The sequence below is a fragment of the Enoplosus armatus genome, chromosome 20 (genome assembly GCF_043641665.1).
Source record: "Enoplosus armatus isolate fEnoArm2 chromosome 20, fEnoArm2.hap1, whole genome shotgun sequence".
Classification (NCBI taxonomy): domain Eukaryota; kingdom Metazoa; phylum Chordata; class Actinopteri; order Centrarchiformes; family Enoplosidae; genus Enoplosus; species Enoplosus armatus.
The window spans coordinates 15,967,160-16,255,517 of NC_092199.1; the positions used below are offsets into that span (position 1 = coordinate 15,967,160).

At 43.8% G+C, this 288,358-nt stretch overlaps 8 protein-coding genes and 2 long non-coding RNA genes across 11 annotated transcripts; 9 read left to right on the top strand and 1 right to left on the bottom strand.

The window, feature by feature from the left end:
* The first annotated feature begins 90,218 nt into the window (after positions 1 to 90,218).
* On the top strand, positions 90,219 to 92,751 carry LOC139303529 (uncharacterized). The gene is made up of 4 exons (XR_011598944.1): positions 90,219 to 90,271; positions 90,828 to 90,950; positions 91,069 to 91,109; positions 91,277 to 92,751. It is a non-coding gene; the product is annotated as an uncharacterized lncRNA (long non-coding RNA).
* A 5,410-nt stretch (positions 92,752 to 98,161) lies between these two features.
* LOC139303528 (bone morphogenetic protein 2-like) lies at positions 98,162 to 101,074 on the top strand. Its single transcript, XM_070927372.1, has 5 exons — positions 98,162 to 98,474; positions 98,738 to 98,877; positions 99,144 to 99,260; positions 99,512 to 99,701; positions 100,604 to 101,074. The coding sequence occupies exons 1-5, from the start codon at positions 98,162 to 98,164 to the stop codon at positions 101,026 to 101,028; spliced, it is 1,185 nt and encodes a 394-aa protein (XP_070783473.1). The 3' UTR covers positions 101,029 to 101,074.
* Positions 101,075 to 119,110: 18,036 nt separating this feature from the next.
* Positions 119,111 to 119,923, top strand: LOC139303825 (uncharacterized). The gene is made up of 3 exons (XR_011598985.1): positions 119,111 to 119,220; positions 119,359 to 119,384; positions 119,508 to 119,923. It is a non-coding gene; the product is annotated as an uncharacterized lncRNA (long non-coding RNA).
* A 3,140-nt stretch (positions 119,924 to 123,063) lies between these two features.
* On the top strand, positions 123,064 to 136,852 carry vstm4b (V-set and transmembrane domain containing 4b). Its single transcript, XM_070927530.1, has 8 exons — positions 123,064 to 123,115; positions 125,512 to 125,919; positions 134,303 to 134,356; positions 134,641 to 134,748; positions 134,913 to 134,946; positions 135,052 to 135,176; positions 135,964 to 136,028; positions 136,727 to 136,852. Exons 1-8 carry the CDS (start codon positions 123,064 to 123,066, stop codon positions 136,850 to 136,852), a joined length of 972 nt encoding a protein of 323 aa, XP_070783631.1.
* Positions 136,853 to 147,334: 10,482 nt separating this feature from the next.
* Positions 147,335 to 148,837, top strand: lrrc18b (leucine rich repeat containing 18b). The gene is made up of 2 exons (XM_070927660.1): positions 147,335 to 147,592; positions 148,361 to 148,837. Exons 1-2 carry the CDS (start codon positions 147,335 to 147,337, stop codon positions 148,835 to 148,837), a joined length of 735 nt encoding a protein of 244 aa, XP_070783761.1.
* A 9,918-nt stretch (positions 148,838 to 158,755) lies between these two features.
* Positions 158,756 to 185,093, top strand: arhgap22b (Rho GTPase activating protein 22b). The gene is made up of 10 exons (XM_070926869.1): positions 158,756 to 158,798; positions 165,429 to 165,628; positions 169,944 to 170,031; positions 179,034 to 179,162; positions 182,393 to 182,600; positions 182,691 to 182,823; positions 182,922 to 182,995; positions 183,078 to 183,199; positions 183,445 to 184,492; positions 184,871 to 185,093. The coding sequence occupies exons 1-10, from the start codon at positions 158,756 to 158,758 to the stop codon at positions 185,091 to 185,093; spliced, it is 2,268 nt and encodes a 755-aa protein (XP_070782970.1).
* An 8,132-nt stretch (positions 185,094 to 193,225) lies between these two features.
* Positions 193,226 to 215,080, bottom strand: mapk8b (mitogen-activated protein kinase 8b). 2 transcript variants are annotated; one of them, XM_070926702.1, is made up of 12 exons: positions 214,928 to 215,080; positions 209,764 to 209,939; positions 207,276 to 207,405; positions 206,525 to 206,583; positions 205,056 to 205,194; positions 203,003 to 203,168; positions 200,825 to 200,896; positions 197,765 to 197,947; positions 196,195 to 196,319; positions 195,122 to 195,185; positions 194,033 to 194,110; positions 193,226 to 193,489 (listed from the first exon to the last, which is right to left on the bottom strand). In XM_070926702.1, the coding sequence occupies exons 2-12, from the start codon at positions 209,883 to 209,885 to the stop codon at positions 193,413 to 193,415; spliced, it is 1,215 nt and encodes a 404-aa protein (XP_070782803.1). In that variant the 5' UTR covers positions 209,886 to 209,939; positions 214,928 to 215,080; the 3' UTR covers positions 193,226 to 193,412. The 2 variants fall into 2 exon arrangements, with proteins under 2 accessions (XP_070782803.1, XP_070782804.1); XM_070926703.1 differs by having other exon boundaries at positions 193,383 to 193,494.
* Positions 215,081 to 220,360: 5,280 nt separating this feature from the next.
* On the top strand, positions 220,361 to 233,697 carry frmpd2 (FERM and PDZ domain containing 2). Its single transcript, XM_070927606.1, has 25 exons — positions 220,361 to 220,481; positions 220,683 to 220,846; positions 221,433 to 221,498; positions 221,598 to 221,777; positions 221,876 to 221,951; positions 222,453 to 222,540; positions 222,840 to 222,996; positions 223,106 to 223,177; positions 223,526 to 223,700; positions 224,004 to 224,139; positions 224,234 to 224,372; positions 224,716 to 224,868; positions 224,953 to 225,138; positions 225,255 to 225,414; positions 226,381 to 226,461; positions 226,871 to 226,978; positions 227,308 to 227,424; positions 228,398 to 228,579; positions 228,779 to 228,877; positions 229,126 to 229,219; positions 230,038 to 230,123; positions 230,892 to 231,087; positions 232,916 to 233,130; positions 233,485 to 233,551; positions 233,660 to 233,697. The coding sequence occupies exons 1-25, from the start codon at positions 220,361 to 220,363 to the stop codon at positions 233,695 to 233,697; spliced, it is 3,156 nt and encodes a 1,051-aa protein (XP_070783707.1).
* Positions 233,698 to 276,952: 43,255 nt separating this feature from the next.
* Positions 276,953 to 280,251, top strand: LOC139303540 (growth/differentiation factor 10). The gene is made up of 3 exons (XM_070927389.1): positions 276,953 to 277,241; positions 278,831 to 279,738; positions 280,060 to 280,251. Exons 1-3 carry the CDS (start codon positions 276,953 to 276,955, stop codon positions 280,249 to 280,251), a joined length of 1,389 nt encoding a protein of 462 aa, XP_070783490.1.
* A 4,298-nt stretch (positions 280,252 to 284,549) lies between these two features.
* Positions 284,550 to 286,765, top strand: gdf2 (growth differentiation factor 2). Its single transcript, XM_070927518.1, has 3 exons — positions 284,550 to 284,642; positions 284,720 to 285,041; positions 285,855 to 286,765. Exons 1-3 carry the CDS (start codon positions 284,550 to 284,552, stop codon positions 286,763 to 286,765), a joined length of 1,326 nt encoding a protein of 441 aa, XP_070783619.1.
* The last annotated feature ends 1,593 nt before the right edge of the window (positions 286,766 to 288,358 follow it).

Genomic DNA, 288,358 nt, shown 5'->3' on the forward strand with positions numbered 1-288,358 from the left:
GCTTACAGCAGTGACTGAAGTTTCATGCTAAAATCAGCATTCTAGCATAACGTGCATGTAACAGTGGCAACATCCTGATGTTTACCATGTTCACCATGAAAATTTGGTATGTAAATATGCTAACATTTGCTAATTAGTACTAAACACAAAGTACAGCTGAGGCTGACGAAAGGAAATGTCATTAGTTTTGCAGGTATTTGGTCACAAACCAAAGTATTGGACCGATTAAAATTTTGACCTGATCATGGTGCTTGGTCAGGAGATCACTAATAACCAATCACCATCACCATCTTGAAGTCTACTTGCGAGCCAGCACCTTTCCAAAATAGGTGTGCATTTTTCTTTGGTCATTCAAACAAAATAATTGAACCACGACACAAGGGGTCAAAGGTCAAACAACAGGTTGGGGAGTGGAAGAATAGCAGGGAGGAGTGAGAAGTTGGGGGATCACACAAGCAAACAAGGAACAAAAGGTGAGAAAGATCGGGTGAGGGAGAGTCAAAAAAGGACGAGGGAGTCTAAAGACAGGGGAAGGGTTAGTTGGAAAATGGGATGTGTGTGTGATTGTGTGTGTCCAGCTTGTGGAAACAATGTATGTTTTTCTGTCTGATCTGGGGATAAATGCCGGGACAGCGAGAAGGGAGGAAGCAGGGTTGTCGGTGGGATGGGACCGGATTAAAGGGACAAGTGTGGAATCTGGAGGTCAAGGCTAAGATTTAAGGTCTTTACCCTTGAACGTAGATCATAGGAAAGGCTTTCAGTCTGTGGGGGCTCCCTCTATGTTTGTGTGTGCATGACAGAGAGAAAGGGAGAGACACAGATATGGAGGTATTGTGGGAAGCAAAGTCGAGTCCTACCCGGACTTTTCATGCCTTGCCTAGGTACACAAACTCTGCTTGATTTCCTGTCATTTGAACCGAATCCTCCGACACACACATGCACAAACAGACATGCAGAGATACATGTGAGCTCATGTGAAACACACACACTTTTTATTTTCAGACCTACACAGCCGCAAGCTCCCACACCAACACAGTCACTCATTCCGCTCTCAAACAAGACAGCTTCAAATGCTTCATGTTACGGCAAAGTCGACAAACGTAAACACATAAAACAAAGCCCAGAGCTCCATCTCTCTCAGTGTTTGTTTTTAGAGGACAAGAATTACTTAGACATGCGTGATCCATGTTTGAGAAGCCCTATATTCAATCATCCTGCCATGTGAAGGCAACTCCCCCTTCTGCTGCATCTGTCCTTATCTTCAATATCTCTCTCTAGTATGCCAGATAAGACTATCAGCGCTATCTCTTCACCTCTCCATCCTTTGATCTTGGCGCCCTGATGCTCTACTTTACTGGCATTAATCTGCTGCTGTCCTCCTAGACATTGTGCACACACGTCCACGCACTACAGACCCCCCCAAAACTCTCTTTCCAGGTTAACTCTTGCCTGCCAGACACAGCAGTGTAATTCTTGAGCTGTAATTATGCAGGTGTTAAAGAAACAGAAACAGTCCCGCTGCATAAATGAGTGACGTGCTGCGTCGGGTGACTTCCTGTTTCTTGCCCTCTTGACCTCGTTGGTTAACCTATATCTCTTAATTAAAAGGGTAACAGCATGACAGCACGCCAACAAACATCACAAATAAGGTCCACCAAGGACACTTTCCAAAGTGCTTGATAACACAAAATCTAAAATAAATGATGTCTTTATTTTGCAAGTTGGTGGGTAATTGAAATCCTTAGTTGACGAAATAAATCTTTTACCGACCAGATTATTTTCTTTCTTCGCACATGATTTGAATCTATAATAGATTTCATGGATCACCCAGAAATTATGTCTGGATCCAGAGTCATATCTTTAAGGTAGTGCTGCCAGACTTATTGGGATATTCCATTTCCACTGGGACCATGAAGGCCAAAAATGCATACATGCATAATACACTTGTGGTATCGAGAGAAACCTTGGATAAAAGTATCATCTCGTTACAAACATGATGTGTCTTGATAATGGATGTTCACAATGCAAACCTGACTCCAAAACCCTTCTCTCTCTCTGAACTTGCTTTCTCAGTCTCTCAGTGAACGCAGCCCAATGAGCCGCAGAATCCTCCCAGGGGTCATTGTCGTCATGGAGATCAGGATCACAGACTGGGGGTCTCCCATCGGAGCAGTGGCCACTGATACAGGCAATTACAAACCAGGTCTTGCAGAAGGACGACACTGGAGAGGAACATCGGTGGACGGCCGGTCAGGTTGGTCAACAAGAGAGACATCATTTGAGTGCTGAATTTGAAAATGGGAAGTGTCCTCTTGATGCTGTTTAGAGCCATCAGTGCCTGCAGCTGGGATTTGAGCTCAAGTTTACTGTATGCATCTGCGTAGCCACATGGGTGAGAATGAAATGTATGACTGCCCGAACTTGACACACCTTTGCGCACTTCTACTGGATATGTGTGAAACGTATCTGCGTACAAAGATACCCAATGTAGTATGCAGAGAAATGCGCCCGCTGTCAATGTCCATTTTGGATTAGGGTCTGTGATGTAATCAGCTCGTGGCAGGTTGGCTGGAGGTTCCCTGCTGGATAATCTAAGTAGGGCGACTCATTCACAGGATGATGGAGCAAGAGCAAGACAGGTAAGGTCTGTCCAATCAGTTTGCTAGTGAATGGGAATGGTTATCTTGAAACCTCCTTCAAGCCTACAGAAACACATTGTTATGTTTTGGCATAGGTATCTACTAGTGCATTTCGACGCCCATTACATTTCCTAACTCGTTCACTTTAGATGCATCCAGTCTCTAGTAACTCCAAGCCTAAGAGATATTATTCACACAGAAAGTGTTTTTCTTCAGTTGTTTTTTTTTTTTAATGCTTGACACTATTACTGATCCAAGTTTCTCTTACCATGAATAGATTTTTCCTTATGCTTTGCTTTGACCAATATAAACAAGTTTTCTACAAAATCCAATTTTGGGTCGCTTAGTATCTTGTGCCCACCGTGCACCACAACCGTTCGAGTCCAGCCGGCGGCCTTTGTTACTATGTCTTTACCCTCGTTCCCTGTCATTGCTCTACTGGTGACTGTCAATAAAAAGGTGTAAAATACCCCAAACTTTAATTTAAAAAAAGAAGTGAAAAAAAAAAACCCAAGTAAACAGGCAGGCATCCAATGGGAAATTTAAGTACTGGATAGCGCTTAAAAGTTTTTAGCCAGTACCAAAACATATTGAGTTTCAATGCTATTGGAAGCTGGTACCTTACTGGGTGTGAGAGATATTGCACGATGTTCTTGAGACAAGAATAGATGCCTCTCGTAAATGGGAACTTGTACAGCATTGTACTGGCTACCTGTCATGACCGACAGCAACAGTTGTCTGGTCCAAACCTTCACATGGATCATCACTTCGGTTTCATTGTTTTTCTTTCTGTCTGTGGTGAGAAGACACGCTGCGTGGGGGAGGCAAGCGCTTCATCACTGTTTACCTTCTCCATGCTCGGACTACACTAAAGCTGTGTGTGGGCCAGACCCCCGCTGAGACTGGTCGTGGAACTACTGTCAGCGGTGTGAACAACACCAATATCACCTCCCGCTGTACAGACAGGTTCCGCACGATTATCTGGGTGACTTGCAAACCAGAATTTCTCACTCATGAGCCGTAAAAAGCCTGTAACGCTTGCCGATTGGTAGATACTTTTATCCTCAGCACCATGAGTGTATACAGATGTAACCGATGCAGCTGTCACTCTTTGTGCTGAATGTTTGCTGAAATACTGTGGCACTGCAAGTGAAAATATCTTGTTTAGATCTCTCTTTTGGGCTCTTCATTTCTGCCAACCATTTTTAATCCACTGATTGTTTTCTGTCTCAGCTGAAGTGGATTTAACTTTTTTCCTGTTCAAACACGGTGTGTCATTTACAAGAGTCAAGAGGTTTTCTAGACTAAGCAACTACCCCGATCACTCGCAATGAACACAAACACTGACCAGTCATTATGAGTGAGCTTTGGGTTTGTCAAATCCTGTTGACAGTGTTAAAATAGCACTGCGAGAGAAAAAAAAAAAAAAAAAGAGTTGGCTACAATCCATTTGAAACATCGGAGATACCAACAGCATTCATAATGTTCATTCAGTTACATTGTATTTACCTTATTAACTGATATGGTCCATTGGACAGAATGGCAGAGTATTAGGATCTTTAGCAGTGACGTTTTACAGTAGCCGGCTTGTGCATTTGCTTAGTTCATGAAACGCCCTAAGGCCTTCTGTTTGCGTTATCACACTGAGCTCGAAGTAAAAATGTACTTCACTTCGAGCCCCCCCCCCCGTCAAAGTTGTAAGTTTAATGCTCAGTCACAACAGAATTGCTACAGAAGAATTATGAACCGAAATCAATGGAATCGCCACAATCAGTTGGTTCAGAGCATTACCTGATTACCTGAATGAATGTGGAATATATTTTTTAAAATCACACATCCCATACTAAATGAAGGTAAGTGACAGGCAGTTGAAGATATCGTTCAAGCTTACCATTCAGCTGATTTTTTTTGGAGTTGACATTTCTACAGAGAAATCATCACCATTGTTGTTATCAGCTAATCATGAGATTCAGCTACTACCTTGATGTCATGCTGCAAACTCGTAATCACTGTTAAATACATACTGGTACTGCATACGTGATTAATTAAGGCATATAGATATGTAGCCTCAAGCTGGACCAAAGTTTTATTTTTGTATATCGGTACAGTTTTAATTTATACACACTACCAACATTTATTTAAATTGAACTAAACATTTTTGATTGAACTCCTTGATGATTACAGTGCTGAAGAACATCGTCGTCATCAGTGTTTTTTTAACATTCAGTTTCAAAGACAAGTCCTCACCCTGACCTTCTGACACAGAACACATACAGGATACCAAGAACAACTCATTACAAGTTCCTTGAATAAACCATCCCCGTTTCAATAAATTTAACGCGGCAACAGAACCTCCAGACACTGTAACCCGGGCCAGTTTCAGGCCTCAGAAGGTGGTCTCCCTCATTGACTTTGTGTTCGCTAATGACCCTGGATCTGGATTGCCATTATAAAACACAGATAAATGTTTACTGTCAAGGGATGACATCACAAGACTTAAGGTCTGTACAAATATACAGGTGCTCCACCACCCCTCCGCTCTCTCCACTTCCTCAAGTCCACATTGGTTCGATAAAAACAACTCTACACGCCAGCGTCCCGTGTTCACATTTGCTCTGTTTCATTTATTTTGTTGGCCGCTGAAAACATAAACTTTTACTTAGCTGTGTGTTATTAGAATGTAAGCTTTTTTCCATGGGGGAGGCTCGGGATGGAGGCTGTGTGTGTGTGTGTGTGTGTGTGTGTGTGTGTGTGTGTGTGTGTGTGTGTGTGTGTGTGTGTGTGTGTGTGTGTGTGTGTGTGTGTGTGTGTGTGTGTGTGTGTGTGTGTGTGGGCATGTCTGTATTTCTTGACCTGAGTTTTCCTTCTCTGTCGTGTCACTGATTAAGACCCTCGATCCAGACACTTCTTTTTAAAGGCATTACATAAAGCATTCAAACGTCAATAAATCATTAGCATGTTCATCTGGATACATAATGTATCATGACTTCAAATAAACAAAAGCGTTGTTGAGAGGACTGGCAACCTTGAATTCTACGCTTTATTTCCATTTTGTCACACTGGGTTGGTTTGATGGGAAATTTGATGGATACTCTATGGCACAAAGTAAGAAGATGATGTTGAGTGTATTATGTCAATGTTACATCACATAAATCTATACTCCCCATCATCCAGGACTTCTCTTGCCTTCAAATCAGATGCCCTTGAGGGTAGATAAATAGAAGCATCCTATGTGTGGCTGGAAACAAGATGGTTTATGGGGGCTGTGGTCTGAAGAAGCACTGTCAATGAACATACTACTCCTTTTAATAAAGAGGCTAGATTTGTTTACAGGAATTATACATAGCAACACAGTAGTGGTATCACAAAAGGTGCTGATCCTTAAAAAGTCTTGGTTAGCCAAAAATTAGTTTGCTAGCATGGAGTTTAGTATGTCCCCCTCTGAATAAACTACACAGCTATTACGGAGTTGGAGCCTTCATATATTTATGTAACACACAACATACAACATGTTAATTCATGAAGTGATTGTACATTCGGCGTGTTTTTTTAACTTGGACAGAGCCGGGCTAGCTCTTTTCTCCTATTTATTTATTTATTTTTTTATATCAAACTATTTATTTGGAAAAGGCTTTTACAGTCATTGCTAATAGCTCCTTTATTTTTTTTTTTATTTTTTTTTTTTTTCCGGATAAAACGCGAAAGCATTCTATCATAATCAGACATAGCTACTAGCCTGTGCTTCTTCCTCTCTTGTAACCTGTGGCAGAAATCAAACTTCAAATTCTACCTGGTCGCTGAGCCAGCGATGCAGTTTTACTTGATTACCAACGTATAGCATGTTTTCTGGAACAAGCTTTCCCCTCTTATCACATGAATATTGTAAGGAATGGTTGGGGAAATGCTTGGTTTTGTCTTACAATACACTGATTACCTCATGTAGCTTGTAACATTAAAAAACAGACCTTGCAGCAGAGCCACTGCAGGCTAAAAGCAGGACAAACTCACAACTTCTAAATGGCTACTACTGTGTACATAATCTTTTCTGCTGAGGTTTCATTTTCCTCTGAATCTCATTGCTGTCACACCCGCTTCTCAAACAAGACTGACATCCTCCCTCGTTAGACATTCAGCAGCCACACAGTAACCTGAACCCCGTGCGTACACACACACACACACACACACACACACACACACACACACACACACACACACACACACACACACTTATGTTCACTCAGGGTGACCCACTGCCACCACACTCCTATCACAACCTGTCTACATCTGGTACCAGATTTTGTGTGTCTGCATAGTATGTCTACGTGCAGACAAAGCCCCGTGCACACACGCGCCTCAGCTGAAGCCGACACTCAGTACCAGCCCGGAATCTAATATCCCCCCCATTGGAAACACATGTGGAAGTCTGACAAAAGCCGGCATGTTCCCTGTGCCATGTATGTCAGCAGTCAGTCAGTCTCCATGCTGTCTGTTTTTGTCGGTTGAGCGCTCCAGTGCCACACAGTGCATCAGGCTTTACAGTGTGTGCAGGAGAAGCGCGACAAAGGCCTGCTGTTGTGCTTTCACCAGAAGGAGCCTGGTGCTTTTTTCAATGACATCTAACTAACATTGCTGCATTAGTGTCAGTTGTATGTGGCGTGACCACGATAATGAATGGTTTTTATGGTTTGATGTGGGCCATGATAACACAAGAGTCACTTATGACTAAACTGCTATGCTAATTCAGCACCATCCTTTAAGGCCTGGTCAGACCAGAAAGTGGAAGAGCGAAATTCAGAATTTGCATAATATTTGGCTCTAGAAGCTTGGTGACGTAATGACTTCTCACAGGGCTTGCTGGTAAACTGCTGTAGCTGGCGAGCTAACATACTAGAGCTCATCAACCTAACAGGCTTGTTAACCGCTCATGATCTTGGAGTTGCTGCTTTTGTATAGCCGTTTATAGTCTAAAAGTGGATGATGCAACGCAGCTAATAATCTGCGATAGCTTCCGTCGTTTTGGACTCTCCGGCTCTCTGTCCCCTCGAGGGTCTACAGCTGACGGCTTGTTCAATGGTGTGAATTTGCAGGTCAAAGTTCACCAAAATTGAACTTGAAGCTAAAAATTCACCCAGACTTACTCCGACAATATTGTTAATACTGCAGCAGAAGGACCTCAGTGTATCTTCTAATCGTCAGACATCTTGTTATTTTAACGAAAGCTGCTGTCCACAGCGGACCAGTACAAAATAAATGACTTCTTTATTTTGTTCTTTTAGCCCCACTTTTTATATTTTGAGCAGCTACAACAACATACATGTGTATTTATTCAGACAATAATTGCTATTCATGCAAAATGTTGCTGGGCTCACATGGAAATAAAATGTGTTTCTGTAACTGAAGTGTGACCCATTTAAAATGTTGGCCCAACTTGCACCAGAGCATGCTGGTTGTAGGTACCAGGCAGGTTTGTTATATTTGAATAAAATCGACATAATTTGTTAGTTTTAGACCAAGTAATCCAAAATCATTTTGCTGAGTGTACAGTGATGACAAAGTTCCTGCAGGGAAAGCAGAGGTAAGCGGCTGCTAGGAGCTTTCCTTTCTACCTCGAAACCTTGCACCTTCCCAAAGTGCCAAATTTCCGCCCCGGTTGGAGCAGGCTGGCACTCCTGTTGCTGGCCTTCGAGAGATTGTGGTTAAGCTTTAACCAGCTGCACGGACCGCTTGTCTTTAGCCACAGACGCTCAAGCACACCTAACATAAGCTGTCTCCATTCTCTGTTACTGGCTGTCTACTGGTCTGAATGACTGAATCATTCGCGAACCATTACTGACGTTCAGTTTTCTCAAGCGGCCGCTAATCAGCGGCACTCCGGCCGGCGGAAGTAATCAGGTTGGGCGAGGAAGTTCTGAAAGCCAGCGCGTTGTGACAATTTGTTTTGGCGCTTTGTCAAAACCCTTCCTTTGTCACCACCACAAGTTTGAGAGCTAATAGGTGGTGAAAGCCTGGTTTGAGGCCCAGATGAAGCAGATTCTTTTATGAAGACTGAAGGAGAGGCATCCAGGCATTAGCATGTGTGCTAGCCAGAGTCGGTCCCAGGAGGGAAACCCAAGTCTGGCCACGGTGTCCCCACGGACATCCTCTGCCGAGGTTAGCATATCCCTGTTTCGGCTGAGTTGCTGAAAGTTGTATATGTGTGTGTGTGTGTGTGTGTGTGTGTGTGTGTGTGTGTGTGTGTGGCTGCTGAAAGATTTGTTATTTGGAGCGGTGAATTTTAATGACGTTTGTCAACTCTAATACGCAGAGCTGCCCAGCTGCGGACAAGACTGAAGTTTTCTCAGCTTGCTTTGTGTTTATTTAAAGGAAGTGCTGGTTTTCAAGACGACTACTGCAACTTACTTCTGGGGTAAATGTGTGTGTTATTTATAGATGGAGACAGAGATAGAAGCACACACACAGACACATTCACATCCTCACAGTCAGCTTCAGGATTGTGTCCTTTCCAGGCATTGCAGGGAAAGACCAGTAAGCTGTCAACGCTTTCACCATCATCACTTGTCGTCAGTCTATTTAAGAACCTGACCACAGGGACATTTTTCATATCCGTTTTTTTTCTTCATTTAGGCCTCATAGCTCCTGATCTAAAATCAAAAAGGCGCTGTTGTTGTACTGTTAGTGCCAATACTGTGATGTCAGTAATAAAAAGGGACTGAACATCAATGATGAAAACAAACCTTTAATACTGAAGACACTGTACCTTGATTTAGTTTGGACAGTTTTGAAAAAGCATCAAGCAAGTCGATGCAGCAGAACCACACGTGTCATCATTTTTATTCCAAGCCCTGTTCTTCTTTGTCAAAACCTGCCGCCTACACTACCCACAATGCTACGCTCATATATAAATACTCATACATTATTTTTGGACATTTTGCCTGATTAGACCTCCTCTCGGGGCTCTGTGGGTGCTGTGAGTGTGCTTGATTGACATTTTCTTACTTTCCCAGTTTGTTTTGTTGCACCTGTTAGAGCGGCCTATCATCCCTCCTCGATTGCAACTCCCAGAACAATCTTTAATCTTTCTGCTTTGCCAAATGCAATGAAGTAATGCTCATCTGGTTTCCTCACATTTTGTGCACGTGTCTGGCATGTTTTTGTTACATCGATTTTATTCCACCGGTGTCACATTTGTGCGCATGAACCATTTCTTATACTGTATTAGTTTTGGTCCTTATCAAAGTACAGTATGGAATGTTTAATATAGTATATTCAATGAATGATGGCATTGGTCATTAATTACACATGGTAAAATTGGAATGATGTATGGTGCAGTCAACTGGTTTAATTTACATAGAGCTATCAAAATATTGCAGGTGCACAGAGGCTCTTAAAGCACGGTTTTCTAGTGTCTAAAAAAAACAGCAAACAAATGAGAATGTTTTCCCATTCAAAAACAAACAAACAAACAAACAAAAAACGTTAGTGCTCCGTTAGCATTAGCCGCACACTAACCTGCAACCTCCCGCTCCAGTGTCAGTGGGAACCTGGAGGCACGTGTGCCACAGATTACCCTCTGCTGCGTGAGGCTGACTGCACACCTCTGAAACCCAACAGGCTGTGGAGCGTTGCCCCGTCAAACTCCGAATCCCATAATTCAGCAGGACGGGCCTGACAGCGCCACCTTCTTCTCTTCCTCCTCGCCGTCCAGACTCGTCGACCGCCTCCATCCATCCTCGGCTGAGTCAGACGCAGTGTGTTCACAGCTCATCATCGTCGTCGTCGAGTAAAGACACGGTCAAGCGGCTGTTTGTGTGTGTGTGTGTGTGTGTGTGTGTGTGTGTGTGTGTGTGTGTGTGTGTGTGCGCGCACCGCGTTTCTCTCTCTGTGATCAGATATAATGTGTTTATAAAGTGCTCCAGTGTGCCAGCTTCTGAGCCGCCAGTGTTTCTTTGTGCCAGCGAGGCCTGTCAGCTGGTTAACACACATAATTGCTCCCTAATTCTCCCGTCAGTGGCTGGGTAATATCCGATCAACAGGTAATGAGCCACATCCCATTCACCCAACTCTGTCTCACTGTGTTTTTCCTCGTCTTTCCTTTATTTTCTCTTTCTTTTTTAAACTTAATCACCCCGTTTCTGTTTCCTTCCAGCGTAGGGAAAGACTGAAAAATGCTCTGCTCTGGTATTTAGACGAAATATTCATAATAGTCCAAAAAATAATCAGCTCTTTTGTTGAATAAGAGTCAGAAGCATGAATCATTATACTAAAGAATGCAAATTTAAGGCAACAATGTTATGGAGATACCGCAATAAAGTGTTTATTTAAGGTGTTGGGCCACCGCAGGCCTCAGAACAGCTTCAATGGCATAAGTTATCAAAGTCTGTGGGAGTCTACTGGAAGATACACAGCATTGGCTTGTTTATGGTGGTGGAGAGCGCTGTCTAACATGCCACTCCAAGATCTCCCATAGGTGTTCAGTTGGGTTGAGATCCGCAGCATCTCTCAGTGTGAAAGGGGGAATTTAAAGGAAGTGACCTAAGTGACCATCCAATCAGGATGACCTGAATAACTGTACTGGTTTGCAGAGACCTGGAGAAACACATTGGTTTACACGACACATGCGCTCTGAAACTGAACAGTGGACACCTGCACACTTCATCCACAGACTGCACAAAGTCTTTGAGATGTTTGGATTGTTTTGTTGTGTGCAAGAATATGGCATAGGATGACTCATGTGGCCATATATCTGGCACATTTCTGTGGACCACTTTGTAGTTGTTGATTTGCTGTTGCTGTCTCAGTCTTAGCCGGATTAACCCACTCCCGGTCCCTGGAGCAAAAATGGGGCCCTGTGGACATCCTGCACCACCGCCATCTCTCCTGCGTTGGGAATGTATCTCGTCACCTTAAAGCAAATAAATGAATTGTATTGGAGTATCCACCGTGTGATCAAAATATAAACCAGGACTTTCCTGTTTCAATTGAAACTGAAAGATACTAATGCACATGCACAAACAAATTTGCAATGAATCAAATTCCCACAAAGCATACACACATTGACACAGTTTGGGGGGGGGGGCCCTGGTTGGTGATTCCGTCTTGCGTCCCGCATTGGCATTCTGAGGAGGAGCTGCTTTTTTGGTTTCCTGTTTTATTGCAGCAACATACCAGCATTGAGCCTATTTACCGACGTCTTTACAGAAGATCTAAATTATGCACTTGGTCACTGTTTCTATTGACACACCGGGCAGCATTTCAGCCTCAATAATGCACCTTCTTCTTCATGTGGAAGTGTCTCCATTCCACTCACTCGTCACCTGTTTGTAGAAGCACGTCATTTGTGTCTGTTGGAGCTCCTATCTAGCTCGCTGTTTCTTTTGTGAAAGTTGTGCAGGCTAGCACAGTTAATGGGGGGAAACAGGTCAGGAACAGGGCTTCTCCTTCTAGTCTCTTGGAAAAACTGATGGGGGTCACAGATTACAAGATGATCTAATAATACTGTCGAGCACTGACAGCATTAAAATGTCAGATGTGATAACTTTAGAGAGACAAAGGTTAGATAATCTCTTCCTGGTTACGTCCAACATTTCCAAATAAACTAAATTTGTGCAGAATCATAGCTTCAGCAAGCACACAGAAATGTGTGTGGCTTTTGCAGGAGTTTCATCTGAGCCGTTTCAGACGGACTCTCGTGGAGTGTTCGCTGTAAATGTTGGGGAAAATGAGCAGCAAAGAGGGCATAACGCGGCGACTCTCAGATTGTTTAATACCCCGTCTGATTGGTTTACAGGCTTCAGCGGCAGACCAAACGGCGCATTTTGCCGCCATAATTGCTCAACTTGTGAGCCAATGCTTAGATATGAGGAGTATTGGGCTCCATATTTATGCCAAAACAAGTAAACTAATCAGATTTAAGGGGCAGTACAAATGAAAATGCAATAGTTCTCATTCATAATGATTTATTTAAACAGAGATTGGGTGATATTTTGTGATGGTTGAAAAGAAAATCACATCTGCCGAGGCTCTTGCAGCAGCTGAAATCCCCTTCCAAAGAAAAGAATACAGTTTGCTCACTTTATTTTCAGCGTGGACGTATTCAGTATTTGTACATCTCTGTGTGCAGCGTGCATGGACAAGTGTATGTTTGCGTGCACGTACTGTAGCTACGCCTGAACGCATGCTTGCACTTCCACATACTGTTCGTTATGCGTTTAAAAATACACGGCTTGATCTGAACTCGGCCCTGGTGCTGGGCTAACGGTGCCCCCCTCCCCTTTGCGCCGCCCTGAGGCCCTGAGACAATAGCATCATGGAAGAAGCTTTGGGGTTCAGGACCTCTAGGATTACTCTTGGAAGAGTCCTCCAAACTTGTTAAAGTCACTGGCACAGTAAAACAGGGCGCTGGCACGGCTGTAAATGGCTGCCTCTGAGCGCCGGGCATCGAGTTGATCTTGGCTGTTGGCCTGTGTGATGGGATTCAACTTGGATTTACATGCATGTGAAGGCAGCCAGTCGTGGGATGTTGTCGTATAGAAGGGCTGGTTAAATAAAACTGCACATTCAAAGTTACATTTTGATTCAAATTCGCCTGCTTTGCTAAGGAAGCCAATATTAAACCTCTTGTACTGAGTGTTAATTGTGTGACACACGTATCCATTTGCCTGCAGGCATTTGAAGGCGAGCAGCAATATACAGCCAGCAACAGACCGACTGTGAGCTGCGACAGTTTGACTGCACGCGTTCAAGCTCAGTCGAGTCCGCAAAGTTCAAGCAGATAAAACAATTGAAAATCTTTGTTTTTTTCTTTCTTTCAAGTTCAGTTGTGTTTTTTTTTTCAGATCGAAGTCTATAAACAAAAATAATACAATCCAACAGTTGCCTTGAGTCAAGGTTAAAAATATACATAATCAATGCCCAGTTAAAGAAAGCGTTCCCTGTCGCAGGGCCAGATGAACCCTAAAGTAAGCCACGGGTCAAACTCCGAGCCCTGTGTTCCCCAACTTAGTTTGGAGTTGCTAAAATGCTACGAGGATAGGTTCCCTTTTTCTACAATACCCAGGTGCTCATATGAACATTGAAACTGTTTTTTCTTGCTTTAATCATTCATCCGGTTCATACTGGCCATTAAGAGATACCTTCAGAATGTGCTTCCAATACAAGTGATGGGGGACTCAATCTAATGCACAAATGTATGAAGTTTATCCGAAGTTAATTTAAGTGGATAAAGTTATTCAGCAGTCTGAGGTAGACAAATGAACGGAGTATTTTCCATTGCTCTCCACATGGAGGACTAACACGTCCTTTCAAGGATGTATAAAAAAAAAAGATGGAAAATCATTAATTTTGTGGAAACACTCAAACATTGGAAGCGTCTAAAGCCAAACCGTGCGAGTAGCTACACTGAAACATCTACTCTTTCACTCTTTTAGCTTCTTCTTCTTGGGTTTCCGTTGGTCACATCACCACATTTTTCTTTATAATATTCACTATAGTAACCACTGTAGCTGCTAGCATCCCATTTCACCATTTCAACTCAAATGAGCAGAAGCATCATCCATCACGACATTATGAAAGTTATCTTCCTGTCTGAGCCGGGCTTGCAGAGGGCTGCAAAGCGTGACAGGATGTCTGGCTCTTGTCTATTTCAGAGGCCTTTTTTTTTTTTTTTTTTTTTTTTTGCCCTTTTGAAAACCCACCAACCTGCTCCGGCCGGCCGAAAGTGAGCAGCCCCTCTTACAGCGAGAGCGAAAGATAATATATTTCATTTTATGTGTTTTGGGAAGAGAGAATGTTAGTGTGACTCCATATATTAAACATAAACCCATTTAAAGCTAATTGAATACAAATACAGGGTCAGGGTATAAAATAAGAAAAGTGGGCAAAGGGACATATCAGGTATTAATGTTAACTGTTTTATTTTTCCTACCAGTAGGTGAGATATTCTGTGTCCAGGCTATTATAAGGAGTGAGGCCCCCTAACATATTTTTCTTGGATAGGGCCCACGCACTACACACACACCGCACACGCACCCAGACACACGTCCCACGTGGAAGCCCGGCGTGCTTGGAGAGGAAAAGGCGGACATTTCGGGCCACGGGGCTACATTATACTATAGTAGCGGCTTTTATGAGACAGACAACACGCCTGGCTCCGGCGGGAAAACCTCATGATGGACAGGCACTTCACCTGAGCCAAGAGCAGGCGGGCTGGGAGGAGGGAAAATGAAATAAAATCAATACTCGAACATAACTTTTTAAATAAACATTTGCACTCCACGGACATTGTTGGCAGCGGGAGCCGGTAACCCGTCCCTATTGGTGGAACTCAACACCGGACCGTTGCGCGGAGCACTGGCTCCCATCGCGGTGATGGCTACTGGCAAGATGTGACGTGAATAGCAGGCTATGTTCTGTTTATCCAAGGTGAAAGAAGAGGGGGGGGGGGGGGGGGGTCCTGCAGTCAGGCGGCTGTTTCCCTGAGCAAGGGTTTTCTCGGCTTGTTGATCACACTAAAAGCTGCCCTAACCTCGGCAGCAGTGATGCCCGCTCGCTTTGAGCAACAACTCACCACCAAGAGGGGCAGAAATGGGATTAAGCTGCAGCAGGCCTCTGCCTCCCCTGAACTGAGGGTGCGATTCAAATACAGCTGTTGGCTTTGTGGTGAGGATAGGGGTGCGTTCAACGGCGGAGACACCGGTGGAAGTAAAACTGCTATGTCCTGGAGTGGTTGTACAACTCCAAGTCACACAGAGAGGAATTTGATTTTAAAACTTCAAATGGCAGTCAGGTGGCCATGTATTTAACGGAATTCTACCCGACTCATCATTACTCCTCATCTGGTTAGGATACAATATAAAACAGCTGCCAGTCTGCACAAACTAAAGATTGTAGATCGTTTCTCTACTGACAACAGCCGCATTAAACCAGAATGCAAGTCCGCCATGAGACAGGAGTTCATGCTTTATATATAAATAGAAATATAATATCTAAATGTTTTTCTTCAAAGCTCGTTTTTACATTTAAGGCAAAATTAAAAGTGTTCATCCTAAACACAAGCACAAGAACCTTTTCTTACTGACAAAATTAGGATTGAAAGGATCAAGACCACAAACTCTCATAGTATCAAGACATCGTAGGACATTTGGTTTCTCAGTAAAGTTGTTCTTAATAAGTTTTGATCCTTTAAGACTTTAAGACAGGGCTTAGAAGTTAAGTCGCCGACCAGGAACCACAGCGTCCCCTAATAAAGGCTTAAAAAAGATTGTTTCGCTGTTCCATGCACCTTGCAAGTAGGTGAAGTTGTGCCAGAACCTTCACTCTACCTATTAATACTAAGTCACATTAAAAGATGATTTAAAGGATAAGTCTTGTGATATTACAACAAATATTATGAAAATACAAAAAACTAACAAACAATTGATTCTACAATTATTGTCTGTGTATCCAGAGCCTGATGTATCTTATCTCAGGACCATACAGGTGCTGAGGTCTGATACTCAGCCCCAAAGACATGTTGTGGTTCCAGTAAGAGACACGTCTCTCTACTAGAAAAAAATATCAAAAATATTATATAATTTTCTACTTGCTTGTATGATCCGCGTGCCGAGCATTGTGGGAGATGTCGGATATCAGGCGCGATGAAAGAGTGAGTTACGAGGCTTCATCTCAGATGAAGTCCTGGAATGCAGGAACATTGCAGACTGATGAGCAGTGTAAGAGGATCTGAGGGGGAGTTTTCCCTTAAAACAACAATAGACAGTCTGGGACTAGCAGGCCCCAGGATAAGCTGGGTGGCCTGGCCTGGCTGCTGGTGCTGCCCTGAGCTGGCCCAGGTGCTGCTGACTACGGTGGAAAAGACCTCTCACTCCCCTCACAGCTGGCTGGACGGACACACACACACACACACACACACACACGCACACAGCTGGTTCCTGCAGTCGCCCAGCTGCAGCAGCTGGATGGACTGGGTCACAGCGCAACACCTGGAGGCAGATGCAGTCGAGAGCTGCTGAGGACCAGGCGGACCCGGGAACAGAGTAACAGATCTGGATCGGATTTCACGTGTTTGAGCTGTTAAATGTGCACTCTGATCGTGTTTGTCATTCTGAAAAGAAACATCACGCCTGAGATTGGAAAGACAAATGTTTCCCTTCGGCCCATTTTATTAGCATGAGGGCCTTCAGATGATCACATTTACGAATATTGTGGAGAAAACATTACAATAGCAATGATATCGCAATATTATGGTTATACTGTACGGCAATAGCTGTCAGTGAAATATTTGTAGCATCTTATAGCACTTTGTATGAATCGATAACAAGAAAAACTGCAGTACAAATTATAAATACAGTAAAATGATGTATTTTCCCCATTGTTAGAAATCTGTTACTATCAAAAACTTGTTGGCATTCATATTTTACTATATTTTATACTCTCCTTAATACTCCTAAATTCCCTTAAATTCCCTCTGTGTAATCCCCCCCCCCCCTCCCCCCGGGGATCAATAAAGTATTTCTGATTCTGATTCTGATTAACCTTTGATAGCATCAAAGTATCTGGATAATGAATGCCCACGTAGTCAAATTTGTAAATAAGGTCTTAATACTACATCTATATATTAGAGTATCAGCTCGGAGACTCACTCATGACCCTGAGTTACCACAAATGTGTATTAAGTTTGAAGCTTTCAGCTGTGTCCCATGGCCTTCTTCAGTTTATGGAACTGGCCAACTTCTGTTTCTGGAAGTGAGGGCAGGATGTGTGTTTTAACGGCGTCTGACATGAGGCCAGACACCGCTGTGATTCAGACACAGTGTTGTGGAGATAGATGACTCTGCCATGGACATGTGGTCAACACACACACACAAACGCACACACACACGCACACACACACACATTTATTGGTCTGTACAAGTGCCCACAAACACAGAATAAACAGTGACCACGGGCAAATGCACACCAGGGACTTCACTCCGTTTCATCCTCTCTCTATCGATTTGTGGCCGCTCTCTCTTTCCTCCATTCCCACACACACACACACGCACACACACACACACACATCCACCTGCTTTACTCAGAGTTGATGCAGCTTAACCTCACACAGCGCTGACGGCATGTGCACTCGCTCTGTGTGTGTGTGTGTGTGCCACATTAGAAGAGAAATATCCATAAATCTCTCAAAACGTCATGTTCCATGGAGTCTTTTCTCATTAGCTGCCTCAGAGCCTGCGCGTAAACACACCTACCACACAGGATGATCACTGTGGAGAGCACGACAGTGGATCCACAACACTTGCTGGAAAGCTGGAGTGACCAGAGAAAAGAGGAGATTTAGCTAGGACGTGGCTGTGATTAATAGAAATGTCAGACTTGAATCGCTGGCGTTGAGATGCCAAGAACAGCTGCGGAAACCAGGCTGGTGGAGTGTGTGTGTGTGTTGCCCTTAAGCAAGGCACTCGGCCTATTTCTGCTCAGTGTCCAACAGCAGAGGACTGTGGTTACTGGGCAGCTCCCAGGTGTGAAGCAAAGCACATTGTTCATGAAGGGAGAATGGGAGGTCCACTTGTCCTGGTGACAGAGGCTGAGAGCAACACGGTGACAAAACTGACAAAATTGACGCGTGTAAAAGGTCACCACAGGGCTTAATTTTGTTCAAAAATACTACATCTCTGCCAAAGATTGCTTAACACAAGTGCCATAGCCTGTATATCAGGGATACTCAACTCGCTTTGCCCGGGGGCCACTTTTGCAAAATGACAGAAAGCCTTTCTAACACCTGGTTAACGTTGTGAAGCCACCAAAACTACTTGGTTAGGGAAAAAAAAAAAATCATGGTTTGGGTTAGTAATAAGAGAATACAACAACACAACAACAATACGTACCTTCACCAAATGTGGGTCTTGTTCTAAGTACAGTAAGAAAAAAACCACCAATACGCAGCCTTAACAATCACAAAGTGATTCAACAGATCTGTTGTCATCTGCAGAGAGTGGTGAGTTTGACTTCCGAGCTTTGACTAAATGTACACTATCTTTATTCACATTCGAGTCATTTGATTTTTGCTGGCTTCAGTCTGATTTCTGTCGGGGTTTTTTTATCTTTGTCTTGGAAGCATTTTAAGGCTACAGCTGTCTGCACTTCTGATGTGTGCAGTTGCCGTGGTTCATGCTCGCCTTTGGCAAAGTCAGCAGAAAAGGTCCTGTTACCTGCTTATAGCAGGTAACATTAAAACCTCCAGGATTTAGACGTTACATTTGTTTTTGTTTGTCTCTTTTTAATTGCTGCCCTGCAGTTGGCAGGACAAGTTGTTGGGACAAATGGGGGGGGGGGGGGGGGGGGGGGGGGCAGGGTGCTGACTCAGCATGCCATATCTGGCTCTATTAATACACCCACGGTCCAGCCCTGTGAATCACAGCAAAGTGGATGTGGTTGCGTTTCAACATAGCAACTGGATCCGGCCACTGAGTCAACGTGAGTGCTATGGTTAAAGATGTCCGAGGTCCTTTTGTAAAGTTTGGTAAAAATGAACCGAAGAATTGGAGTTAAACTTATACTTAACTTATATAAATGTTTTGGTTTCTAGTTATACATCAGGAAAGTGATATGCACATCCATTTTAAAGCATCAAACTTACTTCGTGAAATGTAGTGGGACCAGGTTGGATTACTTCATGTAGCTTTAAACAGCTGAGAAGAGTGAATATTATATATTATTCATTTTACCCACACAATAATAGGTGGTGAACCAGTTGTTTACACTCACTTGAATGAAGTCATTCTGCAGTCATCTGCCGAGGGCCCCGAAGAGTCCCACCTCCAGACGGGCCAGTCAGCGCGAGGGTTGTGGGAGAGGACGCGTGGCTGGCAGCGTGGCAGCACGGACCGCAGCCACCTCGCAGCTCATGAAGGCCCCCATTCACCACCGTTCACACAATATTCATGCAAAGAGAGAGACTTCCCCCGCGAAAACAAGCCCCGTTTAAAGAGAAAACAATCGGCCCTCCCCAACAAATTCCTGCTAATTTGCCAGGGCCGGAGAGGGGCGGGCAGGAGAGGAGCGTCGCGAGTGATGGACGCCTGCCCGTCTAGCTGCTGAAAGTGTGTTTCTGTGTGTATTTGCATGTGTGTCCCTGTGCTACTACATGCCTAAAGGGTGCCAGCTCTTCCATCAGGCTCGGCTTTGACACATCCCCGATGCATCCTGTTCTGGAGTTTCACTCGTCTGACTTCCAACATCCCCTTCCTCCAAACACACAGCTCTCTCAAATGCCTCCACATACCTCCTCGTCAAAACTAAATGTTTGTCTTTACTGTTTTTCTCATTTCATCCCTTTTTTATTGTGTGTCAGTTTGAAAGTTCATCCGAAAGCCCTAAATTGTAGTAGTATTTTCATCCCGTTTCATTAATCATAACCATCGGTAACCCATGTGAATGACTTGTCATTCTGCGTCAATTTAACACGCGATGCAATATGAGTCAGAGTATAATTTGACTTTCCATATTTATTTTTCTGGCTTATTAGAAATAGTGCTGCTTGTTCAGCAAAGGGCTGTGAGGGTGCACTGTGCTGCAGGAACTTGTTCCAGCCCATGGGGGAGGAAACGTGGGGGGAACCTTGCCTCACTTTGTGTGTGGAAGGCGCTCGTGGCAAGTGTGTGCACTGTTAATATGTGTGTGTTCCTTAATTATGTGTGTGTATGTGCTGGTTACAGTAGCCAGACTGTCTGAGCGATTAGCAGGTGGGTCTCGTCTTTAACACTTTGGACGTGTGTGTTTGTTTGTGTGTGAGGTTCAGGTGTTATGTGATGTGAGACAGGGAAATGGGGGATTGGCTCAGTGTGTGTGAGTGTGTGTTATTGGGGTCTGAGGTGAAGCTGATGGTAGAAGCATCGGAGCATCTTCAGGTGTGCTGTTACTCACAGAATCTGTGGGAGACCAAGTATTTCGATTAACAGACAGAATAAATGAATGTTTTCTTATTTCAACATGGCAAATATACCACTCAAAATTCATTGTTTAAACAAGGCTCCTCATTTCAGAAAACTATAGACGAAAGCAGGCTTCTCATTTTTAGCTGGCAAACACCAGTTTAACCAGCTAAAATGAGCTGAATTTTATCAGCTGTTTAGCAGCTCCATTACTTGGTTGAGAACTCCATCTTTGGGTGACTTTTTAATGTTTCCAGCTGTGTCATTTTAATACAGGAACTCTGTTGAAGGCGCTCGATGGCTACATACGTGATATCGACTGCGGCTAAAGCTGCATGTCCCAGGCATAAAGTTACTTGTTTGCATGTTTATTAACAGCATGTTTTCACTTTTAACGTTAAAAGAGAAAGGACTGTTAGCATGAGGTCTCACAGATGTGTTTGGCAGATATATAACGCTATCTCGGCCAGCACTGGCTGGGGCTACGAGACGGAGCTGCTAACTCTGATAGCATCCAGGCCCGGCTTCCATTCAGTGGTGGAATAAGCTATGATTGGACGATTGCTTTTTGGAGAGAGGGGATTAGCGAGCGGTCAATTGGAGAATGCAACACACAACTGGTGAGATCTGACGCTGGTTGCTTAACACTCCATGTTCATAACTACTCTCCCCTCTATCACTTCCCCCTCATCCACCCCACAAGCTACTCTGCCCCCCTCACTTTAACCCACCCAGCCCTCCTCACTCCCCAGGCCACTTTCCCTCCCCCCTGCTCTCCTCTCTTTTCTCCGGCAGTCAGCTGGCATGGAGAAGAAGGGCTCTTTGACTCATGTGGGTTGGAGGGGGTGTGTGCGTGCGGGGGGGGGGGGGGGTCCCGGTGCTCTTTTGGAGTCTGATAGTCTGGCTGGTTCGTACAGGCTTTTCCTCCAGGGTTTTAAGCAGTCAGAGAGGCGTGGAGAGAGAGGAGATTTCTGACGGCACATCTCCACCATGTGGACCGCTGACAGGGCCGCCACTGAAACTGGCCAGAGGATCACTGCTGATAGACAATAACGTATGTATGGTTGAGAACAAGGCTTTCATTAATTATAATGTCTGGCTTTCAAGGCAGTTGCAGCACCTGTCAACTGTGAGAGAGTTTACCATACCTTTCACACTGAGGTATCTGCCCCTGTAAACCAGTGTGCAGGACACCTTTTGGCAAAATCGGCTTTGCAGGACTTTTGCATTTCCCGAAGATGCATTGAATCAACAAATCTTACTTGTAGTAGTACTTTAAATAGAGACACAGTAAGTAGCAATAGCAGTGGCAACTGTGGTAACACTAGCAACCACCAACAACCACTGCTGAATGCTGAGGCCACTAATGTAGCTGTGCTTGTAAATGCACTAATTGTGTTATAGTGTTTCACAGCAGTCCCTGAATCCCAGAAAACTCAACTCTGAAAGGTGCTGAGTTTTGAAACATTAACTGTAATTTGTGGGGGGATTTGGGGATGCCGTTACAGTAGGTGCTAAGATAAAACATTACGGACGGCCCCTTTAAGCGAGAGTTCCACTAATGGCACAAAGTTGAATAGAAAAAGTTAACTGAAAGACCCCCCTACCTCTCTGGAAATACTATATTTAACATTCAGTGTTTTTTTCCACAAAACATTAAGGTGTCGATAGTTAATTTTAAACTCTGTTGCTTTCATTTTGATTGTGTTCGCCCACCTCAGCTTCGCTGGTCACAGGTCGCCCCCCCCCCTGTTTCCTATTTGTTTTCTGACTCCAGTTACTGATAAAGATGTTGGTGAGCTGTAAACATGAACCCCATCCTTCAGATGTCCCAGTACAGTACAGTCAGAACCAAGGCAGCCCTCTGCCGCACCATCTTCATCCACGTTTCGCTAAAGTGACACTCTCACTATCATAGCAGTAGAGGCAACATCAGTAATATAACAGATGTGAGGTTATGAATGTGGATAGCTGTTAATATTCAGCTTTTAACACCATAACATAGATAAGATTAGATAAGAGTCTGAGTCACATAATTTGCCAAATGCAATTTAAAAAAAAAAAAAAAAGGCACAGAGCACAGGCACAAAAAGACATCACCTTACAGCACCAACAGAATTTCAAAATGCAAGACTCTTAACATAAAGTGCTATACTTCTGAACTTGGCCTCCAAATCTCATATGTCACACAAAATGAAAAACATCTGTATACATGAAGTCTTTCAGAGCATCACAACGTATGTTTTTAATAACGTTTGCATTTTTACCAACAAAGTCTCACCACTATGACGGTGTGCAATGGCTAATTCCTCAAGTTTATACAAAAACAAGAAGTTAGCTGCGGTGATGCAGTGCTGGAAAGCATGAAACAGCGCAGTAAATGCGAGCAGCCTGTTTGGGGTACATGATGGACTAAGGACGTCACTCCAACACACTCGCTCAAACTCCGTTCATCAGCAGCGCTCAGCGCCTGCCCCCCAGCCGCCCTCCAGTAGTTATGGACCCCCATGCCGACACCTAATCCAGAGCCTCGCTACCATAACATTTTCACAAGGGTCGCGAGCCGCGCAATAACAGCTCTGCATGAATTGGTGAACTGCTTCTTTATAAGAGGCACGACACACACAATTAGTGTTCATTGGTGGTAGCCTGCCGCCACTTCTTTTTTCCTGTGTATTTTTACAAGCGCTGAATATAATCCTTAGATAGTGTGTATCTTTGTGAGACTGGGGGTATGTGTGTGTGTGTGTGTGTGTGTTGGATTATGTCCTCCTGCCTTGAGGAGGTGAGTGTGTGTTTTTTGGAAGTGGGCACGTCCACTGCAGCCCTGTACCTTTTATGTTATGTTTCTAATAGAAACGAAGTGTAAATATTAAAGGATAACAGGATGGACATTTTGCTCTCTCAAAAGCGAACAGTGAGATATCCACTATCCATTTCTAAAAGATAGCTGGGGACGTTTTTTGAAATATGAACCTCAGGTACCATTATTTTTTTTTGTCCTTTATAGCTTTCAGGAATAAAACCTTTCAAACAAATATTTCTGACAAGCCAACTCAGACGTCCCCTCTCTGGCTAGCAGTAAAACTAATGACAAAATTGGAACAATCTGCTTTTTGAATGGCCACTTTTATTCCTCAAATGTAGCGATCTGTGGCCTAATTTGTCCTGTGGGACGCCACACGCTCCCCATAAAGCCACATTAGGGTTGCAGTAGCAGGGATAATGAATATGATTCAGACAAGGTGCCCCCGGCAGCAGCTCCGCCTCCCTCTGGACACGAGGCTGCAGCAGAAAGCGCACACACACACTCACACACATTTTACTGCTTTTAACATCAAGGTCACGATAATTAATCACCCCAAATGAATCATTTTCATCTTGTTTTATTAAGTGTAAATTCTGATGGTCATTGCTTTAACTGATTATGACATCATTTATTGCTTCTCTGTCCATTTAAACACGCAGTTGATTTCAATAATGTTAGAAGCTTTAATCAGCTCTTTATTGAATGCTGGAATTACAGTGCGAGTTTAAAGCTGCACGAGTTTTATGTGACAATGCATCTATTTCATCAGCCTGAATCAAGAGTTAAAGGCACCCTGTGGATTTTCCATGTAAACAACCGCACTTATGTTTACATTCAGGGCCCTATTTTCATGGCACGACCAGTGCAGGCAAACTGTTTTCATGACCTTAATATTAGCTTTGCCCGTCTGTGTGGTGTTTTGGTGGCCAGCGCAGAGCGCAAGGTGCACAGAGAGGAACAAACAGAAGGGAGGGTGACTCAAAAGAGGCAGCGGAAAGAGAGTTGTTGGTATTTTGGTGGATGGAACAGAGGTCAAAACCACATTTGTTGTTGCGCTTCCGTGATTCAAATAAAGCCCTCTGTGTTTATCACCAAAGCACATATGTGTGCATATTTGAGGCTATACAAATGTGCTGAATAAAACATTTGCAAACGCACCCACGTTTACATCAGTTTGCAGAGCTCTTCTTCCCTGCTTTTTGCTTGGTGTATTGCTAGGTTTTTTTGGCGCGTTACTGCCCCCAACTGTCGAGTGGTGAAATTGCGGGAAACCATCAGCATGAGTGTCTTGCGCCAACTGTGTGCTTTCCAGTACACCGTGAAATACAAACAAAACAGGGTCTGCTCACCGAAACATTGCTAGATGGCACCAAAATCTTGACTGAGCAACTTTTTGTTTTTGATACGGACAAACAGTCCATTTCCTGTTGGAGTGCAGTGGATTGTACAAGGTGAACAGGTCATATCATCAAGTTCATATGATCTGAGATACCCAGTAGAAGCACAATCTGGAGCCGAGTGTGTTCATAGTCATGCTGCTACATGAGAGCAGCGAAGACCCCCCCCCCCCCCCATCCTTCAGCACCTCTGGCCTGTACATCACTCAGCATCCTGAGCTGTCCTGAACAGCCCAATAATACTGTCAATGTCAGCACACACACACACACACACACACACACACACACACACACACACACACACACACTTATAACCAATTGCATGTTCTTGACAGACACAGGTTTATATGGTCTCGATTATGAACCCTTTTTTTTGCATGTACACACACACACTCCATCTGTGCGTGCAGTGAGGGGACATCTATCCACACCCCAGCGTGTGCCAGGGAATTGTGTTGTAAAGATTTATATGACAAGGTGGCAGACAGACAGTGGCAGGGCTGCGATCCTGCCCGTCTCACTGCTCACGCTGACAGTGTTATTGCTCCAGCTGTGTGTGTGTGGTGTGTGTGTGTGTGTGTGTGTGAAGTCCACATTGGATTACTCTTTCTCTGCCTCTTTGTCTTACTTTGTAAATGGTAAATTCTCAAACTCCTTTTAAAAATACTTACATACACTCACTCTCACACACACACACACACACACACACACACACATTTTGCGACTGTGTCTGTTGCCTTATCTGACTCTAACTTACAGAAGTCTGAAGAGCCCTCTGATGAGAGTCTGAGGCTGTTACCGTTGGCCCAGCTCAGACAGTACTCAGTAGTCGAGGAGCAGGAGCTCTGATTATTTCTCCTGCAGGCGGTGCAGGCTTCTGCCCCATCCATCACTTCCATCCCTCTGTATTTTCAATTGAGGTGGCTCGCTGCCTAGGAATGACTTGCTTCATGTACAGTATGGCGGTAGAATGTGATGCAAGGTGCTCATTTCGGTCTGTGAGTTCACATTCACCTGCATGAACTCCTGGTAACACCTTAGTAGCTGGTATCAAATGCTAGGATTGACTTTGAATCATTTTGGCCTCATGTGCCTCACTGAGTTACACAAAGACATGAATCTGTCTCACTAGCTGCTAGTAGGTTCCCCATCAGTCACTTTCCAGTACACTGATCTGTGTGTAGCACCTTTCCTCGTCCTCTGGGAATGTAAACCTGGTGATTTCTGACGAATGTGTTTGTACCAGTCTTTGTTCATTCTAGGGTATCCTCAAGCCTAAGCATCAGTTCTCAGACATGATACAAAGTTGCATCACTCCTTTGTCCAAAAGACGCCAGGCCACAGGAAACACACAGCCAAGCCAAGATTTTATCCATCATCTCCGGGAATCTGAGCTTGTTTAAACTGGAAAACTACTGTGGTGTGAGTATTCCCACCAACTGAGACGATGTACTGCAGTCATTCCCAACCGGGGAGTTCTTCAGCAGTTGCCAGGGGGTGAATGGAAAGACCGTGGAGCTCAGCTAATTTGAAAAACTAGAAATGATATTTTGATGACATTTTGATTAGAAAAAAATACACATACAGTATATTGCGTTAGCTGTAACACCTGGACACAATGTGTTGAGATTAAGAGTGTGTGAAAACCAGAGAGGTCTAAACAGTTTGGTAAGTAATGGAGGTGAAATAGTTAGCTAAAATAAATGGTTAAAATCTCCAGTTTTTTGGAACATGGCGGCTGGTGTCAATTAAGTGTCTCTTAATTGAGAACCTGCTGTGGACGTAACATCAGACAACAAAGGTGGGGAACCACTGATGGACCATGTCCCCAAGTTTAACTTTGTTTACATGCCATAGAGGGTTTTCCAGACGTTTCCATGGGTAGACATCTACACATAATACAAACGACTCAGCACAAAAGTACTCATATCAGCGTTGACCTTCAAATTCCCGTATTGGCTGGACTTCAGTAGCTTTCGTGCCTGCTGGTTTTTTGTGCATGTGTGTGTGTGTGTTTACAGTGTGTCAACGCCTGGTGCATTTGAATTGGCAAGGAGCTCGCACTTAATGGAAATCTCCCCATGTGACAAACCTTTCAGCTGCTCGTGAAGTGACATGATACAGTGCAAGAAGGAGAAACGAACTGATCATAAAATGCACAAACACGCACACAGGCATCACTTCATAACAGGTTCTGGTGCAGTGGTAATGACTGCTAATGTCCTTCTGTCAAGTAGGAGCTAAGCCCGTGAAAGCAACATGAAAGGCGAGTGCTCTGGGTCTCTCTGCAGTCCTGCTGCAGGCTGATGCCAGGACTGAGCCACGGGCCGAGTCTGGCTGGCAGAGTAACACTCCTCTGTGGTGGTTCTCCGCACAGGTCTGCAGACTGTCTATCTGACTTCACCTCTGTTCTGTACCAAACCACAATTAGAAAAGCAACAACTCTCCAGCTTCTCACAGGCTTCTTCTAATGTGATTTTACATGTGTACATGTTTTTATATTTTCAGTATATACAAGAGGTTCCTTTCAAAATGAGATATTCACCATATGGAACAAGGAACACCTACTCTGACAAAATGATTGATGGTATAAAAATAAAATAAATGATCTCCCTTAGAAGAGATACAAAGTTATAAGTTCTTAGTGGCCAAAATCATAACATTCAACAGAGTGTAACCTCTATATTTAGGACATACTGAATGATGAATATAATGATTTTATTATTTTTTTCCCCCACTGTGGTCAAATGGGTTTCAAATGGTGAAACTAGAAGCAGCTACATTATCTGAGCAAAATGTACATGCGCTCTGCTGAAGTTGTGCAGTTGAAACATTTGAAATAGTTGAAATTCTGAAACAGTTGAAGTTGTAGTTTATGTGGCAGTTGAAATGCAAATACTGAAGTTTCAGTTGAGTGTAAGCGTTCAGTGAAGTTGAAATATCAATTGAAGTTGAAGTGCTGATAGGAGTTGAAGAGTCATTTGAGGTTCGAGCACTGAAAGGAAGTGAAATGTCAAAGTGTACGTGTTAAATTGAAGTGTAGGTGGAAGTGGAAGTCCTAAAAGAAAGTAGTATTCAGGAATATAAACTGAAAGAGGATGTCATGTTTCGACCGAAGTGTAACTGACAACAGCTGTTGCAAATGGTGTATGAACAGTCAACAGTATGAACAGACCTGAAAGGGATTGAAGTGAGACAAGAAATGTTAGATGAAGAGCAAGAGATAAATGCAGTCAAAATGTTCGTTGACTTAGAAGTGGTGAAAGCAGTTGAATTGTCACTGGAAGAGTAAGAAAGTAAAGCTGAAGAGTAAACGATGAAAGCAGTTCAAATGTCAGTTGAGGAGTGAAAGGTCAATGCAGTTGGCGTGTAAGTGGTAAGGTAGTTGGAATTTCAAGTGGAAAGTGGAAGTGCTGAAGACAGTGAAAGTGGGTGCACTCAAAGCAGCTGAAATTTCAATTCAAGTCTTAGATCTTAAAGTAGTTGAAGTGTGACTGATGAAAGCACCTTTAATTGCGTGTAAAGTGTAAGTTAATGAGACAGTTGAATGGCTCAACAAGGCATGAAAAAGCTGAACTGATATGATAAATTCATTACATTCATTTAAATGGGCGAAGAAGTGTCAAGGTGTTAGCTTGCCAAGCAAGTAAGCAAGTCTGTTTCATCCAATATCATTTATTTTACTTTTGGGAGCCCCAATACTTGTGTGGCATCGCTCTCAAGCTCACCCCAAGCCATCCCAAACACACACACATACACAAAGTGTCAGCCCTTTTTTTAACTACCCGTTACTGTTTTCCTGCTGTGCTCAACGTCATTTAAAATAACTAATATATCCTATAAAACCCAGCAGCAGTAGCCTGCTCAGGTTTACGCAAATAATTAGCAGCAGGCAGACACAATTATACGCTGAGAGAAATATGATCTGCCAGAGTACATGATAGAAACCAAAGGTAATGACCTCATATTGTGGAATTTCTCTAAAGCACTCTGTGGTAAACAACTAATGGGACCTCTTTTTGTTTTGGGAAACAAACTAAGCGATGATCTATGGCTTTTAAACGGGGATTAGCAGCATTATATGCAACATATCTTTCTCTAAAGCCTCTTCCTCCACCCTCTGCTTTAATTTCCCCTCTCTTTCCCCCAAACACATGCCCTCAAACATGTAAACACTGTGTTTTTCAGGAACAAAATCAGCAGGGTGATCTGTGGATTTTTAACAGGCCTCAGTGCTGTGTACCTCCAAGGTCTGCGGTCCCCACTGACGGCTTTACAGGCAGCTGATGGGAGGTGCCATGCCAGCACAACAAGGGAGGCCTGGACCCACAGTGGCTGCCATTAAGGGTCACACATCTACCGCACAGTGGGACCCAACGATCGTAAAGCTGCAATATGAGTATGAATTATCACGTTAAAATAACCTGATCAGAATTTTGTGTTTTAAGAGTTTGTGGAACTTTGCAAAAGTGCATATGCAAGCATAACATAATGTCCCTGGCTTGCCTATAATTGGCTATTGAATGGTATTTGGAAGACACACACAAACATCAGCTTCAAAACTTCCAAACAAGCAGGACATTCAGCATGCGTGTTAGGGCCTAGGCTGATCTGAATTCTCTAAAACAACAATAAGGGCTTTTTATATAATATCTGAAGACCACATAACCAATGTCTGGCTTTGTATATTTCTTTAGAATGTGATGTAGAAGGAGCATTTTGTATCCCATATGAAAATTGAAACAGTTTTTGCTCAATGTAATTGTTCCTCCTGTTCATACTGGTCATTGAAAGATCCCTTCCCAATGAGCTTTCAGTGTAAGTGATGGGGGACAAAATCCACAGGACTCGTCCCGTGCAAAAATGTATTTCAAAGTTTATTTGAAGCTAACATGAAGCTTCAGAATGACAGCCTTTTTAGCACAAAATCCCCCCTTTTTGTCACTATCTTTCCACTGCAGCTCAACACGGAAACACTGTTTGCGGAAACACAAAGAGAGGATTGACTGACTCAGCCTGATATTAACCTCAGATTAATGTTAATACGTTGTTGCATGGATGGAGGACTGTGGATTTCACACATTAAAAGTGAATTAGGAAAGGATCTTTGAATAGCTGGTATGAACAGGTGCAATGATAACAGCAAGCAAAGCCTCTTTCAAAGTTTAAATGGACACCGGACTTTAAGACAGACTTGAAAAATTGTGAACCTACCCTTTAAGCCAGAGACCATTGGGGGTTTAAAGTGGAAAAGAAAGAAGAAAAGGTGCGTTTAGACTGCACACGAAGTGAATATTCACCTTGCATAATTCATGCAAATTTGACCCCCGCACTGTTTGCCAAGTCCATGTTTACTTGTCACCAACAGCCAAAGTACCGACTCTGCAGAAGTTAGCTGTTAGCTAGCTAACGGCGTACACAACAGCTGTGTGTGTGTGTTTGGGGACTGTCTTTGTATGTGTTTGTGCCACAGCTTTAAACTCACCAGGAACTGAAAAAAAGGGAACTGCAGTTCTTTCTGTCATTTTCCTCCAGACCATCCTTTTTTTCCCTTCTTGTATATGCGCAAATGTTTCGCTCAAGCTGAACCATCGTATGAACATTTTCACCTCAATTTGCGAGTCCACTGGCATCCACCCACATCTGTCCATTAACTTTTTATGCCACTGTTTCACCTCCAAAATTCATTTTGACTTGTTAAGATCTTTGCCTGCTTGCTGTTTGTCTCCAACCCATCCTATTTTTGATTTGGAAAAGTTTGGCCTTCCACCGAATACTGTAGGACTGAGTGATACAGCCCAATATTGGTGACCTGCAGTCAGCCATTGATCATCTATAAAGCTTCACAAAGAGAATGAGGAGGATGAGGTGTGTCCAGGGTGTGGCTCATACACAAACAGGGGAAAACAAGAGTGTTAAAGTGACGCTGCAAGTCCGTACAGGACACAGACACACACACACACACACGCACACACCCACACACACGACTACCCACACAGACAAACATAGAAGCACACATTATTGGAAAAATACTCATGACATCACCGTCACTTTACCTACCATTGACATGCTCCTATTTATGCACAGACGGCTGCTGCGTGCCACCAGGACATAAACACACACTTTTACGTACCACACCCTTACACACGCCCTTATACACCCTCACATATACACACACACAGTCACTCCACCCCATACACACCCATGCCACCACCTATATACCCACCCAACGCCACAAACATAGTCACCATGTCTTTTCTAGAAGTCTGCCCCTCCTTTTGCACAACACACACACACACACACACCTCTCAAGCTGCCCAACAAACACATAGCAACCCAAACACAAGTGTGTGTGTGTCTGTGTAGTGGAAACTTTCATTGGTCCAGAGGTGTCTGACTGACGCATACTCCCCTCCTCTCTCTATTTAACACTCTCTCTTTCGTTCTTTCTTTCTGTTGTTCTCTCTGCTCATACGTCTTTCTCGCAGTACTCGTTTCATTTTGTTTCTTTGGATATTGATTGGCAGAAGAACCAAACATTTGACCAGAGTACGCCAAGTTCTTGGTTCGCTGAAATAAGTGAGAATCTAGACGTCAGTTTTGCCCCTGGTCAGTGTTTTGCTTGTGGTGCTCCATGTTGACACTTTAGTATGTACTGTTGAGTGACAGAGGGTGATTCACATGTTCTCAGAAGTCAGAAAATTGGACATTTTTAACTTCATAAGTGATATGTGTGGCCGGTCTGACAGCTTAGGACATTGGTAAATTCACATGAAATATTATAAAATAACATTTCCCTACTTTCTCTGTTTGCAACCAAGACTGACGTGATGGGTGTGGTTAAAAAACCTCCTGCCGCACATAAATACAACTGCTCTCCTAAAATAGCTCTGAACATATACCTGAATGGATCAGCCACCTAATCCCAATACATGGCAATACAGGCGAGCAGTCTTCATGCTAAGCTAGGCTAACCACACAGCTCCATACTTAACACACAGACATGAGAGGGGTATCGATGTTTTCGTCGCATTCTCGGGAAAGAAAGCAAATGACAATATTTCCCAAAATGTTGAACAATCTTTGAATAGTTATCTTTGATAACTCTGTTTTGAAATCCTTCGACATAAAGGAAGTGATTCTTTTTTATGTTTGGATGGTAGAAGTAGCGAAACTGCATGAGCATTTTGTCCACGATGGCCAATCAACAGAAAACTAAAAAAATCCAAAAGAATAGCCCGCACTGTTTGACTGACAGGTGACCTCTGGGAAATGAAGTGCTGAACCACCATAGCAGTTAGCGCTTAGCATCAAACACCAAGTTCCCTGATGATAGACCCAAAGTGTGCTCCATGAATCAAACTTGTGACCTTACACAGGATGTATGAACAGCTATTCCACATAAACCCTGCTGTCTGTCTGACTTTCTGCCTCTCTCTCTCTCTACCTGGACCAGTTTTATTGGCGTCCTGGTTTTGGCCCAACTGCTGTGCGTTTCTTTTTTTTTTTAAGTGCGGTCAGTGGAGTTCACAATAAAGTAGGAACATGTGTACAGACAAACACTCCCCACGCTCGCTGCTACTGTTGCTACAAACTCACACCGTCTAATTAAATTCAAAATGTCAAGTTCGATCTATGTCAAAGGAAGTTTACTGCGCAGTAAATGTGTTCGACGCATACGAAATATCACAGGGAAATGTGTCCTGCTTTAACTGGTTTTCACTGACAACAAAAGGACGTGGTGAAGGAGATCCCTGTGTGTGTTTCTCTGTCATTTTATCCCTACATTTCTCTGTCTCTTCTCTGTCCTCTCACCCACGTCTTCTCCTTACTTCTTCCTTCTTTACCCCCCCCCCCACACACACACACACACACACACACACACACACACACACTCATTTTCTTCATGCCTCCCCAATCAGCCCCAGGTCTGGTTTAGCGCTGAAATCAACCCCGTGATTTATAGTGACACAGTTAATCAGGGTTCAGCTGAAGTTGGACATGGCTGGGTTCAGAGTGTGTATTTGACTGGATGTGAGTGTGGTGTGTGCGTTCAACAAGGAAAATAACTCTTTTGTCCACTGGCCAACATGGCTGGTGCCACTGTCGCCCTTTTATCAGCCAACCAGATATTTTGTATAAAATACCTCCAATGACGGTTGGTTTCCTGCCAAAGTGACTAGTGTTGTGTAACATGCCGATCACAAATCAAAATGTTTGTGGTAGTAATTTCCCTCCGTGGTGTCTTCATGCATGTGTGTGTGTGTGTGTGTGGCTGTTAGCCTGCACTTTGACAGTGTGTTCAACGTATGTCTTTTTTTTAATAAGTTGTGAAGCTGCAAATATCCAAGCCGTTGTTACCACGTTGCCAGGTTAGGACATTTACATTTTTTGTTTCCAAATTTCTTGTTTTGTGTTACCTTAAAGATCTGCAGTCCTTGGCCAGGCCACAAATATAACATACACTGCTGCTTTATCAGGCACACCCAGCTAAAACTAACGCAGTCTAATACAACAGGTCCCTTCATGAAGGTTATAATGTTCAGACAGGTGTTTCTATCATTTTGTCCTTTCAATGTATATCAATGAGGGTAAGTAACAGAAACTCCTCTCTGTATAATGTTGCAATAACCACATAACCGTAACAAGTGACTTGATTCATGGTCTGTACTGTCACACGTATATTGTCAGATCAGAATGCAAAGGTAAATCTCTGTACATATTTCACAGGCAAAAACATAAAGTCACCAACAGAGGAAGAAAGTGTGCGACGACACTTTCCTAATTATTATTAGCTGGTTAATACAGTGAGTTTTAGATGAATGGATGGAACTGTTTTTTATGTATTTTCTGAAGAAATTATTCTATTGAACAAATAAATGAAAACAGTAACAAGCAATGAAAATGAAACAATGAAACCGACACTGGCACTACCACAAGTTTATATTATAGACCTCAATCTAAGCAAACAGACAATAAACATCCACCATCCCTTCTTGCTCTGGGTCAGCAGTGGGGTAAAGGTAAGCTTTATTATAGCTTTCCACCCCAAGTCAGACAGAAGCCTCAACTCCCCCAGCCTTAAAAATAATCAGCCAAGGACTGAGCACTGTCTTGAAAAAAGAAAAAGAAAAAAACAGAAGGAGCGGTTTGGCCTTTACCCAGCTGGAGCCCGGGGCTGAGCTGTAAGACACAAGTGCTGTAAATGCTCAGCACCTGATCATTTGTGTGTTTTGGACTTCCACATCCCTCCCCATTGTTATGGCAGGAGCACGGAGGGAGGGATGGAGAGACGGAGGGGGGGGGGGGGTAAGCCCACCAGAGTCGTCGCTCGTAACCCCGGGGCAGGCGGATGCGTGACGTGATTGACAAGGCCGATTCTCCCCCAGTATATTACTGCGGATTTTTTTAAAACCCCGGTCGCAAGTTGACATTTATTTAGACAAGGCTCCTTCTGGGCTGCCGAGAAGCCACGGAAACCAAAAGATGTCTGACAGAGACAAGTATGAAGTGTGTGTGTGTGTGTGTGTGTGTGTGCTTGGTCTGACGGGCAAATATTAAAAGCCAGTTGTTCTAAACTAACCTACATACCTGCCGTGCTACGTAGCACCTTCTCGAAGGTAGTTTAAGGGACCGTATGAAAGTTATTATGGCGGGAGGTCAGAAAAGGGGGAGGGTTACGCAGTTTTTTCCTTTGGGCTAATAGGGAGGCACGAGAGGGCTCTTTAACTTTTTCTCATTCCAGAGTTTTAAAAGATAAAATATTGTGTCAAATGGATGGATTTTGTGTGCGTCACAGGTCATAAAGGTGCATTTAGACGTATGAGGTAGCTGGTAGGATCAGTATGCCAGTTTTGAGAAACACAATAGATGTGCATCCTTATATTAGTGATTGACCGTTATATCTCCAGAGAGCACATTATTTTTCGCTAGCTCCTACTCTCACTTTATTCTGCATTTAAAGCCAAACTACAGTTAAGTTAAATATGCCAAAAAATAAAAAGTAGTACGATTTAGCATACGCATTCTTCATCCTTGTCAAAACCTGGAGCTAACATTACCCACAATTGGAAATTCGAGTGTGTTACGCTAGTAGGGGCTAATGTAGCTTCGAGCCGCTACCCTCAAGCAGAGAGCTACAGAGATATGGTAACCTCACATAACTAACTCCACATCCCCAGATCTTTGTGTGATGTGAAAATTAGTATTAAATTAAGGTTTGAATTAGAGCATTCTATCTCAAATTATTTTTACACTTGAAAAAGTGAGTTCTACCGATTCAATAGTGTCATTATTTTGAGATATTGGGGGGAGTCAAGGGGAGGATCCAAAGTAAATATTAATAATGCTGGGGAGGGTCTTACTTTTTTTTTTAAATTAACTATTAGGTTCAGCCCCCCCTCCCCACCCCAATCCTTTTTGTACAGTCCCTAAGAAGAGTGAAGCAGCATCCAGAGATGGCGAGGAGAGATTGGGAAGCAGTGAATATCAACTCTGGTTTTGGTCTGGGTGTGATGATGTGTGTTTGTGTGTGCCTTGGACACAGATGAAAAGTAAACTAAGATGTAATAAGCTAGCTGCGAGAGAGTCTTAAAGTCTTTGGTAGAAAGCCAGGGTCTTGTTTCAAAGTGCAAAATCTGCTGTAAGCCCCCGCAGACGCAGACTAAACACAGCATCAGCCCTATTGTTGTTCTGCACTGTTACAGCCCTCCCTGGAGATTTAGCAGGAGCCATAACCCTCCGCTGCTGCGACAGGCAGCCAATAGCCACGCTGCTTACCGGTGACCTGGCCACCGAGGTCACACCGCAGCCTGATCATGAGCATTTATACAGCGCTGGATTGGAAAATGATGGGATTTGGGGTTGTTGTTTTTTTTTTTGACAGTTTTCAGGTATGCCGGTGAAACAGATCCTGACTAGTCTCAGTTGCTTTCCCAGCATAAATACAAAGTAGAGGCGGGAATGTGGCACAGTTTCCTTTTTACGGCAGAACTACAGTTGGTGATAATCGATTCAGCATGTTTCACCATTTCTAACCATTGTATTTTAAGACCTGGACAAAACTTTTCACATGTAATTTTTTTTTCCAGTTAATACATGACTAGTCACTTCATCTTCAATTTTTTTTTTTTTCTCATCAGTTTCCGTCACGTGCCGTTCTGTGGTTTGAAGACCATGTATACACAAAGTAGCCTTTACGGGAAGGAAAAGGAGAGAGTTTACTGGAAGAGGAGGCCCATTACTGACAGCACGGAGTTGGATCAGTGAATAGGTTGAAGGTCAAACAAACCCTACGCATTTGTTCCGTCCATTACGGTGAACGTATGGGGTGGTTGCACGTGCATTTGTATGCGTTTGTATATATTTGGTGTGTGTGTGCATGTCGTCTCCACCTGTGTCTGGGTTTCTTCACCGTCTTCCGTCGGCGTCTCTGAATCATGTAATCTACCATGTTAACGCAGTGATTGCCTGTCATTACGCAGAGGTCCGGTGTCAGTGACACCATTCAATCCAACATCCAATCCGGGTGTTTACAAAGTGTCAGCGCCGACTTCTCTTTTCCGTGCACCAAGTCTGAGATGAAAATAAACAGCTTCTATCGAGCACAAAGTAAGATTAACTTCTACCTGCAGAGGCAGATATTGAACATGATATGACTTTAATTTTGGAGTGACTGGTAAGAAATGGGGAGGTCTGAGTTGGTGTTTTTAAGAGCTACTGTGTCAACCAACCAGAGAGAGGGGGAGCCATTACTGCACTTCTTAATGTGTGTGTGCACATGCTGTACTGTATGCCCTTGTGTGACAAATCAGTCTATAAAAGCTCTTTATATTTACAGTGAACTTGAGTTGACATGGAGGTAATAGCCAGGTTAATTTGCCTTCTTTTCCCCCAATCATCATCCATGGAAGCCAAGGAGGCTACATTTACACTACAGACCTTAAAGCAGCACTAATCAATATTTTTATACTAACAAACGGGTCAAATGGCTATGTGTAAGGGGAAAGGGCTCACTCATAGTAGCGAACCCACTGAAAATCAACACCCGCCTCTGCAGTTCCCCTCAGCTCTGCAGCACATTTTAGCATCTTTCAGTTCATTGCTTTGGTTGTTACGGGCAACATTACTGTTTGGTACACTCTTGCTTCTCTGTTCCCTCTTTGTTCGCTAACACGCTTACCGAGTGGCCAAAATATGAATGCTGCTTTAAAGCTTACCTACAGTATGTGACTTTTACTGGCCACTGTGGCAACAAGTCGCCATTAAGGGATAATGGTAAAGGCTAAAACATCATGTATTAGTCGTGCGATTAGACAATACAGGTAGGTTTTGAGATGCTATAAGCCCTCAGGTCTTAATTGAATTGTATCTCCACAAATGTCAGTCCCACTGTTTCTCCGTCCGTTATTGTGTGTTATTGTAAATTAATGATAAAAAATAACAACTGTAATGGTATAAAATGTATTTTTCATTATTATTTTTGTTCAGCAAATACCATTTTATAAAATGCATGTTGAATACCACAAATCATTGGATTTCTTCTCTGCAGGTTAAATTTAAAATATTTTGCCTGTCCAGAGTAATTAAATATTATGTGTTACACGACAAACAAACCCAGAATTGAGACATTTTCAGCTGCAGTGTGAACACAGCCCTTATTGGAAACAGTGGATTCCACTGTAGATCTTATTAGGCCTACTCAGGTTTCGGTCTACACAGCGGGTGGTCGTTTGTCTGGATCCTCTTTAATACAGTGCTTTATCCTGCCAGATTATGTTCCATATGTGCGTGTGCACTCCGGTGAACAAACTTACACTTAGTATGAAGCACACATACGCACTTTATCCCCCTGCTTTAGTCACCTTGTCAGTGAGCTATCGCGCAATGGGAATATCTTGACGTCTGCCACAAAATGAACACCAGCCCCCAGTGGCATGAAACGCAACTCCCAGCATGCTGTACGGATAAGAGGGAAAGGAAGGCCAGGATTATAATGAGATGGTGGTCGGGCAAGAGAACGGTGCCATGTGGACGCCATGAGTTTATGCTTAACAGGCATTGTTTGACCCTTGGGTTTAGAGAGAACATATGATTTTAATATACGATGCATAAGCTGCACACATAATGAGGAATCTTTGAATTACTAGCATTTTGGAAGAACCTGAAATGCCCAGAGGAATACAACAATACGGGATATTGCTTTTACAATGTGCAATTACACCGTTTTCTTTTTTAAAATCGTATTTGTAAAGAGAGAATTTCTTCTGCAATAAAATTCCTATTTCGCATTTGCCTGACATATATAGACGTGCATGCGTGTGCCCTCAATTTTACTTCCTCTTCATTCCCAGCCCCTCAAGACCTGGATTTCCACCTCATATAACGTCCTTCACTGACAGGAAGTTTAAGCCTCAGTCTCCACTGGCCACTTCTTTCTTTTGGCTTAAAAGAAGCATGTTCGAGGTGCCGGTCGCTGCTGTTGTTGCCAAGCAACTATTGAAAACCTACTTAAAGCGCTTTTTTTGTGTGTTAAACATTAAAGTGTTTTTAACTTTTGGCACTTGGCAGGAACCAACTCTAACAGAGCACTGTTTCCATTGAAAATAATGAGGCAAAATGAGGCCAGGGCAGCAAAAACAAGGACAGCAACCATTGTAAGAGGTTCAATACATTTCAGAATGGGTAGTGACTTCCCAGGTACAACAAACACAGCAGAAGTTAAAGGGTAAACTCCAGTGGGAGATTGGTTAGTGTGTGATTTGAAGGGGGGGAAATGGTCCATTTCTGGTGACTTTGTACCCACAATGGCCATTTACAACTTCCATCACACTTGAGATGGGGAGAATATACCCAGTAGTAGGACAGGGGTCACATTAGCTTTTATGCTAATTTAGCAGTATATGTTAGCACCACTGTCGCTCTTATCTCTGTTGATTAGCTGCAACCTAACTTTACTGATTTCACCTGCTTTCTGCTCTAAGACTGTCTTTAGCCCTCCTTCCATTCGAATGGGGCCAGTCTGGGCGCCAACGTAGGGGGCTACGGCTGGCTCAACTTTTGCAGCAACACATCTGACAAGACACAGTGGTGGCCAATCATATGCTTGCTAACGCACATTCCTGGTGGAATACTTAGTAACGTGAAGGCCATATTTCTACTTTGCGACTGTCTTGACGCAAGATAGAATTCACCGCCATGATAACTTTCCAGAGTTGTAAAATCCTGTGTTGACATATATATACATAAAACAAATAGCTTTATACCGAATGTCCAGGGATTCCATTTATTAGTCTCCACCTGGAACTTGCACCACCGTCTGTCTCTTAGCCAAAATCGACTGCTTGTGTCATTAGAACAAGATATTATAAGAATAAATCAGTCATTTGCAGTGATAGTAGCCCTTTATTTATGTATTAGTATAGTATCAGTACACATGCTATAGTCTTCTTTCTTAAATGCCTAAATACTGTAGGTATATGATATTATGACACAAAAGACATCTCTTCTTCTAAGTGCTGCAATAATTCCACAAATAGCGACAAGCTTTTTTCGATACCTCAGCTGGATACAAAACAAATCAGAAGTACTGGGAAAGCTGCTAAGTCCTCTAAATTTATAGTTTTAAGAATAGAAAATAAAAGTTTTTTCCTGTTGATTTCTGGAATGTCCTGCTGAGGAATATTAGAGCTTTGCACAAGGCGGACATGTGGCAAAATACTGAACGTTTCATCTCGAATCACGGAATACAGTCAATACGGAAATCTGTTCAGTAGTTTTTCAGATATCCTGATAAACTAACAAACAGAGGAATACAGGGGACTGAGAACAAAACCTCCTTGGCAGAGGTGACTGTGCTTCTGTACTATTTTTGAGACTGAGATTAATCAAATGAAGTGAACTTCGTCACCTCATGGGATTCCCTTTATTAACTTCCTCTTGAAACATAAGCCACCATGGTTAAGAGCAAGAGATTAAAAGAATAAATCAAGAGATGTACTGCATAATGGTGAGAGGGTATTCGCCTAAAACTCAAGTAGGAAGGCCTTTGGAAGACGAAGAGGATGGAATAAATGAAGGAGGAAGCAAGAGAACAGTTGACAGAGGATATGTAGCAGACTGAGGAGAGGAAAAAAGGAAAGTCCTGCTCTGTTTTGTTGTCTGACTGAAGTCTCAGCTTATTAAGTGTTATTAGTTTTGGCTGCGGTGTGACCTTATCCCAGCAGTACCTCCGGCTTGGTCGTGTGTTCCAGCGGACGTGTGGCAGCCATTCTTAACACTCAAACCCGACACAGCAAAGCCAGTAGATTCTTGCTGTGAGGTGACAGAGCTGACCACTACTGCTCGCCTCCCAGGCTGCAGACATCCTTCAAACAAATAAAACATATCAATGCAATGATCGGGTGTTGTAAATATTCACAAAAGTGCAGAATTAAACACCTAATAACGACAAGACTGAGAGTGCCCTAAAAAGGCCACTGTACCAGGGACTGATGGCCTCCGTATGCTGCCCTACAGACCAGTGCCCATGCTTCCTGCTGTCCAAACACACTCATTCACACACACAAACAACATCTGCTTCTCATTGTGGTTGTAAGACGGAGAGAAGGGAACCCTGATAGAAACTGGACGTAGGAGCCTAGAACTGGGCGGACATGATGGCATCTACCAACACCCTCACAGCCATTTCCTCCCATTGAGACACTTTGCCATCTGAGTGTGGAATACTGGGGGCCGATAAGATTCTAAATACACGTCTATAAATGAATGGTTACTTTTTACTCCTTATTCATTTCCAGCCTAAAGCTTTGCTCTCAGGACCAAAAATGAAACCCAGCACAGTAACACTGAGACCAGTAGTGCAGTATGATATTGTGAAACAGTCACTGAAGCTCATACAGCACCTCTTGGATGCACGCACACAAAAAAAACTACCTAAGACTACCGGCACCATACAGTTACTAATTATTACATCAGCATTCACAAAACTGTGTATTCCGCTTTATGAAAGCCCCCATTCAAGACTCAATGTCAACTGTCCTCTTTAATGTGTCAGTAAGCTAGATTACCCGTGATCTGTTTAAGCAGGGAGGCAACAGAGAGGACTCTCCCCTCAGGTCACAACAAGGTGCCACGCGAGTTCCTTCTAATCAAACGAAATGAAGCCGCTTGTATTCCAAATCAAGTTTTCCACAGTTTGGAGAAACTGGTGATTTAGTTGCTGACTTGACTGATACATGACTCACAGATGGAATCAACCTTTTTATCTATTTCTGATGATGACATCCTGCTCTTTCACTTTGCTCACAAGTTTCTTACCTACGAACACCTCTTGTTTGTGCTGCGAGTGTGTGTTACCTGCGCGCGTGCTACGTGCTATTTTTGCCGTTTCCATGATCACGCTGTATTATTGTTATTACTGCAATCTGAACGATCCCTCACCATCTCCTGCTTGACTTTAAGCAGAGCTCGCAGCAGAGGTGCACAGCTAAACAGAGGAGAGGGGAAACCTCGCCAGGTTGAGATGTGCGTGTGTTTTTATTTACATGAGAGTGCAATTAAGGATCCGACTGTGTTTGTCGGCCTTTTCTCACGCTAGCTCAAAGAGGCACTGAGGTACGTCCTGGCTCAGATCTGTCAGTGCTGGACTACCACTTTGTTATATTTAGTGCGAAGAGCTGGCTGCAGGCCAGTCACATTTACACCCTGACGTTCGGCTACAGAAGCTACCGTGTGCCCATAGTGTGTATGTGTGTGTGTGTGTTTGAGCCGTCTCGATATTCACACATTACAGAGGGGCCAAGCAATAACTGCTTACATTTCATACCATTTCCACTGCAAGGTTGTCATGGAGATGATAAATGCATCTAATGATGTCCGTCAGCAGTTTATCTGTGCAGCATTTTCTTTGTTAGTCATATTCAGTGGCTGTACGTACATATCAACAGTCTGTGGTGTGCATGCATGTGTATGCCTAATAATGTGTGTGTGTGTGTGTGTGTGTGTGTGTGTGTGTGTGGTGTGTGTTTTACTATTCATGTGGAGTGGATCAGTTACACAGTCAGCTGGATTTGCTATTAGACAGCAAGTAAAATCTGACCCCAACCATCTCCAACCTGTTTTCACATCTAAGAGTCTCAGAGCTCCACTTCCATCTGTGAGACAAAGTGTGTGTTGGTGCTGTGTGTGTGTGTGTGTGTGTGTGTGTGTGTGTGTGTGTGTGTGTGAGTGAGTGAGTGACTGCTCGGTAAAAAGGGGGTATAAAAATTGTGTGTATTCGAAAAATTTGAGGGCGACACAGGCCGGACATCTTTGCAGACAAGGACCGCATCTCAATTTGATTGCGGTTAAACAAAGCCACATTTTTATCTAAAATAAATACTTTGTACAACTGAGTTGGCTGCCATTGGCCAATCAGATATGCTGAATTGAGGTTAACTGTGTTCTTGGAAATCTCAAATATTATCAGAGCAGTTGCACACACACAGTATTTGCTGAGGGAGCATCATCTTGATATGATCTATTGCTATGGCGCGACCAGGACAAATTGGCCGATATTAACCCGATTTGTCCTGGTCGCGGATATCGGACGGAGAGCGGCTAACCTCGTCCACATCCCTGGCTTTGATCCCCATTTGTGGAGGAGACGCAGGGGTGCAGCATCGGGATCCGACTGCATAAATCATCGGTTATTTACTACCCGATCAGAGCTTTCCCGACCATAAAGCACAGAGCGAATAGTACATAAAGTCATCAAATGAGTTTATTTTTGGCGGAGTCCAAGACTGAGACGCTGTCAACTACTACGATTCAAGATTCACTTGGTCTCTTTGTTCCAGTTTGTTTCCCCAGATGACAAATACGTGTTTAAAGATTCATGACCTGTCGTTTGCTAAAGAATGACACATGCATATTCAACTACTTCTACCCTACTGCTGTCCTTATTTCTAGGTCTGAGTCTTTTTCAAGTCAAACCAAAATGAAAATACAGTTTTGCTAAGAAATCAGTATATTCATCATTGGAGTTCGTTCTGACTTGTGTGCAGACTTGATGACGTTCGATTCACAGAATAATGTACAGAGTGCTACTGTTGCTGCGGGTTTTGACACAACTGGACCCATGAAAGAGAGACGGCTAATGCTAGCTAGCCCCCCCCCCCCTTTGAATGATATGTGGAACAAACACAGAACTGAGTGTGCAGGAGTTGCCAATGGCTCAGCATTTGTTAAAGGGACATGCGCGAAAAAGTAACGTTGAGTCAGAATCAGTGCTACCTTTAGCAAGCTAGGCTAGCTAGCTTTCACTTTCCGTGAGAGATTTAAACTCAGCGGCAGAATGGGTCCTCCCAACTGTTGAGTATTGTGAGGGACAGACGTTTTGAATCGCTAACAGTACATTTCTAATGCCATATGTCAGCTCAGACCATAACTTAATCAATGAAAAAAACGTGTCCAAGTTCTAATTCTGACTCAGAGATTCAGACAGCAATTATATTTTCCACTTTACAAAAACAAGTGCAGAAATTACAACAAACTGCTAGCAAGATGGCTTTAACGCCACCATCGCTGGTACTCTTGGAATAAAATCCAATATTAAAACTAACAGAGTCAATTTTGCTGCTTTATCAGGAATTATACACTGTTTGTATTCGGTTTTACTTGATAAAGAAACACTACAAAACACAATGAAAGCAGCTTATTTAGGCGTTTTATCTGTCTTGGAATAATGCTTAAACACTCCCAAGTCGGAATAACTATTTTGGCGAAATTGCTTGAATGCATCATCACTCGCTCCTGTCAGTAGAGCATGTCTCCTGGCAACTGTTGCCATGCAAGACATCAACCCCGAGGCCTGACGCTTTGACTCTTTCTGCTATGTTCAAAAACTGTTTTTGGACTCATCTGAAAATTATATCATTATGTATTTCCTTAGAAATACCTAATTTTAGTTTGGCTTAAATTTCCTCAATTCTTTTTCTGTATGTATGAAATAAATACTTGGAGTGAAGGGCGTGGTGGGATCTTTGTCTCATTCCTCCTCTCAGCAGATTCTGAAGTAAAATCATTTCAAACACACGTCAAAACATAAAAATGAAACTTTTCTGAACACTGTGACAAGCAGAATTCCCTCATTTAACTGTCACACACATACTGATACACTTTAAGAAATCTGGGGGGGGGGTGGGGGATTTGAGCCTGACCACAGAAAAACACAAGCAACGTTGACGTGACAGATCGAAGCTAACCGATGTTGTCACTGGCCTCTACCGCCCGGACAAAGTGGTGTGTGTGACTGTGATTGTATTTGTATTCATGTGTGTGTGTGTGTGAGCAGTAAGGCCCATTAGTGTGCAGTAATGGGAGGGGATATTGGTGGTGTATAGGTGTAATTACCTCAAGCTAACATGGAGCTCAGGCCGCGTGGCGCCTCCAACACAAATATGAACTGCAGAACATAGATACCACTTTGTCCTCCCTCACCGCATGACCTGGGGGAGAAAGTTCAACAGGGCCTGTAGTTCTGCGAGTGTGTGTGTGTGTGTGTGTGTGTGTGTGTGGGTGGGTGGGTAGGAGAAGAGAGCCCTGGGAAAATAAAGATCCCAAAGAAAAAGCTAGAAGAAAAAAAAAAAAGAAATAAAGTGTAGGTGTGTTGGACTATGTCTGCGTTGACTGTTATCTGCTGGTTCCGTTTTGACCGACTTCTCTCCTGTTGTTCTCTTCGCCCGTGATAATACGCAGAGCTTCTTTGCAATCCTCCATTCCCATCATCTATCTGTCCATCGATCCACTTTTCTGGCACTCTGCACAACCCCCACCCCCTCCAATCTTTTCCTTCCCTTCTACAATCCATCAATCTATCTCCACCTCCTCCCTGACACAGAGGTTGGACATCTCACCATTATATTTGCTTTATGAGAACATCTGTTTAGCTTACTGGCTCAACCCTTGGCCTTGAAAAGCCTCCAATAAAGCCTTAACTCGGCCTCCATGTGGAGCACCACCACTTTGTTGACTGGGGGACAGTGCAGGAAGTTAGTAGCCACAGCCTGGTGACTGCTAAACTCTGCAGTATGAAGCAGTTGAAACTGAGACTACTAATAAGGCCTTTCGGGTGATGTGGAGGACCCACTGAAGGTCCTTGGCAACAGAAGCTGTGAACAGCTTATTGCATTTTGAATCGTCCACCTCACGCTTGTTTGATTCCCTTCAGTATTAATCATTGCTGCAGCAGTGTACACCAGCCGTGCAGCCACTAATGTTTCACCCAAAATGTCCTTGTACAGTTGTAATCTGTAATCTGTAATCTTTTTTTTTCAGTTTATGTGTGCAACTACATCAATTGTGCATTGTGTCGTGAGCACTGCCAAACACTTCAGGGTGCACAGCAGTACTGTGACTGAATTGATCCAGACACCAGTTGTACTGCCAAAGTGTTGCTCGTGTAAACAAGGTGCTACTCTATTTAAAGGGGGCCGCCGCCAATTTTACACATCAAAGTCTGTTTACAGGTCTTTAGGAGTACTACTGAAAAGAATTGTCGAAAGCCTTTTGTGGCTCCACGGGACGTCTGATCAGTTGCCTCAAGTGATGTCACTTGAGTCAGTGTAGGTTGGGGCTGAAGACTACAAGTTTGACAATGCAAAAAAAAAATCTGGGGGTGTGGAGTTAGAAAGAAGTGAGCTTACCAGACCTCTGTAGCCCACTCCTCATCTCTGCTCAAGGCTTCATTAGCTGCTGCTAGCATAACACAACCGCATCTCCTACCAATCTGTCGGCGGTCAAGTTGCATTGTGGGTAATGTAGGCAAAATGTCTTGACCATAGACTGTATATAAAGATGTACGACATCACAGCTCCCCAAAAGTGAAACCAAAACGTCTCGATCGCCCCCTGGTGGCTGGCTGCAGTATAGGTCATAAGCCCCGCCCTCTCAATGTTAGCGGATGGGACATAGAACAAAATAAAAAATCAAAGTACAGGTCAAATACATTTTCCCCAAAGATGGTTTCTGTCATGTTTGGTAGTTTTTATCACGCTGATGTTTGTGTGTTTATTTTTCTGATAAGTTTGGATTTAATTATTTGTGTGATGATGATGACAACAAGGGGGTGAGACGTCGTGATTGACAGCTGTGAATGACTGTGGTGGGTGTGCTCGCAATTGGGTCGGGCGGGTGTATGGGCGGGACCAATCTGTTGGTGTTGTGTGTTTTCAGTGTATACGACCCCTTTTTTCCATATGACAGTGGATTAAGTCTCAGAAAGAAAAGCACCTCTGGGTTGCGATATGTGTGTTTCAGATTCATTCACTGAAACAGACATATCTTCATGAGAGTGAACAGTAAAAAACCTTTAAAAAGCTCTTTGTAGCAATGTGAAGAAATCCTTCACCAAGATCATTTCTTCTTTGGTCCATAGCAACAAATTTCGATGTATGCTGTAAACGTTTAAAATATATATATATATATATATATATATATATATATATATATATATATATATAAAGCCACTATGTGGCCGTTGAATGTGCATCTTAAAAATGATTTTGATGACAGGGGCAGTGGCGTGTAGTCTGCCGCAGTGTTTTTATATACTTCCACTGTGAGACACCAAAATTGGAAAGAAATGCACCATCATATTTTAAGTGCTTTGGAACTGAACTGAACTCCATTATTAAAAAACAACAGTAGTTTAATACACTTGCTGGATTTGCTTTGACTTTCAAAGCACTAGTGATACCTACAGTATATTCACAGCACATTGCAGTTGCAATATATTATCCATTATTTATGCACATCTTCCAATGGATGTTAATAATGCCATCAGGTATGCTTGCAAGAGACATGAGATGCAAACAGTGTAGTAATGATGAAGGACCTCACTGGATGACATGCTAGAAGTTTCCTATGTTTGGCCCCTGAGATAGTGTTAGATTGTAGTGAAGCCAACTTGTTACTGTAAGGTCTCTGGTTCCTGGAACAGCTGAGTAAGTTTCAACAAGGAAAGTAGATGAGCAATGCTCGGCGGAGGTGATTTTGTGTTTGTGTGCAAGAGAAGAGAGTTGTGTTTGCATTGACGCATGTAGTCGTGCTGGCCTGTTTCCAGGTGTGAAATTGTGTTAACTGTAAATCAGGGCGATGCTGAGCACGAACATGTGCGCTTAGTCTGTGATCTCTTGGGAAATTAAGGTTAAAAAAAAACAAAAAAAAACAACAACAGCAAAGGGGTGGAGGGAAGAACAGGAAGGCGGGGAGGGGGTGGGGTACTGTCCAGAGATTTGCAGAGCATGGTGATGTCATGTTGGTGGTTTGGGACATTGTATCACACATGGTTTCTATATCAGTGGGCCGCTGCTTGGCCCGATGCATCAGAGTGGACTGGTCGGACCCCCAAATCCAGCAGGGATCACATCTGCAGATACATGCTGACCACTGGCCAAACTGGAGATTTGGCCTCTGGCTTTTGTTGGTCAGACTAATAGTGTCCAAGAATGTGTGTGTGTTCATATTTGAGTGCGTATTTGTGTGGCAAACACCTTTTTTGGCAAGTTATCATCCCTTGGAATCCTCAGTCTGTCGATTTTAGTAGTTTTGCTCAGCCAGACCGATGTCCACACTTCAGAGAAAGGTCTGGCTCAACCCATTATCATACTGGTTTAGGAGGAAAAATCGCTCTGGCTTGTTTGTATTTCTTTAAACCAATCACAGTCGTCTTGGGTGGTGCTAAGCCCAGGATGCAGTGACCCAACAGCCTACATCCGGTGAGTCAGACAAGTCATTTAGCAATAACAGAAACCACATTAATAACAAATAATAATTATTTCCGGTGTGTTTCTGTACCAGGATTATTTCTGTTATACAGCTTCCAAGAAAGTTTGTACTACAACGTAAAGTTGCTATTGGTTTTTGGCCACTTGAGGCAGCAGAACAAGCTGAAGACACAACGGCGATATATTATCACCATATGAAGTTGTTACGGCTGTGCAATGCACGCCCAGCAGACACTGAGCAACATTAGCATTTGCTTGGAGTCGTGTTACTGTCCAGCCAATAAAAGCGAGTCCAATGTTCACTCTTCATTTAGCTCTGTTTTTGGTCTCCGACACCGACTCCTGAGGGAAATCCCCCGCTGTTAAATTCTCCACGATGTTCACCAGCTGATCACTAACTTTGGTTAGCATCTGGTTGCTATTGACCAATGGGCAGTTTTTCATTACTCTTTGGCCATATGAACTGCCTCCCAGTCAACATTTTTATTCATGTCTGCATTTTGTTATTTTTGGTTTGTTCCTCACAGTTTTTTCTTAAAAACAGGGCTCACACACTTGAGTTTTGGTTCCCACCTGCATACCTGTGTCTCGGACCAATGAAGAGGGGCCAAACTGGGTGGAGATAAGACAAAAACCAGAGAGACGGCGGGATGAGGGCAGGGCTGCTTTTACTCACCAGGATCTCTATTACTCCTCTGCCTGTTTTTGTCATCACATCATGTCATTGCTCAGTTTGAACGTACTGTTGACTTTATGCACATTATTTGCACGCCTGTGACTCATATTCATAGAGACGGGGCCCCGGGAGAGGGAGGATTTTCATGCCTTCTGAGATTCTGAACAGGATCGGCGGTGTTGATGATATAACCTCAAAAACAGAGGAAGTGAACGGCGGGGACAGAGTTATATGAGGTGAATCAGACGAGTGGAATAACTTGAGCTACTAAGACGACGAAGAGGAAGAAGAAAACAAACAATTGAGTTTGATATGGATGACTGTGGTGAATATACAGACCTTACTGTAACGGTTTAGTTTGTGTCTTTAAAATTCAGGACCTAGTTTCTGTACTCGGTGATGCAGCTGAAGTGCCTTAATTGAGTCCCATACAATGGCTACCCCCTGCACCCTGCCATATACAGGTCACACGGGGACAGAGGTTGCTCCGGGTGAGTTGTTCCACCAACTGGTAAATTTCAAGGCCACATCCCAAACTTTGCAAAAACATGGGTGTGCATATGAATAGCCTATTCTCTTATTCTTGCATTAAAAAACGAGGGCAGGGCATTTTCTAGCCCGCAGAGGGAAAGGTTAGCGAAACCAGCTGACCCCCTCCGTTTCCTTGGCTACCAGTGTTTACACAACCAACATACTCATGTGTTCATGTATGGGCAATCACAGGGACCACAAACCTCCCCAGCAGGCTTTATCTGCGGTAGAACAAATCAATCTTGTGTATGCATGTGTGTGTGTGTGTGTGTGTGTGTGTGTGTGTGTGTCTCCATGAGTGTTTGAATATGCAACTGTAGCAGTCCTTTCCCTCAAGCTTTTGAATTATGGATTATTGTATTAGTAAGCTGAACGATCATGAAGTCGGGCAGAGCTCGCTGTGTGGAATAAATTGGGTTGACCCCGAGAAAGCAGCGCAGCTCTGAGGGGTAAAGTATTTAAAGCAAATGGAGGCAAATGAAAGCCGTTACACCTTTTACTGCAAGCTGAACAGCAACATTAAAGTCCGTTCTCAGTCCATGATAGAGGCAGATGGACAAACACTCATTTCCCGAGCATGATCATGTGTGATGTTGGCCGGCCTCCTGTGGCTTTGACAGCTCAACTTTGTATTATTGGCTGCTTCCACAAATAGTTACTTGAGAGTTCAAACAAGAAAACAGGCATTTCAGTGGTGGTGCTTTTTTTTTATGTATGTATGTCAAAAAAAGGATGTTGGGGTGAGTCATTAGGCAAGGAGTGCCAATGAAGGCCATCGCATGGACTGCTTTAATAGAAAGCACTTTGAGCTGTCTACAACGCTTGAACTGTGCTATAAACTACTTATTTATTCATAACTGTTGTTCTCATTATTACCTCGTGTAGCTGTTTCAAATCTTAAGTAAGACAAAATAAGCTGAAAGTTGACGAGAAAACGCCGTTAATTATTATTTATTAAGAATTTGACGCCTTAAAACGCCGCTAATCTGCTTCATCAGGACTGTGCAGGTGTGATTTGATCCAATCCCACCCCTGATCCCGAAATCAAATATTGCTACGTCTTGATTGGTGCACAAAGGTACGTGACATCACCTTTTTCTAACTGAGCCCCACCCACTTTCATTTTCACAAAAACATACAATACCATATATACTGTAAAATCTTGCATATGAAATAATCCAAAGTGCTCCACCTTCGGCAGAAAATGGTGTGTTGTATGTAACATAGTAACAAGCCGATTGAGAAAAAGAGTTTTTAGGGAAGCCGTCACAAATAAAGGATTCCTCGAGTCCAGTCAATTCCAGCCACACGGCAATAACACCGATCGAGTCAATCGCATCATATACAGAATTCAAGCTCACGCTCCTAGCTGGAAGCCGCCGAGTGCAGCCCTGTAGCTGTCCGATGGATAAATAGCTGCTTTGTAGCACTGCGCTGACATTATTCTTCCTATCAGTGTTGCACCTGGTCCATTCCGGCCATGAGCTGCTTGCTAATCACAGTCGGTCCAGTGGTCGTGTTTTCTTTTTCCAAACGTTGCTGTGTTCCTCTGTTGTCATAGAGAGAGCAGGAGGTAGGTGGAGAAATGGTTCCCACATGTTTGAATATTACTCTGTTCATTAGCTCTGCATGCGTGCGTGTGTGAGTGTGTGTGTGTGTGTGTCAGAGCGAGCTTTGATTAATTGGTCCTATCCACTAAGCTCTGGAAACACCAGGGTTTGGACCAGGCCACTAATTGTCATAATCCACCTTTGTTTGTTTCTACTGCTCGACCAGACCTCACCAGCTGAGTGTGTGTGTGTGTGTGTGTGTGTGTGTGTGTGTGTGTGTGTGTGTCACCTACACTCTCGACGACACATGACTTGGCAGCAGCATCTCTTCCTCCTCTGTTCCCTCTCTCTGTCTAGACTGCAGCAATGAGAGCAAAGAGGTAAACCGAGATGCAGAATGAAAGGAAGCCGGACGGAGAGGGAAGAAATTACAGAGAAAATGTGCTTTCTGCTCGGCCTCGCTGAGGCCAGACACTTTGCCAAATGGATCCCAGTGGATGGTCCATTCTCTATAGATGGTTTAAACTGGTGTGCTGCTCTTTAAAGCTCTTTCCAGCATATTAAGGTTTGCTGATTTTGCATGGGCCCTGTCAAGACGGCTCCCACCCCCGCAATAAAGTAGTCCACTGCGTCCACCAGCAGGGTTAAAACCTGCTGAAGTGTCTTTGAGCAAGACACCAAACCTCCAGCTGCTTCTGTCTGTAAATAGCCCGCCTGTTTACTCTCTTAGCTTATAGTATATCAGGGTGCTCTTCTTGGTATGTACAAAAAAGTGGACAGTTCTATCCTGTTCTATCATAGCTTAGCAACAGTAACCAGGGCACAGCAGTTCTGTCAAGCTTTGGACTTCTCCACATGCCACGCAGTTTGATGGCTCTTATCGCCTTTTCAAAACCAAAAACACAAGCAGAAGTTAAAGAACTGTGTTTGTCTGCTCGAACGTAAGCCGCTGGCGCTAGCATGCATGGCTAACTAGCTTGTTGCCTATTGTAGTAACCTAGCGTTACTTCCAAGGCCATAAGTTAGAACATCATTGGCTGACTGCAGAAAAATCCCCGTTCAGGACCGACGCGTCCGTTGCGTGGAAGCTGGTGCCGCACCGGAGAAGCCTGCTTTTGTCTACGTCTGTCTGAAGTCAAGGTCCCAGTGAAAATTGACCACAAATCTTGTGTTGTAAATGATATGAAAATGTGCCACGCAAGATTGGCAGGCGTATAAACAGCATACGAGGGAAGCGGGGCTCAGTGGACGGTCGATTGAAATGAATAACAGACAATATTTTCCGAGAAAGTGCAAGCCTGACTGCACATTAAAACAAGAGTTATTCTGGAGGCAGAAACTATTTTATTGGATGTGTTCGATTTCAGTGGGCGAAGTCACAGGAAGATATTATTCCTCCCTATGAAGCAATTTTGTCTCCAAGAAATGTTTCTGTAGCTAAGACTTCAAACTGCAAACAAATACAAAATGAATAATAGTGATGCAACAGGGATTAGTCAGACGCACACTGTAAGTGGTGACAGATTATTCATCTGTGTGTACTTTGTTAGTCACAGGATCTCCCTTTTTCATCTGCTGACTGGTTTGTTGCAAGTGGGCCAGGCAGGGGGTCTTACAGAGTCTCCAGCAGCCCTGCAAACAGGGCACTGAGCCAGCGTTTGGCCGTGATAAATGCTGCAAACTGGACCCTGATAAATAGGACCTCCTCTTAGAAAGAAGAAGAAATCCCAACAAGAGCCGTCCTCCCTGTCTTGTTGCGCTCCATCTTCCCCTGTGTTGTTGTGGAATCTGGGCTGATCCCCGCTGTCACCGCTCACCTCCATACCCACATGCAGGAGACACAAACATCTGTCCCGGGGGCGAATGTGAGATACTTTTGTATTTGCTTGTTTTGGATCCATGCCACAGCCGACCATGTGAGGGAAACAAATGCGCCTCCAGAAAACCCTCAGTTTACCACAGGATGGAGCAGCGGTGTACACATAGGGAGGAGAAAGCATGAGGGTGAGAGATGGGTGACAGAGGATAAACACAGGAGAGAGGTGTGCAGTCCAGAGCATGTACAGCAGCCGCTTTGGGTTCAAAAATCACCTTTAGTGCATTTCCTCGGAATCTGTCGTGAATTTCTACAGCAGTTTTTACACAAGTTTTTTTCTGTTACAACTTGATGAAAGACAGTCATGCTGATTGGTTTATGGTGGCATTCATTTTCAGAGAGCACCTGGGAAGATTGAGAGTTTTTTAGAAGGAAGAATTTTGCTAAATTTCAAGTCAAATTATGGTCATTTAGATTCATCATGTTGTTTTAACTCCACCTATGCAGTAAAAGTACAAGATTACTTGCAGCTAATGTGGCCATGAGTCATCTAAATTTGTTTGCAATTACATTGCATTTACAAATTACAGCAGTTTGGGTCTAATAGGCCACACCTACAAAATTCAGCCGCAGGTATAACACATCAGAGTAATCAACATATTCATTGTGCAGAATTTGGCGAAGAGTGGAAACAGTTTGATGAAATGAGGCTTAGAATCTACACCCACATCGCAGCTCCGTGATGCTGCTGTGCTATGAGCTAAATGCTGACGTCAGCATGCTCACGTGATAATGCTAACATGTTGATGTTTAGCAGGTATAATGTTTACCTTGTTCACCATCGTACTTTAGTGTGTTAGGACACAAAATACGGTCTAAGCTGATGGAAGTGTCATTCGTTTTGTGGATATTTGGTCATAAAGTATTGGACAAATGCAAATTTTGACCTGATGAAAGTTAAGGTATCACCAAAGTTATCACAGTTCATCCTGAGGGCGACATGAATGTTTGTACCAAATGTCACGGTGATCCATCCGGTAGTTGTTGAGACATTTCACTCCACACACGTCAGCCTCATGGTGGCGCTGTAGAGAAAGTCAGGGCATCACAACGTCAGTAGGATTCATCCTCTGGTGACCATCTGGTCTTCCCCGGGAAGACATGAATTGCCATCCCTAGAGCCACGCCTCTGGCATGGCTAAAAAAAATAATCTTGCACAAAAATCAGAATGGTGGAAATCTGGCAGGGGAAGGGTCGTCTGTGTATGTGTATGATATTTGCTTCTACATGTTACGATACGCAGAGACATGGTTTATAAATGGCCACATGATGGCACCATCCATCCCAAAAACGAATGCGTTCTTCCCTGACCCAAATTTTCTCCCCACTTCATTGAAATCTGTCAAGTAGTGTTTGAGATATCTTGATAACTAGCAGACAAACAGGACTGAAAACATGACCTCCTTGGCGGAGGTAACAAACACGCCAACAGCCACAGCAGTTACAATGGTCAGCATCATTTCCTCTACTTTATTGAGCTCTACTCTGGTCAGCCCCCTGCTCGCCCTCTCTCTGACCTCTGACCTTGGCCCTGCAGAGTAACAACAGGCCTGCCTCCCGTCCCTCTGCCACCTCGTAAACATTGACAACAGCCCATAACTAGCAACTAATCGCTGGCCTGCACTGGTGTCGACGGGTGACTGGGAAGCTTTAATTAAAACTTTCCCATGAACAGCCAACCGGATGAGGCACCTGTTAACGATGACATGATGTCACTCTGTTACCACGGCTACTGGTCCAATTAGTAAACAGAAGTGTTTTCCTAGCCTGTTTTTCTTTTTCTTTTTTTTTCTTTTTTATTGAGGGCCACCAACAAGACTCTCCACGGATTTGCTGCTCCTGTATTTTTCTTTAGCAGATGTTTTTGATGGCTAGCAGGAGCATGGAGCAACTTTCGCCTCCCTCTGGCTGCTTTCAGTTTCTGACGCTGCTTTTAATCAATCTGACATGAAAACCCAGTTTGGGAATTCGAGCAAAAAAGGAAGAAAACAGTCAGTGCTATCATCTCCGCAGAGGAATCATCGCTGACCTTGATAGTCTGGTTCGCAGTCTGGAAGTGTCCCCATTTGATTTGGACGCCCATGGGTGTCATTTGATACCCAGGCTAACTTAACTTTAAAAGACTCCCTCTTTTACTGCCCTCGAGGTCACTCCAAGAAAACACTGCACTGGAACTACAAAAAGCAGCTCAGTGGCCAGCCACCACTCACACACATTGTTCTAATGCCTTCCCTGAAGGTTCACTAGCAGTTCACCGTCTGCTATCCGCAGATCGAGTGTTAAATAAGGCATTATAATCTTACCCTGGACCTTTAGTGAGCCTCTTAAACTACCCTAAACCCTTCTGACCACCCTCCCCCCAAACCCCAGCCCCGCGCCTTTAGGTGAGGCCAATAAAGTACACCTCCGTTTTGCACAATAATCTGCCATTTTAATCATGCATATTAATCCTCCAATAACTTTAAACGTCATCTAATCCCCCTAAAAGAGGTTGTGAGAGAAAGCCGGCCCTCATGCCTAATTTTACCCCAGTGGCTTTAGTCGGGCGCCTGGTCTAATTCAAACTTTACGTGGCCCCAACACGTCTACGAACAATGTGGAGGCCTTTGGGGAGCAACTGCAGTGACAAATGAGCCCAAATAGGCTTGTTGGTCTGTGACTGTCGCTGGAGTTCAAGTGGCTAATCTCTCAAAAGTTTTAATGTGTTTCAGTGTTTGTGTGTGGTTTTGGACTTATCGGCCCTGCACGCTTGTGAATCTGCAATTTCATCTAAACCCCCAAGGTGAATTCAAACTCCTTTTTATTTTCTCTTGCTTGACCTTTCGGGGGAACTTAGTTTAAATTGTGGATACAAATAAGTGGTTTTGGTGTGTGTGTGTGTGTGTGTGTGTGTGTGTGTGTGTGTTCATGGACATACAATCGTGGCCATTATACAAGGTACAGACATGCATTTGTCCTGCCTCTAATTTAATGTAAAGTAGATCCAAATTTCTGTGGCATAAAACAATAAGAGCAAACTTTGACTTCCATACATTATCTATAAGACAGATGGAACAGAAGCAAAAAACGTGCACACGTGTACACCTGCATACATGCATATTTAATTTATTTTATTGGTTGCCTTCACAGCTCTTGTCTCTCATGCAAATAACTGCAGCAGGCGTCAGTGCTTCTGTCTGACTCTCTCTTGCACACACTCTTCCACTCCTCGGCCTCTCCAGAGATTGATGTGTATTCCCTGTGCGCAATGTAACCGGCTAACCAGCTTCCATACCAGGGCACTGATGTAGCCCCACGAGTCTCAGTCTCAGGAAACACTTTCTGTATGGGCACAAATCAAATGCACACACACATTTACACATACATAAATTGACAAGTGCAAACACACTTTTACTATAGGGTAAACATAGTTAAAGATGCAACATGACGCATTTTGCAATGTCAGGTACTGGCATAATTCCAATAAACAAATAAGTCCAGCAGAGTAAATTGGATTGGACACTGTTAGCCAGGTCAGAGTGGGTTGGAAAACTTTTAGTTTAAAAATTTTTGTTTATTTCATAGTCGACTGTTATCAAGGGCTAATATCAGCTTTAATGCTGCATTTAACTCTTCTTCTATATCTGATGTGGTAAACGTAATTGTATAATTTGTCATGATTAAATCTGATCTGATCAATATTTTATATCAACAATGGATTAAATGACAGAATGTGCAACGTGAAAGGAGTCGCCTGATGAATCCACAGATTTTAGCGTCCTTCAGCGCTTTGTTTTGGTTTTCCAGTCTGCAACTGTACTGTTTTGATTGACTCTCACAGCTCTCATCAGCATTGTTTGCAGCTGTTTTCAGCAAAGTGAACATAGTTGAGTATTTAGCAGCTAAAAAGCCAGATATTTCCCGCAGGATCTGGTGGAAACCGACATAGAGCTAAAAAGAAAGAGTAAATGTAAGACTTACGTTTGTTAGGTGAGCGGCAACACAACTCCAAATGAATGCTAATGTTGCTCCGAATCTGCTGAATGTGTAAATAAGCACCACTTTGCTAACATGTTAGCCATAACAACTTCATAAGGTGACAACATGTTGGTGTTGTGTTTGCAGCTTGTTGTGTTGCCCCATAAGTGGCCAAAAATACTGTAGGTTTAACGTAATTCCATCTGCATTTTGAAACATGATGCTGAGACAGTACACATGGCAGAATAATTCAGTTATATATTCAATTTATAACCAGAAAGGCATCTTTATTCTATGGAATTGCTCAAAAATCTGGGATGTACTGACAAAAAACACACAATCTTCAGAGAAGTTTGGAGATGTTCGTGTAAAATACAAGGTTTTTGTAATTATTATTAAATATATGGACGTAATGACATAAGTATTTGTTAAAAATGAGAAAATGTCAATGTTTGTGTAGTTGGAACTTTTAGAATCACACACACAAAGGGTACAAAAACACTGTCTTGATCCATCTCTCCCTCTCTTTGTCCAACATGGCTTCCGACTGCCCAGCCGCTGAGCGCTCCCGCTGTGTCCACGCCGATGTATTTCATTGCGCTCACTTTCACATACATCCCTCACTAAATAACTACGCTTCCTCCCTGATCCGCTATCCATCTCACCTCCTCTCTTTTCCCAAGGAAATAATTAAAAAAGCCCCGCTGCTCTCTCTGATATTCCCCTGCTGACCCACTGCGCAGAGGCCAAGCATGGACGCTTTTGTTTTATGTGCTTGTAAGGTCTTGGCATTAAGAGGAAGTGCTGGGCTTGCCAGGGATATATATCTGTCTCTCTTAAACCACATCTACACCGCACACACATACTGTACAGTGGTAGCCATTGTAGCATCCACAGTTCATGCATTAATCATGCATCCATCCTGGGTTATTGCTACATACAGGAGAAGAAACATGAGTATAATGTAGCATAAATAGCCTTTGTGTTTCTCAAGCAGTTTGTTACTTGTACTTTCCTGAAATCCGATGACTGAAAATCATACTGACAATGATGAACTTTATTTTTACGGAACCAAAACAACCCCTATCACCAGACAAGAACGTCGGCATTGGACAACTTTGCAGAACCCACGTTTTTTAATGTTTGTTTTTAATTTAAAATGTTCGCTTTGGGTTAAGTGACTACAATCTTCTGCGTGAAAGTCGGAATCATCCAATATGGACGCATTTCCATATGAGGCTGTATCAAAAACACTCCTCCCAATGTTGTTCTGATGTCGTTGTCCATTTCATATGTTTTATTTAATTTCTAAACGCTTTCAGATGTATTTGTGTATACTGAACTGCTTATAAGCAAGACTAAAGAGTCTAAAGCTAGCATGCTAGTTGCTCTTTGACGCTGTACTTAGGAACAGTGGCACTTTGAGCTCAATGAGAATGCTAACATGCTCACAATGATGTTCATCAGGTATAGTATTTACCTTTTTTCCCATCTTAGTTTAGCTTGTCACCATGCTAACATTTGCTAATTAGCGCTAAACACGACGTACAACTGGGGCTTATGGGAATGTAATTAGTTTTGCAAGAATTAAGTCATAAAGCAAAGTGACAAATTCAAATGTTGACATGATGATGGTGCTAGATTAAAATTCAGGGCGTCACCACGCATCCTCTGGGCACCATGGATATCTGTACCAAATTTCCTGGCAATAGTGGTTTATAACTCTAAAGCTATATTGAAATTAGCATATTTAATAAATCATCATTTGGAACATAAAGAACACAGTGATCAACATCACCAGAGTTGGATTATGCAGCAGGAGTGGCTCGAGAAGTTCCTCTGCGTGTTTTGGTTCACCGTTTCATTGGACCATTTTTTAGTCCAATAAACTTGTTGGCAAGTTTCCCTGGATGCTCAGCTTCTGTAGGAAATGAACCGCCTTCCGATCATGTGTCTCTTACAGTATGAATGCCGGGCCACACACATACATCAGCGCTGTCATGGCCTCTCAGTTACCCAGTCTTGAGCACTCTCACTGTGTGTCCGGGGCCTTCTCTTCCCAAGCGCTTCGATCTGCAGGATGAGCTCATGCTCAGCCAGACCAAAGCACTTAAACATGTTCTTATAAAAAAGATAACTATTCTCTGGAGACCTCTGAGCCAGACCGACAGTATATATGCACTGCTTATAAGGACCACAGTCCCTCCACATGCAAGGCCTTCGGCGGGGATAATCGATATGTCAGACAGCTCATTTTTTCATCAGCTTTCTTTTTTGATAAATCCAAGACTTTGTCATGGGAGTTGTATCATGCATCAGCAACGTGGAAAAATGCTTCAACCAGCTTCCCTTCATTTGCTTCTTAAAACAATAACTTTCTCTTTTCAGCATTCCCTCCATCCCCTCTTGTTTCTGTCGTTCATCATCATTGAAATGCAACAGGAACGTTGAATACATCTGTTCTCAAGAAATCAAATCTATGGCCCTCCCTACGAGCTGTTGCATTAATCTACTGTATACTCCCTTCGACCTCGGAATAGTTCAGATCAATAATAACTGATCTGACACTGAAGGTGGACTTCAAAGCTGCAGTAATTGATTTTTTGGCTGCACATTTCTTTTGCAGTGTTGTTGATTTTCACAAAATGACCAAAACAATAATAAGTTTATATGGCAGAATTTATTTTTCACACTTTCCATCAGGTTTAGTGCCACCGCCACGCACCATAACACAGACTCACAGTGTTCCTGCCTGCTCAGCCATAAGGCCTCTGTGGTGTTTTATAAGCGTGTTGAATCCCAGCCAAGACTGTTCTTCAGGGACTTCTACTACTCTGAGGGTCCCGTCATGGTTCCTCTCCGACACTGGCTCTTCATTAACCGGGGCATTCAGTGGGACACACACACCTCCCTTAAGGACAAGAACGTATTTTGGAGTTGCTGTTTGTCTTTTCGTTAGTAACAAACATGTAAATAGCCCAAACTCCGATTCAGCTTGAGGGAAATGTAAATTCTTCTCTGCGTGCATGTGTATTTGAGTGTGTGTGGATTTAATGAGAGCCACGCAGCGATGGTGCTTCAGGGGTGGAGTGGCTTGTTTCTTTTTTTCCACTTTGAACTCTAATTTACACCACCGTGAAGACTCATGGGGGATTTACAGATTCAGTGTGACTCTCTGGAGATCTTGAATTTCAGAGTCAGAGGGCACATAAACACAGAGAGCCAATCCTTTCCTAAAAGTTTCCTTTTTTCACGGCATCTTTGCTCCACTTTTACTTCTTAACCAAGTTCACATGATGAGCTGAATTGTAGTGCATAGCCATTCTAGCTTTGTGGTGCTGAAGTGCTTTCAGAAGAAATGAAAGTCAAACTGACGCACTCCCACCCACCTAGCTGTCAACCTTTCAACCACCCTACATTAGAAAATGTCACTCATTCAGTGCTACAGTCAACCAGTACCTTCAATAAGGAGACACAGTAGAGATGGTAGAAGGGAAGACATTTTTGTCATGGTAGGGTTGTGAAACATGAAAGGCCTCCAGGAAAATAGAGCTCCCTAAAGACGGCTGCGCCTCGGTTTCGGAAGTAAGAGACCCTGTTAGGTGACTGGCAGTGACTGAGAATTTCCAAAACTTTCTGAAAAATTATTTTAAAAAAATCCCATTAAATAAAACAAAAAACAGATGCACAAGCCTGTATACATAAAAACATCAGGAGAGACACCCAAGGTGCTTTTCCGTTATGTCGGTTAACTTTTGGATTCAGGGTCAAAATTTGATGAAATTGGCAGCTATGATGGGGCTTCTCGCTCCCTACATTACTACACTTCCTTGTTTTCCAACATCTTGAAAACAGGCCCACCTGGAAAGTGTAAAATGAACAAAAAGCAGATTTCAGCCTTTTAAAACATCCCCTGAAAGGACCAATACCTAAAATTGATGCTTGCTTTCACCAATGGAGTTGATACTATGATGTCATTTTATTGTGCTTATGTCTACTTTAACTAATGCTCTCGTCATCAAAACCATGCAAAATCATGAAAGGAAATACCAACGCACTAATAATCATGAATGGACAGATTATTTTTCTTGGTCAAAAGATTGTAGATACAACCAAGTCCTTTGCTCTGTGCAGCAGTAAAGTTCTGCCCAAAGCAAATTTTCGCCCCTACTTCTGTGCTTTTGCAGACCTTTAATTGTTCCTCTGCTGTGGCTTGAGCGTATAGTTGGCTCCGCCATTCCGAAATAATGAGATACCAGTGCCAAGCCTGCGGTCAGCTCCACCAATCAGGGGTGACCCAGTGACAGGAGAGTCGGTCCCGGATCTGATGGTTCAATCCAAGATGGCAGTGTGCCAGTGAAACATGTTCTATTGCCCGAGTCATTTTGTGAACCATCGCAGTATGTAATCATGACGGTAAAACGTAAAAATCTCAAAAACAAATCAATTTCTTACAGAACAATGTTAAAAAATGACTAATTTACTGATTAGAGATTTTACGGGCATTTGATGAGCGTGTGCTGGAATAGCCGAGCCGGTGCATCACCCACTACAGTGTATGGCCAGCTTGGATGAGGACACTGTTGGATGAGAATAAATGAGAAATTCACTTTCACAAGAGCTTGTGATCAGTGACTGATGAGGCTTAGGCTCGAGAGACATTTGACCCTCAAAAGATGAGGATAATGGTAAAAAAAACAAAACAGAAATGATAGATTCCAGAAATATTGTGTGACCAAAATACTGGAAAACAGGGAGATTTCTTTGATGCTACTTTGTCATTGATTAAACACGGTACATCATTTAATAAATCTTCCTTTCAGTATTAATGGAATCAACATAACGTAATTGTGACCTTTTGTGATGAAACGCTCGCGTTTGTGGCTGTCGGCCACTAATGATGCAGTTTTTGAGTAAAACTCACATGTAATTACCAACGTGCCAAGGTGTAAAACATAAAACAGGCACCCTGTTTTCTTGTTGCTGGCTTTGCTGTCTTGCTGGCTTGTCCGGTGTGGGAAAGCTTAGTGCATGCATGTACTCCTCGCTGTAATTACATATAAGAGAGCAGGAGTGTAAAAATATAAAAGAAGTGACATTTATGAAAGGAGTAATCAACCTTTTCGACCTGCAACCTCTAAAAATGAACAGACGTACACTCACGATCCCCTGTTTCAGTGTGAAACAACAGAGTGGTAAACGTGGTCAGATTTTCACATGAATAGCAACCAGAAATCATCATTGCGCTGCAACAGCTGCTTTAGTTTCATCCCGGGGAAGAACCTCAGAAAAATAAAACATTTCATAGTCGTCGACTATCACTGACTTCTGTCCACAACCGTTTGGGGGCAGCGCAACAACCTGTAAACACAAAATTAGCATATTATCACCATATGGCGAACATGTTAGCAACAGTGGCAAATTTACCCAATTGCCAGACATGGAGCAACATTAGCATTCATTTGGAGTTGTGCTTGTGTCCACTTCACAAAGGAAATATCTGGCTTTTTAGTTGCTCCAATACGTCCACTAGCTATTCGCTGACTTTGTCTGTATGCTGTTTGGTGCTGGGCAGTTAGCACACAGTGGGTGTGTAGAGCTTTCTAGCTGAAAGCCGCACACATGCTGAGTTACTGACTGTTGAACTTTTTTCAAAATGTGAACCCTGATTGTTGCTTATTTAGTGAAGAATATTCAATGTTATCAAGAAGAAACTTTGTAGGGGCTTTAATGGGTGGCAGATACTGTAGTTCAAACATGTCCGGGGATAGCTCACCATCCTCTAACTCACGATCTGTGCCACACTAAAAGAAATATATTTCCAGTGGTTAGACTGAACAGTCTAACTTACCTAAAATAGAAGATGACAAATATTTTGGATTTATAGACCCTGTTAACCCACTTTAACATCATCTCCCGGCAGCCACTCCATAACCCTGGAACATCTGTCTCTGTCTCTGTTTAGAAAAGACAAGTCACATATCCTGTTGTCCTGTGTTTGCTGTGTGTGTGTGTGCATGTTGGCAGGTTGGTTCACCTACGTGTGTGCGTGTGTGTGTGTGTGTGTGTGTACCAGAATGAGCCATCCTTTGGCCAGCACTGAGGCCAGAGGGATGTTGACTCTGTTATTTTATTGATATCTGCAGCTGGAAGACAAATATTGTTGTCTTACAGGCCTATTTGCTCAGACTTGGTCAGAGAATGTCTGAATCTCTTTTAACTAAGAGAGTCCGAGGCCAACTGTCTGACTCCAAGGCTTAAAAACAAAGATGCGGTTGCATCACCAACCTCAGCTCTCCGTCTAGCCCTTGTCCTCATATGATCGTTTGCTTGAGTCCAGTTCTCAGAGGAAAACTCCCCCTTAGATACTCTTACACTGTTAGACAAGGTTATTTTTCATAGAGTTGTAATTGGCTTGCTTTTGGCTTGTCTATTTCATCTAGTTCCCTACAATTCCCGGAATGTCTCTTTACAACCCCCAGAAATTAATTATAGACTTAATGTGCAGCTGGAAAAAGGCAATAGGGATAGTGATAGTAAAAAAACTGAACACAAAGTGATGCTGTTCAACTGTAGAAAAAAGGCACTTCATTTAACTTAATTGATTTTGATGTAATTTAGATTTCAAACTACTCCTGCAAAGGCTCTTGAGTACAACACTGGCCTCAGACCTGGAGCTGCTGCCTGGGTGTTACTTACCATTTGGCTAGCCACCTTAAAAAATTAGAAGGGGTCAAAAGTCAAAAATAGAGGATGAATTTCCCCACTGAAATTAAACAATAGATAAAAGATAAGAGTTTACAGCAATGTCAGGCTGCTTTGAGCTAACTGCTAATGTCAGCATGCTAACATGGTGATGTTTAGAAGGTAACATTTGCCGTGTTCATCTTAGTTTAGCATGTTAGCATGCTAAAATTTGAGATATTTCAGTCTGGACTGAAGTGGTGGGCCGACGTGGCGTGGGTAAAAATTCTGAGTTAAGTTAGTGACATCAAAACCAGATGTTTATCATTTATCTTTAATTAATTTGATCTTGTCTACAGAAAAAGACACCAACAAGAAAATGGATCAAGAAATGGAAGGAACATCATTATTAGTTTTGGAAAACGTAGCTTAACGCTCCCTGAAAGTCTTGTTTTTGCTGACCTCCAGTGGTTTAACTTCTTGCCTTGTTGCAGTGATGTACAGGTGTATTCCAGTACCCTGTGACATCACTGCTGGGTGTGGTTACAGGTGCAACAAAGCACACCTCTGACCACACCCAAAACATACCCGGTCAGAAGTGAAACTGAGAGCAGTGAGACATTACTTTTCAGTGCGGTGTTGGTAAATTATTAAATGGGGTGCATTTCTACACCATAGTGCTTTTCAACCTGAGTAGGACGATTTGGGGTTCACTGTTTTACTCAAGAACATTTCAACATGTGGACGGGATAGCCAGGGATGGAACCACCAACCCCTACGATTAATGGATGTCCTACGCCACAGCCGCTCTAGTGCTACGACGCTGTAATGTTAATGTTTCATGGTCAGAGAATATTCCCCTTGGATGAATATACAGCAGAATACCAAAGTCAAGCGAAACGGAAACATTCAAATATGTTGTCTGTGTGCATTTTAAGTGCCCTCTCAGCTAAATTTCAAATATTTTGCTGGAAAAACATCAGCCACTCACCTCGCCCACTCACTTTTCTCAAGCTCTGAACTTCTTGGCACGTCTGCCGTGTTTCTCCCAACAGGGGCTGCAAAAACAGCATTAGCATACGTAGGAGGGGATTTTTTACCATTACTCAGAATCAGATAGCGCACAGTTGACCGTGACATAATTCTATTTACAATGGCTTGAGACTGAGGGCTGTATAAATGTCATATCCTTCTATCTGGGCTATCTGCATGTCTGCCCGCAGAGCATGAAGAGAGAAGGCGTGGAGGTGGAATATGCCGCTCTGGCTGGGCGAGGACTGACCCGCGACTGGTCATAATGTAAATGTAATTATACAGTGGGTAGTTTCAGCCATGCAATCTGATTGGACAATGGTGCGGTCAGGCCATGGCGACGATTCCCATGAAGCACAGCCAACCATGCTTGATCAAGAAACGGTTGCCAACTCAAGGTGCAATAATACATGTTATGCTATCTTCTTTCACATGTCTTCCATCCCCTTACCTTCCTTTCTCCGCAGCTCTCCTCTTCATCCTTCACCTCTCTGCCTCCGTCCATGCTCGCGGAGGCACAGTGAAACCTGGGCTGCACATGTGTTTGATAGCATCGTTTGAGTTACGGATCAGGCCCCGGTCTGTGCTGCTTACGTAAAGCCGTAACGAGGCCCATTTAGACAAACAAAATGAGGTAAATTCACCAAAGCCATTTTCTATTTATGCATAATTAGACTAATTTCTTCATAAATGGTTAAGCGAGAGAGAGAAAAGGCAGAGAGTGCATTTTGGATCTCTTTGTGGGTTTAGATCTAATTGCAGATTTACAAGTCGTTGATATGGCCACAGCGCCACTTTAAAATGAGGTCACTGGAGAAGTAACTGTGCAGTTCAGTTGAAATGTACTGTCATTCCTCTTTAAAACTTTATCTTAGCTTCAGGGCAAAGTCCCAGATAAATTAAAACAACCGCAGCACAATGCAATTTTTTAAAAAGTAGGTCAGGGGAAACCGCGTAACGCAAGATTAACATTTACTATTATGGCTCATGGTTCAATCCACAAAAAGAATCAAAACAATCAACACACACTAAAGTCTAACATAAAAAAAATATACATTTATTTTTACTGTGTAAAGGTGGAAAATAACTGTCTGTAATATTATCAGAGTAATGAAATAAAAGCATTAATTACTTCTTAAGTCTATTTTAAAGGTCCCATATTATACTCATACCATCTCTATATTTGTATTCTAGGATTCCACTAAAGTAGCTTTGCATGTTTCACAGTTCAAAAAAGTTCTTATTTATTATATTGAGAGAGTTATTTGTCGCTGTAGAGAGCTGAAGTCTCCTAACATCATCTCTGGTCTCCAGGCTCACTAGCTTCTGTAACGCAGTCTCACATTGAGCATTTAGTTTTGTTTTATCAGTCAGTTAAACATCTTCATCGGAATTTATTATCCATATTCTGAGATGAATTAACCTGTAGCGTAGCAATTCCTAGTAGAAGGTGAAACTTTCACAAGGACACAAGTGAAACAGATAGTTAGGTCAGATGAAAACTGACGCGCATACTTCCACAACTCAGTTTCTTTCATATCCATGATCCCCGCCAATTCTCCCTTCTAAACACATAGGGCGAGCCACATGGCAGCTGGGTAAGGTTATGCACTGGGGCTAGATGTCCTTACAAATGCCAATGTGATTTTGAATGAGGTTTTCTTTCCCCTGGAACACAACCCGGAAGTTCCAGTGTTCCTTTGGCTCTATATGTTGGCGATCCCTTCCTACCGCAACAACACTGTAAGGGACAAAATCTACGGTCCTCGTTCTGTGCACAAATGCGTTTTGAAGTCCTGCCAAAGCTTATATGAGGCTTCAGCAGCCCCAGTTATCCAAATCAGGTGATCCTCTGCCAAAGTTCTTGGCGGTCTTAGTACTTCAAAATGAGAGTTTGGAGTTTTTCCTTATCTGACTCGAGAATAGAGGTTGTCGTATGCTGTACAGATTGCAAAGCTTGCGGGAAAAGATTGTGGTTTTGGGTTGTATAAATTCTTGCACTTACTGCCCTGACTTTATTCTGTATAAATAAAAAGGACTTATTACAGTATTTTCTCGCTGCGCAGTGGTAGAGGAGGAATACGTCCTTGTAGTCGTATATATATTATAGGTTTGCTGTCGGGACACAACCCCAGCGATAAACGTGCATGTCAAGGGATCCATTTGGGACAGGTATTTGACAGCAGGGACCAATAAGTCTCTCAATGTGCACATGGCATTTGAATGAGTATTGTATTAGGACAAACGTGATACAAATCCTAACAATATCATAATCAATTCTAAAGGGCCCTTCCTCAGCGGCTGCCCCTGTGTGAGCCTGTCTCCAGCTCAGGCTACTGCAGGTTCACGCAGGTCACAGGTGGTTGCATGTCGGGGCGAGCAGCTCCAGATGGATGTCAAAGGACACCTCTCAATTTCACAACTCACCTCTAAGATAAGTCAGCACAGCAGTGAGAAGAAGGGCAAAAGTGTCAGTGGGGCTAAGAGGAAACTCCCTGTTTTCTCATTGTTTACCTCTGTCTCACTGCACATGAAACATCATAACTTTGTCCCCTTCATGGTTCTTATCAAAAAGCTGTCTGGAGTTATATTTTCTTTCTTGTCTAAATTCAGTCTGGACCTTGTTAAAATATTGAAATGTAATGGTACAATTGGAATGTACACAGGTGTAAAAAAGAAAAGAAAAAAGAAATGGATGTGACACCTTTTTCACATCATTGTCAGCTCATATTGGTCGAGGACTCATGTTACATCCTAGAATACATATGAACAGTCATCCACAGGAAGAAAAAAAAAATCCAAATGTAGCCTTTTTTCTGTGTCTGTCTCTCTAACTCTGAACTTTAGACGTTTCTCAATGGAATTCAACCTGGGAAATTCCCTCCTGTGACACTCTGACAGCTCTGGTTTGTGTTGTTCAGGATAATCAGTGAATTCTAGTGCAGAGCCGAACCTGTAATTACAAGGGAAATTAGCAATAGGCAGTCATTTGTGTCTATATGCAGCCAGGCTTTTGACAGGGAGGGCAGGTTCATTTTTTTTTTTTTACAAAAGTAAGTAAGTTGCAAGAATAGATTGTTGAGGATGCTGAATGTGCTTCACAATAATCCTCAAACATTCAAATCCCCATTCATTAGAGCAGAACTGAGTATTTTGTATAACAGTTTACATTATGGGATAAAATCTGAGAACAAACCCAGGTTGGCAGAGAGTGATTGCAAAGAAAGAATTAGTTTGCGATGCCATTCCAACATTACTTTCTTTTCTCACTTCCTACCAAATTACGTCATGTGAGTGTGTAAAACAATGTTCATTAGGAAAGCCTTTGTTGAGATCTTGAACAAAACCACCAAATTCTCCCCTTAGATGCACCAAGAAGTGTGCTGTGACGCTTGGAATCTTGAAGCCATTTGGCCCGAGGAGAGCCTATTGCCCAGAACACAGTTAAAACACATTCGGTCCGTGTGGTTTTAAAAAGCTCAAACCGTTTTTTAAATGCTTTGTGTTGCTGAATCACTACCAGCTGCCACAGTCTGCATCCTGCCAGGTTAGTCACCCACTCATGTGTTAGCAGCTGGCTGTTACCCAGACTGCTGCTGCTGCTGCACAGGGTTTAGGTTGGTTTAGATGCAGATGTGATAGGAAAATCCAAATAAACTTTTGATTATAAATTACTCTAAAACAGAAGCAGAAAAACTTTACTCAAGATGGCAATCGGTGCCAATAATGGCATCAAGAAAAAGAATAAGAAAAAGTTAAAAAGGCCGACTCAATCTCAATGCAGGAAGTAGCATGCCCTTTATGTATCCATTAGTCACGCTGTAGTTGCCATGCAGAAATATTTTGGTAAAAATTAATTAATGCAAATGCAAATTAGTCTGGAACCTCTCAGTTCATTTTCAATTTCCAAGGGGCGTTATCAACGGGCGCCGACCAAAATGCCCCTGGACGCTACAACCAATCAGACCAACGACTGATGTAGCGGTAAGCTGCTAGGCTAGGTAGCTAGTTCCGACATCCAATTCTTATGGCTTCTAGTTCAACATGACGTTTGGCATGACATGATTTAGAAGCCAACACCATTTATGTGTAACTTGAACTACCGTTCAGTTCGTTTAATACTGACGTGATAGCGGATTCAGAACGTTCTGAAAATGCCTCAACCGTGCTTAAACCCGCCCCCAACAAGAGGGGGCCAGATGCATCAGACGCTGAACTGTAGCGGAAGCTGTAAACACAACGTTGGCACACTGTATTATCACTTGGTCAAGTTGATTTGGCGAACGTGTTGGCTAACAGTTGCCTATTTACACATCCAGCAGACACAGAGCAACATTAGCATTCATTTGAAGTCGCGTGTCTGGCCTCCTGTCGAATGTAAGGCCAATAATCAATCTCGTTTTAGCTCTAGTGTAGTCTCCATCAACTCCTGAGGGAAAGCATCTTTCTCTTTAGCTGCTAAAAACTTGACCATACATTCACCAGCTAGTTGTACATATGTCCATATGTCCACAAGTGTCCTTGGGGAAGACACTGATTGAAACCCGGATTGCTCATAATTGTATGAGAATGGGTGAATGAGAGCCAAAATTGTAAAGCGCTTTGGATAAAATATATATAAAATATGAATGCAGCTTTTACCATTTATGTGTCTGGTGTTTGTTCATATATTAACATTCATATTTTTCTATCTGCAGTAAAAGGCCATTCTGCCTCTTAGCATTTTGTGTTATTTTCTCTCTAAAAGACAGAAAATCTGCAGGAATTTCATGATGGCCACGATTAATTTCGACTTTAAACTTCATGCTTTCTGATTATTAGCTGCTTTTGAACCCTAACCCATTTGAGTCTTAATTCTATGCTTGCCAGATCCCCCGTGGTAAAACAATTTTCTAATTTAAGGGGACCAATTGGTTGAGTAGAGAAATAAAAACAGGCATACACTGATAACAGAAACCTTCTGTCTGCTTGCAGATTTTAAGCTGCCTTCTTCTTGTTACGTTTGTTGTCTCGTGTTTTGTCTCTTTCTGCTTCCCCAAAGGTTGCTATGATGTTTGCCTCAGCTCAGGACACCTGTGTGGGGCGTGAGCACCTCTGTGTGACTGCGTGTGTGTGTGTGTGTGTGTGTGTGTGTGTGTGTGAGACAGCTGCTCGGGGGATAACAGCAGCATGTGATGACAGGGCAGCCAGGTCTAATTAGAGAGGTCTTCCAAGAAGCTGCGGCGCTGATGTCAGTGACACTGCAGCTGCGAGGGTCATCTATGTCCACACACACACACACTCAGTATTAAACCCACCCATGTTACACACCTGGTAGAGTGTGTGAGGTGGTTGGGGTTTAGAGGGAGGGCGCTGAGGTGTCAATCATCTGCTGCAGTTGAGGGAGATTACGTGCTGACTCAGGCAAACAGCTGACCGGGGCTTCCCCACTCGCTGGCTGCTTGGATACGAGGACAGCAATACACCTGTGCACTATATTTAGACGGCAACCTTCCTTCTTCAATGAGCTGCAAGTAAGGGAAAGGAGATCATGTAACACTCAGCTTCACAATGACCTTATGTAAGTTTAGCTTAGCTTTCAAGCAGTAGCCTGACGACACATTAATCAGTGACATTTCCAAAACATGTTTCCGTTGTGTTTCAATTTTTTAAACATCGTCTGGTACCATTTCCTCGTAAAGTTGTCAAGTGCATATGATGTGAATCGTGTTGCACGTAGAATAATAGTTTGACATTTTTTGACAAGATTCAGGTATCAATCTACTCATCTGAGTCTGTGTTAAGCGATTAGCTTAGCGTAACTGTAAATAGGGGTACACAGCAAACCTGGCAATCTCCAAAGTTCAAAAACACACCTAAAACCTTTTATAGTTTTTTTTTTTTAAACAAAATGCAACATGTTAGTGAGGTTTAGAGGTGTTGGTAGGTGTAATTTGTTACTTTGGAGAGAGCTAGCTGTTTCCACCTGGGTACAGTCTTTATGCTAAGCTACGCTAATGGCTCTCGCTCCATACTTGACACACAGACACAAGAGTGGTATCGATCTCCTCGTCTAAATCTTGACAAGAACGCGAAACAGCGGGTCACCCGAAATGTCCAACTATTCCATTAACAGTATGCATGCAACCTAGACAACAAAAGAGGCCCACATGGACAGCACAGTCATCATCAGTCAGTACCAACCAGTCACGGGGATATTTAATGTTTTCACAGCAAAACAGCAAAACTGGAAAGCCACAATGTTTGGTGTTATGCTGGGATGTCAAAGCTGAATCATACATGAAGTAGTCCCTGCTGCATACTGCGTTCAGCTAAATATTTTGCACTAGTGATTAATACACTGTAACTGTGTGTAGCATTTATGAATCATGAGTACTTAGCATTAGCAGCGATAGCCACATGGCTAACCAGACAAAGAGAAGAACCTACAGAAACTGCAATAGAAAATGTAAGAAAGATGTCACAGTCAAAGCCTCGTTTTTTTTTTCTCAGACAGTATTTTGTTCTTTGCCTCCCACATCGTGCCCATCTTCCTATTCCCACCCACAGAAAACCAGACTCTTGGAACAGCATGCGCTACCACAGCCAAATCTCAGAGGGCTGACTTCCTCCAAAAACACAGTAATCTTGTTTGTACTGCCAATTTAGGGGTTAACAACGCGATTCTGATGTTTAACTAAAGGCCCTTTATCATTCCTCGGCTGACCTCAACATCCCCACGGGGACCTAATGATGACATCATTAACAAGCACCAAGTCGCTGGCTGATAATCCCTGAGATCATGTACTGTAACTGACGAGGGCGTGAGTGTGAGAGAGAAAGAAAGAGATGGAGAGAACAGGACAGAGGGAGGGAATGGCAACACCAAAAGACAAGCTTAAAGGGTTAGTTCACCCAAACTACAAAAAAACAAAAAGGATTCTGTAGATAGTTATGGTGTATCTGTATCTCAGATGTCTGTCTTTGAGATTTCTGCTGCCACCAATACAATGGGATAAGGATGAAATTTCATTTTTGGTACTGACAAGACTGAGAAACGACATTTAAAAAAAATCAACATCAACAACTCAACTTCCGGCATAGGCATTCATTGTAATAACAAAATGTGAGAATGATCCATTGACCCACACACTGACTGACAAGACCAAAAGTCTTAGCAGCTCTGTGAGGTAGTCTATGGGCTGTACTTTGGCACTTTCTTTGCTAAATACTAACATTAGCTCACTAACATTACTAAAAATGGCAATGCTAACATGCTGATGTGTAGCATGGTATGATATTTGCCATGTTCACCATCTTATCTAGCTTGTCAGCATGCTAACTTAGCATGCTAATTGGCACTAAACACAAAGTAGAAAAATCAGGGGATCACCAAAGTCATAATAATTTATCCTCTCTGGAACATGAACGTCTGCACACAATTTCATGGCAATCTATCCTATAGTTGGTGAGATACTCCAGTTTGGACCAACTGACTGAGCGTCCGACCGATACTGCCATCCTTGGAGCCACGCTGCTAGTGTTGATCGGAAGTTAGCTATCCAACATATCAATGCACTCGTAAACATGCCACTAACAATGCTAATAGCAAACAGCACCTCTTTTTTATGCTTTTTGTGCATCAGACCTTAGCTCTGACAACCTCGTCAGTCTAAGATGCGCTGGATTGTGACAAGCTCCAGGACAGAGCTGGTGGGAGATGATAAGACAACGTACAACTGCGTGTCTCAATTGACTTGTGCATGGTCATGTCACATGCCACTGTCACGATGGGAGTTTTTCTAAGACAAGCTAAGGGGAACTTTCAAGCAGAACGGCAACATGTCCAGCAGCTATGATGTCAGTGAATACGCTCTCATATAAAGCCAACATACTGGCATGCCAAGAGATCAAATGTTCTACAGAAAAGCTAGTTATAACTTCCTGGAGCTAATTCCTTTAACTACTTCTCCATCATTTGGGCATCATGACACTAAGGGTTTTTTTATTAAGTTACGCACATCTGTTTCCTTCATAGAGAGCAGTTCACAACTTCATTACGAAGTTCTTACTTGTAAAAAGTAAAAAAAAAAAAAAGAAAGAAAGAAAGAAAGGTGTGTGTTTTTTTTGTTTGTTTTTTTATAACATATGGCAGCTCTGCCTGAGTTTCTCCTCAGAACATTATGGCGTTCATTTCAAAACACGCTTCCCACTCAGATGGCACCTATGCGTTCATGTGCGTGAGGTGAGTGGGATAGTGTATGTTATCTAGGAGCTATGCGCTAACACACACACACACATACACACATTATCTTTCCCTACTTTCCAGTGCTTGTCAGTTCCTCTGGGCTACATGAGCTACATGATGAGCTGGTAAAAAAGAAAAGCGATCCATCCAACTGTGAGTGTGAGGAAAAAGAGTTTCAGAGGAGGGACATGGTGTTTGGCAGCTGCAGGATTCAGTGCCCTCATAGGTCGTGTATTGCCGCTGTGAAGACAGTGAACACCTGTACCTGTTGCACGTTTCTGAGGACATGAGCTTCTGCTAGAGGTGTAAAGCAGAGGGAAAAGAGCGGTAGAGAAATGGAGAGCATATGGTGTCAATACTTTTTTATTTATTGCCTCTAATTATCTCCTTCCCGTAGCAGACGTGCTGAAGCACACATCTCTTGCTGCTGAGCAGGGAGCTGGACTCTTACATGGTCCTTTACTACCCCCACCAGGTCAGAGTAGGAACTTTACAAAACTGACAGACATTAAAGATGTGACATTTATATCAAGCCACTGTCAAGCCACAGACTGATAACTGCGAATCTTTTCTATAGTACTACACAAAGTCACCACCAGGCAGTGTGGGATCATTCAATTGATTTTGGAGAGTTTGAAAATACTGTTATCAGATCAGAAATACTTTATATATATATGCACTATTATATTGCCAGTCTAAGAGGGGACTCATCATCATCCTCAGCCTCCTCCTTTTGTGACTAGCCACCAGGAATCAGGGTGACAGAAAACAAACAGACGGGGGGCCTTGAAGTAGACAACAGACAAAGCAAGAAGCAAGGAGTTCTTACATCAGAGTTCAAACTTAACCACAGGGCCTATTTGCCACTGAGAACAGGGGTCAAAATCCTGTGCTCTTTGGTTGTTGGGGCTGATGATACGTACAAACTACCCAGTGCTTAACACTTGAATTGTACATCAAAGATACAGGACAAGGTATCTTTGTACTGTAAAAGCACGTTTCAACATATAAATGTAAATATAATATAAACGTACATAAATGCATGAAAGAGCATCCACCTCTAACTTCACTGTAGCCCCCCTTGACTTCTGAAACCACATCAACCCTGTTGAGCTCAAACTCACAGCATTAGCAGCTTGAGTTTCATGCACCACTGCCAACACAGCCACAAAAACACAAGCTGCCATTCTGCGGCGTCCTGGTCCTTTCATGATCACTTTCAGTGTGCTGTGTGTCTTTCCTGCTATGGATTCGTACCCGTGTGACTGCTGACAGAAAGACTCGTATGACGAGAGGAGAGCGTTTGACCCCAATCATGAGCAGATTTGTGATGGAAAACGCATTATCTCTCCCCTCCCCTGTAAGGCTAGCTGTGAGAGCCAGCTGGACGCTAACAGATTACAGACTCTCAGTCCTGAAGGCCCACAAAACTCGTTATATGTATCCACAACTATCACAGGGCCGCTCTCTGCCAGACTCATCCACCTGACAGAGGAGAGACCAATAGAGAGGAAAATAAAAGAAGGTTACGAGGATGAGAACTTACAGGCGGCTGGGGTGAAACACTTCACGTCAGCATCTGCCAATTCCAAAACATATTTTTTGATTTGTTTTTTTCTGAACACTGCATCAAAAGCTTGAGTATGTCATCTCAAAAAAATGAAACCTAGAGAAAGACCAACAAGTAAACACAGACTTCATGAAAAGTCATATGAATTTGATCGCTCCTAGCGTTACGTAAAGCTGTGGCTGCTCCCGGCCAAGGCTGACTCGGTTGTCAGTGCTTTTCATCAACACTTGAACGCACCACCGCGCCGCGCCTGGCCGTGTTTTTCAAATCAGCGCATACTTTCAGTCTCATTATGGCACCGAGAGAACCCTGACGAATGTAAAATAAATCTTCACCGTGATGGATCACCTATCATACCAGAAGGTATTCAAAATCATTATGCAACATTTGGGGCCGACGGGTATCTATGGATGCACACGTGTTTTGCAGATTGTGTCTACGGGCCTGTGTGTCTGGACTAGGTGCTGCAGGTCAGGGTGTAGCTCTGTAAAACAAACGTGGCAACGATATGGCAATAAAGGGGAACGTTAGCTCAGCCGGCAAAGCAGGCTATGACTCTATGCCCTGCCAGAGATCTTGGTCATTGTAAATTCATTCATAGTCAAATAAAATGTTTCCGGTGGTTCAAAGTTCAGCCTGTCCTCGTTGTTGTCCATTACAAACACCGTTACCCATTCTACATTTATTCTGAGGTAGGCCGTCCTCTTAGGGGTCTACACCAGAGACAAATCCTTAATGGCCTTGAGGAGGATCGTGGGAGTCCCATCAGGATTCAGGATTGCTTCAGTAGGAGGTTTATCAAGACACCGTCTCTGGCTCTGAGGGTTTTACATTATAGGGTGCTGTTCCCATTGGCATTGTTATGACTCTATGTGAAGCCTCCTGAGGGCAGTAGATGTGTCCTGCCCTAATGCTAACCTGCCCTGAACATTGTTCCACTGCCCTGTGCCAACAGCTCAAAATGAGACAGCACAAACTTAATTTAAAAAAGGAAGTATTGTCAAAGGCGTACATGCAGAGATTATTCCTAATTCATTGGTTTTTATACTATAACTTAGTTGTTGATGCTGGCCCTCATCAGCACCATGTGACTTACTCATCAGTGCAGCTGGGCCCATCAAGTCAGTAAGCTAACCGGTGCCCAAAGTCCAACTCCATTTGAAGTGATTCACTGCCCGCTGACTGGTTTATAGCACACCCAAAATATCCTCCAAGTTGTAAAAGGACTTCTGTTGAAAGACTGCAAAAAGCTCACACAAGTTTCTTCTCCCGTTTATTCCAAACAAACTGAAAACATGTATCAAGTCCTGTGCAACAGAGAAGTGATACACGTCTCCTCTTGAAGACTTGTGAATAAGTAATGAGCGTTGGAAACAGTCACGTTGAAGCGTGCAGCGGTATTAACTTTAGTCACAAACTTCACCTGTCATTAAAATCCAAAATGAAAACTAACATCAGACATTTTGCTTATTTGTGGTTCATGACTGCCAGCGTGAAGCCGCATTAGATCATTCATTATTCATGAGTTTTCCACTGCTGTTCAGAAAAACAACACGTACCAAACAGCAACTTCTCCTCTCTGAATCAAACCCACCTCTGCACGTCCTCCCAATGATTCACTGAAATATAAATATTACGTGGCTCTGTAATTGTATCCCTCGCACTCTGAATGGAAGCTTTTTTTCTGTTTGCCACCATTTGGCAAAAATAAATACATACATATACATACATACTTGCATACCTCTAATCAGCTTAATATCTCATCTCGTATTTTCTGTCTAAAGGAAAACATAATGAATTGGATTTGTATCATTGGAGGATGAAAAAGTCACTTGTGCTGTTTCACTCCACACACCAGCTTTCACAGGGAACAGTGTTCAAAAAAAAATTAAATTGAAGTGTTTTGTGCCATTACGCTCGTTGTAAATCGTTCTGGATAAGCGCAATCAGAAAACTGAGTTTTCTCCCCCAGTTGCTGGAACGAAGCAACAACAATTCTCAAATCTCCTGCCAGACGAAACTGCAGAGGAAAGCCGGAGCAGATGTCTGATGGGAGAAATTTCACGATTTCTGCCAGACCTTCAGGGAATTTCAGACAGAGGACGAGACATGCCAGAGAGGAGAAGCAGAGAGGGAGATAGAGAGAGAGAGAGAATGATATCTATGTTAACATTAGCTAACGTTAGCCACCATAAGACTCCGGTCGTGCCACATGAAGTAAGGCTGTGGCAGCAGCAGGGTGGGTTTCATTGCTTATGAATTCAACGTTATTTCTTCCTTAAAAAGCTACATAGTCTCACTTTAAATCAAGGGGATTAATTACTAAAACCACGAGGCCAACTGCTGTAATGCTCTTTGCCACTGAGTGTTTCACGGTCAGCTTCAACTGACACCGAGAGGATTTCATGTTTGACACCTATATTCACTCGCCTCTGCAATTTCAGCACAAACGCAAAGCCTGTTCTGCTCGGATCTATCACCAAAAAGCTGACGTGAACATTTTTTCCCCGGCTGGAAGAGTGTATTTACAGTAACTCAGCATTGCACTTGCAGCCATTGCACACACACACACACTATTTATCATTAACTGTGCAATAAAAAATGATACTGCTACAGTGGAATGCACCCAGACAGCGGCCATTTTGATAATGATTCAAACACGTGACTAATACGTGCAACAGTGTGACTTTGGGGCAGGAAAAACACAACAGCAAAAAAAGACAGAGAGAGGGCACACATGCTCTGGACGTGTTCCTGAGCTACGTGATTTTAAAAAATGAAACTTTGTATAGTTTGTTTATATTGTCCTTGGCTCTTTTTGCCTTTTAACAGAACCAGGAATAAGCGGTGGGCAGGCGCTCTGTACTCCCAGCCAGGCTTGGATGTTAAAGCCAGCAGCGTAATCGGATATCATTTGGATAAATCCCGGCATTTTGAACCAATGGACCGAAATCAAATGTCGGTTGTTTTAAGGGGAATGGATCCTCCCCAAGCCTCCGACACACACACACACACACACACACACACTAACAAGCTGTTCCTCTCATCTCCCACATTATATGGTGAAAGGTAAAATCAGCTGATTATATCGGGCCGATGTGTTTGTCTTCTCCTTTTCTCTTTGCTCTTTATTCTTTGTGATGATTTTATCGAGCGATCTTGGCAGGTTGGAGGGAGTTGTTGAAACTGCACTGTTTTGGTTTTTAAAGCCCCAGTCAGTTCATCGCACACATTAAATGTGGAGTGCAGTGTATTCATGTGTATAATTGAAGAGAGCTTAGATTTAGTTTAGTGTTAATAAGTGTATTTAAAATAAACCTGTCAGTGCAATTTGAAAGTGATCTATTATTCACTCTCCTTTTAGATCTCATTTAGTCTACCCCGAGTCCTGGGGGAAATATTCAGGTCCATAGCTGCTAAATGCTCCACTAAGTTCGCCAGCTAGCCGCTAACTGTGTCTGTCTGCTGTTTGGTGCTGAGCAGGTCGTGTACAGTGAGTCTTGAGAGCTGTAAAAAAGCTTAAAGGCTGCGGCAACTTGGGCGATACTTAGGGTTAGGGAATTCGTGACAACCAGTCACTGCGCCTTTATGTGTAAGTAAGGCTGCAGCACCATAAGTGACCTGCGTACATTTGACAGACTGGTGGAACTGGATGCAGAATATTTTGGGCTCAGGTCCCCAAAAACCCACCGATTTGGCAGGACCGTGCCGGAGTAGAATATCTGCAAGAACACGCAGGACTAGTGATGAAAACTCTGCTTCAGGCTGCATTTTGGGAACAAATGCCAGGAGCTGCGACCATTGTGTACCAGTGGATGTGCCCGGCACCCTGAGGAACCAACATAAGCAGAGCTCCGTACCATAAATACAGGAGCACAGCCATAAACACAAGGGAAGCAGACGTTAAAATAACAAGAGTGCTGTCCCGCTACGTGACGTCCGACGCTGCAGGGCCTCCGGGCTCCTCTGTTTGTCTTGGACCACCTACAGCAACACACGACCCCCCGTGAACTCTGCAGTTAACGATGCGGTGTGTGTGTGTGCACATATCCACGTGTTTGTGTTTGTGTGCTAACTTCTCACACAATTTATCCTAATATTACAATATCATACCTGATCAATGGCCGCGTATCGTGAGTATCTTTTGGAAGAGAGGAACGACGTCTGGTTCATTATCACCTCTGCTGTGCGGACGGAGGACGACACGCCAGGAGTCCATTTGGAAGGTTTCGTGTTTAGTTTGTCTTGGCTCGCACGGACCCGAGAGGTTTCCTTCTCGCTCGCGTTTTTCCTCATCCCTCTCCTTACGTTGCCTTTCAACCATTTGTCTCCCTCTTTTCATACGCGCCGTCGTTCCCTTCCACTGTCTTACAGCACCACGCTACGATCCAAGAGATCTCAACACCGCAGGTGTTACTCTAAACTTCAGGTTTTACCAACAAGTATCATCTTGCTCAAGCCCTTCTCCGACGTGGAATACGTAACATTGCTGGCTCCATCTGCCGTATCTGTTAATGTCGTCACTCAGACGGAGGCGTCAGTCACGTTATGCTCCTTACAGCTTTAATCAGACATGACGTGACCATAACGGGTAAAGAGGCTCAAATTACACATATATGATGACATTTTTCCGTGGAGTCCTTAATTAATGGCCACCACTGTTCTTATCAGTTTCATCAGTTATTAGAGAAATCTGCACAAGAGATCTCATCAGTCAGTGTGGGGCAGCATTGCATTACAGCAATAAGATGACTTTTTTTTTCAGTAATGAGTCACGTTAAATTCTGTTAACGTTAACCATTTGTAAGGCTACATTTAGGCTTCGCTCAGAGTTGAAGGGTGTGTGAACCCCCGCAGCGTCACCGTGAGGAGGTGGCAGGTGATTGGATGAACCATCTGTCTAACACGGGCTAACTTCAACCAATCAGATCGGGCCGAAAGAACAACAAGCCGCGGTCTGAGGAGCTTTGGAAGCTCGCAGGCAGTCAGTGTAGCTAGTTAGCATGCCGGCAGACGATCCTTGCCGTCTTTGTAAGGAAAATTTGCCCATAAAAGGCACACGCTTCTCACTGCCATCACACTTAAACTATGGCCGTAGCTGCCAGTAGTTCCTCATAGGACGCTGATTGATCCGAACCACTGCAGTTTGACCACAAGCGCATAACGTGAACTCTGGCAAGACGGATTTTCGCGCGATCTCTCTGGAAGACTTTGTGACATTTGTGAAGCACAAAACGAAATGAAAAGCATTTACTTGTGCAAGGAAGACACTCTTGTTGATTTTAAAATGCAGAAAACGCACAATGCATTTAGTCAGAACAGAACAACAACTCTTCCTAATATTTTCATTATTAGGAAGGCAATCCAATAGTCATCAGACATCACTGAGGTCTGTTAAATCCATAAAACAGTGATGTAACTCAGGAGTCAGCCCTCTGTCTCTCTACCTGTGTATCAGCTTTCAGTGTTGACTTTTGGCATTGATTATAGACAGTGCCGTCAGGGGAAGAAATTCAACAGGTATTCGTCATACAGACAAGACGCTCCCCTCCTGTCCATCCATCTCTCACCATGACTCTCCTTTGGTCTCTCTCTGCATTTACTTCTGTCTCTCACTCTGTCCCTTCTGGTCTCAAAAGGAGTTGTCGTTTATCCTCCTTTGAACCTCAGATTCCCAGGGAGAAATCAAAAACACAAGGTCATCCTATCTTTTATCCATTTTTTGGTCTGAGCTCTTGGGACTTAGTGAGAATGAGATGACAGCGGGAAGCATTAAGTAATCAAATCAAACTGTCTTTTGGGGGGGGGGCTTTTCAGCTTTGATTTGGCTGCAGCCAAAGTAAATGTGGAAGTGGGTTGCATTTTCTGACCTCGTGTTTTGCGTGTTTTGCCAGCGAGATTTCTCCGATAAACTATCAGCATGACTTGGCCAAACGTCAGCAGACCGGTTCCCTTTTGGTTTGAGGATTAAATGACGGTGTCGATCAGATGACTTCCATTTGTTAGTTGTAAGCATAATGCTATGTGCTGGTGGCAGTCCAACATCTGGGACTACATGCTTGGTTGCTCAATAGTTTCAATACATTCACATGCTATTTTGCTGAAAAATGAAACGCAGATGAATGACAAATATAAACCATTACAGTCTTGGACTTCACCATCTTCATCTTGGTGAGAAATATAGTTTCTGCTATTACTTGTAAGCTCAGTGTCTCTAAAATAACAGCTCCCTGTGAGGCAGCAGGCCATTATTCACTTCTTTTTTTTACTGGTGTGCCGCCAACTTGGACCAAACCAGCCACGCTTCAATTAAACAAATTATGGCATTTGATAAGTGGTACCAACATCAGACTTGACCTTAGTGTTACACTGGCTGACAGGCTCCTGATCTGATTTGGCAGGAACAAGCTACAGCAGAGTCGCTATTGTTTATTAGCTATTGTTTGTATCCCCATTAGCTGTTGCCAACAACTACTCTTCCTGGGGGCCATATTCAAATAAAATACATACAGTCAACAATGCCTGCATTTACACGTTATACAGTCAAGTTACAACATTAACATTACATCGAAGCCATACGTGTACAAAACAACATTTAACAACACTAATAATATCAGTTAATCTAAACACCCATATTGCACAATAAGTCAAAGGAAGCCTGTGTTACTGATGTTGTCTGTGTGACTTGCAGGCCAGTTCCTCATCAAGCGTGACCCCAAAAAGTTTGGCCTCACTGCCCTCGATCGATATTTCATTCTGTTTCCCCCTGTTTACAGTCTTTATGCTAAGCTAAGCTAATCACCTCCTGGCTCTAGCTTCAGACTTTGTGTACAGACATGAGAGTGGTATAGATCTTCTCATCTAACTCTCAGCATGAAAGCGATTAAATGTATTTCCCAAAATGTTGAGCTTTTCGTATCAGGAAATTTAAATCTTTTGTTTGAAGATTTCCTTGCCAGAACCTCTTTCTCTTTCTGTGCAGTATTTTAAACTGCTGTATTTTATAACCTGGATTTGTAGTTTGCACATTCATCGTATCACTTCTCCTGTGTTGTCTGTAACCTTTTGCGTTGCTATCATCAGGTTTCCTCCTTAAATAATTGTTAAACCTTAAAAAAAAGCATTTATAACTAGATAACTATAACTTTTTGTCTACCCAATTTCAAATCAAATTTCAAATTCTTCAGCGTATTATTTAAATCATTAACATTAGTTGACTAATGACTAACTATGTATACACAGTGGTATAGTCACCAAATGTTGTTAGATTGGCGTCATCTAAAACAAGTGGCATCATAGAAAGCATAGAAAAAAGCAACGGCCCTAAGCACCCTCCCTGTGGGACGCCATACTTTACCATCCTTGATTCAGAAAAACTACCATTAAATGGAAGCAGTGATACTATATAGTAAATTGGGTTGTGGCCAAAAGAGCCTCTCTTCACATATATTAGTGCATGCCATAATGAGTTGATGATGGACACAGTGGCAGATAAGTAGCTTAACAAAAAACTCTGTATTTAGGTTGATATTAAGAGGCCTAGGTCGATATAAAGAGGGTGTAATGAGTTGACACTGAGTTCAACTAAATGCTCTCTTGAGTGAAATCCATCAACGCCACCACTCCCTAACCGTTAGTCATAACATTGTGTTAGATTAAAGCCACATGCAGACTACAAGACTACAGAGTTTCTGTGCTGCTCACACCACTGATCTCAGGCCAGGTGTACCAATTACAAGATTATTCCACTTGGAGAAAACCAAGTCTTTGGTCTTTGTTGCAGATTCTGACTTCCAGGTGCAAATATGATTGCGTGTATCAAACAAAAGGGCGGGTGTAAAAATAGCACAGGACGGAATTCACTTTTAATCTATGGGAATATCAACAACATCAGACATGAAGTGAGCACACGACACAATTATGTAGAGACCAACAAATAACTGAACTAATAAAAAAATAAACAAAAAACAATTCTTAGAGAGAATTAGAGAAAGAATAATAAATGTCCTCTGTCTGCTAGCAAAAGCAAATAGTGGGGAGTTGGTGGTTTGTGTTGACATTAAAATAATTGTAATATCATGACAGGCTGCTACTTAACTAGTATAACATTTAGTTTTATTGCATTTACGTCAATATATCATATTCTATAAGCGCAACTGACAGTGGCTGTGGTGGTTTACCACCAGGTATAAATCATGACAGACGGGCCGGGTCACCGGCCTCAATAATGCAGTCATTCATATTATTTACTTCAAGCTGGCGTGCGGGACTTTTACATATAAATGAACGTGCGTTACATTCAAGCTGCACACTGCTGATTAACCCTGTCACCGCCAGGTAAATCTCGCTGTATTCCGCAGCATACCACAGTTTTTTAATCTGGTGCCTGTGGCGACATTCCCGCGCTGGTGCACCAGTAGTGATTCGCTTTACGTCCACCAGCAGCGATTGGTTTGCCAGAGCTGAATGGGGGGAGCAGCAGAGCCATGAAGAGACAAGAGTCGCATCGAGGAAGTTCAAAATGCCTGATCGTCACGTGATTCACGTAGACTTCAGATAGTTCCAGGAAGTTCTTGGCGGGCAACTAGAATGACAGAACTGTGATTTTGCTACACGGCTCTGGGCTACGAAAAAACCCTGCAGGCACACGCCAGGAGGGGGAGACAAAAGTTACGCACTCCAGCTTTAAATAAAACATCAAAACAAGGGTGAATAAGAAGGTGTGTTCTTTGTTGATTTTTGGCATTGAGCTTCCTCCTCTCCAGCCTCTCCCCACTCAGACTTGGCTGTGATGTGATATGAAAAGAAAATCATCAATCTGAGCCCCCATGGTCATTTTTTTTAAACTATTGTTAGTCAGTAGAGCAACTGTGAAGATGAAACCATCATGCAGACCTTATTCTGAGTCTGAACACATTTTCTCTTGTTTAAATAAACTCGGTGATCGTCACTCACTGGAGTTTTGACAGCTCAGCAATCTGAGTGGTGATAAACATTCCTGCAATGTAATTATCCATTAAAGAAGAAGTCAAATAGCAGAAGCTGTTCCCAAGCCAGGCCTCACACCTTGCCCAAACTCATGTATGTCTATGCATGCGCTTGTGTGTGTGTGTGTGTGTGTGTGTGTGTCTATAAAAAATAGGGGTTGGCAGTGGCAAAAGACTTTTTGGTCGTTAATTAAACGTAATTGCAGTCAAACCGAACTGTTATCAGCTTCTCCTCAAACAAGCATTTTGGTTGAAACTCAAGATCCTTTGCTACATTTGGCCTCGGCTGTCCCACTCACACTTTATATAAACACTTTATAACTCCTTCCAACAATGCGTGTCCACACACACACACAGTACCGTCTACTTCCAAGCAATCGAGGCACTTATTTATAAATGAGGCCTGTCTCAGATTGTTCATGGAGGCTTTACAACAAAACCACAATCAGCCGAAAGCGAAAAGCCAAAGAGGTAAAGAGCCCCGGCCATGATTTTACTTTTTTCGTTCTTTTTTTTTAGCCTTTGTCTGAAGAGGGAAAAACGTACATGAAAAGAAATATTAAGTTTTGGTTCATTTTGGAAGAAAGTCCCCAATGAACAGGTAAATAATGCAAGAAATGAATTATTAGCTCTGATATAAAACAAATGTAAATGTGGCAATAGTGAAATTGTCTTGCTGTGTGAAATAATGCTGAGTGGTGATGCAAACGACAGATGAGTTGTCGTTCCTGATTAATAGTCTATATACCTGACAGAGATATGGATGAATAGTTCTTGTATATTTCCATTGGAAATGCATACGGGCCAGTTTTGATCCGCAAATTGTGGTTCAGAAAGGTTGGGGAAGTGATACAAAAACCTTTTAAAAAATCCAGTGGGGGGTATGAAAAACACATTCTTGAGGAATACCTGGAATATGAAATGCTGGAATATTATTTAAAAAAAAAAAAAAAAAAACAGACACATGCACCCAGGGGTTAAGTAAACAACTTCAGGAGCCAGTTAACTGACATCACCTTACAAGATTTCTGGGTCCTGAAACCTGATTTTTCACAAAGTTACCTCTTAATGCTACGGCCTTGTGTGGTTTAGAGACACTTTAGAAGACAAGAGCCATTCCTGGAGTCCTGAGCATGAAAGAGTGCAGAGCGCTTGGCGTATAAATGGCCCGCCGGTCGACCAGAGTCCCATTAGGAACTCAGCGCAACAATGGAGAAAGGAGAGGAGGGTGATGATGAAAAATGGATGTATGTGGTGGATGCGTTCCATATGCCGCTCTCCTCTCAGACGGGAGCAACAGGCCTGGATCAGGTTCCCCCCCGTCCCAAATCCCAATCCTAGACCATCAGCGGCAAAGCAGGAAAACTGACCACAAATCAGCATCTAGGGTTTCTTTATCCTCTGCCATTAAGCTTTTATGTATTTTGCATCGACTTTATATTTAAGCATTAGGCCCGGCCACGTCCAGCTTTTTCACATACAAAGAGATGTGATCACTTCTCTTGTGTTTAATCACTTGAGCGCAATATTGCTCAGCTTTATCTCTTGCTTCAAAGACATATGAAAACCACAAGTATTTAATACAGCAGCTCATCCTAACTACTTTAATGCACAGTGGTGGCCATTTGGTCATTCTGTCGTCTCTGGGTGCCGCGACGAGCCGAATCTTGGTGACATAAGGTGTAGTTGTTGAATGATAACAAAATAGCATGTTGATATATCTTTGTTGATATATCCTTTTTTAATTTTTAGTAGCAAGTGCTAGTCGTAGTCGCTACCCGTTGAGCTTGGATTATGGACTGAAAGTGTTAGTTTCAGATTTCCTAAAGGCCGACAAAACAAACAAGAAAATACATCAAGGATTGGAGGCCAAAGGGACTTGCGTTCTCTATTAATGTACACACCGCTCAGCAAACCTGTGAGTTTGAGCGTGCTTGAACATTTGGAACAAACAAACCACTGAGTGACCCACGCAAGCATCGACCCTACTTCACGATTCGAAGCGTTTTTCATCAAAAAGTTTGAAAGCTGGAACGTGCACCTCTCCCACAGCAGACATTTTGACATGACGATGAGATCTACTGTAAGGGTTTGGTCCGGTGTGGGTTTGGTCAGCCTTTGGGCCTTTAAGACTGCTGAAAGACAGCAATGCTGGAGCTTTTTTCCTGTGTTATTCCTCCGACTAAAGTTTCAGTTACTGCAGTGTTGCGCTAAAGAAAACTGAAAGGGCAAATTGAAGCAGATAGGCAAAGCTCCAGTTTTTCCTCGCGCCATTTGAGATCAACTTTTTTCAAACCAGTGACCAGTTTATGCAAATAAAGAACACCAAAAGGGGGCCGGAGATGTGTGGTTCAGATAGCAGACCTCCGTAATAATGGGCTGGTAGCATGATGTATGAGCCAATTTAAATAACATAAACCCTCACTTCATCTGGAAACTGGACACACACAATCACACACACACACACATATACATAACATCCATGTATATGTACACAGTGGTACCCGCACATCTGTACTCCACGTGCCTGGTTCCCTGGAGGCACTGGAGCCATAGCTACAACAACTGGGCTACTTCAGTCTATTTGGCCAGTCCACCTTAATCTACATCAGCCGAGATGCAGGAGCCAAAGGATGTTGGCACCCAATGAAAAAGACAGAGAGAGAGAGAGAGAGAGAGAGAAGTGCGGAAATTTCCCTCCTGCTAGCCGTCCCTTCCACACATCACATTCCCCCATTTCTCCGTTTAACATGTAACTTCTTCATCTGCCTCGCTGAGGAAAAGTGACGACAGCTGGGATAGCTGAAAACACAACACTGAGATATTGTCATCTTATAAAGCCGTTATTTACACATTTAGCAGAGCTAGCATGCATTTAGAGATCACTCTGATTCACATGCATGTTTCTGGCCACTCTAATATTGATATAAATTCTCATTTATGCCCTTTTTTGATCTGTTTTGGCTCTCTAGCCAGCTGGCTATATGTTCCACTATGTCGCTAACTCTGTCGGCTGTTAGGTGCTGGGCAGGTAGCGTACCGTGGGTTTATCAGAGCTTTTTCGCTGAAAACAAAAGCCTAATGCGAGAAGCGAGAAAACTACACTAATGAGAGCAGAGTTTGGTGGCCTGAAAACCAAAATAATGAGCTAAAAGTGGCAAAAACAACTTTATGTGTTGGGGAACTGCAAAGTTGAGTGATGAATCTCTGTGGGTTTGTCACCAGCAACCCTGTTCAGAAAGTATTGATTAACGCAGCAATTAACAATGCCGCCACTGACATTTTGTATTTCTTCTGCATTTTGTGTTCACACACTATATTCAATTCAATTCAATTCAATTTTATTTATATAGCGCCAAATCACAACAAAGTCATCTCATGACACTTTACAAAATAGAGCAGGTCTAGACCGACTCTTTATAATGTTATTACAGAGACCCAACAGTTCCCACCATGAGCAAGCACTTTGGCGACAGTGGCAAGGAAAAACTTCCTTTTAAGAGGCAGAAACCTCGAGCAGAACCAGACTCTAGGTGGGCGGTCATCTGCTTTGACCGGTTGGGTTTTATATTTGTTATTTATTTGGTTAGTTGGTTGGTTTTCTAGTAATGTTGATATTTTGCTTTGTATTTTTTTAACGTGAAAATCTGAATAGTTCTACTTTTAGGAAAACTGGAACTTTTATTGGCTGCTCTTTGGTCCATAAAATGTCCAACCAGTGATATATATTACGATGAAATCAGCTAACTCTATTAATTGTAACCCTCAAAGCTGTAACCCCACTTATACATGGCTATCATCTCCTTTTGCCGTCTTTTACTTTTGTCATTTGTTTGCTTCACTTGTTGTTGTTAATGTTGAGAAAACACTTCCAGACTAAGCATTTCGTTGGCACATTAGCGATTCATTTCTCTCTGGCAACATGCTTCGAATCTGTTGCTGTTGTGATTAAAAATCTGCAGACTCTTGATGTCTGGACACCGACGGTCCGGCCAGGCTTTAACCACTCCATTCTGCCTTTAAGCTACTCCCTCGCTCCCTCCTTTCATCCTTCTGCCACCAATTTACTCATTGTTGGCCTCCATTCCTCCATCACTGGCACCAAACTGGCTGAACACATTGACACTGGAGTACTTGCTGTCTTGTTTTGGGGGTTGGGGGGGGGGGGGGGGGGTCCTCTGACAAACAGGAAGAATTGCATTTCCAGTTTGTAAACAGAGGAAGAGGAGGAGCCTCCCACACTGTTTGACCAAAAGGGAATACTGCAGTGCAAAAAAAAAAGAGCTATGAGAGCTTAGCGACAAAAATACAGACTAAATAAAAAACCTCCAAAAAAAACTCCACGAGTACCACCTTAACAAGCACATGCTCACGTGTTCATAACACACAGAGGTAGACACACTTATGCAATCAAATATGAATGTAGTCCTACAAGCAGGTGGCCGACCACGATAACAAACAGCCTAATTAGGAACAGGTGAATGTTATGAGGCACTTTCTAATGCAAATATTGCACAAATGAACACGGAGCAGCGAAGGTAAGAAGTGTGCTTCAGCGATCGGGAATATCATCTAAACCGCAACAATTTGCTAGATGAAGTAGCGTCTGGCCGACTTAATGACAGAAAGGTGAGGTCGCCACGCCGAGCGGGGGGGGGTGGTGTAAGAAAAAGAAACATAACTGGTCGACAGCCACATAAAGTACCACTGCCTCTGGAGCTCGAGCCAGGGCTAAATGCTCTTCCGTTTCTCCAAATTAAAGCTGCAGTTTGAATGAGATGAAAGATTGAGTTCAGACACTGGGTAAGCAAAGGTTCGAGAACAAGAAGACTAAAACGAGGAGAGCGTGAGATGTTGTTCGCTGTCATCTTTGGCCTCCCCTTCTTCGGTATCTTTTGTGCAACAACAACATCGCCAACACATCTCGCAGTTTGGCTTCTTCGGTGAGACACTTTCACTACATTTTTCTTGCGAGAGTTACATGAGAAGATGGATACGGCCCTCAGGTCTGCGCACCAAATACGGAGCTCAACCCAAGGGGCGATTAGCTTAGCTTAGCATCAAGAAACAGAAAAAGGAGGAAGACAGCTAGCCTGGTTTTCTCTTAAGTTCCTCATTTTACATTACAATTTGCTTACGAATTAAACCAAGAAGATACAAGGTGTTAGTTAGTAAACTTCAGAGTCGCTGGGCGACGTTTTTTTTTTGTACTTTCGAGAGAGCCAAGCTATCTGTTTCCCGCTCCTTTTAGTCTTCATGTTAAGCTAGGCTAATCACTCCCTGGCTTTAGCTCCATATTTAGCGCACAGATATAAGAGTGATATCGATCTTCTCATCTAACTGTCGACAAGAAACTGAATACATGTTTCAGAAAATGTTTTTTCTTCCTCACCGTTAGTGGTCTTTACCCATACAGATCCAGGTTTTGAGATTTTTGCTGCCACAGTGGAACTTATTTGTTGTTGAAAATACCATTTAAAACCATCAATGGAGCCGATTTCATTCTTTTTTGTTTTGTTTTGCTTTGTTTTTTTTTCGTTTATGATAATAATCTTGATGTCTACAGATATGTATTCATATGCAGAAGTCACGCACACATATACTCAAGCCTGCATGCACACAAACTACACATTTGCACACAGTTATAACTTTTGGGCATTCTTCCATCATGAAAATGATCCACTTAAAGGCGAGCCAATTCTTCATTTATGGAAAGATGAAGCGGGAAGTCCTCTAGTCTCTACCTGACCAGCACATATTCTATTGGATATCCCCCTCAGCTCCAATAGAGCTGAGGGGGATATCCTCTAGTCATCCTAATGGCTCCAGTGAGTATTAATCTAATACTCCTGTCTCAAGTATGGCAATGGAGGCTTACAGAAACCTGGCTGCTTTAGTCCAAATCTTCAGTTTTCTATGTCTCACTCTGTCTTTTCTCTCTGTCTCAGCCTCTCTTTTCTGTCGTGTCCCATTGACGTCTGTCATTTCTCTCATTAGTCCTTTTTTACGGTGTGTCTGTCTCGAAACACTCATTTTCAGCTCACCTTACTGCAAAATGTACTCAAACTATGTTTTGACGTTTTTATGGAGCAGAGATTTAGGACAGGGTATTATGTCTAGATTGACCTTAAAGGGAGTAAATAGAGGAAAATGTGCAGGATAAAAAGGGCAGTCAAAGAAATGACACACGTCTTACCGCATATTGGTGTTCATAAGATCAGTGCACCCGCAGTGGGCGTCCTGTAGTACTGCTCGCCTGCTAAAAGAACACAGTTTTGCTCCGTCCTCAAGCCTTGTTTGGGACAACTCAAAGGTGAAGCATAAAATGTGTCCACATTCAGGTAACGTGTCTGCCTATGTGGGTCGCTAAAGGTTCCAATGTGTGCTTCCAGTGGGGGTCAATGTGAGCAACCATCCTCAGACCCAAAGAGGGACCCTTTTGTGTCCTCTCACTACCTCCCTTCAGGCTTCACATGGGCCCTTTTTGATAAGTAGATGAGTATTGTTTGGGCCATTTGGGAACTACAAGTGGGAAGGATACGGAACGTGTTCGTGAGCTCTTAACCAAAGACAATTTTCTATCATCATGTGATAGACAATGAAGTTTTTTGAATCTTGAATTTATTACCGGAGCTTCCAATCCCAAATGCTAGACTCTGGTTAAGTTGAATACTAAAAGTAGCTTTTAATAACTCACATAATGAAGATGTTGGAAGCAATCTGACAAGTTGTAAGAACTGACAAACATATTTTAAGGACGTCAAAGCCAGTGAGACGGTGGTATCTTTGGTGCAACGTGCTGAAATGTGCAGTGCTCAGACACAACACATGAGTGCAGTGCACTTAAACACAGAGCTATGTGCAGACAGGTCAGAACAATTATCTCTCATGCTTATAGAACGCTGGCTTTTCTGGTTTGGCCAGTTTGCCAGAGGTTTCAAAGCATGTGATGATGATTATAGCGACCTGTCGTTCTTGGTGTTGAAAAGAAAAACATTTCTTGATGTCCACAAATGTATCGGTGTGGCTCTTTTGTAATTGCCCTCCAAACTTTTCACTATTAAGGGCCTAAATTAAACATTTCCTGTATTCATGTTGATTTCTCTGTATTGTTTAATTATGATAAGCTAATTTATGGTTATTAATGGGGTTTTTTTGGGTTTTTTACTTATTTCACTTGGTTTTTAATTTAGAAATTTGTTTTATTTTGGTTTAAATTTGGAAAAAGAAGAACAGGAAAACATAATGATGATGAGGAGCACTTTGAATACGGGGTCCCAGTGCTGCTTTCAAGGTGGGTATTTCACGCCGCCTACCTGAGCAGTGTGTGTGCGTCACGGAACCTCTTGCTTTTCGTTTACTTTTCGCAACAGCAGCGCGTCATCGAGATGTCAAGCGCCGTCGCCTATTGATTTCCCCATCAGTGAACACACCTGGCTGCCGAAAATGCACTTACTTTCTGTTTCATATTGAAAGTGGGTTTGGTGGATGAACGCACCTTGAATAAATTGGCATGTGGCACAACAGACACATGTGACTGAAGTGTTATATAAAAGGAAGAAGGTGTGGACCGCTGAGAGACAGTACATTAAAGTGAAAGTCTGCTGTGAAATGGCACTGACAAACGGAAAGGATGAAGCATCATGTAAGCCATTTCAATTCAATTTATATAATTTTGTGTCCTGGCGTCAACTACTGGCCAACTTGCCCAGTTTGATTTATGTTATTTTATAATAATGACATTTTATAATTTATCTGCATTATTTTGAAGTTGTCAATCGAAGGCAATAACCAGCTTGTACTTGTTCTTAAACCTTCAGCATTCTCTTGTTTTACAGAGAGATCATGGCGACAGCACCCGTAAATGTTCTTAGGTATCAAAGTTGTTAAACCGTTATCAGAAGTGTATTTCAATGAAACCGCAGAAATCTAAAGAGGCATTTGTTCAGCTTTAGTGATCAACAGAGTGCTCTGAACAGCCAAATAGATCCTGTTAAAATACTGTCAAGTTACATTTTCTTTAAATTTTGTTAGTATGTCAGTTTGACAGGAATATATGCTGTGATTGTATCATACATTTGAGTTTGTTAGTTATTGGATGAACAGGAATCAGGGAAAGTCGGACAATCAAACGCTTTACAGTGTACAACATACCGTATGTTTGACCTCAGCCTTGCGGCATATTTACTGCATCTCCTCAGGTCATCGAGATTTCTGCATCAAGGATGACTGACCACTGCACCGATGACAGATCTTTTTAACTGCTTCCTTGTCTTCCTGAGAGAAAACATGATAGCATCGTGATAAAACAATCTGAAAACAAGGTAACACCCACTGCAGAATGTTACTGTCTACGTTGCACTTTGTCACAACACTTTTGATGTGCCTTAGCATGCTTAAATGAAATACTGACTGCCGGCTGTTCTGTATTTTATCTTTCAGCGTTTCACGATTGCAGAAGAAAGACCATCTGAAGCTGCAATGTAAATATCTAATCTCTATATCTTTTCTGTGTAAGCCTTTGGCCTCATCAGTTATGCAAGTTCTGTGTTTGTAATATTTTCTCAAAATAAGTGCAAAATGGTAAAAAAAGAAAAAAGACAAAAAAGAAAAGGCTTTTTTTTTTAACAAACCTCTTTTCAAATTACAGGCATGTACAGTGAAGGCTCTGAACGACGACCAGCACAAAGCAGCCAGCGGACTGAAACACTGGCCTCTTTCACCTGACGGTCACAGAGCTCAGCCATCCATAGACTTTGCACTCTAACATTTTCAGACAGACTTAATTGATTGGAGCCTTTCCGAAAATGGCCTCAAGAAGTGTAGGAGTAGGAATAGGACTACCCCCTCATTTGTTAGATCTACTGTACAGACTAAATAAAAATGGGAGATTATTCATTGAACTGCATAGACGCAAGGAAAAAAGAATGCAAGAAATTGCAAGTAGGCTTGGGGAGACATCTAAAATTGTCAACAAGATACTGACGAACATAAACGCAACCAGAATGTTCGGGGTCGTTTTTGGAGGACTTGGAATAGCTTTGGCTGCAGCTGTCTTAGCAGGAGGGTCATCGGCCGGTGAAAGAACGGCAACAATGGCAGCAGCAGGAGGTGTTCTGGCATTTAGTGGATTTGCTGGTGTTATTACAGCAAACTTAACCATGGCAGAGACAGAGAAAATGAGTACAGAGACGGTGGAAATGTTGGTAAAAGAATTCATAGAAATCGTAGAGCTGCTAAAGGACGTCCTGGAAGAAATCCAGCAGGTGTCGGAGGACATGGTACAAAAATCCTCCTCAATAACCACAACGACAGGTGTACAGGCAAAACAAATCATGTCCACAACGCAACAACTGCAGCAGCTTCTTCGGCAAACAGCTGAACTGGCGGAAAGAAGCAAGGAAGTCCTGGATGCGACTCTAACCGCTCAGAGGGGGTTGAGGAAACTGTTAAACTTCATCATCGACATCACCCGAATCACTCCGGACGACGCCGAGCTAAGGAACTGTATCACAGGTTCAGCCTCGCAGTGTGAGGAAGCTGTCGCTGAGTTTGTGAAGATGAGGAACATGCTCAAGGACTTTGACAAGACGCAAACAGAATAGGAATGTGCAACATTCAATAGGCAAAATAAAGGACTTATACGTACATCAGAAGCGCAGTTTATTGGTTTGATACGGCAGTTTTAGACTCGACTGGAACCACATTTAGTCGTCCTCTGTCCAGTCAGAAATAATGTGAGTGTCAGGTTGGAAGGCTGATACCATGATCCTTTCTGTCAGGCCGTCACGTTTGCCAAAGAAGACAGGAAAACTGTTTGTTTACAGTAAATTTACACAATTGTGCATTCTGTCTTATTCCTCATTGCTCACGCTGATGTTTGATCATTTTTTTCCTGATTATATTGGTATTGGTTTTTTTTTTTAATGATTTATTGTACTGTTCATCTTCATTTTGTTTTTGGCCTAACATTGTTTTTAATCCTGTTTTTAAAGCATCTTCACAATACAGGTGCTATATAAATACAGTTATATTGTTATTATTATTAATCTTCTGACCTTTTATGCTGTACTCAGCCTGACATAAACAGGGCGGTGTCATTTTGGGATTCTCGCCAAAGTATTCCACTGCTTAGTCATACCCAACCTGTACAAACTGTCCTTTCACTTTCACTTTATTTCACATTTGTCACAAAGGTCTGAGAAAAGGTGAGAAAACATGCGGATGTTAAAAGCTAATTATTGCGGGTCACCAGCATTTCAAAGAAACGCACACTTCCTTTAGAGCTGGTGTTTGGAACAGCAAAGGGACTTTTGCCTCACAGTTTAAAGTTAGCGGTTGCTGGCATTCCCGCTGAAAGGGTAGACATCCACGCTCGCCCTAACAAGCTGATTGTGATTTAAAATTTTTAGCAAGGTTTCATCTGTGCAATTCTGAAATGGGAAAATTGATGGAATGCACCTTCTTGCCAAAAGTTAAGTGGGAAGGTCGAAACCACTCTTATGTCTGCGTGCTAAATATGAAGCGAGAGCCAGCAAGCAGTTAGCTTAGCTTAGCATAAAGGCTAGAAGGGGGGAAAAACAGCTAGCCTGAAGCTCACTAATTAACACATTATAACTTTTACAAAAACTGAAACGTAATTAAATGACAATTTGCGCTTTTATGAGGAACAACGTGCTGAAACTGTTTCTCGGCTAGGCACAGTTACTTCCTGTTAATTAGTGAGCACCTGTTAGCTCTTCCCCTCTGTTTCCAGTCTTTATGCTATGCTAAGCTAAGCTAACCGCTTGCTGGCTCTCTCTTCATATTCAGCACACCAACATAAGAGTGGTATAGGTCTGCTCACTTTACTTTTGGCATTTGGATTTGGATTATGGATTTAATTCCTTCAATTTTGACATTTCAGAATTGCACAGATGAAACCTTGCTTAAACGCTTGCTTGCTCTTGCTTCATATTTAACATACAACCATAAGTGTGGCAGCCTGTCGATCTTCTTCATCTAACTCTCGGCAACAAAGCCAATCCTTTTCCAAAATGTTGCTCCGTCCCTTTAGGCATACAGTGATAATATATTGTATATGATGAGATGACATGAGGTTGATGCTGTTGCATTTCTGAATGGTCACAAACCATCTTTCAGTGACGATATCAGTTGTAGTGGTGCCCCTGTGACCTCAGCAACAACAGAGAGAGATGACAGGCCCTCTTGCTTAAAATACGACATGTCTGCTGAAACCCTGCTTGTTTGTGGTCAGAGGCAATAGAGATGCATTCTTTTTTAAAAATCACGTTACATTGTGGCTGACTTCGACACCCTTGTCATATGTTTCCACTTTTGCTGTGATTGTATTCCTCTTCATTATTCATTCAAACAGAGTTGCAGCAGTGGCCAGCACTTGTGGCAAATGCCTTCCATGTGTCTCTAATTGCCTCAGTAGAGGTATTTAACACAAGGTGAAGTCATTAACACATGGACACGCTGTCAGATGTGGAGCCAGGCGGCTGAGACAACAGCACTCGAAAACTAATGCAACATCCACTAGACCCGATGAATAAATCTGAGGGGTGGGGGGCTTCCTCGCCAACGTGCTGTGCATCAATTCTCGGGCCAAAACACAGCGAGTTCAACTAACTTCAATGTAATGTAGCGATTACAGAGAAGCCAGTCTGTAACAGTCTTAACAGTGCAACAGCCGGGGACTTCACGGTAGATCAATGAATTTGGAAGATAAACATTTAAGTATACAATAAATATGACTACATGAATACGTTTACATATAAATAGCTTGCCATTCAGGGTTTCCTTTTAATTATGTTACTTTAGACATAATATAGCATCACTTTGGGGTCTTTTTCAGGCAAACAAAACCTTAAAGCCAAACCTTGCTGTTTAGCTTGAGACATGTATTTATGAGTTTATCCAACTGAGCTTTATTCGAGACACCACAGGGTCTGAGAATATCCTTCATCTGAAAGAAAACCACACAAACTGCATTCATGAGGTGTTCATATGCAAAGAGTGCTAGTCGTATCATTGAGACGCAGATATGTCAACATATACTGAAACGTATGCCCATACTTGTTTTCACCATGCCTAAGTCAATAGCTCCATCTGCTGTTCAATTGAGAGCGCTGCATCCAGCAGCGAGTGAAAACAGACTTAGTGATGTACAGTTCATAAGAAGCACAGGACATTAGCCTGGAGTCTGCACAAGCAAGAGGTAATGCTGAGAGTTTGGTGTAAGTGAAATGTGCTGTGTAGCCAAACACAGATGTGATCAGTGCTGAAGACAGAGTGGAAGTGGCCTTCTTCACAGGAGTCATTTTGACATGTTACAGTAGGAAAAGCACAGGTCAGTGATGGCTGAATTCCATTTAGCTGCTCCAGTTTCAGGGTCCTGGTATTGCGCATGTTGGCTCACTGCCACACTGGCATGGCTTACTGCCAGACTTGAATAGAGCAGAGCCATCATTAATGTTATTAGTAACACGTGTGGTTTTTCAGACCACAAGTCAAAATGTCTGCTATGAAAAAGGCTTAAAGCTGTGAAACATTTACATCCTAAACAAGGTCTCCATGTGGAGATTAACCTCAAATTACACAAGGGATATTTACATCAAATCCTATGCATTTTCTCCCTTTTCCTTTTATCTGGTGATATTTAATGTTAATGGATGAAAGAAAAGTAAATCTTGAACTTCCCACACTCCATATTCAAGCTGCATGTCAGACAATAATTTATAACAAGTGGATTTTAAATGAGAATATTAGCCTGGCACCATCAGAACAGCTCGCACACCTCTCCGTTCGTTTTCAATTTCCAAGGGCCGCAGACCAAAATGCATCTGGACGCGAATGGATAGGCCTGCAACCAATAAGAGCAACGAAACGTGTGACGGAAAAATATAAACAGACTACAGCGTGCAGAGATGAGCGGTGATGGTGAAAATAAAAAAATAGAGAAAACATACCGTCCAGTTCGTTTAATACTGACGCGATAGCAGATTCAACAGAATGTTCCACATCAGCGGCAGCCATCTCGGTTGTCTACGAAAACGCCTCAACGTCTGTCAGTCATCGTATCGAACCCGCCCCATATTAGATCGGTTGAGATTGTTCCGACCCGGGCCAGGTCGGCTGGAAATCGGTCCGAACGGGAGGGGGGCCAGAGCAAATAAAACATGAGCTTCGTTTGGTTTCCAAGCTAGCTTAATATGATAAGCAAACTAAAGCTTGTGAAATAAGTATGTGTGCATTTACAGTGTGAAATTTGGCTTCAACAGTGTTGGAACATCGGTTGGCTGTAAATTGTTCTGCAGTAAATACCATACACATTAACTAGTTATTCATTTTTGGCAGCTGACATGCATTCTGAAAAGAGTGTAGATGTGAAGATGGACACCACTCTTATATCTGTGTGTTAAATATGAAGCAGCCAGCAACCGTTAGCTTAGCTTAGACTGGAAGCGGGGACAAACATACATAAAACCCATTATATATCATTTGTTTTCCCTGTACAAAAGAAGTGGGAAGACGTCAAGCTGAGGTTCCACAGGATGTTATGTGCCAGCTATTTCTTTCCAAGAAATATTTCAAGGCATGACTCCCCCCGTGAAACTACAACTAGTCATTTTTACACTTTGGTTTTTGCACTGAGATTTAGAGGTGCTGGTAGGCGGGGTTTTTTTTATTTAATCTTCGGTCAGAGCCAGACTAGCTGTATCCCCCTGCCGCCAGCAGCCTTTGTGCTAAGCTAAGCTAACTGTCTCTTGGCTTCATATTCACCTGACAAACATAAGAGAGGTATCAATCTTCGCATCTAAGAAAGCAAATTATGCCTTTACTGTGTATTTCTCTAAGAATCCTAAAGAAGAACTCAATGGCTCCCAGCTGTAGAGGTGGCTGTATATCTGTAAATCCAGCCATGTGCACAGTACACTGTCGTCTGCCGTTAGCTGTTCGGTGAAGCTCTCTGCACTAATCTACGTCACAGGGCTTCCCTTTAAGTCTATCTGTGATCGGCACATGGTCAGTGTAAACATTTGAGGACATCCCACACTCGCCAGCAGTCTCGTATACGCTCCCGTGGAGGTCACATGTACAGAGGAATACACCACAGGAAGACTCACGGCCAGCATGTGAGTCATTCGTCTCTGCTGCTCCTCACTGCACCTTCAGCAATGACCTCCACGGCGTCTCGCTTCACCGCTTTAAAAGCCCTTCTTTTCCTGACACATACCCTTAAATTGGCCATTAGTTATCTGAAAGAAGAAAGTTAAAGAAAGTTGAAAGTGTGACTTTGACTTTTGCACAATACAAAAAGGGACATTACACAGCCTGAAATGCAGAAGAAGAAAAACACGTCCTTTTAGTTTCAGCAAATCCAATCATCATTTGATCTCCTGGCATCTTGTTGTTTACAGTGTTTATAGCTATAATCTATCCTGTGGTTTATCTGACAGCGTGGCTACTAGGTGATACAAGGAGGCCCATTCACTATGGGGGCCCTTAAACGTGAGTAATGGCCCCTAAATGAGGGGATCATCATTCCTGCGTAATCCCCGTGAATCTGATTAACAGTAGGGGAGAGAGGCCGAGCTATTGATCAGCATGATGATCTTGAGAGTTTGATCCCTTTTGTTCGACCTGATTGATTGGAGATCATCTCGGATTCATCTTAACGGCGGAATAAACATGCGGTGCTGATTTCGGCGTTAACTCTGTGTCACTGTCCAAACATTAACGGAGGGAGGGGAGGGACGTGGGGGGAGGGTAGTGGGGTGGCACGATGGCCGGCTGCGTGTTGTGGAAATGTGCGCATTAACAAGCGCTTCATTTGCGTCACGGCTCGGCGGCTCGTTTGCTCTTCTCGCGACTGGCCTCGTGCTGATAACAGACAACCGGGCCCGGAAACACACGACGAGGAGCCCCGGAGACAAAACATCATAATGGGATAAGTTGATTTGGTTGGCCGGCTAATTGGCCCCTATAACTGTTGCCTATCCATTCTGAGGTTCAGTCCTTCCGCATCTAATATCAGACTCGCATGTCTACACGACATTTCATCTCTATTCAATCCACCCGTCCTTATTCAGTATTAATGGGTTTTTATTTCGGCACACTATTTTATAGCGCGGTAGTTTCCATGGTGACTCTTATCAGGAGGATTAATCACTTTTTTAACAGCCTTCTAATGACTCAGAAAACCTTCTACATCTCTGCTTCCTGATAAAAGTCGATCTGGTTGGTCAGATGAGCCAAATGGACTTTAACCCACTGCAACCCGAACATGCAAATGAAGGGAAATTAGTCATTTATTTATTTTTCTTTATAGCTGACTCTCGGGTCATTTTCACCTTTCCTTTGTGTGTTTTCCACCACCATCAATCACGGCCCAATCATCTCCCGGTGTTAGCTGAATACAGGGGGGTCGGGCGGGGGGGGGGGGGGGAGCAGCCTGTCATCAAAGGCAGCGGGTCGCCCTTATCACCCGCCGCCCCGCAGGTGTAGAGCTCAGTCCGCTCCCACTAAAATGACAGCAGGAGCTCTGCGCCTCTGGCTCGCCGTCGCTCTCCAGCTGAGATGCGTCACCCTGCTCGCCATCCCGCAGGACAGGGGGGCCGCGGGGCGGCAGGGCGGCTCGGATGCGGCCAAGACGGCGAGCAAGAAGCTGGACGCGTTGGTCCACCTGAAGGATTTACCTCGTGGTCCCGCGGTGGCCCCGCACAAGAAGGCGCCGCAGTTCATGTTGGATCTGTTTAACGCGGTGTCGGTCTCCGACGGGACCCCGAAGAGCCAGAAGGATATTCTGGAAGGAAACATAGTGCGGAGTTTCGAGGATAAAGGTGAGTCAAACCAAACGGTAACGATTGTTTTGTGAGGAGATATTCATTTGACAATGAATGTACTTGATTGAAGTCAGCGTTTGGCCACACAGCAGCAGCACTAAATATTATGGATTAGAGCGCGCAATTGTTATCCAAACGCGCAATTACGCACGATTACGCGCGGCCAGTGTCCCCGTTAAACGGGTTTGTCACGTTTCTTTATCAAACGGTTATTTTGACGTTTCACTAAAGGTGTGTTCGATGATCTTTTGCGCCTGCAGGTCATGCTGGAGAGAGGTTCCACTTCTTCAACCTGTCGTCTTTCGGCAGAGAGGAGAGAATGATCAAAGCGGAGCTCCGTTGGTTCAGAAAGAAACAGAAGTTTTACCTCGGAAAGTCATACGGGCCTCACTTCTATAAGGTAAGAGGCCTTCTGTGTGGCACTGTTTAATCTGTTCCCACCTAGAGTTTTCATTTTCGAGTAAGTCATAACTTTATTATTCTGAGCAGTTCTTTTGGTGAGTCATTTGTTATTATTTAATTCAAATAAGGCAGCCATCTCCCCTCAGTGTCTGCAGAAATGTAGCAGATATGATCATTTAACTGAGGTTGTGGTGATTTGATGAGAGAGTGGATCTTTATGGACACAGTTTAGTGAACTAACAGCTTGACGTTGTGACCGTCCAGGTGGATCTGTATGAGGTGCTGGACAGCCGCGTGAAGCCCTGGAGAGGAAACCTCATCACCTCCAGACTGGTGCCCCTTTACACACAGGGGTGGGAAGTCTTCAATGTCACTCAAACGGTAACACACTCCCCATTCTTTGTTTCATTTGTTGTATATTTTGAAAGAGATTCTTTGGTCTTGTTATTAAAAAAAAAAAAACCTTCTTGACCTTTGCATTCAATGTTGTGGTCATTCCCACGACTTAATGTCAGAGTGAATGTATTGTGTGAGTGGAGCGAGACATCATTTTGGTTTCACACTAAATAATTATCCATGTATGTCTCTGTTTATGTGTTTAACCCGTTCGATGATCATGCTCTGAATGTCAGGTGTCAAAGTGGATCCGCAACAGCCAGGAGAACAACGGCATCCTCGTGGTGACCACCCTCCCCTCTGGTAACTGGATGGAGTCGGTGGTGTCCTCGTCTAAGCAGAGTGGAGAGCTGACAGACACGAATGCCTACCTGGTCATATTCTCAGACGACGGGAGGACGGGAGCATCAAACCAGTCATACCTGGGTAAGGTGACGGTTGTGGTGTGTTAGCATGGGCATTCATTTGCATTTCAGCAGCATAGTCATTATGCATGGAACCCCAAAATGGCCAATATTAAATATATTTCAAGACATTATGAAATAGACAATGACACGAAGAACTTGTGTCAGATATTTATTGAACTAACAATTTGTGAAATACCTGAAGAAATTATTAAAACTCAATTCATTATTATGACATATTATTTAATTATTATAAGTCTTGTTTTTATTTCATAATGTCACTTTTCATGAGGCCCTCTCACCGTGCAGCTAATCATGTCACCCCTGCCTCTCTTAAGCTTGCAAGCTGCTACCAAATTTAGCCAAAGTTAGCTCCGCCGGCTATTCTGAATCAATCAACCAGAGGCTGCTTCTGTAAATAAACTCAGCACAGTAACGAAACTGTGTCTTTTGAGCCTTCGCTGAACAAGGCTGCTCATGCTAGCCTACATTATGGTGTTGTAAACCTTTTATGAAATGTTTATGTGCTACTTATACATGCTAAAGAGGGGAACTTCTAGGTAAAGTGTTGCCAGTCTGAGCTTATCTGGCAACTCAGGAGAGGAAGGGAAAGCAGTCAATGCAACGAGGTAAAACGCTGTAGTGTTGGGATTGGATTAAAACCTGTAGATTCTAATGAATAATAGCAGCATCAAGGATACATTTCTTTTACCGCATACATCCATCAAATGTGTTATCTCCTTATTACATGAATCCGTATCATGTCACTTACATGTTAATCTTATGGTATAATCAACTTAAATGGCTTTAAAAGTTCACCTGTCTGTGCTATGACTATTACAGATGCCAAAAGCCCAAAAATGAACTACTCTGTATTTATGATGCTGATTCTAACCCAATGTGATCCCCTTCCTCTTTCCACAGGACAAGCCCAACCTGCAGCAGCAGCAGCAGCAGCACCTGAGCTCCACGACCACCGCAGCAGGAGGCGACGTGCATCCCCAGGTTTCCTGCCCCACGGCCGCTCCCAGTCCTGCCAGCGGGTCCCCCTCTTCGTTGACTTTGAGGAGATCGGCTGGTCTGGCTGGATCATCTCCCCCCGGGGATACAACGCCTACCACTGCAAAGGCTCCTGCCCGTTCCCCCTGGGGGGAAACCTGAGAGCGACCAACCACGCCACGGTGCGCTCCATCATGCACGCGCTCAAGCTCTCCAGTGACGAGGTGGGAGCGCCCTGCTGTGTCCCCGACAGACTCCAGTCCATTAGTTTGTTATATTTTGACGATGAGGAGAACGTGGTTTTGAAGCAGTATGACGACATGGTGGCGTTAAGCTGCGGCTGTCACTGACCGGCTCTGCGTCTCCTGCACTCTTTAACACTGGGACAATGAGGGATGGGGAGATGATGGTTTACTTGAGTTGATTAAAACACTGTATTTTCGTGCATATGTTTAAATATTGTATTATTTGAGAAATAAAGCAGCTATTCCTCAACTATTAATCAGTGATCCTTTATCCAGCTTAGTCCTGGGATCCCAAAACCTTTCATGAAAGGATGCCCAGCTAGATGTACAATAGACCTGAATACCAGAGTTGAAAACATACAGTTTTAACAATCCTTAGTTGATTCTTTTTTGTTCTTAGTCATGGATTAGTAATGCACTAGTTGCTGCAGGTTGGTAGGGGGAGTTATTTAAGTTCAAACTGAAGTTGAACTATAACAGATTTTACCGGAGGCCCCTTGGACCCACCTTGAGGTCGCCTGGAGGACCCTGGACATTGATTTGGTGACACCGTCCATGGTAATTAGCCGGCCCATGGTAAGGTGTTCATAAATATATTTAATACTCTACTGTCACTGCTTCTCTCTGACTACGTTTCTAACTTGCTAGGATGTCAGTACTTGGATTTGATCACATCTGAGGATTACGTTCAGACTGTTGTTTAGACCTCCCAAATAGGGATATGGGTTGGGTAATCCAGTCCTCTACCATTTTAAAACACAAAGGCACAAATTACAGAGGGCAAAATAAAAAATAAATTGAAATAAAGTAGTCATAGTAAAAAAAAATCACAGCCTATACATTTGTAAGCTTAGTTAGAAACAGTATTACATGTTCAGATTTTATTACATGAACCATCAAAACCAGAGCAGGATGCTAGATGTTGAATTAGAACCGGGGCCCTTGTGAACCTCTATAATTCAAAACGGTTAGTAAGAAAATGTAAAGTTTCATCCAGAAATAGTTGTGCCAATTAGTAAATAAGCGCAACGTGTACAGGCTGTTACTTTTTGTCTCGAGTTCACTCCTGTCACTACACTGACTGACCAACAGAGGGCGAGATAACTCCATAACTGTAATTCTGCAGTATCTGGATAAGATTGTTAATACATTTTGGAAAAACTGATTCAAAATACAGAAAATTTAAGCAAGGGCAATTATAGAGCTATTTTAAACCTGTTCCAAATTAAAAAGATTTTAGAGTAATTCTTCACTCATTCACTCTTCACACAACATTTTTTATTACCCAATGGTAATAAACATTTGTGAGCATGTGTGGTTTCATTGCTTGCTGAGGGCGTTATACAAAAAATAATGTCACTGTTATCTGTAATTGATGATAATTCAATCATAACCGTTATAATCATACATTTTAAAAACAGGTTCAGTTCAGACATATGCTTTAGATGAAGAATGAAGTGCAGTGAAATTAACAACAGTAGTACAATAAAAGTCTGTAACGACAGTTGTTTTTTTATTGGAATGGATCACAGACACAATACAGCCCTGCTTTATTCTAGTTTAGAAAAAATCCAATGCAACAAACTTGCAAAACCAATCCTCCTTCATGTCCTCTGCATATTAAAAAACATTCATTGCAATAACGCCAGTTCAAGCTTTTGGACAGTATAAATGAAATTTGTGTTGCATCAAACAAGATCATCAGTTGTAAGCATGGAGCATGCAAAACTAAACTAAATTTTTAGAATTTAGTTGTGTGGACATGATCAGCTGAAATCAATAACATACAAAACCAAAGGCATTTTTCTGAATGAATTCTATTTGTTTCAAGTATCTATAATGAAAACTTAAGTGACTGCACACTGTCTGGTGAAAAACAAAATCTCAAGGCAACAAACTTTGCAGGTAATAAAATGTGGTATATCACAAACTCTCAGCATTTACAATAAATATTCCACATTTACATTCAAGCTTACCCTCTCTGTTTACACTTAAATACATTATGTACATGGATCGTCCATGTCGCTTTTCTCTCTCAAAAATTGCACATTATCTTACACAAATCCATTAACCCCCATTCAAACGACAGCATTCGACAGCAACTATCACTCATTCACAATTTTATTATCTCCTGTCACTTTGCGCTCAAATCAAACTCAACCCTCTTCACAAAACAGGTCGCGGCCTCAGAAGCTTCAGACAGCCTGCACAGCTTCTGTGTCTCATGTAAGTTACGGCAAGTAAAGCAATACAAGGATCAGACAGAATGAGCCAAGGGGGGATTTTTCCTTTCAAACCTCATGGCCTATCAGCTCGGACAGTCCAGCTCCTCAGTGCCTAGAAACTCCCCTAACACGTGGTCGTGTTGACCATAGACAGGCTCTAAATATGGATGTCTCTCCTTACAGTGCATTTGCCTCGACCTTTCTAGGTGTCTCTGCTCAAACTCCTCCGGTGCCATATGAGGGGCATGGATGGTAGCTTTCTGAGCCATGGGAGACAGAGGCACTGGGACAAAGCTGTGGTAAACAACCAGAGGTGGGGTCAAAACCTCCAAGGGGGATGCCTGTGGAACAGCACCCTCTGGTGGCTGGACTGGCAACTGCACATAGCTTCCTGTTTCAGGATCAAAGAAAGTTTTCGTCTTGACTTGAATGGGCATGTCCACAAAAAAGTACTGCCCGGAGTCTGGATCCTGGAGGAGCTTACGTTGGGTCATAGGAAAAGACTGCGTAACAATGGCATGCTCAATACTGGACTGGTGAGAAAGCTGGCTTGTGTGGCTGGTGTGGCTTGACTGGCGGGACAGGGTTGAAGGGTGAGGTACTTCGGTGCTGTACGCATCAATACTGTGACTCCTTCTCAATGGGTTGTCTTTGCTCGCCTTGTCTCTTGCTCGGCCTCTCTGCTGAAGCTCCTCCATGATTGATTTCTCAATGCGCTGGGTCCTCGGATCAAGCTTTGCATTGGCTGACGTATCGGCGCTGAGCCTGCGCTCCACTTTATCTCCCAAGTACCTATCAATGCTTTGTGATCGGTGGATTGGCCGGTCTGACGTGGGTTTCTCACCGACGTGAGCTTTGTACACAGGTACATTACTGATGACCCTATCACTACTGTAGTGCCTTTGCTGTGGTTTATCTCGAATGTGTCTGTTGCTGCTGCGGCCTTGCCTTTCTGTTGCAAAACGAGGTAGTGCCTCATTGTTCTGGTTATTGCTGTCCACCATATCATGGCTCTGTGTCCGAGTCTTGTGGCTCATGTCTGTTCTGTCGGGATGGTGGTTTTCACCATTGCGGTCTCTTCTTTCATACAGTAGCTGCTCGCTCCGGTCGTCTCTGTTTTTGCCATGGTGACTTTCACTGTGATGATGACCATCTTCAGTCTTTTCTCTGTGTTTTTTGTCGCTGCTATTTCTACTGCTGCTATTGTGCTCAGATTTGTCACTCTTGTGTCTATCCGCTCTGTGTTTGCTGCTGCTTTGCGACGACTTGTGGGAGGACTTCTGGGCCTCCTCCTTCTTCATCCTTCTATTTGCCAGTTTAATGGCTTTGAGGACAGCCTTTTCAGATTTGGGTAAGACGGCTGGTGGTTTGTCACTGCAGGTGGACCCAGAATGTTCACTGGGAACCTTTGACACTTCATGCTCTACCAGCACTCCAACGTTCATTCCCATCTCATCAGCTGTGTCAGCTGTGCTGGTTGTTAAGCTCTCCACGCCTTCAGATGATGGACTCACCCCAGAAAATCTGTCTTCCTCCTGTGGGACAGTGAGGAACCCTCCAACTTGTGGTTTCTTTGGGTTTTCACTTTGCAGATTTGAAGGAGACAACAGCAGGGGAGGTGAACTGTTTGATGAAGTCTCTCTAGGTTTGAAGAGTTCATCTGAGATTGGTGTGCTACAGCTGGTGGCAGGTTCATTAGCCATAGGGAGCTCTGGATTGTCCTTTACTTGATGTAACTCCTTCTCTCCCTTCTCTGAACCACTCAGACTCCCTCTTAGTGACCAGGGTTGTACAGTCTTTTTCAACTTATTACTGAAAGTATTGTCTTTGACCTTAAATAAGGCAGGGATCCCTAAAGTGGGTGAAAAGGTGTTGGAGGGTGACATTGGTGTCTGATTATTTTCATCAGAATTCAAGCTTTGGTCTGTTGTGGTAGTTTCTCTTTCTTTGCTGTCCTTGTACGGTACTTCTGTCTCTTTTTGAGGAGATGTTATCGGTCGCTTTACAACCTCTGGCTCGCTTTCATGTTCGCTTAAAGAATAATATTCCACTTCCGTCCTGTCCGAATCCTGTTTTGTGTCTTGTGAAATATTCCACATCACTTCATCAACCTCCTCCACCTCTCCAATCAAGTTCTCCATAGAGTGGTAAACATTTGACTCAGTCTCAGTATTTCTGTGCAGTGCACTCTCCACAGAGAAGTAGGAGGATTTTGAGGACAAGCTGGCTTGATCAGGTGGGCTCTGATTGACGCTAATACCATTTACCAGTAGTAAGGGTGATATTATATCCCTGGGGTTTTCACTGACAGCCTCTACATCCACATGTATTTCCTCACTGGCTCTATTTATTTTCTCAGGTTCTCCTGCCACTAAATTGTTAGTTACATTTCCGTCTGGTGTGTTTAAATAGTCTGGTTTTAAAGGAGCCTTCCGCTTTACCTTGAACGTGTCCTGTGCCCTGGCATTACTGTTTTCAAATGTGGCTTCCCTTGTGGGGCTCATATGTGCTTGCAAGTTATTTGCCTTATTTTCATCTACTTTAAACTCTGGTGATACACACAATGTATTTTCAGATTGTGGGTATTTTAAAGGTAAAATGGGCTCAGATATGACCACATCGGTTACAGTTATGGATCTTGAATTTGCATTATGTACCACGTCCAACCTCTCTTTATCAGAACTGGTTTCACTTTGACCGGGCACAGCTTCCTTTATGGACAGGTCACTATCGACTTCTTGTTTTTCTGAGCCTGTACTCCTCATCTCTTTTAAGTGGACCTCACCATTGTCACATTTTCCATCTTTGTTAAAGACGTCCTCCTCTTCTGCATCATTCAAACTATCTGTCTCCTTAGTCACACTTCCATCTCTTCTATTCCCTCCCTTTTTGTTCCTCGGAGGAACAGGAGGGGCATCTCCTGTTCTGCCTTCATTTTGGTTAATCAGATTTTCTCTGCTCTCCTCAGATATCTGTCTCACTATATGTCTCAAATTCACCTCTTCTGATTCATAGCTAGGATTATCAGTTGGTTTATCATTAACATGTTTAGCTTTAGTTTTTAGGAGCCTGTTTAGCTCATTGCCAATCTTGTCCATGCCAGGTAGCGCTATCCTTTCACCTGGTCTGTAAGTCTCACCAAGTCTAGGTTCAGTTTGTGACAGAATCTGTCTTAAATGATTGTGGTCTCTCAGATCACTTAACCTCTCCCTTAAATCTTTCTCTTTTAGTGTAAGAATGCTGCCATTTTGTTTTTCCTTGTCTTCTGTCAAAGAATCTTTCATTGCTTTTTTACGTTGCTGTACCCTTGTTACATAGCTTTCATCACTAGCGCTCTCATCAAATATTTGATTTGCATCCTGCTCTGTGAATTTATTCTTTCTCATCTGCCTTTCCGAGATGATCTCTTCAAGTGCCATTTTGGCTTTGTCGTAATTGTCATTTATAAGTGCTTTGTTTACTATGACATTACTGTCAATGTTTGCGAAAGCCCCCTGCTTGCTCTCCTCCTTCTCTTTATTTGCAAACAGGTCTCTCTTAGCTGATGTGTTCCCTCTCATAGACAGCATACCCTTCTTAATATTCCTGAGCTCTCTTGAGATCAAATCATTCTTAGCCCTTGTCTCCTCATCTATGTTAGTAACACCTAATTTGTTCCTCGTGTTCTCGAGAATACGATCGCCAAGTCTTGCCCTCTCCAGCGTTTTCAAAGCATGCAAATCGTTAATTATATGTTCACTGTCTCTCATTTCTCTGAGTGACATCATCTCCTCATCGGCCTCCATTCCTGTGTTCACTTTCAGATCGCCTTCCTCAAACTCCTCTCCTTGTTCATCGTCCGTCTCTGCGTATCTCTGATATTTTATGTAATTGTTCTGTCTGGCTGAGAATATATGTTTGAGTTTACCCTGTTTCTGGACAGATTCATTTTCTTTGGGTGGTTCTGGTTTCGCATCCCCCAAATCACCATTAGTGAGTTTGTCATGTGTTTGCTGTTTGTCGAGAGAAAGTTGAATATCAGATTTAGAAAAATTTCTCTTGGGAACCGGTGGGGGCTCTTTCTTGACATTATCTTTCTTGCCAACCAGTGTTGCACCGGTTGCTTCATTTCTACTTTGAGATGAAACGTTGTTTTCTGGTGCTGAACTCTCCCTTTTGCTGCTAAACGTTTCTTTTGAATATGCAACCTTCTCATCTATTTCTTTCTCCCTCAGTTCTTCTATGTCTGAAATAGGCTTATTGATGCTATCTGACTGAGCTGCAGATAGAACTTTATTTTTGGCTGCATTAATTGCTTCCCTTGCTGCTCTGATCACATCCCTTGTACTTAGGGGTTGGCCACTACTATCTTTTCCCTTAGAACTGACAGGCTGCACTCCAGAGTCTTTGTCCTTTATGTCTTTCACAGGTCGTTTTGCTTTGTCTGGTACATTTGGTGGTCTTTTCCCTACTGATATATTTGATGACAACTCCTCTTTCTCAAGTGCATGGGGGGAAATTATGGGTGAACAATCTTTGTTGATGTTTAAAGTATTTGGAGAAAGCCCTGTGTTTGTTGGCAGTGCTTTTGGAGAGAGTTCTTTGTTTAGCGTGAGTGGTGAAACTTCATTTGTCTCAGTTGGTTGGTCTAAGTCTATCAGAGCACCGGTGCTCAGAGGGACTTGAAGATATTTCATATCACTGTCAACAGGGCTGGCTTTCTTGTACAAATTCAAAGACGGGTAATTTTGCTTTTTAGCCATGGGACTCTTGGTCTTTTTTGAGTGTATAAATAGGGAAATCTCTTCATCGAGACTACTGTTACCTGCAGCCTCCCTTTTGGATTGCAGTAGATTTGATAACAAATAATCTTCAGAAAGAGGTCTGTCAGTATCATGCTTAGGACCAGCAGTCGGGGTGCTGTTCGATTCCAAAACGGGACTGCAAACTGTCTGTCCATCTTTTAATATGGCAGGAGTGCTGAAGCCAGACGCATTGCCCTCAGATCCAACTTGTGGATGTTTCAGATAATCCGATTGTGGAGATTGGCTGCCACACTCTGGAGCCTCTAAAGTTTTGAATTTAGGTGGGCTGTATCGGCTTTTCACCCTTTTCCTGTTGTCTTTGAGGTTGAAGAGGATGCTAGAGGCGAGTGATTTGTAGCTGTCCCGCTTGACTGGAGGCTCAGGGGTCAGTTTGGCTTCAGAGTGTGGTCTTAGTGGAAGGTCGAGGGCAGAGGGCGAGAAGACAGCCTGGAGGATTTCGGATGTTTCTGTCGGTTGTCTTGAGGGAATGAGGGGAGTCATCAGCTGGCAGATGCTGAATGGAGTAGACGCCAAAGAGCTGACTTCCTCAACTGTTTTCACCTCCACAGATCTGGCTTCCTTTTTGACCAACAGGAGACTTTCATCCACTGTTTTTGAACTGTTTTCCTGAGGTGGTAACCCAGGCTGATTGACTGGAATCACACTTTTTGCCCTGGACCTGTTACGCCGCCAGGGGGCAGCACTCCCATCCCGTCCATCTGATGAGCACCTCTTCTCAGCCAGAGTAGCTGAGGGCTTTGGCAGGACCTTTGGCGGAGGAGGGGGAGGGATGGGTTTCGGAGCAGTGGGAGGAGGGGGCTCAACTGCCGCTTTCTGGCACGATTGTGCCTCCTCTGAATGCAGAGTCTCTTTTCTGTGTGCTTCAGTCAGCTCCTTGTAAAAAGGCAAGTCGTACCATTTAGGGATATTATCTGTGGGGAGAACTGTGTCCTCTTGGCCAAAAGGGAACCGGTTAAAATCTCCCCATGTTTGGAAAGGGCTAAACTCACTGTGGAGGAAAAAGTTTTTGATGTTAAGTTTCCTTAATTTGACAGTGGATTTCCCGTTTTTGACCTTTGAGGATTTCCCTGAGGGAAGGGCAACATCTTTGCCTGTTTTGTTTGATGAACCATCACCAGAGTGATGTCGATGATGGTTCTTGTAACGTCCATCTGTGAGATTGGTGTGATAATCCGAGGAGAATTCCGATAGCTCTCTTTGGATGCTGCGAAGTGCGGACTTATCCCATGATTCCCCCTTAGAGTCTGTCATACCTCCGTTTTTGATTAACAGCCCCTCACAGTTTTCCCCTGTGGCACTCAATGCCTTGAGGAAAGATGACATGTGGGATATATTATTCTGTTGCTGCTGCTTCCATGGCTGGGCATAATTTTTGTCATTTTTGTTTTGCCCTTGCTTTTTAGATTCCTTATGGTGAGTCTTCTTAAGAGGCTCCCCCGCCAAAGGTTTGTGGCAGCTGAAAGGTGAGTATCCATACGAGAACTCGTCATTGTAAACTGCGTCATCTCCAACGCAGAGACTTCGGAAGGCTCGATCGGTGAGAGTGCTGACCTCACGATCCGTCTCGTCCATGAACAAGTCGGTGAAGCCGTTGGGGAAGCGATGATGGAGCATGCTCCCCACCCGATGGCTCATGTGTCGCTTTTCCACACAGCTCATGATGTCAACAACTTTCTTTCTGTCTCGTGCATCACCTGTCTTGTCTCCTCTACAGCTGCTGCAGCTCTGCAGATCCTTTGGTTTTCTTCCAGTTCAGGTTGACATTAGAGAAGTGGCGGGAGATGTAAACTAAAGAAAAACATTGAAATCAGAGTCAGTGTTGTAGTTTCAAACCAATCTACTCACTCACACTGTGTAAGCAGTTATCATTTCAGGATTTGTGCAGTTCAAAATCTCACAAAAAGGTTGTTTGATTCATATGATTACTGTAAAAGGTTTTGAACTCTGTAGTTGCACTGATGACCTTTATGTACACGACATGTGCGGCTTCGGCCATGCTGTCACTATGCAGGCAGCAGACAAACACTTCATACCATGCACTTGGCTATTTTAAGCACTGTGTGGTGCCTTAAGCTGTGAGTACTAAGCATACTGTTGGGGGCTATGAGAACAGCTCCTAGTCCATTTATAGTAACGTTATTAGAAAAGATGAATATTTCTATTGTTCATGTGCATCCACTTCAAAGGAAAGACCCGGACTTCGCATTGGTCCCCCTCAAATGCAATTACATCTTTTTCACATTTAATGAATTTCTTGGGTTAATATATAGGCAATTCCTCTGCAAAGCTCAAGAACAATATTCGTGCCAGCAGGTTTGCACCACACAGCGCAGGAAATGCAAGTAAATCATCACATCAGTCACACAGCGCCTCCGCAGCAGCTGCTCTACTGTAGCTTACTTTAGCTATCTGGGTGAGGTCTTAGAATAGCCCATTAACCCATTTATATGTCCTGACCTGGGAGCATAGCCACTGGCACATAACTCAACTCTTCAACTGTCCGCAAAACCATGATTCTCCTTAAAAGCAGATGAGGATTGAGACAAATATAAACACAATCAGTCAATGTTGTGTTTGATTGTATCTGCACATTAAAACTGTTAAGTTTGAAAGCAGTCTCAGGTGTCAAGAGCCATTCATGCCAAGGATGAATTGAAGAAAGGTAGGTGAGTTTATAACAGCCAATAAGACAAATCATTCCTCTTATTGTTATTGTTATTATTATTATTATTACTCAAATCTAACAACTCAGGTAAAATTGTCTACTGACTCTAAGTCTACTGTATCTGGAGTCTGACTTACAGAATGTTTTGGCTTTCCAGGAGACTTTGGCCACCAACAGTCTTCCAGCTCTCATAACCAGAGATCAGTTAGCAACCACGGTACTTTCCCAGCATCTGCTTGTGTATTTATACCCAAGGAATGAGGTAGCCCAGTTAACTACACTGTATAAAGGCGCAACAATTGGAATACCATTTTATATTTTACTCACAGACATGTAAATATTAGTGTAAATGATGTGACTGTATGAAAGTGCAATGGTTTTGTAGCAGTAAAATGCGGACGTGCCGAGAGGCTGTAGGTGTTTTTGGACATTAATATTTAGCCCAAATCTAAAGCTTAAACAATACTATGTTCTGTATGGTGGCCCTCAGTATTTTTCATGTCTTTGTAAACATCCATATAATCACACTGCTACCTCACCTTGGTGATGGGTCTTTCATGCTGAGTGTAACCGCCCAATCTAGACTGTGGTATCAAATACAAATCCTCAATGTAGAATCCAAGAATCCAGTGCAGAATCACCTGCTGAGAATAAATTCTTAGTTAGCGGTTGTCATTCATGGTATACAAACTTTTTCTCTTGAAGTTGAAGAAACAAAGAAAACTCACCAAGGTGAGTCAAGCACTCAGATCCATGTTCAAATGTACCGAGGTGGCCAGGGTCCTGGTAGCGAGCTCACAAGATACAAAAATAGATGCACAAGTCGGTGTGGCCAAACTGAGCAGCAACACAGGACGCAGCTAGCTAGCTCACATTGGAATAACCACTTGGTGTCGAGTGGCAGGGCAAGACAGGATGAAATGGACACTGTCATTGGTTATTTTTGTAACTAAGCAGTGAGGGCTGATAGGCTCCCACATGGACCCTCTCTTTACTGTTAGACACCTCTTTGAAAAGATAACAGGGCCTTCATGTCAATGAAGAAGAGGCATCAATCATTTGAGTCTTGGTGGAGACAATACAGAGGGGTGGGGTGTACTCACCTGGTTGCCAAAACCATTGGCTAATATTTAGCTTGTGACTCATTTTGCCTCTGTCACCCAGAGAAACAAGCTTTCTGATATAGCCCCTTGCATCACACAACTCCAATTTAGCATGACAGTCCCTGAAGTGGGGATTGGTAGCTGGAGGCAGATGTCTGCTGACTGACATGACTATGGCAGAGCTGGGTTAATTCATGTTGTTCAAGCTCTGTTTACAAGGCCGTGTTGTGGACATGAAGGTGTGTGACTGGGCAGTCTGGTTTTAGGACCAACGCAGCTGTTGTTGCTGTGAGATTAAGTTGAAATGGAGGGGACAGTTTGTTGACTTCTTACCCTTTGTGAGTCAGAGGAAGTCAATGGATGAGGTCACGTGTGAAGGTTGACCCTGTGCATTCCCTAAATGGAGTAAGTGGAGGGTTTAAGAAATACTGCATGGCTCAACTTAGTTTTATACCATCATCTGTTGCATCTGTTTCAGTAGAATATAAGCCAGAAAAAGAGCATGAAATCACAATTTCTGTTGAGCCTTCCGTGGCCCCAACAACAGCCCCATGACTCCATGGGCCCAGCATCCACAGTCCTCTATCAAGGTGCCATATTTAAGCCAGTCTATTTCTGTCATGTTGTATTTCATAAGGTAACAGCCTGCCTGTCTGCCAACTGCACCTTCCACACTTCAGCTATCCAGTCAAATGCTAACCTTGCACATGTTAGCCGACCAGCTATAGGCAGTAACACATGCTTATTTTCTGCATGTTGTCTGTCTTCTCATTAGACACATTTATGCTGAATGGACAAATAATGTCAACTTGTCTAATGTAAACACAATGTCTCAGTCAAAGTGCATGAATCAGGTTAAAACTGTTATCCCTTGATATGCAATGAATATAAACATTTATACAAACACATATTTATACACATATTTAATTTGTTTTTTGTAGTCCAAAGATTATAATTGTTGCACTTGCAGATAACGTGGTGTGTTCATATCTAACTGGGAAAAGTCCCTGCATTGTTTTGGGGAAATAGACTTACTCAGTGTGGGAATATCATGTTGTGAGCAGAGATACTGTATACGAAAGCATTTCCCTTTTACTGTCTGCACTCATGTCTTGCCCAGAATACAGCCTCACATGGGCCTGCCCCCTCCCTCCCCTCACACACCAAACCTCCTCCACAAGCCTATTTCTCGCCTTTCTCTGTTTGCCTCCAACCCTCCGACAGCACATTAGACCCAGTGCTTGTGCCAGCTGTTAGTGAGGCCCAAGCCTCAATTCAGACCAAAATCTTTTACTTTTATGGACGAACAACTGTAAACTGTAAACTTGAAAGGTGGCTGTGAAAAGTTTGTAGTTTCGTCATTATTTGTGAACAAATGTAAGAAATTACAGTGTAAAATTCAGTAAATAATTTGCCAATCGTGCTTCAACATTTCAGGGCGTTTGTCTGTTTACCAGAAGTTGGATCAGATATTCAGTGAAAAGACTTCAAGGGTGTACCTGGGCGCAGGAGGCCAGCCTCCACCAAGAGAGGATGAAAACGGCTTCTGGTAACGCCCAAGCTGTTTTACTGATACGTTGTTTCTTCTTAGCTAGCTACCTAGCCAGCAACTGGTAAGCCTGTTTTCAGGAATCACCTGAGTTTTGTTTAGAGGGTTTCACTGTAAGGACAGGAGGGGGGCTGTGTAGCCTCGAGTCACCGGGGCTAAGCTAGATATAGATAGATAGATAATGTCACAAGTTACTCTTGCTGTTAAGTATTTTCTAAAATAATGCAACTTCTTTAATAATAAGTATCTTAATAATTAATAAGTATCTAATTAAATTTCTCAAGTAGTCCAACACTGTTTGTGCAAGTGCATACATTTGTTTGTGCATGGAGTCAATCGGTAGACTTCACCCCAACAGACATAGTCAGAGGCTAGTTTGTAATTTAGGCAAGCCAATGAGTGATCTGGGAATAGAGCAGCTCTGGCCAATAGAAATGCAGGAGACAGGCTTTCTGAAGTGCGCAAAGCAACGCAAGGGCTCCCTCGCCGGCTCGACGGAGCGACCCACAAGATTTTAGCCAGAAGTTGTATAGCTATATTTTGGCTGTTTGTTACCGTTTGTAGCATATAAAATACGTGCACGCGAACATACAGAGAATATAAACAATGTAGAGCATGTTTTATAGTCACATTCTTAAAAGATTTAACCAACACTTCTGATTGCTTTTGCAGACAGAAAGGCGAGTTGGACAACAGACACCCAAGAATGAACTCCAGTCAGCCAGAGTCGGGATTCAGTCTTTGTTTTTGCCATTTTGACTGACACCCACATGTGTTCTGCTTGGCTGTGAAACCGCAGCGAGCTAGCAAGCAGCCTGTCTCACGCTCATGCCCTGTGAGACCTGGGACAGACAGGCAGAGGGGGGTAAGAGGCCTTCAGGACTGACAGGCTAGTAAACCCAGGTAACTCTGGGACAGCTGAGGCAGCTCGTATACACTAGAAGATACGAAGATCCAGTGACAGAGAAGCATTGTAACTTACCACGCACACTTTGTTTCGATAAAAATCCCATGTCAATGCATCCTGATTAGTGGGCAGACTAGTCTACACAAAGGCGCCGTGTTATGATGGTGCCACGGCGTTTCATGGATATCTTTTGCATTACAAGAGCGCCTGAATTATTTTCACATGGCAGCAAAAACTCCTAATAAATGTCACATTCAATTATCGTTTCCTGTGCATGGTGAACTGAAAGTGTCAAATAGGTCACCTTAGAAATGAAACACAGATGTTGCGTTGTTTTTAACGATGATAAAGGTGTTTCCCCATAGATTTTGTTTTCGGCAGTGATGCAGAGGTAGCAAACGTGTTTTGATCTGTCTGGAAGAAATGTATTTTTTGATGCTGTAGATATAAAAACAGCCCAGACTGCAGCCTGCCTCTCCAAACATAACATAACTTTATTACACCGCCAGCCGTTATTTGCCTTGTGTGAGGGGAGTGATGACAGGACTGCAATAACTGATACCCTTGAGGGCTGATATGGCAGGCGGCTGACCAATCAGAGGAGAGGATTAACGCCCTGAAAATACAGTTACATCATCATCGCATGAACAAGTCAAGATGTTAAACATGGTCGAAAACCAACTGCCAAACAAACTATCAACTTCATGGCATATCTTACCAAGTCTGGACCCACTGAGTTGGATCCAGTCTAGTTTGAGCCAAGACTCTGACTTATGGTATTTTATTGGCAATAATAAATCTGAGGAGCATCATGTCTGCTGTGGCTGGCCCACAAATCTTTCTACCCAACAACATACGTACCCTGCATCTAAATCTATGTCAACAAGTGTCAGTGCCAACCACTTACTGCTGCTCGCCAGTATGGAGGTCTCAAGCTGAATATACATGGAAAAATACGTAATACTCGCTTAGATTTGTGCTGTGATTGAAAATATAAATGCATACGAGATACAAACAAAAAGAGACACAAATCTTAAAAGGTATCAGAACACATTTTGACGCTTAACAACTCACCCCAAGAAACGTGAAGGGGCCTTGCATTGTAGCAGCTCACGTGACATTTTATGACAGATTGATGCGTAATCGTTTCGATCAGCAAAGCTTTGAAACCCACAATCTCAGGAAACTGCTCATCACTATGTGTGAGAAAGAGACTCTCAGCACTTCAGCAAGTCAGCAAATTGTCCAGAAACGCCACGAGGGATGGGAGCACTTCAGATGTGTGGGTGTTTGTCAGCTGTTATCAGGGTTCTCCTCATCGCTGGTGAGTACAATTAACATCTGTTTGTTGTAGTAAATAATATTTCTCAGCCTTAGAGAGATGTGATAACGGCACATGCTCTGGTGGTGAATTGGACAGGGTGAGTACAGCATTCTGCGCAGTGATAAGCAAAAGTGTCCAAAAGTGACATGTGAGCTTTTTGATTGTTTACAGTGATGATGGCAAAGACTGTTGGATGTCAGCAAGGTCCTCCTGACAGTTGCTAGTTATATAAGGCCAACTGCCTTATGAAGGCAAAGCATAGAACTACATGGAAAATGTGTGTCTGTTTTAGCAAATAAGAAAATATTATTCCATTGAAATGTATTCTTTCTGTGAAATTTATAGTAGAGTAACTATATAGCAGACCTCAAAAAAAAACTGCCGTGCTTTCACTGCCACAGAGAGACAGCCCAACTAGATAGCTAAAACAAGCTAGCTAATGAGATAGCCAACACTAGCCTTGGCTAAAGCCAAAAGTAACCCCCGCCCCCAGCTGTTGTCTTAAGAAATTAGCCAGTTTTGATGAAATGACATCTTGGTAATTCAGTTAATTATTTCACATAAACGTCATTATGAAACAAAGAAACTAACTCCTGCTAAGCTAACTAGCATCGGAGCCTAGATCTCAGGAGCTGCCAACTGGGTGTGGTTAAGGTGCTTTCAAATTACATATTCAAATGTATTACATTATAAATTCATGTATTATATTGTTCTCAACATGACCATTAATGGTTAAGAGCAGACAGACACACAACAAAACAGGTACATTTAAATCATATTTACTTAAAGTTTATTTTCTTAAAGTAGTTAAATGGAAAAGGACATTTTTTTTGCCTTTGTAGGGAAGTATAATTTATTGAACTTTGGCAAATCAATGCATTCAATTCAATATTTTTTGTGTTTCTTTCAGTTTCAGGCTTTGCATCAAAGCACAACAATGTTAAGGCGATATTATGATTGTCTGTCTGCAAGACTCGTATTTGTATCTTGACTTTGGGCAGTGAGCTTTCAGACTCTCCATGCTCTGCTTGCTGGACATGACACATTATGTAAGAGGTCACGCTCTGGTCACTGGAAACTTTATCTCTCCCAACACTCAGGACGCGTTGAGCTGAAATTACCATAGACTGATACATAACACATGGGCCCATGACTAGTCACAGGTTCAATCCCTGCAACAGCCAACACTTTAAACTCCAGCTTGTGACCTTCAGCAAGGTGCCTGACCTGTTCTTGCACCGGTCCCTGAGGGGAAATGCGTGTTTCTGCCCCTAAAAGATCACGTAAATAAAATGAAATCCTACAATCCCCCTTGTTTATTGATGAGCTGATTTCTGCTGAAGCTGCGTTTGCCTTGGTTGTCATTTAGGATCTCACGTACAGTAACAACAGGCCAGGTCCCAGAGCTGCCAGAGGAATGCGACTGGTGGCTTTAAAATGGAAGAGAGCCGCTTGCTGAGCATGTATGCACTGTTTCAGCAACACCCTGCTCCAGTCTCAGTTACAGCCATAACTTACTGCCCACAGTAGCACGCCACTGTCTTTTGGCCTCTGAACAGGAGCAGCTGACCACTGCTGAGTGCCTGGCAACAACTCATAAAATCGGATATTTCCTTCCTATATTTTCCCTTGCATGCCTTCAATTTAAAATCCCACTCCTCTCTGACATCTGAATGAAAATTAAATGTCAGCTACACAAAAGCCGTAAAGGTTCGGCAAGAATTACTATGATAATGATCATGTGGGGCTTGCGTGCACCAAGCCGAGGCAGTTTATGACTTTGAATCTAAATACGTAATTGCCACAATTGCTCACGACAAGCTGACGTGTTTACACTCTTAAGTGGACAGTTTAGTGAGTAATTTAAATGTTCACCTTTATTTTTCACCGTAACGTAAGTGCTTTGGACTGAATTTTACTTTCACATGTGGATTTTAACATTGTGCTTCATCTGTTTGGATAATTGTGTGCCATCTCAAAATTTAGCCCACATTCAAGACCCATCTATTCAGTTTTTAATATCTAATAAAGGGTCGGTTTGTGTAGTCATTTGCATTTCTCTAAACTAAGATCCTATTTCCCATGAACTCAATTCATTCTCAATACTTTTTAGATATACAACATTTTGTTCTTTATACATTTTTTATACATCTCTATGATCTAAAATCTGTCTTTCTGTTCTCGCGTGACTCGCTTGTTACCTTGTTAGTAATGTTGAAATAAATGAACTTGAGTTTTAAAGTGCTTGTGCTTCGTTGAAAGTGAGGGAAGGCACGCTGTCAACATGCCTACCAGCCGGCACATGTCAGGCTAGGTCTAAAACACATGTGATATTTACTGCACGTTATCTGAGGCAGGAGTCAGAGATCAGGGGTTAACCTCTCTAACCTATGCTTGTTTCGGAATGGCTCATATCTTCAGTGGTGAAAAACCTGAAGCCGGGAACAGTGACTACTGCCAACGTGTCCTTGAGCAAGGCATTTACTTTGCTACTGCCCCGGCAGTGTTTAAAAAGTACTGTGCATGAACGCGCCTCATGACTGTTGAGTATTGCGCAACTGTTTTGACACTGAGCTCGGCCTTATCTGATCCAAACAACAACACTGTGGTGATACCTCCTTCCTGTCTGTCTGAATGGCCTGTTTTTGTGACCTGAAAACAATTTGTTTCAGAGTGCCTGCTGACGAGCGTGCGAGGAGATGGAGCCTCTGAAGAAAAACTAGGTGAGTCACCAGGCTACTACTGAACCAACTGAACATACAACAATTTAGAGGTGCGAAGTTTCGACCATAAAGGCTCAGTTCGGCTAAATTACAAAGAGACATTTAATTACTTAGCCTAGGTGTTATCTAGCCACTCAGATAGGTCAGGTCTTCATCAGCATGAGGTATCTGACAAATCCAAAGAATACTGATGTTGAGTAGATCAGTGGTCCTCAACCTTTTGGGGCAAGACCACCACATGGGGTCGCAAAAAGCCCCCAAAATGAGATGGGGTCCATTGTTGTCAAAAGCTGGTATTTGGTCAGAAAGCTCTAATATCAGAGCACTTGTAAATACTATCTTAACAGGAATTATTGCTGTTCCATAATATCCCACTATGACGTGTTTGTGCTTGTTACACTTGATGTTGAACTTGACCTGAAATCCCTGCTGGAATCCAGTCAGCTGTCAGCAGCTGCACAATTTTCCAGGTCACTCCTGTTTGTAATGTGAAAATGCTTCATGAGCAGAACTTCTGCCATGGCGATATTTGCGTGCCGGTGTTTTTCTCGAAGACGTCAAACTCCCGTGAGGGTGTTGACTCACGTTGACCAGCAGTAACCCCCTCGATGATTCCTAGACGTCCCGGATTCAAATTGCAAACGCCAGTGACGCAATTCGATTTGCAGAAAGGAGCATGATACCATGACTGAGATCTCCATCTTCCACTGAGTAAACAAGTTGTGAAATCAAACATTCCCCCACCCGTCCGCCCTTTCATGTTCAGTGAGCCAGGAGGGCTGAACATGAAGCTGGCATCCCCCCAAACCGATGTTCTGTTCTGTCACAGATACTACATTGCATCGTGTTTGTTGATGTGCAGTATGATATCTTGCTGGCTGTTTCCAGAAATTAAGTATGCTTTGATCGGCACTGGGATCGGCCTGCTCTTTGCTGCTGGATTCATTATTGTCAAGGTCTGCATCATCAGGAAGCACGTCCGCGATAACGCCACAGGTGCGATACTACATACATTCCTAAAGATTCTTCTACATTTCCATTTCTTACATCTAAATCACATGAAAGTTAGGAAGTTAGAGAAAATATGACACTGTGCTTTGTATGAAATATAAACATGACTGCTCTTCCCTACAGATGGTAGAATGGGGAGAACTTCTGAGGTAAGACGTTAACCTTAAAGACTGCTCCATGATTATAATACTGACACAGTAATCTAAACTAAACACTAAACGAATGTATCTATTTTTGTGTGTGTCTGTTTTCATTAATGACACTTGTGGAAGACATGAAGACGGAACCCTAAAATATTTTGTGTTCACTTTCTAGCTTTCTTGTATTTTGTTAATTGGAGATAGCATGTTTCGTATGAAGAGCCACAGGTTCCCCATAACCTTCATTTACTCTCAGCCACAGCCTCGCTCGCTCACTCTGAGGCCTCTCAGCCAATCACAACCTTCCGTGTCAGCGGTGTCCAATGACATGCAGTGTTAAAGGTCAGGCGGGGTGATTTGCCGGACGATGTGAACCCCCGCAAAAGTGGCATCTGGGTGGGAGGTCAACCAAGGCGGCCCCCTCGTGCCCTCACGTTTTGTCGCACAAACATCAACATAGATCTGTTTTACCTCTTGTAATTGTTCCCCATTAACATGTATCACTATGGTTTTCTTAATAAATGTCTGGAGAGTCGTGTTGAACCAGGTCTGAGAGCCTGAACATGTGGGTGTATTTGTGTTTCGTTTCACTCTCCCTTAGGAAGACCCAATTGCTCCACTGACACACATACTGCACACAGATTATTTAACACCACTCAGCAGAAAGCTTCTGGACTAATAAGCATTTCATGCATTTTCCACAGGGGGGCGATATTTACCTCCAAGAGTAAACACCCCACCTCAGACTAACTGAAGTCCAGTTTCACATCTGAGCACCAGAGGAGCCTTGTAAACAATTCTTTGCACTTTGATTACTTGCATTTGCGTCAGAACGTTAACAAAAATGACTGATGGGACATTTAATCACATCCGGATAATGAAAATGTGTTTCATGAAGCAATTTTCTCAAGTGCCATTTATCGGATATAAAAAAAAATCCTTTCCACTGCACCTTCATTTCAGCTCTGATCTCTTTTTATAGCCCCTTTCCCACACTTCCTGTATTCAAAGAGATCGCTTGTCTCTGTTAGCATGGCCTATATCAGCTCACACTTCAATAACATTTTATGTTCCTTATTTGTCTTCCAAATTTGTTTTCCCAACAAAATATTTCTTTGGGTAACTTTTTGAGATGTATTGCTAACATGCTAACTGTGCTGGTGGAGCTAACACGCACTTTGTAGCCAAAACAGCTCATTTTCAATGTTTGATTTATTAATATAAAAACAGTATTTGAACAGTTGAGACAATCTCACCACAAGGCCACTTTGGTAGCTGTTCTGGAGCTTTCAATTATAACATGTGATCTATATCAGCAGTTGTCCACGTTGGCTTAAAAGCTGGAGTTCAACCTTTGGAAAGCATCTAAAACTGTATAAATATGTGTTTAATATAAACGTATATTAATATAAATGTATAAATCTTTATAGTCAAATTTTCTAAGTCAAAAATGTCTGCCATGGTTGGTGTCTTGTCATGTTGTTCATCTAGAAATTTAAACTCATCGTACGGTTGCACTTACTGCAAGCACGTTCAGTGCTCAGGCTATAGATGGTGTTTTGGCACTGTTTCGACTCCATACAATATGATCTATATCACCCTAATCAGGAGTCTGAGACCACTGCCAAGTTTGTGAGACTGCCTCCCCCAGCCCAGAGATGGATGAGGAAGAACCAATGAAAAAATCCTCTCTAATACCCTGGTAACCCTATATGCAAACACAGAATAATGACTAACAGATGTAGTAATTGTTGAGGTCATACTGTTTACTGCACAGTCGATGAACTACTGCTGCACTTTCCTCCAGATGAAAAATCTATTTGTAGATGTAGGACATTGCACAGAAAAAACGTTGCGAGAACATGAGTGATTCGAGCTGTTACTTCACCTATCTATTCATCCCAGCTGCTGTTTACTGCCTGCTTGCTAAGCTAATGTTACATTTCGGCTCCATTGTCAAGAGTTGTTAAAGCTGCTATAATCAATATTTTTATATGAACAATGGATCAAATGACTGTGTGTTATGTGAAAGGGGTTGCATGTAGTGTTGAACCTACAGGGCATTATCATCCAACTCAGCAGTTTCTCTCAGCTCTACTGGGCATTTTAGTGTCTTTCAGCTCATTGTTTTGGTTTTACACTCCCCCAACATTACTGTTTTGGTCTCACAGCTCTTAATAGTCTCGTTTCCAGCCGCAGCACACAGCTGTTTCCTGTTAAAAAGCTCTGATGAACCCACTGTGCACTACCTCCTCAGTACCAAACGGCAGACAGACACAGTTAGCAACTAGCTGGTGAACATAGTGGAGAATTTAGCAGCTAAAGAGCCAAACATTTCCCTCAGGAGTTAGTGAAGACCAAAACAGAGCTAATAGGAAAGTAAATATGGTCTTACATTCATGAGGTGGACACAAACATGACCCCAAATGAATGCTGATGTTGCTCCATGTCTGCTCAATGGCTATATTTAGCCTCTTTTAGCTCATTGTTTTGGTTTTCCAGCCCACAAACTCTGCTCTCATAAGCTCTGATAAAAACAATTGTGCGCTAGACACACTGTACATATGATTTCTGATGTACAACTAAGGAAAGAGCTGTCTGCAGAATTCATAATAAGCAGGAAAAATGCATGAGCAAGGACTCCTACACTGTGTTTAGAGCCCTAATTTGGTGAATCCTAAGCCACAGTGCTGAAGCTTACAGAGCTTTGGTGAAGTGGCGACTCCTTTGTCGGGGGAACAGCCATGTTTGCCAAACTGTCGCCGGACTAGAAGCACTCACGAGGCCCCGCAGGCCGTCCCCTTTATTATCTGGAAATCAAAAGTGTCCCAGATCTCCGCAGCGCTGCTCTCTGAGGTTTGATAAAAGCCAGCAAACTGCCCCAAAACCCCTGAGCCGACAGACTGCTGCACAAAGATTCACTGTGGGATCCTGTTACATGAGATGAGGGGAGGTAGATGCAGACAGACATACGCGGACACTAACTATCTGAACTAATGTGGGGGTTTGAGGACCAATTTTGAAAGCAGGATGAGCCACCAGACAAGAGGAAACTCTGGGATAAGTGAGTAACTTTAAATGCAGAATTAATGCACATAAAACGTTCTTCTCCATCATTTCATTGGCCACAGAGATGCCCACACACAAACACAGACTGCAACCCCTCCTCCCTCTTTGTCAGCATGTGTGTGCGTGGGTTCCAAAATAAAAGCCCTGACTTTGGTCTGTGCCTGCTGTCCTCCACAGCTGGAAGTGTGATTTGCTCGGCGTCAATCTCAACAACACCCCCCCCCACACACTCACACACACACACACACACCCTCCATCCTGCACAGGAAATTACATTTCCCACTCACTCGCCAGAAGCAGACGTGTGTGTGCGTGTGTGTCCTCGCACATGCTCACCTGTCTGCCCTGCGTGCACGTGCATCCATGTTTGTGTGTGGGCACGTGAGCCTGCCAAATGTGTTTTCACTGTGTGTGTGACAGGGGAGGGGGGGGGGGGGGGGGGGGCTGAGGGAGGTTCTGAGCAGAAACAGAGCGTCCAGTGTTTCATATTACACTCCTCGGCTGGGGGAAAAAAAAGAGAAGACGAAGAACAGGAGGAGGAGGAGAAGGAGGGAAACCTGGGGCTTCTCTTCTTCAGAGGCATTCAACTGGGAGTTTATGGAGGCTGCAGCCGTGGAAAATGAAGATCTCCTCCGTGGTCTTCGCTCTCCTGACTCGAGCGCTGCTTGGAGGTAGGAAAAGTTTGTTTTGCTTCACACCAGAGTGGATGCGGTGGAGACGAAAAGTGTTTCCACTATTTTTCAGAAAAAAAAAAGCTTTCGCAGAAAACATCTGAGAACCAGAGAGGATGTTGGGGTGGTGGGCGAGGGGAGACGTAGGAAAATCTAAGACGTCTTCAGATACTGTCCAGGCTCTGCTGACATAAACAAAGTTCCAAGTAAGATTGCAGGGTACGCTGGCAAGACAATGACAAGTTTATCAAAGCCTGCACTCGTTTGCAGGGATGAGAGGGTTTTTCCTGCGAGTGTTTGAAAGGAAAACACTTTCGCTTCTACGTACATTTATGGTGATTTCAGTGATGTTCAGTCAAAAAAACTGATGATTACAATCAACACTTTCCTGCCATTTTCCTTGTTTTGTTCTGCCACTCAAAGCTAAATGACAAAGACAAAACTGTAAAACTGGCTTTCTGACAGCAAGACGCCTGCGTGTCGTGGAAAGTGTGGATTTCGAAATTGCCCAAGGTTGGTGGAAAAAAACAGATGTGTGATATATACGGTCACGCAGCACATGCAGCAGTAAAGTTTGCTCCTCAGCATTCATCCAACGTATGTCGTCACGTTGCCAAAAACAACGCGGCTGTCAGCGTGACCTGGAGGAAGACTGTTGAGCCACAATGAACCCGTCAGAGGAGTTTTCAGATGTGATGTGTAGCTGTCATTTGAAGTTTGACTATTTGTTATGCTGATTGTTGTTCTTTCACGCTGCTTTGATGATAAAGAGACGTTCAAGTCAGTCCGGCAGGCAGGCGTTAGACACTTTTAATGCATACCATATTTCAACTTAGCTGTGGTTTTGGAAGTTGAAAGGGCTCCCATCCCCCGAGTTCATGCGTATTTCTTCTATTTCTGGGAAAATCTGAGAGGAAACTTTCTCTTACATTCTTGTTCATTGTTAAGTAATTTGCCTTAAAGAGTGTATCAATAATTTCTTTACCCGCACATTTGACACACATCCGACGCCGTATACAACCTATCTTTGACTTGACATGACTCCGAGCACTCTTAGGGGCGCCTCGTCCATGTTGGCCAAAAGGTTAAACGGTAGCAACGATACAGATCGTTCTTGACCCCGAAAAAAAAGTAGCTGACAAAACTGAGATAATGACAAGAACATCTCCAGTTTCATGAAAACTGAGCAAACGTCAGCTGCCGTTAAAGGCCGTCTGTGATGCGGTCAAAAAGCTCCCGAGCAAGCGAGGAAGGGGACCCTGGGTAGAGATTGTTTTTGTCAACTGCAGTTTCCAAGGTCAGGAGTCAGGAGTTTAAACTATGATTTTAGTATTGCTATGAAAACCCCTAAAATCTGCTATGTACCTCATAATGTCATAATGTCTGTAATTTTCCAATCAACATTTAATGAAATCAACTAATATTCTCTCATTTAACGTTTATTAGATTAGGTTCCGTTTCAAAGTTGAATCAATTTAAAATTCCACATCATCACATTTAAACTTATTTCAGAACTTAGTCTTGAGGCTTGAAATAATAAGCTAAGTAAATGTGCCACTGGCTGTTCACTAAATGCCTCAAATTAAATGACTGTCATTCTATTACTATTTGAACATATGAAGTGTATTATTATATTAATATTTCGTCTTTGAAGCCTTATTTCCCCTCTTATTTAGAGTTGCATAGTCCATATGTCTTTACGCATGTTTGTCGGATGACACTAAGGTGCATGAATCAGAATTTCCCATTAACATTAGAAAATGACTTGAGGCCAGACTAGTGTCTTCTGGTCATTCTCTGTCCACAGTAAAACACTAAACAATGGGAACATTTTTTCCCCCCTATTTGTTTAGTTGGAAACAATGAGATTTGTACACGGTGCTTCTTCACTGTGCGCGTCGTGCATGTGGGAGAAGTTTTCCTTCAAGGCTTTCTGGCAGAAAAGCCTTTCACCAACTGCAAACGAGTAAACATTGAAAAAATGAAGAAAAATGTGTTCTTACATTTTGGGTTTGAAACGTTACCGTCCACGATGTGGAAATGTTGCGACACGGTCATCAAACACATCTCTGAAGCGCCTTCCTGAGGGAGGCAACTCAAATTGTGGGTACAATGGACGGGACGGATCAAGTCTTTTCTTTGGTCACTCCTCTAATAAAAAGGAACTAATGATACTGGTCGAAACGTGGCTGCTAACATTAGAGAAAAAGCAGCATTGATATAACCCCCTCACTTCTGAAGAGGTCTGGAAAGAGACATGCAAGTCTCAACGTTTTAGTCTCAAGATGAACTTCTCTCTGCCAACTCTGTGACTTTTACATTAGAACAACTAAATAACAAGTATTCTGCACTAGTTTCAGATTCTGAAATAACCTGTATAAATGTTGCTTCTCCAGATTTGTGTTTGGCCATCAACGTCACCATCACCCCTTCCCCCTTCACGGTGGCCCAGGAGGGTCAAAACATCACACTCTCCTGCGTTGTGTCCCAGCGGCGCCGCAACGCTGCTCTGCCGGTGGTGAAATGGACCTTCCTGCCGGCGGGCACAGACCGGACGGAGGACGAGCTCCTCATCGCCCGCGTCAACATGAGGAAGGCCCGTTTCTATGGCAACTACACCAAGAGCTTCCCGTGGCCCAAACTGAAGCTGACGGTGGTGAAGCAGGGCAAGATCTTTGACCTGCTGATCTTGAATGTGTCCGAGGGGGACCGGGGGCTCTACATGTGCCGGGTGCAGGAGTTTAAAAAGCACCAGGACCGCTGGAAGGCCTCAACGAACTGCACCGCCGCTACTGAGCTCAGAGGTGAGGGCTTAGGACTTATTGTCTGTGCCTAATGACTAAGCCGGGATAGAGTGGTTCAGACCAATGGAAGGGCAGGACATGGGTGCTCTAATGTGCACAAACCAAACATGGCCGTGTATCTAGCCAAATTTAGGCCAAAATGTGATTCAATACTAAGCTAAATGAAACAAAAATGACAATCAACCACTCAGTATGTTGGACCACTTGAGGTAACACAAAAATCGAATGATTAGTTCACAGATATCTGGTTCATTAACATAACTTGTCCTTATTGTATGTGTTACTAAATAGCTTCTTTAACTATTAGAAGATCCTCTCCCAACCTTGGAGTCGGAAACGCCACATAGGGCTGTCCAATATGCAAACAGGGTCGCAGGAAAGTGAATAAAAATCGAAATACATTTTTAAAAAGGTAAATATTAAGTTAATTTATCCAGTTTCATAGATTAGATGAGACAGATTTAGATTAGAAAATAAAATAATTGAATTATGTAGCATAACCTCCCTTCACATGACTGCATACTGACTCGGCATGGCAGTACAGTGCAGTTGTATTGTAGCAAAGGTGATGTGTGCTAAGCTAGCAAGTTAGCAAAAGGTTTGGGCGATTGACCCATTTAGTTGCAAGCACTTGTGTTAAGCTGGATTTAGTAGAGAAAACCAAAGTTCTGGTCCAGCCTAGACGTGAGAGATGAACTGAGATGCGTACTCTCGACTGTACCTCGTACCTTTTAGACATGGTGAGTTCAAGTGAATATCAGCCTCAACCTGTTGTGGTTAAGGACTAAGGAGCATAGTCTAAACTGTAACTCAATCATATTGTCAAAATCAAAATAACTTTTCATTAAAATTCCTGTCTGTCATTTGGAAAGTATCCGATTCCAAAGAAATGTCTTTGTTTTAAATAAGCGGAGTTACGGAAAACTGGGGTCTTGAGCCAGAAAAAGGCGGGGAGCCTCTTCTTTAGGTTGCAACGATTCTTGGTGGGAAAAACCAGTAGCTGTGGCCCAGTTTCTCACAGGATGACATCACTGCGTTTGATGGTGCAGGGCGGAGACTTGACAGCTATTTGTGCGACCACAACAGAAGCAATGACAAATGCTGTTTTGATAATAGTAAGGCCGCAAAACGTTTTACACAGATGCCAGGTTTGTCTGCAGAGATCTCTCATGGCCAGCAGCACAGAACTGTGAGTGCTGCTGAGCAGCTCCCAGCTGAGAACGCATTAGAACAGTTTGAGGCTTTCGTTGGACGTTTCTGAAAAAGAGTATGGATGCCCTGTTAACTCTGTCTCTCTCTCAGTAATTTAAACCTCAAAAATATGACTGAATCTGAAGGAGAGAGAAGGGGCGTAACAACTCTTGTCAAAAACTCTGTGTCAAATGCCTCCAAATGGGATCATGTTCAAAGGTTCATAGGCTTAAAGACCTAAAGAGGAGCCCCAAATAAGTTTAAATTGTGACAACAGTACACTGAAGATAGCAGAAAAGCAATTTGTCAAAGGGGTGCAGTTCTGTGTCTCCAGTAGTAGCATTTCCTCTGACCACAACTGGATGATGTAATTCATCTGGCTGAAGAGGCGGTGAAGTGGGTTTGCCGAGCATAAAGCGCAGTCCTGCTTTTGATTGGGGGGGGGGGGTGTCATTGGTTAGGCGCACGTCTGGAGATAAAAGGATCCTCCATCGCAATAAGTTGCGGCTTGATGGTGTTGGATGAAGAGCAGAGAGAGCGCGAGGTTTCAATGGCACATGAGACGTTCACACAGCGGAATGGATGACGAATCCGCTGGTACCAGAAATCCCTACACTTTCATAAAACCACAAACACACTGTAAAAGCTTTGTCATTGCTGTCAGATTTTTAATGCAATGCTCATGTTCACCAGCAGACACAAGGAGATTTTTGTCTCCAACTTCGGTGCTAATTGACTGTTCACTAAGCCCCCCCCCCCCCCCCCCTTAGTTACTATTTGTTACGCCTATCAAGCTTTCTGTCCTTGCAAAATATGTAATTTACAATGATAATAAGGGCAGATTTACCACACAATTATTTTAATTATTTATAATAATATTCTATAATAACTTTTTAGCTACCTAGCTTAGCTCCATGGGTGACTTTCTAGTGTTTCCAGCCAACTCGTTTTCAAATGAAAATCTTGTGAAAGGGGTCTTAAATGTGCTCTTGATGGCTATATTGAGCTAAAAGATTGAGGTAGAGCTGTGTGTCCTAGGCAAAAGGTCGGCATTGTTCTTGTCTCGCAGTGTGGAGCTGGTTAGTCCCAGTATTATGACACTAGACTAACCTCCTCTCAGTCAGAGCCGCAAGTATGATAAGGATAAACACACTGTTATATCATTCTGACGTATTGCTGTTTGGATTCATAGCTTACATACATGTTCATATTTTGAAACAGCATATTTTTACTTTAAACTTAAAGTTCAGGCTGCTAACGTTAGCCTGAACTCTGATAGCATCCAGGACTAGCTTCCACTCAGTGGGGAAACACTATGATGGATGTGTTCGTCAAACAAAAAATGTTTTGTAACGTAGCCTGTAACCCCACAAACTAATGTAGTCATTCAGTGATGTTCCTACTGTAGGTAGAGGCCAGTTAGCCAGGCATGCTAACATTTGCAGCTTGCGTTTGAGCACATAAACACACTCTGTTGCTTTTGTAATTTTGGTTTTGGAAGGCTAGAATAAAAAGGCACCACGCTCTTTATCTTTAAATGCTAAGAATCATTCTTGCTAAAGCCCCACGCAGTCAAATCCAGAGCTCGATTGGCCTGCCGTGCCAAGTTACGGTTGCTAAGCTAATGATCAGACAGTCACAATTCAGGCGAGGGGTTAAGCGGCTTTGTCCTGTGTCTACATTTGTCAGTCGACAGGAGAGGGCAGTACTGGGTTTGCTTTTGTTAATGAAGGTTGGGCTTTTGTTAGTGGTGATGCTAATGCTGACTACCCACATTTCCTTTTATTTACTCGTAACAGACTGGAAATATGCCTCTTTATGTGTGCTTTTTGTCATGGCTGTAGGTCTAGTCGGTATTGTGTCACATCACAGATCAGCAGAGAGCAGTTGCAGAGGCGTTTATTTGAGCGGTTTCTCTAAAGAATGAGTGCATCTCAAAGTTTCATCCTTGCAACAATCGAAAGACGGCTCATCTTGTTCATGCTCCTTGCTGTAGTACTGTCAGTGTTCAACAACAGTAGACCTTGCTCACCACATTTTCCATGGAAGCGTTCCTACAGGCTGTGACTTTCGGGGTGTCCACAGCCAAGTCTGGGCCCGGGTAGACACGCAGTCCCTACCAAGAGCTGTTGACATTGGCCCTGACATGGAGTTTCCCTCCCAAAAGTAGAACAGACCAGAGTCCAGAGAGACTCAGCAGAAATGGAACAAGAGATAGTTGTGCTGAGGAAGGTAAAGTTCGAATGTTTGTCTGCAGCGACAGTCCTGTGGGCAGCTGGCTCGTGTCTGGCTCTTAACCTTTCGTGGTCAAGGATGTGGAGAGCTATTTTCATCCGAGGAAGCGCCCGTCCACTGTGGTTTCAGAGATATTAATAAAAAAAAGCCTACGGCAACATTTTTGCGTGAATACTGCAATCATGACATGAATGGCAATACACGTAGAAAATAAAACTACATCATTTATTTGTCATTACACAGGAGTCAGAGGAGGCCCAGAATACCTGGGGGAGGGGGGGGGGGGGGTTACAGTGGAAATTACACTGGTTATATATGGATTTTTCTGCTTATATTTCAAAATTGATTGTAGCCTCTGTTTTCCCCATATGCACGTGCTTACAATTTCTGTTACATATGGGGACCTTAATGCTTGTGAATAGATATTAATAATAATACATATGTTTTAAAGGCGTACTGAATTTAGTGTTGTACTCCATAAAGAGAGACAGAATAAAGGTAAAAATCGAAGCAGCACAGCCCCGAGATATTCTGACTTGTGTGATTTTAGCTCCAAAAATTGTGGATCCTACTTTTCCCATAATGCAACTGAATAGTAATAGACCCTTCCTGCCTGGTAAATTGCTGCTTATAAATTTGAGGAATTCAAGAAAACAAAAATGGACTCAAAGGCAAACTATTCAGTTTTGGCAACATTTGGATTATGAGTTCTTAACACCAAACACTTTGAAATACGCCGTCCGGATCTAGGTTGGATAATTGTAGTGGACTGGCCAAAGTGGCTCTAACAACACTGGGAAACTGCACCAGACCAGCAGGCAGTGGTGTTTCTCCTCAGTATCCACACAGTTGACAGCTATGATAAACATCAGTCACACATCTGAGGGGTTAAAGCCCCTCTGGGACCGTTGCTCCACTTCACATGATGACTGAGACTTCATGTGTACCTTTGTGACGTCAAACTGATGGAATTCCCTGCGGTGGGATAACATTCGGTGACCAGGTGTTCCCACACACAAAACTCCCATTACTCTACTTCCTACTGCTATAATAAACAAATCCAGAGAGGTCAGAAGGTTTTGGTAGAAAAACTGTGTGGACACAGCCTCCTCTTGGCACAAACAAACTGAACTCGTAGGTATTTCTATAACACATGTGGGCGACTGCGAGTTAACAAGGGGTACACGGCACACGGATGTGGTCTGGGGTTAAGTATAGTAAGAACAGGGAACTCTGGGTGTTCTATTGGCAGCTTCACAAGGACAAATGAAAATCAGAATAATCGCAGTGCTGGGGTCACAAGCATCTCTGTTGAAAAATCTAAAAGTGGCATAAGAAAGAGACATGTGAATAAGAAGCCAAGAAAATAGGTCCATGTTTACCGCCATAATAGGGACACAGTGAGCAAATGTACTGAGTCTGAGAAGAAAAGATGCAAAGAGACAACAGGAAGTTAAAGGGTAGTTTATTCAAAGTTTTGCTAAGACACACAACGTCGCTGTGTACTTCATCTCCAGTCATTTACAATACAGTAAATTAGAGCAATGACTGACTCCGTAGATGGTGAAGACACAGAGGATCATTATTCACTCCAGTCCACATCTGTGTATTGATGTTTACAGTGTCGCGTTTGTTGGGGCACAAAAAAAAAAGAGCCACAAATCCGGAATACAAGTCAGCAAGTGAATGCAACTCTGTGGCTCCGATGAACAAAAAGCAGTTTGTTTCAGTGTTTCCACTGTAGTCTTCAGCCATTCAAAAGTTGAAGAAGACCTTTTAATAGATGAGGATAAAAGCCAGTTTTATGGCATACAGTACACCAGATTTATCCCTTTAATGATTATTCCAACATGTACAGCTGCCGCACTGACAGAGCTACACAGAACCCGAGGCAAAAAACACACCATAAACGTCATAGATGTTGTCGAGATTTACGCTGTGAGTGATTTACTGTGAAGGAAGGGCGGGTACATCTTCTGCCATTTTACACAAGTGGGAAGAAAGTCTGTTTTAAATGATATTTCACCCAGAAACTGTGCAGCCTACGCTGAGTCAGCGTTGGTGCCATGCTCCAATGTATTTGCTGTAGTTTTACAGGCGGTGCTGTTGTCTATAACAGGGGCTTTATGAAAAGGGATGGTGTTGTCATATAAAACATAAACATAAGAGCCAAACTACACTGGACCACTGATGAGTCATTGCAACACCACGAGTTCATTGTTAAAGCCACCTGCTGGAAGCGAATAGAGGCATTTTACTCCCAGTGTTCACTGAGGTTCAGTTTGCCTTTTGATATCCTTTCCAAACTATCTGATCTGTGTTGTGTATATGTACAGGAAATAGCTTTTGTGGTTTTTGTGAAGTAAGTTGAGATACGTGGTATTAAACACTTTTATTTCTCTTGTGCTGGTTGACATTTGCTGCCAACTCCTACTTGGAGAGCAGACCAGGCTATTTGACAAATCTATAGCCTAGCGAGTAAAAACGACTCCCCAGGTATGAAAGGTATTGACTCTGTTGCTGCACAGGCTTAGATTTAGAACAGTCCCAAACCATTTAAACTGCAAACCTACTCACATTTACAAAAGTAATACTCCACAGCCAGGTCTTAAGTTCTGTTTTGTCTATCTTGCCTTTAATAAGGATTCATGATTAATTGATTCCAAACAGCAGAATGTAGGTCACATATGGTCAGTGTAGGGTAGTGGTTTCACAGATGGGGACCGAATCCAAAGGTATCTTCCCAGGATTCAATTGTTTTCAGGCTTTGAAAAAACGGAGAGCCATATTAACCGCAGAGAGGGATCTTATTGGAGCTCTAAGCAACATTCAGCTCTTCCGTCGTTGATATCAACACGAATGCAGACTAATGTAAGAGTGTGAGCAATTGACACAGGGTTGGGGGAAATGCTAACACCGCTGCTTAGTGTTTTTCATTTCCCGAAGGGGTACCCTGTTATTACTGGCCTTGTAGTGACATTTAGTTTTAATACATGTTATCCTGTAAGAAGATGAGTAGTTTGACTGAAGAGGTATAAGCATGGGGCAGCATTTTGAAGAAGCTCTTTTCTAGGATTTGATCTCAGTTTTCTCAGAATCACAGGCTTTGCAGTAAAGATCCCACCGATTTATGTGATGTCTGACGGTTTTTAATTCATGCTTCGGCTGTTCCACGCGGTTTTATGGCACTGGCTGTAAATCGAATCTAATTTTTCCCCCAAGTTGTGACTGGGAGGTCGAACTAAGTGTTCAGTTAGGTTTCTGTACTGGTTTTACTGTGGAGAGAATTGTCTGGAGTACTAATGCAGGATCACGTAATAGCCCCTATTGTGTAGACACGTTTTGGAATCATCCGACGCAGCAAGTGTGTCAGTCAGTCAGCTCGCGGCACAGCCGGTCTTGCCTGTGGGAAAGTCTCCAGCCGGCGTGACGGGCCTGCCTGTCGTCGGCTGCTGGCGGTTTGGGGTATTTCAAGATGCCCCGGTGGGTGTCGCTTCACAAGCTTCCTACCACCAGCTCAGCAAGAGTATAGCGGTGTTAAGACTACTGTGGTCAGATGGGGTGGGGAAATGAGTGAGTGTGTGGGGCGAGATTTCAGGTCGAGTATGGGAAGCATATTTTCTCAGCCATTTTGGACACAAGCGGCACGTAGCTGGGATTCTCATTACACAGATTAAGGCTGCATTCACAGGCCTTCGATCATATTTGATTTTTTTGGGGGGGGGGTGTAACAGTTCTCTACTCTATGCTGGGATGCCCACACATCCATATGTCAGTGCTTAGCAACCATAATAAGGCATGGCAGGGCCGTTAAGCAGTTTGATATGAAATTGTTCCTAATAACACTCTACTGTAATACTAGAGCTAATAGACTTTGTGATCATTAACTGGTGAGGATGCTACATTTTTCGCTTTAAGCTTAAGTCTGTTCTGCATCATAACAACCGGGTCATCAAATATCATGTATGTCTCCATCAAATGCATATTTAATACCTTTTGCAGGGTTATATTGTTTTATTCGAGCCAGCTAAGACTTTAAAAAGTCACCCAGAGACAGAGTTTCCAGCCAAACTCATGGAGCTAACGTTGATTAGCTACCTAGCTACATCTGATGAAATCAGCCAGCGACAGTCATTTAAACTGGCCACACATCAACGGTCACCAACTGAAAATGAAAAGCCTTCTCTTGTCTCCTTCTGCCTCAAGTCGAGGACCCATTGCTCCAGAGCGCCCTGGTAGCCTAATGGCTACGGCGCACACCACTTTACTGCAATGTCCACGGCTCTATAACTGATATGGGCCGGGCTTTGCGATCGAGGCGTCCTCACAAATGTCAATTAGGGCTGGATATGTGGTTTTCCAACGTTTGCGGTGTCTTATTGTTTTTCATGACAACACTAGTTAGCTAACCAGCTGCTGTGCTGCCAACATTTCAGCATCTGTCTCAGGCCGAGAATTTGACTTAACAGGGAACCTGCGTTTTCGAATTCAAACTGTTCGACCGTCTCTAGACCAAACGGGCTGGGATCCCAATGTTCCTCACAACACCTTGATGTTCGTGTTGGCCACAGGTTGTTTTACCACAACAGTTTGTTATGAAGGTGAAAGATGACGGTGACGTCCAGAGCGCGGGTGGATGTGGAGGTAAAAGTTGACGATGATGCATAACTCTAAACCCTCTGTTTACTTTAACGTCTGAGTTAATAAGCCATTTATCCTTTTTTTCATCCAGCAGAGGTTAAGATTGAGTCCTCTGGACAGTGACTCAGAGACAGGATCAGGCAGGGAGGAGGCCAACCTCGGCTCCTTGTCTTCCTACAATTAGCTTTATTTAAACCCAAGCCAGCATGTAATCAGGCGGCAGGGAGGCCACAGTGATGACTCCGGACTTCACATGCTTCTCCTCTCTCTCTCTCTCTCTCTCTCTCTCTCTCTCTCTCTCTCTTTCTCCATGTAGTGCATGTCCTACCGGCCACCAAGGCCAAAGAAAGCTTGTGGAGCTTGTTTGAAGGTAAGCTGTCACATTTTTTGTGTTTCAGTGTGTGTGTGTGTGTGTGTGTGTGTGTGTGTGGACTGGCACTGTATAGTCCTTGGCAGGCAAAAAATAGCCCAACCCAAAGGATATAGTACAGTGCCTTAAATAGCTCAGCAAAACATGTACTTCATTTTTCCCTTCAGATTTCTGTGTAGAGTCAAGCAATAGGCACGAGGCTGATGCACTGTCGGACTAATGTGTGTGTGTGTGTGTGTGTGTGTGTGTGTGTGTGTGTGTGTGTGTGTGTTTTTGTGTTTCAGACGTGTACCTGTGTGCAGTGCTGATCTGCTCAGTGGGTCTGCTGTGCATGTGCATGTTCACGGTGACGGTAACCTGCCAGTACATACAGAGGAAGCAGAGGTTAAAAGGTTAGCGGCAACATCAAGACAGCTCTCCACTGACCTTTGACCTTTGGCAATCTGTCTCCACTTTCTCTGTTTTCCTGTTTCTATTCTCTCCATGTTTTTCTTTACAATAATAAAGTACAATAATCTTTGTCTCCGCCCCAGTTAAATGTGTTTTATCTCTGCAGATAATTACCACTTGGTAAAAAGCCCTCAGAACAGGTAAGATTTTCAGGGGCGACGCAGCCTAACACATAGCCATTAAGCTAGCAAACACTCAAATGTTCTGAAGTGCACTGAACCTCCGCTGATCTGGTCCCAATCCAGCTCAGGAGAGACGGTCACCAGTGTGGTCAGTGTGTCCCCTGCTCTGCCTAAGAAGGAGAGGAGGTACAGGAAGAAAAGGAGCAGAGACTACCAAGAGGAGATACCACCCGAGATACCAGCAAAAGGTGAACAAGATTCACACCTGCAGTGATGTCTAAAACATGTTGACTTAGCTACATTTTTGGTTTGGTTCAGGTTTTTTTCACTGAAAGCAAAAGACACAAGTTATTTTGAGTTCAGTACAGTCTCCGTAGTCATCATGTTGTGGTAGAGCTCCCGAATCCCTAAATTTCCTCCCAACTCACTGTCAATGTTTTAAAACTTGAGTGGGAACTGTGTTGACAAGGAAATGCTGCTGTTTGGGGGGCGTCTCAAGGCTGACCTCGCTGTGTGTTGCTGTTTGGTGCAGCTGACGTACATTTTTTAAAGCAGAATTAAGCTATTTTTGTGTTTTTGGCCACTTGGGGGCAGCGGAACAACCTGTGAACACAGCATTTTACATGATGTCACTGTAAAAAGTCATTATGGGGAATGTGTGGGCAAACAGTGCATCAAGCAACTTAGCGTTCATTAGCATTCACATCTCTCATCAGTACAAAAAGCCTGTGTAAAAATGTCAGTTTGCTGTTGTACTTTTTCGACTGTTGCCAGGCAACCAGCGGACACTCCAAGAACTGGAGAAACAGCACATACGCTTGTTTTTTTACACTTTTACACATATGAAACAAACCAGATATTAACACCAGTAAGGGCCTTGAAACGTTTCCTGTTAAACTCCATGTGAAGGTGAGCGCATGTCAGGTTTGTAGTTTTTGAGGGCGGGGTCTGGTTCTTGTTGCACACATAAATATATGCATCATATTTGCTAAACAGATCTCTGCAAAACCACCAACGTTTGTTTTGCCCCTGCAGCTCCCATTGGAGACAAAACACGGAAACCCAAACTTTTAAAACCACAGCCACGGAAAGTAGTGCTGGTAAGTGCTATGCATGCCCTTTTATACATAGTTTACTTTCATCGTAGCTCTTTGTTGTTGCCAAATAATCAAAAATCTGCCCAGCCATCCTTTTCTCATGTGTAATCTACATATGTGTGGCAGACATCACTTTCCAGCTATACGCATGCATTGGTACCCGTTGCCTAAAACTTTCAATGCATTCGTAGAGACAGCCTACCATTGTTGTTGTGCAAAGAATAATGGGGAGCAACCAAAATGTGACAGGAATGCCTGTGAACACGTGAAGATGTCATAAAATGTGCCACATAACCCAGGTTTAATTTTATAATTTCGGCTCTGTGGCAACTTGGGAGTTTTACTGGCACATAAAGCGGCAAGAGGTCACTGGATTTTGGCGACCTCAACCGAGGAATCCTGTGAGGTGACGCCTGCTCACATTTACCAGACCAGCGTGGTAAAGCAGAAGGAAACGGAGGGGGAAGGCGAGAGGCGAGAGGACACGGAAGCTTAGAAGCTGTTTAGGATGCAGTTTTGTCTTGTCAGCATTCATATACTGACAAGGCAGCTTGAGTTTAGGATTCATGATGGAGTTCCCGTTTTCTAATCACCGATACCACTTCCCTCCCTTTGCCATCTCCCTCCCCCCCATCATTATATCCCCCTGCACCCTTTCTCCTCAATCTCCACCCCACCCCCACCCCCACCCCCACCCCCAGCCGAAGATAGTGGAGGAGAATCTGACCTACGCAGAGCTGGATCTGGTGAAGCCAATTCCGGAAGCCAAGGCATCGTGTAGCGGCACTGTCTATGCTCAGATACTGTTTGGAGAGCAGCAGCTATGAGAGAAACACACACACACACACACACACACACACACACACACCACTAGTAACTGTGCCTTGTGTAAAAAGTGTTGTCTATTTATAGTCTGTATTATTTTGTATTCAAATGGTTTGTGAAGGGCCAAATGTGTAATGGCTCACAATTATTGTACATGTGATTTTATATGTTTTTTTAATATATATATATATATATATATATATATATAAAACTTCCTTTTGTGAGGCCAAGATGCAAAAGGAAATGTTTTGTATACTGGATGTTATGGAGTTTTCTGTCTTCCTCCCTCTCCTCTCGGGGTCAGATTTAGGGGTCACTAGCCAACTAACATGACTTTTAAAACCGGAAATGGACGTTTTTACACTTCAGTGTGCGTATGGACGAAACAAACAAGAAACTAGTGAGCGGTGTTTTTGAACTTTTGGAGAAAACCAGGTTAAGCTGCCAATCCATACTTCCATGTCGCACTATTCCTTTAAATTCAGAAGTACACATTATTCTGGACGTTGGCAATGAAGGTTCTATGTGTTGGTACATATCCTGTGACGTCCTTATGTTTGTGACATTTCTTAAGTCAGCCGGTTAAACTCACTTAACAGAGGGAATTGTGGGAAACCTACTCTAGAGTAAGCAGATTTATGAAGGCGAGACGAAGTAAATTAAGGACATCCGTTGTCATGGATGTGAATCAATGCATTTTCAGATGTGATTTACTTCCTAGTGTGTTCCCAGCATTATCGTCCTCACAACATCTGTGTTCAGTCTGCAGTTTATAATGACCACAACTCCGCAGAGTTGAGTGGCGATCAGCCCCCTGACCCCCCCCCCCCCCCCCCATTCCTCAGGCAAGTATGTGAGACCATGCAAGCCCTTTCATCTGCTGCCAACATCAACTTAACGGGCGACACACACACGAACATATACATACATACAAGGGAGTAGTTACATGTGGGCTAAAAGCCCTTCTAGGTTCAAACACACAAAGGCACATACTATAATATCCAAAAGGCTGCCGACAGTTGTGACAACTGATCTACAAACGGGGACGAACTAAGACCTGTGTTTGGACTATTCCACGTCAGAGCAGGTCGTAGTTTTACTTCAAATCTGAAGGTGATTTTTGTTGTTTTGAGATGAGATAAGAGCTCGAAGCCATATCAGCTGTGATCCCGCATACCTTCGCACGGCCTCCTTGCTTTCTCACTTTCCATGAATCGGAGTGTGAAAATGCTTAGGCCCCTTTTTCCATTTACTGATCCTCTGGAGTCAGGCACAGAAAAGCAAAGGAGAGTTTTTTTAAGCGGTGAACTTGAAACCCAGACACAAAGGCTCCATATCCCTCCCTTCCCCCAAGACTCCCACTATCTTAAGGTGAAGTTATCCATGGGGAAGTACTTCCTTACAATTAAAATCAATCAATCAAAACCCTACTCAAGTAAAAGTACAGAAGTATTATTAGCACAATGCACTCAAAGTATAAAAGTAAAAGTACTATGGCCCTGTGAGTGATATATTGGTATATGTTACATTATTAGATTATTAGTCATTGTTACAGATGCAACAGCCCCCTCCGAATGGTCACCAGATAAATCGTGAGATGAAAAGGAAAAAACAAAGCTCTGACACACAAATCTGTTTTCCTTTTTTTTAAACTTTAATCCCTGGATAATTTGACCTCTGACCGCGGTATCACTCAGTGGTCGTCGGCGCAGGTATCAGAGGACAAAAAAAAACAATTGATCCCATGTGAAAGACCAAAGCTAGACAAATATTGTCAACATATATCGTGCAGAATTCCAGGAAAAGCAAAATCCCAATTTTTTTTTTGTTGCCACATTTATGTCCCCACCACCACTTTCCAAATCCAACCTACACCCTTGGTATAACCCATTGTCCAGCAAGCTGCTGGTTCCTGTGTTCCTCTGCTTACATTTCAATTCAAACCACCACTGACACCCATTTGCCACCATTCCAATTTTCCATTGTTGTTCTCCTATGTATATTTCACTTGCACAGTGTGTCTTATCCATATATAAAATGACTGAAAGAGACCTTTCAGTGGTGGGCAGAAATGTCTTAAAAATGCCCTTAAACTGTGAAATGTAAAGTTTCTTCCAGACCACATTGTCCTTAATGGGAGTCCACTAACTAGAACCATGTGTGTGAATTGTCCCTCTTTGCTGTCTCCCTTCTCCCTCTCTCTGCCCACACTGACCTCTGCATTCATCTACATTCCAGCATTTCTGCTCTTGTTCATTTTGTACATTTCATCTGTACAGTGTGTTTCAGTAAGTGAAATAAATATAAAAGTGGATGCGAGCAGTGTGCTGCCGGAGAGATGTTTTTAGCTCTCTTTGGAGGGCTATGTTGGTCTGTCTGGTACATCACTTTGGTCCAGACTGAAGTATAATTACAGCAAATGTTTGCTAATATGCCAAACTGGGATGGTGAATATGGTAAATAAACAGCATGTTAGCATGCTGAGCTTCTCTGAGGTATTTATTTCTTCACCCGCATCAAGTGATTGTATTGGCTGCATTGCGCATGGCGGTTATACCAGCATTGTATTGTGTGGAAATGATTTAGCGTGACAAATATGGGGTTGGTTTCCTATATGTTCAAATGGAAATGTGTGATATTTATCGGTCAGGCACAAATTTAATTTAACTGACACCAGGCTGCATCTCCAGAGGGTTTAAAAAGCTCTTCTCTTTGCCAAAGAAAGCTCATATACTTATGGTTGTTTTTAAGGTTATATGGCTTGGACCCTGCTAGTACAATGCCCCATTAACTCCATGAAAGACGTATGGTCCTGGTTCAACCAATATTTTGACTGATCTGATGGATTGGATTAAAGCGCATTTGCACTTAGGGCCCTGAACTCTACAGCAAGATTTCCAACGAAACTGACTGTGATCTTCATTTAAAGCAATGTCTGTGCTGTGATCATAGCTCAGATCCATGTTGACATAAAGAGGAGACATGAGGGGTGCAGCCGTTAGCAGCCTGGATGGGTGTCAGCTACTCTTGTGGCGGTGGAGGCGCTGTAATGAGAGAGGGGATAGATTTAAATGTTAGCTTTAGTTTACTTGCAGCCTCCAAATTACTTTCGAAAGGGAACGAGAGAGAGAGAGGAAGCTCGCTCTGTGCTTGGGACAAAAGGAACTCCAGAGGTCTTATAAAAATGTCTCACCCACAAAGAAAACACATGGAGTTGACAAAAAAGACACAGGTCAGTAGATGACTTGGTTTGGAGGGAAGTGGTTCAGTAGCAATAAAATATGATCAGTAAGGTAAATAAAAGTGGGTGGGATTGTTGAAAAAGAAAAGGAGGGAGGTGTAAGGAGCACAGGGGGGGATTAAATAGGAGAGAAAGAAGTAAAAGAAAGGCAGACAGACTTGGAGGTGTAGGACAGACTGATGCTCGCTTCCTGTCTGAGCACAAAACAGCAGGCCTTGCAGACGCTGATGTCACCAGTAAAGCAGCCAAACTAAAACCTATTGTTAAAGCTGAAACCCTCGCGTGCCATCATCTCAGTCCATAGAAATACAATGCACAGTAAACACAGTCTACAACCAGCACATCCTGTGTGGTTACAGTAATGCATAGCTACGCTGGCCTCGGGGCAAAAGAAAAAGAGCTTATAATGAAAGACTTCGGCAAGTGGAAATCGCAGGAAGTAGGAATGAGATTAAGGCTCGGAACTGGATGTCCTGTAAGCAACGTGGATTCCAATATCCAGCGTTGGGCGGTCCATGTTGAGTGACCTCTTCCTCCTTGATCCCTTCTGTAAGTATACAGCGCGGCTCTAAAGTCCACACAAACCATACAGTCGTGGTCTTCAACCAGGCCCACTTGGACGTTGCCCGCGAGCCTCCGAACCCAATGGGTCTCCAGCTGCTTGGCCTTCATAAAAACACAATGGAGAACGCAGGAAAGGAGGCAATCAACTGGCCTGTGCCGTCCAGTGAGTTTAAAAAAGACGCATTGTGCTGGTCCGGTCGTTGAGGGAGAGTCCAAGTTCTTAGAGGAAAACTGGGAAAGAAAACACCAGGCTTACAGGCCTGTTACTGGATGATAATGCATTTTGTGCATTTCTGCAGCTAAACTGCATCTTGACCTTTATCAAATAAAAGTGGCAGATGATGACACGCGCTCTTGTTGTTTTGAATCCAACAGCTTTTTCATATTCGTCTCGCACTTGGGTTTGTTTGACAGACGCAGTGACTGATGAGGCATTTCACTGCAAGATTTATTAGTCTGCAGCGCGCGGGTGACTGTCGTCTCTCAGTGCTGCGATCCACTCTGCTGTTCTTGCGGGCCAAGCAGAAATAACGAGAAACAGCTTGTCTCAGGATCACCGGCTGGCTGTCTTTCACCCCTTTTGGCCTCCCAAAATGGTGACATCACACTACAATGGCTTTCACGACTGCGAACAGTCAGCGGGGACAGTGGTGCGGGAGCAAAGTTGTAATGATTAAGTTTATACTTCTTTGAGACTCCGATATTTCTTCCAGGAGTTGGCAGAGAGCAAAACGGCTAAAAGGAGAGAGAAAATAGGACTTCAATTCGTCAGGACACATACACGACTTGAAGGCGGCAATATGTCAATGTAGCCTGGCGTCACCCGATCCTCTAAGATCATTTGATATTTTGTATTTCCCAGGGCTGTTATCAGCGGGGGCAGACCAAAGTGCGTCTGGACGTAATTGGATACGAAAGGTGTGATGCAGCACTGCAGCGTGCAGAGGTGAGCTGTGATGGTGTCGAGAAAAAAACAGGAAAAAAAACATTCCGCTCAGTTCGTTTCATGCTGACACGATGATTCAACAGAACGTTCCATGTCAGCGGCAGCCATCTTGCTTGTTTACGAAAACGCCTCGAAGGTGCTCGTCTGTCAGTCAGGTTGGCTGGAAATCTGTCTGAACTGTAGGGGGGCCAGAAGCGTCTTTGCCAGAGCAAATAAAATGCCCCGCTCGTGAATTTTGAAGGTTTCACGTGTCTTGAAAATGGCGGTAGCCAACAAGTACTAGATGAGACTACAGTGGTTGTTGGGGACATTAAACGTCTTCATGCCGAACACGGAAACTCATCTACTCACTGGTCTGCCTTTACAGCCTCATTGTGTTTATACTCTATATCTATCAATAAATCTATATTCTCTTACAAGTTGGTTGCTTAGTGGTGGTGACGTTGAAGTCATTTGTTTATAGTCTAACGTTATGGCCCTTTCAGACACAATGCAGTTTGTGGTCCCGCCGTCAGGCTCTGTCCGAAAGCGCCTCTGGCTTTTTACTTCTGGCGATTGCATTTACGCTTCAAAAACCATATAAGTGGTGTTCATTTGAAGATTCTCCTGCTGAACAAGCAACGTGTAAGCATCGCAAACGTTCTTATTTTCTGCAATAATCCAAAATCCGTTGGCTTTTAGTCGAGGGAACCCGGGTGATGCTAACTTCCACACAGTGCCAACAAACTAATCCTGACCCAGTCATCACATGCAAACAACCGCCACATGACCAACTGACTTACCCACCCCCCAAAAAACACTTTCTCAAACGCCTAGTGAATATTCCGTGAAGTCCGTGTTAAGCTGTCCTGAGTGAAACGTGGACAAACATTCACAAAAAGGAAAGGAGCCCTTTGAACTTGCGGCCCTGAGGCAGAGGGAGCCCGACAGTCACATAGTTAGAGGAGCGGAAAGCCACATCCATTCCGAGCTTAAATAAACACGTGAATGCCTCTGCCTCCGCGGTGCCAGCTTTCCTAAACATGTCCAACAAGCCATCAGTCATGTCTGCGCAAAAGCAGCTTTACTTCTTGTTTTGGCCTAAACAATAGTCCATAAAGACGACAAAAGTATGCAGACCCGCGCCGGAGAGGAAGAATCATGAAGTCGCCGGTGGTTCATCCCATGTGTCTGATCCTGAGTGGGATAAAGCCGCATCCCTCTGGCACCATTTATGCGTTCCTATTAAAACTCCCTGTATCCTGTAAAGGTTGACTTAAAAAATACACAATCTTCTTTTGCAAGCCGCACAATACATATACAGCAGTTACACGTGCTGGCACCTGGGAGCTGCCCACTGTTTTCACTCTTTTATTTCTGGCAGCTCCAAACTTATTGTACTTTCCGCTGCAGTTTCTGGTTGCCTCTGCTAATCACAAAACCGTCCCAGCAAAGCAGTTTCAAAGGGAAGTGAGAGCACGACACCAGAACAAAAACCGAGAAGTGTGCAGTGGCAGTTTACCACCGTGCATGCCATGTGATCCTTTTTAATGTTTCTGCTGTGTGTTGCATTTCAGGCCAAAACATTGGTAATCGTACCAAGGGGTGGATGTTGTTAGCATCCGGTTCTGAGTTGGTTTCCTATTCAGCATTTTTTCCCCAAATCAAATATCTTGCTCAAGAGTACTTCCGTGTTTTTCCGTGTAGTGTTTCTAATTCTAAGAAATACCCGACTCCTACATACATGATGATGGATGGCGTTTGTGAAGTTGTTTCAGTTCATTGCTGGTGGGATGCAGCGAAAGTATATTTGACCAAAAAAAGTAACATGAACTCTAATATGCAGTATTATTGATAAGTGATGAGGATAAATCTAACACACGATCAGCATTTCCAAATAAACCATCAAAGCAACCTTTGTAAACGTACGGATTTCAGGTTTTTACCAAAGCCTTTGGTGGTAACTTACGGAGGCCCCTAAGGGTCACAGTGATTTTGCGTTACTTCGCATTAAGTTCTGCTTTACTTCGCATTAAGTTCTGCTTTACTTCGCATTAAGTTTTGCGTTACGTCGCATGAAGTTTTGCGTTCCCCCTGATAACAGGAGCAGCTGAGGGTGCGGCCATACTGTATCATAATACAGCTCGGCCCTGCTCTATGGATCAGAAGGAATGTGAAGAGGTAAAGCTAAATATCGTGAAGGAACGCAAAATAACTTAATTTGAACAGGCGACGTTGTGGTTTAGCATATGCTGCAACCATTCAGCTACCAAGACGCTCCTTAACCGGCATTTTTTGCGATGGAAGCTTTCGGGAGATTGATGATGAATGTATCTGTAGAAAATAGCAAGACACCCTGAAGGTACGTTGGGGTACGATACCGTGGTGGTGACCAGCAGGAAAGTTGCTGTCGAGCAGCTGTGAAAGAAGACAGGAAGGAAGGAATGAAGTGAGTGAATGAGAGGAAATCCTTGCTGGTATGGCGGGCCGGCGGGTTGGGGGGGGGGGGGTACAATAAGGGGTGAATGGAGAGAGGACCGACGACACCACCAGGAAATAAAATGAATGAATGATAAAATGAATACTTTTATTATTATAAAATTAGCTAAAAAGTCCTTAATACAAAATCTAAAACCATAAGTACTAAAACTGCCAGTCCAACATAAACTAAGCAAAACTGGGGAAAGTGAGCTGAGGCCATTTCTGGAGGGGCAGACTACACTGAGGAGTGCCCTGGGGTGCTACCACTAATTCACCATGGGGGGGTCGTCTGCACAGTAAATGGCTGATTCTGTTCCAAATGGTTTTGTGGGTGATTATGATTTCCGAACTGACACTGTTCAAAAATGACACGTTTTAGCTTGTTAGCTATAATTGCTAACCCTAGCTAACTAGCGTGTATTGTTTAGCCTGTTAGCTGCAGTAGCTAACCCCAGCTAACCTAGCCGTTTTTGTTTAGCTTGTTAGCTACAGTAGCAACCCTAGCTAACCCTTGTTTGTATGTGGCCCGATTAAAATGCTAGTTAATCTATGTAGTAGAGAGCTGTGGCTTGCAGTCACAGGTTGTTTTTCCTTTTTTTCTGTCTTTATCTTTGCACCTCTCTCTCTCTCTCTCTCTCTCTTTCACACACACACACACACACTCTGGGTTAGGGTTACATTTCGCATCATTAAAGTAATCTGAACTGCCGTGTGCGCCACCTCACTCAATTAGGTCAGCGCCATTTCCTCCAGAGTGACCTGCATATCTCCCGACCTGTATTTGGCACCGTTCGGGGAAATGACTCAGGCTTATAGACCATATTACACTGTCGCCAGCTGTTTCGGGAGAACTCAAAACAAATCAATAAATAAAAGAGAAAATCCAGCAGTGACGAATGGGCAGGGAGGAAGTAAACGGGTTTGCATTTTTGTCTGCAGCTTAACATTACAGAAAACATGGCATTTTGTGGCTACTTTTTCTGCGACACCATGGCTGCTTTTGCCTCGACAGGCACAGTGGAATCTAACCCCCTAACCCAAGCAGATTTTCCTCTTTCTGTGGGCTGATCATATTTACTGCTATGATTCAAGTGTGTGTTTACATGCACACCGTATCCCCTCCTTAATGTGGTATATATCGTACGTGACCTGATGGTAGGTTGGCGCTCGCAGACCTAAAAATAATAACCAGGTTGGAATAATGTCTCAGACCAGAACTCGGATTATGAGAAACATGGTTAGTATTCCCATTTAATCAGGTTACTGTACTGGATTCAAGCTAATTTAGTGCCATGTCAGATTATGACCAGGGCCTGGTTACATTTACATTCTAATCGCAGAGATGTTTCACCTTGCAGCGTCTTAGGGATGTCTGACTGTGCAACTGTACTGACTTCAAGGCAGAGGGGCATTGCACTGTGATTTGTGCAAAGACAGCACCACCTACTGGCAGGTAGGAGGTATTGCGTGGCACTCGCATCAAGCGAAAGTGCATCACATGAAAGGCATCTGGCTAAATATAGACAGGTCACTGCTGCGACTACAGTGTGTGATACATTACTGCTGACAGAAGTCTGTGTGTGTGTGTGTGTGTGTGTGTGTGTGTGTGTGTGTGTGTGTGTGTGTGTGTGAGAGAGAGAGAGAGAGAGAGAGAGAGAGATCAACGCAGCTGTGTGACTGCATTGATTTCTCATATCTCTCATATGTCAGAATCAGAATCAGAATGTATCATATAGCTTGGGAAAACACAGCAGTGTTAAGCAGGTCAATGCACTTAAATTATATTTTCATTTAGTATACATATATGTGTGTGTGTGTGTGTGTGTGTGTGTGTGTGTGTGTGTCCATATAATTTATTCAGTTAAATATGCATTCCACCCAAATTTTTCAACATAAAAATAAGATTTGTGTCTTCTTGGAAATGAATTATATGTTTCCAAATGATTCTCTTTACATTCCTTTCACCACCTTTCTCACCTCTAAGAAGCAGGATATGTATGTAGGACCAATTCATGAAGATTACATATGCTGCAGGAAAGTTCACATTTATGAAGTATTGTAAATGAACAACGAGAATGCCGACTGCAATATTTCTTATGTTTCCAATGGGTAATTAACCGGAAAAAAGCCAAACTAAAGTGATGTGTCGTGTTGACTTACATGGAGATTTGAATACACCTATTCCTGGAGTGGAACTGTAATAGCAATGAGGTTTGGAAGAAGTAAAAATAAATAACCAGCATTCAAAATCCACAGCATAATTTTGCTCCTATCAGTGTTTTGGGCCGTGCTGGAAGCTCATTAGAACCCTACATGTGATAAGCGGATCAGTCTAACTGCTGTTAAACCCTGAGGCCTCCACTTCCTTACACAATCAGTGGACAACATCGATGCCTTCAGGTGGCGTTTTGGTTTGAAACAGGAGTAATCCCAGAAACAGTCACCGTGATCTTTTAAAAACCCGTCCTCCAAATACAGACACTGAATGAACAAAACGTCCTGCTGGAGCGCCTCACTGCCATAAAGGGCACTGAGACCAAACAGCAGTTGCCTGGGAACAAAAGAAAAACAAATCCCATGTCTGGCCAAGTGAGTCCAGGATGGAGCTGCCACAACACGCCGTCTCTTTCCTGGTCAAACTACAACAGTCTGACCAGTTTTTATTAGCAGCTCTCTTCGGTGGCAACTTGATGTAGAGTATGATTCTCAGGCTGGAGAAAGAGACACTCAAGTGACGCTGAAACTGTAGGACGGCGTCTGGAGTCTCATTCCACTTTTGTCTTGTGCCCTGGTATTCGGTGCAGTGGATCTGAGGAAGTGGTCTCACTAAATGCTGGTAAGAAATCAAAGATTCTTGACCATAAACTTATTTGCAGGAAGTGTGCGACCACTGACTTTAGACACTTCCTCCTGTCTTTGTTTCACTTTGTTCTGATGCAGTAGGAATCACAGCGTTATTTAGTCAATATCTTCTGAACACACTATTTCCACCAGTGTTGTTTTTAAGCGGTTCTGTACTTTACAAATTGTAAATACACTAGAATAAAGCGCCTGCAAAGTCTTAGTGAATTTGCTTTGTCATGGAACAATGGGTGATAAAGTTACGGGTATTTTATCTAAGGTAAAACTCAACTTTGTCTACTGTTTCAGCTGGCTGGACCGTGTTGGGTAACATAATCTCTCAGACCGGTTCCACTGTCAACTCCCGTGTCACAGCACATCACTGCATACCGTTAACTACAGGCCCCCCCGTGTCGCTGTCCTCACAGCAGGATGGCCAAGGGTAAGAAAGCCAGGCCGACTAAAAGCAAGGCCATCACCTTGAAAACGGCTCAGAACTGCGTGGAGCTGACGCTGGACGGTAAACGCCGTCTGGATCTCAGTTTCAAGGAGATCACCGCCGCGCCCAAGTGCCTCCAGAAGCTGTGCGGCGTGGATGAACTGGACATGAGCAGGAACCTGATCAGAAAGGTCCCGGACTTTATTGACCATTTCATCAGCATCCGCGTCCTGGATCTGCACAGCAACTACGTGAGTAGGACTGAGGTTTATTTGACTACAAACCTTTGTTAACTGAGTAATACTGTTGTTTTCCCTTTGGCTCGCAAATGTAGTACTCAAAACCCAACTGTCAGGATTTTAATTAAAGCGGCATTGAAGGTTAGTTTGGCATGTGGGTTCATCAGGGTAAACCTCGACTTGAGTTTGAAAGATATGGGTGTTTAGCATGCAAGGAAGGTAATGAGTTGCATTGTGGGAAGTGTAGGTTCCAGTGGTTCTGGAAAGTTGACCCGCACTTAGGATTAAAAGTCAGGATCTGTGTGACTCTGCTGCATCAGTTTTACTATTTCTTTTTTTTTTATCCATCGCTCAAAAGTTCCCCAACCTTAAGGAAATATAATAGAAAAATTGCTTTTTTTTGTCATCATTAAGGTGACACGTTGTTTCACTTCGTAACATGAGTTTCAAAGAGGTCCAGGGCACTGGGACTGGCCTCTGGGGTCTTTTTATATTTGTATTTTCAGTGCCGTTGTATGTTTCATGCAGGGCTGCAGGGCCGCAGGGCAAAAATGAACTGTGGGCCCCCACTGACCCCCATTTCTCCCACTATTAGTTTGTGGACATATATTAGAAACACATATTACAAATATGTGCCATAAAAGCACAAGATACACTGAAATAATAAAGGCTTTTTAACTGGTTGCCTCAGAATGATCAAATAAGTCGATTGTACACCTCAGATACACAACAAACAAACAAACAGCATTACAGCATGTGTTGCTGTTGTTGTTGTTGCAGCTGGAGCAGCTCCCTGTGACTATCGGCCGTCTCCAGAACCTGCTGGTGTTGAACCTGTGTAACAACCGTCTGACGAGCCTCCCCAACGAGCTCGGCCTGCTGAAGAAGCTCCACACCCTCAACCTGGGCCTCAACCGGCTGGAGGCTCTCCCCGCCTCCATCGGCGCACTGAAGGAGCTCCGCCACCTCGGCCTCTCTGACAACCAGTTCACCAGAGTCCCCGGCTGCCTGTCGAGGCTGAGCAAGCTGGAGAGGGTCAACCTGGACCGGAACCCCCTCCTCGCCGAGCAGGACCCCGGCCGCGAGTCACTGGTGATAACAGAGAGGCTTTACCTGGTCAGAGAGAGCGTCCTGTGTGACGACTGCCTGAATAAATGCCACACTGAGAGGAAGAAGCTGGAGGATGTAGAAAAAAGGAAGGAGCCCAAGTTACTGTGTTTGCCCAGCTTGGTGACCCAGGAAGACAGGGAGGTGTAGAGATTTAAACTCATACAAGCAAATTTCAAACCATTATTCATCACTCCTCTTATGTTACCTCACTGTGAGATGATGTCATGCTGTACTTTACTTTAAGTACTTTTAACTTGCCCTACAGCGCCAACTGCTGGATTAAAACGTACATGATGCACTATCATAGTCACAAACTGTCGATTTGAGCGTTTTGGTCATATCAACCATCTAAAGCTTTTCAAAATAAGTTAGCTTAATAACCAACAGGGCCCTTTAATTGGAAGAAACCCCAACTGGTTTCACTTCTGTCATTTTCTCTCTTACATTTTATGGTTTTAGAATGACACTGGGGAACAATTTGAAAAAAAATTCTGTTGAGTTAGATTTTTATGCTGATTAAAACTAAAATTGGCATGCTGATTCCAAAATTGCAGTCAGTTTTTTTCTAGCACGTCAAGTTTTTTCTCCACAGCTTACCCTCCAGATAAGCAAAACTCCACTGATTAGCTGTAGTAAGACTTGCCAGCTGATTACGATTGGACTCATCTACAGCTACGTGGCAACTTGTTTGTGCAGTCACAATTGAGACAGTGCGGTGAGAGGTGTGTGCAGCTCCCAATAGGTCAGTACTATCACACACATATCTGTTAAGTACAGTATTTTTCATATTTTTTAAGAAAACGGGGATCCTATAGTTCAAAAACTTGACGTGATAGAGAAAAACTGAGATCAGTTTTGGATTCCGCACCCAAAAATTAGTTAAAAACAGCTGTCAGACCTAACTCAACAAAAATTGTGTTCCCCAGTGTTATCCGTACTGCATGTGTTGACAATCTCTTCGGCCTAGAGGGCAGCAAAGACCACCAGAGACGGCCACAAACACTCTCTGTGTTTGGTCAAACAGCACGGTTCTGTCATTGATTCTGAAGGTTTTAACGAGCAATAAATTATGCAAAGTTGCGTCTAATTCCTGTAAAAGTATTTTGTCGATACACAGTAGGCAGCATCGGGGAGGCTAATGTGTTTCTCTGAAAGGTCTTGAAAAAAGGCAGTGCTGATTTCTGCACGTCATATGCAGTCTTCACTGTAGGAAATGGAGTATATTGACTTAGTCACAGCAGTGTGATGCTAAGTTTAAAGAGTGAGCTTCATTTAATTTTAATAATTCACAATTTTAAAGTGTCTTGCTATGTCACTATTGTGTATTTTGAAACCCTTGAACGTGTGTACATTCATTACACGATACACACACACAACATAAACATTATCCATTAAGTTCATATTGTCCTATTTTTTTTATACATTTGCTTACATTGAATATAATGTGAAAGCTTTCATTTAAAGCCGCGATAATCAATACTTTTATATTAACAATGGATCGGATGACGACGTGTAATGTGAAAAGGGTCGCTTGTAGTGACGAACCCACAGTGAATTAGCACCTTTACTACTACTACTCGCATCAGCGTCACAGCCAGCAGCTATACAACCCCACGGCACGCCACCTGCCCAGCACCAAACAAGACAGCCAGAGCTAGCAGCTAGCTGGAGGACACAGCAGAGCTTTCAGCAGCTAAAAACAGATAGCTGACAACTTACACATTGCTCTGTGTTTGCTAGATGTATCAATAAACAACTGTTTGCTCACCGTATCGACGTAAAGGGTGAAAATGTCTCAATGCTGTGTTTGCAGCACGTTTTTGCTGCCCCCAGGAGGCCAAAAAAAACAGTTAATGCAGGTTGAACAGTGTATGCCAAGCATGACTGTGCTTTTAAAGAGAGTTCTCCCTGTTTAGTTATATACACTCACACAAAATCCCTCTGCTTTCACCCAATGAGTCACTATTCAGGACATATTAGGGGGTCTAGGCCATGATGAGCCTCAACAGTTTATTCCTCTCTATCTCATCAGATGAAGATCAGTTCTCTTTCACACCTCATTCTCCGCGTCCTCGCTACGTCCACACAAGCAGTCAATACAATCTGAAAACAAGCAAATAACCTCCGAGTCGAGCCGTGTCGTCCAGCTTTTACCACATGGCTAGGGGCTGAAGAGTGCTGAGTGGGCCGGATTAAGATCTCAGAGGACAGACTCATTGAGAAGCAAGCAACCTGGTATTGACTCAGCCACATTGTGAGACTGAGCAGTGTTACAGTAAAATGTGAGGGGAAGACAGCAGAGGCCTATATAGTGACCACCAGAACACTGTAAACTAAAACCAAACCTATGATCCCTTGCGATGGATTCATAATATAACCCCTTAAAATAAAGGGGAAAAAATGCTACTCGATGTAGATTGTCATGACTAACTTATGGAATTGTCTGGTTCATCCGACACAGTTAAATAAATGTGTACGCCACATTACTGCAGCTTCATGATTACTTCTTTGTTCCCAAGTTTCACATGTAAAATTCTTGACTTACGTGTACCTCTCGTCCCCTATGTGACAGCAGAAATAACATCTATTCGGCACAAAAACGGTTTCAACCGGTATATTCGTCCTTCCTCAACAACCAGAAGTTGAAGCCACGACTGTGTTTTTATCTATTCGTTATCAGTTATTTCTCTATGGTTGATCATGGCTTGGTTTACTGGTGTGCAGCTGTAGCTTCAGGCCCGTTACAGCTGAACAGTCTGATGCTCTGTGGGCAACGCTCCCGGACACATGAACACTGTCAGTGCTATTGAAAATCAATTCACGCACACGCACACACATATACACATATAGATGTGCTGTCCCCCCCCCCCCCCCAGCCATTCCATTAGTCTCTCCATCCTCCCACTCTCTCACGCATCAATCACCCAAACACACACAGGCAGGCAGAATGAATGGAACAGAATTGCTGCGGAGGCAAAGCAATGTGGCCACGAATAGGAATTGAATTAATTTGGATTGCATGGCCCCGGCTCCTTTATTGGCTGAGATGAAGGGCACTTAGACTTTGTTACATTACAAGAAATGAAACCAGGAACTCAAAATTGTCGGCCTTTCCATAAGCTGGTACCATAAGAAAGGTTTAAATTGAAACTAAATAATTGTCATAGGGCCTGATTCAGTTGCATGGCTTGACAGATATCCAGCTAAATTCAAAATCACATTGACATTACACAAATTACTTAAACTTGCATTAAACCCTTTTTGTTTCCACTTGGGGGCAGCGCGACGATCTGTAAACACAACATACACATTATAACCTTGTAAAAGTCGATGTGGTAAACGTGTTAGCATGTTGGAGTTGTGCCTCCAGCTCCAGTGTGAGGACTCGAGTCCCTAGGACTTTAAAAAGACCCACAAAGTCAGCTGTCGAGGTGGTTTGCTTAGCGGGCTCGGGTCACGGCACCCCGGGGAACTGAGTCAACTAATAGGACTGCTAGCTGCACGGCTAACCGAGCAAACCAGCTAACAGCAGCTACAGTTAGCAGCATTAGCGGTTGCTTTGGCGACCATTAAAGCTATTTGTCCATCAGGAAACTCTGTAAATCACCTTGGTACTGTATTCCCTGTTGTCACATTTCCCCCGTCAGTCTGCCCATTTCAATATGGATAGAAAAGCCTAGGAACACAATTCACTTTCTCAGAAAGGCTGAAGGCTCAAAAAATAAAACCAAAAAACAATGAGAGATTGCACTGAGTTACAAGCTGGTGGCTAGAAGCTTGTCGAACAGCAGCTAACAGCAGCAGACTCCACCTCTCTATAGACCGACCTCTCTAATCTGACGAAAGGACTGAGGAAGAACATTCGGACAAAGAGACAGACTCACGGTCAGACAGGCAGAAGGCTTCCATCCATATTGCATACGCCACTGCCGTCTGCTGTCCCGTCAGCTCCTCTCATAACCATTAGCGGATGAAGTCATGGCCCTGTGCTAATTGTCAGTGACAGAGTGCTGTGGGAGGGGTAATGGGGGCAGAGGTTCGAGAGAGGCAGACAGACAGACCTCACGGGAGAACACCTGTCTGTCGTGTCTCTCCAGTCAGTCACCCTGCTCTCTTAATGAGCACCAATTTCATTTTCTTTCTTCTAATTAGAGGATGCGAGATGAGAGCTTCAGTCACTGGACTGTTACTTATTGGAGAGAGTGCGTTTTAATGAGCTAAATTTGCAAATTGCTTTGACCGCAGTGTTTAACCTTGCATATTAGGGCTTTAAGATTACAATGTAAGTACAAAAAAAACCCTTTTCTACTTTTACACATTAATGCAAAATCCATATAATCATCATATATATAATCATAGACGGGTATAACTGTATGAAAAGCAGCTGACAGTGATAATGATACCATCTAAGGGTATGTATTGTCACATCGCCCGACCCTAGTGTTATTTATATAAAATGTCCCATGGAAATGAAATTGGATTTAGATATGATTATTCCGAGAGGCATAGTGTCAATACAGCCCCTTTGTCATTGCTGGTGACTGACTGATGAGGCCCATCACAGTCAGTCGGTGGTGATCAATAAGTAATGCAAAGTCAACAGTCGCACCTTCAGCAGCCACCCGCTGGTCTGTTTTAGCACAGCCCATCCCAGCCAAGATGAAATTTTAATCATCCTCAGTATCAATATTTAAAGAGGTTTTCTAAACACTGGATCCTGAGGACTTGTTAGCATTCCGAGCATGGCTCATGGTTCATCCCCAGTGACATGATTTGACCTCAGTGGTGACAGGGGAGAAACACAATCATTGCTAACCATCAACAGTCGCATTTTCAACATGGCCTGCTACACAAGTTCCATTTCCACATGAAGGGTTTGTTCTGCAATTCACCAAACAGTGACTATCTGATGGCATGTTGAGGTAGGACTTCACATCAGAAGTTTGTCCATGTGTCCTTGCAAAACGGGGTGGTGCTAGAAGCTTGGCGATATATAGTGATACTCACGGTTATTCCGGACACTTGACCTTTTAACGCAAGTTATTTAAATAAATGCTTCCAAGTCACAAATTAAATATATACGCGTCATCATTTTCCTTTTTCTCTTTTGATCATCCAAGAAGTATCTACTCCATTCACTTGAGAGAAAGCAGAGTGAGTTCGTGGCTACGCGAACATGGGGAACAGGAAGAGAAAGAAAATATGGCATACCGAAATCCACCATGTGAGACCACAAGATAGGGAGACGAGTGTGGTCCCCATCCAAACAGGGCTGTCGCATTTGAAGAGTAGGAGGTTTTGGTCAATTTGGTCAATCATGTGGATTGACAAGAAGTGTCATTAAATGTCTGGTCTTGGAAATCATCAAAAGCCATACCAGCAAAAGTAACACTCCGGTGAATTGGGACCAAAGCCTCAGCGACAACTGGTGGGCCCGCTTCAAAAGTCACCCCCCCCCCCCCCCCCACTCACCAGCCACACAGATTCCCTAGATCCTTGGGGCGACACCAGAGGCTTTGGACACGTTCTTGTGTCCTTCAGTGCCCTCAAAGTATGGAATATGCTGTGGTTGGTCCAACAGACCGCCTGTATGGATATTCAGAAAAGGGATACATGTCCCCACAGAAAAGAGACCTCTGGTTTTAATCATGGACCAACATGAAACCTGCTGCCACATGCCACCGCCAGGTTATCGATGTCTGCAGTGTCAACCAGATCACAATGCTTGCTTCTTCCTCCACAGACGACCAACATCCTCCAACGTCCTCCGTGTTTAAACAGCAGACAACATCATCTCTGGATTCAGGAAAGCAGAAATCTACCCACTGTCCAGAGAGGCTGTTGGCATGGCACAGATAAGACACTTATTCTACAAAGCTGCTTCTATCAATATGACTTATTCCGTAAACCTTGCTCCGGCACCTCCACCTGCTGTTCCTCCTTCCTCCACTCGCCAGAATGCCGCGTCCATTTCTGCTGCCGTTACAGTGCCCACCAGAAACGTGCCCTGCATGTAAGTCCAGGGCCACCGTGCAGTGTGCAGCAACATCACGCCGCCAGGGTCAGAGGCAGATGACTGGGTGCAGTGTCAGTTCTGTCAGCTGTGGTTTCACCTTGTCTGAGCGACGCTCCAGGTGGAGAACGGCTGTGCCACACAAGTGTGGCCTCACTGTTTGAGGGAGACAAGGCTGTCACACACTGTGCAGACCAGAGAAAGAAAGAATCTGTACAGTCTACCAGCATAGTTCTGTACTTAAGTTAAGACCCCATAAGACCCCCTCCCCCCACAAAGCAAGCAATGAAGCATGCTCATGTGTTAAGGCAGCGAAGCAAATTTACTGCAGGAAGTATCCGAAATACAGTGTTTCTACCTTAGCTGGAGGACTAACGCAGCTGGGAACATGCTCTCCAGGCTAGCTGGCTTGCTAAGTGTAAGTATAGTGTAAGTATAGCCAGCCCAGTAGCTAACGTAACAAGAGACGAATTCGTACCATCGACTCCTGCCTCGTAAGTGTTTGTAAATCATACCTTTTTTGTGGAGCAGTTCATACTCTAGCAGAGCAGGATGGTGCAATGCAGCTAACAGACTATAGCCCGGGATTTTGCAGGGGGGGTAAAATATTCACTGTGCTCCACAGTAATTGAACTCATCATTCCAGACAGCATTTTAACCATCATGAAATCACAGGATGTGTTCTGTAATAGACGTGGACATTCTGCCGGACCAGCCGATAGAGAATACTAGTAAGCACCTGAAGCTGACATCACAACAACACATTTCATGAGCCGTCGTATTGGTTCCATCAAAGTAGCAGAAACATTTTAGAGTTCCCCCATTTTCCGCACTAAAGTCAAATTTAACACTGAGCTGATTTAAAAAAGACAGGCGGAAGTAGAAGAATAGCAGCTCTTCTGGACGTCACTCCAGGTGGGATTTAAATTACAATTACGAAAAACAGGAGGTAATTGCGGCTGTAATTATTACCTGGCGCAGGTAAAGTCAAAATCACCGCTCCTCCCCTAGAGCAATAAATTCAGTCAGAATGGGACATGAACCACACAACAGCACAAAGCTGAGAGCCAAAAACATTCAATTTTGGTTAACCTTATATATAACCTTGCAATACGAGGCAGCAGAGAGCATTTGGATGCGAATGGTGGTAAAGTCTGGTGTTCATACAAAAACAAGGCAGCAAAATGATTCAGCTTGTGTCGGGTGCCAGTGGAGTGTACACAGAGGGCGGCCCAGTGGTTGTGGCTAAACAAAAAAAACAGGGACGCTATGGTTGAGCCCTGCTCTGGTGGGTCTTCACCCCTGCCACCCGCCTCGCCTGCCTCCTGGCTTGAAACGTCCATGTTCCCTCCTCTTCTCACCTTCCTGCCTCTCCCTCTTCTGTCCAACATCCCGCTCTGTGATGACAGGACAAAATGAGGATGGTTTTGGTGATAAAGTCAGAGGGGGAACAACGCCCACAGCCACACCCAGCATGGTGCGGCCACATCGCTTTCACCCCGACCTCAGCCTTAAACCAAACACTGGCACTGAAGGCTTTTTTTATTGCTGTCTCATTTTGGCTTCTTGGTGTGTTTGTGTATGTCACCCCTCCCTTGCTCGGCTTCGTCTTGGTTTCTTGCTCTCGGTGTGTCCGTCCTCTTTCTCTGTTTCATTTCAGCTTATGTGACCCCTGTCTCTGTTTCTGTCAGCCCCCTTTTTGGTTCGTCCCATGCGTGTGTGCACGGCAGATCCATGTTTGGCATTTGCTGCTTCAATTTAACTGCTTGTGGGCTTGTGTGTATATGTGCATGTATGTTATGTGAGGGCACACACACACACACACACACTCCTCCACCCCCTCTACGTCTCTCCCCCTCTTTGCTCTGTAATAAGAGCAGCTGTGGTTGACGTGAGGCCGGCTCTGATTCAATTGCAGTGCAGGACTTAAGGCTATTATCCTCCGTGCACTGGAGGAGGAGGGAAGCCCGGCTGCTGTAGCACAGCTGCTAACAGCAATGACAGGTCTGATGCTGCCTTCCAGGGAGGACTGAGAGTAGGAAATTTCACATCAGAGAGGGAAAATGCAAAGAAACAGCCCCTGAAAACATAATTTCATGCAGGAAACTCAAGTCTAAACACTCTGACTGATTCAAACTGACAGATTTGAAAACTGAACAAAAGCTTCTTATTTTCTACTTTACTCCCCTGGACAAAATATTTTGTCTTAAAAGCTGGTCTGGCTAGCTCTGGTAGGAGTCTCTTAGGACCCTTGTAAACTCCTTCTTGGAAAGGGTGGCTCACTGCTGACAGATCTCCTGGAAAGACCAGAGAAATCTGCCCTCAAGGGTCAGAAGAAACTGTGAGATGCGTGTGGTGGCAGGCACAGAACTATGCCACCCGGACCAGCTCCGGATCCAGGTGGGACTGATGGCTATCCCTGGCAAGCTGTGCGGCAAACTTCAGGAAGAGCCCGACAAACCACTTCCTGAATAGCTTGCTGTCTATGTACCCAGCTGGCGACTTCCCCTAGATGACAATCGGGAGCCTGAAGCAGGTCTGGACGCTGATGTGGTCCCTGCATGCATGGCATTGGCAACAGTGAAAATACAGACACACTTTTTAGGGCCTACGTCGCGACTTTCATATAGGATTCATACATGGAAATGTTCATGTATACATAACAAGTTTGACACTTTGACACACTCGGTGGCGGTCTTTAAATACAATCCCCATGAAGAGACTGAAAAGTGCGGCAGGCCTGACGGGTCCAACGTTGGACCATAGTGGCTATGTTGCTATTAAGAAGCAAACAGAGCCTTTTAATTGGCAGCTGTAGCCTTGGAATGCTCAGAAGATATCAAAATTCAAAATTCACAGCAAACATTAGACAGAAATCCCACTAAACTCGCAAAAATGTCAAATGTGACTAATACGAAACTGCAGCGAAATCAAAATCAGGTGCCAAAATGAACACTGGTGACATTTTTGCCTCTCAGCTTTAAATGTTTCTTGCCACCAGTGCCACACTCCTACACACTAACGGGCCACTGTAGCTCGAGGCGACTTGACACTGTCTGTTAGAAGGGGAACAGTATTGTTTCTCCCCTGGTTCTTCTGAGTTGCGCCACTGGAATGCCTGGAGGATGTAATTACGACCCACTGTGTGAGCTGGGAATTTCCCACGTCTGACTTTGAATTGAAGGCAGCACCGTTCTTAGACAGTAAAGAGTGGCAAAGGCGCAAATGGTTAAGGGTTAACTAATTAAGGGGAAAAGAGAAGAGAGTGGAGACTGATGGATTTAGAGTAGAATTAGAAGGGAATTGTGGCGAGAGAGGTGGGAGGAGGAAGAAAACAAAAGATGAAAAAAAAAGGAGGATCAAACGATATAGCAAGAGAGAGAGAGGCAGCAAGAAAATTAGGAAACGGAGGAAGGCTGGGGGGAAATGAGTGATTAAGGGAGGGAGGTGGAGACAAGCTGAGGACCTCTACAGCTTAATTAGATGCAGAAGGAGGAGACACCTGCCAGATGAACACCCGCCCCCCCCCCCCCCACACACACACACACACACACCCCCCCTTCTTTTTTTCCTCTCCTTTACAAACAGATCTTTCTGAAAAAGCAGTCGTGGCAGAAAATAACAACACTTAAAACCAGGCATCTGTCAGCCGGTCAGGTCCATGCTCTGCCAGTGGGAGACCCACCCCAAAGACCCTCTCCTCCATCTACCCCAGGCGGATGTATCGCTATGAATAATGTAAAAGGGAGGGGTGGAGGCCACTGGGCGTGTGCGTAGAAAAAAAAAAAAAAACAGGGGTAGTTCCTCCTCCTCCTCCTCCTCCTCCTTCTCCTTCACCACCCCCTTCTCTTTCCATTCTCCTCCCCTCCCCTGTTCACCCAACCCCCTAGCTGCCGGCCGCACTGCAGAAGGTCAGAGAGAAGAAGAAGAAGGAGAAGAAGAAGAAGAAGAAGAAGAAGAGGAGGCAAAGGCACAGAGAGGCAGAGGGAGAGGCAGGGGTGGGGTGCTTGGATGTACATGAACATGCCGAGAGGAGAGCGTGTGGACGAGCGATGACAGCCATGCTGAGCCCAAAGATCAGACAGACCAGGAGAGGTAGGACGCTGCGTTTTTTCGCTCTGCCTTCACATCCACAGTACCTGCCGGCTGCGTTAGCTGCTCATTCATCCACAATTAAGTAGTGACACATCATGTCATATCTGACAGGGACTATGATGGGAGTTCATCGCATCAGGGGGTGTGTTAGTGATGGCTTCATCTGGACCTTCATCTGCACTCCACTTTACAAATATATATATATATATATATATATATATTTTAAAAAGTGCCTTTTCTCCTATAATTCTGATTTTACAGGAGAATACGTCTGCAGAAACACTTTTTATCCACTCCATCTATTTTCCCACTGCAGTCACTACATTACTGAATGGAGCGGCTGGTCTGCCCACGCAGGGAAGCTCCCGCGTACATTAGCATTTTACTACAGCTGGCCGAGGCTGCCAGTGTGAATTCTGTTCAGAGGAGCGAGCGGCATCTCTAGTTTCATCACTGCTACGCTCAGCACTATCAGGCTGCCGTCAGCTGCTGCTGCTGCTGCTGTTGTGTGTGTGTGTGTGTGTGTGTGTACATGTACAGTACGTGTGAGTGTGTGTGTGCCTGCATGGATGGACGTATTAATATGTCCATGTGTGCCAGTGTGTGTGTCCTTCCTTCCTTGGCAATAATCTCCATGACTGCAATTATACAGCTGGATATGATTAAGATGAAATGAATAGCTTCCAATAACGGGAGAGTGATGTGCAAATCCTCCGCTGGAGCTGGCATGAAATTGGCAGAAAAGTGGATTAAATCTGTGTTTGCATATATTAAGACGGCAGGACAGATCTGACTGGCTCGATGAGGAGAGGGTGATTCACTGTGTACATTTTGTAAATTAGCACCTAATTGATTACATCACGTTTAGGCCGCGTCAAGTAACCTTAATGAGCTCGATGGTTTAGTGCAAGCAGCATTAAGTGTGGAAGGGGGATGCATGTGCATTTACAGGGGGGCCCAAATACGCAAAAAACATAAGGGAAAAAAAACAAGCAAAATTCAACGGCTGAAGAGATTAAAGCGACTCTTGTGACGCTGCGTGAGAGGCATTCTCCGCATATCTTCCGCGAATTCGTGCTTGGCTGCTGACGGCATCACATTTGTTGCACGAAGCCCATGAATAAACGGGTATGTGACAGATGTGGTGGTGTGGCGCAGACTCGGCTGAGGTTAAAGCGGGTCAAGAGAGGGGCACAACACTCACCAGAGAACTCTCTCTGACCGGCAAACCAGAATGTCAAAGAGGACACTCAAAATATGAATCAATAATATAAATGTGATTGACTTTTTAAAAAAAAAAAATGTATTGATCATTCATGGCTGCGACATTCATGATGCGAGAAGGTCAGTTGACAAGCTAACTAGCTTAGATATGCTATATATCAGCTATGACTTGTTAGAATTAGGAAGGTTAGCTTGTCTTCTAGCTAAAGTACCTGTCTAAAATGGCTAAATTGCATTATTTTTTCAGTTTGTAGTCCAGTAAGTTAACTAGGTTGCACAATGTCTCGCTTGTCTCTTTATTCACTGAGCTCCGCTTAAAAGAATAGTTTTAAATATTTTGGGAAAACAACTTATTCTTGGCGAGAGTTAGATGAGAAGATTGTCTGACAGCCCGGAGATGGTTAGCTTAGCTTAGCATAAAGCCTGGATGCTGGGGGCACCCTAATTAACACACTGTATCGTGTTCATTTATTCTGTACAAAAAAAACCTTTTTACAATTAATCCGATTTGTTGTCCAGAGCTACGCTAGCTGTCTTGGTGCTAATCTGAACCAATCTTCTGCTGGCTCTGGCTTCATGTGTGGCGTACGGACACGAGAGTGCTATCAGCTTTCTCGTCTAACCAAGAAAGCAAATAAGCGTGTTTTCCAAAAATTTGCTCAAACATTATTTTCCCAACTGATTATTTGGATCTGCCCCTGAGGTGTAATGAAACCAGTGCGATTATGTTTTCCCTCCAGAGCAACTCTTGACAGGAAACGCTTGTGTGAGTAAAAACCCAATTTGCTCCCAATCTAGGATGCCAGTAGGCAGATTTCTCTAACTAGGAATCAATTCATCAACGATATCTGCTCCATACAAGAAAAATCTGCTGTGCTACAACCAAGCTACATTAAAGCTGTAATAGGGTTCTGGGTGCATTTTTACTTTGGCTGGCACCAGAAATCTAGTAGCAGCTTTAATTGCCCACATATCAGCTGCTCCATTCTCTTGCTGCATCTTTTTGATCTGCGTTACCATGGTTTTTATGATCAAAGTCCTGCCATGTAGCAACACCCTGACATCCTGCCTTTCCGAGGCATATGAACGAACACCCTCGCCAGATAGACCAGATACTGTGAGCAAGAGCATGCTGCATGGATAAAAAATTCACGCACTGACACACTCAGGTAATGAGCATGGGGAGATGACAACATGCACAGAAATGCAGAGACGCGCGCACACCCGACGCTGCAGATCAGTGCTGCTCCACTGCAGCTTTCACGTACTGGCTGTATATTATTGGCCACGCCTCCAGCTTGTCAGGGAAGGCTGCCACGCACGCACACACACACACACACACACACACACGCACACACACACACATAATGGTTAACACATTAATCAACAGTGATAGGCTAACTGGAAGTTACGCACTGATGCACCTGTAACTCTCTTTGCCATTTTCCACAAGCCATAAATCACTGCACAACCAGATTAATGGAACTGAATTCCTCCAACATCCCTGCGTGCATGTGTGTGTGTGTGTGTGTGTGCCTGTGATTTAGCCATCAGTGTAGTATTGTCTAGCCACTGTGGAGTACCCTCCTTGCCAAGCTAATGCGGTGTGCATAAGGGCCATACATCCACTTCCTGCAGATGATAAATACATACAACTGCAAACTGCATTAAGTGGCATCACAGGGGCCTAGAGAGTGTGTGTGTGTGTGTGTGTGTGTGTGTGTGTGTGAGAATGTAGCACTGTCCCGCTTATGTTTTGATTTGTTCACATTGTAACATTACTTGCATGCTTGGATGAACTTCCTATGGACAAAGTGATTTAGGAGAAGGAATGAGATTAAACATCGGCGGCCATATTGCATTTGGGCAAATTGTCTGAATGTACAGCATGTACAACATGCTTAATGCAGCCGAACTTAAAAAACCTTGGTAGCATCTAGCCATCTTTACTTCACCCCCCCCCCCCCTCCGTGAGCGAATCCACATTCCATTGCCATTTTCACTGCGGGGGGGATTTTTGCGTATTTCTCTGTTAGCTCAATTAAAGCCTGTTTTTCCTTTTGCTGTAAATCGTACCTAAGCAATTCAGCGTTTTATAAAATGGTCTACAGAATACAGTCTGCTTAGCCCCCACGTCCATCTGGTATTCCTGGATATTCGGCGCCATACCCACAATTATTCATCCATGACCCTGAAATAACATGACACACGGACCAATTTACATAAATGATCAGTGGGGTGCGTCATGATACACAAACGTAGGCATACCATACATCTGCGCACAGAGTCAGGCTTGATGGTGGGCCCCCTATTATTTGACTCAGCCCCTCCCTAACTACTATCTGCTGTGAATGAATGAGCCGCAATTACGCTGTCTGTTTCAGTGGATTGCAGTGATTATGATGATATGAAGTGCCCTTTTACAGTAAAACAGCCTCTTTTCAGCATTGTAGCTGGTGGTTGTAGAAGTGACCACAGAGCAGCTCCACCCAAGTCAAGGAAGGTCTGAATCACTCTGAGCAGAAGGTCCAAATTGGCGCAGTGGGTAGTCGTGCATGGCACACACACACACACACACACACACACACACAGAAAAATCAGTTGTTGTGACTCAGCCGTGAATCATCGGCCAGTGTATGTTCCACTCCCGTGATCCAGACAGCTGATGTGTTAAACAGTGGTGCTCTTTTATGCTAACACTGGCAGGGTGAGGAAGGATGGAAAAACTTGACAGGACATGGTGAGGAAAAACAGAGGGGTGGAGGGGGACAGGGACGGTGAGAGCCACCTTCAGCCGGCGAAACGGTGGTCAGAGTTTTAAGGTTCAATTCACGCTGAGAACCTCTGCGCCCATGGTGTTTACACTGCCAATGAATCTGCTCCTGGTTGGTGTCCTTGCACTGGGGTGGGGGGGGGGGGGGGGGGGGGCGTGGGACTGAGATCTTGATGGTGATCGCACAATTGCAATATTTAAACAATATCTAGACGAATGAAGGAGCACATTTAAAGATGCAGGAGTTGGGAAGCCATTACAAAACCCAAGAATTGCACCTTGACAATTAACTGAAACCATCATTTTGGAGTGAAAAAAGCTCAAAACGTTAAAGAGACTGGGCATCAGCTAAGGTTTAACACACATCGGAGCATCGTGTGTGATTGTATGATTAGTGATACTCGTGATCCCAGCTCATATGGTCCGTATGGGTTGGCTGGAGGCACGACAAAAACAACGTGAAAGGTCCCTCATGAAAATTGAACATGCTGAGCTTTGATGCTGTTTTGAATGCCGCTTTATACACACTGTTGGCTAAACAGAACCAGCGTAAAGCGTTACCCAATCGCAAAAAGCAATTAAGACTGCTTTGCAATGCTTAGAAATTGTCCTCAACAACAATGGAAATAATTATATTTCAGAAATAGCTAACGAAAATGTGCCTCTAATCCAAGAACTCATTTATTTGACAAAAACGGCTTAAATGAGGAGCCCGCGGTGAGAACGAGGATCCTCTTTTGTGTGTGTGTGTGTGCTCTATTAACAGAGCTTTGATTCAACAGGACCAGCAGTGCTGAACGTAAGGAGGGAGAGATGAAGTAGAGCGCGTCAAAGCGAGAGAGGTGGAGGGAGGCGGGGGCAGGGAGGGCTGGGAGTACAAGAGCCGGGAAAGACTGGAATTAACACGAGCTGGATAAAATAAGAAGGGCCATTAAAGCATCGCCTGCAACGTCCATCAGATGTTTGGAGCTCATGAGGCACATCACACTCACTCGCACCCAGTCTCCAACCAAGTCGCTCAGGTTTTAAACATGTGACAAGACGCCCCCGAGTGGCAGGTCCGTTAAAGCTGCCTCTGCAATTGCTGCCATATTTAATGACCTTTGATATCCGATGCGAGTAGCTAACTGAATTCAGATAAAAACCTTCAAATGTCCAAGACTGGGTCCCCACGAATGAAAAAAACAACGACACATGACATCGTAGCATGACATTATTTTTCTTCCATGTATTTCATGAAAAACCAGGTTCTCACTTGAAACTCGCCACTTTCGGACGCACAGTCCAAAAGAAATTTAAAAAAAAATTAAAATAAAAATCTACTCCTTTTCCTGGAAACGATCAGTCCATCCGCGATTCAAACGGATCCTCCTCTGAGGAGCAACAGGCTTCGCGGGCTGCCAGGAAAGGCTGTGATGCCAAATACGAATGACGCCAGCCCTTTAAGCTGTATGTACGCTGGAGAGAGACAGAGATGAGGCAATAAGAGGAAAAAAAAGAATAAACATTGATTTTTCTTCCCCCCCTCCCCATCCATCCATCCATCCCCCCCCTTCTTCCCTCTGTGCCGTCTGAACGTTGATCATTTCTGTGTGTGTGTGTGTGTGTGTGTGTGGCACAAAACGTACACCAGCAGGGAGGATGTGTGCACAGTTGGTCTCTATAAATTATACATGATCATCAAATAGCATTGCCTTGTTTGCCTGGCCAGAATATAGCCCTCGTCTTAGCTCTGTGGCCTCTCCCGGTCCTTGAAACTTTGAAAGTTTATGTAAAAGTGTGTAACATAATTTATCACCCGGCGGGTCGTAATAGAAAATATAATGAACCTGAAGAGCAATGGTCTTTTTACGTTTACACAAGTCCTGCGCAAGTCTCAGCTGGTGTGACATCATGATTAAATATCGTCAAAAATGATACGCGTCACGTCTCTTAAATCTATTTCTTTTCCGCAGCTGATGTCATGCAAGGACAGTGTGAGTAGCTCAGTGGAGACAAACCTGTGCTATAAAGCTGCCACCCCCTCCCTTTTAGACGCGTCCTTGACTGAGCTCAGGTTACACACGTTTTTGTTGAGAGTGATTCAGTCAGCCAGTCCCATGTGGTCCCATTATCTCTGCTCAAAGGCCTCCGCTATTCTATTCGGTAGTGGCAACACACAATAAGTCTCTTCCAAGGACCTCTGAAATGGAAGGCGGGGATCCCTGTCACCTGAGGCTATGTGTGTATGTGTGTATGTGTGTGTGTGTGTGTGTGTGTGTGTGTATGTGCGTGTATTTTATCTGCTTTTTCTTATTATCTGGGCCTGCTGCCCCCCCCCCCCCTCCCTTCATCTAGGCGATGCAGCCTGGGGCAGAAGGTTGCATGTGTGTTCACAACTGAAGAGCCTGGCAGAGCGCGTGTGTGCATACAGCATACAGAATGAGGGACAAGACAAGACAACACAAGCCTCTATGAGAGAGAAAATGAAAAGACATGAGCCAAAGAAATGGAGGGAATACTGCAAATCAAGCAGAACCACCAATTCAATCCCCTTTAACCCCCACAAGCCCTCACTTTCCGCTTTGTGTGCACACAGAATAATAATAATGCTTTGTGTGTGTGTGTGTGTGTGTGTGTGTGTGTGTTTGCAGCCAGGTCCAAGAGCATGGTGATGGGCGAGGTGTCGCGAGGCTCATGCCGGCCGGCCTCCCCCAGCCTCCAGGAAGGGGCGCTGAAGGCCGGCTGGCTGAAGAAGCAGCGCAGCATCATGAAGAACTGGCAGCTCCGCTGGTTCGTGCTGCGCTCAGACCAGCTCTTCTTCTACAAAGACGAGGAAGAAACCAAACCACAGGTACCTCAACCCGAGCCGAGTCGCTGTTCCTTGGCTGGCGTGATTACGTTTGCACAATTAAGCGAAAGCTCCCACTCTCTGGAGGCCGGATGGACTTTTTGCACTAAAAACGCATGTTTACGTTAATGCGAGGCTGCAAAATATATTTAATATATGACTCATCAGCGTAAGCAGCAGGTGTAAAATGTGCAGCTCCTGTCAGCTCGCTTTATTTTCACTTTACTTTCATCCGGATGAGACGTTAGCTCGTTAAGAGTGTGTTTGAGGTGGAAGATAACTGACGACTTCTTCATCCTGCAGAGGAGAATGTGAGAACGGCGGCTGTAGCTCGGGAGGCGGAGCAGGGTGGCCATTAATCACAGGTTTGATCTCTGGCTGGTCAAAGTGCCCTCAAGCGTGACACTGAGCCACACGTTGCTCCTGGTGCGTGAATGCGTGGACGAAGAAAAACCAACATCTGCCATACACATGTAAAGCGATTTTACTGTTGCATTGTTGGTAATGTAGGCTTTGACAAGGAAGGAGGATGCATGGAATAAAAAAGGCAATATCGATTTTCATCCTTTTTTTCTTTCTTTCTTTGGGAATTGCAATGCTAAATCTTAAATCTGTTAAGAAACGCTAGCTGGTTTCTGTAACCCAGTATTTTAGGCTCAGCAACAGAGACGGTAACGTTTTCATTTGTCCTCCGTTGCTCTCATAATATGCAGGAGACTTCATGTTTAGATAATGTAATGCCTTATAAATATCGTCTCATAAAATAAACAAAAATAGATTTTATTTAGATCACATCCCCCGGTCATATTGTGCACCTATCCAACAATATATGCCAAAACAATGACAAAACAATATGACCGATTTCAAGCAACAATATCAGTCATACCACCCATCAGTCAATCAATTCAGCTTTTAGCGGCACAGAGCTAACGTTCATTAGTTAGCTAGCTAGCTAACAGCGCGGCACTTTGGTTATGACACGCCCACTTTTCAGCGTTCGAATCAAATTCCTCCCGACGTTACGCCCCGCCCGCCTGCCCCGCTTCACCCGGAAATACGCCATGAGATACTCTTAAAATGCCGCGTCATCTCGGCCTGACACGACGTGACAAATAAGCCTGACTGACTGATAACTAAACTCCACCGGCACGCGCTACTTGTACAAGCTTTTATTCGTGACAACCGATGAGAACACGCAGTGGTGACGGTGACTCACCGCACTCAGTGTGTTTGCACAAACAGCAGGGCAGCGCGTGTGACGCCTGGTTTCCTCCTCCATTACTGCGCCACCATAAAAATATTCACGGAGTAAACCCTTAATCGATCCCATCACTGCTTTTGATGGGGGACTTCTTCTGTGGCCAGGTGCTGACTCACACTTTCCCATTATGATTCTCATTTTCAGAGTTGTCATGCAGTACGGTAACTGGCCTGGACTGACCTCACACACACACACACACACACACACACACACACACACACACACAGAGTCATATAAATGATGTTGGGATGGACAGTCAACGTAGCTGACAGGGTTTACAACATGAGGCGATGATGTAATCCAACAACAGAAGACAGCAGGGGCAAGCCTGTGACACACACACACACACACACACATGCATGGCCTTTAGAGCATAATAATCATCTCTTTACATTCCTGGCTGAAATCGTGAAACACTTGTATTGATCTCTGCAGTCTTCACGCAGCGTGACTGCTGTTCGTTTAATGTAGGCAGGCAGCCGTCTGCTGTCACTGACGCTCAGTCCCTGTCAGCGCGCGCACACGCACACACACACACACACACACACACACACACACACACACACACTATCCACGCACAATGACGTGTTCCCCTCCTCGCAGTCTCCATCCTGTGAGGAACAAACGACTGACGGCTTTGACAGACTGCCTTTAATCAGAGCTTGCCAATACCCATCCAGCCTACATTGATTGGCAACTCCCAGTGGGTTCAAGTCACACAAATGGTTAAATGCACGCACACATAAGAATGCACACTTGTGCACGCACACACACACACACACGCACACACACACACGCACACACACACACATCCTCCCCCTCAGAGAGCAAGATGTGTGAGAAAATGTCACTCTGGGCTTTTTTTTCTCCCTCTCATCTAATCGATTGGAAATTCGAGGCTGGGAGTGGTAGTGGGTAGTGGGGGGGGGGGTTTAGGGGAGGGAGGGCAAATTGCTGACCATCCCCCCCTGCCAACATGAAAAGACGTGATAATTGGTCGAAGGGAAGGCAATACTGACGCAGGATCTATACGGGTTCTCTTTTTTCTTTTCATCAAGTGGGGATAAATCCACTACAGAACAAATGGGCTTCAGTTATCGGACAATAGATTTCTGTTGCTCCAAGACAAACACATGGCGGCCGGTGGAGGAGGGGATCATCAGTGCTCTGAATACCAAACCAGCCATCAGCTGCAATTCATTACACCCAAACCAAGATAAAAAAATAAAAAATGTCATTTTGAAAGTGGCGACACACGAGAAGCTGGTTTCTCCTCCATCTTTATTGCTATCAATGTGATATTTGGATGTAGGGACCATCTGTCATTCAAGCGGTGTGGGGGACCTAGGGCAACTCCAGCAGTCAGATGTGGAACCATGCACGTGTCTAATATAAAGGAAAGGTTCTTTTGAAGGGTGGCTGTTGAATAGATGGCAGCTCACATTGTTTTGAATGGCAAATTAAGCAAACAAGGATCTACAAGTTAACAATGTAATGGCACTAAAAACAACAGTCAAGTTCTAAAAAATGAATAAATAAATAAAAAATCCTCTAATGCAGAGTAAATACATGTTTTGTCCACTCGCTGGCAGCAGAACCAACTTTAAACACAACATCAACATGTTAACACCACATGAAGTTCTGGCAAACAGCAACATTGGCATTCATTTGGAGTTTCTGGATGTGTGGTTTAATATTTACCCTCCTTTTAAGCTCGCTTTTCATCAACTGCTGCTGTGGCTGGAAACGGTGAGACTGGACCAAAAACAGTAAAGTTGTGGGCCCAAGCGCTCAGTAGAGCTGAGGGGAACAGTAGGTGATCCTAAATCCTGAGTCCTAAATAGTCTCTGTCTGGTTGTTTTAATAGTTGGCAACACCAAATCATCAGATGGAAATTTTGGGGTTTTTTTTTTATTTCATTTGATTTATTAATGAATCTACAAAGCACATTGACTTTGTACAATTATAAAGTGCTGTGGGATTGAACAGCTGGCGATGGACAATTGGGGGTGGGGGGGGTGTCATTTAAAAGTATTAGAGCTCGGGTCTGACGGTTAGAGCTTCATATCGTGTTAAACAAGAGGAGTCTGAGGCGTGTATGTGCCCCAGTTCAAGAAGACCTACACACATGGTGCCAGTGTGTGATGTGCTCTGGATCCAGGATGGCGATTGGCATTTATGTATGCAGACCAGGTTAAGCTGTGTTTAACATGTGGGTTTCATATCGGTCGATCAACGTCACTCTGCCGCCAAGCTAAGACTTAGAAGAGGACGGCCTGTGCCGTCTTACACTGCTTGACTGTGAGATTTGTGTTCCTCTTCTCACTCATTCATCCCCCGGCCGGCTACTCGTGTTATTCCGAGCACATAGCACCCTTGGGAGCTCTTCCTGCCCTGCCCCTGCTCTCCATCCATCCTCAGCTCCCGCCCCTTCCATTTGTTGCCATGGCGACTAATGTTGGCGACAGCCCGGCCCTCGGGTCGAGGCGATTTGGCAGACTCCTCTCCCCGTTTGATGGAGGGTGCCAGTGTGCAGATTAACGGGGGAGCCGACCCACAGACGCTGGCATCTCTTCACAGCCCACTCGGCCTCCGTTCTCAGGGCTAAATGGGTATTGATCGGGATAATGTATTCTGATAATCTGTGTGGGTCCCTGTTCAATCACAGGAGTAGCTGCTTAAAATTTCAGAGGGGTTAAGAGTGGAGCGATCGGAAGAACGGAAGGAAAGGGGGGAGGGAGCGAGGATGAGAGGAGGACTGGAAGGAGGAAAAGGAAGAAGAAACATGACACCAGAGACATGTAGGGAAGGACACTAAGTCAGAGGGAAGGCAGGCTAATTGTTGGTGCTTCTGGCTAAAAAAAAGTCATTCTTTTTTATTAATTACACTACAGGTCTGCATTTGTGGTCCACACAGTATTAAAGATTACTGTGTCTAAAACTTATGCAAAGTTGATCATATAAACTCACCGGGTGGTAGGAAATCCTCTCAGTGACGTATAAGCAATTGGAGCCCAATATTCAGTATTTGAATGCCTCTCTTTCTCTCTATTTCAGGGCTGTATACCTCTGCAGGGATGCCAGGTCAACGAGCTCACGGCTAATCCGGACGAGCCAGGGAGACACCTGTTTGAGATCGTGCCAGGTGAGATCTCCAATAGCGGAATTACTTTTACTCTCCGGCTGTTATCCTGCATCCAGACAGCAGAGGGCACTGTTAGCCAAGGATTAGTTGCTCCTTATCCCACATGGCCTGACCTCAGAGCTGCTGACATGGCAGGTACATTAGGGTTTTTGCTCCAATAACAGAAAAAGAAAAAAAAAAGAAGAAGAAAACAAAATGTCCTCTCCATCATGGCGAGCTGCTCTGCGCCTGCAGGTCTCAGGGCTGTTAGTGAGCCGTCATGCTTCAGGTGTTGGAACCACACGGCGGCTGTTGCCTGCGGCCGATCGGCCTTCCAAGATTGTGCTCAATCAACGCGACGGCTTACTTCCACGTGCCTTTGAAGTGTGTTAGTGTATGTGTGTAGATGTCCAGGTTGCCATTCGACAGATCACACAAATGGTACAGCTTTAACCTCACAGTCCAGCCCTGCAATGAGACTGCGAGCCGGCCGCTGAGCTCAGAGGCACGAGTGTTTGCTCGGTGGACTCTTTGTGTTTAGAGTGCCCCCCCCCCACCCCCGACCCCCCGACAGGCCTTCGAGTCTCTGTGTGTGCTTTGTTTATGGCCAGTCAATATAGCAGACGGGTGAGAACCCCCTGATGAGTTTTTACAGACAGGCCTGCAGAGACAAGGAGACAAGTCGGGGAGGGTGGATAAACATGTGGGACAGCCAGAGAAGAAAGCATTCATGGGGGGTGGGGGGGGTAGGACAGGTAGGACGAAGAGAAGGAGGCAGGGCTTTGATTGTATTTCAGCTTGATCCAAATCAATCTGTATGAGTTCCGTTCGTCCCCTCTTCAACCCAGGAGCTGACGGTGTCTTCTGTTTCCTCTTCTGCTGGTGTAAATTTGATTGGTTGGCTCCGCTCCTCTTCCACTCTGTAATCGGCTTAAGAGCGACGAAGGCCTTATCCACTCCTGCTGTATGAAATGAACAGACGTTAAAGGTTTTAAGACTCGCGTTAAAGGCGTTGCTTCACGGAGGACAGGAAAGCAGCCGTCATGGCGTCACAACAGCAGCCCGTTTTTGCTACGGAGAGACAGCAGAAAGACAAAAAAACTGTTTGCTCTGGCAAAACAGTCATCATCACTGAGCTCAATGAGCGCTGATGATAGCCTTTTACACTGATGCCTTTAACTACAGTGAGTCTTCACTGTAGGCCACTGAAAAAGGCTACACTAAGGCTGATCGCAGACTGATGAACCCTCACTTCGAGGTCCGGCCAGTCCAGAAATGAAGCTGCAGGGTTTCTCTCGCTCTCAGCGCTCCTTTGTCCACTGTAATAGTAGCCTCGTCCTTCAAAAAGGAGGCCCGGGGACCTTGGCTGTTCATCTGGGTCATGTCGTTGACTGATGGACTTTGTTTTTGTGTGCGCGCGCAAGTGTGTGTGTGTGTGTGTGTGTGTCCAGCCACAGGGTAAATCCATTGGTCATGTTTATTGTAGAGATATGGGGCGTCCCAGCCTTGTTGGAAAAGGTAGATACAAGACAGATAGCCAAAGACGCTGAAACCCTGACACACACACACACACACAGTGCACTTCTTTATCAATGGCTTTACATATAGGCCTATGCTTATAGAAGCAGACTGAGGACATGACATCATGGGAAAGAAAAGCATCTTAAAACATAAGAAGCGACTGTAGCTCAGCTGGTAGAGCGGGCCCCTTTGCTGCATGTCACCCCCCCTCTCTGTCTCTCTCGACTGTCACTATACGATAAAGGCAAAACGCCCCAAAAACTCACGTGTTGGGAAAAACATGAAATCATCATTCAGTACGAACGTCTTATGGGCGCAAGCTCAGGGTCGTGGCCAGTAGAAAGATCTCCATGGCAACATTTATCAGGCATCCAGAATAGGTCGCCTACGTAAGGTCTGAGGTGGAGGCCTGCCTGCTCAAGGCGACGGTTGCGATTTCACATATCAATAAGTTACCATCTGAGGTGGCAAAGGCCCAATTTGTCCTGTGTTGTTCTTCACATTGAGATGAAAAAATGGATGTATGATTTTACATCAACTAGCCAACAACAGCAAACGATAGACCAGATAAATGAACAAGGCAGATGGCTATCACCAACCAATGTCAGTGTTAAGGTTTGAGTTTAATAATTAATATTACATTTAGGGTAATGACACTGATCCTAGACCAGCAATTAAATGAAACTTTTGCCTCGAGTTTATTCTAATGCATTCGTATTAGTGACACTGCAGGGGAGAACAGGGTAAGATGAACACTAATAATCTAATAATAAAGTGTTCATTTATCTGGTTAGCTGTCGTCCTTAAAACTCATTTTAGTCCAGTGTTCCTCTGCTTTCTGCTAAAAGTCATCAGAAATGAGCATTTAGTTGCTTTTTTTTTTTTTTTTTTTTCAAAAAAGAAATCTCCGGGACCCCCCCTGTTTTTCTCTGCTCGCGCATCCTTCTCCCCTTTTTCACCCCTAACTAGTTTGCATGCCTGACTTATCCCACGTCAACACATTTAACACAATACAGTCGGTTCTTTCTTGAATGTTGCTCAGTGGAAGCAAAAGTAATTTGCTCTTGGCATTTGAGTGAAATAACAGCAATCACTAAGCATGCATGCAATTAAAAATTGGACTCCCACCATGTTTTGTTTTATCTGTATGTGCTCCAGACGGAGCGAGCAGTGCACCCAAACAAAGCCGATTCAACAGTCACGTGCTGTGAGCCTGAACTGAGCTCGTAGGCATGAAGGAAACGGGCAAATAACTGAATATTTTTAAATAATCTTTGTATTTAACGGCTGACTCGAGTCTATAAAGCCCTCTGTTGTGGCAGTGTGAAGCAATTAAGCCATCTGGAAAACGGCACACACGCAAAACACACTCGTGCCTGTGCAAACGGGACAGCTTCGGCTAATTATTTATCGAGGACCGGCGCGGCCCACACACTCGCACCCCGTCCACGCAAGCGCAAACAAACATTTTTCTGCGTCTTACAGGTGCCATTTTACCAAGACGCAACCACATGGCCACATCAGCGTCCGCACGGTTACTGTTCCCTTCACTGTCTGACCTCTGTGGCCTTCAAAAGGCATTGCAAGTCAGAAAGTGAGAGAGTGATTTTTTTGTTTTTGTTCATCTGTTAAAAGACATGGTTCGACATTTTCCGGGGGGGGATACACTTTAAGGTCTTGCCAAGAGTTAGATGAGCAGATTGATACCACTCTCATGTCTGTAAGCTTATTAGCTTAGCTTAGCATAAAGACTGGAAACAGGGAGAAACCGCTAGCAGCAGCAGCTGCTGACATTTCAGTTTGTGAGTGAATTAAACAAACAGGATGTAACTTGTTAAAAAAGTTGGATTTCGTGGCGGTGGCAGGCAGATTTGGACAGATTTGCTTTGTGCTAGACTAAGCTAATAGCATGTTGGCTAGCTCTAGCTTCATATTTACGCTCAACAAGAAAGCAACTATACGTATTTCTCAAACGGTCGAATTATTACGTTCAACGCATTTCTTGGTGTAACCAATTTCCCTCAGCCCGCCTTTAGACTCTCAGGTTAGGGACTCCCACATTCACCAAAAGGCCTCTCTGGACACAAGTGGGTGTGAACTTTCACCTGAGGATTACGCGTCGGCGGGAAGAGTGAGAGTGATGTGACAGTGTAGTCGAAATGGGGAGTTTTTATGACCAAGATTCATAAAATAAAATAAAAACAACATCCCTTCTCTCTTCTGCAGTGTATACACAAACACTGACAGTCATGCTTTAACCACCCATAGGCACCAACCTTGCACTCTAAATATGGGTTAGTGGGATAATAAACATACAGTACTGTAAATACAGAAAATTCCAAGGATGTTATGTACATTGTATAATGTATTCACTGAGGATGCTAGTGAAGAGCCAAACCAAAAATCACATATGTACATATTGAATAATATGTACATATTTATGGTCATATTATGTGAGATAGCTGTTCTGTGTTTAGTTTAGTCTCCATCCTTGTTGCTAAGCGATCATTGCTGGGGCAACTCTCCCGAGATTACCCGTCAATCCAACAGAGAAGGCAGGACCGTCGCAGCTTTTCTTGAACCTTGGATTGATAAAATACTCATCGGTGGAGCGTACAGTATTTCTTTGTCTGTTCAGTTACAACTGTAGAAAGTTACGCCTGCGCTTGTTAATCAGTTTGGATGAAGCTACAGAGCTGTATGCATGTAGTTTTATTAAAGCGCACGTCGGCTTTATGCTGATAGTTTAAGTGCCATTTTCAAGAAACAGATGGAGCGACACACTTCCTGTGAACTGCAGGATTTTACCTCTTCAAATGTATTTAAAACAGCAAATGGAAAAGTTTTTACAAACTGTTGGCAGGTTGAATCACTTTTGTGTGATAGCAGTCAGTGGCAGAAAGTGGCAAAACAGATTTTGCACAGAATATTACGGCCTTACAGTTGAGTATGATCCTGCAATAAGCCTGACTTAAGGAGGAATCCAAAGTCTGGACAGCCTGTATCTCAGGGATTGATTGGCATTGTCTGTTTTCTCGCTGTGTGTGTGTATACAAGTTTGTTTGGCAAAGACTGGAGGACAGCCCATCTCCCTGCTACTGCACACACACACTCAGAGAGAGAGAGAGAGAGAGAGAGAGCCTTGTTACACTCCTCCTCAGGGATTTGCTTCTCCCCAGGGGGGCTGAGGGAACAGACCTGCTGCCCGCACTGCCGACTGAAAGGAACAGGAAGAAAAGAGTGAATGAATGGACAGAATGAAATGAGTGAAGGGCAAGAAGTGGGACTCGCTTGACGGGTTTTTTGTTGTGCGCTGGCACCGAGCATGCCTCACTGGCAGGTCCTGGCCGCCGGTGCTACCTGCGTACTGATCTGCGTCCAAGCGGACTTGGTGGCGGCGGAGGAGCCGCTCCATGCCGCAGCTTTAGGCCAGAGCCAGTCCCAGCTCCGGCCCGCGCCGCTCGCTCAGACATGGGGCCGGTCTGCTGCAAGCCGGACAGACTGAAGAAACAACATCTCCAAGGTAACGGGAAAGAGATGCTGGAGATTTTTAACTAGCGTAGTGGAGTGCCCGAGTAGCTTTGAGACAGATGGAAGCTCAGATATTCAGTATGTTTAGAAGAACCTCGTATTAAAAAGGTTTGTTGTTCCTGCCCATTAGCTAATGCTTAATTTGCAAGATAGGGACATCAGATATTGTGATTACTACACATTTAAACAAAATCTACCTTTGGAGGATCATTTATTTTCAAATTCTCCATGGATCAGCAGATAGACAGCAGAGTTTTACTGCAAAATGACTTTTGCTTGTGACCCACCTACTTCTGGAAGAGGACGAATTGTATCCCGACATAAAGAAAAGTATTTGGTTGTATAATTCCTGTCTAACAACTTTTTTAGGTTAAGGTTTCTTCTTTTTTCTTTTTTTTTGTAAAGATGTATTGCATCTCCTCCTCCACCCTTTTGCTTTGACCTTGGTATCTAATTAACAAGGCAGGAGGTATACTCAGAATGGGTTTTAAGCAGCTAATAACTGCTTTTCTTGCCAGCGTGACTCTGGTTCAGTGTCGGCTGTACTACGGGAGCTTGTTGTGTCCACAGCAGTGCATGCTGGATGAAAAACATTTTTAGATCGGATGTGCCTTTGGTCTGGGATTCCCGCACTCACTGGGAGGTCACCCAGGTGTACCTTTAGTCTGGCCAATGTTGTATGTGTATTTTGAATTTCCTATCCCAGGTATTTTTCATGACTTCGTGTCCTTTCTTATTGTTTCTTGCACAGTACATGACTCAGTGACTTGTGAGCTTGAGCATTTAAGTGTTACTGATTCTTGTGAACTGATCATTAGACAGGACGGTGTGTGCATCCGACAGTCCTGAATGGAGGGTTCAACATGCTGAGCCGAACGTCTGCCTCGCTCTCTCTCATGCATAATACCAATAATAAGCAGCGCAGAGGTCGTATAAAGTTAATCCCCAACCGATTCATAGCGGCCAATCATCAGTCACATTATTAATAGAGGACATTGCCCGAGGGACAACACACACCAAACACTGTATGAACTGCATGGCCTTTGCTGGGCTAGAAGAGTGGTTAGAGACACTTTATGGTTGCTAAGCGTTCATAGCCCTCTCATAGCTTTCATTGAGCTGCTAAATGCTAAAGTGTGACTAAAAAAAACAACGAAAAAACAACTGTCTCTACGTGACTTCAGCAAGTGCTTGAAGATCAAATTTAAAGGAATTGTTTGGCATTTCAGGAAATATTCTGAGAGAAAATGAGCTTATCTTAGCATAAGGACTGGAAAACGAGGGGAAGCAGCTAGCTTGGCCCCTCCAAAGGTAAAAACCTACCAGACCAGTTACAGGTTATTTCATTGGTATGTTTCGCTCAAAAAGTAGTGATATAACGACCAGTTTCGGTGGTTTTACGGGGGTTTTACTGGACTATTTCTTGGCCGGGCCATGCTAGGTTAGCTGTCCCCCACTGCTTCCAGTCTTCATGTGGCAAGAAAGCAAATAAGCATTCTTTCCAACTATGCTAAACTATTCCTATACTCGCAGGTTGCTGTGGAGAGGCAACAGCTGAGGCCTGATTTATAAATGTATGTGTCCATTTGTCCTGTAAAACAAAATATGGGCTTTACAAGCAGCTTGAACCAACCAGCCATTAACATCGTGACATCCAGCTATCAATCAGTCTTCAACTGTATGTACAGCCTGCCTATCCTGCCTCACGCAGAAATACGTCACCATACGGAAGTTAGATTCTCTCGATGCCAACTGTAAGAGACAGCCAGTCAAAATGTTGGCATTCAAATCAGCTACTTGAAAACAGGAAGAAGTGGAGGTGAAAATGACCCCGCGCCGACCATCTCTCTCTCCTCACTGACAGTTTAAGAAGCCCACACCGCGACACCAGAAAAGATTTCAGCACTGCGCAAAGCGACCTGTCCTCTTTCCTGTCCTCGTCTCCCATTCAACGGCGTCTGTGAGCAGTCTGACATTTAAGAATTCTGAAGACTTACAGCTTCGGGTTCTTAAATGCCAGACGCTCAAGAGGGCCCGAGCTTTCCGCGCACATGCTGCAAACATTCAACTGTCTCGCAGGCTCAAATGTCAGCCTCCGTCTGATGATCGCCACTCGGAAATCAAACGGATCTCCGAGACGTTGAGAGGAAAACTCTCTGTGAAGCCTGCAGTCGGTGTTATCTTAATTGGCTGCAAACGGGATCTTTGTACTCCTCATCCACCGAGGCTCGGACGTTCCAACAGTTTTGGTCAATCTGTCGGCTGTGTTGTGATTGATTTATGTGTGTGTGTGTCTTATCAGGGCGTGATTCATTGAAGAGGCAGTAGTTGACGTGGCAGGGCTCCTTAATGTCTCCTCTCTATATTTTGAATCGCACTTTTAATTGGCCCCTTGCTCTCAAACTGAAGCACTCGTTTAGATTGTATTGCACATATTGGTACACACCCCGTACGTATGCATTAATGAGGGCAAAATATGAAATCATGCCCAATGCCTCAGTTAACTCTTTCCGAGACACTGGAGCACATCTGAGGACAAGACCACGGTGTGTTGTTCATCATGACAGTGCGAGTTTGCAAAGCTGGCTGACAATGGCACTTAGCTTTATGGCGCCACTGTTTATATTTGGATTCCCTTCTCACAGCTAAATGACTGTGACATCAGTGACTGTGACTGTGGCAACAGCCCCATCCGACACTAATGGCTCAGGCAAACGGGAAACAGATGACATATTCTCCAGATTATTTAAATGTGCAGCAGAAGAAAACAGTATATACGCAAAGTTGTTGTCTACGGTGTTAATGTGTTTTTTTTTTTATTATGTAGCAGTCACGTTTCACACTATTTTGCTGTTGTAAAAGAAAAAGCAACGATGCCCAGCAGTCTTATTTCAACCTGACGTCACTCATAATGCCTTACAATTCTAGTTCAATTCAAGTATTTTGCAGGCAGCTGTGAGACCTGCATACCTGGCTGGTGTTCATGAGGTCAAAGAAAATGTAGAAAATGAGGCTCATTCTACTTCTGCACTCACTGAACGCTGCCAAATGCAGCTAAAGGCCTTAAATGAAATGTGAACTGGTGCCAAATGCATAACGGGACAATTGTGCCATCTAGTGGTGAGAAACCTTTATAGCACATTAGTTTTAATCTGGTGTTAACCCCAGACACAACTAATTGGGAGGGCATTTGTTTTAATTAATACATTAAAAGCTTTTTTTTCCCCCCACGTTAGTTCAACAACATTGTTGTCCCAAATTCAGGCATCAATTTGTGAATTCATTCATATATTGAGCGTGTTGGGGCTGCTTCACCTGTTTGACCTCTATACAAGATTCACAAAATCACGCAGTTTTGACTGTCCTTACTCACGACAACGCGTTTGCCAATATGAAGCGAAGCAGCAAACTGCATTTAAAACACATGCACGGATTAACAACACACAGCTCGAGCTCTTGCCAGCAAAAAAAACAAAACAAAAAAACACATCTGCAAACTTGCACTGCCTTTTTATGGTGTGTTTTGCTGCTATTTTTCTGCTGTCTTTTTGTGAAAAATACCTGCTGGCTCAGGGTCCGTGATCACCCCGCCTGGATGTGCCTAGTTCAGTATCTGCGTGCTGGCTGAAACCCAAACTGCCACAGTGGGAACCTGCCTCAGGGTGCCTGTCCAATAAGGCGAAAGCCTGAGAGAAATGCAAACAATTTAGGTCTCTGACACTGAAGCTTACTGTATAGTCCATAGTACAAATTAGGGAATTTGGGAAGCGGTTCAGGCAGCTGAGACATGATGTATGGAAAAACTACAATATATATATATATATATATATATATATATCTACTAATCAACATACTACTGGGTTTGTTCTATGATAAATGCCGGTACTTCAAAGAAAAAATAAATGTTTGTAATCTCTGGTGTACTCACCCCTGCTCTTGGCCTCCTTCTTCCCCCTCATTTGTCCCTACAGGTGGAACAGGAGAGAAGGACCGGGCACCGATCAGCCATGAATCCTTCCTGCTCATGGCAAACTCCCAGACAGACATGGACGACTGGGTCAAGGCCATACGGCGGGTCATCTGGGCGCCGTTTGGAGGAGGTAAAGCCAAACCTTTGAACCGAAACATGATCACTTTTAAAAACACAGACGGATAAAATTCAAGGCTGTTTGAACGCTAACAAAACAAGAGAGAGTCCAGCGACGGAAATGACAGAACTTTGCTTGTTCAGATCCTGTTCGTCACTGTGGTTGAAAAGACAACAACCAGCAGTTCTAATAACATTTTATTCAAATGTCTTTGCCAATAATCATTGAAAGGACCGAGGCCATAAACCAGGAAGTCCTCACTTCCTTTCTACCTTGTAGGCTCCAGAGATCTTGAAACAAGAATTTGCTGGTGAAATTGGAAAAGACTACAGTCCACCTCTCTGGTGTGTCTATATTATACTGCGTGACTTACAAACTTGAGCCATGAAAAGTATCACCTGCCCCTACTGTGTCTCGTTTCTTTAGCCTGCAGTTAATTCTCACCCTGGCGTCTGGATTCCTGGTGTCCAGCTACCATACCTGACTGGGGAAATGTGATCAGAGTTTGGCGTCAATCTATACCAGTTTACATTCAAAAGTAGTGGACAGGGTGCTTCTATTGGGTTTCTCACTGCGGCGAGTAATAAACCACAAGGATCAGCAGAGAACTAATGCACTGGATGCTGTTTAGCCTGTGAACTTCAACCCAGTCAAGATGAGTTTCTTTTACTCCTAAAAAAAAGTCTATTTGTCGTCTCCATGCAGCCATGAGCCTGTGGTTAATTCTCACCCTGTCTGCTTTGGTCTGGCTGTCTAACTAGTGTACTTGACGGGAGGCCAGAAATATAACCAGGCCTGTCTGGGTGGGAACTGGGACATAAGGAGCAGCTGAACAGCACGGTGTTGGGTTACAAGGGAGCGGTATATTAATCGGGGGGGGGGGGGGGGGGTGAATGTAGAGTAACACACCAATGATACAGTGTATGACATCACTGGTCTCATTTTAAACTTGATGGTTAGCATTTCATCGTTATTGTCCGACAATCACATAAAACAGAAAGAAAATCCTTTTATTTGAGAAGGTGTAAACTAAAACTATTTGGTATTTTTTTCTTGAAATTAGCAGTTTTTAACAAAGTTACTGTTTTGGTGTTACGGCACATTTACTGTGGTGGTTAGTCTATCCCTACTTTGTCCCTCTCTTGCATTCCCATCACATTCTCCAATTTCCAGAAAAGAAATACCCGCAATCTTTCAAAACCAAAAAGGTTGTTTAACAACACACAAACACAAAGGCATTTCCTAAATTCTCAAAGACTAAGCATTTGGATTAAAAAAAAAAAAAGAAAAAAAAAGATTTTTAACCCGTTTCCCAAATTGCGGCTCTCCTTCCTGATCCAAACAAAGACAGTAGCCAGAAATGGCATCGACGAAAATGAACATGTTTTAATATCAGTTATATTTTTTTATATTTATGTCAGTTTTTTATTATTTTACACATTTATATTTGTCTTGTGCCATACAAAAGGTAAGGGTCAAACAATATGCCTACATGAGAGGCACATGTAGCAACTATATAGACATATACTTTATACAGCAACATTTTGTCAGGGCTGTGTGTATGTTGGCTTCTTTTTTGCCCCCTGGGGGCCAAAATTATGGTTAATGCAGCTTTAATTTTTTAAATACTGTAAAGTGTCCTTTCACACTGTTCTGGCTTTGAAACAGGGTTTAATTAAAATGTAAAAAACTGCAAATAAATTGTGGTGAGTTAATGATAATTTCTGTGCATTTGGGGGGGGGGGGGCAAGGCTGTGTGGGGCCCCCTTAAACATACCTTGTAGATACACCCCTGTTCACAGATGTAATACAGTTTCTCTTGGGGGGAGGGGGGCATCATAATCAGCAACATTCATAAAAGATGGTGGTAATCTGTTATCCGCTCGGTTAATGCTGCCTCATATGTCCAGCCTCCCTCTCAGATTCACGGGGGTAAGTGGGGGGGGGGGGGGGGGGGGGGTCTGTCTCGCGGTTCTCGGTCCAGAATAGATCTGTCGCCAACTTGTAGACCGTTCGTTAACAGCAGCACGGCGGTCACAGCACGCTGACCCCCCCCGCCCCCCCCCCCAACCCTGTCTGCAGCCGTTCGTCTGGGCTCCTCCGTCGTTTTCTGCGACTGCAGCAGCAGCTCTGTCCGCGAGTCCGCGAGTCTGTGAGTGCCGGACTAGTCCACCAGTGGAGTCAAATGCCTGAACCGGAATGGACGAACTTGGTGAAATGTGGGTTCGGGGTGTATGAGAAGCGCCCCTTCTCTCTGCTGTGCAACGCCTGCTCGGCGAATTACTTGGATTACTGCGAGCTGTCGGCCAGCTGGGACTGCTGCAGCCAATCAGCAGGTAACAGCGGTTCATTAGCCAATCAAGCCCGTTCAATCATTAAGCCTCCATCAGTTCTTTTAAAGATGACAAGAATTATGGAGGGGGGGGGGGGTCTTTGATATACTGTTTAACCAGTGGTGGAGTGTAAGTATGTACTGAAGTACAACTCTCTATACTTTATTCTATTGCAGTACATTTCAGAGGGAAATATTGTACTTTTTACTCCATTACATGTATTTGACACCTATAGTAACAAGTTACTTTTGACATTAAAAAAAAATCATATGATGCACTATACTATACTACTAATCTAGTATTATACAAAGTATCTCAAACTGGCCCCACATTGAGGAACTACTATTAAAGTGCTCTTACATGTATTTGTTACTGAGAAAAACCGAACAACATAATACTCTTTAATAATACGGCATTGCATAATGAGTACTTTTACTTTGGATAAGTACATTTTGCTGCTAATAGTTCTGTGCCTTTACTGAAGTAACATTTTGAATTCAGGACTTTTAGGATCTGAGTACTTCTTCCATCACTGCTGTTTACATATTTATACTTTCCCTTTCTTTCCGTTTGTAGCCGCTGCCTGATTGGACAGTTTTTTGGACCAACAGGCAAATTTTGGGCAAATACAAGGAATATAAGTATGGGGACTCTCATGGTATAATAAGCTCCTCACCCACCAAGGGGTTAGAGATTCTTACAACTATATATTTATATATATGTACAAAATCTAATGGTGATGCTAGTGATGTTTAGATATACATTTTGTACATAGACAATATGTCTAAAACTATAATCTTAAAACACCTGTATTTGTTCCAAACTTCATAACAACCCAGTGGCTGAATGAATGAATAATCTGATGGTAAGTAAGTAACAAGCAAGTATGTTTCCTCCATCTGTCCCCAGGGATATTTGGCCAGCGTTTGGAGGACACAGTGCAGTATGAGAAGAAGTTTGGCCCCCGGCTGGCCCCCCTGCTGGTGGAGCAATGCGTGGACTTCATCAGGGAGAGGGGTTTGGACGAGGAGGGTCTCTTTCGGATGCCAGGACAGGCCAACCTGGTCAAAGAGCTGCAGGAGGCCTTCGACTGTGGAGACAAGCCTCTTTTTGACAGGTGGACAGAGGGGAGTGTTGTTTGAAGCTTTCTGAGAATGAAACGATGGAGCATCCTGTAGACTTTTTCTTTTTCTGCACTCTCTTGCAGTAACACAGACGTCCACACGGTGGCATCATTGTTAAAGTTGTACCTGCGAGAGCTGCCTGAACCGGTCATTCCCTTCTCCAAATATGAAGACTTTCTAACCTGTGCACAGCTTTTGGCCAAAGATGAGGAGGAGGTATGTGCAGTATACCCAGTGTGTGTGTGTGTGTGTTCATGTATGTATGTATGTGTGTGTGTGTCTGTCTAACAATTGTTCAATCCGTCTTTTATCAGGGGGTCCAGGAGCTCGGAAATCAAGTTAGCACTCTACCTCTACCTAACTACAATCTCCTCACGTACATATGCAAGTAAGTAAGGAACAAATGTCATCAGTTTTCAAGGACCATGTCTGTTTCTGCTTTAGTTTTTGACTTGGTAATCTCTCCTTAGATTCCTTGATGAGGTCCAGTCCCACTGTATTGAGAACAAGATGAGTGTCCAGAACCTGGCCACAGTATTTGGACCAAATATCCTTCGACCCAAGATGGAGGACCCAGTCACTATCATGGAAGGTACGCACGATGCTCACTGAAGTAGTGACTGAATTCATGGTAAAAATCACTGCAAACTAACTGGAAAGTCTATTAAAAATTCCACACCACAATGCACACAATCACATTACACCTTGTAGTATTAGCATATATATATATATATATATATATATATATATACATATATATACATATATTTAACTTTGTATGTGCTGGATAAAAACTGAAATACTTCCCCTGATATCCTGTCTGACTGTGATCCATAGGCACCTCTCTGGTCCAGCACTTGATGACAATCCTCATTAGGGAACACAACCGTTTGTACTCAGGGAGGGACCAGGAGGGACTCACCGTACCCCAAACAGAGCTCCCTGTCCAGGGGCATCAGCTCCAGCATCGCAGCCTGGGAGCCTGGATCTCAGAGGAAGACCTCCAGAGCTGCCCGGTCTCCAACCCCGACCAAGAACTGCACAGCAGCGCCTCATCTCTGGATGCCAAACTGTGTGCTGCCGTCACTCCCACCCAGACCCCTAACCTGAACCCTGGACCAAAACTGGGGTCTCCATCGGGGAAAGGAGAGACAGTGGTCAGCCCAAGTAAACAAGCCAAGGCCATTCCTTCCTGGAAATACACTTTCAAAAGCTCCTCAGCGCCTCGTTCCCAGCCGCAAGCCAAGCAAAGCAGCAGCGGCAGCTCCGTGGCTGATGTCACGAGTGTATCTTCTGGTGGGGGAGGAGGTGGAGGTGGAAGTGGAGGTGGAGGTGGAGGTAACTGGCTCATGAATGGTTTGTCGTCCTTGAGGGGACACCGGCGCACGTCGTCAGGCGAGCGGTCTGCCCGCGATCGCGACTCCACCGGCTCCTCGCAGAGACTGTCCACCTACGACAACGTCACCTCTTCCTCTAGCATGGGGAGCGTTCCAAGTGTGGCCAGCACACCTTGGTCCACATCCTCCTGCGAAATCTCCGTCCCTGACTCGGGAAGTGAGCCCTCAGCGAGCCAGAACTGCGGAGTAGGGGGTGAAAGTGGGGAAAAAGGGGAGTGGATGGAGAGCCAGAGGGAGATTGACAGAGGTAGGGACGGAGGGATGACGACAGACCCGAGCTCTGAGCAGGACAGTTGCGAGGCCATGGAGCTGTGCAGCAGCAGCGCAGCCTGCAGCGAGAATGGAAACATGGCCGTAGCAGCCGGGGTGCCGTCCATAATCATGTCCGAGGATGGAGATGGGACAAATGTAACACTCAGCAGTCTGGTGGAAGGACTGAAGGACGAGTTGAGGAAACAGAAGACTGCATACGAGTCCAGGATCCAAAAGTAAGTCCGGGTTCCTAAACTGCTCAAGGTGGGGTCAAGCACCAAAAACACTGGCTCCTACATTTCCCACAGTGCAACTCAAGCACATTTTTGTTAAATGCCCACATATTTCAAACTCCACACGCCCATTTTGTAATGAAGGCTTTATGTTACAGGTTTTAACACACAGGTTTGTAGATCCACCTCTGGCTCTAGATCATGTACGAACCTCAATGTAAACAGTTCCAAGTAATCCAAAATAATTTCTCTTCAGATATCTCAAAACCAGGGATATATAATAAAACGTGTCTAATGCAGCTTTAAGTTTTGTCCTAATACCTTTAAAGGTGAATGTCAATGACCTTTGCTTCCTGTCTGTGCTGTGCTGCCTCCCCTCAGACTGGAGGAGTCCAGTGCTGCTCTGTGTGCACAGATGGAGCGTTTGGAACAAGAGATGGAGCAGGAAAGGAAGAAGCAACGCATGCTGGAGATCAAACTCCGAAACTCGGAGCGGGCGCGGGAGGATGCAGAGAACCGCAACCGGCTTCTGGAGAAGGAGATGGAGGATTTCTTCTCCACACTGGGAGATCTGGCCCTGGGTGCAAGGACTAGTGACATTTGATACGGCAAAGCCAATCGATCTGTCTGTGTCCAAAACTGTCAGGGTTCATATTTCGAGGGCTTGGGTGTCGTTCAAGGGCTCGCGTCCTCCTCGGCGCATCAATGCGTTCCTTCAAAAGAAGAATGAAACAAGAAAATAAAGGAACCGGCCTTATTTGTGTACATTCAGGGCAAACTCAGAGGGAACTGAAATATGGAGTTGACAGAGGAAATTCTGAAGGACGCAAACATCAAATCGGGACTGACTGTGTGGTCCTGGTCAGAATCATCTCCGCTGAGCACCGAGCGGTTTTGACTTTCTTACGCATGCTTGAAATGTAACGTCAAGACTTGCAATTACACTCCTTGATGAGTCCAGGGTTTGTCTTGTGAAGGCAGAATTTTAACAGTTCAGGTGCCTGTATGTGACCGGTGGAACATGATGTAATTTCTCTGACATTCTCTATACTGGAGAGCACTGACTTCTTCAACCACTACTTTATAAGGACATTACGTGAATGGATTTCTTGCTGAAACTGCAAGACTCGTTAGAGACGTTAATGTTGAATGCAAACAGCTATTTACCGTTATCTGATATTTATCTTTAAGAGACAGTTTTGGGATAATACACTTATTTGCTTTCTTGCCAAGAGTTACACGAGTAAGTTTGATACTACTCTCATATCTGTAGGATATGAAGCTACAGCCGGTTACCCTAGCTTAACATAGAGACAGAAAACAGGGGGAAAGAGCTAGCCTAGCGCTGTCCAAAGTTAAAATAAAAGGATTAACATGTTATATCTTGTTTGTTTAATTCTTACAACAAACAAAGTGTAAAAACTACAAGCTGTGGTTTTATGGGAGTTCTCGTCTTTATGCTAAGCTAAGCTAACTGGCTCTTTATACTCTATATAGATTTTTCACTGTTTTCTATTTTCATGTTAAGCTAGGCTAACCGACTGCTTGCTGTAGCTTCATATGTAATATGTTACATAACTCAGCAAGAAAGCGAATCAAAATATTTCCCTCAAAATGTCAAACTAACCCTTTAACTGTGGAGTCAGTTCAGCCAAATTAAAGAAAACATATTTTCCCACTTCCCTGTAGAGGTAGCTAGCTATCTGAATAACTTTTTTTTTTTGGGGGGGGGGGGGGCTGGTTTTATACTAACAGGTTTACTTCTTCTGAAAAGAGACATTAAATTGGATTTTTTTTTTCAAAGAAACAAAATTGAAATCACCTCCATTTTATTAAGTCGGTGGTCAAAATCTCATGGGATATCTCAAAACCTGCACAAACAAAACCCAAATTATTTACATGGTTAGACACCCCTGGGGGGTAATTAGGAAACTATGTTTTTGTAATCTGAGTGAACTGACCGTTAAACTGTACAGTGGTAGTTTTAGCAGAAGTTCCTCCACTTGCATTTATTCCTCCTGTCCTGTATTTGTACTGCATTTTTTTTCTGGATGTTTTGCTGTAGAATCAAATTTGTATATCGTAAACGTAGATTTTCCAAACGATTCCTTTTGGAGCGAAATCGGAGCAGTAATAGGTGGAACCTCTGCAATAGCTGCCTCTGTACTTTCTTTTTCCTCAGGCCCTTCCAGTGCCTCTCTCGTCACCATCTACATGGTTTCCATTTGATGGCAAAGCCTCAGTGTTCGGTTCACTCCGATCCTCACAGATGTCAGTATACCTTTAATGTACAGATAATACAACAGAACAAGTATTCAAGCATTTGCAACTCGGCGCATCCTGCTTAGGTGGCCATTTACAGTACACAGTAAATACCAAAGCTGGACCGCCTCAGCTGTTCGCTCACTAAAGATCCGAATGGCCTGCCTGGAAGCCATGTTGATTTTGGCACATGAAGCTGAACACTGCCCTCAAAGAAACAATGGAATTTCCTGGTTGTGCCTTCAGGGAAGTGTTTTCAAGTAGGAAAAATGTAGTGTTGCTTGCTTGTCCAGAGATGTAGTGCATATATTCTCGCATTGTACACACAGTGGCTGCATTGTTTGTTTTTTTTTTTTTTTTTTTTAATATGGCAACAAACTGCTGAAGATGAATGACTTGATCTCCCTCGAAGGTGCCAATTCTTGTGAAAGTGAATTGTGAATTGAATGGAAGTTTTGAATTAAGAATGTATCCTTGTAGTGAATGTAATGTGTTGTTGATGAAACCAGCCCTATGAAAAAAAAAATGACTACCAGAAGGGGGAGAAAAAAACAAACAAACAGTAATAATCACTGATGGTGTTCAGTTCTTCCAGTTCTGCAACCCACATCCCCAATCGTCTTACTTTGACTTCAGCTCTCTGGACCCGTGATGTGTTATGGGAACGCGTCACACAGACCTGCATCACGGCATGTAGCTGCGATGTGCTTTCTGGATCTGGTCCATTGAACACAATTTTCAAAAAGAGAGCGTTGCAGATATCTCTCTTTTGTTGATAATTGCATGTGGTTACATTGTTGAAAATGTCTTCTTTTTCTTTTTTAAGCATCTTATCACCAATGAAAAGAATGTCCAGAAGTGGTTTAAGTGACACTTATTTCTTAAAGGGCCCGACAAACCGTATAATTACAAGTGAAAGTGTGCTTTTGGTTAGACAATGTGACTGTATTTTTCTTTTTTTATATTTTATAAAGACACATGAAGCCAATGTTATTACATTACCCTCTTTAATTGCACAGGTTTACAAGGTAATTGTCCCTTAAGGCTTTTTGACTCTACTCCTCTGAACTACCACAGTTCACAATATGATGGTCTAAATCTATTGCAGGTTCTTTGATTCCAACAGCGACAGTTACTTCCCTTGATGTATGTCTCATGACTAAGGCTTAGTGTTTCTTGTTGCTCTGCTAATCATCTATGGTGCTTATTTATTATGGATTTCCACTATTGTAATGAATGGACATGTATGGGAATAAAGGTGACAAAGATCGTCTGCAAGACTTTAGTGAACGAGAGTCCTTCGAGTAACTTCTGAAAAATGAACGTGACGATTAAAGAAAGCAAGTAAAAGACTGAATTTGAAATGGACTGATGAGACTTATTCTTTTTCAAAAGGTCCTTCAAATGTCCTAATACTGGACACTACCTGTACAGACCACAGTATCTCACAATACTTTGTGCAATGGTCAATTGCTTCGTCTGGAAATATAATGTGTACATTTGTATTGGCCAAGTATTTGCATTCAGCCCCATCCCCAAGCCTATTTGTTCTTACTGAAGACAGAAATCATTAAAACTGGCTCACAAATGTAGCAAAGCAAGCAAGTGGTCTCTTAAAATGGCTGAGCACTGTAGTTTTTAGCAAGTAAATGCATGCGTTATCGGGACTATTTTCAGCAGTGGACTAATACATATTTGGTGCTAAAGCTACAGTGCCAATGTTATAATGAAGGAACATGTCACCAGGTGCAACAGTGTGCCTCTTTGATGTGTTTTTGGACAACAACGGAGCTCTCGGGCACAGTGCAATAAGCTATACTGACTAGCATTTACATGCCATTAAAAAATTAAGCATTCAGGTTTAATGGAGCCTTTAAATGAACAAATGCAATGAATGCAACATTACAGTGCTGTGTTACGCTGCATGCAAGGCATCAGATGTTTGACGACTTGTTTCAACAGGAAATAAGAAGACATGCAACCATAAATCAAAGTGTATTTCTTTTATTTGCAGTACATGTTTTTTTTTATTTCTTTTTTTTAAGAGGTGGCATCATCAGATCCCAGTGCATTTATTCTAGTAGTGCACTTCTTCGTTGGTTGCGGTTTTTGGGACGCGCAGATCCAGGAATTCTACTACTTGCATGGCTGGATTCACTAGCAAACATTACAAACCAGCACCATACATATAATGATTTCTTGTAGGTATTTACTCGTCTTTTTTTGTGTTTATTAACATTATTGTCCTCACCACAGTTCCAAACCAAAATCTGTCAGCCGTGTTGTGACTCAAAGCACTTCCTGTCTCTGAGTCAAACCTGGGCCGACGGATTCGCTTTGGGCGGGTAAGACTGATTACGTAACATCATGACTATAAACAAGTCACAGAAATAAAAATTGATCTTATTCATAAAAAAAAAAAAGGAAAACATGGATTGACAGTACCAAACATTTTCTTTACCTTCAGGAGACAGCTAACAAAGGCTAGGCCCATCACACACTACTAGCACAGTTTGCTGAAGGTATTGCACATTTAGTTTAAAAACAAAAACAAAAACAAAAAAATTACATATAACAATTCTCTTACTTCTAGGTGAAGTATACATAATGTACAAAACTAGAAGTCTGTTGAAACCGACAAATAGTACACTTTCAAATAAATAAATAATGGAATCTGTTATTCACACGTCTTCGATAGCTAATTCTGCAGGCGACTAAGTATATGCAAGAACTGGCAGAAATTCAGCGTGAGGTAGTTCATCAAAGCCGACTTAAATCAGAATGACATTGTTTGGAGAGATGCAGTAATTGTTTAAAAAAAAAAATTTAAAAAAAAGCAACAACAACCTAAGAAGAAGAAAAACAAAACAAAATACTCCAATTAAAGCCTCTAATGTTGGGCTAAGAAAATTAAGAGCACTTTAGACAACGAAGTGTTTTTTTTTCCTCAATGATCATTTTAGCTAGTATGACAAATGGGCTAATATTACAAATGGATACATACCACTGATTTTCTCCCTGCTATCGCAGCCTTCTTACAGATGTGACACTGCTTCAGTCCTAGTTTTTACTTGTTTGTCAAAACACTCACTGCACATTTACAGTTTTTTCTTTGCTGTTGGAATCTACAATTACTGACTCCAGATTGAATTTAGTTTTGTGCTGTACTTATCTGGCTCTGCAGCTGCTGCCACTGCAATTTACGTGCAAACTCCTGACGCTCAGTAATTACCTGAGAGAGAGCAGGAGCATCCGTCACCAGCTGTTCGTAAGTTCAAACTTAGTCTAGTTGTAACGCAAGTGTTTACAAAGTGACAAAATTAAAATGGGTTGCACCAAGTGAACTAGTTCCTACACATAGATTAGCTGTTACTAAATATTTACACCCAGTCATTGCCAGGTTTTACTGTTGCATAGCTAACTGACAAAGCTAATGTTAGCATGCTAATATATTAAATGTTAACTGTTGCGTAGTTCAGTGACAAAGCTAATGTTTGATTGCTATTATATTAAATGTTAACTGTTGTGTAGCTAAATGGCAAAGCTGACATTAGCTTGCTATTATATTAAATGTTAACTGTTGTGTAGCTCAGTGATAAAGCTAACATTTGCTTGCTAATACATTAAATGTCAACTGTTGTGTAGTTCAGTGACAAGGCTAACATTTTAATGGTGCAACCCGATTTACTAAATCTCTAGTTTGAAACTAGCTAGTTGTTATTAAGAACTAGGACGCAGACACACACACACACACACACACACACACACACACACACTTAGTAATGGATTCACGAATAGCTGGTGCAAGTCCAGAACTTGAAACAGAGAAGGAGCCATGATGCGGCAGTATTTGAGAAATCGTGCCGTTAAATAAATGGTTACGTCTGTGTTTAGCCTCACGTATTTGGCAAACAGTAACACACTGCGTAAGTAGAGCACAGCACAGAACTACAGTATAAAGACAACCTTTCTTGCAATTTTGCTTTGAGCTCTCTAAAAAAAAAAAACATCCTTAATCGAAGACCAAGACCAAGGTTCTATACAGACAGTGCTTTGTTACACGCTTGGACAGTACAATACATCCCAACTCTGCCTCTATTAGATAGGAAGTTTAGTTATGCAAACATTTCTATCAGGCAGAGTGTACTGCACGACGCCTCAACAGGTTGAGCAAAACATTTTAATTGAAAGCGGACTCCTTTGTTTTATTCATTTCCGACCATGATATTCACGATCGTCGGAGGTCAACAAACATTTAACACAACTTGCCTGGATAGCTTTAAGCTAATATGGCTCGTTTAAACTTGAGTAACTACGGTTAGAGTTTTCTTTTTTCCTTTCAGTTAGTACGAGTGTTACATAACTTTAAACTGAATTCGCCAGAAACACTGTGGTCGTTTGGCTCTGCCTCTCAGATATGTCTTAAGTATCCACCTGCCTTCCAACAGGAGACAGTATCCACAACCGCCCCAAAATACTGACAACAACGCGGTCGCAGAGTTCTCTCGTTTCGTTCGATGCAGTAGTTGAATTTTAAAAAACACGTCGATTCGGTTCATTCTCCTCCCTTACAATCGTCACATTAAAATTGGTACTCAAAGAAAAGCCAAAAAACTGTTATTAACCTATATTTCGGTTGTTGTCACTGCAAAGAAACGCTTCTTTTTACTTTGATGAAAGACCTTGATAAAACTGCCTTTTCTTCTGAAATGACTCAAACACATGCTTAAGCACCTCGATGCATACGCCATCACCTTCTTACCCTGCAAAGACACCGCGGTCTCCCGCTCGAGGGTCAAAATCAAAAACAAGTAGAAAAATATACAATACATTTGTGAGAACTACAACCCCATCACACATTATTGGTTCGATATGGAAACTACCGTTGTTATCCAGACGCCATAAAAACCTACACGTAATGCATACACTTCCTCCCAGGTACTCAGGAATGAATGACAAACAACAGGCACTTTTCCTTTCAAAATAATAAAAATTAAAAAAAACACTCAAAAAGGGCACTATTATTGCATAACGTGAGAATTATTTGTTTCTTTCAACTCTGGTTTGTGCTGCTGTTTAACCTGCCAACTTTTAGGTTCTTTAACTTTTATTCACAATTGCAGGCAAGTCGGGTGCACAAAGCGTTTGGCCACCTTTTAGAAAACAGAATCACTTTCAACAAAATTTCCAAATCCACAAAAGTTCATTACTAATAACAGGATCTGGCAGCAGACATCTTTCCACACCACAGGCTGCAGCATCACTATCCCTCCAAGACACCAAAAACAAAATCGACACGTTCACATGCGTTCTCAACATCACAATTCCCTACCTGACTCAAGCACATTCTACTTACACCGCCACCCATTTTACAACCTCGCACAACTCATCGACGTCTCAGGGGGGTAAAAACCCTCCCAAAGCCCGACAAAAAAAAAAGAAACATTCTCAAGCCCCGAACTGTTTAGCAAGCCAGTGGAGAACGTGAAAGAGCTCCGTGAGTCCAGTCCTCCAAAGCAACACCACCACTCCACTTCCATAACGTCACGCAGCCTGTTGCAGACAGGAGGAAGAGGTACTTTAAAGCACTTAAAAATACAGAAGACGGTCGTCGAAAAAAGCTCCATGTTATCTTGGCGGGACCTAACTGTGCCATTATCAATCCCTTAGCTTAAATGTAGAAGGTAAAATGAATCACATGGCGAGTGAAAATCATTTTTGAAATCCTTTCACGTCTGAGCAGGAAGTGAAGAATGAGCAAATTATAAAGCTTTCGTTAAAAACTTCACAACATGGGAAGTAGTAGTGACTCACGAGAAGAAGAAAAAAAGAAAATCTTTACAGGTAAATCGACACGATCTCAGTCCAAATAGATGGATATGTCGTATGCGTTTAAAACAATATCCATGTTATCCGAGATAAAACATAAAAGGGGAGTACTAAGACCATACATTTGTCAATTCAATTATGTTTCAATGGCTCACTGCAAACTCGTATCGAAGATAAAACTACATCTACCATAAAATCTGTACAAACTCAGTCTACATTGATATGGCAAGTTGTAAAAGCAGTAGCTTACAGATGAAACGAATGACTCTCGACAGAAAACAAAAAATTGATCACATTAAAACATTTTACAGATATTTCTTTAAATTCTCACTGTCGGTTAATACAAACCGGAACATAGTGAAATCATAAAAATTCTCTTATCATCATCATCATCATCATCTTAGGTTTCTGAAAAATTAAGAAATGCCACAATAAATTACAGCTAGGACTCAAACGAAAAGAAATCCTAATTTTAAAAAAAGACTAACTGTAATAAAATTAAAGAAAACTAAAGAAGACAAAAGATCTGTCCTTTCAGAAATCAAAATATTTCTCAAACAGCTAGCTGGCTAATCGCTAAACTACTGAAGACAAGCACAAGAGAGGGGTTGGGGGGGGGGGGGGGGGGGGTTGGGGGGCAGGAGCCAGTGTCAGGCAAGCGGTCTTGGATGTGACCAGGATGGGGGGGTTAGGGGGCCCAGCCCAGGACCAGGAGGAGGTGTAGATGATAGTCATCTGCAGCAGCCCAGGGGGCCTGTGGCTGTAGAAGCAGCGGCGGCAACAGCGGCAGGGGGCCGCCCGTCTCCAGGCTGCTGTCAGTGTCGGTCGGGGGTCAGGTCGGTGGACATGGAGGAGGCGGAGGGGGACGTGGGGGCGTGGAGCTGGTGGTGGTGCTGCTCACTGTTGCACCTGTGCTGTGAGGAACAGGAAAAAGCCCCGTGGTCAGCCATCGAAAGTGAACTTTTACACTGGATTAAATAATCCTCATGTGCTACCTTTCACAGTATAATCTAAGATGTAATGGAAGCCTTGTGTCTCTTGTGCTGATTTCACTGAACAGACATGACATGACAAAAACGCATACCGCATTACATGCTGGATAAATAGTCACTAGTTGACTACAGTTCTTATTCTGCTTAATAATCCAGTGCCACTGGTAGATTTAAACAGGGTCATAACAGAAAATGTAATAAGGGTCTAACTAAACAAATTAGTGTGCTAATTTAGTCACTCTGCTGCGCGCATACAGTGTGATTCCATTAGAGGAATTACAGGAATTAAGAAAGCACGAAGGTGAGGCCAAGAGCGGGAAAAAATGAGAACTGTCACAGTGCACTGATCATTTCCACGTCTTTAAGGGGTGCAAGCTCACTTTAACACGTGGCCTCTCACACACACACACACACACACACACACACACACACACTCGGGACACACAGAAACTCCACTCACCTATGGACGCCGGCTGTCCCCTGATGACACCATTCTTTGTCCTCTCCTCCCAGTCCAACACTTCTTTGTATATCAACTCTGCAACGAACAAGTCACAACCATTCAGTACAGTGAGGAGGTTGGGAGGGGGGGGGGCAAAAAAAAGAGACGAGACCCCGTTAAGAAACTGGTGCCACCTTTTGTTCTTCAGTAATTTCCCATAATGTTTTTCTATCACCTGGTGAAATAAATAATCTATTTCTGTAGACCAACAAGTCACAATCAAAGTGTGAATCTCCTGCTGTCATTATCGCTCTGTCAGCACTGATGATGAGGAGGAGGAGGAGGAGGAGGTGGTCTAAATGGACCATCTGCATGAAGGAGGCACCTCTCCTTGTCTGCCCCCTCACTTTCCCCTGGTGTTTCCCATCAATCCCGTCAATAACAGGTTGTCTATTAACGTGTTGCATTTAAGTGACTATGCCGATGATATTCTACTATATGTTGCACTGAAATCCGGTAATAATCACGACTAGTCTCATATTTGGCCTGTCTTTGAGATGTGGTATTTCACAGAAATGCAACATGCAGCTTAAAAAAAACATCTAAATTTCGGGTCCTTTTATTCGGCCCCAAACTTCCATCAATCATCTAAAATCAAGTCTTGGCCTCCTGTCCACGTATGCCACATGTGATTACAATCATTTCTTCAGTTTCCTTCCAGTTGAGGAACATGGCCAACATTTGGTCATCTAAAAGTTAAACAAACTGGCATATTTATATAAAAATGCCACAGATTGATACTTAAATAAATAAATACCCCCCCCCCCAACAAGAACAGAGATTTGGATGCAGATAGTCTGCGATCTAACGTACACGTTTGAGGCTGTGAAATCAGGAAACCAGCGGGACATGAACGCAACATGTGCATCCAGTGTGAAATTAGGACATTAGTGCACTTGTGAATTCAGACTATGCAGAGGATAGAATGCCAGATAAAAAAAAAAGCGAAGCACCAGCGCAGGCCGAAACCTTGCGGAACACACTGCGGTCCAGCCGCATGCTCCTGACAGCTGATCAGAGGAGGAGAAGCAAGAGGATCTCTCCTACCTTTCCACTCCTCCACCGTGTGCTCCCTCTCATCCAGCTGCTTGTCTGTGATCGCGGGTGGCGGCTGCAAAAGGACAGACAGTCTTATTAACAGATGCTCATTCTCAACACAGAGCAGCGAGTCCACAGACAGGTACGTTTTAGACTCGCGCGCTGTTGGCGGACCCACACTGGCTGTTAATGGAGGATCAAACTCATGTGAATCATGACCGTCTACTCTCTAGGCCACCGTTACTGATGCTGCCATTTACACGACTCGGGAGTCAAAAGTTTTCAGTCATTCAGAAACTCAGCCTGAAAACCTGCAGACTCAGCTAATTGATGGCACAAGATAGCAAACTGCTGAACGGCTTTTTGGCGAACGCAAACAAACTTCTGAGTTATGGCGCACGCTGAGCTGGAATAAAAAACGCCTCAAAGGCCACGCCACGGGACAGAGTTATCCGTCCTCCCCAGAGTCAAACGGAGATTTGATGCATTCGTGCAGCGGAGGCCACGTGCAAATCGGCGCTTTTCAAGGCTGCGCTGTCACTTCTGAAGAGCCCCTTCACGCCAGAGGAGAGAGGGGAGGGAAGAAAGCAACGATTCACCTCATTTCCCCCCTCCGCCTGATCACAGGCAAAGTCAATGTGCACTGGCTGAGTCCTGGTGTCTGCACGAAGAGGGATGTGGATTCAGTTTTACAGTACTTGTAGTCCTTTACACCTAGATGGGAGTTATTATTTTTAAGACATGGATTATTTTTAACAGGGGTTTCAGAAAGAAATTTTGAACTTATGGAAGAGATGCACAGCCAAACCCACGTATATCAGCCTCTTACTCTGAGTGACTTGAGCTTTCAGTATTGGCTGGTTCTCCTCTGTGCTCTTCTTACTGGTTTTAAGTGGGCGGGGCTCAGCTGGAAAAAGGTGACGTCACATATGTCTGTGCACTAATCCGAATCCGGCAGCGCGTGTGCAGTTTGTTTGCTTCCGTTGCAAAGCCACTGTTGATCAAATCTGATAAAACGTCCACCAAGTCGGTTTTTTTTGCATGTTAAAAGTCTTAATTAGTATTAATTAGCAAGTACTTACCGCCTCCACCTCAGTCGGGTCGTACCAGACGTTGATGTAAGGGTGCTGGAGAGCCTCGTCCACCGAGATCCGCTTTGACGCGTCTATTACCAGCATCTTGGATAGGAGGTCTCGGGCTTGGCTCGCTGCGAAGGAATTGAGAAAACGAATGTTAAAATGTTAAGCTTTCAACCAACCAGATTTCTAGGATTTTGTGGCATCGCAGTTAGTTTGGGGGCCCATCACGGTCCAGTAGGAAACATCTAGTGTTCAAAAGTTAAACCTTTGAAATGAAAAAGACTTGCATATTCATAGATTCTGGATTTCGTCATGAGGGAGAAGCGGTAGAAGTAATTTTAAGCATTTGTTGTAACTAGTTGATTGAACTTTTTTTTTTTGTGAAAGAAAAAAACACAAATATTTAGTCCAAGAGCTGGTAGCTGGTACAGGATGACGTCAGGATGACGTCACTAAGAACGGTGCCGTTTTCCCAGAAAGTAATGGGAACTTATCTAAAAAGGTACCCCGAGGAATTCTCTTGCAATCACACAAAGTTATGTTTACATTCAGTGTCTCTGACCAAAACACTTGTATCCCTGGCGCCCAACAATGAGGACCCACCACTCCATAGGGCTACTCGTGGCAGTGGTCAGAATCCATACAGGGTACCTTTAAACCTCCCTTTTGAATCTGTTTATCCTTGTTTATCATATGTTCTGACTGAAAGCCTTTCCAGCGCGGGCTATGAAAGCTTTCACAGCTAAACGTCCAGCATCCAATACATGCAGTTACTTCAGGGGAATACAGTGCTGTCACACATTCCTGCCTCTGTAAATTAATGAGGACAGGAAAAGATGAGTTCCTTTTCTTTTTTTTTTCTCCTTGCGACAGCTCCGCGGCGCTTGCTGCGAGTGTTCCTGTCACCTTCTCTCCATTTACACATGAACACGCTTGAGGTAAATTCCTCTTCACAGTAAACAACTTGGTCCTGAGCTGTCAGCTTCCGTAATAAGTGCTTAATCCAAGGCAGCCACTAAAAAGTGATTTGTCACTTGGGCTTCGCCGTCAGCAGATGTTTGCGAGGCTGCGAACGCAGAGTGCAACACAAATTGATGCTGCCACACGGAGGAGGGGAAAAAGTTCATCGTTCTGCTTTGCAAGTGCTCGGATACATACTCACAGAGCCACTGTGGGCCCATTACATTAATCCTTCAATTACAAAAACGGACATTTAAAAAGGCACCCATGATAAATTCCACATTAGCAAAAAAAAAAAAAAAAACGAATCAGCTTTAAAAAAGTATTTTGTTCAAATTTCAGGCAGTAAACCTTAAGCACAAAACTCATGGCTGGAGAAATACTGATTGCCTCATTATTCCTTGCACCTTCTGGCATGTGATAAAACAGCAATTTAACTTTTAGCCCCTTCAGGCTGGACAGCTGCTGCACCTGAAGCAGAGGAACTGTGCACCAAAATGGTTTTAACTCTTTAGCAGGCACTAAATTTACAACCTCACACCAACACCCTTGTGCCTCAGTAAGCCTTTACAAGACGATTTAGAGGCATTAAGAAAGCCGACGGCATCTTTACCTTTCAGTTTGTTGTGTTCAGAGTCGGCAGGAAACAGGACATCGGGGAAGAGCTTCTCGAAGCTGTAGCCAGCATACCGTGGCCTGTTCTCCACGTAGGTCCTCACTGACTGGTTGAGCTTCATCAGGAACTCCTGAGACGGTGTCCCCAGCTGCTCAATCACCTTATTCCACTGGTCGATATCTTAAGGTTGCGGTGTTAAGAAAAGCACTGGGGGCTGGGTTCGGACAAAGGGAGCGGCCAAATCCAGAGTCGGGGTGGGTGATTTTGAGCAACATTTTGAACTGATGAATAATAAAAGAAAGCCGTCTGGAGTTTCTACGTCTCGTACTGCGTTGTTCTGGCTTGGACATGTTCTTAAAATACTTGTGTAACTGCGTCTGTGCTGAAAAAGAATGCTGTTACTGGACATGGGATGTTGACAAAAGCACTTAAATATTCAGAGAGGTCTGGGGAAGCAGTCTGGAGAGTGCCGCTACACGTATTGGCAAGTTTTACGGTCATAACAGATTTCAATCCCATTCAAACCTGTAGAAATCAGTCACGGTGGACTGAGTGGGATATATACACCATGAGCCAAGCTGCAAAAACGCTTCGATTTCAAACATCTTGAAGTTTGTAAACACTACATGCCAGGTGAGACAGGTGACGCTCACCTCAAGTAGTCCAGACAATGGAAATATGTATGCAACTCTTTTTTTTCTTTCTTTCTTTGGGACAAAAACACACACACACACACACACACACACACACACACACACACACACAGATGTAACATGTACGGATCTACCTGGAGGACAAAAATGCTTTGCTCACATCTTTGTTCATCCTTCACACTGAATGAACAATAAGGGAGAGAAACCTGGATCCAGTTACTGTCCACAATCGATGCGTTTAAGCCATTAAAGACAGGTTTGGTGTTGGTGCTGTGCGTCTCCCTGGTTATATCCGTCATACCAAAACTGGGAAAAGATAAGTTAGACTGTACAAATTACAGGCCAATAAGTGTACTAAATCTAGACTACAAACTGTTTCCTGGCTAAAAGAATAGAAAAGCTCCTGCCTCAAATGATCAACTTCACTCAAACTCGACAAACTCACGACACTATCAGAAGAACAAGACAGATAATCAGACGTATAACTCAGATTAACAAAATTCAATTCAAGGCCTTTCTATTTAAAGCTATGGGAAGGTTTGGCTTCGATGAAACAATAATCCAAACAATAGAAACATTATGTAATGGACCACCCGCTCAGTTAAAGATCAACGGGGAACTCTTTTATACTAGAGCAATCAACCAGACAAGGTTGCCTTTTAAATAACCTTTTGCTTGCAACCTTTATCGCGCTGCTGGCACAAGGAATAAGGCCAATCAATGCAATTAAGGGAATAAAAATGGCAGCAGATGAACAGAAACTGGCTTTATTTGCTGATTTGCCCACACAAACTCTGCCAGTGCTGATGTCATTTTCAGCAGACTACGGTTCTTACTCTGGAGATGGATCAAACGTCCATAAGTCACAGGTTCTTAGTTTCAACCTTCATGATCATTGTGTAAAATATCCAACTAGGAATTTACTATCATATAAATATAATAGTAAAATTAATGTATTAAAGGGTCTTACACCTTTTTCAGTCAAGTAAATTAAGAAAAAAAGTAAATTAAGAATAAGGTGTATGATTTTTTTCATGCTTGAAAGGTCTCCATAGTCATGTTGTGTTCATTTTGTTTATGTAGTTTGTGCTCACTCTCTTTAAAAGTCGATAAAAAGAGAATTAAAGATGAAACAAGAAAAACAATGGGGCCAATCAGAGCTTCGAAGAGAGGAAGCTGTTCTTCCTGTGCCAAAGCGAGAAATATAGCAACCGAAAAACTGAAACTGAAAAATGTTAAATACTAAATTTACATTGGCGGGACTGATACGTTACTTGCTACTGACTGGTTAGGGCCCTGCGAAGCCAAGTTGACCTACTAAAAAATTTAATTTTGACCAAAATATGCTAATCAGTATTACCAACATGTTCCCTATGAATTGACTAAAATTAACTAAAATTTCATTATAAATAATTTTAGAGCGTCCTGCCCATATTTCAAGCTAGCTGCTGTTTCATTAGCTTCTGTCAGACAAAGCATTTTCCAACAGAGTTATTTTCATTAAGCTTTCTAAAAAGCTGAAACCTGAAGTGATATGTTCTGTCATATTAGTTAGTTAAATTGTATACTACTGTAACAGAAAGTAAGTAGTTTGCCAAAAAAACTGCTACGCTAAGAACAAAAAACTTTTTCTTCTTCTTTTTTAGCTGCTATCTCTCTTGATAGGAAACAAAGTGCAGCAACCAACACAAAGCTTTTATGAACAAGCTAATGCTATATTAACCTTAGTTAACCTAAGTCGGCCATTTGCATATCATAGTGTTAAGCAACTCTTAGCTGCTTAATGTGCGGTAGTAAATCAGTAATTGGGCGCAAAATATTTTACCAAATATTAATATACACCACAAGCCTTCAAAGCTAACAAGTCACAACGCAACAACTGACCATGTCAAGAAACACAAATATAGCCTCTGTGAGGTGTACGCTAGGCTAATTAACCCATTCATTAGAACAAGGTAAGAAACAAAAAAATCGACATAATATTAAAGATTGTGTTCATTCATGTACAAAGAAAAGGGTAAAAATGTGGAATAGACCATTTTCAAGACAAACATTTTTACATGTTAGGAAAACCACAGCTGTAATTAACTAACCCTCCTAGTATGTCTTACTGGGTCACCTAAATGGAATGGAGCCACCATTTGTGTTGTCAATTACACCTGTGCTTTGCCTGGTATGAGAAGTCAAACTGTCTGCCATGAAAAAAAATGGTTTATTCCTCTTCAACTCAGTCACTGAAACAAACGTCAACACTGCGTACAATGACGCCACCACTCATTACACAGGCACAGTAGCTTGGCAGGTTCTCTCATTGTGTGCAAAGATATGAACAAGATGTCAGACAAAGGATGAGACAAGACGGCATATTTTGGGGGTTCTGGATGGAGGTTCAACTCAAGGATACGATCAGTGCCTGGAAACAACACACTACCCCGGACCATTTCGGCCATGATGCAGCCAACAGACCAGACATCAACTGAAAAATGAAATGACAACCACCAAATTAGCATGCAGGGCTGGAAAAAAACAAACAGAAAAAAACAACTGTAACAACAAAAGGAACAGAAAGGGGAAATTAAAAAAGAAAAAAAGGAAAACATGACGTGGTGCCAGGTGATGTGTGTGATACATGACAGAAATGAATTGCATGCAGTTGAGTGCACTCTCGAACCTGTCAGCGTCCCACAGGGCTAAGCAAAATGATTATTACTCTTTTTTTTTATATATATATATACTACAAGTCTCAGAATGTGTGTTCAAGATAATTTCTGCTTACAGTGAATCATAAGCTTTCAAAAGTGAGACACTGACTTTCAAGGTCTTCTGAAAATGTTTTTTTTTTTTTTTTGCAGAAATGCATCTCAGCACCCTCAGTATCCTCACTGCAATTCACGTTGTACGTGTTAAACTGCAATATTCTGATCTGCGAGGCCAGAAATGATCATTTCTAAGTTTTTTTTTTGTCACACTCGTGTGCATTGCAGATTCAGAGCCCCACAAATATTTCTATAACAGAGCACCAATTTATTCAGTATTATATTGTGGAGCAAAAGCTAACAATTCATCTTTTTGTGCGACTACAAAGACATATGGAAAGCAGTGTGAGGATAGACGAGGGTTTTTTGGGTTTTTTTGCAGTTCAGTTTCTCGACTATGGAAGAGCAAACTATTAAATTCTATTTCGGGTTTTTAATGTGACTGTCACGCTGGAAGCAAACAGTGCTGCCGCTGCCGATGTGAGTGAGGAGGGAGTCGTGTGAGTTTGTGCATCTGTAGGAAGAGCAGGTGGGAGGTTGCGAGTCGGGGTGTCAGGCAAAATCTGAGAAATAGAATTTCTATAGTTGCTCACAAGATATGAAGAAGACGGAAAGACGTTTGTGTGCTACGTTTTGTTTCACAAGAAAATGCCAGACACTGCTGCAAGCAGCTCAAGGATACAATCCCTTCCTGGAAAAAGGATTTTGTGGCGAACCATTTCTGCCATAATGCAGCCCACAGCCCAAATATCCACTACATGTGCGCAGCATAAAAGGAGGAAGAAGAGAATAAGCAAAAAAAAAAAAAAAAGTCAGCAGGAAAAATTAGGGTTAATGTTTTTGGTCAAGAGGATTAAGGGTAAGAGAGTATTAGTATTAACAAGATTCTCCAGAGTTTTGCTATAACGGGAGCATTGTTGCTATGTATCCGCTTAATGATGCCTGTAAAAAAAAGGAAAATCGGTTTCTCTTTTAAAATCCAAAAATGGAGATTTGCTTAAATGGCATCTGATTATATACCTAAAAAGTCTAAGTATCTGCTAGGCTAATGGCGCTCCAGTCACACCTCTTTTGGGAAATACGCTTGTTAGCTTAATGGCAGAGAATTAGATGAATTGATACCGCTCTCGTGTCAGTATGCTAAATATGAAGCTAGAACCAGGAGGCAGCTAATTTAGCTTAGCATAAAGACTGGAAACGGGGGGAAACAGCTAGCCTCCAAAGGTAGAAAAATCCGCCTGTGTTAATTAGTGAGGTTTAGGGGTGCTGGTAGGTGGATTTTGTTACCTTTTGACAGAGCTGGTCTAGCCACCCCCCCACCCCTTTCCAGTCTTTATGCTAAGCTAACCTGCCTCCTGGCTCTAGCTTCATATCTAACAGATGGCAAATAAGCATATTTCCCAAAATGTTGAACTATTCCTTTAAGACCGTCTTGCAGAAACTGTGATGTGAAGTGAAGCATGCACAAGAGCCTGTATTCATACTGGCAGTTTTGAGCCAGGCTGTAAGGAGCTCAGGACAGGCAACCTCTTAATAAAACATCAAACGCATGCTAAAGCACTGCTGGGAACTGGAGTCCCCAGACAGGAAGTTTCCCACAAAGCACCGATGCCCAACATGCCAACTTCCCCGCCGAGTGTGACCTTAATAGGAACAGGGAGAGTGTGTGTGGGAGTGTGTGTGTGTGTGTGGTTGGGAGGTGCTGTCAAAAAAACATCCCAGGAGGAGGGGAGGGGGGGGGGGGCGGGCCATGCAGCAGGCCGGGCAGCAGCTTAGGAGCTCCTCATTGGCCAGTCCCTGTCAAGAAGCTGCTGTCCTCCACTCACCATTGGCCTGGTAGCCCATGCCCAGGATGACTTCAGGGGCGCGGTAGTAGCGGGTGACCACGTAGGGCGTCATGAGGAGGCCAGTGGCGGCTGTCCTGGCCAGGCCAAAGTCCAGGATCTTCAGTGTGCAGTCAGACTTCACCACAATGTTGCTGGGCTTCAGGTCCTGTATAGAAAAAAACAAGCCTGGTTTAGACCGAAGCCGTTCAGCATTTTGGGAAATATGCTTGTTTGCCATGTGTTGGATGAGAAGATTGATACCACTCCCAAATCTGCCCAACTAATCGTCTCAGTTAGCCTAGCATAGACTGGTAACAAGGGGGGACAGTTAGCCTGGCTCTGTCCAGGTAACAAAATCCACCTTCCAACGCCTCTAAACCTCACTAATTAACTAGTTTATTTTTTGGCAGATTTGTTTTACCTCTGGACAGAGCCAGGCTAGCTGTTTCCCCCTGTTCCCAGTCTTTAAGCTAAGCTAAACTAGCTGTCTCCTGGATCTAGCTTCATATTTGGCATACAGACACGAGAGCGGTATCAATTTGTGGTATGAGATGGCGACGTTCTCGCTCTGAAAGGAAAAATGGCAGAAACATCAAATAAAAACAAACAAAAACACATTTTCTTTTGGAAGGGAACAAATCCCCAAAGAATTTCTATATATGGGAAACACTGTAGGTGGTGCGGTGGAGCTTGGATACTGGCGCTTGTTTTCCTCTAGAAGAAGCAATCATTCATTCCTGTACAGTATAAAAAACAAATCCAAAACAGAGGTGATGCATCGCAGTAAATACAAAGCTTTTCTTTTGTTTGGTCCGACTTTCTATTCTTATTTAACTGTTCGCTGGGCTCAGCGTCGCATTATGTTCTGCACTGCTTCACGTCAATCACCTGACGCCTGCAGGAAGAAACCGAGAAATACGACATGTGTCGAGCTGTAACTCCCGATTTGTTACTGGCGCTCAAGCGTCTTAACTCCCCCTGCCGAACCACAAAAACAAAGAGCTTTTTCAGATGGTTTGACTTGCAGACAAAGTTTCTCCCCTCTTCTGAAGCTAATCCCGACACACTGAACTGACATCATCGTCTCTCTCTAGCTCTTCGCATTTCTATCCGGTGTGGTGTCATTGTCATAAACAAGACTCAGTGCCTGTGGCTATAATCTTCTGATGGCTACCTGGCAGTTCATTTGTTACAATAACTAATTTGCCAGCCACGACAGGTTGGCATTCAGCATACTTTACATGTCAACAAATAATGGATAATGAATCTGTCATTTCAGAAAAATCACGCTTGTCTTTATCATGTTGACTTCCTGGGGGGGGGGGGTTACAAATCTAAACAGAGACAAACTGTAGGGCTGAAGCCGACTATGCTCGACTGCCTTGATGGGACAGGAAGATGTATTCCAGAGGGAGCGCTTAGCGACTCCGAGCCCACAAGAACAAGAGAGCCGAATCTTTGGCGATCCGTGACTCATATTGCGTCCGTCCACCTCGTGAAAGCTTTGCGTGCCGAGTCGTGCTGCTGATGCGAGCCGAGGCCGGTTCGCTCCGCCTGTGGCTCAATTAGTTCCGGCTGGCAGAGCAGGAGGAGCTCCGCTAATCTACTGCAGCGTCTTTCACTGAGGGTGATTGACAGAGTGCCGTCAGTGTGTGTGTGTGTGTGTGTGTGTGTGTGTGTGTGTGTGTGTGTGTGTGTGTGTGTGTGTGTGTGTGTGTGTGTGTGTGGACACAAGAGGGATCCTTTCTATATCGCTGCTGGTGCTTCGGGGTGTGTGTGTGTGAGTGTTTTACTGCAACCTGTACATCATCTCCGCTGCATAACAACCGGTTTATGTTTGGCTGTATTATCTGGAGATCTCATATGTTACGACAGTGCCAATAAACTCCCAGATTTTGAAGGAATAGTTTGACATTTTTGGAAACACACTTCAATCACTATCCGCACACAACACCTGCCCCTGGCTACAGCTGTATATCTGTTCGTGCTAGCCTATGTGTGCTTACACAACATTTTGGACCTACAACTGTTGCTGTGTTCACGCAGGCCTCACCCTGTGTATGATGCCGGCCGCGTGCAGGTGTTTGATTCCGCACAGCATCTGGTAGAGCAGGTAGGACAGCCTCTCGTGGTCCAGCTCCATCTGAATCACCTGGCAGAGGTTGGCGTCCATCAGCTCCATCACTAGATACCTGCAGGGAAGCCACAGAGGGTAAAATGACGACACAGACGGCAGGCGCTGAGAACCCCTACACACACACGCACACAGAATGTTGTCGTACGTCGGCATTTTACATTAACCACTCACACACAAACTATGGATACGCCCACGTCTATCTCAATGAAGAAAATGGTTAGCTCCATACTTGACCCATGGCTGTATCAACTACTAGCAAAAATAAACGTAAAACTACATGTTGAGCTCTCACGTCCTCGCCCACGCAGCACTCGTCTTCCATGGCATTTAGGATGTGACAGTAAGGGTTCTCCTTCTCGAGACAGCGATGATGTTATTTTATCTGGCAGCTGTTACATAATCAGCCCCCAAAATCTTCCTCCATGGGCGAAGGACCTTCTGACAGATTTTTAGACAAAACGCAACATCTTGTTGACAGAGCGTGCAGCCTTACGCCGCAGAAAGTAGGACTTCTGCTTGGATGACATTTGTGCACACTCCGTGTTTTAATACAATGTGTAGTAAACTGAAAATGGGTATAATACACTGTCAAACAGCGTATAATACACATACGTATATACTGAAGTCCATATAATGCGCTGCCGGCTGCACTCAGGTATACAAACGCGCAGGCAAATGGCGTGTTCACCCTTCATCCTCTAACTGTGTGTTTGCCCCGCAGCCACTCTGGCTATGATTTCTCCGGTTTCCTTTTTAGCTCCAATCAGGCAGACACAGCCCTGCCGACACACAAGCTCTCTCACACACACACACACACACACACACACACACACACACAGAGAGAGAGAGAGAGCTTCTAGAGGATGGCATTAATCATGTTTGTTCCCGTCATATTCTGCGAAACCATCACTTCCCCCACATCTCAGTTTAGTATTTCCCTCTCTGCGATTCCACAGCCGGGTTCCACTCGCATGGACATCTTGTCGACTCGCGAACACATCCAGGGACGCTGCCTCGCATACCCCGATGCTGATCTTATTAAAAGGCAGAGTCCACCCAAATGTAGAATTTCTAAAAGTTGGATAAAACTTGAGACTTATCTGGTAGTTTGTATGTGGAAGATTTGAGTTTGTTGAAAAGTGTTTTAAACATTAAACATGTCCACTTACTGTGATTACAGGTGTTATAATTATATGTATTCCTTGAAATACATCTGCCCGTACGATGTGCTTGTAGTAAGGCGGGATAACAGACCAGAGATCCAGCTAAGCTGCACGAGCCCCGAAAAGTCAGAAAAAGGTCACCTAAGCCCCCCACGTGCGACATCCTTTATCGATTTCACAAACACGCAGCAAGCAGATGTTATTTGGCTCAGTAATACTTACACATCTTGGAATTCTTCCAGTGTCTTCTGTGGCGTGAATACATTTAATAGGCCGATTATCTAAAAAAAAATTTAAAAAAAAGAAAGAAGAAAAGAAAAGGCACAGTTATTGCTCTGTAATGAATGACATCACCTGAACCGGCAGGGTTCACCTGAACAGCTCTGACTGCAGCAGTAAAGAACAACAACAGGACGCTCCCTCATTTAAAAAAACGCTACATAACAAACATGTCGAGGCAGCAGCAGCAGCAGCAGGGAGGAGCTCTGTGGTAATCCACAAGACTCCTGTTTTCAAGCTCACCTGTCAATCAAAGCGGGTGGGCAGCTTTTTGGATCACTGCGACTGCAGCAGAGAGTCGCAAGACGGCAATTCTTATTTTCCATTATTTTGAATAACAAATGTCCACACATCAATATCTAATCGTTTGCAGCCTGATGCAGCACATTTACAGCGGATGTACAAGGACAAGAATGATGCTCACATTGATTTAGAGACTATACACTTCTGCTCCATCCACGTGTCTTCTGTTTCCTCTATTGGAAACGCAATGCTCCCACACGCTCGGTCATCGCATTACTCTCTCTGACCGATACTCTGGTGCATTTAAACCCAGGCGCGAGTGTATTCATAGGAGACACACCTATACATAAGACTAAAATCTGACGTTCCTGGTGGTTAAACTGATAGTCAGAAGTAAAACTTGTTCCAAAAAAAAAAAAAAAAAGGACAGAAAATGTGAGAAAGGTCTTACGTTCTTGTGGTTGACGCATTTCATGAGCACCAGCTCTCTGTAGGCCCGCTTTGCGTGAGTTTGATTCTGAAACGGCCGGCTCAGCTTCTTGATGGCGACGTTCCTCTCCAAGTTGTGGTCATACGCCGAACTGGGGTGAGGAAAGAAAACTCAATCAACAGGAATATATGTCATAAAGCTCACGAGCAGTGTGACCTCAACCCTTGGCACTCTTTTTCCAGTGGCTGAAGATGGAATGAGAGCCCAGGTTGTACAAAGAGGGTTCAGAACAGGCGGAGCAGCAGTGTCTTTTTTTATTCTTCCACAAGGAGTGGTCAGATATTTTCAATTCCTACACGCGGGGGCTTTAAAATGGTCAAATTGATTGAGGATGCGACTTCAAGTCCCACTGAAATCCCAATCAGCGATCCCTGTTCGTAGTCAAAATTCATGTTCAAGTGATTTTTACATTTCTACAGGAAGGAGAGGGGGGGGAAAAAGGGGGGTCTTTAGGGTTAAATCAAAAACTGTTATTTTTCTCTCAAAGCCTCTCACGGTGTTGACCTATATACTGTATGTGTTTGACTAACAGCTGAGCCAGCAGGGACACACAGAGACACTGTAAACAAACTGGTAACTGCTCACAAGCCGAGGGCAGGTGGTGCTCTTCAGCAGTAGAATAATGACGACACCGTTTAGCGGCTAACAAATCTTGACATTTGCAGGTACGTTTTTAAGATGGTCTACATGCTAATGGCTTAGTGGCCATCTAGGCTTGAAATTGATGCTGGCAGCACATTCCCCCAAAAGACATGTGTCCATGCTTTTGAATGAGGAGGAGAGATTGTTTCTTTGCGTTGGGTCTCTGTTTTTGGCCACCTGGGGGCAGAACTCCAAAACAAGCTGAACATCACACTTATTTGATATCTCACGGGCTATGGCTAGCATGTTAGCAAACAGTTGCACATTGACACATCCAGCAGACGTGGAGCGACATTAGCGTTTATTTGGATTCAGCTCAGTAACATCTGGCTCTTTAGTTGCTAACTGCTCCGCTACGTCCACCAGCTGGTCGCTAACTTTGTCCAACGGCTGCACTGAATTATACTGAATGGGATGTTTAATATTTTGTGCACCTACGGTATGACAATCACATTGACTGTCCCATACTTTTTATACCGAGGTATCTCTCCCTTTGATATGCCTGGTTGTATTAAACCAGTGTGGGCCAATCAACTAAGCAGGACTGCTTCATGGTGACCTTTGCATCAATGAAATACGTCTACGTAAATAGGAAGTTTTTCAATTCAGTATTTAAGCCTAAAACAGACATTCCCATCCAGAGGAACAAAAATATCAGAACCACTTTTATATTGGACTGAGCGTATGTTCATGTTTGAAAACATGGACTAAAATCTTGAGATCCTGCACATGTGCACCAGTGATCAATGTCTCGGTGCTCTTACCTGCTATGAGGACCAGAAAAGACTGATGACTGCAATTTAGGCGAGTTCATCGTCTTTAGCTGATGTTACGAGAGCTGGAACTGGAGGACTTTGGACTTGGCCTCTTGGCCATTCATTAAAAATGTGACGGCCCCATCCATCAACCACTGGAATGATGGATATGTAAACAAAGCCATCGTGGCACGACTGTTGATATGACAGAATATCCTCATATACAGGAAGTCATCCTGACACGGACCCGAGTCATCCACAGAAATCCACAGGGAACACAATGCCACACTGCACTGTCGGCAAACACTACAGTACGCAACTCATGCTGATATGATAACACCTGATCTCGTCAACTGTCAGAGCCGAGAGACGGAGCGCTGCATCAGAGGCTTCCATCGGATGTTTCCTCACCCGACGGTTCCCACGTGGAAAGCTCAGTTCTGCAGCATCCCCCCTCGCTGACCGATAAACACATGAACCGATTCTCCAGACTCCTCATCCACATGTACATCAGGCCGTAGAATGACCTGGTTAATCACCACTGATTCTTTTCTCATCCTGTTTTTAGCTTTCATAATAAAGTTACTGTAGTCCAAAGAGGGGTCAGAATTTCAAAATAAGATGTGAAAAGAACATTACATTGATTTAGGGTGAAAAACTTTGAGTAGTATTATTTTATTATTTTTATTTTGAATAGTGGGACTAACATAAACATTTTTATTTATTTTTTTTATTTTATTTTATTTAAAATTTTGTATGCAAAACCCTTCAAAATAAAATATAAAAAGGAACAAAAAAAACAGTAACAAAATAGTCAAAATCCACTTGCTAGCTTTTTTTTTCAGGGCTTTCAAAGACATCTCACACAGTTTGCCTGGTTGTCAAGGAGATGGCTTAGCTGTCATCACCTGAACGATGTAAGTGACCTCCATGACAACTAAGAAAACACCATCCACCGATGAGGACCATGAGATATAGTCAAACGCCCCCCTAGAAAATAAAGGCATATTAAGGGACCACGAGCTTTCAACAACAAGACATTTTGGACTCACCAGACGATTCCCTGTGCTCCGGATCCGATGGGTCTGAGGTTCTGGTAGCGCTTTAAAACCATAAAAGTCGAGTCGCCCACATCTATACTGTAGTACTCCTTTTCACGCTTGTTCCGGTTCATGGTGAAGCCTTGGACAAACGCCGTGACTGGGCATCCAAGTGGAGCTCTCAAAACCTGCAGTGCGTTGACAGAAAGACAGGGTGTCATTTGTTTGCCCCGTTTTCAACCTTTGATTTCAGGCATTCTTTGCAAACACTTTCCAATCTGTAAAAAAAGATATAGGTGAACCACTATTCCTGTCAGTGTAGGATGATATATTTCACTGTTTTCCTGTGAGTAATTATTTTCCAAATGAACCAGAACGGAATTCTGGAGCACGTGTTTTAAACTATGTCCGACTTAAGTGACGTTATGTCTCTATATTTGAACATGGGGGGGCTCGTGTAATTCATGTTGAACGCCCTAATCTGCGATTCCTAAAATGCAAAGTCGTATTTATTCGAGTGCAGATACCCTCATGCCTGCAGTGTTACAGTGTAATTCTTATCTTGCTGCCCTTTAACCTACTAAAAACCTTGTTTCAACAGTGAAAAACTCAAAACCAGCCATGCTTCCAACTCCAGTGAGGTTCATCAATTATAACGACTACTACATAAAACCCTAAAGGGTCTGGGCGGTGGAGTGGTGATCCAGGCAGAGAGAGGCCGAGAGGAAGCAGGAAGCTGGGTTTCATGCCGGCTCTGACGTCGACAAATCATTAGTGGAATTTGGAACACTGCGCTGAAGAGGTCGGCTCTGTGATGATAGCTGCGCGGACCACGACCTGACCCCTGGGTTTCTCTTCTCTCCTCTCCACTCCGCTACACTCATCGTCCTATTCTTGGGTGCGCGGTTCATCAAACCTTCGCCCCTTCATCTCGCCTTCTCTTCCACTCGCAGGGCTGCAAACTCAGTCCCCTCCTGAGTTAAACCCAAGCTCAAACTTGGAGACCAGGATCAGATTGGAAGAGAGTCAAGACCAAGGTCCTATTCAGGGATCAATTAACATCAGTTGCTTGCTATCATCATGGGTGAGAAGAGGCATCTTTAAAGTGTTTTTTTTAGACACCCAGCAAATCAAATCGAACTCCAAAAAGTGGCTGAAATCAAGGCAAGACCAATAGGCCAGAAAAGAAAAAACAGATCTTTGCACTGAACTCAGATCCTCCTCCTCTCCCACACTTGTTGTTTTATCCTTTCCGCTTCTTCTCTCCCCTCTCCTGCCTTCTCCTCTTTGACTCTGATCATAACATCCTCTCCTCTCCCTCCCGCTGAAGAACCTTGACAACAGTCTGCAGCTGAGCCACGCACCGCAGAGGTACAGGGATGAACTCAACGGTTCACAAAAGAGCCTGAACTCAGTTATTTTATCTCTCAGACACACTGCCGAACGTTTTGACAAAAAAAAAAAAAAAAGGCATCTACTTGTCTCGAACAAACACACACACACATGCGCAGGTACAGAAACGCAAATAAACATATATACATGACGCTTCTATAGAATCTAAGGCTTACTAAACACATTCACTTGTCTTGTGATGATGACAGCCTAACTCTACGCCTGAGGGTTCAAACCGCCAGCCCCCGGGATTAAAGGACGGGATGCTATTTGGAGGGGGGAAAAAAGATCTTCCACACAACACCAGCATCTTGTGCCAGTCGGGGCGTGGTCTGCACTCCATTTGAACACACACCCCTGAACTGACGGCTCCGGGCGGCACGCAAACGAAACACCACATGTTACCAACAGCATTGTGAATAATATCAATAATATATTTCCATATTATTCAGTCTTGTCATATTTAAGTTGCCACATCCAATTGAATTTACTTTTGCTTATTTATAGGCACCCACACTTCACAGAACATGACTTAAACCCCTTTTCTGTCATCTTTAGAATGATGCACACGGCAGCTTCCTTTGCCAGCGGTGTCTGGCTGCAAAGGGCACCAGAAATAACCACTTCTAACATGCTTTTCGGAAAACTGTAATTGGTAAATCCAACAGTGCACATGCCGTGTGAGGTGATTTCCTCTCTCGTTTGAAGACAGAAGGACGTGTGTCGGGGGTACTGAGAGAATGGAGCATCTGGGGCTGATGTGACAGTGTGTGTCAGACCGTCAACCCAATTCAACTGTTAGGATGTGCCCCCCCTCTAGTCACACAATGTTCAGCCAGGGTCGCACGCAAATGAATGCGTGAAAGCTGTTAGCTTAGTAATCATGTGGGTTCATGTTTGATGCAGCAAATCAAAAGAGTACAACTAACTGTAGCATACAGGCACATGTTGGAGCGTCAAAGTGGCAGCTGTATCACAGATTTCCCAGCAGCCACCGCTGGCATAGTTGTTGCCATCCATTGAAATCCAATGAAAAATCACTGGCTGGGAGGAAATGAGGTCTCTGACAACCAGGCAGAAAAGAACAGATAGCTGTGATAAAAAGTGCAATAAAAAGTTGGCTTTTGTACAGGTGAACACAGATTTGCCTTGGCAGTCCCCCTCCCCCAGCTGTCCATCACACTGTCCTTCCTGGGAGTTGATTGGTCTCTCATTGGCTACCACAGATCTACCCTTGTTCATTCCAAATGCAGTGGCGTTTACTCCGTTTGAGTTATGTGTGCGACCAAGATTTAGTCCACCAGCAATTTGGGAGAGTTGTGGTTTTATCACACGCAGCCACAAGTAAGGACTGCTGATAAGAGCCCATGAGGGCACATTCTGTGCCAAACATACCAATAAAAGTCACTCAACCACATTCCTCCTCTGACTGCCTGGATGGATGATTTAAGAGGGTATTTAAGCCCAAGCTTCCTATAATCTGAGCCCAACCTTAGCTAGCGTGCTAATCATAAAAGCAAATATCACCAAACAAATTGCTTAGGTTTATTCACTTCTCTTATTAAAACAAAGTTGTACATTCAGACGTGCAGTCGGCTGTTTATCTGCCACTGCCAGGAGCCATGGGCCTCAAGTACGACCTCTAGAGGTGCGTCACTCACGCCCAGGGCATCTGGGCCCGACAAAGGTGAGCTTCTAACAAAGTGCAAAAAAAAAAGGGTCTCATATGCTCTGCAATAATAAGACGCATGAATGCATATCATGTGGTAATATGCTTTATATGCTTTGACAACTTACTAACAACAAATTCCCTCACAGAAGCTAAGCTATACGAGGTAACAACACATCTGCGGCAGGGTAACACTTAAGCAGGGCTACTTAAACAAAAATCTGTGCCACCAAAAAACGAGAAATACCGCAAAGAAAGTTAATCACCTGAATCATCACCATCCGACGAAGTACAGGTTGATTAACTGATGAACATGACTGACCCCGGCTGTAAATGTTTCACAGGGCGGCATCGATTCAGATCTACACTGACATGCAGATTTTTGCACAATTTGTGAATTAAGGTGAATCTTTAAGCTCGAGAGGAAACAGTGACGGCATTTTACACCGTGACATCTAACAGCATGGAGTGCTGCGCTACGTGAGGCATGAGCACAAAAACACATTTGCACAGGGAGAGAAAGGCGGCAAATGAAATACCACAGCATGCAGAACAGAATGTGAAATATGGCCCAAAGGCATGGATGGAAAACACAAGCGACAGCGGTGACTCTTTCTCAAGGCCCGTGACTGTTTGAACTGTGGCATGCTGTTGTTGTATTTGTGCCTGATTGCCATGTTAGAGTGGCACATCCCACAGTGTGACCTGCCTTTATATCAAATATCAACTCCACCTAACTGGGCAAATCACGGTATACACCTGTGGGTGCTATAACGCTGACCCCTTAATGGAGTCTTTACACAAAGAGCCACGCTCATTTTTTTGCATTGAGGAACTAAAACACCAACGGCCAACCCCCAATACTGCTCGCACTGTGATACGGCCATTGAGAGAAATGGAAATTTGCAGGCCCTGAATCTGTCGGTGTCCACCAATAGGACCTCCAGATGTGAGTGTGAGCTCAGCATGCGTTAGCCGGGACTCATGATCCCACTTCTGCAGGCTACCTGTGGGTGCAGGAATCAGATTTCTTGGTGCTTTTGGCTGACCGTCGCTGTCCTCTTGGCAGGTTGTCCAGGAAACGTTCACTGGCAGTGTGCAGTGCAGTCTGGGAGCTACACATCACCCGCACATGACCACAGGAACATGTTAGAGAGACGGCATAACCACTATGCGCTCACTAGATACACACACCCACCCACCCAAGCTGCAACCTGTGGCAATCTCAGCCTAACCCCACCTTTGATCAGACAACTCTAATAAACCAAAAGTTATTAATAGCACTGATCATTTGATGGACTGCCAAACGTCACATTTGATCCAATGGCCTGACGAGCTGCAAAGAGAGAGGCTGATGCATGTTCACCATTTGACTGCGGTGACAAACATAAACCACGCTGCAAACATTATGCAACTGCCGGGGACCTTTCAATTAGCAGGTCAGCGGGGCCGTAAACGCATCACATAAATCACATGCAAACCACACAAACAGACTGACTGCAGCCTTGCATACAGCCAAATATTGATGTCCCATCTGGTCAGTGGATTCATAGACATGCTGCCACAGTAGAATAGACCCACCTATGCTCAGTTTACGGTGCGGGGACTGAGTTTGCCCACCTCTCAAGCTAATAGGAACATGTATGAGATCATTCCACAGCAGTAAATATCAGCTAGCTGGTGTTAGCTTAAAAACGGGGGTGTATTCACAGGCGTCAATAAGTGATTTCTGTTTACATGGAGGATGTTATCGTCTTTAGGCGACCACAGACTGGAGGTCACGGCGTTTTAGGTGGACCTTTCACTCGTTCTACGACCGGCAACACCACCCGGCTCACAGTTTACAGTGCAAGCGGTGCTAATGTGTGTGTAGCGCTGACATGGGGTCGGTTACAGTAGTGTGCTTCCCAGTGTAGCCGCTCAGTCTGGTTGCCTTTCACCAGTTAGGCCGGACCTGTCCTGCCTGCTGTGCTGGTCACCATGTATGTAGTAGTAACACCTATCTACAGTAACGTGTGTGGCCCAAATTTCCACCCGCCCTCCACCCCAAACGGTTGACAATAACACGCCAAACATGTCTCACAGGAAAAAAGAAAATCCATATGTCGAGCTCACCCCTCTCCGGTTAATTCCAATAGTGTCGACCCGCAGTCGCCGTTTGCTGCCTGCTGGAGACACAACCCGGACCCTTTTTTTTTGTTGGAGAAAAACAGCTCTTGAATCCCTTTTTCCTCCGGATACACTCCCGTTTCCCCTCACACTATCAGGCCGGGGTCATCGCAAAATACATGTGTTGCCTCTACGTAACCTAATCTTTGTGCTTCCGCGACACAAGCAGTTTCTGCCATTTCATACCAACGTCGTCGAAACCTTGCGATGTTTCCTCGGCTGCACAATGAGGACCAGGGGGAGGGGGTGGGGGCGTTCAAGACCGCCTGCGCGTTCCCGGCAGCCGCTCCGGGAAGGCGGAAGCGGCGGTTTCGCAACGTTTTGAAATGACACCACACACAACTGGAAGATACTGATATTTTACACTCATTTATAGGTGTGGTTTTCGGAAATGCTTTAAAATCCATACAATCCATACATGTTTTATACATAAACACATGTATACAAACATTATATAAAAGATTTAAGGTGTTTAAGGTAGCATGTATAGGTTTGTTTTCCCTATTTGCTATATAACAGTTATAGCTACCAAATACATTTGGGAAGTTGGCACATTTTCATATACATTAATTTGAGTAAGTTGAACTGGAGTGCCCCTTTGTATTTGGTAGAAACATTCAGTTGCCAAATGAGCTACAACTAGCAAAAACGAATGCAGTTTAACACAACAATCATGCAGTAAATTCTACGTCCATGAAGGTTTAACATTCAGTTTTTGTTGAAACAGTTTTGATTCAACTGAAAGGATGTTTTGGAGGCATGTAGTTCCAAGTGCTGTTGAATTGTATTACGTTGTATATTGAGTGGAGTTTCTAATATTTAGTTTACCCTTGGTGGACCAAATATTAGAAACTTCTTGATGCGATATAATTCCACGGCACGATAATTGCAGCTGCCAAAGTGACCACAGCATTGAATCAACACCTCTCGAAAACAGTCCCAACAAAAACTGAACATCACAAACTTCATCAAGGTAGAACTGATTGCAGCGTTGCTGTATTGAACTGCATTCGTTTTAGATTAATGTACCTAATCACCTGGAAAGTGTGTGTAGGTTTGCACTACAATCCCCGCCACAATAATCAGCACAGGCACCTGCACAAACTGTCAGGGTCCATCACAGGAATTAGTCGTCTTCGTTCATGTCAGAAGGCACAAAAGTACAAATGAATAAAAACAAATTCCCGTATTCATGATGATCTCTCCTTTTAGGCACGTGGGCCGCTTTAAAACCCACTATACTATACTACAATCACTGTTGTGATTGTAAGCATTGAAATGTCAAGCTACTCTTTTTTTTTTTGTTCTCACAGTAGTGGAAAGATACTAGGCGCATTTACTCAAACACTGTTCCTAGTCTAATTACATTTAAGAGGTACTTTACTTGAGTATTTCCATTTTATGCGACTTTAAAAATATCTGACAGCTATAGCTCCTGGTTCCTTTTCAGATTAAGATTTTACATCAAAAAAACAGTTGAAAAGCAGAGTATGAAACGTCATACTTTGATAAATCATTTAATCAGCGCCGTTTGACTGATGCTGTTCTGCACCGGTCCTCCCGAATTCTCAACTAGAGCCCGTGTGTTTAACTATCATCACAGGTGTCAAATTCGACCCTTAAGAAAGCTTAGGCCGGGGGCAAGAGGTCACAGGCTGGTGTCACCTTGAAATTTCTTCCACGGGTCAGTCTGTTGGCTGTTCCTCGGGCCGTGAAGGACGGAGGCGTAAATCCTGACCACGTATACAAGGCCTCTCTTGATGGATGAAGTGGTGTGTGAGCACGGTGAGTATGTGGATGAGTAAACACTGTTACATCGCAAATGATTGAGTCATAGGACTTTATACTCTTAGCTACATCTCTAAGGTCAAATGTCACTTCTTAATTCATGTCATACGACCTACTTAGACTCACCTAGATGACCTACAATATGCTGCACGTTACTTCTAGATAGATTCTTAAGAAAAGTGCTTTTACCATTGATACTTAATTACATTAATTTGCTTTTTAATTTCACCACGGTCAAATCTTTGGAGCTTTTCTATATTCTGTTTTTTCTCGCTTTTATTAAGCTACATTTTGAATGCTTTTTCAAGCAAGTGGAAGGAGATATAATCCTATGGCATGTTCTATGACATATTCACCAAGCCACGCGTATTGGCCAATCAACTGTGTGTTAATCGATGTAATCTCATAGAAAGTGGGACAATTAATGTGTCACTCGTGGTCGAAACCTCAGATTAACACAGTGCACACCGCCTACAATGGATTGGCCCTTTGCTGCCCCATCTGCCGTTAGCTTGCCCTGCAAATCCAATTATGTTCTTATGCTCCCCAGTCTAAAAATAGTTGAAAATGAAGGAAAACGCACAGAAACAACACGTCATTAGTTGCGAGTGCCGAGCAAATGACGTTATGGAGCTGATGGGTGTCCTTTGTGCGGAGACAACTGATCTGTCATGAGGAAATGAGGGTGCGCGACAAGCTGCCATGACGGAGAGGTGAGGGAGAGGTGGCTGGAATGGCAGCAGGGGATGCATGAGAGGAAGAAGGATTAGGTTCCCTGAGTGGTGGATGTTCTGGAGGAACTTAAGAGGAATCTCTTCAGATACCGGATGAAATAAGGTAGGCTACAGAATGTGTCAGACACCAAAGTGATAATGTTTTTAGGCTGAACATCAGCCCACCTGTAGGCCTAGTGGGTGTGTGTGTGTGTGTGTGTGTGTGTGTGTTTGCACACACCGTGGATCATGAGGCACAGGTTTCTTTATACATGCTGCTGCTCTAACAACAACACAGTGTCCTACTTCTGAATCTGAATGAAACCGAGTGGTGTGGTGCCTCTGTGCGAGGCATCAAAGCATTTACTCCAACTCACGCAGTTAGAAGCAGGGTGGTACTGGGAAAAAAGAGGCTGTGTGCTCAAGGCAACAAATCAAAAGCAAAATCAAAAACACTTCAACCTCATCAATTTGTCTCAAAAACACTGAACACGTTAGATATAGAATTACTTTTTATTATGTGGTGGGAGAAAATACCTTTATGATTTTAAACATACACACACAGTTCTTATAATCAGTTTTTATAATTTGGTATGTCAAAGGCGCGTTTTTTTCATTATTGCCAAATTAACTGTTATACTATATACTATAACTCGTATAATGACTTGCATTTTAAAATAATAGGACTTTATCAAATATATTTATAATAAGACATTTTGACATGTCACAGTGGGAAGAGCACAGGTGTAAATAGTGAAATGAATGATGGCTGCATTCCATTTAGCTGCTTCAGTTTCAGGGTCCTGCTACTGCTGACTCCCTGTCACGCTGTCGTGTCTTACTGGGACACTTGAACGGATTAATAGCAGCACCTGCGCTTCTCAAAACGTCTGCTTATGCCGATTGTTGCGGCCACCATGCAGACGCTTCATCCCCAGGTTATCTTGGTTGAATACGCCTGATTAACAGACATTTCTTTGGCAATCCGGAACATCACCTGGCGTGCCACAGTAAGCGCGCTTTAATTCGGCTCTCTGTCGGCACTTTAATTCGGCTCATGTGTCAGAAAAGGTCACTGAGCGAAATGGATGCAGCGCAGTGTGCCAACACGGTGTCTTAACAGCAGAAATTGTAGCAGCAGCTACAATAGTGCCTCCAATTCAATTATAACAGGTCGAAGTAAGTTAAAGGAGGGGGATCAATCATCAAGGCGGAAAACAATAAACACCTGCTACATGCTTCCAAGGAGGAATAAGATGATTATGCTTCCTGGAGGCCACCACGGCAGCATCCGGACGCTAATCTGAGCGTTACATATGCTAATCTGGCTATTCGCAGTGGCCGCTACCTCGCGTCAGTGGTGTTGATATTGAAATTAGTACTGCAATGGCAGGTTGTGTTTGCCATCAGACTACACTTTGTCCACCGTGTTCCACCCGCCACCACGGAAGAGTTCCCTTTTGTGCAATAAAAGCAATAAAACAGAGTTCCCGCCAATCTGCGTGCAATCTGTACACCTTCCCCCTAAAAATGTGGTGCAAAAGGTAGGTGGAGTTGAACACGGTACATCATGATGGTGTTAACGGTGATTATACTCATTCTTATAAAATAGAGCATTAAAAGAAATCCTATGCGCAGGCTTCCGGCCGATAGCTGCTTTCAGGTTACGGCACGGCGATGCATGGCACTGTTGATGTGATGGGGCATTATAAGAGGCGATAAGACCAATAACAGTGATGACTGCTGCTTCAGGGTCAGTATATAAACCCTTTAGCTATCATCTGAGAATGATACAAATCCCGTGTCGTCCCGTTTAACCCGATCAAAAGCTTTCTAGTGGAGTGGCTGTGAGTGAGACGTCCTGATGCCAAATCAAAGCCTCCTCATATTATCGCCTGGTCATCTTTTTGCTTCTCTTTTTAATAAATCCTACTTAATTAATATTCATAACAACCTTCTCGAGGAATACAATAGGAACTTTACTTAAAATTGAATAATTCAAGTTATAGATTAGGCAGACAGAAATGAAGGGTTATTGCCTTGTTAAATAAATGTAAGAAACTATGGCAGTGACTGATCTTGTATAGCAGTATCTACAGTAATGCTTTCAATAAATACTATATTTATATGGCTGTAGAATATTAAATGGTAACAATCAAGAAGTGGTTTTCCCCCTCGCAATTCTTCATGAATTACATAAGCGCCTGTTTTCACCTCTCATTGAAGCTTCTCAAGGTAATTTACCGTCTCAGAAATCCTTTGCGACGTAAGCACGTAAGTGCTTTAAAACTGCTCAACACCAGGCTCTACTGAACAGACTTGAATTGGTACAAGTGAATGCAGCATATTGAATCTCAAAAAATAAAAACGTTTTGAAAAGTCAAACTGCAGCTCTTTTGGGTCATTAAGTCGGCAAACAGAAGCTCAGTTGAAGCTGTTGACCCCCCCCCCCCCCCTTTCTCCATGTATTTTTTTTTTATGTGAAACTAGTCGTGGTCTTTAGAGATCACTTCTTTATTCTGAAAAGTATGAACGCAATTAACAAAAGTATTGGATTCGTTTCCAATCAGATCCGATTGCACTAAACCCTAAGCTTGTCTGTCTCAAACTCCGACCCCTGACCTCTGAAGTCTAACGTACTACTCAGTGGGATTGTAGGAGGACAATCAGCCTGTTTGTCAAGAAATGACACAACTCCTCCTGTAATGTGACATGGTATATAGTATGCTGGTATATAGCAGCACCCTTTAACAGTTACTATGTATTAAAAACTATCTTTTTTTAATGTAATACTGCAACTAATGGAGCACATAACCTTTCCCCCATGTATAGTACAGCAGTGTTGTGTGTCTCAGTTGTGTGTGTGTCTCCCAGCAGGATGGGTACATTCGTGACCCTGGCAGAAGTGTTGGAGGCCCGGGGTTCACCACTGGATGAGGATGAGGTCTGGTGTCTGCTGCTCACCACCACTGAGGCCTTACTGGACATTTCCAAAAAAGGTAACCCACTTGTCAGTTCCCATTTGTTCCCAGTTCCTAGTTGTCATCTGGGTACAGGGCTCTCTTCTCAGGCAGCATTCAAGAGCATCCAAACAGACAGACGTTTCGAAAACAACGTGCTCACCCAAATAGCGCAAGAGGAAGTTATCAAACCTTCTGAGTTGGTAAATGTCACCGGTTTCTGTTCTGCTCTCTGTTCAGGTTCAGGTAACATGTGCAGCGTGCTGAGCCCGGGCTCGGTGCTGCTGTCAGCCAATGGGAGTCTGGCCTTTAAGAGCTGCGCCCGGTATGAGGACGTGGCCTCCTTCACAGCTCCTGAGGTCCAGCAGGGTCACGCTGCCTCCACCAGGACTGCAGCCGAGAAGGTTGGAAAGCTCTGACTTGTTGTGAGGACACCTACTCCAAAATGTCATGATGTAGACAAGCAGTTCTAAACCTGGGGGTTGGGACCCCCAAAAGGGGCCGCAAGATAAATCTGAGGGGGTCATAAGATGATCAATGGGACAGGAAACAATCAAAAACATAAGACTATGTTTACTTTTTTTCTATGTCTAGCACTGCTATTTGTTGTGAGATGCTATCATCACTTCAGGCTTCTAAAAATTATTCAACTTTAATTATCTGACGGGCAAAAGCACTCATAGGTTAATGCACGATGCATTAAACCTATGAAGGGGTCACAATATAAGGGTTCACATGGAGAAATTGCTTTGTTTTAAGTTAAAAAGGAACCCGACCATCATGAATTATGAGGACATCAGGTCCATACAACTTGTTATTTCTAAGAGTTTTCGTCACCATTTTTTACTTTTTAAGCTATCTGTCCTGCTATAGTGCTTTGTTTTGGACAGGAGCGTTATCACATGGCTATGTATCATGATTTTTGATTAATCCATTTTTACATGAGCAGAAGTGAATGTCTGAATCCTTCCCTTGTCCTGCTGTCCTCAGATGGTTGTGTACTCACTGGGGATGACTCTGTATTGGTGTGTTGATTATCATCTACCTCAAAACCAGGTACTCTCCTTCCTCCTCTATCTCTTTCTCAAACCAATTCTTGCGTATATTTAGTACTTGCTCGTCATCCGTTTTTTGCTGTTGCCTGTTTCCTCCCAGCCGGTGCGGCTGGGCGCAGAGCTGGAGGGTTTGCTGCTGAGCATGTGCGAGGACATGGTGATCAGGAGGACCGACCTGCTGACGGTGCTGGAGACCTGTGAACTTCACCACAAGGCCTCGATGCTGCCTCCCGCTGAGCGGCTCGTCAGGCAGCTGGTGGAAGACGTCTACAGAAACTCAGTGAGCGTTTGATTGGTTTACCGATCTGATTCTTTTAGTTCACTGATAGCACCAACCCTCTGCTTGCTTCCTTGAGCTGGACAGTGATGTCTTTGCAGGTTGATCATGTGTCCATGGCCGAAAATGGATCCCACCTAACAGACCGCAGTCAAATGATCAGGGACAAATTACACAGTAAGAAACCGATCCCTTTCGTCAGATTTAAAGTCCAACTAAAACTACATTTTATTTGAGTTTTTTTTTGTCTGCTACAACGTACATATCTGCTCTGTAAATCTCTTGTCCTGTGTTCTCCTTTGAGAAAAATCACTCTCACGCTCATGTCTGTGTGCTAAATATGTAGCTACTGCCAGCTAGCTAGCTTAGCATAAAGACAGAAAGCAGGGGGCTAGCCTGGCTCTGTCCAAGGTAACTAAATCGGTCTACAAACACCTCTAATGCTCACTAATTAACAAGTTATATGTATATGGTTTTTATGTTATGCTAAGCTAACTGACTGCTGGTTGTAGCTTCATATTTAGCGTACAGACATTGAGTCTGGTATCAACCTTCTCACCTAACCTTCTAATATATTTTCCAAATTATCAAACTATTGCTTCACAGAACGATGTTTTTAGACATTTTACCATACCGAATGTGAAAACATGCGGACATACATACCAGTTTCTTTTTCAGGAGGCTCTTTCAGCAACTCATCATGGGCGCTGAGGAAGAAGATTTCTAGAACATTCTCTGGAGCATCTTATCCATGCGAGGTCACAGGGTATGAAGTCTGTCCAAACATATTTTACACATCTTATGACAGAGGTCATCATAAACCTATTTACGGGTTTGAAGACACAGTAAAAACACGTTGTTTACTTCAAAATGGACCAAATTCAAGTTAAGTTTGATCCGTTGCTGAAATGATAAAAACAATGAGGAGAAAGAGTAAAAAGACAAAAACCCCCCAGAGGAGGCCTCTGCCATGAAATGTGTCATGTTTGTTTGAGCCGTCGTGTCGGGAGTGACAGACCCCGCCTCCCATCAGACTCAGAGTGGAAAACTCGTTTCCCCCCCCAGGATTCCCTCGGGAGGTCGACACAGGGACAGTTACGGCAGCTGGCAGCAGCTGAACCGCGGCCCCTGCAGTCCGTACATGGATGGCGATCGAAACGCCAACTCAAGATCCCTCACGCAGTTCGAGTCCACAATGAGTCTGAGTGACAAGAAAGCGAAGGTGAGCCAGATTATTACATCATGTTACATTATATAATATAATAATGACATAATATCTTGTGATGGGGGAGTTGACGGTATTTTTTCTTTTGCCCTGCCCTCTGTTGCAGGACATGGGGCCTGAGTTTATTAGGATGTTAGACGAGCCGCTGGTTGTCTTGGAGCTGCCCGGATCCATCGTGGTGAGTCGCTGTGAGAGTTTGGAGGTATTGACAGTGGTTTGAAGGAACACGCCTGGTCACATAGCCCGGATCTCAGGAGGTATACGGGGAGTCGTTTAGATGGTGATGGTAATCGCTGCCTCTTGAAACTCCTGAGCTTTGTTACCAACCATTGACACCATCCTTTGTACATAAAGAACAATGTAAAAGTGGAACACATAACTATGTTATTTACAAGTGAATACTGCAAGATAAAATGACCCTTCTATGGTGGACTTTGTACAACCTGCCACCAAAAGTTGAAAAGGTCGCACCCATCAGATTCTTTATTTAATTCTGTCCTCCAAAATTCTTTTCTCCCTCTCGCAGTCAAAGAAAGGAAAATCTCCCACCACTCAGAGAGAGCTGAGTGTGGTGATGCCAAACGGTCAGAGCATCCTGGTCAAGTGCGAGGTGAAGTCCAGAGGAGGGGACGTCTTTGACATGATCGTGGCTCACTCCAACCTGATGGAACATTTCTACTTTGGCCTTGCTTATATTGACGGTAAAGAGGTTTGAGAATAATGAAATTGCACACGCCAAAAGCCTGTAAACGCAATCCTTTTCCTGGAGGGCCGTGATTTGTTTTGTTATGGATGGGAACATAATCTAAAGTAAAAAGTTTCAGCATGTTAAAAGTACATTGTCGAGCAAAACTACCAGCAAAACACAAATAATGTACAAATGCAACCGTGGAGCAAGGTCAACAACTTGCCGATGTGACCATACCCGTTGTATGGGGCATGCAGTGTCGGTAGATTAGATGTCGCACTAATACCCTCTCTTCTTTTCTCTATTCTCTGATCAGATAATGAGTTTTTCTTTGTGGACAATGACACCAAGATTTCCAAAGTTGCTCCAGATAGCTGGAAGAAAGTGCCTACAACCACCTTTGACCTTTTCTTCAGGGTCAAATTCTTTGTCAATGACATTTCTCTTCTTTTGTAAGTATTTCTTTTTCGTGTGTTGTTACCAAAAAAAACACCCCACAAACATAGTTACGAATCCTTTAAAAATGTGTGTGCTCCTCTCTATCAGGCACAAACAGACCCGCCACCAGTATTACCTCCAGCTCAGGAGAGACCTTTTGGAGGACAGGCTGTCCTGCCACGAGGAGACTGCTCTGTACCTGGGAGCTCTGGCCCTGCAGACGGAGTGTGGAGACTGCGTGCCTGAGGTGGTGCACCACGAATGTGAACAAAAATGAGTTGTTATAATCAAGGTCAACTTAATCCAACTACAAGAATTGATTTAAAAAGGCGCCGCATGCTGCATTTTTAAACATCGACATATCGTTGTTGATTTAAGAGTCATAGCAATGGTATATGGTGTAATTACTGGAAAGTAATGAGACCATGGAGGAGATAAGTGTGTTTCCCTTAAGGCTACATCTCCCTTAAAACTTGTTGCTTTGTCCCTTTTTTTGCATTTGTTTTCTTTCTTACAACTGAATTATGTTTCTCCTCTGTAAGGTTACATTTCACGCCTTTAAATGAAAGGGTTTGATCTGTCGTGTTTAGGTGTACGGTAGGAACTACTACCGCCCTGACCAGTATGTCTCCAAGAGCGTGATGGAGAAACGTGCCTTGCCGTACATTCAGGGGGAGCTGCTACGACTTCACAGTAACAACGCTCAGATGCTCACCGACGAGTCAGAGCTCGAGTTCCTCAAGGTAGCAAGCCAGTCCAATTTGATCATGAGAATGGCCGTTAGTACCAAATGATGTACCGCCGCCACTCTCTATTTGTGCCTGTAGGTGTGTCAGCAGTTGCCTGGATACGGCGTGTTGTTCCACCGTGTGATGCGTGAGAAAAAGCCTTTAGAAGGAGAGATCATCCTCGGGGTGTGTGCCAAAGGAGTCATCATCTACGAGGTTAAACATGGCTGCCGATCCACCAGTCAGAATTTCCACTGGAAGGAGACGGCAACGATCTCCTCTAATGTGAGCGCAGCGATTCTTTTGTCACTCAACTCCTTTCACTGTGTAATTGGTTGTGACATGTGTCATTTTTCTGCGCATGTCACGCCCCACAAATCGCTTCCTTCGTGTTCCTGCAGAGGCGTAAATTTGTAATAGAAAGCCGGGGCAGCAAGAAGAAGCACACCTTCATCACAGAGCGATCCAAGATAGCCAAATACCTGTGTAACCTCTGCTCAGCCCAGCACAAGTTCAACAACGAGATGACCTCTCGCCAGCTCAGCCACAGTCTGGTCTCAGGTCAGTTGCACCACGACTATTGCCAAAGCCGGCTCTTGAGTTGTAGAGCTCGCCGAGTGTTGTTGCCCTTTTTCCATGGACCTCAGAAGACATTAGTGTAGAGACGAAACTGAGACCCACTCGGCTGGCGACTTCTCTTGCTGACTGTTTCCATTTACCTCCAGAAGAGAACATCGTGCAGTACGCGGCAGTGTGCCGCGCTCAGAGCAGCCGGCTCAAGTCCGTCTCCTGCTCAGAGATGCCACAGGATGACAGCGGTCTGACCACGCCTCAGGATGAGTCCCTGAACAAGCTGTGCGATGACGTGGCGGCCAGGATCGAGGCCCGCATCAAACAGCAGCACCAGAGCCTCCGTGAGCAGAGGTACTTAGTCTTCTGGCAGTTCTCATACTGTACATACCAATATTCCCACTTTAAACGTTCAACATGAAATCTGTGTTTTTCCTGCGCATTCAGACCACAGCAATGATGAGCAACTGGCTCATTAAGAAACAATCTGGTCCAGAGGCCATCCTTCGAGGCTAGCTCGTGCTAATTTCAGTTCCTCTTCTGCTTATTCCAAACAAACCACTGCAGCAGAAACAAGCGCTTCCTGCTCTCAGAGGTCAATCACCGTCATCACACTGGTTCTCTGTGTTTCCTCTGCAGCACCTGCTCCAGCAGTCAGCGCAGCAGCACTGGCATGCGTTCCCCAGCCTGCTCTCAGAGGAGGGGATCTGAAGCGCCTTCTGGCTCCCCGGCAGCCAGAGGTATATATGACCAAGTATACCGCTCATTCCCACGCGGGACAGGTGTTGAACCTCAAGTCCTCCACTCAAGAAAGCAGCTCCAACAAAGACGACGTTAGCGCTGGGTGGACCTCTTTACACTCAAACGAGCAACAACGAACCTTTTGTGACCATCATCATGCACTTTGCTTTTTAAATAAGTCCAGGTTGATGTGTTCGTTTACTCTGTGTCTTACAGAAACTCTGACAAAACTAGGGTCATCGTCAGAGAGAGAGGTCATATGTGTTTCTCTGAAGAAAGACCCAAAGCTTGGCCTGGGTAAGATGATCACACTTTGATACACAGCATCAACAGAGAGATTGTTTTTAATGTGTTTTTTGACCCCAAAATAAAATTGTTAAGATTTTGATTTAACTGTTGGATGCCTAATCTGCCACTACGGCCCGTTGCTTTTGGTTGTGCACATTCATGCTACTGAATGTGTTTGAATCTGAGGGCATGTGGCGTTTTTTTCCCCTGTATTATCACAGCACTATAAAACTGTCCAAGGAAAATGCACGAACAAACCTGAAAGGAATAAATGTTTTAGATCGTGTAAGCGCTCACTGACAGTAGTTACGTAAAGAAATGAATAAGTCATAATCGTACAGGAAAGCCCTTTTGATGGCGACAGAAGCAAGGCTCCCTCTCCTTTTAAAAAAAGTATTTGTGGATTGTGTTGCTGCAGGTATAGTGGTAGTGGGAGAGGACACAGTGGGGCATTATGACTTGGGCATCTTTGTCGCTTCCGTTGTGCCCGGTGGACCCGCTGATAAGGATGGACGCATCCGACCAGGTAGAGATTCATGCTGACATTTTTATCTTTTATCCTTAGCGACGCTGTGTGCGCTTGCACTCATTTGTTCTGTTTAAGTGCTTTTAATAATTTTGCAAGTTGTGAGTGTGACTTTTTCAAATGTTGGATACCTTATTTTGGTGCAGACTCTGGTCTACTGGTGTAGAAAATGGATGTGCAGAGAATGTGTGGTGCAAAGGACAGAGCAGGTATGGGAGGTGTCTGTGGGGTTCAGTCGTAGGCCTTTGGGGTCGCGCGCGGGGTTCAGAGGTGGTGGGGGAGGTCTTGGAACTCCGCTGTTACCGCTTCACTGTGACCTTTGCCTGCAGGCGGCCGTCTGATCTCTCTGAACCACATCAGCCTGGAGGGCGTCACCTTCAGCGAGGCAGCAGAGGTCATGCAGAGCAGCCCCGAGGAGGTGCAGCTCATTATCTCGCAGGCAAAAGGTGCTCTGTGTGTGTGTGTGTGTGTGTGTGTGTGTGTGTGTGTGTAATGACACTGTGGCTGTGACCCCTGCCCTCCTTTGTTTGCGTGTAATGTTGACGATTTAGTAATTAGCCTATTCTACTGATGCACCTGTTCGGAATCACGAACTCTGTGCTACATGGTGCCTTGTGTCTCTGGGTGTGCCGCTTTGCTCTCTATTGTTATATGCAACAATATGTCGAAAATGTGTACTTTTATATTATCATCCCGCTCGTTTGTCTTCAGGCAAAATGTCAGTTTACGTTGACTCATCTTGCTCTCAAGGGCATAAACAAATTCCATCCTCCACCTCTCATCGTGCAGTATAAAGCTTCAAACTCCGATGTTAAACACATTGTGGTCCAGCTGAGAAACGTGTTCTCTCCATCTGCCCTTTCTCAACATTTCAAAAGCTAAAACAGCATATGTCACAATGATTTTCATTATATCTCAGTCAATATAATGTAGACAAAAATAGATCTGGATGCCACTCTTGTGTCTGTACTGTTGAATACGAAGCCACAGCCAGCAACCGTTAGCGTAGCTCAGCACAAAGACTGGAAAGGGGGGGGGGGGGGGCACAGCTGGCGGCTGGCTCTGTCCAAAGGTGAAGAAAACTCGTCTCACTAATAAACATGTTTTATCTCCTTTTTGTCAAATCAGTGCACAACTATTTCTGTCACTTTTCACGTGTACAACCGAATGCAACACTATGATCAAGTAGACCCTTAGCCTCTAACGTCACTGTACAGACGTGAGGGTGATATCGATCTTCTCATCCGGCTCCGGGAAAGAGGGTGAACAAGCATATTTCCTGAAATGTTGAACTAATCATTTAACACCTTCACACCACAAAAAAACCCTGAAGAATAGTTACTCACACGGCGAATGAGGATTTTCAATGTTCTCTACCTCAGGCATGACCTTTGAGGTATGCTGTTTTTTTGTCCACAGTCACCCTCAGTCCCATCAGTGTGCGCTCCACGGTGTTGAGGAATTACGAATCCCAGACCACGCTGATGGCGGACGGCCGATCAGGAGACGATAGCTTGGATGAGATTGTTTCGGCCATGATGACGCCGAAGGCCGCCAACAGGCTTCACGTCCCCCGAGAAGTACGAGTCCTTGGTGCACAGGTAGAATCACGGTGGTGGTTTAGGTGTTTTTGTGGATGTATCTTTCCTTTCCTTTTGTGCTGCCAATCAACTGTATGGATGGATCAGCGGGCAGGTGTGTGTGTGTGTGTGTGTGTGTGTGTGTGTGTGTGTGTGTGTGTGTGTGTGCAGTCAGACATGTAGCAAAGTGAGTGTTGACTTTCGTCCGCGCTGCTTTCAGGACAGCTGCTCGCCGTCTCCCCCTCTGAACTGTGTGAGGCCGGAGGAGATCACCGTGGAGCTCAGAAAGATATCAGGAAGTCTGGGCATCAGCATCTCGGTGAGTCCCTGTGAATGGGCGAAGTCACTCCAGGCTTAAATGTGAGAGTTTGATTAAAAAAGTCTGCGCTGCCCGATGTGATTAACATCGGACAAGATTAGAGAGAGAGAGGACGGTCCGTCTGTACCTCACTACCACTGATCACTGCTGTTGCTGCGAACAGTAAAATAACCACCTTCTTTTCCCTCCTGTCCATCAGCACATCACAGATATGTTCTGAATTAAAGTTTGTGTCATGAATCATTCAGGGTGGCGTCAACACTAACCTTCCTAACGGAGGAATCTATATCAGAAGCCTTGTTCCAGGAGGGGCTGCTGAGAGAGACGGACGTGTACATACAGGTATTACGGCTTGATAGCAAATCAAAACAACGCGAAGGCTTGTGTTTCAAACACCGTTTAATGGTGATCTTTTTTTGATCTGTTTACAGTCACTTGAAGCTTCCCCAGTGTGGCCATTTATTGATTTCTCACAACAAGGAATTGTGGGTAGCTCCTTCTTAGAAAGGTTGGCTGCGGACTCACCAGAACTCTGCAGCAGTTCACATCAGAGTCTTTTTAGCACTTCCTGAATTTGACAGTGAGACAGTGCTGAGCATGAGCACAGCGGGCTATTGGACTGCAGGTTTATAGTCCATCCAGCAAAGATTATCATATATTATTATTATTATTATATTATTATATTATATGTGTTGTCTGATGGGAACCTAGAGGTTCATATAAAGCCTCAGTTATTCTTCCAGGGGACCGAAAAAAACAATAACAGGCATACAGTACCAATCAGAACTAACATGTTACACATTACATTGTAAATAAGGAAACAAGTTATCTGAATTGCTTTATTTTTAGCTAAACGAAATAGCAAATAATTAAAGCTAACACTCTAGATTTATTTTTGAGCATCTTCCCCAGAGCCATAACAGCTCCCGAGTGGACAAACAACACTCTGTTTTACACTGTGTCACTGAAATTCAACACTTAGTAAGACGGGAAAATGTGGTGTGTACATTTTGATGCTTCTGTCAAGAGAGAAAGGTTGTGCTTACAAACCAGAAACGGAAACCAACACAAGGATCTGATGTAAACAATGTAAAGAACCGAAACAAGCAAAGGAGGAATATTTAACTAACCTGTTTGTTTATTTGTCCCAAATGTTCCAGGTGACAGACTGCTGGAGGTGGATGGGATCAGCTTCCAGGGCTTCACCTACCATCAGGCTGTGGAGCGTCTGTGTAAAACTGGGGAGGTAAAGGACGACATGTGGCCGGTGTTGTATTACGTCAGCGTGAAAAGTCTATTCAAGACCAGTGATGACCTATGTATAGCAGATATATAGCAGATATATATGCCGTAGCAGCACGGCTGTAGTCCAGACTGAACTATCTCAACAACTGTTGGATGGATTGCCATGACATTTTGTGCAGATATTTATGGTTCCCAGAGGATGAACCCTTGTGACTTTGATGATGCCCTGACTTTTCCTCTAGCGCCACCGTGAGGTTGATATTTGTTGTTTTGAGTAAAATATCTACAGGACAACTACAGGATGCATTCCCACAAAATTTGGTACAGACATTCATGTCCCCGACAGGATAAATTATAATCATTTTCTTGATCCTTTTTCCATTTTTAATCGGGTCAAAACTTACATACTTTAAATATTTTGGTTACAGCTGTACTGAGTTTAGCGCTGTTTAGCAAATGTTAGCATGCTAACATGTTAAACTAAGATGGTTAACATCTCAAACATTATACCTGCTAAACATGCTAGCACGGTCATTGTGAGCATGTTAGGATGTTCTGATGTTAGCATTTAGCTGGAAGTGTAGCCTCACAGAGCAGCTAGCATGGCTGTAGAGTAGATTCTGTCGCAGCCATCCATTTCCCTTCATCCCAACCACAACCTCCTCTTCCACCCCCATGCTTCCTTTCCTTTTTCATCTCAGTTTCTTGTCCTCTCCCCCTCCTTCCTAAAACTGTTCACATTCTTGCCTTTTCCTCTCCTCTCCTCCAGGTGGTAACCTTGGTTGTGGAGCGGGAGCTGATGAACCTACCCAGGGTTTCTCTCAGTGCAGACACCAGCAGCAGTGTATCCAATCAGAGCATCAGTCCAGCTAGCAGCCCGCTAAGGATCAACAGCTGCTCGTCCATCAGCACTCCCCCAAACACGATCTCTAACCGGCCCAGGGACTACAGCTTTGTCACTCACGGTAGGAGACCTTGGCTTAGGTGGAGACCAATGGACTTAAATGCCGAAAATACATAAAAGTGGCCCAACAAGCTAAGAAAGCCCAGGGTCCATTTCTGGGAACTGCTCAGAAATATTTGCAAAGAGCATTTTTGCTCTTGCAAACTTCCCATAATGAATACAATTTTGCCAATAGATCGATCTGCAGTTCCCTCAGGGAGACAGAACGTTTTGTCACAGAACCTTACACTACTGAGGAAGAACCTGAGAGAACCGGTCCACTCTAAGCTGTTTTGTGCTTTAATAGCCGACCAGGCTAGTGTGGCTGCTTCAAGGTGAACTTTCACACACTTCCTTCTCTTCATCCTGATCTTCCTGACTGACCCTGACCTTCTTCCTCTTCTTATCCCCGTGGCCTCCTTATCCTTCGGGCCTGCCCTTCTATATCTGTCATCCCACATCTCTCCTCTTTCCTCTCACACAGGCAGGAAGGTCATGTTTTAACATAATACAGAGTCAATCTCGTCCCTTTTATCATCTTGACAACCATTAACAGAAGACACGTGAGGCCAAAATAGCCAATGTCTGTTGACATCTAAACCTTCCAAATATCCCTCCTGCCCTTCTGTACAGACTTGTATTGTTACTCCCTTATGTACCTTTATGTACCTTTATGTGTGTATCTGTCACTGAATAATATAACTGAATTACTGAATCAAAATGGTGTTATAAGTGAATCACTTTACCGTTGCCTTTCTTCAGTTCTACAGAAGGCTGAAGAGGACATGCAAGTAATTTTTTTTTTTTTTTTTTTAAATCTTGACATAACAAGCCGTGATTTCCTGTGATGACAAAATGATTATTCTGTGATCAAGAGAATCTGTTCTGACCATAGTTTGAGTTGGGGAAACTGAGCTTTCCAAACCCATCTCGGCAATAATGACAGTTTAATATCGTTTGCTTGAGGGGACAGTTTTGACATTTTGGAAAATAGGTTTATTTGTTTTGCTGTTGGTAAATTACATGGGAATAATCGTAATGTACTGCTACAACCAGCAGCCGGTTAGCTTAGCTTAGCACAAAGACTGGAAACAGGGGGAAACAGCTACCCTGGCTCCGTCCAAAGGTAACAAAGTCTGCCTGCCAACACCTCTAAAGCTCGCTTGCTAACATGTGACATCTCGTTTCTTTAATCCAAAGTGTAAAAACAGGTTTTACAGTCAGGCTAGCCCTTCTCCCCTGTTTCCTGTCTTTATGCTAACCAGCTGCTAGCTGTAGCATTACATTCATATGAGATACTTCTAACTCTCAGCAAGAAAGCAAGCCGAACACTTACAGTTCTGAAGTGCTGAAAGTCAGCCTTCCTGCACCAGACTGAGGCGAACTGTAATACTCGTTAGCTTTGCCGCGGCCGTTGCCTGATTGCTCGCCTAAAAACGACGCTGTCACTGCTGCTGCTGTTCATGAGCATCTCATAAGACCCGCCTACTACCATAGCATCCACCCGTAGGCTCTGAGTCTCATTTTCCCTGTGGGAGAGTTATTATCGTCGCTCCCCAATCCCAGTTTTCTCCCGTGTGAGGAGGGACGAGGTCCAAGACTAGACACCAAATGTCAATTCTTTTTTCCGCTTAAATCTGAACAAGTCACAACTAATTAAAGGACGCATCGTCTAATGGCTCTTCTAAAGCATTTAAGATAATCAGTTTTGTCTTGTCTCTTTCCTTCTCTTCTCCCATCCGCTTCCTCTCTCCAATTCCCTTTCATGCCTGACCTCCGCGCGCCTACATCGCGTTTCACCTCACCACGATCCCGCCACTGCCTCCGTCCTCCCACCTCCCGACCCTCAGACAACACCCAGGAAGTGACTCTGACTAAGAGCGCCAACGGCCTGGGCTTCACCTTCCTCATGTGCGAGCTGGATCCGCCCACTCTGGACTTTGGCAGCCTGGTGCGGATAAAGCAGCTGTTCCCCGGCCAGCCGGCCCAGCAGAGCGGCAGGATCCTGGAGGGAGACGTCCTGTTGGCCATCAATGGCCAGTCACTCAAGGAGCTGTCCTATCCGGTATGTGCAGATGTGATGTTGTTATTCCTCTTATATTAAAATCAGATGTTGTCCTCCCCTCTCTAATATGACAGATATGATTCTGTTTTATGATGATACATAATTATTGCTTCTCTATGGCAGGCCTTTAACCTAAACTGGTTCAACATTTTGACCATATTGCACATATATATGCAGGGAAATATATAATTCTTTCCTTTTATTTGAACTACTGTTGGTTGTTTTCCCCTCATGTGACGGTCTAAATGTTGTTTGTCACCCAGACAGGAGAATCAGATTATTGAGGAAACACTGATGCATAGACTTTTTTTATTACTTGGCATGAAAATGTGGCGTCCTCTCTTCTTGCTGTAGAGGGTACTGAGGCTGTTCAAGACTTCCCCGCTTGAGGTTCGACTGACCCTCTGTCGGCCTGCGCCAGGTACGCACACACACACACACACACACACACACACACACACACCCTCAAACATATACACACACATTTGCACCCGCCTAATCTCCTCACCCATCCGCCTGTTCTCTGCAGGGATCCTTCCGTCCATCGATCAGTTCACTGGCACATGAGCGACGTCACGATGTTACGCGGCGGATGTTCAGAAGCAACACTGTGCTTCCTGATCAATCGGGAAGTGGTGACGGAGGTCGAGGACAGACCTGATCAGCGCGTTGAGCTGATCCCATCGACGGACTCCAAAGCGCTGCAGAGAGGTCAGTGATGTTCCACAGTGTTGACGCGACGTGATGCGATTTGACACGCACATGTTGTGACCTTCTTGACGACCAGCCAGTGGAGTCTTCATTCATTGAGTGTTGTCATATTAGATTGCATTTTCGCCTTACGTAATTGTCACAAAGTCCAGAGCGATAAGCTGTTTGTTTTCAGTCAGTTAAGATCGCATAAAGACAACATGAAACAACGTAGGATCATTCGACATGATGTAACACACTGATCTTATCATCACATAACAAAATACAACTATTAAATATCAATTATTAATGATTTCAGAAACACTGTCGTTGACTGCCCCATGCTACCCACCAGATTACACTTGCCTTTATCACACGTGTAGGATCTGAATCAACGCTCGCTGTTTTCTTCGTCTGAAGTCACAACTTCTCAAGCCAATGCTGCAGCTTCTGACTAATGGTAAGCTACAGCCTCGTCTGTTCTTCCAGGCCCGCTGAGGAAGCAGTGACGGCCCAGGAGAGCGGAGAGGTTGGAGTCTGAATGCGGAGGCAGCAGTTAAATGAAAATGTGAGTAGCTGGAGAATGAAGGAACACACTGGCACCATGTTTAAAGGTCGGAGACCCCAGGGGATCGATGTGTCGGAACATGATGTAGAAAACTAGACTTTCAAAAAATATATACATATATAAACACTGCAGTAACTTCTGGAGTTGTTTTTATTTCCAAATCAACGACCAATTGGACGCGACGTAACAAAAGGGAGAGCGGACAAGTTAGCGCCAGTTAGCAAACGCTCAAAAACAAGACATAGGTGCACAGGCCACGTTTTGGTCCAGCTGAGTATCTGACAGACCCGTGACCATTACTCCGGCTGGCAGAACCGGAGGCTGCTGCTGCTGACCTGATGACCCCAAGGAGCCACGCCAGCTATCAGCCTCAAGCGGTCCTGGGTCCTGGCTTCGAACTCCGTCATTTCGCCAGGAATATAATCCCTTGGTCTAAAATAAACGCCACAAAAACGGCCACGTTTTTTTTTTGTTTGTTTTTTTTAACACCTACTACTGCAAAAAACTGGCTACTTTTTCCTCTGAATTTTTGCCCTTACGTCTTTTAAAACATGTAAAATTCTGCATTGACTTTTCAAATGGTCGTTTTCAGGAAAAGTTAAGTATTAATTTTGTGAAAAAAAAAAAAATCTCTTTAAACTCTTTAATGCGTGCATATTTGTGTTTGATTATCCAATTGATTTCATACCAAATGTATTAATTCATATAGAAAGTTAAGCTCTGATCACGTCAACCATTACTATATATTTTCTTGCAATTCTGATGCCTGAATGAAGATTTCACAGTATTTCAATCCAAAATTCACTTTTGTGGATGGAAACTGTTGCTGCCAGGAAGGCGTCTGAATCTTCCTGTGTGTTTGGCTTCTAAATCGCATGTTGCTGTCTCAAGGCTCAAATCCAGACATAGCCATTTCTAATCGTATGCCTATGCAACATTTCAGGTCAAAGAACCTCTTCTTATAGCTGTGGCCTCGACCCATGAGCTCATGTAAACCTCTGGTCGACAAGCATCTCTCCTCGACTTCATCTCTCGGCCACAAGGTGGCAGCACAGTGCTGCAGAGTCTCATTTCCCAGTTAACAGCCTGTCATGGAAACAAGAGGGAAACTGATGGTGTGTTGTTGTTGTTTTTCCACCTCCGCCACAGGAAATCCAAAAGAGACATTTTGTTGACACCAAAAGAAGAAGACTCCTGAAATAAACTGTAAAAGGACACAAAAACCTCGCTGACATTGCAGCGTATGTTTCATCTTGAATCGATGAAGCAAACTGTGAAATCATTAAAAGGAATTGAACCTATTCTGCGTGTTGCCAACTTCCTCTGCTTTTGAGCCCCACCAGGTAAATGTAAGCTCACATTCTGTGTTCAGAAATACAATAAACACAAACCCTCATTCTCTCTCCAAAACAAAAGCCGTTAAACTGAGTCTGACCTGAATATGGATGATCCACCCCCAAACACTCATTTAGTATCCGGACAAACCGGGCCGTACGAGCACACACTCACACACACACACACACACACACACACACACACCTCCCTGGGTGAGGAGCCAGTAATAGCCCCTCGTAAATAAGGGTTCCTGTATTTCGGTGAAACCCAGTAGTGCATCTGGATCCCATCAGAGCTCGTGTTCCCTTTGCAAATGATCCCAAATGTTTCTAATTATGCCAGTGGAGTCGGCACGAGGCTGTGTGAGCGCTTGTGTGTGCGTGTAATGGCCCTGACGGACACGCACACCCGTACACTGGCCTCTGTTTATTCATGAACAGGGCAGCGGAGATGGACAGCGTGGCCTCGACCTCTGCAGCCTCCGCTTAGGTCACTGCACGTGGCGATGACTGATGAGGGGGAGATGGGAGTGGAGACGGCTTTTCTCCACCGGGCTTGTCTGCTGACGTCGCTGTCTCCCTGCTGTTCTCCAGTGATTTCCAACCTGGGGGTGGGGGCTAGGGGTGGGGTGGGGGCTAGGGGTGGGGTGGGGGGGGGGGGTGAGATTTTAAGGGTGGCTGAGTTTGCAGGATGAGTTGTGGAATGCAAAAAAACAAAACAGAAAAATGTAAAGTCATACAACCATATGTGGAGGATCTACAGTGAGAGAAAGGTATTGGTCTAATGTGAGCCGAGGATTCAGCATGCAGGAGCTGCATCATGTGTAATATATGTAAAGTGTTTGAGCCTAATCGAATTTCGCGTACAAGCCATGCAAATGGGATTGTTTGTGCTCGCATTGTGTTGTTGCAACCTCGTAGGTGCGTGACTGCACACTCCGGGGACCATTTCATTAAGTGCTAGCAGAGCATTATGGTGGACTTTTTCCTCTGGTGCTTCGCCGCCGATGAATACGCTGGAACTGGGCCACCGTTAACTACGCCAAGTCCTGTGTGTGAGGGACCGTAAAGAGGAGTGCAACAAAAAGCATGAAAAAAAAAAAAAAGAGGAAGAAACCACCATCCATATCCAACTGGTGTTTGTTATATTAGGGGGGGAAAAAACTTACCAGGGTTGCTGTTTCTGGAGGCAGGCGTTCCCGGCCTATCAAGTGGCTCCTTTTAAGATTTTTAAAGTAATTTGATCTGGGACAATTTGTCTGAATGTCCATGAACGTAATGAAACACAGCTCTGGCTGCCTTGGATTCGTTCGCCTGCTTCAGATGCCATGACATCATTCATGTTTACACTGTATTTATTGCATCTCTTTTTACACAATTAAACACATTGAAGCTGCATTCATCAATATTATTAATATTGACATATTGTGAAAGGGGTCACTACCGGCCCGCCACCAAACAACACTGTTGACATTATTACACGGAGAGTGAATATTAATAATATTATTAATAAATGTGTTGAATAATGATTACTACCGCTTGCTAACATGTTAGCCAAACCAATTTTATGTGATGATAATGTGCCAGAAATCAATTAACACTGCTTTAAGGTCAAACTTAACCAATGATTTCGTACCCTGGATCAGTTTTTCAGACACATGGGAAAAGCTCCTGATTCCAGTCTGCGCTTAAAGCAGACAAAGCGGTACAGGCAAACTCTGAGCGCACACGCAGGGTGTAACACTTCCCCACCCACGCGCTGCGCTACATGGTAGTGTGCATTGTACACATTCACAAAGAACAGCATTATGCAGGGACCGGAACGCGTCCTTACCTTGATGCAATGCGACCTATGAGAATCCGGCTCCTAAAACCATAAAAGCCGCTGACTGTTTCATACAGTGTCTCCAACACGTGGACGAATATCTATGCTCGCGACGTGGAGCCGCATGCCGGAGCTCCATGACCCACAAAGTAACATGAAAAAACGCCACCCAGCCAAATGGGCGCAGTGATGCAGTCTGGCAGGCCTCGAGGACCTCTCTCTGCATCACAAGGCATTGTGAACGATTCACTTTTTCCACTGCAGCCGCCGTGACGCACGGCCCCCGTCCAGGGGCAGCGACGGATGCCGGGTGATTGCACAAGCTGGCCCGCTTGCCTCCGTCTTTGATGTCACCTCTCGCTCAGCTATTTTCCCCAAATTAGATTGATTGTGCTAATGTGTAAAGTGGACTGGCACGATTAAAAGTAAGCCGTGTTGTTTTTGAGAGGGGCCTCGAATCCATCACCGTGGCTGCAACGCCAAGCGTCCAGCGACACAAACTCTGGGCTCGGAAAAAGCCCTCCAGTTCCGTCTGAAACGTGAAGGGGAAATCATCAAATGTGACTTATTACTGGCGAGTGGAAAAGGATATCCTAATTATAATTGTATCCTGACCAAGATGGTCGATATTTGAAAATGAAAACAATGGTAATTGCGCACTTTAAGGGAGCCAAAGAATTCCAGGAGTCAAAAAGGCAGAGGAGATTGAGAAGGTAATTGAGGGGACGTCAGCGAAAAGGAAGCAGTCAAAAGAGAATAAAAGTTCAATACGTTGAATAGATGAATCGAGGGTGAAGGAGTAAGTGGGTGTGTGTTTTTACAGCATGTGCACAAACACACACACACACACGCACACTTTTTGGGGAAAGTGAGAGAATCAAAGGAAATAGGAAGAGTTGTACAGCTAGCTCGTAATGTGTCAACACTGTGCAGTGTGGGAGGCCTCCCCGGGGGATCACACGAGGGAGAAATTCAACAGCTCTTTCAACGGAAATCCTCATCATACATCTCCGCTGCTTTAGGAAAGCAAAACAACCCGATGAGGGGACCGTGGAGCCCCGAGTCGGGGGCCTGGCCTGTGCTGTTGTCTCAGTCCAAGAGGCGGAGAGGATCGTGAAAGATTTACTCATTTCGACGGCCGGAATCTGATACTTCATGTGTCAAAAACAATCCCCATAGCACGAAATCAACGTAATATGTCTGCCGGGGGCTGATAAGGTATCTGACCGATGCCGAAGGTTCAGCGATTGCTTCATTAGATGAGATTTACAGCTGTCCTGGTCTCTTTGAAACAAAATACCCAGTTCCACCCAGTTGAACTTCAAGACAGGATGGGAAAGGTGACTGTGATGTGTCTAATGCATGTGCTCTTTTCCCAGCAACACCCTTTTTCACACTAGGTTACACCCATTTACATCTGGGAGACTCGCACTAGGTCTTTGTTTGATTATAAAGCAGGTCCAGGTGCTGTATAAATACTGTGAAAGTATCACAACTCTCAGTCCACTGAGAAATGCTACAAAGTATTCAGGAACTGTGCCTTTAAATGAGCCGTCAGGACTTCTGTAAGGTTGTGATGTCGCAACTATACAGGCACAGCACCACCCACCAAGTACAGAGACGCTCATCCACCCGCTCAGTCTGTCTGAGTTATTGGAGCGCTCTGCTCAGGACTTGGAGGTTGTTCAGTTTGTCTAAAACGGCTTGTTTCAGACAGAGGGGGAACTGAGGGGCTGCATGAAGGGCCAGCAGAAGATAAATAAGGACTTTTTGTGAACTGTGAATCATGCAAAGCTGCTCGAGTGGAGTCCCAGAATAAAAACATAAAGCTGAAATGAGCATAATATGGGACCTTTAAATTGTTAAAATCTTAAAGTAAACATAAAAGAGGTCAGTCTAACAACAAGAGGTATGTGGGATACTGATGTGTCTGCAGTTCTGGAGCCAGTTGCACCAGCTGTTTGCAGGTTCAAACTCAGCATAGTTGTAATTTAAGTCTGACTGGAGATCATTTAGAGGGGCATGACCGTTTGTTACAACTTAACTACAAATTTGCAAGTAGCATTCGGAGAATTTCAAGCCCCACCGTTCGTGGCAGGACAGCGTGAGCGGGTCAGTATTCTTGGGTCCTTTTGATACCATAAACCTGTTTTTTCAGCTCTCACTCAGCACCTTCTCCTGAAGAAAACCATCTGTGCAACGGATCGAGCGGAGGATGCAGCAGAGGTTAGGCCAGGGCCCGATGTTCTGTATAGTTCGAGGCCAAGAATTTTGGTTATGGACTTACAACGAGGGAGGAATGGTACTTGTAACAGACGGAGGAGTGATGGGACTTTAATTTCCCTGAATCCCTTTAAAGTGATGGTAAGACCAGAAAGATGAGGTATTGTGAGACAAATTAACTCATTTTTCCAAAAGCCTTAATGAGGCTTACATAAGGGGAAGGAGCTTAATATTGCCAAAGACTAGAATGGCACAGGCAGCTGCCACTGTTTGAGATACACGCAGATATACATTTAAGTTAAAGTACTAACCCATTGACTCGTCTTGGTGTTTGGGCTCCAAACAAATCTAGTGCCGGTGGGGACACTGAACCGGGTGTGTTAATGAGCCAAATGTTCGGTGCTGTCGAATGAAGCACGCTCCATTGCGACTTTATGGTTTGAATCCTGATGGAGTGCGCCGCCCCTGATATGCATGAGAAAATGAGCGAGGGAAATAAATCCAGGAGAGGATTGTTGTTTTACAGTAGGAGGAGGCCTACTGTATGTGCTGCACTCATCCTGCACAGCGTTTGAATTCAAACAAAGATGCCAAACAGCACTGTAGAGAGCTTTTCTAACCTGGAGTCCCTGCACATGTTTAGACTAAAACTGAGCTGAGCTTCAGGTCTGCCCTCCAGCCGAGATGGAAGAGAGAAACGTGTTTTATGCGCAATGCAAAAGCCATTGTAAATGATGGGTTTTATAGCGCGGGAGTAGAGTTACATCCTGCGTTAAAGTCCCTCGTGGATGTGCGAGTACATTGTGAAGGCGATAATCATTCTGTCAGCCGGGTGGCATGAGCATCCGCCACATGAGCGCCTGCGGTCAAACCCATGCAGGACAACCCTCACGCGTGCTGTAAAGCCCACCCATCTGCAGTCAGAGGCTGGATCATCCAGAGTCCCCCCCCCCCCCCCCTCTCTCCGTGCACCCAGCTGCTTCCCTGTCCAGGATAAACAGACTGGGCTCCGACCCTCCACCTCGCTGCAGCAGTTAACATCAGCCTCCGTGAAACGCAGCGAAACTGCATCAGCCCCGGACAAGTTTTACAAGCCTTGCGCTCTCTGCTCCCCCCCCCCTACCCCAAAGGCCCCGTTCCCCATCCCAGACCACTCCCCTAGGTCCCATTAGCACTCTCAGGTTGAGGTTTTACTTTGAGAAAACGTTCTCTCAGGCACAGCTGCTCCGGAGACAGAAAGCATTTCAGCGGGCGGCAGTATTTTGAAGTGAGCAAGCTTGAACTCCTAACCAACAAAGAAGGACCACATCATAAATTTGAGGCTTCGTTCTGATTTACAACCCCCCCCCCCAAAAAAAAGCTAATTTCTGGCTCTATTTAATTGTTTGGTGTGAGCTTTTTCTTCTTATCCCGGTCAAACACAGGCGGCAGGCAGAAGAGAGAGCGATTCCTGCAGCCACAGTAGCAGAAGATTAATTGCAATGCAGCTTTACAACACTGCTGCAGGAGCACGAGTGCTCTTTAAGACAGTCGCCATGTCTTCAGATGTAGATTCAAATGTATTAACTCGTGTCACGATGGTACAAACAATATACCACACAATAATGGCACCTGGCATGAGCCGATTTGTAATTATTACTCGCCACACACACACACACACACGTGTTTGTGCCTTACACTCTGCAACAAAGAAGAAGGGAGGAGGGGCAAATTGTAAAAATGTCAAAATAACTGCACACACACACACACACACACAATTATGGGCCTGTGAAGTGCAGTTGAGGGGAAGCTACCTCACATACAACGAGGAAATGCTGAAACCAAAACGAAATACGGTAAGATGAAGCAACCCCAGTTACAAATAGCCTCTCTGTCATTTCTCTTCTCATGCAGGAAACACTTTGTGTATTCTTAAGTGGAACTGGCGTCGATAATGTAGGAAATTAAGCAGCAAATGGCTTTGTCTGGAAATTCATCTTCCGGTTAGTACTAACACTGACGCCTAACTTACTTCCCTAAAAAAAAAAAAACTGTGGCTCTGTTGTTTTCGGCCCTGAATTGTTCACCAACCGAGGTCGAACCGAGCCAGGGCGATCATTTCTGCTCTGCTCGCGACTTATGTTTGCCTCCCACTTCCTCTCAAAACGGATGGACATCCACGCTCCTTGCGATCAACGGCGGGGATGCGTAATGTAGGGAATAAGAACAAAGGGTTCAAACCGTAGAATGTAGACATGTGATAGGAGGTGTTTCTTAAGGGCAAATTAAAGATGTTGAGACTCAAAGCCGCGGAGGAATGTGACCGCTCCTCGCTGCCCTCACTGCTCTTTTAATTTGACGTTAAGATAACGTCAGTGAATGAACTCAAGGATCCCCACAGCACTCGTCTTCTCTTTTGCCTCTCGTCTATTTCCCCCAGTTTGTTTTTCTTTTGCACTCTCTTTCCCCTCTTCCTCCCTTTCACCCCCTACTCTTCCTCCTCATCTGTCTCTCCCTCCCATCTTTTCCTTCATGTATCCCCGCGGACGGAGCGGGCCGTGCTTGAGCCATAAATCTCAGCTCCGCATCCGTCCATCACATCTCGTAAAAGTCGTATTCGTCCCGGTAAAAGACTCAAGCTTCTCTCCCTGTAAATGTTTTTTTTTTTTGGGTGGCAAGGATCCCTGTAAATAATTTGTTGCCATGTATTTTTTTACAAATCATCCCCCCTCAGCACGATGTCCATCTTGTTTCAATCACCGCTTGGGACGGATGATTTGACGCGCGGCAGGCACAGATTGTTACAAGGTGGACGGCAGCGTGAATCAAGGACGGATGCACGCATGTAAGAATAGATGAAGACCGCGTGTGCATAATGCATCTTGACCCCTGGGTCAAATTGTCTCCACCTGTTGTTCCGCCTCCTGTTGCTTTCCTTTTTGGCAAATATAAGGGCTACGACGAATCTTTTCAGCATGTTGTGAATCATTTATGAATCTTGACCTCAGACCCTATAAATGCAACCACTGGAAGGGAACGAGGGGATGAAATTGGCTGTATAAAAACCTGCTGAAAGATCAGTGACGCGGCGTGTCTGTAATGCAAGTTGGCCCGAAATCTTGCTCTATCTGCGGTGAGTTACTTAGAGGACACAGTGCCAGAAAGACTGAGACTGCTGATGTGTAAATTAGCAACTGTTTGCTGGGGGGGCAGTATCTCCGACTGTCATGTTTGATTCCCAGACAGGCCGCGTCTCTAGGGACTTGGTTTGGGAATCAGAGGGAGGCTGGTGTAAGTCACCTCCTGGGCGCAGCCAAGGTGCCCTTACTGCTCGGAGCGCCTGACTATGTGTCAGCTCCATCACTCTGGCATCTCTCCCACAATTGAAATCTAACAATAAAGTGAAAGGTGAATGAATACAGTGCTTCCTCTAACAAGTTCTCCACATCAACTTAAAAGGGTGGGAACCACGATCCTTTCCTTAACCTCAGCCGAGTTCTGCGAGCGCCCGGGCCTCTCCGTGAAAACATCCGTCGCAGCTTTTCGTTGCCGCTGTGCTGCAAGAGCGGACGCGGGGACAGAAAACATTTGTTCTTCGTTGGGTTGACAAAGAAGCCGGAGAACATTAAAGTCCGTATTTGCTGTTGCAAAATTATGTAAATGTCATTTCCAGGAGGAGGGTCAGGGTGGCCACGCTGAGTCGACCTTCCTTTGAGGAATGCTGTGGATGTTCACACGCGAAGAGCGACGCAGCCTCTCAACTAACCCCCTTTCACTTGTGTTTTTCACCACATTCAATAGAAATTGTTAGGGTTTTTCATTTGCTTCCCCAGCTCTCACTGTGTGTTGATGACACATGACCTAAATGCACCTTCTCATCACGGTGTGTGCAAAGCCAGAAGATGGCAGTGCAGAGCTGCGGCTGGTGTCAACGCTGCAGCCTGAACTGTGGATCGGTGCGGCTCTGCTTCGGAGGTTCGGAGCCAACAACAAGTCAGAAGAGCTTCAGGATTTGAGAGTGATTTCACTGGAGCCTGACTGCACTTGACCCTGATGAAAAATACACAGTAACCCGTGAACATAGGTACGTAGGCTTTGCAACGACTCCAAGACCAAACCTTCAGCTGCTTTTCTTCCAAACAGCGTCTCAGCCTCCACATCTGCGTAGGACGGGGGGGGGGTCTGTTGTTGACTGTTCAGTAACAGTGTTTCCTCGATGTATGATCTGTTCTTTAAAAGTTCAACACACTGTATGCATCTTATTGTGTGTGTGTGTGTGTCCATCATTAAAGATGAATGCAGAAAACTATCAGTCAAGTTCTGTGTGTGTTTGCTTGGCTATTACCGGCGCAGACAGACCATCAGATTGCTAAAATGTATCCAGTTAGTGTGTGTGTGTGTGTGTGTGTGTGTGTGTGTGTGTGTGTGTGTTCCTGGCTGTAAGTCTGCATGTGAAGGTATGGAAGTGCATGTGCGCTGTAATTGCTTATGTGTGCCCGTATGTTTGCCATTATTAGACGTCCGTCCTCTGCTGTAATTGCGTGTCCACAGACTGAACCAGACCTGAACCAGCTACTCTTGCTTCACTGACTACGGGACCGATGTTGTCAACACACAACACAAACAGCGGTCACATGGGTGGAATCCAACCCGGTCAGCTGTCCACATCGTCACTTGTTGGTTCCAGGGTCAATTTTTATTTATTTTTTTAAATTCATTTTCATTTTATTCTAATAAAAGATTCAGGGAAAGGGGACAAATGCATTACTTGCACGTCAAAGTAACCTTTCTCGTCAACAGATGAAAGCATTATGTAAACATTTGTCAGGGGAGATGCTGCCCTTATTCTCTGGTGAGTGCAGAATGTGTTGAAATGAAAATGTCCTTACCAAAATGTGTATTTTACAGACCTACTGAAATAGTTTAAGTCGGCCTAATCCAGCCGCAAGCTTCAAAAACCTGTAAGTGATGTCACAATTTGCTCTGACACACTGTGGTCGCGCCCCCCCCCCAAAAAAAACCCTTTTCCACTCCATTCAAATTCGATGCTTGTGACAAACCTAAAAAGAACACAATGTGAATTACAAATCATCCTCAAAAACCACCACACACCGCACTGCCTGCTCGGGTTTGATCACCAGCTGATAAAGACCCCCCCCCGGTGCTCTGCAGCTCCACCCCCACTGAGGTTTGGCTCGGCACATGTGATTATCGGTGGCTCTAGAGCAACTCATCCAGTATCAACTCGCCGTCTGTCACATTTACACTCAGATCTGCTTCCTGCAGGGGAGCGCAGCACTCGTGTGTGTGTGTGTGTGTATTTTGCGAGCGGCAGTAAAAAGTTATATTTCCATTACAGCCTCTGTGTGTGTGTGTGTGTGTGTGTGTGTGTGTGTGTGAGTGTGTTTCTATGAATATGCGTGTAGACGTGTGCAGATGAGCGTGTCTGTCTAGTTTAAGTGTGTGTATGTGAACAGGTGTATAGTGGCTTAGAGTGTGTACTGTGTGTGTGTGTGTGTGTGTGTGCGAGCGTGTGTGTTAATGGATGTGTGTGTAACATTGGCTCCTCCATCTGCCATTACCTCACTGTAATAATAACACGATTATTCTCACTAACTAAGATTCCATCCTCAACTTTTGATGACAGTTGAAGCTCCTCCAGCTCCTCCAGTGTGTGTGTCTTTGTGTGTGTGTGTGTGTGTGTGTGTGTGTGTGTGTCCCCTTTGCCAAAGACAAAATGCCCCAGGACACACAGCTGAGCCGGCTGGTGGGGGCTAACGTTTCACTGCAGAAAATGTGTCATCTTTTCTCACCGTGATGGATATTACGTCCACGCCTCCTCCAGGTGCCCGGGCTCTGTTTGACTGCGTGCGAGTGTGTAGGCATGTTTCCTGACTTACTGTACCCTCGCCATCGTTTCATTAATCAAATCCCTCAGACATTCTCTTTGCTGTCAAAGCAGAAAAGACGAGAGACAGATGATCTTTGTTTCCACAAAGGCACTTCTTTGATTTCCGCCAGCGTCTTTCCTCTCCCAAACCGCTAAATGGGATACAAAACATGATCTCTTTTGACTGCCATTCAAAAAACCCCAAGTCGCGCTCCAGCCGGGAAGGCTCGCCTGTATTGTCTTTAGATATGGGCTAGATCGTATGGACTGTGCATGTGGTTTTCCTGGCTTGGTAAAAAAAAAAAAATGCAAGAGGGAGAGGAAGAGAAATGTTGAATAGACATTACTGGAGCCATTTATTTTACATTGCTGAAGGGTATCAGTGTCAGGGAGGGATACAGCCCATTTACTGAACTTCTGCTTTTCTAAGTTAGATTCGCTCATTTTGCAACACACACACACACACACACACACAGATTTTTGTTCAGTCACTTATTCTTCATCATTTTGAAATCTAAACTTTACAGACTGCGGATTATATTGCTGTCCTGGCTAAAAAGAGAGATGCTATAAAAAAAGAAAATAAATAAAGCATGAACGAAAAAAACATATCTGCGGATAAAACCTCAGAATATCCACTTGAATGGGTTTATGAATTGTTCATGACGGTTCAGTCAGTGGTTACTGTATGCTTTATTAAAGGTCCCATCTGTGAGTGAGATCTTCATGTCTTGTTTGATTATAAAGCAGGTCTAGGTGCTGTATAAGTACTGTGAAAGCATCAAAACGCTCAGTCCACGGAGAAATGCACACAGCCCGTATTCAGAAACTGTGCCTTTAAACGAGCCGTCAGGACTTCTGCGAGGTTGTGATGTCACAACTATACAGCACACCCAAGAAGTACAGGGGCGCGCTCATCCACTCGCTCGGTGTTCAGTTATTCGACCGCTCGGCTGAGGACTACTCTTCACGTTTTTGTTCAGTATGTCTAAAAAGATGAGTTCAGAGTGAAATATCTAAACAACTATTGGCATTTATTTAAAGGGAGCATTTTACAGCGTTGCATGTCTTTGGGAAGGGAACATTTCGAGATGAAAAGCACTTCGAGAATATCTCGCTCCCGTAAAGTGACATATTTCCCAGCGAAACAGGGCAGGCCGGCGGGACATAACGTTGGGAGGCATTTGATTTGAACGTTGAAAAGTAGGCGTGTCATAATCAAACACACCGTGCTGTTGCTAGCCAGCTAACAAATAATGTTAGCTCCGTGCCGCTAAAGGTTGAAGATTGATTGACGGGGTGGATGCGACGATGTTATTGGTTGAAAATGGTTGGTTCAAGCTTATGTAAGCACACGTCATATTTTGTTTTACAGGAAGAAAATGTGAATTGGATTTTGACATAAGGATTCAAACAAAGTTGACTTTTGACTGTATTTTTTGCATGTGATGTTAAATAGGTGCACCATATGCCCGGGGATGTGATCTAAAAGGTTTAAAAAGGCATTTTTCATTTCATCTCGACTCGATGTTAGCATAAGTGCCTGTAAGTGTATAAGTGCTATGCTGTAGCTAACAGGCACCTCCTCAGAAATGTAAGTACTCTTCAGGGCTGCAGCAACTACAGTGAGTAAAATAACGTGAACACGCCGATTGCAGGGTAGTAGTCTCCTATTCAACGATGTGAAGGCGACATAGACGTAACCTGGATGTAAGTCCTGCTCGACAGTATCCCACCGTCGCTCTATCTCACAAAGTAAATGAATGCTGATGCGTGAAATCTGATGATGAACGACAAAATCGCAACCTTCGCCGTAGGTTTATATGCCTGGACTGCTGTTAAGCCCTTGCGCCAAGTATAAAACCAGCTTCGGTCTTTTCGTCCAGTCACCAGGAAAAACTTCTCCCACGGACTATTTCATCTCCACAGCGTCCAGGCCAATACCCATTTCGTAATGACTTGATAACATTCGCAGGCTTACTTTAAGGAAGAGAAATCACACGGCTGGATCCTTGATGTGCCGTGAAGTCCATGAAGTTACACGTTTTTGAGGAATCGTTTCCTGCAGAGCTTCTGTTTCTTCCTGTGGGCATCGAGTGGTTGGCAGGAAGCAGAGCTTAACGTCATGCCGCACTGATATGAAAACACAACTCGGCACAGTGAAGTGAGGATAAAGAAGCTGTCTTTATGGTTATTGTGATGGATTATGTCGCTCATAACTTTTAAGTTTTCATGGTGGACAAAGACTGCATGGCAACAAATGGCTTCTTCTGAAGGAAGAAAACAAGCTAATACATAGCAGAAAAAATACAGGAATAATATCAAGATTATGCCTAAAGGTATTATTCTTCTTGTTCAAAAAGTGACAAGGCTACCTCACAAACAAGGGGCATTCCAAGTGTTTTGGGGTGTGTCTTCTTCTCAGTATTTATGGTCAGCATAGTCATGTATCTGGCTGAACTCCCGTGGCTTTTTATTCATGCTTTTCATGGCTTGGAGCGAACTCGACCTCAGGCCGTTGGTTTGGACCCATCCAATAATCACACAAATCCACATAAACATGCACAAACACACACATATACAGAAAATACACAATCAGAAGAAGTTACTCAGGTCCGGTGGGAAGTGGAGAAAAGAAGCATTCCTGTAAAAGGTTTGAACTTATTGACTGGGAAAACAAATTTCCGATAGGCGGCTATTTATTTCCCCGCTTCAGAAACACAGTGGTGGTTAGTGAGAGCACTGGGCCGGCTTCCCAGACAAAGACTGACTGGCCCGGATCATTTCCACAGAAGATGTTCGAATAGAAGTCATTTCTCGGCCAGAATCAGGCCTTATCAGGGCGTAGAAAAACATCAACTGTACAGTTCATGGTTTGGACAACACAGAACAACCTCAGAGGAAGCCAAGTGTTATCCACATCCATTCCTGGGTTGGTGTATCTAATCATGCTAAATACTGTTTATATGTTCAGTGTGGAACTGATTTATAAGCATATTTTCTCTAAGTCCCTGGCTGCAGTAGTCGTAGCTGCTGTTGAAATGCTAGTTCGAATTCAGGTTTATTTATTTCTACAGAGGGTCATCGCAAGCCTGTCTCAAATCAAAGTCATCAACAATTAATTACAGAACAAAATGCAAAAAAAACAAAACAACAAAAACATTTATGTATGGAAGACATAACAAGCCTTCCTAATCTACAGAAGCCAGCCCAAGCTACCTGGCACCACCATCCTCAGACCCTTAAATGTGTTTAAGGAAAAACTGCCATGAAAGCCGTCATACATTTATTTATCCTACATCTTTCATAAGCACTGGAACAAAAAAATACAGTCTCCTACAAGTCCCTCTGCCAAAAGCCCCGCTCTTATTTGGTAATTGCGGTGGTCGAGTATGCTTTTAATCCAGTGCAAATCTGCCGTATTTATTATTTGTTCAGTAAAAGTTGCAAAAGCGCAACTGGCCTTCCACATGTTGTTAAAGACAGATGTCCCTTGTTAAAAGTAATCCTGAACAAATCAGAAACATTTCTTTTTTTAGTTCTCTCTAAGACAGAAGAGTTTCTATTTGTACTTGATGTCTTAAGACTAGATGGTTTTGACAGCACCTTTGCTAAATATGAATCTGGGGCACGGGTGATATCTGTCAATTCAATTATCCTGTGCAAATGCATTTCACGAAATGCAAAATGCCAAGGTTCAAGTTTGGAGTTTTTAAGTCCCAGATGGTGGGGGGGGGATTTCACCCTAATGGAGTTCCATCACCTGGAATCTCAACAGTGCCTTGTGAAGCAATTTTTGCCCCATAGAAAATTAATGGTGGCTAACGTGGCCATCATGTCGCACCACCGTCAGTAGGTCTTTACCGTTAGCCCTGGCTAGCTGGCATGAGAAAAGGCTGCTTGTAGCAATGCTAATGCTAACCGAGACAGTACACCAACAGCTTCATTCAGACCTGAAGCGCGGGTTAGAAGCACAAGTAACATGAGCATTTAAAAAAGTAACGTTAGCATAAACTGTGTCAAACGCTTTGGATTAAAACAAATGTTCTTCTTTCCTTCCAGTAAACATGGTGTTTATAAATGGCAGGTCAGGACTCCAGATCAGAGGTTAGTCAAATCAGGGTCAGTTTTCCCACAGAGAACATTTATTCGAAGGTCCTTCATGCATAAGTTCTCTCTGAATTGAAGACATACGTGACAAAGCAGGATAGATGCGAGGCAGACACAATGGTTGCTACTGTGTGTTGAACCGTACGTTTGTGTGCTGTTTGTATTTTCGGGACAGGACCATTAACCGCCCCCCCGGTACAGAGAAACTCGGCGGGGTTCAAATGTGTTTTGTCTTGCTGTTGATTCAAGCTGTGTTAGTCTGAGGCGCCACAATCATCATGGGTGGCCACGTTGGGCCCTTGGCACAGCACGCATAAATGCTAACTTCCCCTATAGTATACAGTTCGACCTCTCTCTCTTACACACACACACACACACACAGACACACGAACATACCAAGTACATACATACACCTCTGTTACTCTGCAAGATAAACTTCTCATGTGCATACATATGCAGTAAATGCACAAAAACAAGAGAAAAATGTGCATAATGCAAGTTTACATAACCTCAGCACAAAGTCAAAGGGACGCACACACTCACTCATGCTACTTCACACACACACACACACACACACCCGCTGAGCCGTAAAAACAAACTGCTCAAAATATGGCATTTGTCTTCTGATTAAACACTCACATTCCAGCAAACTGTGCTCGGCCTGCCAGGCAACAGCCGTCATATTGACAGTCGGACGTGCGGTTTGTCCGGGTGATCTCCCATGAAGGGAGGCTTTATGGCAAAGCCAGCTCCATATAATCAGCCTTTAATGGCCCAAATGCTAACGAGAGCGACGGCACCCTCCCTCCCGTCATACCAACCGGCCGGCCCCAGGAGTCAGGAAAGACGGAGAAAACGGCTACAGAGGCCACGAGGAAATGAGGGATGTCAGGGAGGTTCAAATGTCCCTAAATGTCAAATTTATTCGCATATAATTGTGAAGTTGTCGTGAAATCCATAACCATCTATCTGGAAATTGTTAAACTGGAATGATGATTGGCTCTCGCATGCTAAGTTGCTACAGCTATGCATATGGGATGGGACAGTAAAATTAGCAGCCAAAATATTTGAGGTCGCATCAAGTTAGTTGTACCACCAAAAAAAAAATCACCCATCTTAATTTATAGGCCGCCAGTGACGGGTCATTTATTTCAGGAAACGTTTATACTGCTGTAATAAATCTCTTCCTTATTTCCATAAAAGCACAACTAGGGACAAAAAAGGAGCGACCCAAAAGGTTTTGGGGCTGAAAACTTTGCCTGATTGTGACTGTATCCCATCATGTCTTCGCATGTGACGTTACATGTTTTCAACTTTTTGCCTTGTTTGCGCCACCATCCATCTACGCCACAAAGCCATTTGTTTCCCAGTGACGATGAGTGCGTCGTGAAATAAGATAGATAAAGTAAAGTCATATATAGTTTTATAAACATGCATAAGATTTACTGGCACTTTCATTGGGCAACATGTGTGCGTTAGATATATACCATCATTTATTGAAAACTATTTGAATGTGTCTACAATATATATCTCTATATATGTCATATATGGCACGACCTCACTGGTGTAAGGGCATATGATTATATATTATTTTTCCGTATGGATTTACAGCATGTTGCGCTCTCAGAGACGGCCCGGCGTTGTTATTACTGTACGAGGGGCTCCACTGTCTGCCTGAAAACCTTTCATACGCTTGAGCGACACGTTTTATCTATCAGATGAGGCAGACAGGATGCCTCTGTGGTCATGTCGCGGCTCCGTCTCAGCAGTGTCTGAGATGGGAGGGTAAAGAAGGAAAACAGCCCGGTGAACGTTATGGCTGAAAGTCAGAGGAGGTCTGCTGAACTCATTAGTACGAGATAAGGTGGAGAGAGGAGAGGAGGCTTTTGGTATTTTGACGTCATGCTCCTCTAAAAGTGAACAAAATTAGCCAAACAGACCGAAGAATATGTAACATGACAGCTACGAAAGAGCCACGTTAATTCTCCTTGAGTTATCACAGTTTGAACCATTGCGTTCAATATTAGCTTTCATTGAAATCTGAACTGATATTTGAATGATCCTGAATTGCGCTCTTTATGTAAGGGCATACGCGCTGTTATGGAAGCTAGCAAGCTAGGCTACCATCCACTTGGAAAGTGGACGCTAGTTAGCCTAGCTTGCTAACATTAGAGCCAACACTGTTAGTCCAAACTGTTAGTTTTTTTACAACTACGCCGAGAAAGTACACAAGTCAAAACATTCACCAAAGGATATTTATTCAGATTTCTCACCAAGAGTGTGTGAAATAGGAGTGAATGTGAAGACATGAGTTGTGCAGGTCTTGTCACAGAAAAAAAACCTTGACTATCGTACACAGGAGGCTCACCTGAAGTTGCCCAGGCTTCATTTTGAAATGTGGGAAAGTCATTTCGACAAAACCGGACACGAACATTTTCAGTCCATGTAGAAGAGGAAGCCATGGGTGTGGGAGGTTTTTGCGGTGGGTAAAAGTCTCCAGTGATTTGAACTTAACCGCACATAGCTGTGGGGCAGCTTCTTGAAATGTTGACTCCATGTTCGGCCATGCAAATCTTATTAAATGAGCTGAGCTACAATGGGACAAATGGGCTGAAGTTAACAAGGCAGAGAGCATCTGGTAAAAGTAAATCTTTACAAGCCCCAGACACACACAGACAGAGGAACACAGTGAAAAAGGCACATTATACAGAGATAGGAAGAGGATGGCTTTATGGGACAGCTGTGTAACCCAAGAGAGCAGGAGGAAGTGTTAAAGGATGCTACTGAGGCATGTTGAACCCCCACCCCCGCTTTTATGTCGCATTTTGTAGAGGAGTAGTAGGTGACTTGTTTATTATCAGAAATTTTAATCTCAAGGCTGGATTTCTGCTTTAAAAAAGCAGAATTAGAGTTAAAACAATACTCATAATTTTACATGGATACTTGTATAGATTGTTATGGGGGACTTATACATATATATAGATATAGATAGATATATTACCTTATAGTCTCTCAAGCAATATGTGCTGGTGTGTAATGTTGCATGCAAGAAACGGTTCATCTTTATTCCCTGACAATGTGTAAATAAAGTCACTGTGAACGTTCAGGAATAATCATTTTGTTGAAGGACAAATGGTGCAGGCAGACATGATAGGCGGGAGGTCATACTGCAAGTATTGAGGTGTATAAAAGAAACTGATGTCATAAAAAATGTGGGGAAAATAAATATTATTTCACAACATCATGTAGATAACAAAACCTAAACGGACAAAACCTGATATCCAAGCAACTTTGGATATTCGTTGGGTGGCAGTTTGTGTCTAACTTTTGACTTCAGGAGATAGAATAAAGGAGTTCTCATTATAAAAGAAGAAAGCAATGATGTGACAACCGTGAGCCCCTTTTTATGAAGCCTTGTAACTGGCAAACTAATGCCCAGATTTCCCTGATACAGGTCCAAACCTATTGGGATCGCTTCAACTGCTTTCATAGCTGTGACGTTTGTCATCACCGCTCAATACAAGTAAACGATCTGAGGGGAGAATTTCTCCCTGTGTGTGCGGCTTGTAAAAAGACAAATCACTGCTGCTCTGCGACTGTAGAGTTAAATGGCTGTAAAAGCTGTGTGTGTCTGTCTCAGTGTGTGTGAATGTACTTGTGTTAAAGCCAGCATGGGTTGCTGCCTGCCTGCACGAGCACTTACCCTCGAAAAATACCACAAACCTACAGGATACCTATTTGCATAGCAGACATAATTGAAACCATAAAAAACGTTTGTCATCCCGAAGGAGGGAAAGTCACTCACTTGAAGTATTCTAATTACTGTAATTATGAAATAAGCGTTTTCATGTCACGAAAACATAAAAAATGAGTGAGAGTCTGTTTTTGAAAAATAGGGATCTATTTCACAACTCGCCACGTGCGTTTGCATGAGCAGCCCTCAAGCGATCATATCTGACTTGTGTTTAAAGCACCATACCCGCTTTGCCTGCTTTAAATCAGTTGTACTTGACATTCTTGCTGACCATTTTCCAGATTTTTGAACGTTTCCATTCATTTACATACACAATGAGAATTGAAAGTTGTCACTTTTCAAATCAATCTTCACTACAACTGCTTTACCACACAAAAGTGAATGTAAGTAAACTGATTTCCATGAATACATGGAAACTGGAAAGATGTAAAGACGCGACAGGATGGAGATGGTCTGCAGTCGGGGCAGTAGCTGCCATTGAGGAAACGGACGTCATGCCATCATTTTCAGAGATTTGAGATTTAAGCAACATGGGCCTGTGAAGAGTTTATATGAAACTATTCAAACACTTGTTCTATAGGTAGGTTCCACTCGAATTTGACTAATATTAGGACAATAAATAGATTTTAAAAAGTAAAGCATTTAGTATTTCCTCACCAGAGTTATATTCCTGGGAGTGTGGAAAAATAGCTTTAAGATCTTCATGTTGGGAAACTTAATCAACAAAAAATGAAAAAATCCAAGCAATGAAAACATATTATTTAAAGGTACTCTGTGGAGTTTTTCATGTGTCCAGTATTGTAGCAACGTGCCAACAAGGTAAGGAGGAAGACGACTGCTAGCTTGCAGGGCTAAACATAGCTAACATACAACGTAGCTTTAAATCTGCATGGCAGTTGGAGGCGTTACGGCTCCGAGACCAAATCCGGGATACAGACGTCCACGGTGTCGAGCCGCGGTTCCATCTTCCGCGACGCGGACTCTCTGTCAGAATAGTCAAGGTATGCAACAGTACGTACGTCATGGAGAATACAGAACTTAAGCATGCTAGTCAGTCCGTTGTGCCTATTTTCTACATTTTATTGTTTTCCCTGCTGTACCGAAAATGTACCGAACCATGAACCCAAAACCAAGGTACTTTTGTGTACCGTGACACCTCCGACAACAATACAATAACAAATGAGTGTTTATTGAAAGAATTTAAAAAGTTTCATGTTAATGTGATTTGTTGACTATAAACATGACTGTGTTTGTTTACAAGAAAACTTTACAAGTGCCTTTAAGTTGTCTGTTACTTGAGTAGTCCAGGCTGCCTGGGGGGCTTAGGGTGGACTCTTAACTTAGGTATTTCTAAAATCCTGGCTAAGGCCCCGTCCTCAGTAACGTACATTGTGGGTAATTTGTTGACAATGGGTTAACAAGCACCGACTGGGGGATCCTGGGTCTGCATTCGGTGTAACCATCGCTGTCGCAGCGAGTCAATTGATCTGTAAGGCGTGAGCATAAAAGTTGCGCGCTCCGACCCGAACTTAGTTAACACAACACACAAGATGGATAAAAACTCACGTGGTCTGCCAGGTTTAAGTCAAATAAAAGCATTACCTAGAAATTACCTAGACAGTCTATCCAGGCATGGCTGTGCCGATGTCTCTAAACCAGCACAACTTTGCGAGCAGCCAAAAGCTCTTTGGCGCGATTCTAACTCAAACTCTAATGTGTCCAATGTTCCCTTGTGTTCACTTGAGTGCTGTGGAAAAGTTTGCAGGTCCCAGCAGCTGTAGTGTTCAGTTGGAAGAAAACCTCCAGGACCAAACAGTGCTGGCTCACAGGGAACGCTGGGTGCAACTCACCTCTTCTTGAGTGTTTTCTTAACTGGACTCCAGGATGGGAGACTCAGCGCTAAAGCTCTATCCCAGATGTATGCTATGCATCAAGCTTTTTGATTGCTGTCCATAGGACACGGCGCCCAAATGGCCGTGGATCCGATGGCTTTCCAGTGGCTTTATGACTTGAGATCTTAATAAAGTGTCTGAATGACTTTCCAGTGCTCTCATTCGCCCTTATTCTCTTTACTGGGGGAACGCGAGCCCTCTCTGAGTGCTGTGAGGATCTGCCTTGAAGAGCTTTGCAGGTTTTTTGCCTTTGAAGGATCCGTACAGCAGGGATTTTCCCACTACAATTCATCACTGTCTGTCTTTTCTGTGTGTGTGTGTGTGTGTGTGTGTTTGTGTGAGTGTGTGTGAGTGTGTAGGTCTGCCACGGGCCTCTACCGCTATTAGTGGGGATTTTGCCCTCTCTTTGAGGTGGTGATCTGTTTCGTTTAAATAGGTGAGAACTTGGATTAGTCTTGAATCTCCTCCACACATTGTAGGATTCACTTTCCCACAGGGCGCTGCAGTTCATCACGCAGCGGACCACCATTTCCCTGGATGTGTGGTGGGTCTTGCGTGTGTGCTTTTAAAGAACCTCCGAGATGAGGTCATGCTGGGAGTGTGGACAGATGAGACGGTCATGTCAACGGAAAGGTCAGAGTTTGATCAGCTGGCGAGTGGGGTGGAAGATTTAGCCAGATGTGACCAAAAACGGAGCTAAAAAGAGATTAAACATAGATTTACGCTTGTTGGGTGGCGAGAAACATGGCGCCAAATGATTGTTAGTGTTTCTCTATGTCCGCTGGATGCATCAAGAAGCAATAGTTACACTGCCCCCTTGAGGCAATAAATCAATTAAAGCCACTTTAAAGTGACACTATGTAACTTTTGACTGAAAGAAAATCACACATTCTTCCTCTGGTAAATGAAAAGTTGACTTAAGTTTACTTAATTCTTAATTCAGTACACTTGCAGTGTTGCTGCTACAGCCTTGGTCTGGTATGGCCAGTAGCTTTTTGGAGCTAATGCTAGCTAATGTTATCAAACTTTCTGTAACAGTTATATGTCCAGTTGGCGTGATAGCTGAGGTTCAAAACTTTATTGCCCCTGACTGGTTTGTGGCAAGGCACACAAAAAAACAACAACAGGGGAAGTAAAGAGATAAAAAATGAATAAATGTGTCTGTATATCAGGCGAGTTTAACGGTGCATTCCACAAACACTGAGTGTCGGGTCTTTATTTCAAAGGGAGTTTTTTTTTCCTCCAGACGTCGTTGACAACTTATAGACTTGGGGCTCGCCTCGGGTCCTGTATCTTACACACACACCCATTTAGAGTTCCTCTCCGCCGAAGTATTTTGCCAGGGAACCTCGAGACGCTTTCATGTGCTGAAGTCATGTCTATCACATTAACCTTAATTGGCGCGAGAGACAACAAACACATCCTGAGTGCTGCTGAGACAGCTCAGGCCCCCGGGGGGGGGGCAACACACGTCAAAACAACCACGACCATGACGGGAAGAAGTGAGCAGACGCTTCGGGGACAGATGAAACTGCTCTCTCTTCTGCAGAGCCATGTGTAGTGAAGAGCTGACCACAGAGCTGTGCAGGGCTGCGACTGTGTGCAGGGATTAAACAAACACAAGAGCACTTCAACTCACTGCCGCATTGCATTCACACTGCCAATGCACAACATAATCTTGAACGAACAAGAATTTAAAAAAAAAGGGGTTCCGTACTTTCCACCATCTGCCGTCACCAGAAACTCTCAAAGCATTCGTTTGGCTTGCACTGGAAGAACAGCGTCCTCTTGCTGTTTTATGATTCTCAAAGACTTCCCCTTCAAACTCGCCTTAATCCAAACTGGTGACAGTGTTTAGACTCAAGCGAACGTTAAATTACACGCTGATGTTCGGACCTTTGAAATGGCGACGTCACGCGTCACCGCGGTGTATAGCGAACGGGCAAACACCAATCAAGACCGGCGAGGGTGTTAAAAGGTCGCAAACAAACAAAAAGAGAAGAATGAGGAAAATATCCACCTCCACATGTTTTTTTAAATCTCATTTCTTTTTTTTTCTTTTGTCCTCTTGTTGCGAAAACAACCCTTTTGGTGCCAAGAGGAGGAGCAGCAGCAGCTTTCAACCACGATGTTTTTGGTTTATCTAACAGCATGTTAAGCTCAAAGCGCCGCTGTATCTACGTACAGAGCCACTAGCATTACTGTAGACTCTTAATCTTGTTCAGAAATAAAAAAAAAAAAAAAAAAGACAGATGAATAAAGTAAACTTTAAAAAAAGAAGCTGTATCTCTGAAGACATGGCCCTGGCATGTAGCCATGAGTGGAAGTGCCATTTTTTTTAACTTGCTAAACTGCTGCTACATGGAGACATGAAAGTTCATGTTTAGATCTTTGGCCACGCGTTAGTTGGGAATGTGTTTTTAGTTCCATGGTGTGCAGAATACAGTCAACATGACAGGCAGCTTAATGTGTTTGTGTAAGTCTTGGGAAAGCACGAGTGGAGCAGCTTAGTTAAGTGTTTGCTTCACACCTTCAAACATCCCCACCACACTGTATACGCACACGCACACACACACACACACACACACACCTTTCCCTCTCCCACCATTCCTGGCGTCAGTTGAAGCACTACATGTGAGACACCCCTCATTAAGTTTGTGTGTGTGTGAATTTTGACTGGCCCCTCTCCTCGCTTATTAAACATTCATAGGAGGGCGACTACTCTGATGTATAAGTTCCCTGAGCTTGTGTGTGTATGTGTGTGTGTGTGTGTGTGTGTGTGATTTCTATGAGGCCTGCATCCTGCGGTGATCGCACAGGGAGAGAGAGCGTTACGGTCCGCTAACAAAGAGCCACTGTTCAACACGCTCCCGTACCAAACGGCGTAGGAAAGCGCTTGTCTCTGCCTCCTGCTGCAGAGTGTGCATTTCCTGATGCATTTAACCTGCAGCTGCGTATCGCAGCTCTTTACTGAGGGCAAAACAGAATATTTTGGATATTCTGGCCATTTAAATACAGTAAAACCCTGCGGTATGCCTCAGGTGACCGTAAAGAAAACCATCATCTTGCTACTAATGGGCAATCACGGCACATTTTCTCAATGCAGCGCAGTATAAAATAACGTATGATTTATTGGCATATGACATGTGACCATTTTCATCAACCACACCAAAAAACACACACACACACACACACACACACACACACAAAACAAACAATTTCAAAATAAAAGTTGATGCAGTCAGTGATCCACGCCATGGTGGACTATTTCCACTGTCAATTTCCATCTAAATTAAAAGTTAGCAAGGTGCAGTCACACTACACTTCCTGTCCAATGAAGACTGCCCGGCTGTTGTGACCTCCACATCCCCCAAAACACTGAGGACATGACCCTCCTGTGCAGAAGGACATGACCCTCCTACCAAAAACCGACGTGCATGAATTAAAGTTGTGAAAAAGGGGACCCGATCAGAAAGGCACCTGAGCACAGCCGGATGTGAATAGACCTGAGGATCATTAGACCCCATCGAACACCCAGTGGCCCCCCGAACAGAACCAAATGGCAGCAGCATGATCCTCCACCGAGCAGCCACTGTCAAAAATGATAGCAACATATGCCATTCACAGTTCACACATCTTTTTTTATTTCTTTATTAGACTCAATATGACTTTAACCAAACCCAACAAGGGGCTGTAGGAACCGAGTGGACCCATGAAGAGCTCTACCTCAGTGTCCTCAATGCAGCCCTGCTTGTATTACACATGTGGCAGCCGCCAACTGTTCCCTGCATCGTTTTCTGAAATTTGCCCCAAAAACATCTTTCAGTTGATGTATTAACAGGAGGTCAAAGCTGAATTTGCCTCCTCCTCTCCTTTACGTGTTCTTCTTGGCCGTGCGAGAACAACAAAAGGCCTGTGAAGCGAGTTAAATAGGTGGGAAGCTCTTAAAACCGTTGCCGCACGTACCTGCCGCTTGTTTGCCCTTCTGTCTTCAACGTATTCAGCCAAATGGCAAAACAAATAGCTCAAGTGAAGGAGCCCTTTCTTGCATCTCGTCTGCCTCAGCGGTCGTCCTCAAGCCAGCAGGGTGAGAGAGGTGAGAGAGAGCTTTTAAATCCTCTCTCCGGGGAGCTAATCTTCCACTCCCTGCTTCAAGCCAAAGCAACGTTTAAGGCGATGTAATTATTCAGCCTTCACAATGCCTGCAGCCTCGCCTGCCTTGCGTACCTGGCTGGCTCCCCACGCAGGGTTATTTGCTCAGCTACCAATCGCTTGTAAAAAATAAAAAATAAAAAAAGCAGCTTCTGAAACCGAACAACCCATTACTTCTCATAATCAAGTTCAGATTTGGTTTATTCATCGACTGCTGTTTTTTAAGCGTTATGAAAACCAGGCTGCTTCATTTTCCTCTGATTTGGATGCTGATGGTGCTGCCTGAAATATCACAGCGTGAGTAACAGTGCAGGGATACATGAACGTGTTTATTTAACAGCAGACAATAAAATAGAGCAGCATGCCGTAGTTGCGCATTTGGAAATCTTAGCAAATGATCGATCAAATTTGGAGCATATATATATATATATATATATGCATAAACTGTGAATGTGAACGACTCCAAACTCTGATGCTGATCAGAGTGGACCACTTTCATTTCAAAACAAAACATAACATTTAATAGAATAATTACGTAGTTTCCTGCGTAAAAAAAAAAAAAAAAACAAGGTTGAAGTTTAAACTTCGATCATCCCTGAGTAAAAGGAAGTAAGGTTTGAGTTATACAAGGTGAAAATAAATCTTACACATTTTGTCAACTTCCTACTAAATATTTTATATGTGGAAAGAATTCAGTTTGAACTGTTCTGGACCCTTGTGGACTACAGTGGAGCACAGTTTAAGCACAGTTGCTGCCATTTAAGTTAAACCTGCATTAATTGACATTATCACCTTATTAAGACATGTTACCAACAACATGCTACCAAACACTATTTATACATCCAGCTGAACAAAAGAAACATTAGCATTCATTTGGAGTCTTGTTTCTGGCCACCTGCAAAATATAAATCCAATATCCACTCGCCTTTTAGCTCTGTTTTGGTCTCCATCAATTCCTAAGGAACATCTAGCGCTGTAGCTAGTTCAGCTAAGCTAGCCAAGCATTTACTTAGCAAGTACTTATAGCTATGTTGGCCAGCTAGTCGCTAACTTTATCTGTTGTTTGGCAAGTCCAATATTGACTCTCTTGTTCACTCCACTTTGGTCTTCACCAACTACTGAGGGAACATCTAGCCCTTTAGCTAGTTCAGCTAAGCTAGCTCAGCATTTTACTCAGCTAGCACTTAGCTATGTTCACCAACCAGCCGCTAACTTTATCTGTTGTGTGGTAAGTCCTGTATTATCTCCCTTTTTAGCTCTGTTTCAGTCTTCACCGACTACTGAGGAACACATCTGGCCATTTAGCCCGCCCAGCTAGGCTAGCTTAGCATTTCCTCAACTAGTGAGTTCTTCAGTGTTCACCTGCCAGTTGCTAACTTTTTCGGCCTGTTGTTTGGCACTGAGCACAATTATCTGTAAATGTGCCACCATGAACGGCCCTTTTCACATTAAACGTACTCATTTGATCCATCGGAATTATAAGAATATTGATGAGTGCAGCTAATTGCTAACTTTTTGCTGTGCTGTGACAGTGCAGCAGCGTGACACAATGACAATCTCTGGGAATGTGGTCAAGTATAAACATCACTGCTTCAACTTCAATTCCCATCTTATAAATTCCCAAAGGGCTTTTTTTGAGATTTCTCACACAGATCTTATGAGTCTTTGCGGATACCAAAATCTTCAAATGAACGCGAAGGCCTGGAAAAGTTTGGAATGTTTCCATTTAACCCAGAAATGTCTTTAACGTCCCTCGCTCCCTCATCGTTGTCATCTATCTACCCCCCCCCCCTCTCGTCACACACAGTCGCACACATACAGTTTTGTTATCGGTTCAAAGCACAAAGAGAGGTCAGCGAAGGGAGCATGTCAGTCAGACAGGTTGTCACCCAAATGATGACAAATAGACCGCCTCTCTGCTCGCCTCCCAATCAAGTCCAGACCTGGCTTTCACGCACGCACTGTTCCTGCAAATGGAGATCGATGGCACTCAGGTGAAGCTCACAGTCCCTCAGCTCAGTCGCACACAGTCAGCGCTCGGCCCACCAGACCTGAGGGCTGCTCAGAGTCAAATGACTGCATTTATCCGTGTTTCGGGGGGGGGGGGTTGATGGCCTACATGCTTTTTCGCAAATGCTTTTTCACCCAGAACACACACTCAACGCTTCTGACGTATTTGACCATACTGAACACAACTGCTCATGCTTCCTCCCAGCTCGTGCGGCGTAGAGCGCAGAGACGGCATGACGGAGGGAGAGCCTTCACCTGTTTCTGATCTCGACTCGGCTACCAGCCCCGCCGCCTCTCCAATGGGCTTGTTTCCAGGGAGACAAACATCGTGTAACCCAACGCCGCGAGTCTTGCAATAACATTGTCTTTATCGTCGCCGACGGATGGAATGTTCTAATTCCGCGTCTCGAAGCTGAGAGAATATGCAGGAATGCCTTTCCCTCCTGGTGAACGTAGAGCAGGCCGTGGGGCAACATGTTTGCCTTCTTTCATGCAATTTTCGCTCTCTTTTCTGAACCTTTATTGTCTCTCTATCTTCTCTTCTATCTTCATTCATACAGGCTATGTTTGGTTTGCAACTTCACATGGAGCTGTAGCTGCTTATGTTTCATTTTGAGAACATATTAATGTGCATTTCAGAACTTATCGGGGTGGGGGGGGGGGTTCATATTTTGGTGGAGATAAAAATTTGGGATTGTTGAGCAAAAACCATATTAGCCCAAATATGAGATTATAAAAAGTGGGGGTTGTATAATAATAGTGGACTATACATTTTCTTATTCACAACAGCAGATCGGCAAGCCTTACACAGTAAGTTGTTTTTAGCCCGAATGTTGCTAGGCTAGGCGCGTTTCTTGATGTCTTTGGTCTTTGACTTCGATGTCTCAGGAGCTATTGAATGGATTGCCATGGAGCCATTCATTTCCCCCTCAGGAACTTAATTTGAACTTGTAATAAATAACTAGATCATCTGACTTTTCATCTTGCGCTACCATCGGGTCCAAATTTCAGGTCCAAACACCTGCAAAAGCACACAAATGTGGGATTTATGTCATGCTTTCATGTATTAATACGTATGCCATACTTCACTTTCACATGAGAAACGGCTTCCGGGATGAGGACTATCTTATCGTTGGACTAACAGTACATCAGGGACAGTATTTTGTATATTCAAAAAGTGCTTTTCCAAAAACCGGTGTTGGAAAAGAGGGGGCCAACATGTTAAGTTCATTCTTGACCTTGGGAAAAGTAGTTTGACAAAAAAGAAATATATATGTATATTAAGTTAGCGTTCACTTACTAGCATTTTCAGAAAAAAGACAAAGACAAACTTTAACGTTTGAGGTTTGCAGTTCACTTGAATTTCTTGTTTCTTTTTATGGGCCCTGAAATTGCAATATATGCGGGACACCTGGTCCCTAAATGAAATATCAGTTAAAAGCCATTGTTCCTGAATTGATTTCCATTAGTGAATCTATAAACCGATCGCAACAGAGAGGTTGGGGGTAATGAGGGGGTGAAAATAAAAAAGCGTGGAAAACAGCATGGAACTTATTTTTGCACATTCCATAAGCTGAGTTTTCTTTCTGCCTCTTCAGCTTCTCCTTGTTATTGTTGCTTGTGTGAAACCCACAGGGATCCATAAAGTCCAACGCTCTGTCACTGTATAAATCCTGCCTTTTACTTTACCTTTGCTCCTGTGACCTCTTCGATCAGTGGGATGAACTAAGTATTGAGGCACGCAAGAGTTTGAAGTCAAAAATACACCGACTGTTGTCACCGTCTGTTTCGTGGCATTAGGGAACGAACGATCCAGCGGACAAATGCAGGACAAAGGCTTCCACGAGGGCTGCTGCTGTGATGTGGACAAATCCCGGGGCGAAGCTTTGGCTCTGATTCGTTGCCGCAACTACAGTCATGCCCCTTTGGTCAAAAAAAAAAGAAAAGTCATCTGGGGTGGGAGGCGTGTGGGTGTTAGTGGGGGCAGAGGTGAAATCCAAACTTTAAGGCCAAAACCACAAGGTTTGCATAAAAAAAACAAAATAAACAACAACCCTGGACCTCAGATGGCAAATGTGAACAAAATAACCTCATTTTCTTTTCTTTACCACCAGCGTCCTCCAGGCGGGGGTCCGCCAAGTCGCGAATTAGCGTTGATTTAGAAACAACAGAGGCCTTTTGTCTCGGAGGGCTTTTTTTTTCCCCCTTTCTCTCTCTCTCTCTCTCTCGACCTCTCTTATAGCCACTTGGCTCGGCGTCTTGTTATTTTTCCTCGCATAAAACTTTCATGATGAAATAAAGCAGAGGACGGGCGGGGGGGCAGGGACGGGGGCCGCTCGCTCGCTCGCTCGCTAGGCCTTTGGCTGCTATCACTCATGAACCTGTCTGACTGACGAGACGAGGCCGAGCTGTCTGTCTCTCTCTCTCATGCTGGCTCATACTGTGTGTCTCAGTCTTGTCTCTGTGTCTCCCTTTGTTTCGATGTCTCTTTCTTTGTTTTTCTTAACTGTCTCCTCTCTATTTGTCACCTTTTTTTAGGCCCCCCCCCCCATTGTCTCCGTCTCTTTCTAAATTCATTTAAACTTCAATTACCAAACCTTTTTATTGGCTTGCAAGTCTGAAAATCAATCTTGCTGACGAATCAGAAACACTCCTGTTATCTATATCATTCAGTCTCTCATCACCCCCCCCCCCCACCACACACACACACACACACACACACACAGGCTCAGGTTCCCTCAGATGTCGGGTTTTGGGATTCATACTGGACGTCTGATGAAGAAGTACGTCTGGGTCGTTTCCACACGGATGTTGGTTTTGCCCGCAGAGCGTCGCTTTCACGTCGATATCAGATATTCATATTCTGTCATCTCTGATGTTTTTCTAAGCCCCCTCTACCTGTCCTCATAAATAAGGATAAGCTGTGGATTTAACCGGGGGGGCAGCAGCAGCAGACACTGACGGCTGCCGGTGTGCCTGACACCACATTTATCTCACATATATTTAGTTTTGCGACTCAGTTTCACGTTTTATGGCGGAGGTACTGAACCCGTGCTCCCCTGGATGCAAAGAATGAGCTTTTTTTTTAACCACAGAAAGGGACGGCTGAACTCGAGCGCTGCAATTTTCAAGAGCCTTTTTGAGAGTAAGGCGAGGACCAGGAGCACCGTGTGAAAATCTGTTGTCAGGTTGAGGATGAGTTACGTGAAAAGGTCAATACCACTCTCACATCTGTACAGTAGATTTGAGGCCACAGCTGGCAGCCACCTAGCTTAGCTTAGCATAAAACGGGGAAACAGAATTAATAGTGAATTCAATTTGACAGGTGGCCAGAGGCACAACTCCACACGTACGCTCACGACGCTGCGCTTCTACTAGATGTGTAAATAGGCAACTGTTTGCCAACAAGTGAGACATAACTTTGTAATGTGACAATATGTCAATGATGTGTTTACAGCACGTGCTTTTTCCCTGTTTGCTTTCATTTTGACTCGACTGAACACCACACGACAGATCAGAACTAATAAATGGAATTTGTCCAGTGGTAAGAGGTTCACGTTGAGCTTGTGACAGGCTAATTGTGAAGTGACACATTAAGCTGAGTCCCTCTTGCCTCTCCCACAGAAACTACGGAGCAGCGGTATCAAATATCTTACTGAGAGGTGTTTGGTAGAAAGTAGCTGCCCGACTTCTAAACACAGAAGAAAAAAAACAGACGGGCTGACAGGAAGCGTGAAAGAAAAGAAGGTGAGCTGTGAGCTGGGAGTTCCTCCGTGTTATTCGATGACGGGGGGAAAGGAAGCGGACCGAGGGAGAGTTCGCTGTGGCTTGATAGACGCAGCTACACTCACATCGCACTACATTTGGAGTATTTGAAGTCAAGGGTTCAGGACTGGGCCGCTCGGTCATTAACGGCAACCTGAGAAGGCCTGTAGCGGCGTGGTGTGCGGTGGAAGAGCGCGATTACAGAAATAATTCAGTCGGAACCAGAAATTAGCTCAGCTCAAGTGCTGGCTTACTATCAAGACTATGTGTGTGTGAGTGTGTGTGAGTGTGCATGCCATTTAGTCTATTACACTAGAAATATGGGGTAATTAGTGTCAGCGAAAGTGGAGACTACACAATTCTAACTCTACAATCGGAAGATATTGCAGAGGCTGACATAGCGGTACATCAGCAATGCGACCTCAGAGGCTGGGTTTTGTCAGTGTGATGGTGGTGCAGTAGACACAAGGCAAAGTTGCACACCTCAAAGAGGACCTATTATGCTTTTCCTTATTTTCTGTCATATGCATCGTGTGACAATGTCGGATATTCCCATCAAACGTGACCAAAGTTGCCAAATAATGAGGAAAACGTATGTAAAAGTAATCCCTGTGAGCCAAAAAGCTAGCTGACTCTAACCAGCTGACTCTCGGAGCCGGGGACTGAAAACCTCCTCCATAAAATGATCCAACAATATAACAAAATCATGAAAAAGTACAACTTCTTTATTCTTCTTTATTTATTTATCTTCTTGTTTTTTTTTTTGCGGACAGATGACTTTAGTGTCCACATTAGATGACATCAGAGGGAAAACCACAGAACATTTTCTCCATAAAATGATGGAGTTCCACCAAAATCAGTGAATGAAGTTGTGTGTTTTTGTACAGTAATCAGCGAGGCCCAGTCCCCACAAACACTCAGCTCCAGCAGCATCTATCCTTTTTCCAACCTACTTCTTGTCTCGTTTGTGGTCTGATAAACAGGAAGCTCATCAAATCTCTATTTTCCAAGCAAAGTTACTGTAGCTGTCATGCGGTCGAGCTCAGGTGCTCTGAGGGGCTGCATGAAGGGCCACAATAAGGTGAATAAGGACTCATTTGATCTGTGAATCGTGCAAAACTACTCTACCGGTGTCCCAGAATAAAGATATAGAGCTGGAAATGAACATAATAGGTCCTCTTTAATGACAAAGTGTCACCAAGGGTATTTCATGTGCACTGCTATAGAGTTACTTTAAACCATAATGCTGAATCTTATGGATTACCACTTAGTTTGTTAGAGTTCAGGGTTTATTTCTACTAACAGCAAAACATAAACTGAATTTGAAGTCCGAGTCAAGACTAGACCAAGAGGCTGGGGACTTTAAATGAGCGGTAATAGTGAGCCAAAACAGAAAAGTTGCGTGGCAGGAAAGCCTAGACAATGAGCTGAAAGACGCACAAAGGCTCAGTAGAGCTGAGGGGAACTGAAGGGTTGGTTCGTCGCTACAAGCCATTGTTAAAAAAAAATACAAAAAAAATATTGGCTATAGCTGCTGTGACAAATCTATTTTCCAATACAACATTATTATGAATTATTATTGTTACAACAGAACTCTGGTCGTATGGAGGAGGTGAGCACCTCAAGAACAACAACAACAACAAAAAAACACTCCTCAACAAGAATTGATCTAAATGAACACCAAGATAAGGTACCGTGCCTAAACAGTTCACTCAGAATACACACTCGCACACATACATACATGTATTAAGTAAGCTTTGTAACCAAATCAAGGCCAGAAGTGGGGCAGAAGATCGCTGTGCATTCATTGTGCATTATGGTTTAACATAAAATCCCCAAATAAAAATAACACACAAACCAAAGATAGTGGCAGGAGGAAAAATATAACATTTCTGAGGGCAGAAAGTTAAACGCCTGTGGGGTCGAGCTCAAGGCAGAAAGGCTGCGCAACATAATATCACCTCTTGGAAACCCCCAAAACCACCTAACCTCAAGAAAGCTGATCAACTTACCATTAAATAACCTTAATATAACATCAGTTTAGTTGATGTTTGTATCGAGAGCTTTGGTTCCATGAGAACGGACATATTCAGTTTGAGCACTCCCAGAAGGATCGGACCATTTGAAGTATTACGTTTTTCCCAGGAGAAGGGCTACAGCCAGCAGTGGAGGAACAAAAACTAAACGAATATGCAACTGTTCTGACATTAAAGAAGACATATGCAGTATTACACATGATCTACAATACAGCCATTGCACGTTTCACTTCTTAAAGGCAGTTTGACATTCTGGAAACTGCTCATCCACTTTCTTGCAGAGAGTTAGATGAGAAGATCGATACCACTCTCACATCTGTGCAGTAAAGCTGAAGCTACCGCCAGTGGCTGGTTAGCTTAGCTTAGCACAAAGACTGGAAATAGGGGGACACTGCTAGCCTGGCTCCGTCCAAAAGGTAAGAAAATCCGAAGTGTAGTTTTTCTGCTGGTTTTCCTGGCAACCTCACAGAGAAGACCAGACTCCAGGAAGTCACTGCTCCCCACCAAAAAGTAGTCCCGGCACACGACTCCCTGTGAAGTCACAATGTGTCGTTTGAACTTTAGGCGGTGTGTTCAGAAAGTTAGCAAAGCAACATGTTAGCCTCATTCATGTAAATTGTCACGCGTATTCGCTTAAAATGAGACAATGTGCAGGCTGCTCTAACGTTAGCTGCGGATAGCTAGCAGTGGGTGCGTTGACCGTGAGGTTGATAAAACCCCGGGACATACGCAATTTCTTTTGCTCAAGCTAAAACATTTCCGACTCACACCGACATGTCATTGCGCCGGGACACGCTGCCTCGGGCCAGTTCCCTACATTGACTTTGTGTGCGTTCTGTCTGCACACACAGTTACAGTTGTGGTTGGCGTTTTGCATTATTATTAAGCTGGTCTTTTTCCAGTCTTTATGCTAAGCTAAGCTAACTGGTTGTAGGTACATATTTAGCATACAGACGTGACAGTGGATTTGATCTATATCTTGAAATAGCAAATAAGCGCGTTTCCTTTAAGGTCTAAAATTGGCTTTTTAAGGGGTTTTGGAGACATTTTGCAGTGTGTATTGTTTGCTGCTGGGCAGCAGCTATAAACACTGATTCTTTTTTATGGCATTTATTGGATCTCTGGTGCAGATGCTAACGCAGAACAATGCGTTTTTGACTGTAAAACAAGGGAGCCTTCCACTTTTCGCTTTCTCCCATCCGCTCCGCTGGTTTGGTTCATTCCCCTGCTATCTGGCGCTCTGAGCGCCTGCTGCCTCCCTCTCTCTCCTTCACTCATCAGCTCTCAGGGACAGGAAGCAATTCACTAACCCCTCTCATCACCACTCCAGTTGTTCCCGTCTCCGGCACTTTGGCAAGCCATTTTGATAAATACCATGACAATTCACATGCAGCGGGTCCAGCCATACCATATTAGCCTCAATATGATGGAGTGTGAGAATATGGAGCACAAATCTAGGGCCCCTGACTGAGTATAGTGCAGTATCCTCTTAAATCCCTTCAAAAAGCAAGCATTCCCTCATGGATTCATGAAAAGAGCCCATTTATAGACATGAAAAAAAGGCCCGTTTCAACAGACTTTAAGTGCGGCGGCCAAGGAAAACAATGTGCCCGGCCAGAAAAACTGAAGTCTGTAATGCACCGACTTAATTCCATTCTCTCGCATGAAAAGAGAATGAAAAGTTCAGGGCTGGCTGGAAAACTCGCTGTGTCCGAATTGTGCGCGGCTGACAGAGGCACTGACATACAAAGTATCACTCTGCACGAAAATCAACTTGAGGCTAAATCGCACCGCAGGCTGCCTCAGCGTGGGCCGGAGTACGTCACGGCGATATGACAAGTGATTTATAGACAGCTGAGCCAAAAACAGGCTGAAGACAGGGTTGAGAGAAAACGTGAGAGGGAAGTGAAGAGAGAGAGAGAGAGAGAGAAATAAGCAGACTGGCAAAGGGAGTGTACAAAGTAATAAAGTGAGGGGGAGCGAGAAGGATGGAGAGCGCTTGGTGCCAGTCGGCAGCCCATTTGGTCCGTTAATGTGCACAGTAACGGCCTCGCTGACTGAGGGATGATGGGAAAATGGCCGTTCCTGTGGGGTAGCTGCTTGAAGTGATGTATGGCGGCGAGGACAGAGTGCAGCGCTTGATGGCCGGTCCCTCCTTCTTCAGCTCATCGCAGGCATAAACAATGGTGGGGGGAGGGGGGCTTCCTGTACAGAGAGAGGGCACGTTCACAACACAGAGCCAAAGCGAAGTGTGTGGACCGGATTGATTTTGGTCTGATAAGTTTAAATCTGCTCCGGACCAACTGTAAATGTCGCTGGGTTTTTTTCTAACTTAATGAGAAAATGACACTAACGCACTCAGATTAAAACTTAAAAAGTAAATAATTACATGAATACAGTACACGTCGTGCCACAGACACTCCACTGTTTAATCAATGCTCTGATGACCAAAGCAATGGCACTTACTTAACTCGAATGATTGGTCAAACTCATAGCGTGAAATTTTAAAGCTGCACTTCATCAATATTTTTGTATCAACCGCGGATCGAATGACTTTGGGCCCGAAACCTCGCTGTTTTGCTTCACTCGTACCGCTCTCATGAACCTCTTCGGCTGAACATGCAACAACACAAACAGCAACAAGCTAGTGAACGCAGTGGAGGATCTATCTACATGTGTAACGTGATAATATGTCAATGTTGTTGCTTTTTTTGCGCCACAAAAACATCCAAAGGCGCGGCGTCCAAATGTTGGAACAAAGTGGACACTGAGGAACCTTACTTATCTGTGCAAGATCATGATCCTTAATTCCTTCCCAATTTTTTTTAAACGATGTTTGGGGCGTCAGTATGTCACATGAGCATGTCAGGCTAGATAGTGATAATAATAAAGATATTAGTGAAATAATGAAATGAAAAAATAAAATTGTTTCCACACATCTGGACAAGGCAACAATCCACTCGGCTGGTGTGAAATAAAACATTAGCCATGATGCCTTCAAAGATGTGAATATTGTACCTGCACCCTAACAAATTATATAACTCAAATACGAGATCATATTCCATTTGGAGGCGGAAAAGGTGCGTTCTCGTAGCCCAAACTGGGCCTCCGTTTACACGAGTGCTAAGACGAAGCCACTTCATTATTCTAGTTATTGTTCTCAGGAAAACACCAATTGCACATGCAGTTAAAACGTCTGGTATTGTTGCGCAAATCGAACAGAATCTAAAACTGGAGCGTATGTGCTGCCTGCTCCTCCACTCTGACAACACAACAGCGCAGTCTGGAGGTGGTTAGTGGCGAGGAGGGAGTTAAACAAGGTGAAGCCAAGTCCGAGCGCAGGTCTGCTCCTGGAGTGTGAGAAGGACTCTGCAGCGCCCGGTGCTGCAGACCTTTCCCACTGGCAACGAAAAAGGCACGCAATCATGGCCCGGCTTCTTCAAATGCAGCCGCTCCAGAAGCCTGAGATGTGAATAATGGGCGCAATTTGAGATCGTTGTCAATTTTTCAAACAACTGACAAACACATTGTGGATGATTGTTCTCAGACTGGGGTGTGGGGGTGGGGGTTCTGAGGAGGAACTGCCAAAACAACTCTCTTAGACAAAATTGCCATCTTGAAAACACTCGAGGAGAGTGATCGCCGTTTACCAATGAAAGCTCTCCTCATGGGAGTCATTGAGACTCATCCGTCACAGTTTAGGGAGAGTTTGTAAGGTTCGGGCTCCCTATGACATGTTTTCTTCTGATGAGTGGGTAAGAGCTCAGCGGGACCCTACTGCAGGATGGCACAGCAGACTCGTGCGTGTCTGTCTCTGGTTTTTGAGCTCCTATCTTAAGATCTGGTTTCTCACTTTCCTTTTGTGCAAAGGGATTTCCCCCAACCCCTTATTCCTAACCATAATGAAACTAAATTTCCTCTTTAAAGTCAATCCATCTTGCAGTACATCGACCGCTGGATCAGACAGTAAGACACAATGAGAGCTTAGCTTTTTTAAGGAAAGAACAAAAAAAAAAAAAAAAAACAACCCGCAAAAGTATTTTCCTAATTGGGCCGCTTGAGGAAAAGCGTGTCAGGGCTGAAATCCATCACGCTGATTGCTGGCCTTGTCCGCGCGGAGCCGCCACATGGGGGTGGTGCTGTGTGGGGTTTTGTTGGGGTTCTTGTGGTTTTGGATCCTGCACATGCTAGTTGGATCTCGGGAGGGAAGCCCTCGCGCAGCCGAGAGCAGCTCATTACCTCGGTTAGTCATCGGCCCCACTGTCTGCGGGCGGGATGATAAATGAGCAGGTCCTCATGCGCGGCTCTGACAGCCCCGTGGCACGGGGTCAAGCTGACATCCATTGGGGGGGGGCACAGGCAGCAGGGAGGCTGAGCGAGGAGCAGCCGCACTCCAGAGGACCTGTGAGGGCTTTCTGGTCCAGTGGCTATGCTGGAGGTCGTCTCTGGCAGCAGAAGTTGTGTGAACAGTTGAAATTGTTTCTAAAAGGACAACTTCCCATCCATCTCAACACTGAACACTCTCTCGCTGACAGTCTATGTTAGTGTTGGGGGGCTGATACACATACGATTCTAAAAATACACACAACTAATAGCATCTGATGAGCTAACTTCCAGGTTGATTGTACATGGGGATTGGTTAAAGTTTGTCACGCCTGCTATTAACTTTGTGAGCCAGCTCGGCTCACAAAGTTAAAACCAGTTGGTTCAGATCAACATAGCCGGCTGTTGAGAGTGAAGGAGTAAAGATAAGCTCTACTTCTAGACCCCTTCTTAGATATTTTGATATTTTCTGCAGTCGATCTTTCGGTGGCCGTCTGAACTCCTCTGGACGTGAAAACGTGCTTTGGGAACTCACATCCATCACCAGACACGTCACGCATCGCACGACACCGACGACTCCTCTGTCGGCGGGCCAGCCCAGGTGCTGCGTGAATGAATAAATGTGGCCTAATTCTCCTCAGATGTCAGTTGTCGTTGTTCCACCGTAAGGCCTGGCAAATTGCAGCGATTTGCAGTCATAAATTTGTCATGCACAAGTTTCCCCTCTGACTCCGGCAGACATTCCTCTTTCAGCTGGCACTGCTACTTGCAGCACTAATGCATGAGACAACCGGATATCTCCCAGAGAGAGCGAGAGGGCTGTGTGTGTGTGTGTGTGTGTGTGTGTGTGAGTGTGTGTGGACCTGTCACTCTTGGTTGAGTGATGTTGATGTGAGCTGAAGTGGCATGACTGTGGCTCTCTATGAGGGAGGTATGGCACAGAATCCAGACTGGAGTGGGGCATGGTGTGTGTGTGTGTGTGTGTGTGTGTGTGTGTGTGTGGATGTCTTGGCAGACATCAGATGAGGGGATGTCATGCCCCTCAGACTCTCTCTCTCTCTCACACACACACACACAAACACAAACATCCATATCCAACAGCAGCGAGCATGAATGGTCATTCAGCTCCAGCCAGCAGTATGAAAACAAGTCAAAGGGAGGAAGAGGAGGAGGAAAAGGGGGAGGATAAAGGATGGGGTCTCGGGCCAAAAGAAACACGGTGGGCTCGTCTGTCCTCCTCCCTGTCCTGATGAGCACCCCAGGCAAATATTCGGTGAATGAGAGCATATTTTGGGGGGCTACACTTCCCATTTCACCCTGCGAAGGAGAAGGAGGAGGAGGAGGAGGGGGAGGAGGAGAGGTGACTCACCCATGATGTCATACGAGATGAAAAATTTTAAATGAGTCTCAATGTGTAATAGAGTGGATTCTGGCCTGCTTCTTGGTCTGGTACTTCTATTACTGTACAACAGCACTGGATCGCAACCTTTTCGGCTTCAGTGACCCCCAAAATAAAGCAGAGACCTTTTAAAATGCAAACGTCTCTTTGCTTGTTCGTGTGGTCAAATAAAAAAACCCTGCAGAAAGCCCTTTAACACTGTACAAAACATCTATGGCGAGGCATGAATGGTTAACGGAACAGTCTGTGGAGAAGAAGGTGAGAAGAGAGGAGATGGATACCACTCTTATGTCTGTACGCATTTCAGACTCTTGACGTGCTGTTTTCAACTCAATTTCCAAAGTAAAAGTTTATCATTTAAGGTGGAATAACTATTGCTGGTAGGCAGATTTTGTTCTTTGGGACAGATCAAGCACCAACCTCCGGGTCTGAAAAGTGAAGCCAATGCGGAAGTGCCTTAAACCTGAATTCTTTCTAATGGGCAGCAGGGGGCGACTCCACTGGTTGCAAAAAAGAACAGATTGTGTAGAAGTCTATGAGAAAATGACCCAACTTCTCACTTGATTTAGTACTTCAGTAAACATTTTCCTGATGGGTTTATGGTCTCAATCGCTAGTTTCAAGTCTTCTTCAATACAGCATGAGGTTCATTTTGTAAATTATGCTCCCATTTAGAGTAAAACAGACAATAAAGCAGGGCATGCTTTGGTTTACCTTGTGATTGACAGGTCATGTGGTAGTGACCTGTCAATCAGTATAGCGGCGTTCGGTTGTACTGAAAGACACTTGTTGGCAGCTACAGCGTAGCCAGGAGCCAGGTGCAGTCAGGTAGGTAGGTAGGTGTAGGTATTGTCTTCGGGTTCTCAGATCCCTAGCTCCACCCTCTCGTCTAAATATGGTCACTTCTGGTTCCAAAAAACCAAGATGGCGACAGCCAAAATGCCCATTTCAAGGCTTCAGAACAGTAGTCCACAAACCAATGGCCGACGTCACAGTGGCTATGTCCACCTCTTTCATACAGTCCATGGGACAGAGCCAGGCTAGCTGTTTCCCCCCGCTTCCTATGCTAAGCTACGCTAACCGGCTGCTGGATTCAGCCTCTCACGTACATGAGAGCGGTATCGACGTTCTCGCCTAACTCTCGGCAATAAAGCGCGTTTCCCAAAGACCGTTTCCTTTAACTGTCCAAATGCAGAGAACATGATGAGCTGAGATATTTCCAGCACAGCTACAAAGAAGGAGAAAGGTCAAAAAGCCCTCAGCTCCACTCTTTCACTCGTAGAACAAGTTAAAAACTCTCTCTCACGGAACAGAAAGCCTCAGGCTCGTTTTAATATTTGTGCTCGAACACCTAATAATGACTATTTTTCTACGTCCACTCACTCTCTCTCGCTACACTCTCGACTTTGTTTAGCAGCTATATTGGTAACCAGGCTGACGTGTGTGGGACACAGAGCCTGGACACGCTCCTTTGATCTCTGGCTGCAAACCCACGATAATGAGGTGACTTTATGATCACTGAGAATTTATGCTCATTGGATGTAACAGTTTTCAATTCAACAAATTATGAGCCTTGTCCTTCCAAATGTCCGCTCTGACATTTTCTCCACTTCTCCTGTAGCAGGAAAGCCGTTAAGTGAGGGGTCTTATGAAGTCTGCTGCGGGTGTGACAAGTGCTCATGAGGGTTTCAATTACCTTTGAAGTGGCGGCTAATCACTGTGGTGAAGCGGTTTTGGCTCAGTGGCGACAGCTGCTTCACCAGAGGAGCCGATACGGAGCTGCCGGGGCCCTCCGACTGACGCATTTCCACGAGGCAGTCTTCAAACATCAATGGTAAAAGTGTGTAGGTAAGGAAAAGATTGCGGTCATGGCTAAAGAATCTGTTGGTAGGACACAGAATTTGAATCGTGGTCTCCAACATCAAAGTCGTGCCCTTTGTGCCCTGAAACCGCCGACCCTGACCTCCTCCTTCTTGAGAGGTCCTGTGGCCCTGCAACGACGTCACGCTACTTTCAGGGCCCCGGGTCCCAAGGGGCCGGTTGGAAAATTAAGCCTTGGCCACTGTCGCCTTTGCTTCTGAGGGAGAAGAGTCATCATTGGCAGGACCACAAGATGCTGCTTGTCAGGAAAAAACGTAAGGCATGGGTCGCTGACGACTAGTGGAGGACAGTCTGAAAAGACGTGTAGCAGAACTTGCACCGTCAAAAGAACACTCACAAAAGCAACATTCGTGTTTCTAACCCCTTTAGAACCAATTAGGCAACCCCGCGCTGAGTGATAACAGAGTTTGATAGCTCCCTGGGTGGAGACAGATGCTATCTGGAGATCTTTAAACACACCAGTGTTTTACTGAAGGGGATCCCAGTCCCAGCAGAGTCCTTTATCTCTGGTGTAAGACACGGTGGTGTCAAAGAGCCCCTTGTGACCCCCCACCACCACCACCACCACCAGGACCAGTAGGAGGTATTTTAATAGCCGTCTGACCCGTGGTGGCTGCCCTCTCTCTCTCACAGGGAAACTATTGTGCTGCATCAGATCAGAAACGCAGACAGCAGATTTTGCTGCCGCTGGCTGCTCGCATCTCTCTGAACAAAGCTGCCAAGCGACAAAATGGCAACGTTTCACCGCGAGGTCGGTCGATCAAACTCCTGCCCAAAAAAACGCATCGCCCATCTTGATGAGCCGCCAGCTGTCCTGTCGATCCACTCAAATTACAAAAAAAACCACACTTTTCTTTAACTAAAGGTTTAAAGTCTGGTGGTACCTCGCCATGCCGATACGTTTCATTTTCCTTGCCCAGCAGAGCTACTTTCTGTTAAAGAAATAGTCCCCGTGAAAACTGTTGACAGCATGTTCTGTGTATGCGTCCACAGTGAATTACAGCATTAATCAATTAATTTCAATGGAATCATCGCAATTAGCAGATTCGCACTATCCAACTTCAGGGTACAGGAAGTAGAAAGAAGCTCGGGGAACTATCGTGGCTGGCTAGCCTGTTAGCCTGTTAGCACACCAGCTGAGCGATGAGTCATTACACCACCAAGCCTCTGGCAGTGCCAGTGGATGCCACGCTTCACTTCCCGGCGGGACCGGGACTTAGCGGGTCTCTGGAAAGAGACGTTGTTGGTCGCAATGTTTCAACGCTATGAACGCGCCATGAAATGAGGTTCTATCGCCACCATTTTGTGTGGCGGAGGGGGCCGAATTATCAGAGGAGGAAGTCTCAAAAACCTGAGCAACCAAAACCAAAACTCTTTCACAACCAAAACTACTGCATGGCTCCCGGGCCTCAGTGAGAATACGTGTATATATTTTTGAAATATTATTATAATATTGTGAATCTGGACAAACATGATGTTCAGTACGTCTTCAGTTTGTTTGTTTTCTTCTTTTCTTTTTCTTTTTCGTTTTCTTAACCCTAACCCTAAGACATATTTGAAAAGCCAATTTCAGGATGAGAGACTCTTGTGTGTTTGTTATCTTTTTATGTTAGACTTTGCAGCTTTAAATCCAGGATCTTACAGGATCCTGGTGTCTCCCTTCCTCTCCAAGTGATGGATTCACAGCGCAGGTTTCATATTCTGGGAAGCTGTTTTGGTCTTAACTTTGCTGCTAATCGGAGCCTGCGTGTCTCTCGTTGGCTGTGCGCTTCCGAGGCGTCACCATCTGTCATCCATCCAGCAGCGGAGTTAATGCATGCGTCCTCCCCCGGTCTCCTCCCATTGTAGGCACAGCTGTAGAACGTGAACCGTGGAGTGCGGGTCTGACACGGATTACCTGGACACCGGCTTGCAGTCTGGGTGGGCATCAACCAGCGCGCAAAAGAAAGGCAGACTCACTGAGTAAAGTTTCTCCACGTTTCTTCTTCTCTAATGGAATCACCTCCCAGGACGTCAGCCATGGCGAGCCGGCTTCTCCGCACTCTGCATGTGTTACTGATCCTGGAGTCGGGCTGGGGTAAAGTCGTGTCCGAGGATCTCGGCGGAGCCGCGCGTCAAGGTGCCGACGTCCGGCCGGCAGCGGAGCGGCGCGTCTTTGCGCACGAAAGCGCAAACCGGGACATGGTCTCCGTCAACATGTTCAAGGTGTACGAGAGGTACAGCAAAGAGCCGCGGAGCCAGAGGGACGGGAACACCGTGAGAAGTTTTAAAGCTGTGCCGAGTGAGTGGCCACACGATGTTACTGTACAGGAGAGAAGCGGCTGATTCAGTCGAGATTCAATTAAAGTTTCTGCTGGCGCTTAATTTCCCTAATGTGTCAAAAAAAAAAAGGCTCTCTGCTTAATGAAAAATCCCTATTTTACCTTCACATTACTGGTATTATTATGACTTGTGAGTGTGGATTCGGCATATTGTTAAAAAGTCCAAATGAGATTTGGGAAAAGAAAAAGGAAATCCGCTTTTAAGAATAATAATTTAAAAAATTAAAAAAAAAAAAAAAGGTTCATTTGTATATTTGAAGCATGCTTTCCTTTTCCTGTCATCCAAGTCATGATAACTGAACTGAGCCAGTGGGTGGTCATTATAATGCATCACAGCTCCTAGAAAATAGACTACATGCAATTTAAAATATATATATAAATATATATATATATGTATTTATATATAAATAGTAAGAGGTGGCCAGTATTTACCATATAAAAATGTCTTTTATTATAACTTATATATAACAGTTGTGTGCTACTTATCCCTGAATGAAACTCCAGATTGATTTGATCTAAAGTGTTCTTAGTCTCGCTTTTCTTTTCTCACTTTATTTGACTTCTGTTTCAGTGCATTATTAGTATTTCATTGTCATTACAGATCAGCCTTTTACAGCCTGAAAATACAAAAGAAAAAGGGGGGGGGCAGAAAGTTCACATTAAACTTGAAAAGTCCAGCCTTGTGCCCAAAACAACGTCCTTTTTCATACCTGATCTTAATTATTTGGTCAGTGCAACATCCTGAACGCAGGTGTTTTGTCACACACACGGCAGCTCTCGGGCTTAACGTCTTCGCCTCTGCGCTCCGTCAGTGATTTAGTGAACTGAGGGACTTTAAAGTCTCGGGCACTGTTAGTTCCCCGGTAGCTGCAACAGCCTGGGTGTTAGACAAGAGCCTATTATCACACCCAGACACCGGCTGCACAGCGAAAAGCCTCAGAGGAGCTCTTTCTCCTATAAGCACTTCCATATGCCCGCGACAGACCTACTGGACCGCTCCAATGTTTGTCTTTCAGGCTGTGGTGGAAGTGTGGGAGACAAGGTTGAACTTCAAGAGCACAGCGATCTGGGATGAGGCTTTTGGTCATGCGTGAGGCAGGCACTTAAGCGTGCTGCGCCTTAATGTTTTCCATGCCTGCTGCTTATGTCAATCAGATGCATTGAGCAACAGTTTGCGGGAGATATACTGGATGCTGTTATTCATGTCAGTCAAACGTGCCAGGATGATACGATAGAGGAGGGGGGGGGGGGGGGGGGGGTTCCAAGGCTGCAACTCGATCGCTTTGGTCGTCTTTGTTGTTTCGTTTCAGAGAGGGATCCTCCTTCAGGGCTTTAGCATCTGTTTGACGAAACGTCTTTGAAGCACATCACCGTTTATGAATCCTTCTTTAAAGCCAATAGATAAATTAGAAAAAAGCATGGAAGGCAGGATGAAAGCGAGGCTGGGTTTTTTTTTTTTCAGTTTTCTCAGAAGTTTTTCTAACTTGAAGAACTTGTTTTTCAAGTCAATGGTCTCATCTTTCTTCTAATTCCTTGTCAAATTCCCCAGGAGTCGTCCACGGTAAAGATGTGCTCCAGTTCAACCTGTCCTCCATCCAAGAGTCAGAGCTCATCCTCCTCGCCTCTTTTCACTTCCTCTACAAGAGGCCCCGCCACCACCAGCGACCGTGGCGTTTCCGAAGTCCTCGCCACCCATCCGGTGGCCTCCACCACCCCTATCCTCCCTCCCTGCAGCTCCTCTTCCGTGGATCATCCCCAAACTCGTCTTTTGCAGCGCCGCTGGGAAACATAACTCTGGCTCCTTTCAAGAAAGGTTCTTGGCAAACAAGGGATGTAACGGCGGTGGTGAAACACGCCAGGGACGTTAAAGAGCTTGTGGTCACGGTGGAGTTTGATATGGGGTTCGGGGCAGCTCGGGTGCAGCAGAGGAGTCCTCATGACCAAGAGCGCATCTCTCCAGCCAACCTGCCATATATCTTGGTATACGCTGATGATCGAGCTATAGATGAGCCGAACAGTGTGGCCATGTCACTCCAGCGGTACGGGCCCTTCCCTGTAGGGGACGACGCGTCCCCCTCAGCCTCAGCCTCAAGGATCCGGAGGGAGCTTCATCTCCAGATCCAAACCAACGACATCCCAGAGGTCCAGTTCAACTCCTTGAAGAATCATGAACTTTGGCAGAACACGTATTTCCCAGCAAAATCCAAAGCAGCGGTGAAACCGGGAAGGAAGCAGGGTCAGGAGAGCAACGAGGGCCTGGGTAAGCCCCAGGTGCTGAGCTTTGATGAGAGGACAATGAAAAAGGCCAGGAGGAGACAGTGGAGTGAGCCCAGGGTTTGCTCCAGGCGCTACCTCAGGGTGGACTTCGCTGACATCGGCTGGAGCGAGTGGGTTTTGGCGCCAAAGTCGTTTGATGCCTTCTACTGCGCCGGGACCTGTGGATTTCCCATCCCTAAAGTGAGCCAGAGAAACGTTTAACTTCTATCACTGGGTTCATTTTGAGTAAAGTTTTGTAGACGAGTGCTGAATGTGACAGATTCAATCAAAATTCACAACTCCACAGATTGAAAACGAGGGCAGGGACAGGTGTTTGTTCTTCAGTTCATAAAGGAAAAAGGCAAAATGATGAAAACTAGAAACACAAAATATTTCAGTCAGAAAGTTTTTACACTTTTTGGTCACATTTGCACCCCAAAAGTGACCTTGCCTTTATTTGAACAGTTATAACATAAAAGTTGTGTTAACATGAATCCATCTTACTACCTCTCATTTCTTTAGGTGGTGCGTCCTTCCAATCACGCCACCATCCAGAGCATCGTCAGAGCCGTGGGAATCGTCCCTGGCGTCCCTGAACCGTGCTGCGTTCCAGAGCAGATGAGTCCCCTCAGCGTTCTTTTCCTGGATCCAAACAGGAATATGGTGCTAAAGGTTTACCCTGGCATGTCTGTGGATACCTGTGCCTGCCGATAGGGACGGACGGAGCGATCGATGAAGATAAAAGATCGCGAGGAAGACGTACATGTAGACTCGGCATACGTTAGGGGGGGCCTTTCCACATCGAAGAGGACAATAAGGACAGCGGAGGATAAACTGATACAACTGGCAGGACTCTAGTTCTTGAGTCTCATTTTGAGAACTCTTTTCTGAATCTTGAACTAGTCTCTGTCATGATCGGACATCAACTCAACTTCTTCCTGCTTTTCTAACAATTTTCACAGACGTGTTTTTCTCCACCCAGTCCACCTTCATTTATTTTTCTCCCCTCATCCAAAAGCAGTTTTAAGAAGTGCACTTAATACAAACCTGTGCATGTAATGGTCCTAAGTGTTCTATGTGTTAACCGACTGGACGCTGAAGTTAAGTAGACAACTCTTGCAGGTAGATCTTTGTCTCTGATCCTGAAACTTTTTTAGTCCTTTTTCAGCACATTTTCACTTTTATAAAGTGAATTTGCCTGTTTTAATATTAGACAAGATAAGACTTGATTTCCTCTGGTCTCAGCCTGGACTCAGACCTGGATTTGGAATTGATTCTGTCTGCATTTCAACCATTTCTGAAACCCTCTGACATCAGTATCCTCCACTGCTTGCCCCTGTCTGTAGGATTGAACTGGCTTTTGGACTCACAGACTCAGGAGGGTCTGAGGGACACAGAGGCTGCATGGCAGCACATGTACATCCCACCCCAATGAATCAACCCGTGTCATGTAAATAATGTAGTTACTAATGCAAACTAAATGCTACTTATTCTGAAGTGATGTGTCGCAGTGACAGATCGTTGGCGTTGAACACCTCCCATAGATTAGCAAGAAACGTTATTCATGCATGAGAGGTAATATCTTCTTTGAACTCTATTTCAATAGTTATTTGTTTATATCTTGTATATAATGGAGACCTACTGAGAGTTAACGTACTGGAAGCATTGTGTGGCTTGTTTCTGCTACATCTTACAGCACAGTGGCGACACAGTGCGTTGCTGCCACCTGCTGTGCATTTCGGGAAAGTTTAAGGGACTAAAACATTTTGAAGGAGTGCTTCCTGTGGCTATTCAGTATTTTCCCTTTAATACGTAAATACTGTTAATCAAAGGTGACATGTACAGTTTGTAATAATAATAGATTTCCATAGTAGATAAAAAGGGATAAATGTAGTATTACTGCACTGTAAAAGTGTATTTGAATAGTTGATGTGTGCTTTAACAAATCATAGACGTAATGTATGCCTTGTTAGGAAATAAACTGGATTGTACATACGGTCAAAGATACTTTCTTAGGTTTTATAAAAAGTATATAAAGCATGTACCTAGACATATACCATGTCATAACATACTGTATGTCAATACCATATAAATTAGATAGATAACGTTACATTAGACTGCATATATTTTATTTAAAGTCAGGCTGTTTATCTTGGCCAGTTAAATGTGTAAAAGTAGCATGATAACGTTTATTTCTGAACAAAGCTACAGTTACGAAGTCTGGATGAACCTGTAGTGTGATGTTGATCATTCGCTTTTGTTTAGTTCATCACATGAAGGCGGCAATGTAATGTCCATTATTTCTACCGGCATTGAACGGGTGGTGGTGAGTTCACCTTATAGCTGCACTAATCAGTATTTTCATGTCAACGGATGGATCAGATGACTACGTGAAAAGTGATGGTGGCAAACCCACAGAGAATTATCATTGCTCTATAAAGCGTTTTAGCGTCTGTCAGCGCATTGTTTTGGTTTTATGGCCCCCAACTTTACAGTTTTGCTTCACTCTCGCCACTCTCATCAGTGTCGTTTTCCAACCGCAGGCAGAAAACTCGAATGGACCCACTTTACACTCTTTTCCCAGCACCAAAACGCAGAGAGACAAAGTTAGCAGCTAGCTGATGGACAATAGAGTGAATGCTGGACTCATGCTTATGTCAGGTTGACAGAAATGTCTGTCCAATGAATGCTAATGTTGCTGGATGTCTAAATAAGCAACTGTTTGCTACCAGTTTGCCATATCAACTTTGCAAGGTGACACCATGTCAATGTTGTGTTTACAGTTTGTTCCTCTGCCCCCAAGTAGCCAAGAAAATGAATGCTGCTTTTAACAGCTGTTAACAATAAAATAGTTAATTGGAGAGATTAAATGTTGGTCTAAATGTTTTTCCAAAGCCTTTTGCATCCTGACAAGAAAGAATTTCTGGAGGAAACACTTTGATACTAATGCCTTTCTCAACTTGAAAACAGGGAAACCTGAAAATTGGGACCAAACATTGGCCATGGAATGCCTCAGTATAATATTAGTTTCATGAAGAACTATAGGCTATGGGCCAAATTCTAATATTTCACAGGTTCTTACTGCATATTTTTCAACCCAGTAATTTGGTCTTTCTCAGTCCAGTTTTCCCTGCTGTGTTTGCTTCCCTCCTGCATGCCCACATTATTTGCTGTATCCATGCCAGTAGATTTTGTCGTCGCCTTTCATCGCTGATTGACTCCATAGAGAGGAACTTGAAAGGGCCACGATGAAAGCATTTTTATGAAACCCGGCGTGAAACGAGTACTGTGTGACTGCACGGGTGAAAGGCAGAAATTCCAAGATAGGCCGGACTCGGGCCAACGTCCCCGGACACATCGGCTTGTGGTTCGGGCTCAGACCCCCCTACAGGAACAAGGGGCAGATCCCATCATTCATCTAGGACATACAGTACAGGATGTCGTGGTGAAGACCACCATCATCATCATCATCTTTGTTCCATTTGCCAGTGGTGCGAAATTATTTCGGCTCTCATGCCTATCAGATTTTATAGATTCCCACTATAAACCTAAATCAGTTCATGAACATTTCCCCATGTGTTCCTAATGCTCCACGGCTGGTTGTTCTTTGCTTAGACGAATCCTGAAGTGCAAAAGAAGTGATGTATTTTGTATTTCTTGTGTGCTTGGAATAGTGATAGTCAGCATGGACAGAACACTCAAAGAAATCCGCCTACATGAACTTCATCCGCAGAAAATCCAAAGAGAAACATGTGAGACGCTTGACCGACCGGGTGTTCTCTGGGAAGTGCAGAACAGAAGGAAAAAAACCCTTGTGCTGCGTTCAGAGTTTATTATGGTTTAACTTTGTCAGATTGCCGCCGTGGCTCGTCGCGTGACCATGGCAACCACAGTGAGGGGAAACGATACAGGAGCTGGTTTTACTGGTGTCTGAGAGAACACACAGATCAATGAAGAGAAACGGTCCAGGACAATAAACTACTCGTGACGCTATCTTTCTGTATGAATTGTGTCATATTGCCAAACAATTACATTACAACGGAATGTTGGTCGGCGCAGTATTTACCACTGGTGGTGCGGTACTAAACAACGGCAGCTACAATGCTAACGTTGCTAGCAGTAGATCGTTCAGTTTCAGAAGCTCAAACAGTGTTCTTGAATCAAACCTGGTACAAAAATACAAAAATAGATTTGCTTGGCGAAATATCAGCCTGTAGATGCTACAGGCTGATATTTCGCCAAGCAAATCTATTTTTGTCTCTCGGTATGGGGTCAATTTGTTGTTGAGCAGAAGTTCAGAATCTGTCAGTCCAAGCAGTGGTCGACACCGATTGGCTGCACCCAATGTCAGCGCAGCTCAGTTCAGAGTTCAACGAACTCGAACCACATACGAAGTAATGGAGGAGACGTGTGCAAAAGCTGCTTTTTTACGTGATAATGTTAGTCTCATTAATTGATAATAATTGATATCTGACCAATGACATACTGCTGTAAGGGGATTTTAAGATTTAAAGCTACTTGCCACTTACAGTACATAATTTGTGACTGCTCTATGTCACTGACTGGTTGAATACGCTTATCTCTCTTGAAAATTTCATAGTCCTATCTGTGTCTGTCAAATTTTATCTTCATCATCACTCCCTTTAAAGGGATCAGATGCTCTGATCTGCAATCTACAGTGGTTGGATACAAGTTTAAAAAGGACTGTAGTAGCAGTGATGGCGGTGAGGAATTCAATGTGCTATTTTGCTTCTTTTAAGTGTTCGGTTTCCACTGGCCTCAACAGTGTCACCCTCAAGCTGGGAAAAGGCATTTTATGGAAAAGTCTGCTTGTCAGTAACCTCACAGTTTCCAGTGCCTCCCTCATTATCGCCGTCAAGTGTTTACAGTGTCTTCATTAGCAGCCAGCCCTGTAATGATAACAAAGCTTAAAAGAAGGCATCAATGGCAGTGATAAGCATGGCCAAGCTACTATTTTGGTTGACACAAGTCCCCCTGTTTACTCTGGGAGCATGGGAGCGGACATCAGGACTGTGGTCCTTGCATTGGGGATCTCCATTTTCAAACCTTGCCATCGCAAAGTCTGTTTTCAAGCCGGGAAGAAGGTAAAGTTTGTGCCAGCTCAGTGGCTTAGAAAGAATCTAATTTCAAAATGCTGAGCTCCAGATCATTCCTGTTCCAGGTGTGTTTGAGTCTGGTGGTTTCTATCGGCTCCTGCACCTGTAAACCTCTCACCAATGACATCCAGAGCAAGGACCCTGAGGGACTCTACTCCCAGCTGTCAGAGGAGGACCTTCTGGAGGAGGAAGCCACCGACTCCAGGATGGAGAACCTCCTGGGAAACATGAAGGAGGGCTTTCTGAGGAAACTCAACCTGTCGGATGTTCCTCAGGAGCACAGCAAGATCTACCCTCCTCAGTTCATGATGGAGCTCTACAACAAGTACGCCTCGGACAGCTCAGCAATCCCTCAGTCTGATGTCATACGAAGCTTCACTGTCCAAGGTACATTAACAGGGTATCAGAGAAGTCTGATGTGCAATAGTCTTCTGTCAAGCTTATGGGGGGGGGTTAGGGTTAAAAGAGACAACTCTTAACCTGGGGGATTTTTTTCCTTGTTAATCCCTGTACTCACAGAATTGATACAAACATTTGGAAATCCCTACCTGCCAAATGTATAGTTATAGTTTAGGTTATCTCGTTTATATAGCTGGTCAATGTTATCTACGTTTGACTTAATAGAGGTTTTTCCCTCCTCGCATTACATTTCTTATTAGTTAAATTGTTCAGTGTTTTTGTAGATTTGATTTTATATGAACTAATACTTGTGACCCCTCATTACTGTGATCAAAAGTGTTTGTTTTTTTTCATTTTAGACCTGAAGGTGTAAAAATGTCCTTTAGAAGGAGATTAAAAAAATAAACAGGCTTTTTCAGGTTCATCTCTTATTAATTATCTCACAGACCCTCAGATTTATCTTGCGACCCCTTGTGGGGGGCCCCAACCCCGAGGTTAGGAACCACTGCCCTAAGGTTTCATTGAATAGTTGCAATAAAGTCATTTATTGTCCCTTGATAGCGTAATCACTGCTTCCAAAGACTGAAATGTTTGTACTTTTCCTAGAAATGGCCAAATAGAAACATATTGAATAGTGATTCACCACCAAACCATATTTGTGGAAATAGTGTTTAAGCTTTTAGCCTCTGGGAGCACATTTTGGGACACGCAATCAATTTCAGTTTGACCCCACGTGAGACAGCACAAGTCTCAGCTGCTGTTTCAAATAAACCCTCTGACCTCTTCGCGTCTCTCCAACAGATATCACTCTCTCTGTGACAAATGGCACAAAGTCAAAGCACAGGCTGCAGTTCAACATCAGCATCCCCAACCATGAAAAGATCACTACTGCTGAACTCCAGCTCTTCTTCTTCCCAGATCCCGGGGCAAGGGTCACCTCCCACAGTTTTAAGGCCACCATCAAAGTCTATGAAGTGGATTACAACGATTTCACATCCACAACCCAACTACTGGTTGGCAAAGAGGTGACAGGGTTGCAGAGCACCTGGGAGACGTTGGACGTGACCACAGCTATTCAGAGCTGGATCAAGTCGGGCCATGGAGCAACTGTTTTTGATGTAGTGGTGGATAGGAAGGACTGCTCTAAAGGTGGAGAAGAAGGAGCAGGCTGTTTAAATATGAGCGTGGCTGTTGGAGATAACACTTCAGCGGCGTTAATAGTCTTCTCAGATGACCTGGGTAGCAGGAGGAGGGAGGCAAAGAAGGAATTGAGAGAGATGATCCTCCATGAAGAAGAAACCATTTTGCACTCGGGTGCCGACTGGAACGGAGATCAGCTTCCAAACGAGATCCCGGAGGCTCAGCATCCACGGAGAAAGAAAAGAAAGGCAGAGAGGGAACACTGCCGCCGGACCTCTCTCAAGGTCAACTTTAAAGACATTGGCTGGGACAGCTGGATCGTGGCGCCTCCAGAATATGACGCCTTCGAATGTCGGGGCCTGTGTTACCACCCACTGACAGACGAACTGACCCCATCAAAACACGCCCTCATCCAGACGCTGATCAACATCAGGGATCCCAAGAAGGCCAACATGGCGTGTTGCGTCCCAATCAAACTAGACCCCATCACAGTCATGTATCAGGAGAACGGACGCCTCACTATAAGATACCTTTATGAAGAGATGAAGGTGGCAGAGTGTGGCTGTAGGTAATCAGAGAGAATCAGTTTGCCCTTGGTGTTTAGCACAGGTGATTATAATGGTTCTAATGCTGCATTTCATTCAAGTCAGTCCGATGTTCATGATCTCCATTGGTCCAAAAGAGAAAAGTAACCAAGTTCTAAGAAGAAACATGGATTCCTCCTATTAGCTTGTTAGCATAATAACATTTGCGAATCAGCACTAAACACAAATACAGCTGAGGTCGATGGGAATGTCATTAGTTTTGCAGATAGTTTGCCATAAACCACAGCACTGGACCAAAAGAAGTTTTGACCTGATGACTGAAGTTATTCAAATTCATGGGATCATGATTGTGTGTACCAAATTTCATGGCAATCCATCCGATAGCTGTCGAGATATTGAAAAAAATTGTCAATCTTATGGTGGCCCTCGAGGAAAAGTCAGGGAATCACCAAAGTCAGTAGGGCTCATCCTCTGGGGACCATGAATCTCTGTACAAGGCCCTTTAATCCATCCAGCAGTTGTTGAGATATTTCAGTCTGGACCAAAGCAGTGGACTGATTGATTGACCTACCAACAGACTGATATTGCCATCTCTAGAGCCAAGCTGCTAATAATATAATAAAGGTCATGCAATATACTGTATGTATATTTTTGACGCACACAGCATGGAATAATTTTATTTAGCATGTACAGTTAATGCTATTCCTTCAAATCTATCGCTAACAAAATGTCTGAAACTAAAAAAGAATAGTGATTTGTCTGGAATGCAGCATAACACTGAACCATCAACAGGTCAATTACACCTCTCATCTCTGTTTTCCAAATGATTTCTAAAGGAACCCGTGGCCCATTTCACATGTTAAAACCACCAAGCAGAAATCCTTACATTGTGTATTTAATACTGGTTACATGTAGATAAAAAGCTCGCCCTTACACTGTCTGGGTCTAATGTGTTTCAACAAAACTAATGTAGTAAATAATGTAAAATCGAACAAAAAGTAAGTAAAAAGTAAAGAAAAAACAAAAATCTTAATTTAAAAAAAGTCCATGCATTTTGTTGGTTAATGAACATCTTTAATTACAACTACAACTACTATGAAATTACTTTATTTTTTTTGTGAATGATTAAGAAATATCTGTTCATCTGTTAATCTACTTTGAATGTAAATCTGTACATTACCATTGTAGCAGTTTTGTTCATATTAATATATATTTAGTAGTAGTCTGTAAATGGCATGCCATACAGACTTGTACATAATGGTCCGCTCATACATGCACGCTGCATTGCTGATGTTGCACCCAGCACGAGACAAACTGTCTAGTGACTTCTGTGTTGCTATGCGGAGCATCTGTAACAAACTCCTACCATGGACACCTATGTAAGGCAGACATTCCTTTTACAAAAAATCATCCAGAATTTGATGGAAATAACAGTTTAATGCTGCAGTTTCAATCTGCCAAATCTATAATAAAGCTGCTACCCTTAAAAAGAGTTCACGTGTCTAGCTTCCAATGGACGGTTTTTATTGTACTGTATGTCTCATTATGTCTACATTTTGTTTCTGAGGCTTTCCTAATGAATAAAAATCTTGTCACGAAATGAAATGTAATATTAGTTAT

Bases quoted from the DNA above. Each gene is read 5' to 3' on its own strand.
- LOC139303528 (XM_070927372.1), top strand. From the start codon at position 98,162: ATGACAGCAGGAGCTCTGCGCCTCTGGCTCGCCGTCGCTCTCCAGCTG. The intron at 98,475-98,737 runs GTGAGTCAAACC...TTGCGCCTGCAG, and splicing joins GCGGAGTTTCGAGGATAAAG to GTCATGCTGGAGAGAGGTTC. The intron at 98,878-99,143 runs GTAAGAGGCCTT...GTGACCGTCCAG, and splicing joins ACGGGCCTCACTTCTATAAG to GTGGATCTGTATGAGGTGCT.
- vstm4b (XM_070927530.1), top strand. From the start codon at position 123,064: ATGAAGATCTCCTCCGTGGTCTTCGCTCTCCTGACTCGAGCGCTGCTT. The intron at 134,749-134,912 runs GTTAGCGGCAAC...TTATCTCTGCAG, and splicing joins GAGGAAGCAGAGGTTAAAAG to ATAATTACCACTTGGTAAAA. The intron at 134,947-135,051 runs GTAAGATTTTCA...GTCCCAATCCAG, and splicing joins GTAAAAAGCCCTCAGAACAG to CTCAGGAGAGACGGTCACCA.
- lrrc18b (XM_070927660.1), top strand. From the start codon at position 147,335: ATGGCCAAGGGTAAGAAAGCCAGGCCGACTAAAAGCAAGGCCATCACC. The intron at 147,593-148,360 runs GTGAGTAGGACT...TTGTTGTTGCAG, and splicing joins TGGATCTGCACAGCAACTAC to CTGGAGCAGCTCCCTGTGAC.
- arhgap22b (XM_070926869.1), top strand. From the start codon at position 158,756: ATGACAGCCATGCTGAGCCCAAAGATCAGACAGACCAGGAGAG. The intron at 165,629-169,943 runs GTACCTCAACCC...TCTCTATTTCAG, and splicing joins AGGAAGAAACCAAACCACAG to GGCTGTATACCTCTGCAGGG. The intron at 179,163-182,392 runs GTAAAGCCAAAC...ATCTGTCCCCAG, and splicing joins CTGGGCGCCGTTTGGAGGAG to GGATATTTGGCCAGCGTTTG.
- mapk8b (XM_070926702.1), bottom strand. From the start codon at position 209,885: ATGAACCGGAACAAGCGTGAAAAGGAGTACTACAGTATAGATGTGGGC. The intron at 196,320-197,764 runs GTAAAGATGCCG...ATTCCTTCGCAG, and splicing joins TGAACACAACAAACTGAAAG to CGAGCCAAGCCCGAGACCTC. The intron at 195,186-196,194 runs GTAAGTACTTGC...GTCCTTTTGCAG, and splicing joins ACCCGACTGAGGTGGAGGCG to CCGCCACCCGCGATCACAGA.
- frmpd2 (XM_070927606.1), top strand. From the start codon at position 220,361: ATGGGTACATTCGTGACCCTGGCAGAAGTGTTGGAGGCCCGGGGTTCA. The intron at 221,499-221,597 runs GTACTCTCCTTC...GTTTCCTCCCAG, and splicing joins ATCATCTACCTCAAAACCAG to CCGGTGCGGCTGGGCGCAGA. The intron at 226,462-226,870 runs GTAAGATGATCA...GTGTTGCTGCAG, and splicing joins AGACCCAAAGCTTGGCCTGG to GTATAGTGGTAGTGGGAGAG.
- LOC139303540 (XM_070927389.1), top strand. From the start codon at position 276,953: ATGGAATCACCTCCCAGGACGTCAGCCATGGCGAGCCGGCTTCTCCGC. The intron at 277,242-278,830 runs GTGAGTGGCCAC...CAAATTCCCCAG, and splicing joins AAGTTTTAAAGCTGTGCCGA to GAGTCGTCCACGGTAAAGAT. The intron at 279,739-280,059 runs GTGAGCCAGAGA...TCATTTCTTTAG, and splicing joins GTGGATTTCCCATCCCTAAA to GTGGTGCGTCCTTCCAATCA.
- gdf2 (XM_070927518.1), top strand. From the start codon at position 284,550: ATGGGAGCGGACATCAGGACTGTGGTCCTTGCATTGGGGATCTCCATT. The intron at 284,643-284,719 runs GTAAAGTTTGTG...TTCCTGTTCCAG, and splicing joins GTTTTCAAGCCGGGAAGAAG to GTGTGTTTGAGTCTGGTGGT. The intron at 285,042-285,854 runs GTACATTAACAG...TCTCTCCAACAG, and splicing joins ACGAAGCTTCACTGTCCAAG to ATATCACTCTCTCTGTGACA.